The sequence below is a fragment of the Tauraco erythrolophus genome, chromosome 1, assembly GCF_009769465.1.
Source record: "Tauraco erythrolophus isolate bTauEry1 chromosome 1, bTauEry1.pri, whole genome shotgun sequence".
Lineage (NCBI taxonomy): Eukaryota > Metazoa > Chordata > Aves > Musophagiformes > Musophagidae > Tauraco > Tauraco erythrolophus.
Window position 1 is genome coordinate 63,800,065 of NC_141465.1, and position 288,358 is coordinate 64,088,422.

Here is a 288,358-nt window from a genome sequence, read left to right on the forward strand (position 1 = left end):
ATACTGTTCATAGTTTCTGGGGGAGTTCATTCCCTATAGGATGAGGTTTGTCATTATGGGAAGTTCCCTTACAAGTGAGGAGCAAAGCTGGTTGTCACAGTCTTCTCATAGCAACTTTAGGTGAATTTGGAACCCAGGCCACTGAGTGCTTTGGAGACAAAAGACGTGGGCTGGACTCAGCATTGTATGAAAACTCTAAAAAAGGATACTTGTTCTAGTCTGTGCTGGTGAGAAGGAGTGTTACAGCTTTCTGTACTTGCTGGAATTTCCTAAGGGCTCATGACTTCTTGCTCATATACACGGCATTGCTTTAGTCTAGACAAGAGTTGACAAAAACTTGTGTAGTGGGGAACAGGTCATCGTCTGTCAGAACAGGGAGGAAGTGGCCTGGAACTGGGAGCAGTGAGGTGTGGCAGGGAACAAGAGCTTGGCATCCATCAGGAGCCCCTGAAGCTCTTGCAAAGTGTGCCAGTTGTGGTCTGGTAACTTCAACCAAAGTCTACAGGAAAGTCTCTGGAGTCCTTCCCTTCACACAAAGGTGTAATGTCTTTCTGTTGTAGGACTCGCTTGTAACTATCTCCATCAGCTCTTCTCAGATGAATAAGCTGATGGCAGTGATACTGTTGTAGAGAGTTAGAATTATTTTATGCAAATGCGCTGCGCGTTCAATTTGGTAGTATCCACATATGGCACTGGATAAAGCTGTAAAGCGCACTGGCTTTTGGGGCTACACAAACAAATGGAGGGCCGAATGACAGAAGTGTGGTTTCACGTCTATCTGCAGTTGCTGCATCTCACAGGGAACAGCTTGCACTACCTTGATTCAACCAGGACTCTTGCTACTTCGCTATGTTAGAGTAACAGCATCTCATTGCTGACAGTATCAGCACAGACTCCCAGAGAAGAGGGATGGATGTCTGCTCAAAGGGCACTGATGGAAACTGATTTATCTAAGCCGGGGTGGTCAGCTCATGACTCTTGTGAATAGCCTGACACTGTTTCCATCCCAGGCTACATTATAGGACAGATTTCAAGATTGTGCCAACATAAAGCTGCTGAGTAATCGACATCTCAGCTGCAGGAGGAATGCTGCTAGCTGGGACTTCTTGGGTTATGCTGACTTAAAATCTAGACTGTTTCTATTCTACATCTTGTCCTGAATCCAGATTGGGACACAGTTAGGATCTGACTTAGATTAGATGAGCCTGTAGATGGCTTCTGACTACGTTCTTTAATTCATTCAGGTGAGAAAGTCTTGATGCTCTGCATCAGCTGGATAGAAGGTGTATACCCAGAGCTGACTACACTATTATGTGCTTGAAGGGCAAAGGCGAGGTTTCTTCTCCAAGGCTGCATTGCCAGTCCTGATTGTCAGTAATGCCAGTTTTCCTCCACCCACAGGAAGGAGAGATGGGGAAAAGGACCAAAGCTTTCCAGAAGTACCAGGCTTCGCTACTGCTTCCAGTGGGGCTGGTGGTGTGCAAGGCTGGCCAGAATTGGTTCCCATCGCTCCAGTACCCTGAAAAGCAGGGGAAGAGAAAAGCTGGCCCTAAAAAGCAGTTACACAAAGAGAGGAAATCAGTAGGAGCCGCACAATGCCTGCTACTATGGAGTAAAAGCAAACTTCAGCAGGCTTGTTGTGCCTGGGAGCTATCCTTGAGGAAAAAAAAGGCATTCAAACATCATATTGGGCTTTTTCAAGCTGGATTTGTCACTGCACCCATGAAGTAAAGTGGCACTACTTGTCAAACATATCCCTCTCCTTCCCCACACATAGAAAATGTAACAGATAAGCAATCAAAACTCACGCAGCATACAGAAAAATGCATTAGTTAATCTGTGCTTTTTGAAGGAATCAAATGATAATGTGGTTACAACACGAGGGTGTAATCAAAGGGGTACAATGGTGATACTAGTACACAGGCTTCTTCAAAGAGAGCTTTTTCGGATGGGATTTCAACCTCAGCCTCAGCTTGTTATTTCTTCCCAAAAGAGATGACAACTACTAGCAGCACTGCAGGATGCTGACTGATCTCCTGTAGCCATCAGATTACATTATTTTTTCTGATAGTTATCAGAAACAATATGTGTTATTAAAACATATGACAAAAAGTCTATTACATTTTTTGTTCTGTTTTGAAAGAAATGTATTTCTACAATTCATGATCAAATCTAGCTGAAAGGTTTTGGAATGGAGCTTTTGTGATCAGGCTGTTTTCCTGTAAATTGGAAAAGAAAGAAAGAAAAGAAGTATCTTCTTCGTCGAGGGCGTTTACAGTTGCCACAATTAAAAGTCAAAACTTCCACATAATCTGAAATGACCAAGAATATTTTTACAATGTAACATCTGGTGACAAAAACACTTCAAAAAAGTCATGTCACCAGACAAAATTAATTCAGAAGTGATCACATCATAATTTTTCTTTTATTCTAGATATCAGCATCTCTCATAAATAAATATGTAACTTGTTGGATGAATAGACCAAGTCCTGTAAGTTCTAAAAATAGGCAATAATTAAATAAAGATACTTTTTTTTTAAATACAATATTTGTCTGACTGTGGAATTTGCCCCTCTGCTTCAGCCCTCACCTGCACCATCACACTTCAGCTCACCGTCCTCTCAGGTGTGCCATCACACGTGCTTTTTGTGATCAGTGCTGGTCAGTGAAATGATCCAATTTAGCCCCCAAACAGCATAAGCAATTGAGCTGGTGTGGAGGAGAAGATGCTAACTTCTAAGGAAGGGGTGAGAACAAGCCGTGTGCACATATACAATGTTGTGTAATGTCCTAGCCTGGTGCACAGCTGAGGCTGGTGTTTTGTGGAATTCCCCCCTCCTCCTAGATTAATTAATTAGATGGTGACAAGGACACTCCCAGCCACTGGCCCCTGGTCATCAACACTGCTCATTTGTTAAATGGTGCATGGCGCGAGGGTTTGGCCCAGGGTGACTAACTTTCTTCCAAGTGATTTGGGAGCTAGCACAGGAGAGGACTGCTTCCTAATAGATACCCTACTTTAGAAGTTAAGGGAGTTGAATATAACAGATGTGGGCTGCTCCATCCCAGCTGGCTTTACTGTCGAAGAATGGTCCTGGGTGGTGCTCGTTTGCCAGGATGTCTGCCTACAAACTTGTTCATCCATCTATTGCTCATATCACATGATTTATGTAGGCAAAATTATTATCTGTTGTCCCTCTGCAAACTGTCACTGGAGCTTGATCACCTCTGGAGGGGACATGGAGGTCCTCAGCTGCCCTAATAGGCTTAAACTGGGTCACTTTTCAGCATCAGTCTGGATTTGACCCTCAGCCATTGAATGCAACTGAAATGGATGCTGCAAAATAATCAGTTCTGGGGCTGGAAAAAGATCTTCTGGGCAATGTTTTGGAATCATTTTGATGTAGTACTGCCATCTTTCTTAGTTAATACTGCTTTTAGCGATGAAACTGCTTTGCTTTGGGTAGAACTCAGAACTTCTCTGCTTTCTTAGAAGCACAAAATTGTGCTGATTTGTATTTTTTCCTTATGCAGGCTGCATTTGTTTGCACACAAGATGTGAGTAATGAAGGAGTCTACAAAACTCAGTTGGCAAAATTCTATGGGAGTTTGCAAGAAACAAAACAAACACAAAAACAGCCCATCAAGTAAAAATGGCTGATTGAGGCACAAGGCAACACAGATGGAGGTAATGGGGTTTCAAAAGAGGAATTAGAGAAGATCTGAACAGTGGCTCACAAATCCACAGCAATTTGGCTTTGCAAAGAATTGCAGCAGGAAATCCTCGTTACGGGAGGCATTTCTGCGCCGCGCTCAGCCGTGAGAGCTTTGCTAGGGCAACCACGGGGAAAGCGTGATCGAGTGGTGACTGCAAGACCTGGTGATCTGCATTCCTGAGCCCTGCCAGCCCACTGCTGACTCACCCGGCAGCCTTGAGTCAGTCACTCGTTGCCAGATGCTTCGACCTGACCTTGTCAAGGTGCCACGAACAAGGAAGCAACAGACTTACCTTTGGCAACTCTGGCAAATGGGTTTTATCCTGCCGTACTTGAGCTTCCCCCGTGCCACCAGATGAGGAGAGTGGCCAAGGAAGAAGCTTTGGGCCACGTCAGGCCATTTCAGGGGCTGGGGGCCTGTCGCCCTGGCATGGCAGAGCCACAAAGGGGTTGTTGTGGCAGAGGAGGATGAGGGAGGCTCGGCTGTCGCAAAGGAAACCTGAGGATTTGAGCTCTTTGTACATAGGCAACAGAGAAGCCGGTGGCTCAGCAGATCCCGTGGGAAAGACCGCTTAGAGAGGAGGATGCAGAGCCCCAGGGAGGGAGTGGTGTGAATGTACGAAATAGCCTCATGCTGCGCCAGCTCAGCCGAAGGACTTGTCTTCTTTTGGCTAGAGGCTGGCCTTAAGTCTGCCACCAAAGGGGAAGAAGATCGCTGGTCCTAATGGTGGGGTGATGAATCTGGGACGGCTGCAAAGTTTGGGGACTTTTCTGGTTTACTCCACCGGTTTCTCACCAGAGGGCACGTGGCATCGCTGGTCTGGGAAGGGCTGTCCTCGGTATGACAATCTCTCTGTCTCGAGGCAATTGCCGTGACATCCTTTCTTTGCTATGGGATCAGATGTGAGGAGCCTGATCTAAGTTAGAAAAAGGTCGTCAGGAGTTTCTGAAACATTTCACTTGGGGTTGGGTTTTTCCTGAGGGTTTGTCTCTGTAGTGCCTCTCTGTAGCACCTCTTGTACCGCCACCTCTGACAACTAATACTGGGCTGGACTAACACAGATTTCACTTCAACCTGACTGGCAAAGCCTAAAAAAAGAGCTGAGACCTGAGTGGTGCTTGGTCAGACCTGCAAGCTCAGGGTAGAAGGTGCTGCAATGACCCTTCTCCCTGCTCCAGCTTCAGCTCACCTCACCTCCCAGCACTGGCTCTGGACCAAACCTTCCTGTTTCATCACAGGAGATAACTTTGTCATTAGTCACATCCAGTATTTATACATAGAAAATTCAACCTGTATTCCAGATTATTGAAAACCTCTCCTAAGTGCCAGCAGAGGGTTAGTTTTTGGCTGCAGCTGTCCAGATCCCATTACCAGCAATGATCCTTACCTATCAGCTGTGGGGGAAGATTTTCAAGGAGGGTCAAATGAGACGTTAAGCTGCAAAGCTGTAATCTGGGGTTTGGAGTCAGCCCACATCTCATACAGAGCCGTATATAATTACCATTAAAGTCAGTCCAGGAGCTCTGCACTTCTGGGCTGAGGAGGGTAAGCCGTCATAAGTGAGCCATATGGTCCCTATTTTCTGTTACTGTGACCCTTCTGTGACATCTGAAAAGCTTTGGGGAGTGATTCATAAAACTGCATTTACAACAAGTTAACGGCGCTAACGAGGCTGTAGGAAGAGGCAGTTAGAAATCTTTGTAGGTGCGGGCTAAGCCTGACTACGGACCCCAGGAGATGCAGAAAGCTGTCCTGGTACTAATCTACAAGTCAGGTGTTATTTTAGGAGGTAGGTCTCTACCAGACTGTGCAGCCTCCTCAGCACTCCAGCAGTTGCCCAGGGAGGTGCTGGGCGTCGCTCTATGTGAGGTCTCATCCTGACACCACGACACGCTCTGTGAGGAGCAAGCCTTCATTCAGAGAGGGAGATGCCTCGGTGCAGAGAGTGCCTCTCATTTCTGCTCTGTGACTCTGTTGGAAAACCAGGCTGGTGAAACACGTTTGCCAATTTTAATCCTCAGAGAGCATGGGAAGCCTTATGTCCTTTGTGCTGGTTCCAGCTACAGCATTGCTTTGCTAAATGTATTAAGTGTTAGCATTTTTGTTCTTTCTTCACAGAAACAGATAAAAATAATGCTTTTGCTGGAGCTGGCGCGTTTGAGCTAGTGAAATGTTGAAAACTCCCGGTTGTCTTCGAATAGATACATTTCAAAGTATTGCCCAAATACTTTGGAACAACATTCAAAACACAGTTTGTTTGTGAAATATTTTATTTGATGTTTGAAAAATGTTTTTTATCTGCAAGCTATTGGATTTGACTCCCAGCTTGTATTGAGTGCTAAGCAACATGCTTCACAATAATAGGACTAAAGCTTCCCTGCCGACAATCAGTGACTTGCACACCTCTGTGCTTCTTTTTTCACTTTTCTGCAGGTAGTTCACAGTAAATTCATGAAGTATTTGCAGAACGGCTTCTAATCACCAATAGATAAACCATTATGTTATGCCAGAAGTCGCAGGAAATGAAATCTCATGCTTTTATTTGCTGGGCCACTAAATGTTTTATTTACTCTTTTAGAAGAGCTATAAACTAAATTCCTCATTCTGAAGCTATTAACGGGGGTATTTTCTGTCACAGCTGGAGTTGCACATGTATTACATGACAAGCTGTCTTGTTAAATTCCTTTGAGCAAATCTTCGTTTAGTACCACACACGCGAATTCTTCTGGAGCCAGCAGGAGCAGCGAGTGCACGCCCAAGAGCTGCGTTTCGGACGTTGAACCAAACTGCCCAGACCATCAGATGAGCGAAGGGGACGAGGGGAAAGATGGGAGCGATAATATGCCGTACCCTTAACGCGCTGGTATGCTGGAAGGGTATGGAGGGACGTGCCTTTCTGGACACACAACCACTTTCCAGTGATGAGGAAAGCTGGGGAAAGTGGGGACATTTGAGAAGCTGGGAAAGAGATGTAGCAACTGAAGCTAGTGGGAGAGCGTGACTGCACCCACCGTCAGAGTTTCAGTGCACCAAAGCCAGGGTGCCTCACCCCGTAATGACACAGCGAAATGGAAAGATTTTGTTTCTTTTGTGTCTCCACCCAGTCAGATAAAGGGATAGCTAACGAAAGCCAGGTCACACCTGTCTACTGGCACCTTTTCCTCTCTCGTTACGTGTGTTACCTTCACAGATAGATTTAACTCGGAATAAAGAGGGCTCTTTTTGTTCATTTTCTGTTTTATTTTTAATTTTAGAGGAAGTGTTTCATAGCTGAAAGGTACAGATTACAGCTGCTTTTATTTTCTCAGAGCTTAAGTTAGGCAGGACGGGAGCTGCTGAATCTGTTATACTTGATCCACTAGAGAATAAATGTGTAAATAAAAAGTTGGGGCTGCACAGATTATAGCCCTTTGACAATAATCCATTAAAAGCCAAGAAGTAAACCCAGGGATATCTTAAGTAATTTCATGGAATGAAAAAGATTTATGGTTTTGTTTTTAACATTTTTCACATGTCTTTATATCTTTTTAAATATTATTATTTGAAGGAATCTTGGTTCACTTCAAAGTACTTGTTAACTACACTTCAGTGTCTAGTGTAGTTGGTTCTAGACCTGCATCTTTCATCAATACCTTCTCTGGGGAAATCCTCATTATTTCTAACAGGCAATCCAAATCAGGATAACAGAATTTGACCTACAGTGAATTAGGGATGCAGACATGGCTCAGCTGAGAAAGCACAGGTTTCAGTTAATCTTGGAATTATGTGTCCTGCAGCAAAAATCCTTCTTGAATGTACTGTGTGTTCAGCTGATAGAATATTTTTTGAACTACAAGCCTCTAGCAGACTGATAAAAGTCCTCATGTTGAAACTTTTACTGGTGCTTCATGCAATGTTGAGTAAATTACTCCGGAGTGAGTTTGGCTGGAGAGAAGTGACAGTACTTTTATTCATTGCACAAGCACCTCAGTCAGTCTGTCTGCTCAGGTTTCTGGAAACCTCTGTGGTCTGATTCACTATTTCCTTACTGTTTGTTCTGGGACTGGGAGTAGCTATGCAAACATGATGTTGATGCAATATTGTAGGGAGTATCTAGGCTAATCTCTGCATTCAACTTCTGAACATGTTTATTGAGAGCAAGAGGTTGGATTCCTCACTGTCTTCTATCCTGTGCTGTCTGTAAGCCCATGGAACTATAGCCACACACAAAGAGTTTTATGCTGGTTTTCGAATTGTAAATCACCATGCACAAGCCAGCGAAAGAGAGAGTTTCTAGTATACAGTGGATGTGTTCTGACAGTTGGAATAAGGACATAACTAGCACAAGAAATGTATTATTACACTCAAAACCTTTCTACAAATTGTCAGTTTCTGAGAAATCATCTTCATCTTCAAAATCATCTAAGGCAGTCAAGCTAACACCTTGGATTTGGTATCGATGGCTAGGCACTTTCAGGGAAGGATTAGATTTTTCTTCCCTCCAGGTTTGTTCTGTTATGTCCAAAGATTTAGTTGTTCTACCAGGACTCTTCTGGTGCCTCAGAGTTTAGTTGGAGGGCCGGTATAGGAGCCAGGGACATACTTTTAGAGATCTGTGCCACTTTTTAATATGCATTTCAGGGAGCATCCATCTCAGCTAACACTCAGCACCTTCAGTGTAGACATCGACATCTGAGCTGGTCCTGTATGTCCTATTCCAGTAACTGCAAGAAACATCTGATCTGTTTTAAGTATCTACCTTATGAGGAAAGGTAGGAAAGCCTGCTTCTCTCCATCAGCCATGAAGAGATCCACACAATGCACTCAGATGTGGAAGTCCGCAGCCAGTTTGACCACGGGACATCCCACCCTTTGCAGCTGAGCAAGAGGCAGGATTTGATACAAGCAGCAGCTTGTTTACAGCAGCAGAACGTGCAAAGGAAGAAAAATGAGCAGACCTTCCAGACCTGCTTTCCAGTTCCTGATTTTCTAGGGAGTGCTGTGTTGTTTTTGGAGACATTTAAGAAAGAGGAGGACTTAACTTTTCCTTTAAGGACTGCAAAGTTTCTGAAAGCAGGGTGGATGGTGGTTGCAAGCCTTTTTAGGAAAGAAGAGATCGACTTCTGTCTCTCTGCAGACACTGCCACTGTTAGTTGCAAAGCAGAGGTACGGAGATCAGAAAGGTTTTCTGTTTAATCTCCCAGCCAGAACTACAAAGATATGACCAATTCTCTAGAAAAACACAGCTAGAAGATTGCAGTTCCTGGCACTGGCTTTCTAATATTGAATTGTAGTTGGACGTGGTGTTTTGATGTTGTAAAGTGTACGTGGCCTGCAGACGGGGAGGACATAAGTCCATGGGACTTGTGATGCATCTGAGGGTGCTGAGGGAGACAGCTATGGCTTTCTGCCAGCTTTGAAAGGCTGTGGTCATTGGGGAAGGTCACCAATGACTGGAAAAAGGCAAATGTCACATCTGAGGGGCGCAAAAGCATCCAAGGAACTGCAGGCTGGTTGGCCCAACTGGGAAAGATCATGAGCATATCTTCTGGAAGCTGTGACCGGACACATGAAGATCAGGTAGATAACTGGGAACAGCCAGCACGGGCTTAGCAAGGCCAGATCATGTCTGACCACCCTGCCTGCCTTCAGTGCAGAGATGAGTGGCTCTGTGAACGAGGGGAGAGCAATGCTCATTAACAAAGACATTAAGCAGTACTGGTCCCAGTGCCAATCCCTGAGGGAGGACACTAGCAACCAGCTGCCAGCGGGACTTTGTACCTCTGACCACAAACCTCCAAGCCTAGCGATCCAGCCAGCTTTCCACCTACCATACAGTCTACTTAACTGTTTCAGCAGTTTGGCTCTGAGGATGCTATGAGAGGCTACCGTGAAGGCCAAGCTCAAGCCAAGAGCCAGCTGGCACAGGTTGCAACAAAGGCAATCGCCATCAGATAAAAGGAAAACCAAACTTCACAGGGGAGTTGGTTGCCTGGTGAGACTCTGGAAGCCTTATCCTTGCAGGTGCTCACAACACAGCTACCCAGGGCCCTGAGCAACCTGATCTGAAAGAGCCCTGTTCTAGTGAAGGGATGGACCAGATGGGTAAGAGGCTCTCAAACAGGTCCCTTCCAAATTGAGTTATTCTACGATATATTCTGTGGTGTATAAGTTTATACGTAGATGTGCTGGAGACTTTCAGCACCATCTCTCTGGCCTCGTGTGGGAGGTTGTTTTGTACCTTTATTCAAAACAGTCGTGTCTAGCTTTCTCTGAGAGAAGAGACAGCCTTCTGAGAGCTGATGTTTTCGTTTCCACTTCTGTTAGGGAGGTGTCAGGATCACCAAAGCTACTGCTGTGTGCAAGACTAATTACCGCCTATTTGAGAAAAGGAAAGGGAGGCTGTGTTATCCGACAGAGGAAGGGCTCCAGGACAGAGTTGTCACTCTACTGCTTATCACCCCAATACACATCTCCATTTGTGTGTGAGTTTGTTGTTTGTTCCCCTCTGTGCCTGCTCTAAAATTAAAGATATTAGAAATCTGTGCCATGCAGAGACAGCTGAAGAAAAGTAACAGCAAGGACAGATTCATGGGCAGCAGCAGTGAGGGACCTTCTCTGGCTGCTGGACAGGAAATGGAATAACCTTTAAGGACTCAGACAACAGTAAACATTTTCATTACATCATCAATGTTTAATCTAAGAAATTTATGTTAATATTGCCTCCCATATCAAGATAGAGATAACGCCTGTGAGTGAACAGGAAGGCTCCACGTTATGGGGCTACATCCATCTATATTTATTGCCATCTGTGCTCATTCTGGATCTTCTCAAAAGTAGATCAGGTGGGGCTCATCTGACTCATTTTACAGCAAACCCATCTACGCTGAGATGCCCTTTGTGGTCGGAGAAGAGATACAGGTGTTTCCAGGTGCAATTTCTTTCTTTCCATAGCGTACCTTCAGAACAGATGATACAGCTTCCTGGCAGCACTTGCTTCTTTTCAGCTACTGGAGAGGAAGCGTGGGTGACGGGCTCAAACACAGATATCTGCACTGTAAACATCAAGGGTGAGGATTCAGCTCCTCCTGATTTTAGGGTGTTAGGGTCCTGCGTGCACTATAAGAGGTTTCAGCTGCCCTGACCAACCTCCCACCAGACCCCCAGCCATGCATCCTGTACCCCTTGTGCCTGGGGCTGCGCATGAGCTCGGACCCTGGTGCCCAGTCCTCGCCCCAGCTATGCTGTAGGTGTCCCTGGACTCCCCACATTGACTTCATACCTGACTCCTTGCCTGCTGTTCCCCTTTAAAGGGTTTGATTCTGTCACCTCAGCTCTCCGGTGCCATTTGATGTTGGATATCCTGCTTAGTCTTGAGCTGCTGCTCCAGTAGCCTCCCAGAGGTCCTCTGCCTGCCCCATGGGGACATCACAGCTACCCAGAGGGTCTGAAACGGTATCAGACACCAATGAGTAGGCAGCTGAACTATGCCTCAGGTGTCTAAAGCATAAGTGTCTGCATGGGTGCAAGGTGTCCAAGCTCTTGGTACAGTCAGTGAGGGTCTAGACCATATCGTTAGTGGAGTCTGGAGAGCAATTTGGCTGTTGGGGTTTAGCTCAGGAGGAGGAGAGTAGCTTGCTAAGCTCCACTGACCATATGGGTTCAGTCTTCCTTGGCTGCCGTGGGAGTTTAGGCTGTATCTCATATCTAGGCATTATAATTTAGGCAAGCTAAATCCCACCCATGGTGACTAAAAAGAGACAAAATAAATACATTTGTGAGAAAAACATGAAAACGATCACTCTGTGTGTTAAACATTATGATTTTCATCTGAGAAGCATAGAAAGGCAAAAGTTTTGTGGATATTTAAGGTTCAGTCTCTGTGTCTGTACATGCAATCACACACTCCCAGTATATTATACTCTATTATATATACTCTCACAAAACATATCGTTTGTTTATAGTCACATGGATTTACAAACACTCCCTAGAAGAACAAGGATACACTCATTGTGTACAAGGCATTTTTTGCTTCTGTAAACTATAAATGTGAAAACATAAATAATAATTTTGGATATTTTGTATATGGTTTTCTGCATTTTGTGATTCTGTTTCTATGAGTAAATGAAAATATTCGTAGTGTATAATGATGATCTCTTTCTGCCCAGTCTCCTCTGCTCAATTCTACAGTACCGTTATATGCTCCTCTGTTGCCATAGAAATGATTGATATGTCCAACCACAGCATTCTCATCATACCCTTGCCTCTACATATTCTGTATCTTGCTCTTTAAACCAGATTCTCACTTGGCTTTTTGATATTTTGGGTTATGTTCCGTAGGAAAAAAGAAAAATACGAAAGAAAACTTTCGCTTTCAGAATGCTGAAACTAATCCAAAAGACAAAGTAACATATATTAATATTGTGAATCTTTATGATTTTACTGTAAGTCTTGTGACATTTGGTGCTTTTATTAACCACTGACTCTGGCAAGCGGTGACTTTGTGAGAATCTTAGCATCTTCTCAGGCAAAACAAGTATTCGCATTGTTTAAAGCTTCATAGCCATGGAACCTAAACAGGCAAAAGCAAATTTAAAGAAAGAGCTGCCTTTTTTGGCACGTGCTGATTTTAGGGGGAATTAATTCTGACTTTTGCAGATTTGAGTTCCCCTCTCGAGAAAGCAGAAAAGAAAAATAGCTACTCAAGCTATTCTTTGATGTGATGCAAAGAGTAGCGGTCAGATTGACCAATTTAATTTTGTTTCACGTTTCAAAACTTAGTAATGCAGGCTGGCTACTTCCAGACTCGAAAGTCCATTCCACAGCAGTTTATCACCCTAAGAAATACCCCGGGGCTGCCTGGGCTTCCTTTCCATCCGCCTTCCCCTCCCCCCCCAGCAGTGCCTGGAGGGATATGGCATCAGACAGACCTCCCCTTCCCCTGCCTCTGGACAATAAGCCGCCTTTTTTTTTTTCCTTCCCCATTCCTTTGCCCAAAGCCCCATGAAGGCCCCATACAACCTCTATACAGGAGAGAGGGCTTTCTGTTCATCTATAAGGCATTTGCAACATGTGAGTGCTTTCAGCTCGGAGCAAAGGAAGCCAACAGAAGCTGGGTCAGGAAACTAACACAAGCTGGGTCTTGGGAAAGGGGCTACGGCTTAGCACCCCCTGCTACCTCCTATTGAGACACTCAACGTTTGGTCCATGTCCTGCAGGATGCTCTGGGAAGAAGGTGACCCAGCCAGCAACAAAACAGACTTTCAGTGCAATTTGGGCGAGACGTGGGCGGATCGCAGAGCTGTCACTAAACTCCTTTCTCAAACCCTTACTTTTTTTTTGGGAGGGGTGCTCGTAGCCTGATGTTGTCTGTAATATCTATTTCTAGCAAATGCCACTAGGTGGCTATAGATTGAATCTGCTATGGGCAACACCTTTCAGTGAGATGTGCGCGGGTGGGGAGGGGGAAGGAATTTGGGAATTGTCCTTGGGCGGTGAGCACCACCCTCATCGCTTCTGTAATTTTCAGATCTTGGTTGCAGATGCTGGAGGAGGAAAAGGGGCATCCCAGCAAACCCTCTGAAATGGGAACAAGCTCATTCTCATTTCTCACATGAAACGAAACACCGGCAGTTTTCTCTTGATTTATTCCTTGAGAATCGGGACAAGCGATAGCCTGGAGCCTAGTAGTCCTCCCTGGAATACTAGTCACGCTCTTCTCCAACCCCCTCTGCTAAAAGAAAAAAAATGTGGATGATTCTTCTCTTTCAAGCTCTATCAAAGACAATTGTTGCCATCATTAAAAGCTTATTTTGACCCGAGTTTCCCTCAAGAACACACTACAGATGAGAGGTCTGAGGCCAACGTACCAATGGACGGAAGAGCTTTCACAGGCCCAGCACATGACAAGGGTGATCCCCACAAGGATCACTATTATGCCTGCCACCCTTCTAACCTTTTTTCCAGAGGTGCCCTGAAGGAATTGATTACTCCCCGTTTCTCACTTCCCTCCGCACTAAACTTCTGTGATTTCCTCCCATTCCTGTTTGCCTTTATTCCAGGGTGCTCCTCGGGTTGCCCTTCCCACCACGTGTGGGGCTTTATGTGTTGTCCCATAGCAGGAGCTCCACAGGCATCTTTTTTCCCTCCTCTCCCAAACAGTGCAATTCCACATCCCAGGAAGGCTGTGGTCCCTCTTCCCTTTCCCTCACTGATATTTGTCTGGGGGTCACATCTGCAGTTTGGCGCACAGCCGCTGTGGCCATGGTGGCAGCCTGGGCATCTCCTACTACCCTGTCCTGCCTACCACCCCGAGCTGCTCCAGGGTGGATGGAGAGGATGCCGTGGGCAAAAGCTGGGAGGAGCAGGGAAGCACAGCTCAGCCCTCCCTGGAAAACCTCACCCTGATCCCTGGGGAGGCCAGGGAAGAGTTTGTCAGGGTGTCAACACCTCAAAGGCAAGGAGGAGGAGGGGGAGAGAGGAGATAGAGGCATTGTTGGGCAAGAAGGTGCAAGTGGGTGCCATCAGCCAGTTGTTTGAACTATAAACAATTGCAGAGATGCTTGAAGCTGTAGCTATGCTAAACAGCTGGCCCATCCCCCTCCTGTGGCGTTTCCATTCCCCTTTCCCTCCCCCACAGTCAACAGGGTTTGGCCAGCGATACCTTCCCTGACATTTTGGATTTGATTAGAAAGCAACATATATCCTATGACATGCAGGCATGCGAGCACAGAAAGGCTATCAAGTCAAGCGTGTGGTCTCACAAGCCCTGACGGCAAATCAAAGATCTCCCCCACCCCCTTACAGGCCTTAAAAATTCTTCATTCACGGCCTGAGACAGCAAAGGTGAATAAGACCAAAGCTCTCGCCCAGCTCTGCCATAGAGCGTGGGGAGGTTTTGTTTGGTTTCTGCACAGCTAACCATCAACAAATTAGACGGTTGTTTTAAAGTGTAAAAATACACTTCTTCTAAACTTTGCTTTTATTGAGAGAAAAGAGATGAAAAACTAATTCATAAGCCCCACCTAAAGCCTCTTCCCCAGAGTTGGCTCTGCCTCAGCTTCTCTCCCCACAAACACTACCTGCCTCCCCCCCAGAGGGCTCCTCCTGTCTTCCTCGTTTTTAGGGTGGAGGTTAATAAGCCTCCCCAGCCCTGGTAAGTCAGGATTAATTAACCTGCAGATCCCTGCAGGCTTCCAACACCTGCTAACTGAGAGAATCCAGCCAGTCTCTCACGGTGGTTTTTTTTTGCACGCAGCAAGCATTAGCACCTGGGATAAGGGAAGGTTACGAGCTCTGGCTTTGCCTGGGTGCTTTACAATAAAGGAACGGGGAAAAAAACAAAAAAGAAAAAATATTTTGTAGGAAAAATTTAGATCAGTATCCTCTTTTGCATGGGAGTGGCATCTCCTAGCAAGCAGCTCTGTTTCATGGCATCACCACCTTTCGGAGGCTGGAGGAGGCACTTTTAGCTGAGTTCTGCCTCTCTGCTAATGGGCACTTCTCTCTCCTGGCTGGTGGCTGCCATCTGTGGCAAACGTTGTAGAGAGTGTAGTCAGTCGCTGCGGGATGTGGTTATCTGATGCAACGGCTCTCTAGGGACTGATTTAGGACCACTACAGTAAGGACAGTTGGAGCTAATTGGATTTTTTTTTTCTCCCCCAACCGGGGTTTCCAGATGTGACAGGGCAGCATTGCTTTATTAACCCAGTCATGTTCATCCACAATCCCTGTTACAGAGGAAGGGATTTCTATTTTTTTTTTCCTCTTGGTGTTGAATCACAGCTTAGGGGAGGTTGTTTCCTGCCGGTTCCTGAACAGGAGCCAAGCGGCCTTCCTTGCCTGCTGGAATTTTACAGCACGCACTGAGCAGGGGTGCCACCCTGCTGAACGCTGGCGGTTTTTTATTTCAGTGAACACTTTTCGTTATCTCCGCTAGCAACTGACTCATTTCAGTGGACTGGGCAAACCAGAAGGAAAAAAAAAGTTTCTGGGCAATGTTCTTCAGTGACTCATTCAGGTGGTTAAAGCTTTTAGAAATACCTCCTCATAGCTAACAGGACACTGACGAATCGCTTGTGTGCAGAAGAATTAAGAGGGTGTTTTGCTGGTTCCCCTCCCTCAAGAGCCTTGGCTGCTTTGCCGGTGCATTGCCACCACCCAGCTGTTCCCTGCCCAGGTGCTTGGCTCTGCCTTGGCGCCAGCTGTGGTGCTCTCTGGGTCCATGCCACAGCCATTTCACCATCTGAACCAGATGAAAACACCGAGCTCTTTTCCGCCAGTGCTTTGGCCCAACACTTACCAGGTCATGAGGGAGGACATGGCCCCACCTGGTTGGATCTCCACAGCTAGATCACTGTGGAGCAGCAGCTTCGGTTCACCTGCCAACACTGCTTGTTGGCCATGTGTTCTTTTCATGACGCCTTTCTGAGAGAGCTTGAGAAATAAAGGCCCAAGGGGAGATGAAATGACCTGCTGAAGGTCATAATATGACAAACCTAGCTTCTCTCACAAGATTTGCCCCCAAACATCCAAACCATGACTTATGTGCTAAATTTGTTTGGATAATTCTATGCTTTAGGTAATGGACAGCTTGGCCCCTATGCACTGTCATCTGCTCACAGGGCAAAGAAGTGCGTTTCAGAGAGCAGAAATTATTTTCTGTTGTGGCCATTGATTCTTTATCTTCTGCAGTTTTCCCCTGTGGATCTCCCCAATTATAAGTGCTCCATCTTTATCTGTCCTGAAGATCTTTAAGAGAGGCTGAAAGCTTGCTAGTACCATGCACAATATTACTTCAAAGCCAGAATGGAGGCAACCTCTAGATCAGCATGGTAAATCTGTGTTCTTCACAGTCCAGGCAAGGGTGGCGGGGGGCCACTTCCAACCCAAATGGCTCCAGCACGATCCTGCGTTCGAAAGAACTCTCCAGCCACCTGAAAACCATGGCAGCAGCTGTGATAAACGTGGCTCTGGGGCAAGAAGGACACGGAACGCCATCCACATAAATGTCAGAGGCTTCATTCCCTTGGAGACCCTGTGCCTGTGGACACATCTGCTTGTACCTGGCCACCACTTTCTCTCCTCTTCACGCTTTACCTCTCTTCTTTTCTAACTACATCTGCCAGTAACAGGGCAAGTCTCCTTTTGCATGGAGAGCAGCTGCCCCTTCCTTACCTCCCACCCATCAACCACAAGACAATGACACATATAGCTCTTCTTTCAGTGGCAACTGAAGGCCAGTACCTGAACAGTGGTCCTCCTTATGAACTCCCTGCCTGCCATCCCACACGTACAGTTTCCCTGTGAAGCGTCCTCCCCAGCATGCTGTACTTGGCTTGCCTAAAGGCTGTAGCTCTTTGGCTAGAAGACATGCTTCTGGCATTCCTGGGAAGTGAACTACAGTCATGCTGGCAGCTGCCCTCTGCCCTTGTCTATTGCAATAGCTCAAGATGATGCCAGCAGCCCCTAGGCTGCATTTGGAAGAGGGTCACCAGCCGGTTGAGGAACGTGATTGTTCCCATCTGTTCAGCACTGGTAGACACATCAGGAGTGCCGGGTCCAGTTCTGGGCTCCACAATGTCACAGAGACAGGAACTTACTGCAGCAAGTCAGCGAAGGGCCGTGAAGATGATGAAGGGTCTGGAGGATCTGACATATGAGGAGAGGCTGAGAGAGCTGTGCTTGTTCAGCCTGGAGAAGACTCAGGGGGATCTGATCCATGTGTATGAATACCTAATGAGGTGGGTAAAGAAGATGAAGTCAGACTCTAAGTGATGCCCAGTAAAAGGACAAGAGGGAGTTTACATAAGTGGAAATACAAGAAATACCATTTCAACATTAAAAAACCCCACACTTACTAAAAGGAGGACCACTCAGACAGGTTGTGGAGTCTCTGTCCTTGGAGCTACTCAAAACCCTGCTGTATCTGGTCCTGAGCAAGCTGCATTAGCTGACCCTGCTCTGAGCAGAGGTTGGACTAAGCAATTCCCAGAGGTGTCTCCCAGCCTTAACCATTCTGTGATCCTGCTTTCTGATCCTCATGTGCTGCAGTCAAGTCCCACTATCTTTACTTGTATTTTCCCTCAACTGTCTCGATGGACTGGCGTTTGGCACTCCTGGATGAAGGGACAAATCAAATCTTCTGCAGAAGATACTCAGAGACACCTGAGCAGCTGATAAAAGCACATCTGATATGGGAGTAGACGAAGAAAAAAGTCTTTCCATAGGGTGTTAAGTCCAGACAAGGTATGTGGGATTCATCCCATCTAACTCTGGACATTTGCAGTATAACCATTTATACTTGAGTCATGTATCTAGATTCCCTTTCGAATCAATACAGAGAAATAGGCATTTCTAGAAAGTGATTCACGTGACCTATTTTACATGAGACGAATCATGCCCAGAAGTGCCTTTCTGTCTCTGCTGACTACTATGAAGAGAGAGAAATATGAAGAGGTCAAGTTTGGACTTCTACACTGTAGACATCTTACGGCATTTAGGATGATTCCCACCGCTGATACTTGTGCAGAAGTCTATCTGTTATTGCCTACAGTAAATTTTTACACACCATAAAATGCAGTCAGATTTGATGAATATCTCTTCGCCTACAAATAGGACTAAAAAAACAGACAACTGAAAAGGACAGGCAAATTCCAAAGCACTGCAGATTAAAAATTGATACAAGCAATCTAGGGGCATGTTGGAACCCTGCTTTATTATTCCAAGAGTATTTTAGGGGTACAGCTCAAGGACACTTCGAGTAATGAGACCTCATCTATTACATTGGGCCAAAGTCAAGGGCCTCAAACCCAACCCTACAGATTCCTTGTGTGGCTGGCCTTCTCAGCCCTGGGTCCAGGGGAGGCTATGGAACTAGTTACTTGATCAGGCCATGCTACTGTATCTGGGGTGAACAGAGAAGATCTGTGGACAAGATGGCTCAGTAATCAGTAAGTAAGATATCTTAGATCCTGCTTTGCAACTGTTAGTACAGATTCCTTTGCCTACATCCATCAACAGGACCTTACTGAGGCAGCAGATCTTCACCTCCTCACGCCATTCGCTGAATAACAGGCAGCAAGGAGATAATCTACATCCTTGCCAGTGACAGGCCGTATGCTAGAGTGTCAAACGCTTGAAGGGCGTTGCAAGATGACATGACCTTTTTTTGTATTTTGAAATATGATGAGACAGCATAGCGTGAAACTGTTGTCCCTTTTTGCACTGGCAGGCACGCAACTGGGCAGCATCTGGACAGAAGACTGATCAAACTTGGCAGAGGTGGTATGGCTATGCAGCACGATGCCTACGCATTCTATAGGAAGCCAGATTGCATAAACACACTATGGTATAGGCACTGGGGTGCAGTGTGGTTCTGGGTACCTTAAATAGTCAGTCTAGGGGCTTGATCTTAATGCTGCTGCAAGGGTTCTGTGAAAGGGCAGTATAGCTGCAGATTTCATCACGCAAGTCACTTTAGGCGAGATGCTTAGCCCTGGGATCCTTCAAGGAAAGACGCAATGTTTAGAGATCTGCACACATTTTGGGATGCTAGGATTGCAGACAAGGAAAAGACTGAGAAAGAGTATAGAAAGCCAACTGCCAAGAAAAATGACGTGCAAAGCATGAATGAAAATAGTTTGTCTTGTTAGGTACCTCAAATCCCAAATCAGTTTCTGGTATAAAAGAATTTGTAACTTCCAATTTCTCAGCGTTTTGATAAAGTCAATAATCTTTTTTTCTCTAAAGTTCTCAGAGATGTCACATAACTATATAAGATTTAAGTGATATTAAGTATAGGTATAGCTGTTGTCCTGTAAAATGCAATATGCAAACATGTTGGGAATTGCTATGTGATGCAGGGAGAAGGCTGATATTTAAATATAATTTTACACCTTGCCAGTGTAAAATTTCATAATCTAAAAATCATAAAGTATTTCCATCCTATGTTATTTTGGTGGTGAGAAGAAAGTGACTAACTGTTACAATATACTTGGAACACCTGACTAAGGTAGCTGGCCCTTATTTTCCTCCTTATATTCCACAGAGGTCAAGAAAGTTCCAGTTGCAGAGGTTTTTACCCCCAACCTTGTCAAGATTCAAGTGCAAGGGAAAACTGGTTTGGTGAGCTGATGTTCATCCTCAGCGAGCAGAATTTCAGATCCTGAAGTCAATGTAAAGGTATCCTTTCTCTACTGGAGGAAAGCAAGGACTTGATCAGCAAGGGAACTGTGGGCAGGGTTTGAGTACATCTGGCAGTGTCCTGGGAAACTCTGCAAAGCGCTCTTGCCAAGTACTTAGGATCTGATATGGGGTAATGCCCTTATTCGGAAGCGCACATTTGCATGCCATCGCCTTCAGTACTTCAGCTGTATTCTGAACTGGAACTTTCTCCTGTGGTGTGCAGCCTCGTCTCATCAGTTGTCCCTATGTATTTACACCTAGCCCAAGTAACGGGTCCAGTCTGGGCTTGTGAGAGGAGGGAACAATAACGATCAAAGCAGCAGAAAAAGTTTTACAGTGCTATAGGGAAATCATGTGCTGTTTTTCTAGTCTTTGCATAAATTTTCCTGCTTTTCCATTTCAGAGCTAATGGAGCTAAGGGAGAATTGCCTATTCACCATTGCCTAACAGATGACTTGTTTCTGGTGACTGCTTGTAGTAAATACACCAGTCTTAAGGTCGAGAAGTCGGTCAACAGACCCTCTGTGCAGTTTCACAAGAGCTACCCTGATTCACAGCAGGTGAGTATCTGTTCCCTTGACTTCACTTCGCTAGTCAAATCTTCCAAAGTATGCAGGATGACACAGTTGAAAATCTTACACACTGGTGTTGCATGAAAGCATTGACGCTGCATGGGCTTCATTGCACCAGCCCGGGGTGTCTTCAGCATCTGAACGTACCATGTCTTCTTTGCAGTCAGTGCTAAGATACCATTCCTCTGAGCCACTTTGTCTGTTTCAGAATGAGATGAACTGCACCCTGGAGATGTTTTTTTCTTCGTGTCAACTGTTAAAGGAAGTTTAGGTGATCAGCGTAGATACAGACATGCAAAATGGACAGCCGAATCCCACGTTTTACCCAGAGATGACAGCTCTCTGTAGACCCTCCTTATTCAGTGTTTCTGTTATGACCAGAAGACCCCTAGAAGCCTTCGCATTTCAGAAGATAAAATAATTGTATTGATTAGGAATTTCTTCACTAACAGTTACACTGAGGAGCTGTGTCACAGCATCTCTGGTAATTGCCTTACTTAAAACCAGATCACAGAGGGTGAATGTATCATACCGAAGAGCTACCTGGTAAATCAACAAGATCTAGAAGAAAAGGACAGAAAAAGCCCTTTCAAGCCAAACGGTAGCTAAAATACTTTGCCTCACGTCAAAACCCAGCAATGCCCCATTACATTCAACTTTTTACTATATTTTGATGACAACATTTTGTTTAAAAAAAACAATACCTGGAGGATTACGTTGTGTCAATCACCAGCCCAAGGGTGACTAATACTTTTCATTTCAACCATCTATTATGACCAGTGGGTGTCTTTTGTTAAATTATATGCTGCATGGTGATGCCTAAAGGCTCTGTCTCTTCCCACGGACCTTTCCCTGACATTTCTATTGACATGTCAGCAAAAGCTCCATGAGATCTTGGCTTTGCTGTGGGAGCTAACTTAAGAAGTTGCCAATGCCACTTCACCATTTCAGTCTCCAAATGTGCTCCTCTGCCATCACAGCCTCCTTGGTGTTGTCACTGCATGTTGTCTGTGGGGTCATGCCAAAAATCAGAACTGATCCATGCTAAAAATCGCTTCTTCTCCGGGAGAGTGTTATTTTTAAGCCGATGTGCAGCTCAGTCCTGCAAACCCTTGTTCTGACAACAGGAGCTGCCCACGAAGAGGGCAGAGCTCTGCAGTGTGAAAGCAGATATGAGGCACCAGGGAAGGGAGGAAAGGAGACATTTAAGTTGGCTTCACTGGCAAAGCTAGAGTTTCATGAAATTATGGCCTCTGTGGACTTCATGCTGTATAAAATGAAAGGGAAATTTAAACCAATTAGGCCTGTGAATTAATTGTGGAAATCCTTACATGGTTATACATTTCCTTCAACAGCACAGGGTTTTTAATTTTTAATTTGAAAGGAGAATTAATTCTCACCTATGCTTTTTTTTTCATTTTGCATTTTGGTGATAATTCACTCTTCATTTTTAGAGTTACTTTCAAAACATAACTCCCTCCTCATTGCAAAACATAACACAAAATGAAAATACCTTCAACATTCAAATAAAAGTCACCTGGAAACTGAAGAAGAAAGCTTTCAAAGGGCAGACTTCAACAGCTTTACTGTTTGTTTAAAATATATGCTTTACACTTTAATTTTGATTTCTATAATTTACCTCACTTAAGCCACAGTCCTCAAAGATTTATGAATTCACAGGGAGTTTGCACAATGCATGAAGTTCAACACGGGGATAAATTCACAGAATTAAAGGCAGCTGTACTCAGACCAGGGGCACTGTGGGAATTTACACTCTCACAGGTTTCTTGCAGAAGCCCACTCTTGGTAGAAGTGCATTGGCTTCATTCTGATAATGCAACGACTTCTGTACCAACCCAGGCCATGGTTACAGGTTGGTTATTATCAGATCTGTGGGCTTTTTGGGATTAGCTTGCTCTGGACCAGGTGTCAGCACACAACAATCTTCTTTCCTTTCAGTTAGCCCAGGTATACAGAAATATTTATGAGCCAGCTTTATGGGTTTTTTTTACCAGGTTTAAGTTGGCTACAGTACCTGCTCCATCAAAAGGTGTTCTGGGACAAAATGACTCCTTCAGTATTTTTTTCAACACATTTGAATCGACAGGTTCAGTGCTTTGCTTCATGTTGTTGTGGCATTTCTGACTCAGTACATGACACGTCAAGACTATGCTCAGGGCTGTGTCAAAACACGGCCTAAGTTCTTGAGAAGTAATCCCCACCTATCTCCTCAAGAGCCTGGTAGGCTTGCAAATACAACTTGAACTGTGTTCACATAAGCTGGAGGCTTACAAAAGAGCAACCAAACCACCTCCATGCTCACTGCTTTGCTTGTTTCTGTGCTTTCACCACACTATGAACACAACTGAACTGGATAAAGCAACGCAAAATCTGAAAACGGGTTATTTCTAACTCTGGTCTGTTTGATCCCATGGCTCTGCAAGTAAAGGCACCAGCACAGCCACAAAGAGAGCACAGTGACAGGAACCGAAGATCAGGCAGAAAAGCGTAGGACACATGCACATGTGCTTGGTGGAGAAGGGTTGGGAGGTCCTTACACAAGCACTGCCAGTAGAGAAACACCTGCAGAGCCACATGCACCATCACGTTGGTGGAGCAGGTTTTCTTATAGTGGGGTACAAATGCAGGGTGAGAGGGTTGTCTCTCTGCCTTGCTCGTCATCCCGAAGCAAGGGATCTCAGAAACTCCGGGTGAGCATCCCCAGGTGGCCCTGCATGAGATAAGGCACAGTGAGACAAATGTGAGGAGGGACAATACTCCCCAAGGAGTTCTGACTCAGACAAGGAGGAAAAAGTTTGGTCATAGCCACTACAGATATGGCTCAGGTCCTTGTATAAGAGGTGAAATAAGTGTCACAGCTGGGTCGTGGGAAGATAACTACAAGCCAACTTAGCTGCCAGCAGAGATAGCCTGTGACAGCCAGCCACGCTCGGTAATTGCATGCTTTGTGTGACAGATAGCAGGACCAGAAACAGCTGGCTTGGTAAAACTTAGAACACAGGCAGTCTCCAAAAATACACCCAGGATCTTCTCAATTAGTCCAAGCACGCAACAGTATTTTCATGCCAGGTTTATGCATTTTTGCCAGCTTTAAGTCTGGCTGCAGGTCTGACAATTCCCAGTCTGATGGGAAGTGTGAGAACCTGGGCTGTGCTGCGAACTCAGTCTGGAAAGATCAATAAGGGATGTGGAGTCGGTGAAAGACCGTGGCAGCACGAAATCACCCCTCCTTGTCCTGTTCTGTTCCAGGGATGGGAGCAGCCTCCTCTCAGAGACTGTGGCTCCATGGATGTAAATCCTGTGTGGGCATGTTCAGAACCAGATTCAAAATGCCCCAGCTAGGTGACGCAAATTGCTGAACTTTACTCTGGTGGTTTGGATTTGTTCACAGATTTCTCTGGGAGCATGTTGTCCTGGCAAACTTCATACCATTTCAGCTACCAGCTTCTCATCATGTCCTACAGCTGTAGATGAACCAGGTACCGTCTTTCTTCACCACAGCCGGTGTAAAAACACAAAGATGATATAAACACCGTATCATATTATTTTCATAAGAACATTGTCATATGTTCATTCACGATTTGGATCAAGATAGACCTGCTGGGTGCTTCAGTACTGCACAGGTGTGATATTAACTATTACAGGACTAAGGTTAACTTGTCTCCCTAGGCTATACTGCAATGCCATTTGAGGTAACTCTTTCACCCCAAAACAACTTTTAGGACATAGTTTCACGATACCTAGATCTCTGCAATAACAGCTTGAGGAATTCCTGCTCTCACATTACCGCCCACCACTCCTTCAAAGCAGGGCATTAATAAGAGGTAAAGCAAAGCCTGCGAAAAATAAAGTAAAAAGGTGTTTTCTGTTTTGCTGAGATCAGCTCAGCTGTCTGACCACAATGGAGGGAGCTGTACTGGCACAGCTGAAAGAACAGCACAGATGTGGAGCCTGGCAGGGCATGGGGAAAGGTGGGCACCTCTAAAGTGTTTAGAGTGCTGATAGCACTGTGCCTTCCCACCTGGTATGGAGCAGCCATGGAGTGTGCCCTGCTCCTCTTTGCCACTCTTCCCATGCTAGCAGGATTGCTATATTTAGGCAGCCCCTGTGTTTCAGGAGTCCTTTCAATCCAGTCCCCGCTCGGCTAACAGAGGAAGCCAGGGGGTGCACAGTGATGGCCTCAAAGCGCAAAGCTGGTGGAAAGCTGCTCCTTTCGGGCCCTGCGCAACTCGGCGTCACCTACGCCAACATCTATGCAAGCTTCCCTGCGCTCAGGTCCAGCTCCATGCTTGAGCATTGCCTGTAGGTCAGGATAAGGGTAACTCATTGGTCCAGGAGGCAGTGGAATATCCTGGGGATGGGGGGAAGCAGCAATACGTCTCCAGCAGCAGTGTGTGCACAACTGGGCAACTGGAGCTGTAGGAACATGTCCACCTATGACATTCAGATGCAGCATGTAAGAGCCTGGCTGTACCGGCAGCACTTGTGCAGAGCAGCCCTCACATGGAGGTGCGAGATAGTGGTGGTGGAAGCAGCAGAGGAGGAGGGGAGTGTAAGCTGAAGAAAGGATGACTGTGCGACATGCTTCTGTATATGAACTGCTCTCAGCACGTGTTACAGTCACCAGCATGAGAACTCATCAGTAGGAGGAGAGCAGGCAATCTTTAAAGCCTCCCAACCTCCTCCTGGTCTTGGGAGCCCACCTGCAGCGGGAGAGCTGGACTATGCAAAGCCTCACTCGGCCTCGCTCGCTACTCTGTGCGCTGGTATTCCTCACCCCAGCTTGAGCCTCCCTCGTAGACTTTCCTGGCCAAGGTGAGAACCGTTTCCCTAGACAGTAATACAGGGCACGTCTGACAATTCACACTACCAAGGAGGTCAAAATCACTCCCATTTTCCGCATAGGGAACAAGAGTGGAGGCAGGAAATGAGATGCCCCAAGGCTACAGGATGAATCAGTAGCAGAAACAAAATGAAAATTCAGAACTTCCTGTCTCTTTACTCATCTCCTCGATATCTGTTGATGATTAAGCTCTTAAAAAGTTAGTGCAGTTGATGACCTCTACATCTCTGGTCAGTGATTAGGGCTGCAGCATATTAAATGCGGAAAAGAATAAAACAAAGACAATTTCAAAGAACTGGGGAAAAAAAAATATAGAGGGCAAGGAATTTCCTTTGTGGCCAGAACATAAACGTTGGGTTCCCATTACTCCCACAGTGCCTCTTCCAGTAAGGAAGGAAGTTTCTCTAGTTCTACCCCTATGGGTCCACTGAGAGTTGAAATTGGTTTAAGCCAAATCTACCACCAAGAGCGATGCTATGGCTACACTTCCCCTCCTGCACGCAGTTTCTGTCCCTCCGTCCTCTCATTAATACAACTGCTCAAGCAGGCATGCGATGAACTAGCCTGGGGAACTGATCAATAGTAACGTTAAAAATTCTTTTCCTTTCCTGGGCTGGCTTTGCCACAAGTCCTGGCTCACCGCACAGCTGCACGAACCCTTATGCTGACACAAGGGATGAGGTGCCAGAGGAGAGGAACAAATGGCCCGAGCAAAGGGAGGCTCAGCCTCCCTCTTTCAGGGGTGCTGAAACTGCTGGGCACACCACAGCTCCTCTATTCCCTCTGCTGCTGCGAGGACAGAGAGCAGGAACGGGTGCAGCTGCAGCTGACGGTGGCAGGGAGCAGCCCACTGGCCCCACAGCTTTCTCCTGCTTTGTTCCTGAACAGATGGAGCTGACTCAGAATTTTTGATGCTTCTACTTAGTTTGTCATTAGAAGACAGAGTCATTTACGGCTCTGTGAGTGGGGTGACTGTCCACAGGGCTGAAACTTGCCTTTCCTTGCATTTCATCTGCATTATGATTTTCGATGTCCATCTCGCTTTGTCTCCTTCAGGGGTGCTGGTTTCGCTCTATGAGGAAGAGTTAAACCAGACCACTCATCTTCTTTCCAGTGGTTTTAGGTTTGGTCTTTTAACCTTTAGACTTACTGAGCAAGTACGCCGTGCTGGTGAAGAGCATGATGAACATGTGAATAGAGTGGTTTTGGCCGCAGCCAGAGAGACTTCTTCCTCAAGAAAGCACCCCTTTCATCCCTCTGCTGGGGTAGGAAGGAAAAGGAAGGTGAGGTGGTGCGGTGCTTCACCCTGGGAACTAGCAGGAAGCTCTCCTCTGGCATTTACTGCTTTATGAAAACTCTTTTTTTCTCCAAAGTTAGGGGATTCACCAGTTTTCAAGGATTCACAATCTTGTCATCAGCACTTTCACTGCTTTAGCAGTCTTCTGGTATACTACTAAAACAAATCAAAGAACAAAACTCATTGATAAAATATAAACTCAAAGCAGAGAGGGCACGCTCTGGTGGAGCCACATCAGAGCTATAATGGCGAACATGCGTATTTGGGCTCAGAGCCTCAGCTCTAAAAACTCAGACTGTATTTTTGAGGGGCGCGAGAAGCCTGTTACATACTGGGTTTGGCAAAGTTGCAGTTCAGAGTTTGGGCTTGAAAATCCAGAAGTACACAGCAACAGTCTCTGAGGTAGTATTACCACTATGGGAAGGGATTGTGGAGTTGTAATAGACGTATTCCACAAAAATGTCGTTTTCATATTCAACAACAGTGAAAAAAGGAGTATCAGGAGCGGACTGATACTGTCATGACGCTGCATGGGGAAACCTTCATGAACACGGTATGGAAATCCATTCTCCTATCCTAAAAAGGAAGGCATTAGAAGAAGAAATGCTTCAATGAAGGGCAAGTATGAAATGGCTTCCATTTGTCATACGGAAAGACCAGAACTTGCTAGCTGGCAAAAACTGAGGGGGAACACAACAGAAGTCTATAAAAAAATGAATGTAATGGAGAAAATGAATAGGAAATGATTGTTGTCTCTTCCAACACAAGAACCAGCAAGAGGTTCTTACAAACTAGCAGATATTGGCTCAAGGCCAATGAACAAAGGTGGTTTTCACATAACAAGCAGCTAGTTCATCTGTGGAACTCCCTGCCAGAGGACATTGTAAGAGACGGAAGTATGTACTAATCCACAAAGTAAACGGGTAACCTAATGGAAGGAAAAAATCACCAGAGAGTATGAGATCTGGTGACACCAAACGCTACCAAAGAACTCCCTGAGCTGCAGACAGCAGGCAGGATGCCCTAGGGAAGTGCAACTGAATGGTTAAAACATCCCTGCGCTCTTCCCTCAGCAGTCACCACTGGCTACATCTGGAGATTGGATGCTGGGCTAGATGGGCAATGGATTTGACCTACCAAGGCTGCTCTTCCACATAGAAAGGCAGAGTTAAATAAGCCATGTAATGCAAACCAGGCTGCTGACAATAAATCTTTGTGGAAATCCACTTTCCAAAACTTACTGTGTCTCTAGACCCGATCCTACTACCATGTGAACGCACTCAGACAGACCCAGTGTTGAGCCCATTTGAAATAATTTGCCTTCTTAATACTGTGGGTTCCTGTACAGAGGAAAACAGTTGCCCGGTCCAGGCCTGAGTTTCCCTTCTTTGTAACTACAGTTTAAGTGAAAATGAAGTACACCATTAAACTGTTACGGTAATTCATCCTTACACTTTCTGCTCAACAGGTTTGCTTTGTTTTAAAAGTACGTTTCTGTGATACTTGTAGCTATGTATATGTAATTTTGTGGTTAAAGTAGAAGAGACAGGAAAACCTTGGTTCCCACAGGAAACGTAACTCGACCTCTTGCAAGCAGGTAACATTTTTGCCGTATCAGTGTGATAAAGAACTTCAATTGGAGACAAATCCTGCCAAGGTTTACACCTGCGTGCAACTGCCTGATGCGACTAGCTTGAGAGAGGTTAATGAGATTTTTCAGTGTGATCCAGATTCTGCTGGAGGATGCTTTTGGGCAGGAATGGGGCCTGAGACAGTTCTGGCTGTCAGTAAAGGATGTGTTAAAACGCCCTCCCATGAGTTTGTTGGATCTGCTTCTGGAGGCCAGTCTTTGCGTCTGCAGAGGTCTCCCATGGGGCAGGAACGTTCTTCCCATGGGTCTGGGGGCTCCGGAGGGCAGGGGGAAGAGAAAATGAGAGATTTTTGCTGGTCATCTCACTGAGGACGGGAAGAGAAAACACCACGACTCCCCACCCTCCGGGCAGCGAGGTAGCGCCAACCACCCCTGTGCGCCTTATTTCTATGAGTATTTCCAGCAACTGCTGCCTCGCGATACCGATCGCGACTGACACCGACCCTGCTGTCCCCTAAAGGCGCGGCGGGGGCAGCCGGATCCCAGGCCGGCTGGGCTGCCCACAGCGACCGGCCAGCCGCGCAGCCCCCCGGCCCTGCCGCGGACACGCGTGGGCCTCCCCGCCGGCCGGGCCCGCGGCGATCGCGGCAGAGCAGGTGTCGCCCTCGCTCGCCCCCGTCCCGCCGGGGCTATTGTCGGGCGGCGGGCAGCGCCGGCGGGGCGGGCAGGGCTGACGGGGCCGGTCCCCTCCCCGTCCTCTCTCTCTCTTTCCCTCCCCGCGAGTTTACCCAGCAGTGCTTTGGTGCGGGCGCGTTTCCGCCGGTTTTTCCTGTTGGAGGAGGGAAGGGGGAGCTGTTTTCTCTCTCTCTCTCTCCCCGCTCGCAGTATATTTTGTATCCCTTTTCTCCTCCTCCTCCTCCTCCTCCTCCTTCTCCTCCTCCTCCCCGGCTATCTTTGTCTGGCTCGCAGCACCCCTCTCCAGCCCCGCGCCCGTGCCCCGCCGCCGCCGGGACGCGCAGCCCCTGCCCGCCGGTGCCCGGCGCCGTTTCATGCGAGGGCAGCGCCGCGGGGAGGGCTCGGAGGCGGCGGCGGCTCCGCCGCGGCGCTGGGCGTGAGCCCCCCATGCGAGAGCGGGGCCGCGGCTGCAGCTACCGGCTCCCGGCGTGAGCGCCGCCCCGCCGCCGGCCGGGCCGGGCCGAGCCGAGCCGAGCCGTGCCATGCCCGGGCGCGGGGCGCACCGTGAAGCTGCCAGACGCTGCCGGCCCCGGCGCCGCTCCTGCCGCCGCCGCCGCGACATGGTGTGAGCCCGCTGCCGCGGGGGACGCGCGGGCACCCACCGACCCACCCACCCACCCACCGACCCGCCGGCCGGCCAGGGCACCGCCGCCCGCTCGGGGAGATCCAGCCCTGCACCGCACCGCACCGCGGGGAGACAGACGGACCGCTGCACCCCCTCTCCTTCCTCCCTCCCCGCTTCCCTTCCTTCACCTCCCTCTCCCCCCTCCTCCTCCTCCCACCATCCATCCATCTATCCATCATCCCCCCCGCCAACCCCTCCCAATGCTGAAGAGTTTCAACCCGGCGGGGCTGGAGTGAAGAAGGGAAGGGCGGAAGGGAGGAGAGGAGCTCCGCGCAATTCACAGCTGCTTCGGGGAGGAGGGGGGGGGGGCGGCCTCGCTATTATTTAACAGAGAAGAAAAAAAAGGAAAAAAAAAAGAAGAGACGGGAAAATGGCGAACGATTCTCCTGCAAAAAGTCTGGTGGATATCGACCTTTCCTCCCTGCGGGTGAGTGCCGGGGCGGGGGGCCGGGGCGGCGGGGCGGGGCCCCCCCCGAGGCCGGCGGGGCGGGGGCCGGCGCGTCCCTGTCGGGGCTGCCGGGCCGGCGGGGGTGGGAGCGGCCGGGCCGGGCCCGGGCCCGGGCCCGGGGCCGGTGCTGGGGCGCGGGGGGCCGGCGGCCGCGTGGGGGGAGCCCCGCGGGGGCGGGCGGGGGGAGCGCGGCCCTGGGCTGCTTTTCCTTTGTTTGCATGTATTGGCATGTGCGTGGAAAAACAGGGCGCAACAGCTGCACGCCGCCAGCAGCCGGGCTCGCTCGCTGGGCTTTGCCAGCAGCCATCGCCTGACAAAAATGTAACCCCGCTTCTCTTCTCCCCCACCCCTCCCACCCCCGCCCCCTTTCCCCCCTCCAGGACCCCGCTGGGATTTTTGAGCTGGTGGAAGTTGTTGGCAATGGCACGTACGGGCAAGTCTACAAGGTTTGTGGCAGAATTTCTTCTCCTTTTGTCATTGTCGTTTTTCTGGAGGGTACCCGGTGTCTGTGCCGGGCTGAGCGCACGGCTGACGGTGAGCCACCCGCTGTGGCAAGCGGAACAGTTAGAGATGATAAAAATGTTGTCCTTGTCATTGTTGCTGCCCGTGACAAGTTTGTCAGCCTCTTGGCTTCTGCTTTTCTAAAGAGGCACGAATTACTGCCCCAAGTACCCATCCTGAAATGATGAAATAGTCCTTTATTGTCCTTATCCCCCACCTCCAGAGAAATGCCCAAACCAAGTGGACACGAGTGTGTCAGGACTATACAAATAGGTCCATGGGCTTATTCAAAATTGCTGCTGGAACTCCTCCTGGAAGTTACTGCTGCTGCGGTGACTTTAGACAAAGGCATTGGCCTTCAGTAAAATTGTCACCCGATTTCCGTGCTGGAAAACCTTCAAAGTGGTGAAGCTGTCTAGGGGAGGGTGAATGGTGCTGCACCCTATCCCGCTGTGCTGTGCAGTGATGGGGGGGGGGCAGAGTGACAATAATAAGCGATCGAAGCAGGGAAACTTATTTAGTGAAAATCAGAATTCCCAGAATAACCTGTTTGACAAGTGTATGACTTTAAAAAATAGAAATTGGAGAGTGCCCATGGGGGTGTGAAAGTAGCCTACTTTTTTTTTTTCTCCTCCAGTGTGCAGTCAGTGAAACAAACAAATCTGGAGATTGCATGACTTTGCAGCAAGTGCTAGCTACCAGGATGACTAATTATTCACACAATCTTAGTACTTGGCTAAAGATGGAAGGCTCTAGCCTTATATTGTATAGAAATGCAAGGCACATTTGCAGAGGGAGGGAGAGATAACTGAAAGTAACCGATTGCCTTGAGTTTGTTGTGCTTGAGTTTGTTGAGGTTTGGTTTTTTGGTGGTTTTTTTTTTTTTTTTTTTTGCTTATAAACAAAGCAGTGTAATTGGTGAACTTCCCTGATGGCCAGATACTGCTGCTTGTAGCTCCTGCAACTAAACAAAGCGCTCTGGTGCCTCTTCTGCAAATGAGACACATGTCAGTTTGTTTTGAGGGCGTGAACCTCAGCCTTCGTGATGGAGAAGTAGTCTGTGCAGCGCGCGAGTTGCATTTTAAGACTGGAAGTGGAATAACCAGGCTGCTGCTGTTGGCAAAAAGCTGGGGAAAAGGATGTGGCTCAAAGGCCAGAGGAGAAGGGGGAGATGGGTGAGAAGCTGCACTTTGACGTCGCCTTGACCATTTAATTTTTTTTCTCACAAATTAAATGACACCGTTGAATTTTTGTATGTAATCCTTCTGCTCCCAGAGCTTGCATCACCTGAACCCTTCTTGCAAAAAAAAAAAAAAAAAAAAAATCGTAGGGCGTGAATGTGTGATTTGAAACTCTCCTGTTAATTATTGCAATTTGGTGCGTTGTTTCTCGGCTTACTTATTAATGCTTTGACTTAATGAGCAAAGTCCTCATTGGTTTAACAGTCTTGAGAATAGCAATGTTTCTTTTCATTTTCCTTCAATATGCTACAAGTCTCCTGGAATATTTAGCGTTAGCAACAAAACTCAGTGCCTGCGTTTATCGACTTGGGAGAGTGAATGAATACCTGAGGTCTAAGGGCATCAGTGTCACTCTCATAACAGGGGGAGCAGCAGGCGGTTTCTGTCAGGGCACTAGTTTTAGTGTGTGTCTCGAGAGATTTCCCTGCCCTTCCTCGCTGATTAGACAACGGTGGCAATATTGCCTCCTGCTTGGTAACCGAGGGCATGGTGGTTTGGATGTCAGCAGTAAAGGAAATAGGTAATAAAAGAAATAGGTAAATACTGCTTTGCTATAGAGCCTTTCACACAGTAGTGGATTGACAAGGGTGTAAGTTTGGATTTGCACTGTTTCTTCTTAGGCATTTGTCCATGTTTGTGTACATAGTCTTAAAATGTGGACACCTTAACAGGGTTGTACATAAACAAAAAATACCAAAGCAAAAAACTTCCTTGCTGTGATTGAACCTCGGCTTTCTTATTAAAAAAAAAAAAAAGAGAAATCAATGTAAAGAAGTGCAATAGTATTTAACTTTTCTCAGCCACTTTTTCATTAGGAAAAATGCTCCAGGGACACCCAGAGTTGAAACTGTGTGTTTATGTTTTGAAGGCTGTTGAAGGAACTGCATAACTGAGGGAAAAACGTGGTTACGCTGTGTTTGCTTGTTGCCTTCCACTTTCCTCCTACCCAGCAACCTCTCCTTGAAATCCCTCTTCCCGAAGGGTTTCATTTCCCTTTTAACTGCTCTGTCATCCCAAGGCACTGGAGGGGGGTAGGTTGTCTTTGAAGGAGCCGTGCCCCGAGATCTGTGGGGTAGCGCTAGTTTGATGTACTTCCACATTCGTGTATCGGCATCAGCGATGATGTCACCCGGGCACGAGGAGCGGGATTGGCTGGCTACCTGCCACTGCGGGGAGGACGGAGGGAGCGGGAGAGGGCATGACGTTATCTCTTTGTCTAGCTCATACACCCCGGCCGTGATACCGAAGGTCGTTTGCCTTGCTGGGGAGTCTCCTCTCTGGCGGTGGGCAGGAGACCGTGCCGACCTGTTGAAAAGCAGAAAATAGTCTGGATTTTCTCCTCTCTGCCTTAGCTGAGCTTGCTGGGAGTAGCTCAGATCTATCTAGCTAGAGATGTTTCTATAGATAGTTCTAGTCATTTAGCTATATATAGGTGCATGTCGATGTATATATATACATGCATGAAATACAAGGGTGGTCTTATGTTTGGCACCTAAATGCAAGTGGAGTTACTTCCTGTCACAGAGTGGTGCGGGTCCTCTTGGGATTTTATGCCATTAAGCAGGATAGCTTATGTGGAGCCTACTGTGGGCCTGGGGCCTCGGTGGTGAGGTGTTAAAAAATACAAAGTTTTCAGCTGGTCCCCTTAAAGTCCGTAGAGTTTACATTATTTTCTTCTTCATAACCTGGCTTACACCTCTCCCGTGCGAAGGAGCCTTGCGTTTCAAGAGGGGCTTGTTACCCAGCAGTAAATTGGAGGGGGGGGAAAATGAGGCTGAGGTTCCTCAGCTCTGGGTGCCTAAAAGAAGCAGGATGTTTTTGGGAAGTGTGCCCAGTGCAGGCGAAGGGGCAGCAGCGGGGATCGCTCATTCCTCCTGGGGCAAAGCGGTTCCCCTTGGCCACTCGGCCGGAACCCCTGGCAGTGGAAGGCCTGGAAGTTGTTTGCCCTTCCGTCGTTTGTTCAAAACCTGAGAATGCTGGCACGGGGGGAAGATGGAAGCTTCTGCAAGTTACATCGCTTGTATGTCAGAAAGCAAAGGGTTAAACGTTGCAAAGCAGGGCGAGTGGAGTTCCCTTCCAGCTGCTGCCCAAATGACCGGCCGCAGAACCCCCTGCGCCTGGGGTTTGTGTTTTTAAGGAGCCCCACGAACTCGCTGGAGTTTAGGGAGGGGAAACTTCCCTTCAAAAGGTTGGTATCAGCTGGTGGGAGCCGAGGGGCATGTGCGGGCTTGTCCGGAGCAGCGCCCTCCCTGCCCGCCTCCCTGCCTGCTCCCTGGCTCCCTGCCCGCTCCCTGCCTGCCTGCCCCCCTGCAGAGGAGCACCCCTGCCTGGGGCTCAGCGCCCCTGCGCCCTCTTTTAAGCAGTAAGAGTAAAGACGTACCACCTTTACCTAGTGAGGTGCAGGCAAGAAAAATGGTATTGGCTTGTTATTGTGCTTTTTTTTGGGGCGTACTGCTGTCATGTGGGGTGGCTGTGTCTCCTCTGGTCTTCTTTCCTCCTGAACTCCATCCCGCTTTATCGGAGCACCTTGGTGTAACTGGAACTTGTAGCTGGCTTACCAAGTGATCAGCTGCTTTAAGGACTTTTTTTTTAATAATGATCTTTTGCAAATCGTGGAGAAACGTTTTTCGCATTGCTGCAGTTAGATTTTAGCTTTTCGCATCCAGTAGTGACCTTAATTTGAAGTTTGGCTTGCACAAAATGAAAACGCTTCCCAAAATTGGCTTCGAGATAAGATTCGAACTGAGTGTTTACTTCCTTTTTTTTTTTTTTAATGCAAAAATGACCTGTGAACCAAAGGCATTGTTTAATGTTTTGCGTGTTGTAAAATCTCTGCCTTCTGATCCTTCATAGAGGCATAAGGCTGATTAATTTTGCTGTTGAGTCTGAACTGTGTTAACTTGCTCTGTCACTTTCTCTTTAGTTTTTTTTTGGGGGGAGGTGTGCGTGTACGTGTTTTTAAAGACAGCAAACACTTTAAAATAGCTGTTGTGAGTGCGCTGTTACGTCCCACAGACAGACATCATAATTCTCTTGTAGCAGCAATGACTGGGGGGAAGGATGTTTCTGTGCGAGGCACCAGAAAGATGAGAATTAGGGACGATCCTCCTAATTGCCCTCAGCGCAGGCTGGTGTGGCTTTCCAAGAGCCTTGTAATAGTTAATTCATAGTGAAGGCTTCTTTTGTTGATTTATGTTGCAGCCTTCCAAAACTGCATGTAAATGATGTGTATTGTCTAACTGCTGGCTCATAAAAGGAAATGATGTAAGATGTGATCGTTTAAATGCTGATTTGAAAATAAATTAAAACTTGGATAAATGTTTTCCCACGCTAAGGATACTCTATTTTTGTCTTAATGGACTTTCTATCTTACAAGGTGACTGTGTTGGGAGGCAGGAAGAGAGGACAGTGCTTGATATTCTCTACTAACTCAGCTGAATTTTTTTTTCCCCCTCTCCCCTTTCTTTCTTTCACTGCTAAAGGGACATCATTGTGGATTCAAATGATTTTGTTAAACACGAATACAATTCCAGTCTTATCGCTATAAAGACAAACTGTACTGAGGATCAGTGAGGTCACTGGCTTTCAGGAACTGGTCCAGACCAGCTCTCTTAAGTATGAACTGCCCTTCTTCCCTTCCTCCTCTGATTTTTTGTGGATTGTGTTGCAAAGGGAGAGAGTTTGCCATTGGGAGAAGTTGGGAAGGACCAGGCAGTGGCTGAAATATTGACGTTTCTCTGGGTCCTGCAGCTAGATATTTGCCCTCCTGTCCTACCCCAAATTGGCTGAACTTTTGAGCAGTTCTCCATCACCCAAATCCTTCTTAATTAAATATACAAAAGCTAGGCAGGTGGCCAGTGGGGATTATTGATATTTATTTTTATTAAAAAAAAAAAAAAGAAAAAGAGAAAAGAAAGCAACCTGCCAATTGTGGGTAACCACATGTCCCTCTCGTTCTTCCTCCCCCAGTCCATCTGTCTGTCAAAACGTCTTTTTTTTTGTATCTTGTCTTAAATCAAATTGCAGGCTCCTGGGGCAGGGACTCCTTATTCCTGGAGTAATTAGGAGAGGGCCCGGCACTCTGGGCCCTGGGTGCGCGCAGGGCTTCGAGGTGATGGATGTAACAAAATACAGCCGAGAGTCTTACGCTGACTTCTAGGAAATTTTTTCAGCTTTCTGTAGAAAGATTTTCTTCAACTGGTGTGGGTGAAATTTCAGTTGAAAGAGTCTCCTACTCTCCTTGCTTTCTGTGTGCGTGTGCTCTCTCCTCGTTGGCGATGGTAGGGGTTGTTTCCCCAGCGAAGGGGGAAGGTTTTCTCCACGAAGGTCTCTGCACCTTGCTCCAGGCATGGGGAAGGTGAGCTTTATTCATAAGGCCCAGGATAGGGATTTTTGTTAGTTTAGGGATATTAAAGAAAGAGAGAAATACAGAGACATATGCCTTTCCTTTCCTTACTTTATTTTTGCTCTCTCCTGGTAATGGAAATTTTGGTAACATATATTATCAACTTGCAGGCACCAGAGTCTCAGTGGTATTGTGCAGAGTTGCTTTTTTTGGCCTCTGTGATAATGACTGGTCCGCACCTCCCAACCTAGGGGATGATGTAGAGGACTGTCCCCAAAGGGAATCCAGCATTACAAGAGGTGTTCACCCTTTGTATTTCCCTGCCTTCAGCTTACACATTTTTATAGTATAAATTTTTGGACTAGAATGTTAGCTGACTTTTCTCGTGTGGTCTAGCGTGTGTTTCTGCATACACATTATGTTCTAGTTATCTTCTTTTCAAGTGGTACTTTCTGTTGCAAGTGTGATTTCAGCCAGGTAGGTTGTGTACCTACCTTCTCGAGATCTGTTTTCCTTGGAGGAAAGTGATTTTTGTGTTTTTGCCATTTTACATTTCTGACTGAACACTCTGGCTCCTCCAGAAGTGTTTCTCCTTGCCTTTGAATGACGTTGATATTTAAGCTCAATAGTATTGACTTGCACAATGTGAGCTTGACTGTAGTCAAAAGTTACAGTAAGATCCTTATCTGTGGCGTTATTTCAGGTCTCAGTCCAACTCCCACTGGAGCTGGTGGAAAGAATTCAACTCACTTGAACAAGAGGTAGATTTGGGAGGGGATCTCATAGCTTTGCACAAGAGTTTTCTTATCAAATACCTTACGTTTGTAGCATTATGGGTCCCTGATTGTTTCTGAGGTCAGCACAGGCTCAAGAAAAGATACTATTGGCTCTAAAACCAGGCAGCTATGGGAAGGGGGAGGAAAAAACCCTCAACTGTGCATACTTCTTGGGAACCTTGAGATGGCTTTGAATGGAGAGGACTTGGAGATTTTGACATTGCATGTCAGTATTATTTCCAAAGCATATTTTCTGCCTTGAAAGTGGTATGAAACACTTGCACTGAGGCACAAAATATGACACTGATTACAAACTGCAAAGTCATAGAATCATAGAATCATAGAATGGTTTGGGTTGGAAGAGACCTCAATGATAATCTAGTTCCAACCCTCCTGCCATGGGCTGGGACACCTTCCACTAGATCAGGTTGCTCAAAGCCCTGTGCAAACTGGCTTTGAACACTTCCAGGGATGGGGCATCCACAACTTCTCTGGGCAACCTGTTCTAGTGCCTCACCACCCTCATTGTAAAAAATTTCCTCCTTATATCTAGTCTAAATCTACCCTCTTTCAGTTTACAGCCGTTGCCCTTGTCCGGTCACTACATGCCCTTGTAAAAAGTCCCTCTTCAGCTTTCTGTAGGTCCCCTTTAGGTACTAAAAGACTGTTATAAGATCACTCCAGAGCCTTCTCTTCTCCAGGCTGAACACCCGTTGAGTGCTGCCAAATGGTCAGTATGCTGTTGTTAAGTTCATGATGCCTCTGCCTAACCCTCATTCCTGGTCCCCTCTCCTGTCTCGAGCAAGGCTTGATGTATCTCCGGTGGTCACGGGGCTCAGCAGTCCTAACTTCTGTGGTATCTGTTTCAGTGTTAGAAAAAGGAGAGAGCAGCTTTCTGAAAGAGAGGCGAGTACAGGCCGGAGACACAGTAGTCCTGCAGGCAGAGCAGTCCTTTGCTCTGCTGGGCTTTGCTGTCTGGCAACAAAGTGAAATCTGCTGTTCTGAATGTAATGAATAACTGCAATTTGACCTCAGTAGTGTTGGGTTTAATTTTACTGCTGATTGGGAAACCTGTGCGAAGCACCACTGAAAAAGGATGAAATCCTAGAGACAGAGGAATGGAGATGCCCACCTTTACAGAAGACTTGGACTTCTGAAACACATAGGGATCAGGTGGACGTATAGATGGAGTGGGCTTCTCTCCACTTTATTTAGAAATTGGTGCTAACTCCAGTCTCGTGCCCTGTGCAGCTCCCTGTAGCAGGCATGAAGGGTGTTGACAACTTCTCCCTGGGATTTTTCCCATGCCCCTCCTGCTTGATCTTGCATCATACTGACAAGTCAAGGACCAATGGTATGGGAAGATGTGGAGTTAGGAAGAGATGGTGGGACAGCCCAGAGAGAAGCATCTTAGTGAAGGTGAATTTACAGAGGGAATCAGAGGGTGAAGAAGGAGAAACTGGCTTAAATCTAGAGAATGAAACAGTGGGGAACAAAGTAGTGTGGAGTCAGGGAGCTGCTTAATATAAGAAAAAGTAAGGGACAGCTTAATTCTCAGTAAAAATACATCAGCATGTATAATTTATATATGAAAAATATATATATTTATATATTATGAATGAGATTAGCTTTTACCCATGGTAGTTCACTAGCCAGCCAGGCTTTGGGCTTATGCAAACCCAGGGAAGGTATATTGACACAAGTTTTTGTGCTGATTTCAGCATGGCCTGCGCTGACGAGACCTCTCAGCCCACCTAGCTGCGCTGTGACTGTGTGCCAGAATAAGTGATGTCTTTTGTGGGGAGATTGTTTAATGCTTCTGGCAAAATACTTCTTTCCCACTGAAGCTGTGCCTCCCTGGGTTCCTCTGCCGCTGTAGCTGTCATTATCACTACACAAACAGGACACTACAAGTGCCAACAGGTCCTGATCAGCCTGTCTAGTAATACAGCAGCTAATGTGGTAAAACTCCTAACGTGGATGCAGTTATACTGGTATTGTAGTGCTTATCTGGTATGTCTCCGTCACCTCCCTTTGGAGCTGTCCCATGGTGCGTTGATGAGAGCTGCCATCCGTGCAGGGATCACAGTGACTCATGGGTTTGTACCTGCGGCTGAAGGAGCTGCATGGGCTGTAGGCACACGGTTCCTGCAGCAAGGTAGGGCTGCCCCTGGAGAAGGTCTGCTGTGGGCTGGGATCAGCAATGCGGCTGCTGGGGCTGTTAGTGGTGCACCATGGCCACTCGTCTGCTTCCCCTCCTGCCCCTGTGTGCCTCAAGCGCCCCAGTAACTCCCTGGCTCTGGAGCTACTGGCAAGGTCCACTTAATCCTCATCCAACCACCCTGGCCAGAGAAATCCTGAAAGATCCCTCTGGGCACCTTGCATTTGCAGCTTTGGAGGCATGGATGTTGCCCCGCTCCTTATCTGCCTCCAAAGGCTTTCCTTCTTCTAATGCCGCTCTCCACCTGGAAATGTTGGTCCTCGCGTCCGTCCATAACACCTGTCTGCCTGGTCTTTGGCTCCTTATTCTGTGTTGTATTGTCCCCAAAAATGGCTTTTCTTTTCGATATGCATATGAAGTTCCCCCTAGCTTCATTGGACATTTTAGGGCTCTGAAAGTTGAACTCATTTTAGGTTTGAATGTTTGGGTTACCTTCTTTTTATGTTGTACCAGTCCATGGTATTGACTTGTTGGCTCTGGTTCCTCCACCTGGTAGCTTCACCAGAGGACAGAGGTAAAATGGGAGGACACTACTTGGGTAGGGAGAAGAATGGCAGCAGCTTGAAATATTCAATTGGATCAAATTTGACTTTTATTAACTTCCTGAGGACTACCAAGGCAATAATTTACTCCTGCTGGTTTACCTCAAAGCTGATGTGCTTTGTTTGGGATTTTTGCATTTGGAACTGTGAAAGATTACTTGAAATCTTAAAAATACAGCAGTCAATTGCAGTTAAGCTCTGGTGGTTTCCATTGCTTCTTCCCAGGATTTTGTGAGAGTAGCTGTAGGGGATGTTAGTGGGCAAGAGTTCGTGTTTTTAATTTAAACAGTAAGCTCAAACCAAAATAAACTTGTCTCAAAACCTGCCCCCCCTGCACTTGAAACTAACTAATGATATTGGGTTGTTTTGTTTTCAAACCCAGGAAAGAAATCTTAAGGTCAATAGGCCTTAATGTGTTATGGTAAATTGTACCATGCCATACTTGGGTTTATGTATCTTAAAAACAGAGACAGCCCAACATCATTACAACTCATTATTTTTCTTCACTTTTGTGCTTCATAAGGAAAATTCTGTAGATTATCTGAAAGGATGCACAACTGTGCCGTCTTACAAGGCTGTTGTCAAGAGGGAATACTTGTAGCTGAGTTATAAACCCTTGCGGGCAGGGGTATGAAATGCTGATGGACCCTTAGCTGCAGCGTCACTAGCGTGTGCTACTGCAATAATCAGAATCATTCTTGGGGGAACTAGTACAGCAGTGTTTGCATATAATGATGCGGTATTTGCTGACTGGAAGCCCTAATTGAGTTTCTTTTGTGCTTCTCCAAAAAAACTGATAGCGCTGTGCATCTCTAATTATTTTACAGTGTCCTGATAGGTGAAAAACGCGTTTTGTAGTGAGAGCTGCAGATGTTTATGTCTGGTCAGTAATTTACAGCTTTTTTTTAAACATTGGTCTTGGTTGGTACTTTTTGAAAGGTGCTTAAGTAGGCGGGCTGCTGACTGCCCTTTCCCTGTCTAAATCTGAGCTGTGTGCTCTAGGACTCAGAGAAATAGGACAGAGAAATGGCCTCTGGAGATGACTACTCTAGGATGAGATAAATTGCTCTTTACCTGAGTCTTTGTCTGTTAATTATAACGGGAACTTAGGATGAACGTCTCAGTTGTATGTCTTCTAGATGTCTAAGATCACACAGGTTGACCTCACTCTGTACCATGTGTGTAGTAGCTCCTACAGTTTGCTGCCTTTGTGGGTTATGTAGTAGGAGTGAAGATGCCTCTGTAAGTGGATGTGTGAAAAGTGAATGACATGTAAAACCTTCTTGCCCATCACTGGGAAATTAGTATCCCTTTTCCCAAAAGTAAATAAGTGACCTGTTTTAGCATGTGTCTACCAAGAGGTGAACGCGCTTGCCCTCAGTTAGTATCTTTGCACTCTTATATGAAGGTGGGGGACTTGAATATAGGCAGGTTTATTTCTGCAGAACTTCTGACAGATATGATTGAGAGGAACTATCAGTGTGAAAAGCAGTCAGTGCCTTGTGTCTCCTCTCTTGTGCTCTCAGCAGTAAGTGCTGGGGCCTTTCCTGTTCAGATAAATTACACTTCTACAGAGAATGTGTTTATTCTAGGTTACTGTTTTTCAGGAGGGAATTATAGAAATACTTTAACTGTTTTGATGATGTTGATAAGGTTTGTAATTAAGTGCCTGACATTCAAGCTATTTTTCAAAGGTGTACTTCTCTGCAAGGTATCCTTTCCCATCAAACCTGTTTGGGTTTTCGTTATTTTTTTTTCCCACAGTCATGTCATTGTATTGCTTCTCCATAGCTGTAAGCTCAGCTAGTAGAATTCAATCTGATTGTGAATTTTATTTTTGAATCTCAATCTGTTGTAAATCCAAGTATCTTTTCTCTAGTTAACACTTGGGGTTTTTTTTGAGGCAAAATACTGCATGTTCCTTTGACAGCTACAGCGGACATTCCCCAAGTACTTGAAGCTTCATGTTCTGCACCATTTGTTAAACTGAACTATGGATTGCGTGGTAATCTCCCGTATAAAAACAGAAGGAATGGAACTCTCATGTGCTGCTTCTCCAATACCCAGGTTATCCACTGTGCTTTATTTCAGAGTGAGGATGTGGGAGGGAAGTACAGCAGAGAACTGGTGTGATTTATTCCCAACCACCCAAGAAATATGTGACAGAGGTACAATCCAAATCTCTGGATGCAAAGTTCTGTGCTTTCATCAAAAGAAATGGCTTCTTTGCCTTAGTGATAGCTGGGATCAGCTTTCACGCTTGCTCAAGCCAAAGAGAGGGAAGACTTTGCATGCTGACCCTCTGGTCTCTAAAGAGCTGCCCAGAGGAAGAGGCTAAATGTTCTTGGGTGGCTGGGCAGGTGGATCTCAGAGCGAGCCTCATGGTACCCCTGCTCGTTTGATTTGTGTTTGCAGTGGAGCTGTTATGTGCTGTCTTGCAGTTGGTGAAGTTTCTGTTTTAAATGAGTTTTGCAGAAAGCCCTCAACTGAATTGCTCACATTTAACTATATTGCTCTCTGTAAAGGAGGTAGGGCAGGTATTAGAGTATTTTACCATGACTAAACAGCAGTGTTAATACCTTTAAAATTGTTATATTGACGTTTATGAGCAGATATTGCATTACAGTGATAGCTTCAGGGGCCTTCTGCTGCGTATGAGAGCTCTTGGTTGATTTAGAAAGCAAATAAATAAAATTTTAAAGCCACCCTAACACAATCAAGCATGTTAAACTGAAAATGCGACGTGATGCTATATCCCTAGTTTATCCTTCAATCCGCTGTTATTTTGGCAGATTAAGTTAATGATGTACTGTCACAGGGGAAGGAACAAAAGGGGCAGTGTTGAGAACTACGGGGAAGCCTCCGATGTAAAGGACCTTCCTGATTTCACAGCAGGCATTTTGTACACCCTCACACCCAATGCGCTTGTCCTGGGGTGCGTTCCGAGTAGTCCCTGCGCCACAGGGGTTGGGGCTTTGGCAGGGTTCGTGCACCTCCAGGCTCCCTTAAATTGTTGCCTTCACCTGGGTTTCTGGTGTGGTCTTGCAGGGGAAGGAAGAATGTCAGCCTATTAATAGTGATGGCACAGGCTTTCTCCTCTTCATCGCTGGAATGCTTTGAATAACAAATTACCGAAAAATCTTTTTTTTTTTTTTGATATAATCTGAGTGTTGGGAAGTATGCACTTTGCTCCTTCCTTTTATCCCATGTGAAATGCAATGAAATTCTCTGATCTGACTTGTCCTTGCGGGCTATGGAGAATGCTCTATGCAGCTCTCCCTGTGCATTCTTGGTGCTCGCCAAGAGTTAAATTCTAGAGCGATGACAAGTGAATACGGAGAAAATCTTTCAAGTCACGTGAAAGAAATGTTACTCACTTGAGTGTTAAAAGAAGGGATGGGAAAAGCTTTTCTTAGCCTTTGTTGGAAGTCTTATATGGCAAGAAATGAAAAATTTTAATACTGACCTAATTTTATTTGTATTTAAGATCAAAGAGCTCTTGTGAATGAGTTGCTCATCTTATATATCACTGGCTTTATGGTTTTCTGAATGGCTTGAGGCAGTCAATGGGTCCTGAGTAATGCTATCTTTCCTTGGATTTCCTCTGAGGTAATGGGAGAGTGCTCTGGTTTCCTCTTCAGAAATAAAGATATATTAGTTATTGAACAGACTTCTTTCTGGTTAAGTTACTGAGTTTGGAGGTGCCTCCTCGTGGACCGAGTGTTGTGGAAGCACTTGCTTTTTGGAAAGGAAGTGAGAAGCAGGCAATGAAACCACTGTCATTGACACTGCCACTGCAGTTGCAGATCAAGTCCTTGCTGCCATCAGGTTTGACTTTGGAGCATCTTCTGCTGCTGCTGCTCTGCAGCTCTTAGCTTTTTGATAATGAAGCATGTAGTCAGCGTGTACTGCTGTTGTAAGGAAATGTGTTTTGTATACGTATGGTGTGGTTGCACTGGGCTATATGGTCAGAAGATTCTATTTTGTGTTCTCCACCAGTATGATTTCCCGTTGCAGAAAGGAGAAGGGAAGGTTAAGCAGGCAGCCGAAACGCCCTGAGTGGTGTCGGATTTCCTTATCGCAGCAGGGAGAGGGATCCTACTTGCTTACATGGTACTGAGCTGTGTTGAAAGCACTGGCTCTTGGAGATACCTCAGTTCGCTGGAGAATCTACTGACCCGATGGCACCCTAACATGGGTTTTAGTCTGTCTCTGTAACTCAGATAGGAGAGGATGGGAAAAGGGAATGTGAACAGCTTTTCATATCTGTAAAGATGGCATCGGCCTAGCTTGTAGATCCTTGAGAGTCTAGAAACAAAGCCAGTAGCCTTGTGTATTAAAAGCATCACGTTGCTGTTACTATCCGTTCACCTTGAAGGATGGGTACCCTTAGGAGAAGAGGAGATGAAATTCTTTCTGTGGGTGCTATCGTCTGAACTGTTGACTGATGTGCAATGGCACATGTACATGAAAACCCCCTGAGGAGAGTGTGGGTGGTACTATACCTCAGGGAAGGTACTGGTCTGCTGAGCCCAGGTCAGTGGTAGTGGATGATGCTGACTCAGCAGAGACTCTTCTCATCTCCTCTGCTCGTAGCTGGTGCTCGTTGTGAGAGTGACAAGTGCCCAATAAACGGGGAATCTCATAAAGCCCCTTGCATTTGCTGAACTTTGCCGAAACCTGGCTTTTTGTCAAGGTTAGCTGAAAAGTTGGGAGTGCGTTTTCCTTCCAAGGACTCTTGGTTTAAAGCTCCATTAATTGTGTGTCAGTTACCATATGTGTTATGATAATAACCAAGAGTGGAAAGGACTGGATTTATTTCTGTAAACATTTCAGCTAGTAAAAATTTAATAGCTTGTCCGCTTTCAAAGGCCATTGCCTTTTTTCCTGTGCAGATTGTGCACCCAGCAGCAGTACAGAGTGTTTCCCTGAAGCCCCGTGTTTGTAACCTGACCTTGAGATGCTGCTCATCCCGAGAGACGACAGGGCTGCATCAAGGATGCTCAGTCCCGAGTTTCTTTGCAAGGCGCAGATTGGGTTCGCCTCTGCTGCGCTGAATTCTGTGGGTTTCTTTTAATAGTGACTAGGGACAACTTTGAAAGATGATAAAAACAACACGCTGGAATGACTAGAAACTTGGGTCTGAATCACAACCGTCAGCAAAACCACCTTATTTCGGGAACCGTTCTGTGTGACGGCAAAAGAAGTCTAGTGAGCACCCGAGCCAAACTTCTCTTAAACAAATACGTGTTTTCACGATTTGAATGTTTTGAGGGAAATGTTTTGAATGTCTTTGCTGTCTTAGGCCAGCAGGAATAATATCCTTAACAGGTTATGCATACCGCCTGTATGTTTATAATTTAGGAGACATAAATGTCATTTGAGAGAAAAGGAAGTGTAGTGCAACAAGAGCATGGTAGAGGTAATCCTTCTTACTGCAGTGTTCAGGTGTATAATGGTTTAGTTTAGATTATTCTTCTAAAGCTACAAGTACTTTGACTGTCCTCATTTGCTGAAGTCAGTAGAAGTAAATTGAGTATCAGCCCGGCTCTGCAGCTTGAGGTTAGAGCCATGGGCAAAGGCTTGCAGGTTTTTGGTTCGAGACAATGTTGCCTCATCAGACTTGAGAGGAAAAAAGTATTCTTTCTAGAAATATCACTTTTTGGAAATGCCTGATGTCTTCATCAACTCTGACTTATTCTTTAATATTTTCTTCTGGAATGAATTTTCTATTTTTGCCCTTTTCTAGTGGTGTCAGGTTTCTCTCTCTCTCTCTGTGGTTGGTGTCCTTCTCTCTCTCTTCCCTCATACTCATCTGATGTGGGTGAATTCCTCCTGCTGCTCTCCCTTCCTCTAAACTCTATGCTTATCATCCTTTGCATTTCTTCCTCTAGGCTTGTCTGTGGCTTTTTTTCTTTTTTTGGTACAAAAGTAACTAACAAATAGAAGGGATATGGTTAAATCCGCGTGACCTCTGGTATTGGCTATAGTTCTGCCAAGACGAGTGAGGTTTCTTTGTTTTTTCATTAATGTGTTTCTCCACATACATTCTGTACCTTCTTTAGATCTTTTTTTGTGGTCTCTTCTTACCCTGGCTTTCCAAAGAAATGAGGCTCTGTCCATTTTACCCTGTCCTCAACACTTTTTCAACCTCAGGGCTGACTTCAGCTGTGTTTTGGTTTAGGGTAAGGGTCTAAAGTCCTTGAAAGTTTCATGAAAAATTGTTGACTAGGTAGATGGGGATTGAGAGAGCCTGTTTGTTCTCCTACCCCCTGCTTTCCTGTGGAGAAAGGCTATTAAAGTCCCTCTTTATTGGCCATTGGGAAGATCTGTGCCCAAGACCAAGGCTTCAGGCTTACCTCTGCAAACAGACTGTTTGCCTGTGAGGTGGAGGCAGAGAGGTCACAGTTGTTGCCTGTCAGCTGAGCATAAAAGAGAAGCAAAATGGTCTCGGGTCTGTCTTTTGCTCCACCGGGGTAACTTATGATTATTTTTTTCCCCCTGTCTTTCGGACAAAACTGTGGTGCCATCTCCTGAAGTCAGGGGGTTCGCTGCTGACAGAGATGGCAGTTGGAGGAGCTCCGCAGGGATGCTGTCTCCCAGGGCTCCTCTCTCTGCTGGGATTGAAGGTGTGAGGTTTGTTTGTGCTCACTAAAGTGCATTGAAAGGCTTTGTCTAGACAAGGCACGCTGCCCTTGATACGTGCTAAGTCCACATAGTTAAAGCTTTGGGTGCTTAGTGTGTGCTAACCTCGAGTGGTAAAGCCAGGGCTGGACAAGCCCCTGGAGGAGGTGGTGGACAAGGTGAGGATTTCTTTGTACTAGTCTTTGCTGCAACCTCAGCCGGTGCCTGAATGCAAAACTGCTGATAAACAGTCATAAACCATGGATGCTTGGTGCTTTTTCTCTTGTCAGCTCCTGTCTGAATAGGGGCTTTTTCATGACACATGCTTGTTTGCTCATGTTTCTCTTTTAAGGAAAGCAGTTAAAGTAGGCAATAACCACGGGTAATTCAGTGCTCCATTAGGCATGTAACAAACCAAGCCCCAGATCCCTTGGTCTGGAGCCATTAGAGACTGATGCCCTTTGTTTCTCTCTTTGGGAGGAGGAGGAGGAGGGAAGAAATGGGGCACAACTGACTTGTTTGGTATGGGAAGGACAAAAGGGTGGCCAGGCAGGGGAGAGGCACAACTATGTGGGGCTCCTAGGATAGACATCGCCATCCTTCCCAAAAAGTGCTCTGTGCCCATGATGGCAGATACTCATGGAGTCTGCTGCAAATTTGATTAAAAAAGGGATTGCAGCTTCTTGTGATTGGTGCTGGACGAAGCGCTGGGTCTCAGCTCATCCTCCTGAGCAAAGTGGGCACCTCTCGTTGACTTCAAGGCTTGCTATCATTTTCTGACTTTTTTTTTAATCCAGCTGCAGCCTAGCTGTGAGATAGGCGGTAGCTGATTCAATTCTTCACTGTTGGCATCTGTTGCCGAAGCACAGCCTTCTGCTGAATTACTGAGTAGACTTTGTTGGGATCTTTTTTATTGTTTGGAACTGGGCTTTCTTACAAAGCTACTGGATGCAAGTGTTAGTGCAGAGTGGAAACAAAGCAAAGTCTAACCGATTTGTGGATAAATATTTAGGACAGGTGTCTTACAGGGTTCTGGGAAACTCTTTGTGTAAAAACAAAATTGAAGTGCTGCCTTATCTCTGAATTGCCCCTTTAAGCCTCAAACCCAGTCTCCGCAAATCAGTTTGCTCTTTTGCAAAGAGAATGGCTTCATGCTATTTCTCCACATGATTTTGCAAAGTGCGTTTCCAGAGAGGAGCTTTCCTACACTATGCAGAACAAATCTTAGCAAAACATTTCACTTTCTTCTATCTTCAGAATTACTAAAATGAACTCCGTCATGACTTTTCAAAGTGTGGGTTTAAGCAGAAGCTCTTAAGGCATTTCAGTGCTGGTTCCGATGCAGCTGTTAGTTTAAGGAATCTCTTTTTAAAGTGGAGGTGGCTGTTAATTATATTCAGGCCAGGAAAATGCAGTATTGAGCTGGATAAACTGTAGTTTAGCTGATACTTATATTGAGGTTGGGTGTGGCAGGTAAAAAAGACATTCTGTTAGAAAGATGAAAGGAGAAGGACTGGTTTAAATTTTAATACAACTTATTTTTAACAACCTTTTCTAAAATTTTCTCGTTCCGCGACATATTTTACCGGCACTGCCATCCAGGAGAGCACCATTTCTCCCCACCATCCCTCTTCAACTACTCTGTTTTAAACTGTCGCAATGCCTCTGGCTTTCCAAAATTTGATGTGATTTTTTTTTTAAATATTCAGTGCAGTTCACTGTAGGGCATTTAGTATGTATGAAATTTTGGTTTTTGCTCCTGTAGGTATAAGGAGGTGCCTAGTGGCTCTGCAAACCCTGAAATATAGCCTGTAAGACGGTAAGTGGTAGGCAACTGGTGGAGAGGGAGCGAGGGAACTGAGGGAGGAGAGCAGGTTGTCCCCATGGGTCTGACTTAAGGTTGTCAGCTCGCAGCTTCCATGTGAACTGTCACCGCATCCCGTCTCTGGTTCTGTGGGTTAGCCTGTGTGATCGTCCCCCTGAGACTGTGTGGGTATCACGGCCTTATGTGATGGTTCATTTAATTCCTCAGGATGATAGTAACGTTTCATGGAGGAGCTTGAAATGTGGAGTGGACGACTGCCCTTTGAGCCTGCAGCTTAGTCACTGTTTTCTTTGCTGGTTGTGCTTCCCTCCCGCTGCCCAAATGCGGCCGGGGCTATCCGCTCACTGCACAGGAGCAATGCTCTCCCTTTGGTAACTGCCTGCCCTTCTGCTTTGATTCAAACCGTGCTGCCCAGAAACTGTTTTTCCTGCCCTCCCCGGGAGCCGAGTGGGTAGGAGAGCTGCAGGAAATGCCAGGCTCATTATACTTGCAGTTTCCCAGCCTGCCAGGTTTACCAGGTGAGATAAAATTAGTGATCTATTCAGATTTTTATCACCTTGTGCAAGAATGGAGGCATGCATGAGTGTCTGTGGCTTCAAGCCGTGTTGTGAGCAGCGGGGAATGAAGAAGCAGCTGATGTACATCTCCAGCATTGGAGATGCCACTGTATCCATGTTCAGTCTTTCAGGTGCTGGATAATAATGCAGTGGTCCCTCTGGTAGCGACAGACAACAAACTATAAAGATCAAACCTCTCCCACTCAGATATCTCCTATTTTTAATGTACTCACGTAGCCCATTTTTTCCCCAGGAAAACCACAATGGCATCCGTCACTCAAGCTGCTTTTTAAGATTCCCTCCTCTCCCTGCCACTCCGTTGCTCTGCAAGAAGGTGACAGTTGTGGGAGGATTGAGTCAAGTGTGTTTTTTAGGTATTAGGAGGTACTTAGAGGAGTTTCAGCTGAGACCACCATCTGGACAGAGATTAATTTTGCTAAGGAGCTGCACCGATTCAGAGGGGAAGCTGTTCAGATGCGGTGAATACATACGTGTGTGGTACTTAGCAGGCTGGCAAGGCAGGAAGAGAGGATACAGTCTGCTATATGGTTGCTTTAGGACTACGTGTTTCTTGAAGATTTAACTGGACAAAAAACAGAAGGGAGTCTGGCCAAAAGGGCACATCTGTTTCTTAGAGGGATTGGTGCTGACCTCTGTAATGCTCTGAATAACTCAAGGGTCTAATCATTGTTAATTACTCCTGTATGGCAAATACAATAATAATATAGGTGCGTGAATACTTGAGATCACCTTAACTGCTTGGGAATCACCGTCTTCCCTCCATTGATCTGGGCCCGTCCCATGCAGGAATTGCTGAAAGTGGGTTATGTTCTTGGGAAGAGTTTAAATGGCAGCACGTTTCCAGCTTGACCCCTTGAAATATTTGGATTTCTAGAACAAACTCAGGACAGAGACGCTGTTGCCCTCGGACGCGGATCCTGTTTGTCCGGCTCTGCTGAATTTAACTCGTGGTGTTTCATGCTCCCTGTGCCAGGATTGACTGAAGATTCAAGCCGAGGGGACACGGTGCGCATGTCCCACTCTGGGGGCCGTTGCACTGCTGGAGCTTCACATTTAGGCACCGGGAGGATTAAAGGGCATGCTTTGGAAAGATACTCCTTCATCTCACTGATAAGCGGCGCTGAGAGGAGGTTAATGCCCCTTTTACCCGGGGTCTGTTTAAAGAAAGGCAGTCGTTTAGCTAAAATATACATCCACAGTTCATTTCTGTTTAAACTGAAATTACTGAGTAAAGAAATGCATCCTGGGAAGAGATTAAGGCATATGCTGGGGAAGGAGCACATTCCTCTCAAGCTCAGTTGACAGCGGCACGCTTAAGGGTTTTCTGTATTAAATATTTGATAAATCGGGAGTAGACTCGAATTCTGCGTGGTTTTAATTGCTTTTGATTTAAGCCTGCAGAATTCTGACATTTTTCTTCCTCTTCCCTTTCTTCTGCCCCCTGCCCTCCCCCCACTCCGATCCTATTTCATCGTGGCATGAGCACTTGGGTATAGTTGGCCATAGCCACGTCCTGGTGATGGGCAGAGCGATCCCCACGGAGCTGGTGCTGAGGCTGCATTTCCAACTCTGGGAGATCCAGAAAGCGCTGGTCCTGAACTTAGTTGCTTCAGAAATATTTGATTAAATTTATTGTATTAGTGTGAGGTTGGTTTTATTGCTACTTCCTATACTTTATTAAAAATCTGTTATTAAATGTGCAAGCATGTGTATTTGCTTCCAATGAACCATTTTTCTCTGCTATTGGCAGCAATTTGCTATAGTGTTGTTAGTAGTCAGTGCTTCCACGGGTGATGGGGTAGGGAGGCATTTGCTCCTCCTATTTTCTTTGAGATATTTTATTTTCTTTTAAGTTTATTTTTATTTTTTAATTTTATTTTTATTTTATATTTTTAATTTTATTATTACGTTATATTGTGTTATTATTGGTCAGAAATCATTTAGGGCAGGCTGGAGAGAGGCTGATTCTCCCTGTATATTATAAAGCAGAGTTCTGGATCGTCCTCTCCCATTGAGTTAAATTTGGAGGATATTTGCCTGTCTGCAGGCCATAAGCTGGTAGCTGGTGCTACCAGCTGATGTGCCTGATTGCTCTCTGCCCTGCACTCCCAGCCAAGCAAAGGTCAGACCTTTCACCTGCTCCCCACTTTGCATTTCCAGTGTTTGGGTAAACTTGTCTTGCCGGGGAGCTATGGACACAGGTGATTTCTGCAGATGCATCCACATTATCTCCCTGTGTGATTGATGTCGGGCAGTGCGGTGATGTTCTCAAAACACAGAACGGAGAAGGAGGTCAAGGGGAAAAAAAATCAGCCATAAGCAGTTGCTTGTACCTGTTTCGGACAGTCTATTCTTACTGCTGCTTTATCACTCACATGCTTTGGGCCAGCAGACTCTGGACAGCAGAGGGGGAAAAAAAAAAAAGAGTAGATCCATCCTAGAGAGAGAACTTGGTTTGCTTATTCACAGTGAGGCTATCTTTCCTATCAGGAACACGAATTTTTAAGGGAACAGCACTAATCCTTTGTGAGCAATTGTGATATTTTGTTGTGAGGAATCAACGTGTTCCTGTGCAAAGCAGGGCTGCTAAAATTACTTTCATCTGGGTAGGGGTGCAGGCTGGTGGTTAAGTTGGCAGTCTTTCCCCATTTCTCCTTATTTTGACCAAGTCTGCAGTAGTTTGTCTCTTGAGAGACCCTTTCCAGAGACGTTTTCTGTGATTTTGTTGGGTTTTTTTTCCTTTCTGCTAATGGTATCTTCTTGGTCTTTGAATTTTGCATTCTCCATCCTTCAGAATATTCAATACTTGGGAAATTAATCTTTCTTCAGTCTGCGTTCCATAAGGCGGTAGGTATTTAAGAAATGCTGGAGAAAGCTAAACCAAAAGACCTTGCCAGGCAAAAAATAGAATACAAGCCACCTGAGTAGCTTGGTCTTCTCCAGCTGCCTGCTAGCCACCCTCCTTTCCTTTCAGCCTTAGGGCGTCTGTGGAGTCTCTCCTGGATTTGCCAAGCACTCAGTTGCATGTTAATCACCAGTGATAAAAAGCATGCTTAAGATCAGACAAGTGCCTGACAATACTTGTCAAGGCTAAATGTCTCCTCAGTCTTTTCAGCTCTTTCCAACAGTGAGTATGGATGGAGTGATCGATACCCCTCAGATGGAGGTGAGTGGGTGGCTCACCTGTGGGCACCGGCTGAGCCATTTCACCCTTACCTCCTGCCTTGGGCAGGGAGAAGTGTCAGACAGATCCTTGTTTCTCAGGAAACATCAGGGACATTATGGGTGATTGGGTAGAGGATGTGTTTGCTGCGTGCAAAACACTGGTCAAACTCCTACGGAAGGGCTCTGGCTCACCTCGCTCCTTACTCTGAGACCAGATGTGTTTTAAGAGAACTCTGCCACTATGGACAACCATGGTAAAGATGCTCCCAGCGTGGGTAAGGTCATAGGGGCATGGTCACATAGCTGATTAGGATTGACGTGTGTTGAGGCTTATGTTAGCCAGGGATGACCCTCTGAATGACTGCAGGTTTGAAAGCTTAAGCTCAGGTGAGAGAGCCCGGTGGTGCTATCTTCCTCCGTCACCTGCCTCTGCTCATCAGCGCCTTGGTGTTGCCCAATACTGATTTAACTCCTTGTCAATTCATCTCTGTTATACAAGTCATCTGCTGACAAAACAAAGATCTGGGTCACTGCTCTTAAAATAGATTCAGCATTAAGCAAATTGCTCAAGCAAGCTCTCCTTTCCTCTGAGAAAGCAATGTCAACCCAACCTCATAGGGATACCCCTAACAAGCACAACATCCTTCCGCAGAGGCCCTGTCAATTTAGCGACACTTGCCTAATAACGCTTTTAAAGGCAATATCCAGCTGTTTGCACAATATTTGACTTGTGCCTTCATATCGAAGCATGTATCTGCATTAACATCAACTGCTTTTTTGAGGTAGTCTTTGCAAATCGCTTTGTTTGTGCTTTGGTGTCTGGAACTTGGCATGTTTAACTTTCATCCATAAGAGCCACAATAAACGGTATCTGTACAAGCCGATTGTTGCCCTTGCGTATAGGCAGAGTTTAGTGCCGCCAGTTTCATCTTGATAATAGTCATCTGGTAACTGCTTCGAACACGCTGTGCCAAGCCCACGTATGGGTGTGCAACCGGTCGAGGTTGAATTACTCATGAAATCCATTTTTAAAGTCACAGCTGGGGCTCTGTGGACTCTGATCCCAAGTTTATAGGACTTCCTGCACCACTTGCCCTTCTGCCGAAGTCCTGTGTATTTCCTGGGTCTGGGCTGCAAAACCTGCTGCCTGGAGGTTTCTTCTGCTTGTCTAGGGGATTTCTTCTGTTCTGAAGAGAGCTACCGTCACTGGGAGTGGGGCTGGAAAACACACTGATTGAAAAAGGGGAACTGGAAGGCAGGACGTTGGTTTTTCTTGCTCATTGAAGTCCACCTCTCTCTGTGTGTCTTGACCTTACTGTGGACATGGAAAGCACGGTAGCCAGTGATGTGATAAATTGGGAAGTCTGGGTGGAATTTCCAGTTACGAGGCAAATGAAGTGAAATATGGTTTGGTGTCCCATGAATGGGTTCCCCACTTGACCCTACACCAATCTGAGTTGGCAGTAGCGGAAAAGTCCCTCTAATGATAGGGGAAGTGCCAATTTTCTCCTAAATATGCTGTAGAAAACATGGTATGTTTTTGAGGGAGGGGTGGTTGGGCAGCGTGAGCCCTCATAATTCTTTCCCCACTCTTTTCCTAATGTTGTGTTCATAATAATCTGCTGGTTTTGGTTTATACTCTGAGTAGACTCCAGGCAAGGTTGCGGGCAGTGCCTTGCTATCGTGTGAAACCATCAGCACAAATTGTGCACCCCCACCCCCGCAAGGCTCTGGGGGAGCAGATGCCTTAAAGATGGATCTAACAAAACCAGCTTGCTGATCCGAGAGCTATATATGGAGACAATAAAATGCTGGTGAGAATTGTATGCAACAGGGTTGTAAATGGAGTTTAAGACTTACCTTTGGGCTACACAAAATCACTCTCTTCGCGAGGACTCCCCAGCCCTGAAAACAGCGACGTGAGCACTCAGAGAACAGAGGGAATGGTGGTAGTGTTTCTGAGTGAGTTAGCAAGAGCGCTTGGCTAGCTGGGAACTGGGATGCAGGCTCATCCTCTGGGATGTGATCCCTTATCTCCAGCCTCCTGAAGGCTACTCTAGCTGCTGTGCTATAGGAAAGTCTTGGTAGAATCAATCCCACTCTCTTATTGACGTTTTAGTACTTTATATGAATAAATGTTTGATTGGTTTGAGGAGGAGATAGTATGATGCATACAGCTTTGTGTGATATGTCATCACATATAGTGCTTTCTAATAAGTCCTAAATCTGCACATCTAAGAATACTGAAATACTCTTTGGGTGAAAGAGAGGTGAAGGTTTGGCTTCAAACCTGGAAAAAAGGAGATGAGGATGCTAGTACCTACTTCAGCCCTCTCTTGACGGCATATTTTCAGGAAAAGAAGAGTGCCCCAGCACTGCTGAGGGGTGAGAGAGGAGGCTAAACAGAGGAGTTGCTGTTGATAGGCACCCGTTTTACGCCCAGCGAGGGACTGAGGAACAGAGGCAGTCAAATACTTCTGTAGATACTGTGCTGGATGGGAACAGAATGCTCCTCCTTTATCAGGCCTGTATGTCCCCAGTGGTTTTTAAGTCCAAACCCTCTCTCTTTTGCGTATCAGCTAGGAATGAGCTATTTCCTTTCACACACTAGAGGAAAAATCGAGGAACACTGTGGTAACTGTTAATAATGTTTCTCTACTTTCCCCTTGACGAAATGTTACTTTGTTTCTTTTTTCCGTGAGGATGAGAAAACAGGAGTGGCAGGCAGTGACATTATACTGCCTGTGCCAGGGGAGGTTGTTGCTTTGAAACTTAACTCCTTTTACCTTGCCCTGCTGCCATTGGGGTTCATCCTGACCTGTAGCCTGGCGTTGCCTTTTCATCTCGGATTCTTCCTGCTCCCAAATCACAAATCTAATCAACTTAAACAGAAATTAAAAATGCTAAACTGGGAGAAGGCTTTGTAACTGTTTTCCTAAGGAGGCTGGTGCTCACCCTTGATTAAGCTTTGTCAGTGATGCATTGGGAGCAGCAAACTCTGTGAGTTGTCATTTGCCCCAAATCATTAAGTCAGGAAGATGGACTGAATGAGGACCAAAATCAGGTTGTCGTCACTCTTTTTATTGCGGCTGTTCTCAAGTTTTGCTGCACTGAGCCCAGCACTAAACTAGAGTCACCTTCAGCTGCTGCTGAACCTTGACTTTATGCTTGAACATTTGGTTCAGAAAGGTCGAGGGTTAGGACACAGAAGGGTTTGCTGGCACGTGAATGTGCTTATGAGATCAGGCCCAAAGTCATTCATGTAACTATCGAAGTACTGCAATGCATGGAGCAGGATTTTTCAGCAGGGTGCTGCTTGGTTGCCGTACACCCTTCAGTTGCTTGCTGTATCTTTAGAAAACAGTTCTCTCTGTTCAGCATTCCTTTTACAAAATTGCAGTAAATTGGGCTCAAAACTGTTTCTTTCTAAATCTGTGAGTGAAATATCGTGGACTAGAAAGTAGCAAAATGCAGATAAAAAGTTTGCTGGAATGGTCTTGTTGCTTCTGCTGTGCTTTTAGCTATTCCTCTCTTTGCTGGAAACATTGAGCAAAATCTTCACCAGGGTTTGAACAGTGAAGTCATGTGAAGTGCTAATTTTGACTTAAACTTTATGTCTCCACAAAAGCTAAGACAACAAAAGGAAGACAAAAAGAATAGAAAGGTGGACATAGTGCAAAGAAGATGGATTATTATCTTGAGATAAAGCCATGTGTGGAATATTCCTATTCAAGCGTTTCATGCAACTTCTGACTGAAGAGCTCTCACTGCCATGTTGTTACTTGGTCTCCTGTGTGTCGTTACCATGAATTTTTCAGTGTATGAGAGAACTGTGTGTGTACTGTGCATCAGAATAATATAAATCATGCATGGTAACATACTAAAGAGATAATGCTAACTTCTCTGGCAGGCTGCTAGCTCCTTTAAAATCAGGACTTGTAAATCGATGCCTTTCCCTCAATGTATGGAGCTGTGACAGCTGTCCCTTGTGTATACGTATTCATTTTTATTTCCTATATCAATCAGTAGCTTTATGCAAGGTTCAATCGGGTTGATAAAAGGCAAAAAAGGATCCTGTCTAATACAGCTTACAGTGAAAGTGGCACAGTAAGTTCCTCCTGCCTGAACAGCAGTCCCCTGATGTATCAAGGAGACCTGATTATACAACAGGACATAATCAGCTCTGGATGATGCCATGAATTATGGGTTGGCTTAAGTGCTGCGATACACATTTCTGCCTTAAATTGACGGTAGAAGCAAAACAGAAAACCAGAACAGAAAGCCCAAATGTCGACAAGGTTTATCTTCTTTAGGTCTCTATCAGGGTTAAAGAGGTTTCTTAATGTAATTATAACCTGTCTCTTCTATCCAGGCTAGCAAGACTAAACCAGGTTATATTGGAACTTTACTGCATAATGTTACACAACTGTGCTTATTTAAATGTGGCTATTTTTGTAATAAGCACTGTGCCTTAATGGGGGTAATGGATAGAGAGTGTTGACCTACTGAAACATAGCTGAATATACGGGTACAACGTTTATGGAAGTTACAGGAAAATTTGGCTATTTTCCAATGTGTTTGCACTTAGGGCAGAGAGAAAGGTGGTAAAATAATGAATGTTGGTGAAAAAAAAAAAAAATTTGTATCTGCCTGGTGTGTTTGTATGCCTTTTCATCCTGTGAGGAGCCAATGAGTTATTTGCCCCTGCATTTATTTCTTTGACTGCTTTCCATTTATGTTTTGCTAAATACGATGGTGTAATGTTGGCACCTTATTATACACAAAGCCTCCTCACTTTTGAATTTTGGACAACTGCAATTAATGTCTGAGGCTTACCTGTTTACTCAGACTCAGTTGCATCTATGGTTGAGAGAGGACTAGGTGCTTCCAGGTGATTCATCTGACCTGTCTTAGACCTGATCAAAAGGTGACTAGCTGAAACTAGCAGTTAGATGCCCTAAATTAGGACCGATGTGTTCCCTCCTTCCACCCCCGTAATTTCCCCAGTTCAGATCACTTTGTGAAGAGGATGAGGAGGGTGGCTTTGGTCTACTTCTGGTAATTCCTGAACCAAGTCCACAGGTGTTAGGTTAGTTCAGAGGGAAACTGTGCTTGGGAGCTGGTGGTTCAGACCAAGTGGCTTTTGGGAATAGGGTACAATACTGGCTCTGGAGTACTCAGCTGTTTCTCAGATATGCAAATCTGCTCCCTCTGATTTGGCTGGGAGAGCTGGGTGTCTGCGTCTCCTCATGATGAGATTGTTTGTTTGTTTATCTGTACGGGGTTTTCAGCATTATAAATTCCCAGCATAATTATAATACTAGGTGGCATGGTTATTCCACAAACAGCGTGCCCTCTGCTGCATTCGAGAGCCTACGTGCCCGTCCACAGCTTCCTGCCCTCTCGCCATCTTTGGATTCCAGTTGTTCCAGCTTTCCCTTCCTTGATCACAGCAGAAGTTTTCAAATGTGTGTGTTTTTTTTTTTTTAAAAAAAAAGAACACTAAGAACATGATCTAGTAAGGAGGAAATTATTAACAGCTTTGTCAGAAGCAGTGCTCTGTTGCCATACTTTTGTGCAGGCTGGGAGTTGTGAGTGACACGGCTGCTGTGATGTGTCTGTGGAGGAAAGCTGGCACTTACCTTGCAAATAATTACAGTCTAAGCAAGCTTAGAAAAGGGGCGGAGTGCGGGGAATAATTACGTTTGTGACGACTTTATTCTACAACAAGGTCGCCTTTACTTGGGTTCATATTTAGTTTTTCTTCTAGAGTTTTACCCTTGTGGGTTTCAGTCACAAAGTAAGAGGACGCTGCCACTCTTACGCTCTTCTTTGGAGGGAAGTCTTGAAATTTAAACCCCAAAATTTAAACGTGGCCATTTCTTCAGGTGTTTCTTTCAGCAGAAGTGTTGGCTGGGAGCTCTCAGCTCATCCCCACCGCCATCCCCGCAGCTGGGTGGGTGCAGCCCTGGCAGCGGTCTTGATTGCGGTGCCCGAAAGCGGCGGGAGGGAGGCGGGATGCTGGGCTGGGCCCTGCTGTCGAAACAAGTGCTTGGGAAACCGTGACTGGGGATTGACAATTGGCGAAAGCTGGTTTTAGGGCTGTTTGATGCTGGATCAGAAGTGCTGAATCGTCACAATGCAAACTCACTCTGCTGGTTCAAACCTCTTTGCGTTTCTGTTTGGGTTTTTTTTGTTTGTTTATTTTTTTTATTTATTTTTTTTAAATGGATTATCTTCCCGCTGACGGGGCTTTGTGCCGGTTTGGGTGCCCCTCTCCTCTTGCAGCCAGAAAGCTGGCAGGGAGTCCAAGCTCTGGCTGATGCCAGAGAAGTGCTGCTGGCTGGCCACCGGCTTCTCCCCAGTGTCTTAGGGTGGGGAGACGGCGGGCCTTGCCTGCCCCAGGGGTGCCTGCTGGCAGGTTTGTGCTGGCAAGTGGAGAGGGGGGAAAGGTACACTCCCTGGTTGGCACGGGTGCGCTGGCAAAGCCTCTGGGGACTGGACTCGCCTCGCCTGGGGACAGCTGCCGTGGCATGTACCCAGCCGAAAGAGGGTTTTGCCTGTCTCTAGGAGCACGTTGGAGGTTCAGTGTGTCGGGCCAGCTGCCCTGGAAAATCACTTCTTGTCTGGATGTGGGTCCCCAAGCCTTTGCTGGGCTCTAGGTCACCTGGAAACTGTTAGCTTTTGAGTCAGAGCACTTGCAAATACAAGAAACCTGAATTAAAAACGTCAGGCTGGAGTGTTGAAGGGAGGTCCCTCAAGTTTCACCTACACTATGAAGATAAACATCTAGGCTTTTCTCCCTGGAGTACGGCTCCGCCTGAATAAATAATTCTTAATATTGCTGATCAGGAACACCCTGCAGCCATCTCGTCTCCTTCAAATGGGCTCACAGGGCTGCGCTCACAGATGCTTTTAACTTAGTCTTGAAAGGTTTCGATTGCATGCTACTGCTTTTGAAGAAACGTCACATGAGCCCTGTCAGAGTGAGGTGACACCAAAATCCTATTTAGTTGGTACCTTCTCTAGCCTCTGTCCCAAAGAGCGGTAGGAAAACCTGTGGCCCTTCTCCTCCCAGTCTCTGTGTCTGTGGGATAGCGGATGTGCTGGTCAGTGCAATACCAAATTCACTTTTTTGTGTGTGTTGTTGTTATTGTTTCTTGATGGGAGATTAAATCAAGATGCAAACCTCACATCAAAAAACTAGTATACAGTTTAGTTTTACCCTGAGGCTGTAGTAAGGATGTGCAACTGTCTTGATAGGTTTTTCCCTGAGATTGTATTTTGGCTGTGCAGCTCTTTTTATTTGTTTGAACCAGGGATGCTCTCTCCTTCTGTTTACTGTTTTTGCCCCTCGCGAGCCAAACATCCTTCAGGTGCACAGCTGAGCCAGCCTCTGGTGGGTGGGACTGAAGGCAAGAGGAGGACAAGCGTATGCAGGAAAAGACATATTCTGGATTCCTGCTGTGGAGATGAGTAATCGCTGGAGATTAAAGCAAAACAGGACTTACAGATACAGTTTTGTCTTCCTCACATCCCTTTTCCCCACCCAAGAGCTTTTTGTGATGAAGGTCTGAACAGCTGAGCCCCAGGGTTGCAGAAAAATACGTGGGTGGTGTTTTTTGATGGTATTGGAAAAATCTTGCAAATTGTCTTACTATTTTTCCCTTTTTACTGTGAACTTTGAAAAGATGATGTATAGCCAAATGCCAAATACTGAATTATCTGTGAAAGGGATTGTATGATTGTTACACAGGAGGTGAGGATACTTGTGTACTGTCTGGGTATGAGGATGTCAGAAAACCTAAGTTTTGTAGGACTGAGTTTGACTACATAGTGCTTTGGGGAACACAAGGCAGAACTGGAGCCTACCGGCACAATTGTCCAGCCTGGTGGTGGTAAAGGTTTTGTGTACAAGACCATGAACAATGGCTCTAAATGCAATGCTATTGATTTTCTTCCCCGCAGTGTTTCATAAATACTGCTCAATTTAACTCGGCTTTTAACCTTGCACGCAGGTTGGAACGTGAGGCTTCTCGCCCGGCATCCAATGGCTCACTCAGTGAAAAAAAACAAACAACTGCCCTACAGCCCAAATCCCGCTGGTACGTGAAAACGTGCCTGTTTTGCTGTCTGATTCCCAGCGAAAGCAGCTGATGGGTGGCAGGTCTCCAGGGTGGTCCCTGGGAGGTCTTGCACAGCTCACCAAGAGGAACACGAGTGCTGCAGGCTTGGCACTGCCTGGAGCCTCAGCCTCCTATCTTAGATGCTTTAGTTTCTTACCTGGATCAGTATAGCATCTGTTCGGACCTAACAGGGCTTTGTGCTACGGCCTGACTCTGCTTTCTGGGTTTTAGACTGCATGTGGTACTTGTGCTGGCCTTGAAGAGGTGGCCATAGAGGCCTCTGAATAGAAATCTTGTAGCTAACGGAGACTTGTTTTTCACCAAGCGGTTACTGTTTCACTGAATATTGCATTGCATGTTCATTTAAAAAAGTCCGGTGGAGAAGCTTCATACTTTTTTCCTATTTTTGTAGCGCTCCCATTTTTCTGGATGCACAGGTGTCTGATTTACATTCCTAGAAACACAGCCTTCGTCTTTTCTTTAAAGTTAAGGCTTCTGGTCTGTTGTACTTAGTTAGCTTAAGGCATCCTTGGCATCGCTCAGAAAAACCTTTGAGAAGGGATTGTTTCACAACACAGTAACTGCCGACGGTGACGTCGTGGCGATACAAGCTGAAGAAAAACGATCAGAAGTGTCACCGTGTAAGCTGGGTTTCTCCTGTGCCGTGCCATCTGTGAATGTGTTTTCTTGTATGTTGAGGTTCTGTCACAGCATGTCTTGATTCGCGCCCACACGTTGTAGTGTGCTTCTTGTGCAGCCGACCTTTTGTGCAGGTTATTGTGCAGTTTCTGCTCCCAGTTGCGCAGACCTGGATTCGGTTAGCGCTACACTCCCCTTTCTGGCTTATTAATTGCTGTTTCATATGGTGGATCAGCAAATACTGTTGAAAGATGTGCTTAATAGCAATACTAGGAGAAAAGCCAGTGCCGGTCTTGTCTGTAGGTGGAGTGACTACCCCTCGTAAATAAGATGATTAACACACATGCACACACCAGCAAAAAACCCCAACCAAAAAAAGGTCTCAAAATGTTCCCTTTTTCCTTTATACATCACTCTTGACTCGCTCGGGGCAATGACCCTGTGCTGCAAGTCTCAGATGGGTGACTCAGGAGACCTGAAGATGAAACACCTGCCTGGAGTTTCTGGCTACCATATGAGCATCCTGGCTGTTTCTCGCCTGCATCTGGCCTGCTCCACCAGCCGGCAGCTGGAGACGGTAGCTGTGATGCTGGCCTGTATCCACGCTAATAAATGCCCTAAATTTACCCCAAAAATGAATTATATGCTGGATGAGCAGTGGAAATGTAAACATAGTTTTTGTTTCCTGGAGTAGCCCACTTCAAACTTTGTTGAAGAAGAAAGAGTGATGGAAAAGAGACTGGAGACTCCCACAGAGGTAATACAGGGAACGTTTCACTGTAGGATCAGCTAAAGGTGAAAAGGCCTGACCCATAGCTGGTTGAAATGAGTGTTGGCTAAAATTAATGGCTGGGGGTTTGCTTCGTTGTTTTTGTTAATGACTATTCCAATGCAACTTTTTTTAAAGAAATGTTTTGAGTTGCTGAATCCTGGGCTAATCTGTAATTATGGGTATCTCGGAATGGTCCACCTCAAAGTGTAATCAATGTGTATGTGTGGGGGCAATTGGGACCTATGGGACCTGTGCACTCTGCGGATTGACACATGTAAAACACCTACCAAAAAATCCACAATTTTATGTCTTTGTGTTTTACACCTCTGCCCATTCTGCTTAAGCTCCAGTTATCAACGAAAGTGCCTAATTGCAGGCATTGCTAAAAAGACTCTGATGTTGAATGTGGCTTTTAATGTTGAACTCCTCCAGGAACCAAATTCTTTCGTTTTATGATGGAAAGATTTTGCACAAGGGCGAGTGCTAGCTGTCTTTTTTTTAGGGGGATTAAAAAAAAAAAAAAAAAGAGAGAAGTGCTAGGGTAAGTTAATGGCAGCCATTAGGTTGCTGGTAGGTTGCTCCTGTGCTTCCAGGCAGCGTTGCCTGGTCCAGCCGTCGCACTTGAATTCTTTGCATTCTGGCAGCACTTGCAGTTTAGCTGTTGAGATCCTTCGGTGTGCAGAAATCCCCATGGTGGGAAGGCACACACACACAGGCTCTCTGCTGAAAAATCATTCGATTAACCCACCCCCATGGAAAAGTACAAACATGTGCATGTACTTTTGGTGGCTATTTGTTTGCCTCGCAGAGGACCGACTGCAAAACCCTTTCTGAAGTTATACTCCTTGAAAGCCTCCTGAAGAATGGTGGGCTCCAGCCAGAAAGGTCTTGTTTTACATCTCTGCTGCCACGAAAGAAATCTAAGTGTAGAAAAAATACAGTTTAAATGCCTCAGATATTTATTCTGACCTTTCGTTACACGAGCCTCCCCTCCCTCCTTATGCGGGGAGGTCAGGGCGCATGTGTGTGGGGGGCTGCACTTTAGGGGGGAACCCTGCTGCACAGGCACTCGTGGGCCTCCTCTGGGCTCTGGCCCCCTTATTGTTTTAACAATTAATCTTTCACCCGTTTATAATTTAAAACACTAATAAATACACCCTTCTCTCCCCCCAAACTCTCAGGAATCTCTGCAGTCTCCTGCTTGATTACATATCTCCAAGCTTGTACAAATAAGTCCTCCAGTGGTATCTAGCCAAATGAAACCTTGAAGGGATGTGTTTGACCTTGGTTTGTGCAGCGACCGTACCTTACCCACTCGTCCTGAAGACAGAAAAAAAAGACTGTTGACATTCACAATGTGAAAATAAATATTTGAAGATAGATTTTGGTCTGCTCAATTTGCTTTGTCAGCATAAACAAAATCCTTCTCTTGTTTTGCGTTTTAAGGGTCCATATTGTAGCCTTTACAATACTAGCCTGTATAATCCAAAAAGCTTTCATGAGAGGTGTTTTAAATTGGAAGTTAAAACCAGAAAACGAACCAGAAGTTAGACTCCTGCACTCCTATTATTGCTTGTATTCCTTTCTTCCTCCTGAATTCCATATGTATTTTTTGGTTTTATGTTTTTGCATATCCCCACAGCGAATGGGACGTTTGCTGCCCACTCGGTAGCTCAAACCCATGCCCCAGCCTTTGATTCCTTGGGAGGCCTTAATTTGAAATCAAACTTCAGCAGTTCTGTAGACTGCTAAAGGAAAGTTGGAGGGGTTGCTTTGTGTTAGAGCTCCCACCTTCCTTCTTAGCCGTGGAAATAAGTGGAAGACTTGTTTTGGTGACCTGGTGTATTTGCCTGAATGCCTTTATTTTCACTGATGGATGGAGAGACAGGCTTGTAGCTCTGTGTAGCAGTGGGCCCTGGGAACACTGCTCCCCAGAGCATGACTTGTAATGTCAGGAAAGGAATAAAAGCCCAAATAGCTACTTTTGATTCCATGTGTGTGCCTCTGCTCCAGGAGACTTCAAGATGGGAAAAATTTAAGATTCAAGGATCCCTGGTTGGTAGCTTTTTTCATGCACGCTCCTAGGTGTGGTTCAGCCTTCCTCTCCTTTCTTTCCCTGCATTGTTGAAAGAGCGTAAGCCCTTGTCTTGGACCATTCCCCATCCATTAGGACCACATAGGAAAGAAAGGAGTGACATGTTGAATTTGGACAGGGACAAGTGTAGTTTGCCTGAGGCCAAACAGGCCAAATTGTAATGGGCTCTAGAGTAACCTCTTGCAAATAAAATGGTTCCTCAGAGGGTGGTGCTGATTGCACGAGATCAGGATGTCCCTGTCACTGAGGTGTGGTGTCTCCCAGGCATCCTGGGAGAGGTGTGCCGATGGCAATGGGCTCCTACTGATAGACATGTGACGGTAGTGCCTCCCAAAATTCTCCAACTAATATTGCAAAATTTCTTCTGGAGTTTTGTTCTAAAGGCTAAAGGGGACCAGGAACGTTTGGAATTGGGTCAAAACGCTGAGATTATTGTTCTACTTGCAATGCTTTTCTATTTATAAAGCTGAGGTGAGATTGTTAGTGATCTGTAGTATGTTTTCACTTGTTTACGAGGTACTTCCAATGGTACTGTGCCTGCTACCACTGTTGCAGACCATCAGAATTTTGTTAGCTCCAGAGAAGACCATAGAAGAGCAATTGTTGGTATCAGTTTCTGCACTGAGAGTTTTCTGACAGTCTGTGATGCGTGCTATGACCAGATCTGGTTTTGATCTGATTAGCTTGATTATAGCTTGAGGTAGGAGAGCTGAAAACTGCCTGGAAGCCACTTTGCCATCCTTTGTTTTCCTTGGCTGCTTCAAAATACTGTTGCTTTTTCTGGGAGTTTTTCTCCTTATTGGGCAGCCTTTCCTGCCCCATTTAAAAGGGACTGCTGTGTTTGGTGCAGTATTTGTAGAAAATGTAATGTTGACAGGCAGTATTATATTTAAACAACTTTCCTTGAAACCTCTTTGTCATCATTGGGCTTTCTGGCAGGCTGATTGTATTCTGCAGAGCAGAGGCGTGGAGTCAGATTTCGTGTTTTGCTTAATTTGCAGGTCATTTAGAGCTAAGGGTATCGCAGGGAGAAGACAGCAGAGCTGTGTGAAAAACATGGGGTTTATCACTTGCCTGTTTTTTTTTTTTTAAGCTTATCTGGAGAAACTAGTTTTCCTGCCTTTACAGTTCATGCCCTAAAAATCACTGAACTTTCAATGAAGAGGTAAACTTGAAGTCAACAGATTAACAACCTAGTTTATATTTGTTTGTTTGAAGGAAAGTTTTAAATTTTTCAGGTTTAAGAGGTGGAAGTGTAACCAACCATCACCGACAGTACTTCCAGCTCGTCACCAGTGCCCTTTGCCCAGTGGTGTCCTACCTGGAGGTGGTGCCCTGATGAGACTGAGACTTTGGCGGTCACCTTTAAGATGAAGAAAACTCTGTGTAGGGCTACATCTATCCTATAGCTTTTATGGTCTTTGCTTTGGCAGTAATAAATTACAAATGTGGTTCTTGATGGTGTGGGAGGCCAAATTAGGCACCAGCTACTCTCCGTTCAGAGTGCAGATCACCTAGCTCCTGAGACATATAAACTTTCAAATGGTAGCTTCTTAAACTCACATCTTGTCTTTTTTCACTTATTCTTCTCACTATCAAGGTGGAAGTAAGGCACAAAAAGTAATCATCGAGTAAAGTTAGAGTTGTGATTCAGGAGAGGTTCTCTGTTCCTTCCAGTGCAATATTAACCTTGTTAATGGTCTTTCGGGTAAACAAGTGCTGGGAACGGTTCAGGAGTCTGAAGTCTGATCGCTTTAGCCAAATCCGTGGTTGGAAACAATGACAGACAAGAGGATGGAGCTGGGGCTTGCTAAGCTGCTTTGGTGTCCTGGAGAAGGACGTCTGGTTAATCTGTCACTGCTGTGGGGTGCCTGGGTATCCCCCAGTGGGACCATGGACAAGCTGCAGAGAGTTTGCATGGATCGCCAGGCAGCAGGGCTAGAGCAGAATGGGTCTGAGGCAGGAAAGTGCCCCCTCGGAACAGACAGCTTCTGAAACAGTGACATCAGGGTGTCAGCGCCTGGTCAGAGCCGTGTCAGTGTCTTACTGATGTGGAACATGCTCCCTTTGAGAAGGGGCAAGGGGAAGTTTATGTGACAGCGCTAGAGGCAGCCGTTAGGAAGGAAAGACTGACAAATTTGCCTTTAGCCCTCGTTAATTGAACAGAGAGAGAAGCAACCAGTTCTGAACTATGTCCATGGTGGAGACCGTTCTCAGGCGCCGGCAGCTCAGGGTGCTGGCACTGGGAGGTTGCCTCTCACTTCAACGCTGATGAGGTGCGATCCGTTTTCCTACGGCTCTCAGGGTTTTTCCATATTGATATGACAGACAGAACCTGGGAGAAACTGAAAGCCAGTTGTTGGCCTGTGAGATCTTACCAGTGTCATTTATGCTAGTAGCTTTCATTTGGACATGTTTTGGGGCTCTGATTAGACCCAGGGAAGACGAACCAGATCAGCCTGTGTGCCGCTTAAAGCAGTTTTGTACATGGATGTAATTTGCTTTACTGGAAGAAGAAGCGTTTGACCTTTTTAGCCTGCTGATTTTTTTTCTTTTAAGTATAATGGTGGCCTGAGTTTTCCAGAACTAGTCCGCTGAGAGGAAAAAAAAAAAACAAACCAGGATGCGTTTAGGCAAAGGAAGGCTCCGGCAGCTTGGTGCTTGTCTACACGGGGAAGTTAGTGCGCAGTAAGCTAGGGTGTGAGCGTACGGCACGCTAGCTGCTCTGCACTGACTGCCCCTGTGGATGCTGAGTGTGCACTGAGAGCGCCTGCCGTGCGGCTTGGGTTAGGCCATGGAAAGAAAGCGTGCTGGAAAGTCACATTGTCGCTTCCTTCACCCTGACTTTCCCCATGTAGACAAGCCCTTAGTCTAGGATAAGAAGTCTTTGTTCAGAGATCTGGCTTCAATTCCTCCTTGTTCTTGCCTCCTTGTTCTTGCCCCCCTTGTTCTTGTCTCCTTTGCCCCCGTTGTTCTGGTCTCCCTCTTTTCCTCTCCCTCTTCTCCTCTCCCTATTCTCCCTTTTATCTCTTCAGTGCAGATTAAATGTTACTGGGGCTTTGTCATCCTGGTAAAGACTCTCTGTACATTTGAATTTGGGGAGAAGGAGGGAATGACTGCCAGGGTAGTCCTGAAGTTGTATCACGTGCAACTGTAAAATGCTTCTGAACCAGATGCAGAAAGGGGCATGTCCTCCGAAGCATAAGGTGGATTTGACTCAGCCTGAACAGTGTAACCAAAATCTAGAAGAGCATCGTGATTTGGAGGAATGTACTTCCTTTTGCTTTAGAAGTTGAGGACCTATTTATATGTGAAACTGTAGGTTTTGTAAATGTATTATTAAATATGTTTAATCTTCAGCAGTTAGGGACTCCATAAAAAAATAGTTCTTGAACAAGTAGAGGCAGTCATTCTCTTCCTGATTCCTGAGATATCAGGATAGATTAGTGTTGTGGAAATTATGGAAAAAATGATTTTTTTAATAGATTGTACTTACTGATGGTTATTTCCCTCATCGCATCTCACTGCCTGTTATTTCTGTTTATTTCCTCTTGGGAGGTAGGAAGTGTGAGAAGGAAAATTGTATGATTTGGTACAAGATGTAGAGCCCTCAGTTGTTTTGGTTTTAGATATCGTCTAGCATATGCAATTTTGACTGTGCCTTACTGATTTTTCAATCTAGATTTTTGGAGAAATGAGAAGTTCTAATGACTTAAGTAATGGAACGAAAATTTGCGTTTCTTCCTCTTAATTGGGAGGGTGAGAAGGCACGATTACGTACATGTGTGAAAATGAACAACTCTTTTTCAGCTCATCTCACTGTGCTAAAATAAGCCCAGTCAAATGGGTTGGGTACAGCGTTACTTGCCTGCCCCAGCCCAGATGGGGAGGGAGATACAGGCTCTTCCCTCTCTTCTCTCTCCAGTACATGTGCGCTCACATACAATTCGTGTGCATGTGGTTGTGCTGGATGCGGTCCATTTCATGCAGTGTTTCCAAATGCGAAGGAGGATGAGCAATTTAGAGGTAAAAGCGTAACTCCAGGGCTGTCTTGATATAGGGATCTTGTCTTAAGGATGTGCATAAACACTTGCTGAACTAGAGAAAGCATAGACTGGGTTCAGGGCTTGGTTGTGTGTTACAGAACCTCCCCATAGGCCCTGTCTATGCTGTCCTAATGGTTGACCATGTCTTAATGGTCCACCGTTCTAATGGCTTAGAGGCACCACCACAGGGACAGATGATTTGTGTTGCTCATCTTCCCCATCCCTGTTTGTGCAGTGCTTAAAATCAAAGCAATTGTATCATTCTCTGCTTTTCAACAGAGTGTGTGTTGCTGTTGATATAGTTTGTCTTTAAAGCACAGAAATTACAGCGGTGGCTTCTGCTCAGTGTCCTGGCCAATGCGGTGGTGAGTTTCTGAAGCGTGCTTTGGCCTTCTGTAGTAGAGACCATGAGCAGTAAACGTGGATACACCACTGCTTTGGGGTGTTTTGACTTAATTCTTCCTATCGTTGTTTCTCATCTGCTGCAGCATGTCAGCTGGTAGTTTGTCAGGCAGTAAACGTATATTTCTTTATTTTATAGAGAGTTTATAAAACATACGAAAAAGTTCCTGTAGGGTTTGGGAAGAATGAATAAACCTCCAGTGTATCTATGCAAAGAAGCAGGAGTTGGAGTTGTACCTTGTATTGTGATTTTAACACATCATTGATGGACATCTTTTATTTAAACAAGCTAAAAAAAAATCGCAACCTGGTAGGTGCTCTTGCTGCAATTTCTCTTCCAAACTAAACTGATCTATGCCCTCTTCTTGCCTGATGTGACCTCACTTAAATTGCTTTGAGTGATTTTTTTTTTTTCTTTCTTTCTTTTTTTCTGTCTGGTCATTTCCTTTCTTTTCTGGCATCTGTGGTGGGAATATGTCTCTGTTTTGCCACTCCTCCCCTCCTTTTCCATTTTTGGGAGACCCTTCTCCTATAAATGTTCGTGGTGCCAGCCTCGCTGGGCTGCTGCTCCCCGCCGTGCCAAGCAGCGAACAAAGCTGAACTTTAGCAGTCTCTTGGCTTTCCAGTCGCCTGCCAGCTTCTGAATAGCGGCCGGGGAGACTGACGAGGCACTGTTCGCCTCCCGCTTTGCTGCTCTTTGGCAAGGCAAAAGGCCTCAGCGACCGGGACTGTGCCCTCGCGGGCTTATGAAGACATTACTCGCCTTCTTCGAGCCTGGGTTTGGGTTTGAGTGACTCCCTTCATCGCTAGTGGGACACAGAGGTGGGATTGTGCCGTGGCTGAAAGCTCAGGCTCTGACGAAGTTGGGACGCTTGCAACGGGGTCCTTCCTGGATTTTTTTATGGGCGAGAAGAGTCATTCAGAGCGGTGCTTTTTCCCTTGGAGCGTCAGACGCCTGAACACAATGAAGCAAGGCGAGAAAATGGGGCTCTTCTGCCTCCATGGTTTTCCTGCGTGGAGCTGGGTGGTGCAGGGGACATGGTGCTGCAGGAGCCATGGCAAAGGCTGGCTGTGCCCAGGGTGGCCTGCTCCGCAAGCCAACCGGCTGGCGTGCCTGGGAGGACTCAGAGGTGACAGAGATAAGGCTTGGATCCTAGTAACCCGACTAATAAAAGACTTATTCTAGCCTTAATAAGCTCCTTGGACAGATGGATTCTGTTGGACAGATGGATTTAATCTGGCAAAATGATTACATGGCTTTTGTACTCATTAGGTTTTTTTGGTCTTGGTATTTATGCATTAATATTCTTGCAGTAGGTTGGTGAAAATGGGGTTGTGTAAACCTTCGCTGCTTTCTGCTTGCAGCAGCACGGCAAGATACCTTTATGCTTCCCTTCTCACCCAGTACGTGGTGAACACATGCGCTTGTCTATATAGACTTTATATGTTCCTAGAATTCTTACATGACTGCGGTGCAAACTTCTGTTTTGATACGGCTGTGAAACCCTGTGTCTCCTGAAGGTGCGACTGTAAGTGATTTTTCCAAGCAGGAATATTCTGCTTGTGGCCACCTTTTTGAAGGAGACTTGACAGCTCTTCAAGATAGTGAGGGGCATCAAAGTTGGGACTGTTGGGTTGTCCTCATGTCCTTGATAACATAGTAGACAGCAAGATGGACCAGAGGGTAGCTAAACAGCTTCATGGCCTTCATATAACCTAATGAAGTTCAACAGGACCAAGTGCAAGGTCCTGCACGTGGGTTGGGGCAATCTCAAGCACAAGTACAGGCTGGGCAGAGAATGGATTGAGAGCAGCCCTGAGGAAAAGGACTTGGGAGTGCTGGTGGATGAGAAGCTCAACATGAGCCGGCAATGTACGCTGGCAGCCCAGAAAGCCAACCGTGTCCTGGGCTGCATCCAAAGAAGCATGGCCAGCAGGTTGAGGGAGGTGATTCTGCCCCTCTGCTCTGCTCTCGTGAGACCCCACCTGGAATACTGTGTTCAGCTCTGGAGATTCCGACACGAGAAGGACATGGAGCTGCTGGAACGGGTCCAGAGGAGGGCCACGAAGATGATCCGAGGGCTGGAGCACCTCTGCTATGAAGACAGGCTGAGAGCGTTGGGGCTGTTCAGCCTGGAGAAGAGAAGGCTCCGGGGTGATCTTATTGAAGCCTTCCAGTACTTAAAGGGAGCCTACAAGAAAGCTGGAGAGGGATTTTTTGCAAGGGTGTGTAGTGATAGGACAAAGGGTAATGGCTTTAAACTGAAAGATGGGAGATGATAGATTAGATATAAGGAAGAAATTTTTCACTCAGAGGGTGGTGAGGTACTGGAACTGGTTGCCCAGAGAAGTCGTAGATGCCCCATCCCTGGAAGTGTTCAAGGCCAGGTTGGATGCGGCTTTGGGCAACCTGGTGTAGTGGAGGGTGTCCCTGCCCACGGCAGGGGAGTTGAAACTAGATGATCTTTGAAGTCCCTTCCAACCCAAACCATTCTATGATTCTCTATAGCGGAGGAAAGCACTTGCACCGGAGCAAGTGTAACAGGAGATGGTTTAAGAATAATGAATGTTAGGACAGAGGTCTCTAATAAGCATCATCTCTCCCTAAGGTTTGTTGAAAGCAAGAAGCTATGGAAGCACGGAGTGAGAAAGAGCAAGCCAAACATTTTGTTTATGGACTTTTTATTTTCATTGACCCAAGTGAGAGGTACTTAATTTTAAGCACTTAATTTTCCCGTTATGGACGGGTGTCATTTGCAGCCCTGGACTGGCTGGAGATGTTTGAAATAGCTGGAGCATGATGAAATTTTAAATGAAGTCAGAAACTGAAACTTACAGTGGAAACTTTCTTCCTATATTTAATTTACTACCTCCAGAGCTAGTGGAAAAGGGCTGGGGGCAGAGGAAAAGGGAAGAATGATATTCATTAATTGTTCCACGAGCATGTGCGTGGGTGTCTTAATGGAAAGAAAAAACAAACAACAAAAGTTAATTTCACAGAGTTTATAAACCTGCTCTGCTCTAAACTGAAGAGGTGTCTGCCAAATATTTATTTTCTTCCTCCTCAGCACTTCATTTTCCTCGAAGTGCTTTACCAATGCTGCCTCTCGGGGAGGATTAGCTGGGCAGCCTTGCCCGGCCTTGGGCAGGCGGCGAGTTTTGTCACCTGCCGTGGAGGTCAGGGCCGAGCAGCGGGCGGCATGAGGGTGTGCAGGGTTGGGTGACCCCCACCCTGTTGCCTCCCTGATGCAGGGTTACCCCACAGGATGGAAAACCTCCCCACTTCTGGCACTGCCTGGGAGGGATCCCCTCAGAAATACCTTTCCCTATGGAGGCATCTGTGCTTTTCGTTTTCATGTAGAATGCGCTACGGTTAAAGTGTTCGTACTTAAAATATTTCCATGCTTTCTCAGAGGTAGTGTGCCCCTTTATCCTTTCCTGTGGGCAGACAAGAATAGGTGAGCTGGCTTCTGCTGCTGCACCCGATGCCTGGAAACTCCGGGTAGGGGTGTCAGAGGTCCCTCGTTCAGCTCTGGCAGCACCAGGTGCTCTGCAGCTGAAGCACAGGGTGCAGGTTGTGCAGGTACTTGTGTGGCTCCCCTGCCCCTCCTCGCCATGCTCATGTGGATTAGTATTAAAATAACGCAGACTTTTGGGTGAAAGGTGTGCATGTTCGATGCTTTCTCCTCTTTTTTTTTATTTTTGGTGTGTCTCTGATGACTCGTTCGGTACTTTTATGTCTAGACTTTCTTGATGCTGGAAGTAAACAGAATAAAAGACTCCAGAAATTATGTGCTTGTGTTTCAGGGACCTCAGGGCTGTTGTGGTGAGATGCTCAAGACCTGGTTGCTGTGAGAGGGAGTTGGGGTTGTCAAGCAAAGAGCAATTAGAGAGTTCTTTGGGGAGCAGATGATCCCAACTGTGTAATTAAAAATAGTGACCTGCTGCTGTTGGTGCTGTTGGGGTTTGCAGTTAGGAGCAGAGCCGAGGAGAGCAGCAAGCTTCTGCCTTTTCCAGAGGCTGGCTGCAGGAGGCAGAGGCCTGGCTGCTCAGTCCTTCCCTCTGGCGCCTTCTTTCCCCTCTGCTTTCCAAGTACACCCGCAGAGATGCCCTCCCTGGTCAAGGGAGCAAGGGCCGGTACTGATTGCCGTGCATGCGCTGCTGGGGTGTGTGTTTCTCTGCAGCCTGCTTCACTGCACCAAGTCTCCTTGTGCACAGGAAAACTTGTCTTCTCCATGCTCCTACTGGATGCTTTGTGGGTTTCTCTGAAAAAAAGTGCTAACGCAAGTCTTCAGTTACAAGCAAAAAACAACAGTAAAACAATGGCTGTGGAGCAGCGTTATTTATACTGCGAGTCTTTATACAGCAAGTCTCAGAAATCGATTTTTCCCCCAAGTTATGGAGTTGACTTTTCCTTTTTGCCTTTTTTGTGTGCTGCTGTGGGACTGTCCACTGTGCAAATGGTTTTCCAGTATGGTGTACTTCATTATGTATTGTATTAATAAAGCACCTCTGAGATAAATCCCTTTATTTAGGGGAGCTGTCCCCCGGCTTCTCTCCTTTATCTTTTTAATGATGGTTTTGCTCTGCTTTCTGACTGGTGCTGTGAATCATGTGGGTGTTAATAGATCTCTGTCAAGGTCTGCTTGCTCACAGAATTCAGGAGGGGAGCAAATGATTAGATGTCTCGTAGATGAATAACTGCTGTAGCTGTGTTACAGGTCGAAAAACAAAAAAAAACTCCACCAAACCTGCTAGCATGAGGTTATTTTTCTGTGAGGAAAGGTGATTGAAAAGACAATAGAAAAGCAAGTTCGACGTAACTGCAGCCCTTCAGTTCTTTCAGTCTTGTCCAAGTGTATAAAAGAGTTCAGATGACATTGACCTTTTTGACCAACCTTTTCTTTGGTTACTCGTTATGGTTCTTCAAGGCTATTTGCATCCTTGGCCTGCAGCAAGCCGGAATTTGCTTTTCTGGTGAAATTTGAATGTCAGAAGGGAATTTCTGCCATAGTTTTATTTAAATTCAAAACACCGTCTGATTAATTGTGTGAAGGGGGATCATGTGGCCAGTATCCTCTGTTTTGATTGGAAAATTAATGTGCTTCCCATAGTCAACTTGCACAGAGCAGTTGCTGGAGTGTTGAGCTGCTGGTACTCAGCTGTGATGGATGTCCAAGGTTGCAGCATGAAGACCTTTGGATTCCTGACTAAATTCTTGCGCTCAACTCATTGGCAAAACAACTAACCGAGCTAGCGTTTGGGATCGCCTTTTTAATTCACTTGCGATGCACGAGCCAACTGAAATATGAGGGGACAGCCAGGCACCTCTGTGAATGCTTACAGATGAGCCCTGAGGGATGCTGCTGTGCTGCTGGAAGCACTTTCTTGATGGCAGCTGGGAAGAGGGGAAGGAGTGCCTGCCCTGCAGCGCTCCGGTGTTATTGTCACGGAGCTGCGGACAGAGGCAGCTGGAGCCCAGATGCCACTCCGATGCGGAGCAGGCAAAGCATGCGTTTAGGTGGGTTTCAGTGGGTGAATTTTGCTGCAGAGGCAGGGATGGACCCCAGACACCTGGGATGAGGGGGACCATCAGCTCCTGCAGTATGACCAGCCAGAGCTCGTCTGTCTTGACTCCATTAATAAGTGTGTGGGTAACGTTGACGGAAATGAGAAATTATCCCCACCCCACAAAAACGCACAAAACGCAAGTTAGCATGTTGGGTTTCTTTGCTTAGAAGTTATGAATTGGTAGGTGCACAGTTATTCTTGCAACAGCTCCTTTTTTGCACCCTCTCTTTGTGTAGCCTAAAACACGGGCAAATGGAGTGTGACGGTACGTTATCATAATGCCAATTTGCAGATAGACTGAATGAAACCTTGCAGGGATGAAAAAGTAGTCTCAGCAGGGCCAAAATTTGCGTCTGCATATTGGGTAGCTCAAGCACAAAGGAAGAGGTTTCTGCAATAGGTTTAGGGTAGGGGATAGTGAGTTTTTCTCGTTTTCCAGCGATTGTAAATCTGTCTAGCTTTGGCACTCCTTGAAAAGGACTGTTCTTTCACAGCATAGCTGTCATACACTTCTGTTTTCTTCTGGTCTTTTAGAAATAATAATTCTTCAGGCTAATCTTGCTCTGAAGGGTAGGTATGCATTTACTGTCCAACTCTGCTCTGGACTGTACTGGCCAAATCCCAAATAATTCCCAGATTTAGTGAGATCAGAATCCCAGCCCTGGGATTCAGCAGTGGGTTACAGGTCATGTGTGAACGTGCCATATATTGGATGGAGCTGGAAGCTGCTCTTTTGAGATGCCTGTGCTTAACGTTGGTAAGCTCTTTGCTCCCCGACCCCTGTTCACTATTTTGGGGATGACTGTACATTATCACTCTCCTTGGAGATTATTTACAGTGGTTTACGCTATGCTGATTGCCACAAGTTTAGGCTGTCAGTAAAGTGTATTATTTGAGTTGCCTTTGTAGCTTAAAAATAAATAAAAATAAATGTTTTTATCCTAGCCTGTATTCTCGGGAACAGCATGCACTCATTAACCAGTCCTTGGAAACACTGTCTTGTGGCAGGTACTAGTGAGTAAATACTATAATCTCTGTTAAAAAGTGGCAATTTTAGTTTCTTATTCTTTCTCCCTTATATTTCTCCTCCTGATGTTTGTTCAGCTTGATTGCTTGGGAGCATGCCTTTAGGCTGGAGTGTGTAGAAGGCTGCTGTATGAAGAGTTATCTTTAGTTTTGGATGGATGTGCTAGAGCACTGATACTGAGGAAAATACAGGCGTGCTCTCAAGTTTACATTCACAAATCATTTCATTGAGTAGGGGTCTAAAGGGACAAATTATTCCAATTTATTCATTACGTTTTGGTAATCCTAGATTTGAAGAGTTTCCTGTTTGAATTAGATGCGTCACAAATGGCAGAAACCTGCACCTAGTTTATTTTATGTACCGAAGAACTAGAAATGGTTGGATTTGGAGTAATTAGAGCTAGCAGTAATAAATCGTTTGACCCCTAGCTCTGAGACTTCTTGAAGAGTAGATTCGTCACTGTGATTGGAGGTGACATGAGAACTGAGTCATGGACTCAGCCCCATCCAACACTTGCATATAATACATTATAATTACTTTTAAATTTGGAATAAAACCTCATCTCAGGAAGACCTTTATTTTTATGCTAAGAGCATGTTTTGTGTTTTTATAGTAAGTCCGAGTAACCAGAGATCAGGTTAGGAAAGCCAAAGCCCTGATAGAGTTAAATCTGGCCAGGGACATCAAGGGCAACAAGAAAGGCTTCTATAGATATGTCAGTGATAAAAAGAGATCTAGGGAAAATGTAGGCCCTCTCCGGAAGGAAACGGGGGACCTGACCACCCAGGATGTGGAGAAGGCTGAGGTTCTCAATGACTTCTTTGCCTCAGTCTTCACTGGCAAGAGCTCTAGCTGCATGGCCCAAGTTGCGGAAAGCAAAGGCAGGGACTGGGAGAATGAAGAACCGCCCACTGTAGGAGAAGACCAGGTTCGAGACCATCTAAAGAACCTGAAGGTGGACAAGTCCATGGGACCTGATGAGACACATCCACAGGTCCTGAGGGAACTGGCAGATGAAGTTGCTAAGCCACTATCCATCATATTTCAGAAGTAGTGGCAATCTGGTGAAGTTCCCAATGACTGGAAAAGGGGAAACATAGCCCCCATCTTTAAAAAGGGAAAAAAGAAGACCCAGGGAACTACAGGTCAGTCAGTCTCACCTCTGTGCCCGGCAAGATCATGGAGCAGATCCTCCTGGCGACTACGCTAAGGCACATGGAAAACAAGGAGGTGATTGGTGACAGCCAACATGGCTTCACTAAGGGCAAATCCTGCCTGACTAATTTGGTGGCCTTCTATGATGAGGTTACAGCACTGACAGATAGGGGAAGAGCAACTGACATTGTCTACCTGGACTTATCCAAAGCATTTGATACAGTCCCGCATGACATCCTTATCTCTAAACCGGAAAGACGTGGTTTTGATGGATGGACCACTTGGTGGATAAGGAATTGGCTGGATGGTCGCACTCAAAGAGTTGTGGTCAACAGTTCAATGTCCACGTGGAGGCCAGTGATGAGTGGTGTTCCTCAGGGATCGGTACTGGGACCAGTACTATCTAACATCTTTGTTAGAGACATGGACAGTAGGATCAAGTGCACCCTCAGCAAGTTTGCAGATGACAGCAAGTTGTGTAGTGTTGTGGACACGCTGGAGGGAAGGGATGCCATCCAGAGGGACCTTGACAGGCTGGAGAGGTGGGCCTGTGAGAACCTCATGAAGTTCAACAAGGCCAAGTGCAAGGTCCTGCACGTGGGTCGGGGCAATCCCAAGCACAAGTACAGGCTGGGCGGAGAATGGATTGAGAGCAGCCCTGAGGAACAGGACTTGGGAGTGCTGGTGGATGAGAAGCTCAACATGAGCTGGCAATGTGCGCTGGCAGCCCAGAAAGCCAACTGTATCCTGGGCTGTATCAAAAGGAGCGTGGCCAGCAGGTCGAGGGAAGTGATTCTGCCCCTCTGCTCTGCTCTCGTGAGACCCCACCTGGAATACTGTGTTCAGCTCTGGAGTCCCCAGCACAAGAAGGACGTGGAGCTGCTGGAACAAGTCCAGAGAAGGGCCACGAAGATGATCCGAGGGCTGGAACACCTCTGCTATGAAGACAGGCTGAGAGCGTTGGGGCTGTTCAGCCTGGAGAAGAGAAGGGGGTGATCTTCTAGCAGCTTTCCAGTACCTAAAGGGAGCCTACAGGAAAGCTGGAGAGGGACTTTTTACAAGGGCGTGTAGTGATAGGACAAGGGGCAATAGATTTAAACTGAAAGAGGGCAGATTTAGGTTAGACATAAGAAAGAAATTCTTTTCATTGAAGGTGGTGAGGCAGTGGAACAGGTTGCCCAGAGAAGTTGTGGCTGCCCCATTCCTGGAAGTGTTCAAGGCCGGGTTGGATGAGGCTTAGGGCATCCTGGTGTAGTGGAGGATTTCCCTGCCCATGGCTGGGGGGTTGGAACTAGATGATCTTTGAGGTCCCTTCCAACCCTAACCATTCTATGATTATATGACTGCATTTTGGGTGACTGCTGCATGGCGTTTTAAGATAGATTTTAATGAGGATTTTTGCCTGTAGAAGCTTTGCTTTATATTTTCATTAAAAAAAATGAAAATCTCATATTTGTAAACTAATCTAAGAAATACTAAACTGAGAGATAATTTGCCTTGTCTGTTTTATGCAGCGTTCTTACGCCCTGTCTCAGTTTTGAACAATGTTACCTTTGGGTACACGATGAAGTTGATGACAGGTCGATGAAGTATGACGACAAAGTCAGGCTTAATTTTAGTATATTTTATACTCAGAAAGTTCACTAAGTTCTTTTACAGTCTGACTTAAATGCGTCTGTGAGTTGCTTAACCCATGTTTGAAGTGGAAGGAGAAGCTTCTCAGCAGGGCAGAACGTGTAATCATGGAAAGTGAATAACAGCTTGTGATGATGGAATTGAAACTACTGGTGAGAATTTTTTTAGTGGCATGTAGTTTATATAACTAACCAAATTAAAATTTAACCATATGTGAATATCTTTCCTCTTACGGAATACGTTTACTAAATAAAAAAAAAAAAAAAAGGAAACAAAGCCCAAAGGAATCCAGCAGTTACACAGAGTGTATTGCATTTGATCTCTTACCAGTCTTTCACTAATAGTATTTTAAAATATGAATTTAATCTTAATGCATGCATAATTCTCTCCTGTTTCCACTTGTTTGGTTTGAACTGCGATAACAGACCAGCAGCTCATATCTCTGTTGATCAATACCCCCTTCCACATCTCCACCTTCTTGGGGAAGAGCTTTTGCTTTCAGAGCAATGTTTCCAAAGGACTTTTCTAAGCTCAGAGCTGAGCTCTCATCCCAGAAGCTGGCAGGCTGGCTTCTCCCAAGGCGGGTGGAGGACCGTTTTAGTTTGCCTGCTGCTTCTTCCATAAGGAAGAAGACATCTGAACAGGGGAGGGGAATAGCGAAAATAAACCACCTGCTTTTTCCATTGAGCTGTATGACTCCACTTAGCCAACTTGATATTAAATCCCCATAAAGAGAAAACAGGAACTTTCTCCTTAGCTTTGTTGCTTTATATCAGCATTGCGTCCACTCAGCTGCACTTAGTGCTGGTTCCTGCTTTTTAAGATGCCAATGAGCTGCCACTCGTGATGCAAAAGCCTGTTTCAAACAACCTAAGCATTTTCTACACAAAAATCTAAGTATGTTTGGACTAGCCTCACAGCGTCCATGTGGGATCAGACTACAGGTCTGTAATGCCTAGGCTGCTGTCTCTAATACTTGGCAGTGATGGAGAAAAGGATTAAATATATGTATACAGAGAAAGAGATAGACCTCCCATGGGATATACCAATCTTTGACAGCTGGTGGTGGGGATGTGGGGTAGGTGCTTGCTTTTTTTTTTTTTCTGACCAAGGTTGCATCCAGTTCATCCACGCATAATAACTGTTACAGTATAAAACATGTTTCCACCTTTGGCTTCGCTGGCATCCTGTGGCAATGAGCCTGGCTGTGTGAAAACGTACTGGTTGAACTTGCTGCCCAGTAAACAGGGGGTTGAATGAAGCACAGTGGTGTGACTCTTCTGGGTGGATTTCTCTGCCTGAGGAGGAGCACCCAAGAGCCGTCTGCAGCTGACACAGCATCATCTTTCCTACCCTTCATCTCCCCTCATTTCAAGATAGCACAGATACACCTACACCTCGGTGGCTTGATGGCCTGGGGGTTGCGTTGCAGGCGCTCGCAGCCCGCTCCCATCTGCCAGGCATAATTAATGATACGCGTGTGTCCGTCTATTAGAGTATCAGGCTAGTGTAAACAGTCCATTTTCCTTTGGAAATGTGCCTGCTCAAAAGCATGCTATCACCAAATTGGTATTTGGTTTAATCTACAAGTTGGAAAAATACGTTTTTCTGATTTATTAGGCTGTCAAGAGGGCTCTGTAAGTCAGGCCTGAAGTTTGCAATCTCAGCTGGGACTCCCTTCCAAAACTGCTACGAATCCCACTTTCGCTTGAAACACTTATATGTGTTCTGCAGTTAGAAGAACAGTATGTTTGATGAGAATTTGAACATTAAGAGTCAAGTCGAGGCTTAACTAAATGAGTTATTTCAGCTTTAAAAACGATCTTTTTAGCTGTGAAAGAAATCTTGTTCCTGAATTTCTGCAGTTGCTTTCGCACTTCTGAAAGAGGTATAGGATGATTTTTCCCACGAATCGAAGCAAGTTTTAGGCATTGCTTGCATTTAATAGCGTTTAATGGGTATAGTTTCTTAGCTGTAGGATTTATCTGCTGTAATTTTCTAATTTGGCTTTCCAGCCTTAATTCTGAGTTTATGGATTTGCTTGTAGATCTGCTTTCAAAATTTCATGTATGGAGTTTGGTGCTTGAAACCATTCTTACCCTTTGTGTCATACATAGAAGAAGTGAAGAACAAAGCAAAAACTGCACAAATAAACATTTCACGGTATATTCCTATGTACACAAACTCAGATGTTCATCAGATCAGTAGGGAGCAGGACTTTTTCTAATTATGGTATCCACCAAGAAATAGCTCAACAAATTTGAATAGCCCAGGAAGACACGAACAAAAGGATGTGACTCATGCAGTGTATGTCTTCCAGGGAGACCAATGAAAATGTGAAGAAAGACTGAAATTTTGCGTATGTTGTTCTTGGCGTCTGTTTGGACCGGCAAAAACCTCTCATTTTTAAAATGAAAAATGCTTTTGGATATCTGCTTCTGTCTTGTCTTTCAGTTCAGAAACCAGTATTTTTTTATGATTCCTTTGCTCTTTGTTAGTAAAGAGTGAGAATTATCATGACTTACTGTAATAAATGTTTTCAGAATGCAATAATCTGAAATGAAATACGGGATGCATTGAAGATTTCCCAAAACATGGAATACATTTTTCATATTTTTCAGAGTGTACGTAATCTTCCTCGCTCCCCCCAGGATGAAGATTATTAAAAAAAAGGCTTTTTTTTTGCACACCAGCAGTTGGTGACATAGTTTGCCGAGCATGCAGTGTATAAACAGATGAAAGCTATTTTTGATGTGTCATTGTCTCAGCAAGATGGGAATTGGCAGCGCCGGTGAAATGACAAGTACTTGGCGACGTCGACTTCACCGCATGGCTGTCAGTCTAGCGATTAAAAAGAACTGGCAAGCGAGGATTGCTGTGCTTTGAGCAGAGGAGCTGATTTTCTGCTTTAGAGCCTGATTCTGCACATTTTGACTCATTTTACAGGTCTGAAATCAGGTGACTGGGCTCAAGCAAGGCAGGGGTTGCTTGAGCATCTTGCAGGATTGAGCTCCTCAGGACCAGGTCTCCTCCTCTGCAGACCCTCCTGTTGTGCTGCAGGGCTTGCTGGTGCACACGCATGCATGGACACACGGACAGACATGCTCACACTTGCTGTCAGGGTGTTGCGTTTTGAGCCAAAAGGGTTCAGGCCATGTATTGATCCTGGTGCAAAAATCCTCCATGCACCTTTCAGCTCTGAGTTCTGGGCTGAAGTTGTATTTACTTTTCAAAGCATTGCTTCTGGTTAGCATTGGTCTAAGGAGGGTGAGTTGTTCTTCGCTGCTTTGTCCGAAATAGGGATCTAAAATAACTGACTGTCCTCTTCAAGGTACCGTGGAGGAGAGATTTCATCCCTTACATTAGCAAGTTAGCTGAACACCATTAATGAAGAGCTTGATCTCTTGATTGAAACGGAAGGAGCAGAGTGCAGATAACATGCCTAAATTTAGGATTTTTCTGTCCCGGTGGGTGGGGGTGTACGTGCCCCAGCGACGTCACTTTTTGTGGCATGGTGAAGGGGTAACATTGTTGCATAAAAGCTTCTCTTTTTTTTTCCTTTTTTTTTTTTTTTTCTTATTTTAGTGTCACAGTTTAAAGGCTAATTGGAAGGATGCTTGTAGGCTGTGCAGAAATGCTTAAAGGGTTCCTTGTGGACAGCCCAGTAAAGGCCCTTTGTTCGGTGTGCAGGCTCCAGCTCGACTCACGTGACGGCAGCTAAGGGGATAAATGACTGTGAGACACGTACAAAGCAAAGGATTTACTTATCTTTACAGCCCTCCCCACCATCTCCCCCACCCTCACCCCACTGCGGACCCTTGGCTAATTTTGTTTCGTTGAGCACGATCCAATTCTCTCTTCTGAGGTTAAACTTGGTGTGAGGTGGGAGGGGGTCGGGGGGGAGGAGAAGGAGGACGGGGAAGTCTCTGTCCAAGTTAAGACAAAGTGGCCAATGACTTAATGCTACAGAAAGGGCAGTTATCCAGATGTCTTTAGGATTTTAATGAGCGTAGCTGATGGTTGGGTTAGGGCTTTTCTTTCCTTTTTTGACAGATTGCTGATACCCATCCAGGAAACTTGAATGCAAAAATCATTCGTGGCTGCACCGTTGTCCTCCTCCTCTTGTCTCCTCGAGTCCAGACATGCTCAGTGTGGCAGCAGCCACGGGTGGGCTATGAGCAGAGGTTGGGAGCTGGGTTTCCCATTTTGGCAAGGTCCTGCACACCCCTCCTGGTCACAACCCTGCTTTCTGCTGATGGGGATCTCTCTCTGCCAGCAGATACCTGGGTCATGGATGCTGATGCTTGGGTTTCAGAGGAGCATGTTCCTACCGACCCTCTGTGTGAGCCATCTGTCTTTAATGACCTCTCCAGTGGGGTTGGGTTTTTTCTTTTCCTATCTCTCAGCAGACAGAAAAATTTTCAGTGTTGTGCCTGGCAGTTTCACATTACAAATCCTCTCAGCTGGCTTCTCATTTTATTGGCCATTTTTCCGACCACCTTGTACCGGCTCTAGGGAATGGGGAAAGCCGCTCTCAGGGGCTGAGACTTGCCTGCCGCCCCTGGATTTTTAACCTTTCCTACTCCTCCTCCTGCTTTTTGAGTTCAGTTTCAACTCTCAGTTGGCAAATAGATGAAACAAGATGGCTAGACCTATTCAAACCTGAACTCACTTTAACGTTTTAAACTTATCAGAACTGTATTAAGGCATTTAAAGCTGCATGGCCATTTCAGAAGTGCAGCAGGTATTAATTCCCTGAGCTTCATCATTAATCTTTTCGGAGGGAGCTGGACCACTGCATGTTTCTGACTTATGTTCCTTATATCTGATGGAAGGAAGAGGAGGTAAAATACAACTTAACAGTTGTTTGGTGCAGGTCTTTTTTTGCTCTGTTTTGTGAGGGCTTCATGAAAGAAATGGAGGTGGCACAGAATTACCTGAAGCTTTTTAACTCTTTTGGAGGCCAGGAACAATACACATACGAAGGGAGTGCAAATTCTTGGCATTGCTGGTCTCAGGCTGGCGATTGACAGAGCTTACAGCAGCTTCAAAAAGCTGTGAAAATACATACTTTAGATTGTGCATGGTTTTTTATGTTATTATTTTTCTAGGAGTTTAGGACATGCCTTTGCTTTGTTTTAAGGAAGAAATGAGTAGGCATCAGTGATTAGCCTTTCCCGTGTTGCATATTTGTTCAGATATTATGTAAAGCTCCCATTTACTGTGTTTTTATTCAAATGGAAGTCCAACCCCCACCTCCTCTCCCACCCTGGCCTCCCAAGTTTTTCAGGAGTTTGAAAGGTAGCGCTGTTTCAGGTACAGGTCATGCTGACTGCTGTGCTCCATTGTGGAGTATTGTGGTTATTTTACTCAGCATATCCATCTTCTTCTCTGGGTGGCTGGCCTTCAGGGAAGTCCTGAGCTCTCATGGCTCTGCAGCTCCTCAGAACAGGTTAGGCTTGCCGCAGGTGTTGAAGAAAACAGGCCTCTTGCACAGCTTTTTATACTAAAGTGTTGTGGCTGAACCCCAGCTGGCAACTAAGGACCACCCAGCCACTTGCTCACTCCCCTCCTGTGGGATGGAGCAGAGAATCGGAAGAGTAAAATTGAGAAAACTCATGAGTTGAGATAAAGACAGTTTAATAGGTAAAGCAGAAGCCACATGCGCAAGCAAAGCAGAACAGGGAATTCATTCACCACTTCCAATGGGCAGGCAGGTGTTCAGCCATCTCCAGCAAAGCAGGGCTCCATCATACGTAGCGATGGCTTGGGAAGACAAACGCCATCACTCCAATAGTCCCCCGCTTCCTTCTTTCTCCAAGGTTAATATGCTGATCATGATGTTGTATGACAGGGAATATCCCTTTAGTCAGTTAGGGTCAGCTGTCCCAGCTGTGTCCCCTCCCAGCTTCTTGTGCACCCCCAGCCAACTCACTGGTGGGGTCATGTAAGAAACAGAAGAGGCCTTGAGTCTGTGTAAGCGCGGCTCAGCGATAATGAAAACATCCCTGTATTATCAACACTATTTTCATGACCAATCCAAAACAGAGCCCCATACGAGCTACTATGGAGAAAATTAACTCTATCCCAGCCAAAAGCAGCATGTTCTCCACCCCTTATTCCATACCATTTATGTCACGGTCAGGTCCCACGCTATCCAATACCGGCTCATTAACCACCCCCTGCTTCTTATCCTTTGACATAAAAGAATCATAGAATGGTTAGAGTAGGAAGGGACTTCAAAGATCATCTAGTTCCAGCCCCCCTGCCATGGGCAGGAAAACCCTCCACTACACCAGGTTGCCCAAAGCCTCATCCAACCCGGCCTTAAACATGTCCAGGGATTGGGCATCTACGACTTCTCTGGGCAACCTGTTCCAGTGCCTCACCACCCTCTGAGTGAAAAATTTCTTCCTTATATCTAATCTAAATCTCCCATCTTTCAGTTTAAAGCCATTGCCCCTTGTCTTATCACTACACGCCCTTGCAAAAAGTCCCTCTCCAGCTTTCCTGTAGGCCCCCTTTAAGTACTGGAAGGCTGCTATAAAATCACCCTGAAGCCTCCTCTTCTCCAGGCTGAACAGCCCCAACGCTCTCAGCCTGTCTTCATAGCAGAGGTGCTTCAGCCCTCGGATCATCTTCGTGGCCCTCCTCTGGACCCGCTCCAACAGCTCCATGTCCTTCTTGTGCTGGGGACTCCAGAGCTGAACACAGTATTCCAGGTGGGGTCTCACGAGAGCAGAGCAGAGGGGCAGAATCACTTCCCTCGACCTGCTGGCCACGCTCCTTTTGATACAGCCCAGGATACAGTTGGCTTTCTGGGCTGCCAGCGCACATTGCCAGCTCATGTTGAGCTTCTCATCCACCAGCACTCCCAAGTCCTGTTCCTCAGGGCTGCTCTCAATCCATTCTCCGCCCAGCCTGTACTTGTGCTTGGGATTGCCCCGACCCACGTGCAGGACCTTGCACTTGGCCTTGTTGAACTTCATGAGGTTCTCACAGGCCCACCTCTCCAGCCTGTCAAGGTCCCTCTGGATGGCATCCCTTCCCTCCAGCATGTCCACAACACTACACAACTTGCTGTCTGCAAGATGCTGTTTGCATCTGCAAACTTGCTGAGGGTGCACTCGATCCTACTGTCCATGTCACCAACAAAGATGTTAAATAGCACTGACCCCTGAGGAACACCACTCGTCACTGGCCTCCACGTGGACATTGAACTGTTGACCACAACTCTTTGAGTGCGACCATCCAGCCAATTCCTTATCCACCAAGTGGTCCATCCATCAAAACCACGTCTTTCCAGTTTAGAGATAAGGATGTCATGTGGGACTGTATCAAATGCTTTGGATAAGTCCAGGTAGACAATGTCAGTTGCTCTTCCCCTATCCGTCAGTGCTGTAACCTCATCATAGAAGGCCACCATATTAGTCAGGCAGGATTTGCCCTTAGTGAAGCCATGTTGGCTGTCATCAATCACCTCCTTGTTTTCTATGTGCCTTAGCATAGTCGCCAGGAGGATCTGCTCCGTGATCTTGCTGGGCACAGAGGTGAGACTGGCTGGCCTGTAGTTCCCTGGGTCTTCTTTTTTCCCTTTTTAAAGATGGGGGCTATGTTTCCCCTTTTCCAGTCATTGGGAACTTCACCAGATTGCCACGACTTCTGAAATACGATGGATAGTGGCTTAGCAACTTCATCTGCCAGTTCCCTCAGGACCTGTGGATGTGTCTCATCAGGTCCCATGGACTTGTCCACCTTCAGGTTCTTAAGATGGTCTCGAACCTGGTCTTCTCCTGCAGTGGGCGGTTCTTCATTCTCACAGTCCCTGCCTTTGCCTTCTGTGGCTTGGGCTGTGCAGCTGGAGCTCTTGCCGGTGAAGACTGAGGCAAAGAAGTCATTGAGAACCTCAGCCTTCTCCATATCCCAAGTAGCCAGGTCCCCCATTTCCTTCCGGAGAGAGCCTACATTTTCCCTAGATCTCTTTTTATCACTGACATATCTATATAAGTTTTTCTTGTTGCCCTTGCTAATACACAGATATCATCCCCCTAGTCTGTAGACCACCACTGTAAAATGTCCACAAAAGATCTACTGAGTTCCTTTAGTCCATGACTTTGGACTCCCTCTGCTATGGTCGTCACTCACAACAGGAGAGGTTGTGTATTGTATGGAGTTATTGGGCACCAAAGCCAGCTTCGGTCAAGTCACTGCTTGCACTGCTTCTTGTAAGGCTTGTCTTCTGTTGGTTCAGGTGATTCCTGCTATAGTAATTCCTATAAGATGCAACTCAAAACATGGGTTACAACAATTTAAAGGTATTTCCATTACAATCTCCACCCCTGGTCCCTTTGGACCATACCATAGGGTTTAACATGGCAATGAACTCCTCCCCTTGCCTCTGCTCCAGCTTGGACTTATCCACAGACCGCAGTCTCTTAAGGGTGTACCTGCTCCAAGTGGAGCCTTATCTATGAGCCACAGTCTCCGCAGGGGTATACCTGTTGTGATGTAGACTTACCGACAGCTACAGTTGCTTTGAGGGACATCTGTTCCAGTGTGGCCTTATTCATGGGTCATGGTGCCTTTAGAGACATACCGGCTCTTACGTGGCCCTACCCACAGCACAGTTGCTTCAGAAGTAAACCTGCTCCAACATGGCCTTGCCCAAGGCTGCAGTCCCTCCAGGGCTGTACGTGCTCTGTCATGGCTTATCCATGGCCATGTGCTTTTAGGTGCTCCTCCGTGACCTCATGCACAGCCACCAATGCTTCAGGGTGTACCTTCTGAAGCGTGGACTTATCCACAGCCACAGATGCTTCGAGGTGTACCTTCTCCATGTGGACTTATCCTTAGGCCATCGTCCCTTCAGAGATATACCTGCTGCGGCACAGACATAACCATGGCCACAGACGCTTCGGGGTGTCCTGCTCCCACATGGGCTCATCCACAGCTCACAGTCCCTTCAACTCGACACTGGAGTTCTAGCCTGCCCAGTACAGCAGTGCAGAAATAGCAGCGATGCCCTGGCGATCTGCCAGCCCAGGCGCATCGCCATTGCTGTGATCAAAATGTTCCCAGGCACAGCAGAGCAAGATGATCAGCAGCACAGCGAGCAGTGAAAGCAGAAAGCAGCCACTAACGAGCACCAGACTCCAGCATATAGTAAGGCAAGCAAGCCCCATGGCAGGCACAGAAGCCTGCCAATTAATAGCTAAACAGCAACGACTGCTATAAATTCCATCTAGCGCATTCCAATCAAGTCTGTCGTTACCTCGAACCCTTCGAGCCCCGCATTGGGTGCCAAAAAGGACTGTTGTGGTTCAACCCCAGCTGGCAACTCAGCCCCACCCAGCCACTCTCTTACTCCTCCTTGGTGGGATGGAGGAGAGAATTGGAAGAATAGAAGTGAGAAAACTCATGGGTTGAGATAAAGACAACTTAATAGATAAAGCAAAAGCTGTGTGTGCAAGCAAAGCAGAACAAGGCATTCATTCACTGCTTCCCATCCTCAGGCAGGTGTTCAGCCATCTCCAGCAAAGCAGGGCTCCATCATGTGTAACGGTGACTTGGGAAGACAACACCATGACTCCAAACATCCCCCTCTTCCTCTTTCTTCTTCCCAGCTTTATATGCTGAGCATGACGTCATATGGTATGGAATATCCCTTTGGTCGGTTGGGGTCAGCTGTCCCAGCTGTGTCCCCTCCCACGTTCTTGTGCACCCCCAGCATTCTCACTGGTGGGGTGGTGTGAGCAGCAGAGAAGGCCTTGATGCTGTGTAAGCGCAGCTCAGCGATAATTAAAACTTCTCTGCATTATCAACACTCTTTTCAGCACAAATCCAAAACAGAGCCCCATATGAGCTACTATGAAAAAAATTAACTCTGTCCCAACCAAAACCAGCACATAAAGGTTAGTCAGGACTTCTTGCAACTTATGCTTTCATTGCTTTTGTTTCTTATGGAAAGCTTTATGGTTTGGGGAACAAGCAGGCTGCTGACCCTGGATATTTTTATAAGAGTGCCATCAGAAGAGAAATTCCTCTATGTAATCGTTAACATCTGATGTTGCCAGTTGTTACAAATGCAATAGTACACGTTATTATCCCTTGGTGCCCTGTATTGTTACTGTAAGTGCCCTTGTTCAGTCCCTGATGCTTTAGGGGGCCTTGAAATAGCTGCTGGTGGTTCTTTCCGCCCCCCAACCCCCTGCCTCTTGCCCCCATCGCACAGCATTGCCGAGTTTGGCAGTTGTTGGCCCATGCAGTTGCCTGCATCTGGGGTAGGCTCGGAGAGGCAGCTGTGTTCAGGGCTGAAACCCGAGGGGTAGGGCCAAGCTGTGTTTTCTCCTCCTCTGGCTGCCCCAGGCTGGCATTTGGGAGACCCTGCCTTTCATTATGGGCACATTCTATTAAATGTGCTCTTTTCACTGCTGCCCTCGTGTTGTTAGAGGAGCAGGTTTGTGCCAGATAACATATCTGGTTTATGAGGAGTTTGGAGGAGGCAGACTGAAGGGAGGTTTTGGTTTTTTTTTCTGTGTATGCATGGCTTGGACATGACATCTTATAGTCTCTCACTAAATTCATTCCCAGGGGGTGTGGGGCCTGCAGCTAAAACTTTCAGATGTCACAAGTATGACTTTTCACGTGCCCTGTTTTGAGAGGGCTTAAAGAAACTTGTCTTTTTGGAGCGTGCACAGTATCTGTCTCCTGAAAATCCTTGACCACTTCTTTTTCCTTTTATATATGTGTATATTTTTCTTTTTACCTTTGAAGTAACATTGTTACCATTTAATCTTCCGCAGTGCTGATGCTGCCAAAATGCCATTGCCAATGTGATACTGTTTTCATGGCTGCACACAGAGGCAGAGAGGTTTTAGGGGGTGCTTGAGGTGAGGGCAGCAGCTTTCCCTCTTGGTTTCTAACCCTTCCCGTTGGGCTCTTGCTGGACATGGCCTGTCCTCCTGGGCTTTACCCCTCCTGCCATGGAGAGATCCCTTTGGTCTGGGTCCTTAGGAAGATGAAGCTGGTGGAGGTGGTTTTGGTGTGCTGTGAAGGGCAGTGGAAGCCTGGAGAGGTGGGTAGCGCAGAGCTGGCACAAGCGGTTACCCCCAAGTACCCCATAGTCCCCAGGCCCTGATGTCCTGGGATCATAGAATCATAGAATCGTTAGGGCTGGAAGGGACCTTCAAAGGTCATCTAGTCCAACCCCCCTGCAAGGAACAGGGATAGCTCCAACTAGATCAGGTTGCTCAGGGCCTCGTCCAACCTGGCCTTGAACATCTCCAGGGATGGAGCATCCACCACTTCTCTGGGCAACCTGTTCCAGTGTTCTACAACTCTCATGGTAAAAAATTTTTTCCTAATATCCAACCTGAATCTACCTCCCTCTATTTTAAAACCATTACCCCTCGTCCTATCACAACTGGCCCTCCTGAACAGCCTCTCCCCATCTTTCTTGTAGGCCCCCTTGAGGTACTGGAAGACTGCTATAAGGTCACCCCGGAGCCTCCTCTTCTCCAGGCTGAACAGCCCCAACTCTTTCAGCCTGTCCTCATAGGAAAGGTGCTCCAGCCCTCTTATCATCTTTGTGGCCCTCCTCTGGACCCTCTCCAACTGGTCCATGTCCTTCTTATGTTGGGGACTCCAGAACTGGACGCAATACTCCAAGTGAGGTCTCACAAGGGCAGAGTAGAGGGGGAGAATTACCTCCCTCGACCTGCTGGCCACGCTCCTCTTGATGCAGCCCAGGACGCGGTTGGCCTTCTGGGCTGCAAGAGCACATTGCCGGCTCATATTGAGCTTCTCGTCCACCAGTACTCCCAAGTCCTTCTCCTCAGGGCTGCTCTCGATCCATTCTCCGCCCAGTCTGTATTTGTGCCTGGGATTGCCACGACCCAGATGTAGGACCTTGCACTTGGCCTGGATGTTCTGGCATCGCCTCCAGCGAGGTTGCTGATGGTGCTGTTGTATCAACACATCTCCCATTGCACTTCTAGTCACTGGTTGGTCTTGCAAATCCCAGACTTCCTCTCCTGACTTGAGCAATTGTCATCTTTCGTTACTTACCAGTTTTTTCTTTTTTTTTCCTCCCTACTCTTCCTGTGAGAAGTCCCTGTGCTAGCCTTGAGAAGTGAATCAATGCTTGAATTTTCATTCCCGTGAACGTGGTACTTCCGTGCACTGACTTGCAAATGCCATTGAAGCTCCTTATGGTGTTCCTTGGTTTTAAAATATTTCAGAGAGGCTCTTATTGTCTGTGGCAGCGTGCTTATTTACTTACTCACTTATCCAGGGTGCCCTTTGGCCAGCTGAAGGGCTTTGGTCATTTTTGACTGTGCTTTGGTAAGTCTTTTCAGTGCGGTTAGCAAGCATGCTTAAGCACGGTTTAAAATTCTTACGGCTGAGCAAAATTGCAGCGCGCTTCTGCCAGCGTTGTGGTGGGAGCCGACGGGTGTCGGGGCCGTCTGAAAAAACACGCTTCAAGATGATGGAGAGCGGTGGCGAAGACAGGGACACTCGGCCGGGCTGAGCTGTGTTACAAGCCCAGTTGGCCATAGGCACATCCAAGCCCTGCTCCAGCCTGCGCCGTCCTTCTGAGAGCCGCCAAAAGCTGCCCTGCCTCCCTTCAGCAAGAAGCAGGCTTCGGTGATGAGACACGAGTTGGAGCAGCTGGAGATTGATGGAACAGGGAGGAGAGACGGAGGAAGGAGCAGAGGGGCTTTGCCATCCCAGAACGGAGTGTGATTCACAGTGCTGGGCACGAGCTGGCTGGCTCGAGACACCTGACAGGAGGCATCTGTATTCCTCTGTATTCCTCTCTGTCATCCTGGGCTTTCAGTAGGCACTTTCCACGAGCGTTTTTTTTATAATAGCAGGTTGACCTTCCCGAGAGAAAAAAATCGCCCAGCGGTTTAGGAGTAAAAGTCTGGCTATTGTAAAAGAAAATATGTTTGTAACACAAATCGGTAGTTATCTCCCAGAGTGTGGTCTTATCTATTATTCTGTGTCCTCAGAGGATCTCATGATACCATCTCAGTGGCATTTCCTTAGGAAAGTTCGTAACTCAGATCCCTGATGCCACGGTGGCCCTGCTGGTAATGCGCTGGGTATGTTTTCCGAGGGGGACAGGAGGCAAAACCGGCTTTGTCGCCCCGTCCACCTCTCTTCTGAGTGCCCCGTTGAGCCCGTCGGGTGTAACGGGGTGTAAGCGGAGGTTTGCACACGCGCACGTGTCCCGCTCCATGCCTCCCTTTCGTCAGGCTCATGCGTACGCAGAGCGCTAATCTACTGCATGTGATCGCCTCTCCTTTCGGTGTCTGGCCTGAGTTACTTAACAACCAGCAGATTAACCTTAGGAAGATTTCCTCTGGCTTGAGGGGGAAGCCGGTTCTTTTCTCCCTGCACAGGGGACTCAAGCCTTACGTAAGAGACCAAAGGTTTTGACCACAGTCCCAAGGTGTGGGACGCACGGCACTGCCTTGTGTTGCTGGGATTTGAAGTGTAAGTAATTTGAAGAGGTTTTTGACTTGTTTAAAAATATTTTTTTTCTTTTCCTCCCAGGCAACACTGGTCAGCTGCAAACTGCATTAAGGAAATCAAGCATGACATCTTCCCTTGCCCTTAAATCAGTAATTTGTGTGTACATGTTTGTGTATATACATGTGTGTATATATATGTACACATATATGCATGTTCAGACACACAGTCAATCCATTCAGGTCGAAGTAGGGCTAGAAGGAATCTCAGGAGATCGTTCGACCCCTCTTTTCAGAAAGCCCTGCCCACTTGCTTGCTGACAGCAGGCGCTGAGCGTGGCAGCACCACTTTTTGCCTCCGAGCAGTGGATGTTCCTTTTCTTTTTCTTCACCTGCTCCTTGATGCTGCAGAGAAGCATTTGGGGTTTTCTGCTGGTTTAGCTCTCGGAACTGGCCACTGCTGCTGCTGCTGTGCCGGAGCCTGGGGGCTGGAGGTGCAGGGAGAGGAGCCCTCAGGCCTCTGCTCCAGCAGCAGCAGCTCGCCCTTGGATCAGTTTTTAGCCGTATCCCTAGGTCCCACCTGCAGATGTGCGCTCAGATCTCGGCTGGGTGAGGTGTTAATCGCTGGTGGTGAGACGAAACGCGGGTGTGAGCCGTGACTTCCAGCAGTACTGTCTGCCCAAGGTGGATGGGCTTGTTTTGACAGCAAGGGACTCAACGAGGTGTTGCTGCGCGTACGTGGGCTTCTTGTCTCCGCTGCTTCCATGCCCTGCTTTCTGCTTACTTTCTCAGATGCTTTCTTACCCTTAGCTTTTGCCCTTTTTTCACCTTTTCCCTCTTGCTCACGTAGCAGCTTCCTTGCTTTGCCTCCTTAACCTCCAGACAGGGATGGGAACTCACCTCATGCAGCTTGGCTGAGGCTGCAAACAAAACAGCTTTCTCCTAAACACCCACTTTTTTTTGGTGAACTTCTTTGAAAGAGCATTTTCATCACTCTTGCTTGCCTATCTGGGGATCAATACTTTTTTTTTTTCAAATCTACTTTTTTCGATTACTGAAAGTGATCAAATCACCCATGACTTTTTGCAAGTGATCCTGTACGTTTAGAGGAGTAACTTCTGGCAAACTAGACCTTTTGGTTTCCTTATATGTTAAAAAAAAGTGACGTGCTCTTCCCGTAAACAGCACCAACCTTTCTATTTCCCGAGCTTTAGCTGAAAGTCCAGCTAGGAAAAATAGTCCTGCGTTCATCTGGTGAACGTGAGAGAGCCTGCTTTCATAGAGGCATGTTTTGAAAAGGCTTAAGTTACTCTTATGTTGTCCTCGAAAAACAGAGTTTGTTTTCATAGCTGAGGACAGAATAAATGGATTTCTTTAAATGACAGTATTTTTAGTAAAAATGTGGGGAGTAGAGTAGTAATAAAATTGTCTGCAGCTGAGATAACATTTTATTTTGTTTACTTATCTGTTTTTTTTTACTGGTGAGAGCTAGCACAAGGCATTGTCATTGCATGAGTAGAGCAAAGAGGCGAGGTGCTAATTGCTGTTCTCCAAGAAAGCGACAAGAGCTGGAGAAGCTCCACTTTGCTGGTGAACTCTTGGTCTTTATGGGCAGCCTGTGATCTAATCTGCTCACTCTTCTTGGTGACATGGATTTGTTCCTCCTTACCACTTTACAAGATTGGCCATCCATCCATCCATCTGTCTTTGAAGTCCATGGATGTGGTAACAGATCAAAAGTCACGGGACCAAGAGTCTGCCTCAGCCTTTCCAAATTACTTCTCAGTTCCTTGGCACCTCACTAAATACCCCCTGAGACAGACCTGGGGAAAGGTAGATATTTTTCTTCTCCTGACAGGGTTTGTCACGGCTCCTGTCACACAGCACAGTAGTAGTTAATTGTGAAGCCATGCTGAAAGTGATGTCCTTAGCAGCAGTAGGTTTTTCTTGTTAAACTCCTTGGCATGGAAGTGGCTTTTAGCAACCTAGTACTCATGATCCTACTTCCTTAATTTATAAATATTAAATTAGAAGAATTAAATGTCTTCTGATTTTAGTCTTTAAGCTAATGAAAGTGGAGTAAATCATGGTTATGGATGAACTGCTATGTAAACTTGCTGCTGTAAAATGCCCTGCCAAGTAGGATGCTGTAACCAAGTAAATCCTATAAGCCCAAAGCTTAATTATTGATTTGATTTAGGCATATATACAAATGCTAAGAAAATACTATAAATTTGGGTTCTTGTGTAAGTTGTAATTCAGGTTGTAAAACAGTTTCCATTATGACTCAGATTGGAGACCCTCAAATGAACTGATTTTCTTGTTTTTCTTCCCTGTTTTGGCTGAAAGTTTGCATCTGTCTCGTTCTCCTTAGAGATTGCTTTGAATATAAGTGCTCTGTGGTTTTGTTTGGCCCTTGGAAATCAGGAGGGTGATGGGAGGAATTAGCTCCCCTCATCTGATTAAATTCTATTCTTTCTTTTATAGTGGACTATAGCAAAAATTTTAAACTAGAGGAGAAACTGGCATTAGGGAGACTTTGACTGCAGTTGAGACGCGGAAATATTCCTGTATTCAGAGCAGTCCTTCAATGGAGGAGTGCCCTGAGTAACTGCCTCCAACAGAACCTCACAATATTTTCTTAAAACCAGGAGTGTAAATACCTTCACACTCTATAGGTTAGAACTGTGTCAATCCTGGCAAAATTACGTTCATAGGCAGACATCGTTGATAAAGGTGGTCAAAATTTTGGGCATGGAAAACCTCCTTTGAGCCCTGAAACAGGAGTGAACTGCAAGCTAAATGTAAGTTGATTTTTTTCAATACAAGTTCGTCTAGGAAGTGGTTTTTTTTAAAATTTTGGTGGGTTTTTTTGGTGGGGTGAGCATTTTGCTTTGTTTTGTCTTTGTGTTTTTTAATACGATTTTTAATTGCATGACCTCTGTTTGAATACCATATCCGCATTTTGACCACTTCAGCAAACTTTTTACTAATCCTTAGCAGCACCTTGGTCTTTTTCCCTTCCAGCTTACCAAGCGGCTGGGAACTTTCAGGGCCAGACCTGATGCAGCCGGGTGACAGAGCTGGATTTGTGGCAAGGGTTGTTCTGGCCAGGCCTTTTGCAGAGTGGCATTTCTGTCCTAATTGAGGCAAGATTTAACTCTCAGAGTGTTTGCTCTCTGGGATAGCTTGGGTGCATGTGCTTTCCTGAATGAGGACATCAGCTCGTAAGCTGTTCGGGCTGAGCGGTTTGCCTATGTGGGTGGCTGAACGGTATCTAACACAATGCCGCTTTGGTCATGATGTGAGGCCACTGAGCGCTACTGCAATAAAAATAAGAAATAAATTGTCGCTGAGCCGCACTCCCACGCTGAGCCTGTGTAAATCCGTTCGGTCCCAACGGGCTGTTGTTCCAACTTTAATTAGCGTTCGGCGTGAGCTTCCCTCTGTAGCCAGATCGTGTTGGTAGCTGATGGAGAGGCTGCAGCCTTGTCTCTTCCCGCTTTCTTTATGGAATTAGCTCTCTGGTTCCGTCATGTTCCTAATTGAAGGGTTCCTGTTGAGTTCTCGCTGCGTTTGGTCCCTGGACGCCTGCCCAAGCTCTGGGGACACCGTGAGCTCCTCTCATCCGCCTGGAGCTAGGCTTCTTAGGGAAGAGCTTTGGCTTCCTGTGCTTCACTGCGAGTTGGGTCCTCAGGACGTGGCTGGTGGGGAAGCTGTGTGGGCTGCAGGCTTCCTTCTTCCCCTCTGCCTGGATGACACTGTTCCTGTCCGGTTTCGACTATTTGTCCTTGGGAGCCGGTGACATCATGTGTATTTTCAGTGATGCAGAAAGACTGCCTGGCAAAACCAGCCTTGTTTGTTTATTCCTATGGACGGCTCGTACCTTGAAAATAACCTGCAGAACATCTGCATGCAGGAGTGTATTTACTCATGCTATAGACACCAGCTGTGAAGTTTCTCCCATCTGTGCCTCTCCCTAGGCAGTTTAATTTAATTTCTGGCTTGCTGCAGCTGTACCTGAGGATGTCTGTCAGTTCCACCCATAGACCCAGGGCAGGCTCTCACTCAACCTCCGCTCCTTTTCCTAGCATTTTTTTGAGGTTTAGGATCCTCTTTGATCCTCAACTCGCCTAGGAAAGAGTGAACTGTGTAAACCTGAAGGTATCTGACTGTTCTACTCAACAAAAGAACTTCTCTGCTTCTTTTTTTAAGTAGCTTTATTTTTGCCATGAGTTTCCCCCTTGCTCTGCTTTAACTGTTGGTGTTTGGACATATTAATATCAAACAGATAACCTGGGGGATATAAAAGTTATTTATAAATACTTGCACATTTAACTTCCACATTCTTCACAACATCTTGCTGTAAGCTTGGTAAATGCTTGTAAAATGCAGGAAACCTAATAGTTTAAGAGAAATGGAATAAAGCAGGTTGTTGGTATCAAACCCAGCTTCAGAAAGAGACGGGAGGAGGAGCATGGGGAGGAATTGCACTTGGACTTCACATTTTCATGTGAGGAGGTCAGGTATTCGTTTTCACCGGGTGGTGCTTTGGTGACCTTTGTCATTTTGTTGAATGACTAATCAAGTAGACAGTTAAATGCCTTCCAGTCCAAATTGTTAGTCCTCCTTTCCCAACAAAGAGAAGAATAACACAATTTTAGCCCACTGTGCTGCTCCCTACTGTGCTATAGTGTTGGCCTCGAAGAGGGCTTTATTTAAAACTTGGCGTAGGGAGAAGATAATTGGACTGTTGCTCTTTTTTTTTTTTTTTACTGTTCTGTTAAATTCGTGATGCACTTCCCTCTAACGGATGCTCATTATATGTAATCTTGTAAACTGCCCTGCTAACGCTGCGAACGGCATGATTATCTCCAGTTGTACCTTAGTAATATTCTAATGAATCAGAGGTGCACAAAGCACCAGGCACAGGGTGAGTTTAGGACCTAATTAACGATGTGCTGAACGTCTGATGTGCTGAAGGTCTGCCGCTCCTGGAGGAGGTGGGGAGGAGGGTGACTAGTCCTCGTGTTGGATGTGTCGTGCAGTTTCTTTAAATAGCTGTAACTCTCACAGCTGAGCGGGGAGGGAGGAAAAGGAAGTCTGCCTACTCGAAGGGTCGCGGGAGTGGTGGGCTCTACACCAAAGTGCTTGGTGGTCCTCCATCACAATGTCGAATAAATCACGACCCAGTGGTCTGAGGATCATTCACTTCGGAGGAGTTCCTCAGGGTTCCACCCTGCCCTGCAAAAACTGCTGTTCAAGAGAAGAGTTTAAACCTGTGGCGAATGCTGGGTGGGTTGCGGGGTGCAGGAGAGGGTTCCTGGGGGCGGAGGGTGCTGCACGGCCCTGGGCTGCTCCTCATTTCTGGAACCTTCTTCCTGAGATTTGCGGAGTTTTAAAATAATTTGGCATAGAGTGAGCCATCGGTTGAAAAGTGTGGGAGGAGTTGGCCTGTGTTAAAGGCAGTCTTTTCTCACCACCCCTGAAGCACAGAGCCTTCAGAAGATCTAGTGACTTAAATTTGGAAACAAGAACACCTTAGGTTTGAAAGTACGCCAACAGCTCCAGCTCTGAGCTGGGCAAGGTGCAGAAGTGACAGCTCTGAAGCAGTGCAGTTTTGTCCTGAAGGACAAAACGTCTCTGCAGAGAGGGAATTCAGAAATTTATTTCGTTTTGTTTTGCTTTCAGGCTTATAGATAAAGATCTGCATTTCCTCTACATCAGCAAATCTTGGATTTACAGTCTCTTAAAGATGTCCAAATAATGCTGTTAATGTTTATTCAACAGATCTTTCTTCAATAAAATAGCTACTTCTTCTGGAGACTGTCTTAGCCTGCTCAGTCCCTTTTGCTGTACTGAAGAGCAATGAAAGAATTAACGACAATCCTTCCCAAAACCCCTTTCTGCCTCTCCGGGTTTAACATGGAAATAGTTTAATATTCGGAAGCTGCAAGTTGTAATATGTATACTCCTTGAACAAATCACATCACGTTTTTGGGAATAGGAAATTTTTTTTTAAGAGTGAAAAATGAGGAAAGGTGAAGGGATCTCATCTCACATGAAGAAATAGTAAACAGTAGTCTTATTGAGTAGACACTCTTCTTTTTTTTCATCTCACCTGCCAAATTGTGGCATTGTTTGCGGGTCTGGCTGTGTTGAAGCGCTTCCTCAAAACCAAAGAGATTCCTCCTCCCTCCAAGGACCACTGCAGCCCAGCTGCCTTCAGAACCCCAGTGCGCCCAGCTGGGACACTGCCTTCAAGCTGCTGGACCAGAGGATGGCTGGTGGTGGCATCACACCTCCTGGGTGGTGGGATGGGACCCTTGTCCCACTCTCCTCCCCTCCACCCTCATCCCCTCTGCTCCTCTCCGCCAAGGAGAGGTATGCTGGGACATCCTACCTAGCCCACAGCGTCTGTTCCAAAGGACATAGATCTGTAATAGGTCTTGTGCTGTTTTCTGCCTGCCCTGGGGTGTCCCACAAGGCATCAATCACCCATATTTAGACCACGCAAATTGAACCGCAGGATGCCGGCAGTCCGGGCTCGGCCGCTTGCTGGAGGAAGGGGAAGTCTGACTCCGTTTCCTCAGTTTTCCCTCAGCACCCGTGATCTTGGCGCTTTGCTTTTGTGGTGTCGGCCGCTCTCCTCCGGATCTGACGAGGCACTGATAGCGCCTGGCGCTTCTGCTGGAAGCGTCGGCTGCTGTTTCCTGGTCTCAAATGGCCTCTCAGTACAGAGGAACTGCAAATACCTGTGGAAGGCACCAGTCCTGGTAATATTTAGCTGTTCCTTAATGTGTGATCTGTCTGTAGCGGCTTTTACTCAGGAACACCAAAGTGCTTTTTTTAATAAACGTTAATGAATTATGCCTGACAACACAACTATAAAGTTAGTATCTTTATAGATGAAAAAAAGAGGAAATTGAGTTACATGTTTAAAATCGCTCAGGAAGTCTATGGCTGGAGTGGCAATGTGTCATCTCCTTCCAAACCTCTCTTCTTGACGTGCTCTCTCCACCTCACAGTATCTCGAATTGACAAACATCCCAGATGTGTGTGTGTTTATGCATCTCCTTCATTGTGCCTCAAGTTGCTCAGGATATCAATCTCCTTGTGAACTTTTCTTCCCTGAATGGTTTTGAAGCTTCTCATAGTTTTCATGACAAAGCTGGAAAACGAGATTTCGGGGTGGGGGATCAACATCTGGAGTTTCTCCTGGGAATCAGCTCTCTTGGGTCCTGACAAAGTTCCCATCTCCGCGTTGTCTTCCAACCCCAAACCCGTTGTCCATGGGAGGACCTTTCCGATGTGTCTGTGTTCTCTTGTAAGCAAAGGGTTAGAGCTACTTACTGGGTTTAGCAGGAATAAGAGATGGTTGATGTGTTTTATCTTTCAGAGCAAAGACAAGATGCCAGTGCATGCTCTTTATCTACTGGATGCTAAGGCTATTTCCTCTGAGGAAGTGAAAGGTGGTACCAGAAAGCCATCGCTTAATTTCTGCAATAGCAGACTTTCCAGGATGTGGCTTGAAAAGAGTAGAAAGAAACATTTATTAACTGAGAAGATTTAGAGGAGTGGTCATAAGGATAGAAATACAGATACTGTTTGGGTCAGACTGTCACTGCATGCATGAATTGAGGAAAAAACGGTAGCAGTGCTAACATCTAAATGCATATAGAAGTTTCTCCTCAGATAATGTATATGTGCAAAGGTCCTCTGGCACAGCTGCTGGTTTCAGAAGTAGTTTGGCTGAGAGCTTATGGTCTGCTAAAGAGTGTTGCAAAAACGTTTAATAGGTATTTTCTTCTTAAGTTTTAAATCTTTTGCTATTGTATGTTTTCATTTCAGGGGCCTTAACTATCTCGGGTTTGTAGATTTGAGAAGCATCTTGTGTGTTTTGGGTATTGCACCAGACAAACAATACAGAAATTTGTTTTCCTCCCTGTCTTTGAACGCCACGCCATTTTTTTTACCACACTGAATTTGAGGTACCTGTATTTGAATGTTGACCTTTTAGTCACAGTCGAAGTAGTGCGAAGGACAAGTAGAGTCCAGTCCTGCAAGTGCCTATGTCTAACTGCGGTGGAAAGAAGCATCATTAACTCTCATTAACAGCATCATTAAACGGATAAGCCTTCTTTAAATCTGGCTTTGAGAAACCAAATTATCTTAATCTTGTATTGGCAATAAGTCACTGACACTGTTGAGGCAACTTTTTTTTTTCCATTAGGAATGAAATTTGGTGCTTTGAAGAGAGACTCTCCTGTGTAAAGAGCACATAGGCAGGTTGCGGTGGTAGCTGGAATTGCTAAATGCTGGCATTCCCTCATCCTTATAATCTCTTGTGTGCACACTTGTTTCCTGGACTCGTCTGCTATAATGGCCTGCCTTCAGGTGTTGGCTTCCTACTAGTGGGCCAGGCAAGTATCCTTTGTGAGGGCTGTAATGGTACTGGAAGCAGTCCCTTTCTCTTTTCTTCCTCCCTCTCTCCTTTTCTATGGCTTCCAGCTTTCTGGAATGAGTGTCACTTCTTTATGTCGTAGTATATCCATGAGATGGATTTCTTTGTCTGAGTTTGGGAGTTTAAAGCAAGTAGAGATGCTAGAAAGGAAGCTCTGTTGTCATCCCCCTGCTCCCTGGTTGATTTCTGATTGCTCATCACTCTTGCCAGAGCAGTAGCAGCGTGAGCTCTCATGCCATCCGGTATCAGGCAATCTTGATTGAAGAAAGAAAGGCTTTGCTTATCATTCACAAGGTGATTCTAGCTGAGGGAAACCTAACAATAATGAATTTACACCGTATTCTCACTTGAGATCCTGTTTTCTGAGATGAATGGAGTCGTCATGGCTGGGATTGCTGAAGATCTGATGTGAAGGAAGAGACGAAAGATAAGGCTGTACTTGCACCTACATGTCTTCAGCTCCCTTGCCATTGACCCATCCACCAGTAAAAATACTCTCTTGTGTGTTTGCCGTCATTACCTTCTATCTCCCAGGGCTCTGCCAAAGCTGTAGCATGGCATGTTTCCCCAGGGTGGCCGCACCGAGGTGGGCTTGCAGACCTCCATCCTGGTTCCTTACTGGGCTCGTCTGTCCGCTCTGCTGTGTTTCTGACCCGCTCTCTCTCAGGTCTCTTCCATAGGGCGTCCTGGAGAAACGTAGCCTGAAGGCCTCCTTTTTAAGTGAATTTCCTTGAAGAAATCAGACTTGAATTAAGCATATCAGTTTATTTGCTTGGAACATGTTGGCACAGACTCGCCTATGCTTTGAATGATTGCGATCTGAAGGCAGAGCTAAAACTTGTCATTAGTAAGTGTGTTCTTATCGTTGAGTGTGTGACACATTCATGGGAGTCATAAAAGTAAAACAAATTAACTTCTGCCTGCAATGAACATGAAAATGAAGACTGGAAAGCTGGAGTGATCTGCTTTGAGTTCACACTAGCAGGTTTTCCTGATAATTTTAATTGTTTTTACTGAAGCTGAGAACGGATCTTGAAGGTTTTCATGTAGCAGTCAACTAGACTGTTTGCTTTTTCTCGCTTGCTGCTTCTTGTTGAATTTCACCCACTGCTTTCAATGCTAACTATAAATGCAAGTGGCAAACAGTATAATTAAGTAGATTAAATCTCTCTTAGCTACAGGCTTATTCACATAATGGAGAAACGTTGGTTTTCTTCTTTTTTTTTTCCTTTTTCTTTAGAATAGTGTCTCCTGAAATTCTTAAACTAATGAGCAGACTAAATCGAGGCTGTGCATTATCTGTTTTTAAATGGGTGCAGAAGATGGGTTTTAAGCTACTGAAGCATTAGTAAAAATTGAAAATAAACAGCAGAGTCATCAAAATCAATTAAAATAAAATTAAGCACATGCTAATTTTGCTAAAGTGGAGTGCTGGCATTTATCAGTAACTTCCATTTGCTTGTTTTCTGTGCCCCGGCCATTCGGTTGTGTATTGAGGAGCCTTTGCTCTGTGCTCTCTGCAGAAACTTGAATATTACAGCTCCTCAGTTTAATTTTTTGCATCTTCAATGATTTTGCCTCTGATCCTGTTAACTTTGCGTCTTTCTTGGTTGCACTTGGAGTTTGTGGCAAAAATCAGAAAAGGAGGCCGCTGTAGCTTTTCACCAATGAAAGACACGAGCTTCTTCCCTTCTTTCCTCAGTACTGGCCATCTTTCATGCTTCTAGCTTTGAATTCTCGTGTTTATGTGAACTCAAGCCCAGTGTGATATCAAATTAAGCTTTTGGGGTTTTCTTGATGTTTCAAATGGAAATTCATTGGAGGCTTTGAGCCTGGCTTTGTTTGTTTATTTTCTTTCCAGTCATCTGTATTTGAGGTGTGCTGTAGCTGAATGAGGAGTAGGAGTAGCACAAGAACCCTGTTCTTTTTACTAAAGACTAAAACATCCTCCCAGGCCCTGATCTAGGTAATGTAAGACCTTTGGGACAGACCTGCATGTCCGTAGGGACCTGATTGCCCTCCGTCAAGCTGTCTGTAGCTGCAGTGAGTGCCCCCATGATGCTTTCGGGAGGATCAGAAAGGCACCAGCTTTCCCTTGAAAAGAGCCTGTTGTAGGAGCCGTAGACGGAGTCAGGCAGAGGTGAGTGCTGATGGAAAACGTGTTTTGGGGTGAGTGCATGTGTGTTTTTCACCTGCAGCGATAGTGGAGCAGCCTCTCGGCACAACTTTGCCGGAGCTGGGGCTGCCAGGGGTCACACAGGGCTGCGCCTGACCCTCCTTCCCTTGATGCCCTGTAGTTTCTGGATTTGGGTAATTTCCCTGGGTGGTGAAGCACCCTCACCTACTGGGCTGGTGAGTGGGGTGGGCTTCTGATTTTCGTCAGGGTCTTGCCGCCCAGGGTAGGTGATGTGGGTGGTGAAGCGGTGGTTGGTGCTCAGGTTTAGAGCGTCGTGCCGTAGTTAGCCCTGAATTCAGCCGTGTGTTTGCTGGGGCTGCCCCACGCTTGGCGTAAATATGCGTCTGCGCATGTGCGAGCCTTCAAACGTGGCCCGTAATTGACAGCACGTTGTGCTAAACCATATCTTGTACCTGCTTCTCCTGGTGACCCATTGGTTCAGTGAAATTGCTGAAAGTGTTAAGTATTACTCTCACTCGTGTTTTGAAAGACAAGCCCTTGGACTTGTTATGAATTTTACTTTGACAGCAGTTGCAAGAGCTGTGCATTGTATAATTGAGCAATCAATTCCAGCATGCTGTATTGATGTTTGCAGTGCAGACACATGATTATAATAAACTGTAATGCTCTTTCAGTAATTAGACAAGTGGCTGTAAATTTAAAAGGCAAACTTTAAAAGCATTGGAACTTTCGGAAATCCAGTTTTATTGCAATTTAAAAAATAATTACTTTGTTTTAGCTCTCCTCAGAGTGCTGTAATTTGGGACAGGCACAGCTGGCATACATAGACCCCTCCCCAGCATCTCAGAAATCCGGTCCTGCTGGTGATACAGCATTCAGACTGGTGGAAAGCATTTTGTTTTCTTTCCCTGATGTGAGGAGAAGGGAGTAGAAGAAGTAGTAGGGCAGCATCACGGCTGATTTAATTTTGTTTTCAGTGCATGACACTTAATTGGAAGATTGCTTAATTCTAGGAACCGCTGTTCTGCACCACCATACCACATAATGTATTTAGGTCATGGCTGTAGCATTTGGTCAGAGTACCTGATTATCTTTAACACGACTGTTTTCCAGATTCAAGTGGTGATTTGTGTAAATGGTAGGTAGCTTTTGAGGCAATATTGCACTTTCCTCTGTAGATAGGTTTGCATACATCCTAGGAAAGCGTGACTGAGCAAATACCTTAAAACAAGTGGAAAGTTTCTACATTTTTAAAAATATATTTATTTCCAGTCCCCCTCTCCACTCCTTTTAGTAAGATTGGGAGTGGTGGAAAAGAATGGTAAGAGAATAAATTCAGCTACAGCTTTAGAGTTATGTATATCTGTGTTTGTAGGATTCCAAATTTTTGAGTTTAAATTCTGAATAGGATTAAGCAGTGTTTTCATTTGCGAATCCCTAACCAGAAACTGCTTCTTCTTACTGAAGGTGTCTGGGTTGTTCCCCACCTGGGTCTGTCTCTGAGACGCAGTGGCTGCAGCGACTGGTTACTTTGGAGAGACCCACGCAGCAGGAGGTGGTGTGCTGGCCCCAGCTGTGCTGCAATCCAGATGTGACTGGCGCGTCCCTCGCAGTCAGCTGAGTCTGCTCTTGGAGACACCAGAGTATGGGCAGATACATGAGATCTTTCACAACGGCCTCTTTGGAAAACACCCAGCTGAGGATGGAAACTTTGGGTGTGGTGGGCGCTCCTGAGTCGGGGCTGAACAATTGCTGGAGCAATTTTTTGGGTTTGCCAGGGGCTGGAACTTCAGTTCGTACCATTTACAGGCTTCTGTTTCTATGTCTATGTTTAGGGGAGATGAGCTGATGGGCCAGGAGATGGTCAACCTGCTGCAGCTATCAGGAGGGCTGGCCTGTTGCCTGCTTCCTTTATATTGTGCATCTGTCCTCAGTGAGACAGGACCCTGTCCAGGCTCACGACGTGTTGCCGCTGCCTCTCCCCTCCACACGACTGTGGCTGCCGGGATGCTTACAGGGCCAGAGGGATGGCCTTGCTGCCCGTGCCAGCAGGGTTTTTTGGGCTTGAGGCCCCCACCACTCCTTCCTTCCTTCCTCTGCCACCTGGGAAATGGTGCAGTGATAGAGAGATTTCATGGATGCTGATGCAGAGCTAAGCTGCCTGGCTATAAGCGGTTACAAAATGTATTAGTTGTCCTCCACAGCTGAATTTGGGTTGTCCCTCCTCTTCTGCAATCTGGGGCAATACTGAGTTCTTATTTGTTCCAGTTTGCTGAATGATTTACGACCAAAAGCTTGGCTTTTCCAACTAACAATTCTTGTATTACATCTAATGGCACTTGTGCTCCAGAGGAGTGACTTGTGGTCTGCAGGAATGGCTGGTGTTGGATCGTGAGCTGACTAATGCTTTTGTGTAGTGTCATGTGAAAAGATTTATTTTTTTTCCCCTGAAGTGCAGTTGTTACTAGAAATGCTAAAAAAAAAAAAAAAAAAAAAAAATCTATCTGCAATGTATATCCTACCTACACTTACAGAAGGCATGTGTGTTTGGGACTAAAATCTCACAAATCCTTTTGCACCGAAATAACTTTTGCTTAATCTGGATTATATTTGTCCGCTGAGCATGCTGCAGGGCGGGTGGGGACGAGCTGCAATGGCAGCAGCAGCACTGTGGACTCGCTTTGCAAGTCCTCCTGAGGAATTTCTTTCCCCTTTTGTTTGCCACAACTTGGTCTGCGAAGGCCCGTAGTGTGTTGTTTAAGAGCAGTGAACGTGTTTTGACTAGTTTTTTTGAGGCACTTGGTGTTTTCTTGAGTACTTGGGAAAAAGTAATAATCAGAGAAGGCACAGGCTCCATTTCCTTGACGAATGCCGTTCTTTTCCATGGATTAACCTGCGAGCCGAGTACATTGCACAATGGCTCTTCTGTCGTGTGGCCCTTTCCCATAATAAACACAATGGCCACAGGCTTTGGAAAAGCAACTTAAATACTACCTAGGTAGCAACTGAGAGGAAATTGGGTTAATTTTGGTCCTTCTTTTGCTAAAAGTAAGTAAGTAAGTAAATAAATAAATAAATAAAGGGCCCCGTGACCTCTGAGCTTGGGTTTTTGTTCTCGGCAAGTCTGGTACAGAAAGGGTTGTTAGTACAGGCTTGGATTTCTGAGTCAGGCTCCCGTGCTGACGAAGCAGAAATAGTTTGAGGTCTGAAAATACTGCCTGAGTATTTGAGAATAGTTGGTGTGGACACAAAGCTGTTCTCAGATCACTCGCTGGCCACGTGCCAGTTTCTCAAGGACAAGGTGATGTTTTTTGTTTTCTGGCTTGTTTTTTTTTTTGTTCTGTTTTGTTTTGGGTTTTTTTTTGTGTTTTTTGTTTTTTGCTTTAGAGTCATAGATGTACTTGGCAGAGTATCAGAAGATAAAAATGCTGGAAAGAGTCTTCTGATGCGAGTCCTTGCTTGATTAAAATACGTATAACTTTAGGCTAAATGTGTGCTTTTCACCTTGCAAACAAGTTGGGAAAATATTTCTTAATTTTCTCTTTTGTATAGGGTCACAGTATAAAACACAGTCCCTGTTTGTGTGGCTGCTACGCTGGCTTATATGATCTTTTTAAGAATACCTTCTCTTGTATTACTCCCTCAGCATATCTTGTGCCTTAGAAGATGCCTTTTAGTTTCAGCAGTTGCTGCCTAGTAAATTATGGCTCCCTAGTCCATAATGGCGAGGAGATGCGACTAACTGGAAGTGGCACTGATGAGTTTGTAATGGCTAAATAAAGAGATGCCAACCAGTGTCTGCCCTCAGTAGGAAGAGCGAGAAGCCCTAAACCATACAGTTCCAGCCCTTCTTTGGTGCGTGTTGTAGCACTGGAGGAGTATTGACAGTTGGACTGGAATTGAATTTTAGTGGTTTTTACATATATATATATATATATAAATGTACGTTTAAGAATTCAGTAACTTTTCTGCCTTGCTGCTAATGTTCTGGAATTTTTTAAAGGTTGCAGAAGTGAAATCTTTCATTTTAACTATATTTAAATAAAACTCACTACGCAGCCTGACTTCCCTGCTCTGCTCGGCTGTATTATTCCAGTGGGATGGTATAAATGAAAACAGTTCTCCTTTCCCTTGCCCCTCATTAGTGTTAAGCTGGCCAACGATAGCTTCAGAGCCTCCCCACACAGTGTGTTTGTTAGCATCTTGCAGTGCAGCTAGACAAAAGGCAGGACTCTCAGTGGGGACAGCCGAACGTGGCAGTGTGTGCATTGGGCTCCTCCTTGTCCAACTGGCTGAATCAACAACAGCAAGCCCAAAAACATATTAAAAAGGGGAATAAAAGCAGTAGAGGCAGTCGTTCTCGCTTTTCCCTTCCCCTCCCACCATGTCTTTGGGATTTACAATGAGGTTTTGTACCTTCCAAAATAACTCCCCCATCTGTTTAGCATACCTCAAATTAAAGAACTTGATTTCTATTTAATACCCCTCCTGTTGTTCTCTGGGAGGGAGGCTGATGGATGTTGTGGGATAGTGCCTCGGGTAGCCAGGCCTCTGGAGCAGAGTAGCCGAACACATGCTGTCCATGCCTGTCAGATGCCACCTGGTGAGGGACATTGCTTTCTCACTGCCTGAGGTGGCCGTTGTCTATTTCTCAGTTGGTGTTGGTTATGGAGCCGTGTGCAGCTCCATGGCTCTTTCCACTACTATTTTCATAGAGTCATAGAATCATATAATTTTGAGTTGGGAGGCATATTCAGGATCATCTAGTTCCAACTACATCAGATTGCTCAAAGCCTCATCCAACCTGGCTTTGAACACCTCCAGAGATGGGGCATCCACAACTTCCCTGGGCAACCTGTGCCAGCACCTCACCACCCTCAGAGTGAAGAATTTCTTCCTTAGATCTAATAGAAATCTACCTTCTTTCAGTTTAAAGCCATTGTCCCTTGTCCTATCATTACATGCCCTTGTAAAAAGTCCCTCTCCAGCTTTCCTGTAGGCCCCCTTTCGGTACTGGAAGGCTACTAGAAGGTCTCCCCAGAGCCTTCTCTTCAGGCTGAACAACACTAACTCTCTCAGTCTGTCTTAATAGGAGAGGTGCTCCAGTCCTTGGATCATCTTTGTGGCCCTTCTCTGGACGTACTCCAACAGCTCCATGTCCTTCTTATGTTGGGGACCTCAGAGCTGAATGCAGTATTCCAGGTGGGATCTCACAAGAGCAGAGTAGCAGGGCAGAATCACCTCCCTCGACCTGCTGGGCACACTGCTTTGGATGCAGCCCAGGAAACAGTTGGCTTTCTGGGCTGCAAGCGCGTGTTGCTGGCTCATGTTGAGTTTTTCATCAACCAACACCCCCAAGTCCTTTTCCTCCAGGCTGCTCTCAATCCGTTCTCCACCCAGCCTGTATTTGTGCATGAGATTGCTCCAACCCATGTTCAGGACCTTTTTGGCAGTAGACTGAATGCAACGAGGCTGGTAGGGTGTGCGTGGTCTTGGTTTTCCTTCGCTCATGGCATATGACCTCTGACAATGTTGCCCGAGAGAGCGCAGGCTCCTTAGAACAGCATTGGTCCATGGGAGTGGGCTGGGACTAGGCATGGTTTTGATCTTTTTATTTCAAAGGAAAGTATGTCTTTTGTGGCATTTTTTTGTATGTAATTCTTAAATATTTAAATTTGTTAGGGACATCTTGCGTTGTGTTTCAGAAGGTGCCTGCCCAGCACCGAGGTGGTTTCTCAGCAGCTTCTCAGCAGTAAGCAGAGAGAAATGGGCCCAGGCTTGCCTGGATTTGCAGAGGGCCTTGGTCACAAGGTGTAAATGGCTCTGTTCGGCCAGGAAGCTCAGATTTCCATGTCCAGGAGTGATGAGTTAAACGTCGATGTGAATTCATTTAAAAAGCAAACAAAGAGAAGTGACTCCAGGCTCGTTTCATCCAGGCTTATTTTGATGTCGATCTGGAGAAGTGATCTGGAGACTCTGCCCTTTATCTGCCATGTTGCTCAGCTAAGGAGGCACCTATGTTGTTTGGAAACCCCTGTCCACCTGCACAGGGACTCCGGTGGGTCAGTTTGGGCCACGTTTGGTCTGAGGTAGAAGCAGTGTGTGGTGCATGAAGTCTCTCTGAAGTGGCTCCGGGTGGTTGTGATGGTGGGTTGACACCTGGTGAGCACAGGGCTTGCTCTGGTGAGCTGTGGTGATCCCCTTCAGCCTAACTAATGCTGGCCCTGCTGCAGGGACTTGCGATGGCCACACCACCAAACCGGGCCTTCCTCTCTGTCGTGGGTTGAGCCGATCTGGCAACTAAACCCATGCAGCTATCCCAGTCCAGTAAAATGGAGAGGAGAGAAAAAAAATGTAATAAAAGAGCTGAGGATCGAGACAGGAACAGAGGAGCACCCACCAACCACGGTCCCGGGCAAAAGAGGCTGTTTTCTTAAAGCAAAACTATTTATTAACAGCTACCTACAAAAGAGAAAAGCACACAAAAACGGTTACTTGAGAGAATAACAAGAAAACAAGGCCAGGTCTTAAAATCAACACCACTCCCCCCCTTTGCTGCTTCTTCCCAGCTCTACCTCCTCCCCCCAGCGGCGCAGGGGGGCAGGGAATGGGGGAGTGTAGGCCAGTTCATTCCATGTTGTTACTGCCGCTTCTCTTAAAGGAAAAGGAGTCCTTACACCATTGTCCCTTGCTCCAGTGGATCCCCTACTCACGGCGAAAGGGTGAATCCTACCCGCTGGGGGGCAAATCCTTACCCCATCGGATTTGCCCCAAGTGCAGGCTTTACCAGTCCTGGGCTTTTAAGGAGCTGTAGCCACTCGCTCTGGCGTGGGTCATCAACAAACTTTAAATGCGCTCCGGCGTGGGTCGTCATGTCGACCTTAAATGCGCCTCCGTACAGACTTAGATGCGTAAATGCATAAAATGCGTAAAGTGCGTAAAATGCGCCTCGACCTGTGCCTATGATTCACAACAGTCTCAGGCTCAGGCATCTCCTTTAACAAAACATCTCCCCATCGGCGGGAATCATCCCACGGACCGTAGGTGCGTACCGTGCTCAGGCTCTGGCATCTCTTCTCGACGTGGGTCATCCATGGGCTGCGAGTGGGTCTCTGCTTGCTCCACCGAGGACTTGTTACAAGGGGCCGCTCGCAAGGGGGACTCAGCCGCGGCACATGTTGTTCTGTTCCATCTTCACTGACCTCTTATGTGTGTGGCCGTTTCTCTTAGATTTCAGCCCTTTCTGGGTGAACTCGGCCCGGTGGGCGCCCCAGGAGCGGGGCTCTCCCCGAGTTCCCCAAGCGGCTCCGCCGCCGCCATCCTCGACAGGGCGGGCATCGGGCCCGGCCCGGGCCACCGGCCCGGCCGGGAGCCGGGAGCGGGGGCCGTGCCCCCCTCCCTTCTCCTTGCTCCTGGGCAAGGGCACACCTTTCCGGTTCCTTTGTCCGACGTAAATAGGGCAATTCGCAGAGGCAGAGGCGCCGATTGGCTCAAGCCCCGAGGGGGACGGGAGTCCAGTCTGACGGGCAGCTTCTGCCACCCGGACCTCCCCCCCCCCACTTCAAACCATAACACTCTCCTTCAGTTGGTGGCCGAGATCCAACAGAGAGTTTTTGGTGATAAAAGTGGCTGCTGAGGTGTAAAATAAGAAATCATCTGTATCTATAGCCCATCTAATTTTGTATCTACAAGCAGATGTTTTATCATTTTGATCTAAATTCTTCTCTTGATGTTGTCCATCTGGCTTGTTTTTAATTCTCATTGCCAAAAAGGAATTGTTCTGCATAAAAGAGAGCATTGCAACGGGTCCGAAGAGACAAATCAGTGTTAGGAGGGGTGGATTTAGTGACTGGTAAAACTGTTAAGGTAGAGTGAAAAACTGATTTAAATGAGAGCTGGACACTGCAGATTTTAGCTGATGTTTACAGAGGAAGCCAAATGCACTCTAAGCCAACCGCATCCGTGTGGGAGGTATGCCTCTACTCTGGTTTAATTCTTTTCTTTTGTATTAGTTTGGGCTTGGGCTTTTTTTGAGATCTTTCAGTAATGTTCCAACTGAATTACCTAGAGAAGTTTAAAACTAGAAAAATGTAGAGGCAATAACAAGGTTAGAGGCAGCTCTTTTGTTTTTGGAGAGGGCTGAGGGTGAGGACGCCATTATAAGAGGAAATGGTTGATAGTGTGTTTAGTGAAGGTCGCTAGATCTGAATGTAGTCTGGTGGTGACTGGAAGGATGGGGTGATGACTTTGAGGATGGCTTTTGAAGAGGATATTTTCCAGCCTAGGGCCTCAAGCTGGTTAGCTGAAGTGTCCCTGTAGAAGCAGCATTGAATCTGGGGCAGGAAGCTCTAAGTGGCCACCTCCAGAGCTGCAAACCTTGATCCAGCAGCCAGGGTTCTGGGAGTAAGCAGAGATGGATCATAACTCTGAGCTCTGCTGTTGACCTGTTGTGACCCTGGGAAAGTTCGATTGTGGCTCTCTGCCATGGTTTTCCCACCATCCTTTTTTTTCTTTCGTTCTTTCTTTTCTTTCCTTCTTCCTATTTAGGCAATGAGTTGTTTGGGAGAAGGAGGTGCCTCTGGGTAATGTATATCCAGCATCTTTTGGAGTGAGAAAGCTACCACAGAACTAGCAATCAAAGCAAAAAATTAGCGTATAGGACTCTCGTCTTCCTCACTAGTGGGTAACATCTTTTTGCTCTGTCCCTGGAAGTACAACACGGATAATAACTGTGCATCTTTCATACTTCACAGAATGCAGTACTATGCATGAGTAAATTGTCATTATTATTTCTTCAATAGACAGCTACCAAGCCTGTGGATATCTAAAGCAGAATAGAGTGTGTGTTATTTTCTGTTTTGCTTTCCAGGCATTTGATGTCAAGAGTTAGAAGGAAAACACAGAACCCTGTCCTGTCTTTGACTTAAACAGTGGGAGTCTTTAATAGCTTCTGGTTGGTTTGGGTTTAGAAATCATCTAACAGGAAGACAGAACATTGATGTTGGCCTTTTTTTTCTTCTCAAGCATTTCTGTGGTGATTTGCCAGTACAAAACTGAGGTTGTTTGCTGATTTTTATTCTAGAAGGAGCTTCCATGCCAGATAAACATTATCCTTTTTTTACAAGTTTATCTCCATCTCTGCAGCCTATGATTATTTGACTTACAGAACACTGTATCAGTAGGAACAGCGTTATTTTGGCTACAAATGCAACTAGGTAGATTTTTTACTTAAGAACATTTTATATATATTTTTTTTTTTTTAACTGGGGAAGTTGCTTTCACTTTGTGCCATTCTGTCTTTTTCCTGTCAAAACCATGTTCTGTTTCCTCCACAAGCATTACTCCCATCGCTTTTCATAGGGTAGACCTCACTTTTCTGGGGAGTAGGAAGAAATGTCTTGTAGAGTCCAAGTATTTGCAATGCAAAATTGGTTGGTCTGCAACTTTTCTGTGTTGGCAAGAGACAAAAAGAGCTGATAGTAAACATGCACTGGAATAATAAGGTATCATTTATTACACTGGTGTGTGCAACTTAATAGCCAAGTATTGCTCCATGGCCTGTTGCCTCAGGCTTATAGGAGCTTAGAGTCAACTAAATGAGAAGCAAATTGAAAAGTTAATTTTGGCATGAGGGCATTGTACAGCACTGCAAAGATGTGGTACCGTGGTGAGTTTTCACTTTGAGCGTGTTTAAATCTAGCGTGCTGTTTCTGTGTACATTGTAGCAACTGAAACGTGAATTAGTAGATTTTTTTCCAACTCAGTTCTCTTCTTTCCAGAACTGTCAGCATAGGATACTGGGAGGTTGGAAAAGTTCTCCAAAGATTTGGTGGCGTACGGTGCACAGGATAATCCAAGCTTGCAAGTCATGAGTCATGCAAGCTGCCTTCCTTCCTTAATTTGTGATGTTGCCCCATATTCCACTTTCATGCCATTTAGCTGGGTAACAGGCTTCCAGGAATAGTCCCCCAAAAGGCACATTAATACACAGGCCGGAAACTGTGTTAGTAGGAGAATTACATTACTGTGGAACACATATCTTGGATAATTAGGTCGAGGGTAGAGGTAATTGAGCTGATAGGATTTCTTTTGCATTTAATTTGCATAGTTCTTTGATAACATTAAGGCATCTCAGGGAAAAAAAGAGCACCATGAAAAACAGCACATAACACCACTTGCCTTTGAACCTTTCCCAAACAAAAATTTTACAGTAATAATGTGTGCAGAGGAAGAAAGAGGCAAGAAGTAGGTGTATTAACTGGCTTGGAGAGCGTGGGTAGGCTTGAAATTTATGATGTTCTGCAGATCTTGGCAGTCTACCAAGGATTCCCCTTGTCCCCTCTGCTTTTCAATATGCAGAAAGCCCACTGAGATGAGAAATAAACAGCATATTGCTATCAGACATGACTTGGAATATGCTTAAGTGGTGGATTCAGTTTAAGATCCAGTTAAATGCTGCTGTGTTGCTATGCTGATGAGAAGAGCTGTATTTTAAAACCCTCCATATGTAAATGAACTTTGTCATTCGCATGAGAAGAAACAGAACGAGATTTAGGGTCAGCAGGCTCAACTCCGTTGACTTACTCGTCCCAACAGGCCATTTAAAAATAGAAAGGTGCAGTAGTGGTCTTAAAAATATTCTTACATTGCTTCTTTGGGAGGATAAACAAATGCTTTAATATGAATAGATTCATGAAAAGAGGGAAAGAAAGGAGGGGAGGATGTGTAAGAAACACCAAGCAGTTTGGAAATTTTGCTTGATAAATACCTTAACGTGGTCTAAATGAAGGGAATATGTTGGTGGGCTCTTTTCTGTGGGGATGGGAAACGGGCTCAGTTGACAGTGCTGACATTTTGTCATGGGCCCCACCCTGAGATCTGATAAGGGACAAGCTCTTGCTCCTGGGATGATGTAGGCTCCATTACCTGTTGCTGCTACCCTGTGCAGCCTCTGCAGCCTCCTCAGTCCGTTGGCTCTGGAGACAACAGTCATCTTATGCTTAGCAAGATGCACCTAGGTTGCTCTAATTTTCATTGCATGTTTCATATCCGTACTTAACTTTCTGGCCAGGGGACAGTTATCCTGTGATCCTCAGCCTCTGATATTTGGCATCTAGCAATATTTTAAGATACTGCTGTTTTCAGTTAGCATGAGTTGGGTTTTGCAATCTCGTGGCATTTTTCAGATACTTAGATGGTAATTGCTGGCAGTTTGCTGGGAGAAACAAAGCTGCCAGAACCACTTCATGGCCTGGGCATGGGGGAGACCAGGACGCCTCGAGGGGCCGTGACTCCAGACAGCACCAAAAAAGGGGCCTCCTTCTGCAAGAAAAACGCTGTCTTGCCAGAGTGTCAGCCAGTGGTGTGCTGAGATGGTGTCTGGATGGGGCCTTAATGGTTACCGCATTTATGAAGTGCCCTGGGAGTTGGATTTGAATACATTTGAATCTCAGGAGATTGAGTTCAGAGGGTTTCTCCCATCTATGACTTCTGCAGCGTTTTCGTGGCATTCAACCACTTTGTGATTTTATTATTTTTAATGCGGATGGATTTTTTTCCAAAGCAAAAGCTGGTTATGAAAATCTGAAGATCAGTTTCTGAAAGAGGAGTTCTTAGCCATTTCATGTTGCAAGCGAAATTATACCAGCATGCTAATAGTTTGACAAGTCTGTTCTTGAGCAGAGCTGTTAAGCAGATAAACAAACAAACAAAAACTCTGCTCACAGCTTATATGTTGTGCTTGTGATGTTTGCTTTTTCCCTCCCTCTAAAAATGTTTTTAATGAAAAGAATGTGGCTTTTAAGTCTCCTTGTACTTCTCTCATATAAATCAATGTCATGCAACCCCCCCCATGTACGTTGTAGATGCTTAGAATATGAACGCTCCATACATTATGAAAAGGGTATTTGGAGTAATTTTTAACAATATGCTGAAATGACCAGGGTTTATGTTTGGCCTGGGATACTGAGCAGAGCACGCTTCCCACAGTCTGCAGTTCCCTAGCTTCTCAGTCCCTTAGGAGGGTTATGGAGAAGCTTTTCCCATCCCTGCTGCAGAAACAGCAAAGCGAAACACGAGTGATGGCTGTGCTCTGCCGTAGAGCTGCCACAGCCCAGGTTTGGGTAGGCACTCGTGGAGGTACCAGCAAAGCTGCAGGGGAGGGACAGTCGGGCTGGTGCACGTTAGTCATCCTGAGTGGGCCGGTCTTATGGGGAGGATCAGCGTCTGGAGAAAAGTTGTGAAACTGAGCCCTGGGAAATTTCAGTCTTTTCTCTGGAAATAGCAAGCCCACCAGTAGTTCGTAGATTTAAAAGACAAACAGAACACACTTTCCATAACATATGTGGCATCCCATGGATGTCTTGCTACTTCACTCTTCTGTGGGCCACTTTTTCTGCCTGGGGTATGTTCTGCCACCATTTTAGCATCCCTGCTTTGCTGCAGAATGAATGGTGGACTGTATTTCACTGCTTCTTAAAAAGTTTCTTCTTCCTTGGTCCTCCTTAGTGTTGTGAGCTTTTTTCCTCTGAGATGTCCTCGTTCCTCTCTTATCTTTCACATGTTCTTTTTGTACCTCAAACTGTGCTTCCCTATGTCCTTGGGCCTTTTAGTTCCTTCCACAGAGCCAGGGAAAATAGGGACAGAGCTGAGAGGAGACATTTTTCCACCTCGATGTAAAATATTTTCCCCTCCTTCCTGGTGGGATGGTAAGTTTTGAGGAGAAGACCACAGGCTTTTGTCATTAGGCAGAGGTCCAGGGTGGGAAATTGGAGTTGCGTCTCTCCAGGGCTTGCTGGAAGGCTTTGGTTCAAGAAGTAGTAAGGTCAAGGTGAGGTCAATCTTGGCCGTTGCACATGTTACGACCCTAACTTTGTTTCAAAATCCAAACCAGCTTGAGACCAAGCTGTAAAAAGAAACGCATGTAATAAAGAGAGTTTACAGAGCCAGCAGAAGCCTGAGTACAGTAATTTATTTATAGAAAGCATGTGGATTGGTTAATAAGGAGAGAGTGCAGCACAATGCAAGTTGTAAAAGAAAGTGGAGGCTGTGAATTCTGCAGCATTTCGTTCATGTCCTTTCTAATGCCCCAGCAATGCCTGGCCATTACCTCCGTGGAGGACATTGTAACCTGTGAAGGGGTCAAGATTTCTTCAAAGATTCTAGTGATTTGGGGTGCTTCTGTTCTGGGATGTCAGTCTCCAAAGAATCTGTAAAGAGGTTAAGAAGTTAGTCCAGGAAAAAAATACACTATTGATGTCCATCAGCTGTAGTGGATGCTACATATAGGTTTCTCCCTGGGAAACTTAGAAATTGGTGAGGAGAAAGGTAAAGGAATTGTGACTGCAGTGAAATGTTTTGTTTTGTGTTTTATCATTAGTAGCGATAAAAGTGAAGAAGTGTAGAGGGCATACCTCTTAACTGGAGAGCTTGACTGATTCAGAGAAGAACCTTTGGGGATGATGCTTAGGAAGGTGTTGGGAGACCAGGCTGTTTGACTGGAAGTGTCGAGGCAGACTGCTAGGTGTTAAGTGGAGGGCTGGAAAACACTAATACTAGAACCATTTCTAAGTGCCTATTTAGTAAAAAAAAATATGTGGAACAGCTCATCGATACACCCCTACCTCCTGTAGAAACATACTGGAGGAAAAAAGGTTTTTCTCAAAAGTCCCCTGAGGTGAGTCACAGCCCACCATGGCCGGAGGGCCCGGCCCGTCGTCCTGCCTGCTCCCAGCTGTGCCATCTGCCTCCCGCCAGCCCAGGCTCTGCTCTGGCTGTGGGGCAAACCGGTTTGATTTCCTGATCTGCAGTCCTCCTCCCCACCCCATGGTTTGCTTTTTCTGTGTTAACTTTCTGCCATTTTAGTGATCTCAATCAGCTTATCATATGATCCGATGAGTGCCAGAATGAGCTTGGTGCTCCTGGGAGAAATCTGTGACAGGAGGCTGGAGGGAGGCAGGGGAAGGAAGGGTAGGAGCTCCCTGCCGCAGGAGCTGGGATCTGTTAATTCAGCTCCAGCTGTACTGAGAAACCTTACGGTGGCGTAGCTGAAGGGAGACAACGTCTTGTTCTTGTCTAGCTGTCGTGAGACAGGCGAGGAGAGCTATTGCAGGTCTGATGCATCACTTGAAGAAACCTCACTTTTTTTTTTACTGGTGAAGACCAAAATAAAGAGAAATGTCCTTTTACAACCTGCTAAGCATGCTTGCATTTACCTAGTAAAATATCACCTGGGTACCAGGCACTGGTGGATAGAAATAAAATATGCAATGTGTGGAGTTTAACTATTCTGGCATGTTAACTGTCATTACTGACTATGAAGTTTGCTAAAGTAAACAGAAGGGAAGCTGTGAATATAACCTGTCTGAGCTTAATCTTGACAATCATCCTTCTATTGTGGAGAAAAAGAAATGAGTTCTAAGATTTGTGTAAGAATATTTTAAAAAGAAATTCTTTTTTATTAGCTGTTAGAGTATTTGTTGATTTTCATGTGAAGCATCAGAAGAGAAGGGTCCAACACAGTTGGGTAAAACCCAATGTCTGGAGCTCTTGTCCAAAAGTTTTGCTCTGTGTATGCTGAAGTGATGAGTGAGACGCTGGTGCTGACAGTTCTCTCTTTTCTTCAGGGTCGGCATGTCAAAACGGGTCAGCTGGCCGCCATCAAGGTCATGGATGTTACCGAGGTGAGTAGAGGAACGTTCTGTTTTATTGGCAATACGGGTAAAATTTAACAATGAGAGATGGCATACGGCTTACCTTGTGTTTATGTTGAAGGGCATGGTCTTCACAGGTGGACGTTTGCTTTCTGTTTGCAGGACCTGACCTCTCGAGCCCATCTGCCCTTTACGAGATTTCTGTGTGCTTGTGTGCAGGGGCCTCTGGCCTTCACAGATAACTTTGGCGGCTCCCAGGATATATGAGCACCCGTAGCACTCTCTTTTCAGAAATTTTTCGGGAGAGTGGAAAAAAGCCAAATTCCCACTTTTTTCTCTTGAATGTAGCATCTTGCTTTTACCGAAAAAGAAGGTGAAGAGGCTACTTGACGTAGAGGACAGTAGTTTCCCTGGTACATTGGCAGCCTAAAAAGGGTATACATTTATTCTAAGGAAATGGGTCCAATAAAGTTCCCAGAAGCCTGAAAGCAGAAACATCTGCAGGAACAATGAGCAGATTGCTGGCAGAATTCAGCAGTGTAAAGTAGTAGTTGTAACTGACCCAGGGGGATTTACTGTGGAGCTTCAGAAGGAAAAGACGGGAAATTAACCCAGCCAAAGAAATAAAAAATATATGCCCACATTTGAATCTTTAGATGTCTTGCAGTTTATGCTGTTCAAAAAGCAATCAATTTAAATTAAGTCTTCAAAACAGATCAGGAAAAGCATGTGTTTTTCCCTGTTGATTCCGTTTGTGTTTTTATAGAGTTACATCTGCAAATTAACACAACAGCTTCAGATTTAAAACAGAATGAAATCCTTGACTGATACGTCACTTTTGAAGGAGGCTGTGCCTCATCAAACCAAGCATCTTGTTTTTCTGAACTCCTCAATCTTGTATAGGTTTTAGGGGAAAAATTACGTTAATGCTTGTGTGTTGTACAAAGCAGGAGGTCTTTGGCAAGCTGGTTGTATTAAGAAAAACTCCTGCAAGGGTGTTGCTGCAAAATGTTTTATGTTTTGGGGTGTGTGTAGGCACCAAGAAGTAAAAATGGCCTTGGACACAAGCTCCTAGATGAGTGGCTGAGGTGTAATGGGTAAACAGGCAGGAGAGGGAGGGAAACAAGAAGGTAGGGTTAGGTCAACCGATAGGACTTCAGCCATGTCTTTAAATCTGCTTGTGATTGATGGGCAGTGTGACTGCTGCTCTCTAACTTAATCTGTTGTGTCTGCCAAGAGCTAGACATTCTTGCTTTGGAAGATGACCTGATAAAAATCAATTTTCAACTGGAGATTTTCAAAGGCTGCCTTCATGAGGAGGCAGTGCTATTTTGCTACAGTTAATCAGCAGATAAACCAGAGAAGAAGGAAGGTGCATTGACATACCATGAATGTTCTTTGCACAGGAAATGCTTCCATTTGTGCAGCAGTTTTACACAGGGCAGCTTGCTGGACTGTGCACGACGAAAGCTTCTCCCATAACATTAAGACTGGCTGTACTGCACACTCCTTCTGTTTTTAATAGCATGTATTAATCACAAACAGTTGTAATGGAGAGGTTGCACAGCAAAAGGAAAACAATTGAAAAATGCTGTCTATAGTATGGTTGAGCTCATGTTGCGGGAGATGGCTTATGTTTTGAAACTTTCTGTAATTTTTTGGCTGGTTTTGAAAAGCTAGTTGTATATTGGCACTGTCTATCTTTTATCTCACAAGTCCATGCTTTTTTAGGGGATGAAGGCCAGTCAGAAGGAGGAGTTTGGAGACGTTAGCCCCATGCAGCTTAAAAGTGGTGGTGTTCCTACCAGTGGAGCTCATGTGTTTTTGCTTCAAAGTAATGAGCCTGTGGAGGCTAAAAATGTGGTGTAAATTCTTCCAAGTCGTGCTAAGTCAGCTCCACTTTTTAACACTGGGCAGGGATGATACTGTTGCTAACACCAGACATGGGTGATACCATTGCACGTGCTGTTTTCTTAGTGACAGATGTGGCTGTAGGGTATTCCTGTCCACTCTTGCTCACTGGTTCCTCGCCTGTCTCCCAACACTTGTGCTGGCACAACTGCCCCAGGGCCAGATCGTGACCTGGATCAGTGAACAGGACCTGGTTCTGGGTTAAAAATACCCTCACTCCTGTCTTTCCCCTGGTTATTTATAACCTGGGTCAATTCGTTGATCTAGTTTAGCACGTCACATTACTAACAGTTGTGCCGTCGCTATGAGGAAGGTGGCATGAGATTTGGAAAAGAGCTACCGATGGCCATGGGGGAGAAGAGGCAGCAACTCAAATTGACGTTGCTACCAGAGATGGCCATATCATCAAGCCATGCCTTCAGTTCCTCAAGGAATGGTATTATGAACACCTCTTTTTCCTGGTGGACCGTGCAGCTCCATCCTGGTTCTAGCTCAACGTAGCTTACAGGGATGGTGGGAGGAGAAAACCTGGGGACAGAGGGGGCAGCGGCTGCTGCCCTCAGCACTGCCCCGAAAGAAATGCTGAAGGAACCACAGCCTCATATTTACCTTCAAATTTAGCTTCAAGAGCTACCTTTAGATGAACTCTTCTCATAGGCTAATGGTAACTAACCATGTCCATGCCCATGGGGAAAGAGGCTTGAGTGGAAACTTCCACAAAACTGAAATTGTGATTTTTTTGGATGAGTGGCTACTGAAATTCTAGGTGATGTGTGCCTCTGTGCATGTTTTACTGGCAGTGTTGGACCTTTCTGCTGAATACAAGCGGTGCTGTGGAGGATATCTGATTGTTTTGCCTAACGTGTTGAGAACAGAGACAAGACTTTCCTTCTTCTGGGATACCTCTTATCCAGTGCTTGCTTTGCCAAATGCTTAACGAATTAGAAAGCCTAATGTGTTGGCACGCTCAGTGGGCACGCCCCAATTGTTCAGTTTTCAAGGGCCCCGATTCTGCAATTTACACATTGCTCAGAATCAGTGAGGTTACATCAGTTCTGGGCTGTGAAGCTTTGATCACCCCAATGGGAGGGATGTCAAAGTCAGAGTGAAGGCTTTCCTTAAAGAAGTTTTGGTTGACATGAAGAAAATGAGGCAGTATAACCTCCAACTAGAGATGCTGGAACAAACATTATAGCTCTGTAATGTACATGGCACTGTGGAAATGCTCTTCATCCTTCTCAGCTTTTCTTGTGGTTTTCTCTTTAGATTTTAATTTTGAAAAGAATGATGGTAAGGATGAGAAAAGAGGAGGTGGGCTGAAGATATCAGCTTGATCTTTGAATATATTATGACTAGTTAGTACTACTGCCTGAAACGTGTTGATGTGCATAAAACTTTCCTGTCTCTTCCATTTTCCTCCTCTCTAAACAAATCAAGAAAAAGATCTAGGAGACTGTATGGATCTTTACAGATCTTTAGACCTACAGTACTAAAGCAAGCACTGTAAGATCTGTAAGATCTAAATAAGTCTTCCTACAGAATGGTGCATATGTAGGTCCTATTTTCACTTTCTGAAGGCGAAGCTGGAGTGCCTGTAGGGTGAAAAAATTTTACTGGAGTGTAGAATAAAAAAAACCCAAAAACCTACTAATCCTCATCAATTGAAAGCTATTCTGTTGCTGGAAGGAGCCCAATGACCGTAGAAGGGGAACAATATGAGCTATCAGCGTTTGCACGCTTTAAAAATTATTTTCCAAAACGTACATATGTAGGATGAATCTCAGGCTGCACGTGTGATGTGGGAGGAGGCGTATTTTAAGCCTTTTTATTGTAGGATCTCTGTTCATTTGGGGGCATTGTTTTGGAGAAAGCGGCGTTCAGTCTGCGTTGACCCCTTCTGCTCACTGACCATGCCGTGAGTTTTCCATGAGCTCCTTGCCATGTACTGGTGTGCAGCACTGTAGCATACCAAGCAAGCCTGATTGATGTTATCAGGTGCAATACAAGCCTGCTGTAAGATTCAGCAGTCACTGTTTAGTCGGAAGAATCCATTTTCTTGTGAAGCAAATAACGTTTAAAACCTTAGCAAAGCTCGCTTGGCACATCTGCCTGCATCTGAGCTGTTAGCTTGCATTACAGCCTAAACAGGCAGCTTGACTCTGCTTAACTCCTTTGGAGGCTTTCCTTGCAGCTGCACGGTTGTTTCCAGTGTCACTCCTGTGTTCCCCTTCCAGCGATGCTTTTTTCTTTGAAAGGTTTAGTAACTGATTTTGAGGGAAAAACTCAATTGCTTCTTTGCTGTTTGTTATAACCCCTGACACTGCTACTTCTTCCTCCTACCTCTTCCCACACATGCTCTTGGCATCCCTTGGGAAAGTTTTCCGCATGCCTTTTTAATAGCAGCATTTCTCAGCTCTTGTGCCCAGTGTTTCATGACTTGTCCAGTCTAGTCTGTGTAAAATTATGCTAAGTAAACAACTGGATACTGTATCCTGCTGATTTATGAAAGAAGCTGGATTGCTTTTAGTGCTTGCCTGTCTTGCCCTTTCTGTACGTGCTCTGCAGAAGAATTAACAACCTCGAACCAAAACCTCCAGGCCTGTGGAGAAACGTGGCACCATCTCCTGTCCTAGACAGGAAAGGTTACCCGAATTATTCGTTGCTATCTTCCCGACTCTACTGACTGCTTTTTTCTGTTGTAGTAGGCAAGTCACTTCGATTCTTGTGAGTCTGTATCTTATGGCACGGGTGGTGTTATAAACTGCGATCATGTGGATGATCTAGCTGTCATCCATAAGACATCCTGCAGACGTTTATCTGCAGAAAGACTGCAGATAACTATAAATGTGTTTGTTCCCACACATGCAGGCAGACAAAATGAGGGGAAAACAATAACCACTAAGTTTGCACTAACTTTTATGTGTTCCCCCCTAGAAAAAAAAAAAAAAAAGATGGTGTGTGGACTTCGGTCTGTTTGGAGGGGAAAAAAAAAAAAGTTGATGCCTCACTGTAGCAGACTGGGAAATGCAGATTTTCACAGCACTGTGCAACAGAACTGGAGCAAGCTAGTCTGGAGAAGGTGAATTTGGGCTGGCCTTTTGGTGTGGAGACATGAGTGTGTTGCTTTACCTGGCTTAGTACAGCTGCCTGATAAATCACTTATATACCAGGCCATGGCATTACTTACTGCTGAGTTAGCCGAAGTAAACTTGAAGCCAGTATAGTTACTAAAAGCCTTTGCCGTGTGCCTTCCTCTTGATGTGGATTGGGGAAAATAGGTCAAGGACCTAAAAATCCAGATCATTCCCATGAGGAGTACCGGCACTTTGCTTGCTTGTCTCTCAAATGTGAGGGTGCTTATTACTAGTCTGTACAAAGTTTTGCAGTCTTTAGTTAAACAGTAACCTGGCAAAACAAAGAATGGTTCTGTGGAAAAGGAATAAATAGGAAAGGTATTTACAATGGACAGCCCTGCTGTCCAGTCTCTCCTGAAGCTGATTAACCTCTGATTTCTTCCAGGGATTAGGTCAAAAAAAGGAAAAAAAAAAAACCAAAACCAAAAAAAAAACCAACAAAAGGCTGTTGGGAACTTTCTGTTATGGTTCAGAGGAAAACAGAGCTGCACAGAGTGGTCCCTTGAGCTGTAACGTCTGGTTTGGGAGGAGGTCAGAAAGAGCTACCATAGTATCGCAGCCAGCAGGGCAGCCTTTTTTGAGCTGCAGAGCATTTGTCTAATTGACTGTTTCCCTCCTTCGTTTGAGATCCCACACCTACCTCTGCTGCGTGCCCTCGCCCAGCAGCTTGGCACAGCTCTTCCCCCTGCTTTACCATTGCCCCGGTGCCAGCAGGCTCAGCCCTGAGGTGCTGGCAGGGTCTGCAGTGCTGGCTGATGTCTGCGTGGGATCGGGCTCTGCTGCAGCCTCCGTCAGCTCTGCGCTGCCCGTTTCTCTGCGAGACCTGTGTTCGGGTCAGGCAGAGGTGGTCCTGTCCATCTTCAGGGTGAGGGCTGCGCACAGGGCCTTGCAGGGGGACTCACGATGTCAGACATGTTGCAACGCTCCTGTCCTTGGGTGGCGGAGCAGTGCTTAGCCTGCCAGCTCATAGTCCTAACAGAGCAGAGCCACGTTTAACTCTGGAGAGCCTTTTGTCCTTAGTCATACTAGGAGCAGTGACTTTATCTCCCAGCAAGACAAACACATCTAACACCTGGAATACTGTGTTCAGCTCTGGAGTCCCCAACACAAGAAGGACATGGAGCTACTGGAACGAGTCCAGAGGAGGGCCACGAAGATGATCCGAGGGCTGGAGCACCTCTGCTATGAAGACAGGCTGAGAGAGTTGGGGCTGTTCAGTCTGGAGAAGAGAAGGCTCCAGGGTGGCCTTATAGCAGCTTTCCAGTACTTAAAGGGGGCCTACAGGAAAGCTGGAGAGGGACTTTTTCCAAGGGCATGTAGTGATAGGACAAGGGGCAATGGATTTAAACTGAAAGAGGGCAGATTTAGGTTAGATATAAGAAAGAAATTTTTCACTCTGAGAGTGGTGAGGCAGTGGAACAGGTTGCCCAGAGAAGTTGTGGCTGCCCCATCCCTGGAAGTGTTCAAGGCCAGGTTGGATGAGGCTTTGGGCAACCTGGTGTAGTGGAGGGTTTCCCTGCCCATGGCAGGGGGTTTGGAACTAGATGATCTTTGAGGTCCCTTCCAACCCTAACCATTCTATAATTCTATGATTCTATAACACCCGGCTTGAGTCAGATCTGCTGTTCTTGGATGTGAACCAAGAAACTTTCGTGGAGCAGTGCTCGCACCAGTTTGTGTAAAGGGCAAACTTGTACTGTCTTTATCCGAGTCCTGGGGTGGTTAGCCTGACTGTCGGGCTGGAGAAGCTTACTGGGGAAGAGGAGGACATCAGAGTTGATGCGGCTGCAATAGGGAACTCCACATGCAGTTTGAGGTCAGGGCAGAAAACTATGGCTGAGAACTGGTTTAGAGCACCAAGGCTTTGGGCTGCTGTGTCCCAGAAAAGAGCAACTTCACACTGTTTGGTTGGGGGAAAAATTGTTAACAGGGAGAGGAAAAAAGAGATGTAAAACATTCATGCATGCTTGTTTCTCTGTCTCCTTTTTTTCAGTGAATTGTTTCTTCTTAGTGCAAGATTTCCACCTGAGTGGAAGACTCTTTGCATGCACAGCCTGTTGCCGGTTGTCCTTGTGGATATATCTCTCTATATGTTTTAACTTATTTGTTTTCAAGCCTGACTGTTTCAAGGCTGGAAGAAACAGATGTTTTCCTTTTGCCAGGAAGGTCCTTGAGGGCAGCATTGCTGCCTCACCAGCATCTATTATCTGTCAACAGCAAAAAAGCTTTGTGAAGGCTTTGTGGTGCTCATTCAGTGGTATTCCTGTTGTATGGCTTTTCAGCCAAGGCCAGGAGATGGCTTCATACTCCACGTTGATCATGGATCACTGTGTTAAGAAAGTGCAAGGAAAGCTGTATTGCCTCTGTCTTCTCCTCATCTGTATGCTTATGCCAGGCTTTTGTTCTGTCTAGCAGAAAAGGTTTCACCAGTGCTCTGTAAATTGTAGTGTGGTTTAGATTATGCAAATGGAATTTATGGCCGCATAAAGGGAACTTCACTGTACTTCGAAGCACAGAAGAATCTCCTAGTTTTAAGGAGGTGGCTTTAAAATTTTTCCTACCTGGCTGTAAGAGCACCAGGTGATGCTCTGCTGTAGTACAAGTTAATGCTCAGGATATAGTCCTCAGCTGTGGCTCTGAGATCTGTGATTGCTTGTCAGTATGTGAGAGCACGTGTTAGTACTGGGACACAATGGAAACTAGATAGCTGTGTAGGCTACAGCTGACTTCTGTTGGCAGAAGGGCAGGAGTGTGTATTAAGATTTCACTGCACATCTTGAGCTCTTTGGACAAGTCTGGACTTCTTCCTTAAAAATTTATTTCCTTTGATCTGACAGTGCAGCTGCATTGACACACTCAGAAGAAAGGAAAAGTCATCTAGGTTAGCTATTGACGTCTGTTACCATCGTTGTAATTAGTAGGGACAGGTGCTTGAATTCCAGCTTTTGGGCACTGTTTATCAGTCCGAGTGGGCAATACTCATGTGTTTAACTATAATCTTGTGCCTATTTTTCTTCAGTCCTTAGGCTTGGTACCTGCAGTCCCCTGCAGACCTGCTGTTAGAATCATAGAATCATAGAATGGTTTAGGTTGGAAGGGATCTTAAAGATCATCAAGTTCCAACCCCCTGCCACGAGCAGGGACACCTTCCATTAGACCAGGTTTATCCAACTTGGCCTTGAACACCTCCAGGGATGGGCATCCACAACTTCTCTGGACAACCTATGCCAGTGCCTCACCACCCTCAGAGTGAAAAATTTTTTCCGTGTATCTAATCTAAATCTCCCCTCTTTCAGTTTAAATCCATTGCCCGTTGTCCTATCACTACATGTCCTTGTCAAAAGTCCCTCTCCAGCCTTCTTGTAGGCCCCCTTTAGGTACTGGAAGACTGCTAGAAGGTCTCCCTGGAGCCTTGTCTTCTCCAGTCTGAACAACCCCAATTCTCTGAGCCTGTCTTCACAGGAGAGGTGCTCCAGTCCTTGGATCATCTTCGTGGCCCTTCTCTGGACCTGCTCCAACAGTTCCATATCCTTCTTGTGTTGGGGACCCCAGAGCTGAATGCAGTACCCCAGGTGGGGTCTCACGAGAGCAGAGGGGCAGAATCACCTCCCTCGACCTGCTGGCCACACTTCTTATGATGCAGCCCAGGATATGGTTGGCTTTCTGGGCTGCCAGCGCACATTGCTGGCTTACGTTGAGTTTCTCATCAACCAACATACTCAAGTTCTTTTCCTCCAGGCTGCTCTCAATCCATTCTCCACTCCACCTGTGGTTGTGCATGGGATTGCCCCGACCCATGTGCAGGACCTTGCACTTGGCCTTGTTAAACTTCATGAAGTTCTCACAGGCCCACTTCTCAAGTCTGTGAAGATCCCTCTGTATGGCATCCTTTCCCTCCAGCGTGTCCACCACACCACACAGCTTGGTGTCGTCAGCAAACTTGCTGAGGGTGCACTCGATCCCACTGTCCGTGTCACCAACAAAGATGTTAAATAGCACTGGCCCCAGTACTGACCTCTGAGGAACACCACTCGTCACTGATCTCCACTTTGACATTGAGCCGTTGACCGCAATTCTTTGAGTGCGACCATCCAGCCAATTCCTTATCTACGAGTGGTCCATCTGTCAAATTCATGTCTCTCCAATTAAGAGACAAGGATGTTGTGCGGGGCAGTGTCCAATGCTTTGGACAAGTCCAGGTAGATGACATCAGTTGCTCTTCCCTTATCCACCAATTCTGTAACCCCACCATAGAAGGCCACCACTTTAGCATTGATGAGGAAGTCACTAATTACACTAATGTCACTAATGACAATATGATTTCATATGTATGTGAATGACTGCTAGCATTTGTGTTAGGAAAATCTGGACCCTCACAGTAGCAGTGGTGAAGGCTCAGTGTGGGTAGCGTGCCGATGCTTTCACAGTCATGATATTTAATCCACTGATCGTACCTACATTGACATGAATTTGAGTAGTAACCTGTGCAAGTTCTAGTGATGGAGCATTTCTTTGGAGCTGAGGGGAGCATTCGTGCAGGTGGCCTTGGCACAGGTGTTTCACTGAGTGCTGAGCTGTTTGTTTGAGCTGTCTGAGGAGATTTGAGTTCTGATGGGAAACAAATGTTTTGTGTGCAGATAATAGCGAAAAGTATGGGGCTGCGTTTTGTATCGTTTCGGTCAGGCACACAGCACAGCTCAATTTACCCCTGATGAGTCAGGCATATTGTCTACTCAAGGAAAACAAGGCAACTCTGTCAATACGACGTTAGAGCATGTGTGCTCTTGCTGATTTGAGCAGAGTAAAACTGATGAGGATTGTGACAGAGCATTGTTCTTTAATTTTAGCAAGTATCTAGGCTGAAGCCAGGTCTGCGGTGGAGTCCTCCTGCCTGAATAGGCAAGCGAGAGATCCCACGTTCAAGTACGAGCTGCTGTTTTTCAGAGGTGCACTTTAAAATCTGGCTTGGGCATTAGTATCAAAGACAGGAGAATTATTTTGCTGTTTATGTTAAAGGGGATGTGTCTGCTTGAAATGTAATCTTTCTTGACTGTGTTTAATTGTAGTTTCATTAACCGCACCTGGCCTGTGGGCTCCTCCTGTTTTTGCTGTGACATGCCGTGTTTTTATCTGGACTTCCTAAGGAAATGAGGCTTCTTGGCGATAGTGCGCGTGTCCTGCCTTCTTGTTCACCAGATGCCTTTTGGATCTGCTGGCCAACTTTGGCCAAGTTTAATGAGGAGATGAAATTCCAAAGATACAAAGTCCTGACAAGTTATGTGAAAACTGGCGGGCTGTGCAGAGAAGAGAGGCTGAAATTTCTAGCCTCTGCTTTAGGAATGATAGGCAGACCTTAGCCACTGTCCATTATCAGTCAGCAGGCCACTGTTTTGCAGTAAATCAGGAGGAGGTAGATTACTTTATTATTTTTTTTAAAGAAAAAATTCTGATGCTCGGCTTTCAAGTGAGTGCTGCAACTATAGGAATGTGCGCAGTGTAGCACATGCAAGCTACTTTTAGGCATTTTAAAATCTCCCTCTGGTTCTTTCTTTAGTTTATGGGTCCACAAATGGTATTGTACATTTGACATTATCCTGCGTAATCTCACTCCCTGTCTTTCTCTTTCTTAACATGTGCATATGCATATATAAATATAAAATAGCAATGTTATTCTCCAGCATTTAAGGAGACAAAAATGTTTGCGCTGAGCCCCTCGGCAGTGCTCCTTTTAGAAGACGCAGTTTGAGTGTTCGTGTAGGGAGTTGTTGGCTAAAATACAATCTTAAAGCCCGGCTCCTAAAACTAGAGATTATGGCAGCAAGTGCTAATGTGCAAGGACCTGGGAATTCCTTATGCTCTAAGCTGACGTGTAACCATGATGAACGCTCCGCTTGTTCCTAAGAGGAAAGCATTTTCTTTTCCCCCTGTAACCAATCTCTTAAATATGCGATGGGAAGCACGTGGCTGAGCTAAGTATTAAAAGGAACCTTGAAAATGCTGCACGAACGAGTTCAGTTGATCAGTGTAGAAGATGCTGTTTGTCTCCTGAGCCTAGAAACATCTCAAGTCCTTTCCACTAAGGGGCCTGTGTACATTCCTCTAGAAAGGTTTAATACAAAAGGGATTAAAGCCCACTGAGTGTGCTTTGTGTAGCCTCTCTGGCAGAGAACATTTTCTACTGCCAAATAAAAGTGCAAAGGTGGTGTTGTTAAATTGCAAAGTTTGGTGCTTCGTAATAAACACACAGTTTAGTTTTGCTCTCCTGTCCTTGCTGTCTCTCTTAATAAGACCCTGCTTCAAGCAGGATCAGACCAATGGGAGTCTGGTCAAGGAGGCATCTTTTTGTTCTGATGATGCCTGTTGATTTTTTTCATGTCAGGCTTTATTTCTCAAATGTTTTGATCTAAAAGAGGTGTCTGTAAGAGGTAAGCGAGTTCGCTGCAGAAGCAGCTACTGTTCCTGTGTGGAGAGCACGTTGCTGTTGTGTTTTGCCTCAGGCCCACCAGGTAAAATCGTAGTTTCTTTACCCAATGTGTCACTGGTGCAAAAGGCATGTTGAGAGTTCAACAGCCTGCTCTCTCTTGCATGTAGTTCTACAGGATGATGGGGCCTTCACAAATGTCTGTCTCTCTGCCTCGTGGAGGAATCAGTTCCAGAAGTGAAATTTCAGGTTTTTCACGTGTCGATTGATGTATGAGGTGTTTCTGCATTGCTTCACTACAGCAGGGGTATTTTCCACTGTAGCTCCTTCTTCTTGAACTGAATTTTAGTGTTTGATTCTAGAGCTGGTAAGAACTAAGTGGAAATCCTAGTGTAAATGCAGCAGCCTGCAGACCTTCAGATAACTGTTACTGGCCTGGCAAAGCACCTTGGCTCTGCGTGCGAGAGCGAGAAAGGAGAGCGTCCACGATTCCTGAAAATCATTTTCTTATGTGTAATGTATTACCAAATGGAAATGTAATTGGGCAAAGAGACCACAGGCAAGGGGGAGAGGGAGCATCCCGGTGCCTGACTGCTGGCTGCTTGGCTCCCCCTGCGCTAACCTGTCCTCCCGGCCCGGGCTTCAGGCAGCCAGGGAGCCGTGAGTCACTGCTGTGGAAACAGTGATGCAAGGGCAGCACCATTAAGGAGGGTTTTATTTGTCTCTTGCATATTTCACCTCGGCGGCCTTTTCTCTAGCATTTATTGGTGTTTCCTCTCTTTAAGCCTGTGAGACAAACCCATTTTTATAAATGAGTTAGTTGTTTTTCACTCTGAATGTTTCTTTTTGCTTCTCTTGCTATGCCCCTTTGCAACAATTTGTTGAAATGTAAAGCCTTGAGTCAGTTATAAAATGAGAGAGTTGCACTGATTTATAAATCAGAGGGGGCTGCATCATCAAAACAAGTCTCCACTCAAATTCAAGTCCCTGAGGGTGATGTCGGTCTACTATTTCAGAATTGCTGCTGCTCCTCAATTCTGGTTAAAAGAATTTAGGAAACAGTACCTAGCCTGGTTTTGATTTGCAACATAAATTGTTAGAGTTTGCACTGCTCTTGTAAAAATGAATAGATCAGCATGTAAATGCAAACTCATTCTCTTTCCGGTGCCTACAAATGTAAACAAACAAACACCCATGTAAATTCAGGAAAGGATTTCTCCCACTGGCAGGAAAGAAAGGAGAAACAGTTGCATTTTCTATTTGTAAATGTTCAGATAGCATCCTGTTGTGATAGCAGTGCTTCCTCCTGACATAGGTCCATGGGTTTTCCCTATTTTCAAGGGGAATCTCCCTTGAGATGTGGTTTTACAATACAGCAAAGCTGATTTGGTCTCCGGCTGCTACTGCAGGGGCAGCCCTGCCTCTCTTCCCACCCCTGTCCCAGCTCCCTTTGTACCAGCACCTATCCAGTCCTATCCTTCAGAGAGCTCCACTGGCAAAGAAGTATTGTAGGGTTTGTTTTTTTTTAATGCAGATTAGCTTTTTACTGATTTTGCTCCAGCAAAAGCTCACTGGGGAGTGAGAGGGGCCAGGCAGGGCAGGGAGAGGGGGAGGCTGTGGGTGGGAGCTGGCTTACAGCAGCACCTCCTCAGGGTTACAGCCTGGGGGGCTGCACCCCCGCAGCCATCTCTTTGTAGCATGAACCCGGGAGGAAAGCTGGCTGCGACGCCTTTCCAACAGCCTGGCCGCATCTTCCTCGGCCACCTGCAATGGCCACTGAGGGACTGTTTGTGGTGCTGCACACCTGCAGATTTAGGAATAAAGAACGGAGTATAAAGGTCTTCTGCAGGGATTCCCCCACCCCGTGATTCTTTCCACTGCGCAGCAGGCTATTTTTAGTCTGCTTGCTTGCCTCAGAAATTGCTTCACTTTCTGCTTTGGACCATTTCCATAACATTTATTGTGATTCTGAATTCCATTGTTCCGGATAATGTCAGAGCAAAGAATCGCTGGGTGGTGAGCTTGGATCCAGTGGTGGAACCAAAAAACCTCTGCTGAGGATGTGTGATGCCAGCTGCCTCTGAGCTGGTGACCCACAGGAGACTGGCTTAAGTGAACCATGTTTTGGACCATGCCCCGCATTTGCAGGCAAAGAACCTTGTTAATCCTGAGTTCAATGGTGCTTTGGCTAGTGAATGGCAAAAGAAAACAACACTTTAGTGGGTTAATCCAAGTAGCCAAAGTAGATCTACCTCTGAAAGACATCTGTTTGCTTTAAATGAAGTCCAGAATCAAAAGCTGAGCCTGCTTGTGTGATACCATGGCTAATTCTCTGGGTATCACCCTTTCTTCTTCCAGATATTAGTTAGGTATTGTTACCCAACAATAAAGGTGTTAAAGTTGTTATGATTTAAATCAGCAGTTTCTTTGGCAATAAAGTAGTCTTAAGGTATGTAAGATGTTAGAGCAGACTTTACTGTGGGAAACAATGCTCATTTTAACGTTGTTGCATATGATGCATCGAATGACTTGCTACTTTGAGATTTAAAAAATACATAGCTAGTTCTGTAATAGGTGAATTTAGTACAGCTGGTTGATAAAGCAAAAGAATACAAATCAGTAGGTTTCAGCAGTGTTGTATAGTTTCATAGGAAAGATCTTCTGACACAGTAGTGTCCTTGAGGCAGTGTTGGATTTGGAGGGATGTGAAGACTGGCTGGCAGTTAATAGGAATTTTTCAAAGAGAAAAAAAAAAAGATGTTTCTTCTGCTGGTCTTCTCTGCAGCTCAGTAATGCATGGGATGAATATAGTTGTGGAAACTCAAGTATTCAGGAGCTGTATGTTCAGTGGACAACAGAGACAGTGCTTGTTGCTAAGGCACAGTATAGATCAAAAAGCTGAATTTCACTGTTTAAGGTAGAAAAAAAAAAGACATTTAGTATCAAGCCTACAGTCTTTTGCATTTTCCACAGTTTTTTTTCCTGGGTCTTAATTAAGAACCACTCATGATAGATTGATGCCTGTTTTGGATTAGGGGTCTAATCCATGATTGTTCAGAAAATACCCATATTCATCAGCCTTTGGAGGACAAATAGCTACTTAGAATGTGGCTAAACAGTCACAAAGGGTCTGCTTAGTATGGCTCTATGAGCTGTTCTGTGCTCCTTGAGACATGGCCATCTTGACCTGGTGTGGCTGATGAGCAGTGATGTCTTGCGCAAGGGTTTATCAATATTTTTGCTCCTGGTTGCACTCGAAGTGAGTACTCGTGTGACTGCTGTGCTTTTGGCCATCACTAGAGGGCTTCAGAGCGAGAAGCCTGCTTGCCTTCCACCTGATGTCAAGAGCCAGAAGTTTCTTCTGAAACCTGCTATGCAGCAACACAACAGAGACCTTTTAAGTTATGGTAGTAGGAGCTTACTGGTGTTCAGCAGTTTTTGCATCTTCCATTCAGAGAGCTTGTTTCCTCTATTTTTTTTTTTCCTTTTTAACCTTCTCTTTTGATCATCTTTACAAGATGGATGGTAAAACAGGGCCTTACCTGGTCCTCCAGGTGTGAGGTGAGTAGGGCTGGTGAGCAACTAGCAGCAGATAGCGTTTTGCGGCGTCCTGCACTTCCCTGAAGGGAAGAGGATGGGACATGCAGATTGTCAATGTGCACAGGCACATATCCGCTCTCCAGCCAGTGCTGCAGTGTCAATGTTGAGGAGAGGTGGCAAAAACTGGGTTGTGACTGTTGCGTGGTTCGACATGGCTCCTGTGTCTACTCACGAACCAAAGACCTGAGGGAATAACGGCTGTATTGTATGAAAGACAACCTTAGCTGGATGTCTTGCTTTGAAGAGGTTTGCCAATGAGCTGGAGAGTTGCCCTCTGCCAGGCCCGCTTTCAGTGAGGAAGTTTTATAGGTCATGAAAAGCAGCAATGTCCTTTTTTTCCGCTGTGTCTTGCCTTTAGATGCAGCGGCACACATGCACTGCCGTCATCCGTTGTGCTTTGGATCGGTGGCTCGGTGTTAGCCCAGGGAGAATTGTGAGCGCCTCCGATTTCTCTCCGTGGTGTGGGAACGCTGGAGCACATAATGGCTGCGATTCAAAGACAAATGCTAGCTCTTTGCTACTGATCACTTTGGCAGAAACCCCTAGATGCTCGGAGACTACAGATGGAGCTGATTTGGAGAGAGTTGTCAAAAAAAAAAAAAAAAAAAAAAAAAGGCAAAAAAGCAGCACCCACAACTTTAGTACTTTCTTTTTTTTTTTTTCTAAATTATGTTTTGCTGTCTTTATAATAGCCTCCCTGTTCTTCCTTTTCCTAGCCCATACCCCTCACCTCTCGCTTTTTAATTCATGCCAGCAAGACCACAGCTAAAGGGTTTTCCTAGCAGATCATCATTTGTTAGTAAACTGGCAATGACAAGCTTAACTGATTTAACCAACAATTTCTGTAAGGCTTTCCTGTTTGACTGGGCTTTGGGATTTCTCCATGCACCCATCGGAGTGACGAGGCTGCAGGAAACCGCAGGAGAGGAGCCTCCAGCCGTGACGGGCTTTGTTCGGATGCCTGTAGTCTGGCAGAAGCTGACCTCCACAACACATGGTCTTTCACTTAGCTGCCTCTCTCCAGCTATTGGAGAGGTCCGATGTGCTGTGTGTGGGATTTCTGCCGCTTCCATGCTGCTTGGTAATGTTTCCAAACCCCACCGGCAAATCCTTGCCTCAGCGGTGGAGCTGGAGCTGGAGCTGGCAGGGTTGTTGCAGCCTGTCCCTTTGTGCCTGGCTTCATTGTCACACAGCTCTGCTCTGAGCAGATCCGGTGCCTCAAAGCATATCCTCCTGAATTTTTAAGTTCTCCAAACAATCCAGGTTTCCTCCTTCGGATGTAAATGCGTGTGTGTGTGTGTGTGCGTCCCCATGCCTCACCGGGCGGGCTGCAGCCGTGTTATGGTGGCTGCTGCAGGCTGGAGGAACCCCATTGATGCTCTGCCTGAGGGAGATCAGGTCATTCCCGTACAGGAGGATTTGGATAAAACACGTTAGGCGTGAGTTTATTGTACAGTCAGGTTGCTGAGCGCCGTTTTTTAACAGTGGGTTGTGGTACAGGAGCGGCTGCGCCTGCCTGAGAAAAGAGACCCTGGAGCAGCTCCCGGCGGCCTCACAATGCACACACATGTCCCCTTCCTGCTGCCTTTTGCTTTGAACACGGGTGATACCCAGTGAGTGGAATAAAAGAAGCAGCCACCCCCTCCTCACAAACCCGACAGGAGGAGCGGCACTGCCCTTCGCTGCCCTGGGGAGGGCAGCAGCCCGGATGGGGCTCAAGAGCTAGAGACTTGTGCTGGGGTCTGAGCTGTTTGGTTTTAAACTGGAGAGTGAGGTGGCATAGAGGCTTTGATTTTTGAGGTGAAATACCATTTAATAAATGCAAGCCTGTTCACAGCCCAGCAGCAAAAACAAACACGTACTATAGTATTAGAACCCTTTATATTTTCTCCAGTCCTATTTTCTTGGCTGTTAATCATGGTCTCTTTGTCACCTGCCCAGCTAAGAGTAAATGCAGCTGAGGTGTAATATTTTCTGCAAGCATTTGTTGCTTTTATTTATCCTGATGGAGGCAGATGGGCTTTTCTTCTCAGGCAGGTAAATAATTAGCTGGCTATCAGCAGCTTCCTTGCTCGACTGTGGGGAGGAAGGGGGAGAGGGGTCCATGACGCCCCATCTGATAGATGGACACGAGCATCTTGTGGCTCTGTTCATTGTTAATTCACTCCTGCAGCACTGCTCAGCTGTGAGGTTTCCAGGCGTGCTTGGCAGCGCCGACAACAAAAACATCTGGTCCAAGAATATAGTTCCCTTCTGCTGGCAGCTGCACGAAAATGATTTTGTACGTAGTGGCGTAACGCCAAATGCACTTACTTGTACACTAAAGTGCACAGCCTTTATAGGGCTTTGGCAGCGCAGGGCGATTTTAAATGCTGTGCATAAGTCAGCATTAATCTACCGAAGAAAATCAAAACCTCAGCAACCAATTTTATAAAGAACTCACTTATCACACGTGGGCAGACGTGGCTGTACCTTTGTACCTGTCTAACAGCTGTTCCTGTCTGAATACAAAGGAAAAGCCTTTTGGTCGCAGCCCTGGTTGTCATCTGTCCTCTGGAAGGGTTTGGCACAAACACGAAGGGAAATTTGCCTCTCACAGACGTCCCTGGATTCCTCTCGTCAGCACCCGCTTTTGTCTGTTCCTGATAGAGGTTGTCTGTCTGTCTCCCCTTTTGTTTTAGGAAGGACCTCGCGTGTGCTGAAGAAAATGTTAGCTGTGAATCAAGTAGTTTGTGTGTCTGCTGGTAAATTGTAATTTGAGTGATTGGACCTGATAATTACAGAATCGTCATCATCATCATCTTGTCAGTCAGTTGTAAATCATTCTATAATGGATTTCCTTTTTTAAAAAAAGCTATATTTCTGAGTGCAAGTGTATTTTAGAGGTAAAATATAATGCCCGTATTCCTTCCTGCTTTGAAAACCCTTAGGGTTATAAGCATGAACAAGCAAGTTGAAGAGAGTTCTTTGCTCCAGCAAAGCTGCTTCCAGCCCATATATCTCTAGTTATTTCTTTTCTGCTTATTCCCACAGAGTAGCTGAGCTTGTCATGCTTTTTCACCCCCAAAGCTGCTGTTGGGTTGGTTTCAGGAATGCTGCAGAAGAGCAGAAACCTTGGGTCTGGCCTGGCATCAGTCATGGGCCTGGGTTTGCTCGTTGTAGAAGGAGCCCGTTCCTCCCCAGGAAGAAGCAGGTGGTTTGAGGGCTTGGACAGGGTATTTCTGCAGGTGTGTGTAAGGCTGATTGTCTCGCAGCTACTGACCTGATGTTAATCCTCTGCTTTGTTGCTGCTGGAAAGAGCCATTCTCACCAAACTAGAGAGAGAAGAGAAAGTGGAGATGGTGGCAAAGGGAGGAGGAGCAGGCATCCTCCTGTGAGCTTTTGAAGTGGTCTTTGCTTCCAACGTCAATGAAAGATACCGAAGGTATCTTCTGGGGTATTTTTAAAATTAAAAATGAAATTTGTGTAGGGCTTGGCCAGGTCTCCTCCCTTCTCCTCACCCCAGCCACCCACGGTCTGTTTGGACAGTGTATAATCAACCTGTTTCTTGAACACATGACAGTGTCTGGTGTCTCACCTTTCTTTACGATGCCTTCTGCCCCTCGTCTGGTGAGAGGAGCGGGCCTTTGAACCTCTTGATTCCTCCTTGGGTCCTCCCTCTCGGTGCCTGGCGTTTTGCGTTTGCAGTGCTTTCTGTGCGTAAGGCAGGGGAGAAGGTTGCAGATTACCGACGCAGGTTGAGTGATGACTCATATTGGACCAGATGAGCTAAAGTGTTCAACCTTTAGGCAAAGATTACCTGAAATTAAAACTTGTAAGGACTTGTGCACTCGCACTGTGTCATTCAGTCGTGTTTGTAAGACACATGTACAGATCTGGTGATTCCTTTTATTCCTGGGTAATTTACATATTTTGGCTGCTTCACAAAAGAAACCTTGTGTTGAATAAGTCAGATCATGATCTCACACTAGTCCTTGCTTACAAGGAGTTTTTTGGAGGCTGTAGTATAGCCCAAAATTTGAATTTTTCCTTTTGTGGATGTAAAACACAGCATAGGTTACCAGCAGCACGTACAACGGGCGTTAAATATGGGTATTAGCTCCTAAGCCGACATATTACCTTTGCTGTTTGGGGGTGTGATGGCTGTTAGATGTTGTTTCATCTGACAGGTGTACCCCAGACAGAAGTAGACCACTTTAGAAAAGAAGTGTTAAATATATTTTTTGTAGTAATGGGCTAAGTGAAGTCTGTCACTTTATAGATGTGGATTGGTAGACTGCAAAGAAAATGCAGTAATTTTGTTTTCAGGGTTTTTCTTAGTACTCATTTTCTGAGAAAATGCAGGGCTTTGTTAGTGTTGCAGATGGAGTTTTAAATATTTGGAAGGAAAAATTGCACCACTCGCAACATTTTAATGAGGAGAGTTTGCTTAATTAAAGCCTAAGAAGACTTAGAGAATGTGGACAGCTGAAGGATTAGCAGCGTGTTACAAAGTTCTTCTTCCACCTACCAGTTGATTAGGGTTCAAAAGCCAAAGTGGGTAATGAAAGTTGTAGTCTTCCAGCATCTGTTTGCTGGCTGTAACCGTTGATGCTACCAATGACCAAAGCATGGATTCATTCTAATTTTAGGCACGTAGTGGTTATGCTGAAGTCTGGAGCGTAGCTGCCCTGGGTGCCTGCAATTTAGCTTGGGGGGAAAGGTGCCTGTAAGGGGACAGGTCTGTCCAACTGAGGTGGAACTCATTCCATAGAGGGGTGAAGGTCACTGGTGGGACTGTGTCTCCCAGGAGTGCGAGATGCTTCCTTTGTGACCACCAGCTCCTCACTGCTGGCAATTGCGGTGGTGCTTGTTCATATTCTCTTTTTTTTTTTCATTATTGTTAATTTTGTTTTTTAACATGTGATTGATTTTTGAAGTACTATCATCAATCTGCTCCCTCAGCTTCACAAATCTGTGTGTTTGCTTTTGGCCTAAATGATGTTACACACTGAGCAGTGCTGAGCCCTCCATCGCTGTCCATCAAAGAAATGGCAGCATGTGATGGAGTTTTTTAATTTCTCGTCAGCTACTTCTCTAGCCCCATCTCTTTTTAATGGAGGATCCTATGTGAAACAGCCCCGAGGAAATGCCGAAGTAGGATTACTTTTCCTTCCTCTCCTTTGTTCTGTTCCTGTTCGGGTGTGAGTGGTGACAGCTTTTGGGTTCGTGATCACGAATTGTTGGGGAGTTTTTCTTTCATTTTTAGCATCTGGGTTTCATTCAGTGTACAAAATGAAAGAGGGGTTGTAAATAACTCCCTCTTCCCTGTTCATCTACTGGACTTGTTGGTTGGTTGGAGTGTGAGGCTGTTTACACTGAACGAGTCTGTCCTGGAGGTGAATCGGTGTGTTTATGTAATTATAGGTTTTCATGACGTATGTACTAGAAGAACATTCGTGTTATGCCAGAACTGCCGTTTTTAATGTATTTTACCTTCCCAGCTTAAATTTCTGCTAATATAGCTTCAGCGTGGCATTTGGTACACAGGAAATCCGCTCTTTCAGTTATTTCAGCCTTTTGTTTTCTCTCCTCTCTCAGATGTTTGTCTTCTGCCCACTTCCCTCAAAGTTAAAGCTTTTAGTTTCAAACTAGAACTTTAGTTTCTCATTGAATCCCTCTAGCTGCATCATACCTGCAGGACTCAGAAGTCTTTTCCATCTCCCAGGTCCAAACTGTGGCCCAGCAGTGTCTGGACTGCACATGCAGAGAAGGACCTGTGTGTAGGTCCTCCTTGGGAAGGAGATCTGCCCTCCAGGTGGGAGTGGTGGTATACAGGGACTTCACACTGCCCAGGGGGGAGCAGGAACCAAGCAGTGGGCAAACACCTCCCTGGTCTCTGTCACCCCCAGAGATGTTGCTTTGCTTGACATCAAATGCACACTGAGATTGGAAGCAGAAGAGCTGTGCAACTTTTTGGCTTTGCGCATAAGCCTGTTTTCTCTCTAGCATCTATGCCTCCTCTTATTGTCTGAGCCTGGAGCTTGGTATGAAGGAAATTGTTCTACTTTCTTTCCTTCACACATAGACTTATTTTTCATATCTGCTAGCAAGGGCTTGTTCTGATAACAAAAAAAATGAGACTAGATGGAGGGTTGTATAGCAACAGGCCTTTTTAGTGTGAATAATAGTAGTGGCAGTAGGATACTAAACATTCCCTCTTTCATGAGAGCTCCGAAGATGTCAGTACAAGGCTAGCTTGTTGCATAACTTGTAAATAATTTAGGCTTGATGAGGATGGACAGTTGAATTGTATAGCTGGGATAAACACGCAATCTGAGCAGGAAACTCTTTTAAGTGATCATGACCGGGATCAAGGCACTACCCTTGGAATCGGTTGAAGGGATTTGCCCTTAGGAGGTTTCTCTCTCGGTTGTCTTCGGAAAAGCCTCATGATGTCCTGAGGTTTTACTGGGGGAGGTCAGCAGTGGTGCAATCTCTGTGCCTTCATCGCAGCTCGTTGAGTGACCAGCGAAGGCGCCAGGGGCACACGAGACAAGAAAGAAAATATTGTTGTCGGAGGGATCGGCAGAGGAGGCAGTTTGGGGGGAGACAACAGACAAGTATTGTCTTCACGTGGTTTTTGGCTCCTTCCTGCCTGCACGTGATTCCATCTCCTGTGCCTGCACAATGCTGCTACACAGGCTTCTTCGGGCAGTGCTTGGACCCTGCTTAAGAGCTATCCCTCCCTCCTGCTTTTTTTGTCTAGTTAACTTAATTGTTACTTTACGGCTGCAGCCTCAGCGATGGCACCGTTGAGAACAATTTGGCTCATTTTCTCTCTTGTTTCAGATGGTGCCTTTAGCACGCAGTAGAGAGGGTGTTGTGCCAAGGGAAGACAAAGCAGCCTCTGTTTTGCATGTGTTGGGGAGTGTGTTTCTAACCTGCTTGATGAAATCTTGCCACTGAAGGTAACCGAACGTGGTCATAAGGACAGCCCTGTTCTGCCAGTCAGTTCTCACAAAACTAAGGTTTTTCTGACCCTTGAAAAAGCATCACAGCCGTCTTCTGTGATCGCTCTGCCTGAGCAGAGTGTTGCTGGTCTGCTCCTTCTGGCAGCGTGGCTCTGTGCCGGTGGTGGGAGCGGCTTGGAGGCTGGTGGGCAGCTCTTGGTGACAAGATGAGCTCCAGGAAGCTGGCAAATGGTAAAGCCCGTTGTCTGCATGGGCTGCATATGTGGACAAGGGGCAAAGTCTGAGAGGCACCCTCACAGCGTGGGGTGGTGGGGCGATGCTCGCCGCCCATGCTACTGCTTGCTGGATGTCCAGTTCTCCTTCAGCATCACTGAGTGCGTGGTGTGACAGATGCTTTTTCATAAGGGCCTTTGAACAAGCGCATTTGGGAAGGGCTTGAAGGACGATCCAGAGCAACGAATGTGCTGATGCCAAGATGGGAAGAGTCTGTGGGTGAGGGGTCTGTGAGAGACCTTGCACGTGAAGTGGGACAAGCACAGTGAATGCTGGAGGTGAGGAGGTAACAGAGGAGAGAGACAGAAGTGAAATAAACTTGTATGAGGTCTTTAGCTTGAGGGTAATAAAGCTCAAATGCTCTGTAAAACTCTAAAGAAAGATGGGATGTAATAAGAAAGTTGGAGGCTCTTGTATGTTAAGATTTAGGAGGGACTGTATATGGACTTGTTAAATATTTACTGCACGTCTTGATTAAAGTCTTTTCTTTTAAACAGTTTAGGCTTTCCCTCCCAAGAAGCCTGTGTTTGGTATTTTCTTTTAAGAACTATTTTATATCACATTCCCAATTCTGACACTCAGTTGTGGTGTTGGAGAGGATTGTGTTTCTCCACGTTGTGCTCTCCGCACTGCAAGCTGCTCTGCTTTACACAAACTTCCTACCTTGGCAGGCGCTGGCAGGGACTTGCCTGGCGCTCGGAGTCTCATGGCTCTTGTGGTTAGGTTCCTCCCAAAATTACAATCTCCTTCCCAGCTTGGAGGCAGCGCCCCAGCTCCCGGTTCAAATACTGTGCTGTGTGCAGTACTGCCCCAACTCTTCTCGCCAAAACATCTCCCTCGTGTGTGAGAACTTTATTAATGAGTGTGTGTATTATGGATTCCAGCACCAGAAAAGGTCACCTATTGTGCTAGGCACTATTCAGACTTTCCCTGTCCTGGACAAATTCAGCTCTGAATGGATGCTGGCCAGGTCTGGGGTGCGGGGAGGAGGGAGGATGTGATACACAAGCAGAATGGTGGTTTGCAAAAGTTGGTGTCGTGATTTATCCAGGAAGATTTTTGTTTGCGTTTGGTGCCTTTTAGGGCTTTTTTTAAATTTATTTTTTATGTGGATGGAGAGCAAGAATGAAAAGTGAGAGGAAGCGGAAAGAAAAATAAAGTGGGTTTCTTGTGGACTTCTCCTGTTTTTCTTCAACTTGTGTGTCAGGGGAAGATGATGAAAGAAAGGCCAAGTCACCGTGGTTCTGGTGCCTCTGAAGGCAAACCACTTTCCACCGCCCTGGGCGTCCGTGGGTTAGCACTCTCTTTCCCCTCCTAGCACCGGGCTGGGGCTGCTGCCTGCCCCTCTACACAGATCTCAGCTATCCCATGATTTAAAGATTCCCAGATCCTGGAAGCCACCACTGGAGCTGGCGATCCTCAGCAGCTCAGCTTACTCCGAAAGCTCAGTAGAGCGTTGCCAGCCGCTGTTCTCCAGGCAGTGCAGCTCCCTGGGTATAGGCAGGCAGAGCTTTGGGGGCGGTGCGGAGGAAAGCAAAGGAAAGGAGACTTGGAGGCTTCCCTTTTCCCATCCCCTTTTGCCTGCGTGTTTGACTTTCTGCTGTTGGGGAGTGGTGTCAATTCTTAAAACACTTGGTTGTAGCTTAAAAATCACTGGCTGCTGTTTGTGCAGGGAGAGTTGACATTTGTCAGTGTCTCATTTCTTAAATCAGAAAGGAAAATTACTGAAGGGACCCATTTGTATTCCTCTGCAAGCTGATTTAGGGCAGTGTATATACCATCTGGTGTGATAGCTAAACTTACTCTTACCTTCGTCACAGAATGTTGTCTTGCTTTATCCTTGCTTGGCTGTGCTTCCTCATTCACGTTTCTCCTCATCGTACTACTAAGGTAAAGAAAATCTCCTGAAATTGTCCTGAATTTCTCTTCCCCGAGCTGGAGAGGGCAGAATCAACAGCTAGCAAAGAGCAGTGGTCAGGCAGCTCTTCCACCCAGAGGATGTGGATGGAAAGTTACTGCTTACATGCCCTGGGATACTACCTCACTGTACCTTTAGGTGTTTTGGTTTTTTTTGTTCGTTGTTTTATTTATTTTTTATTTAGCTCCTGAACTAATTTTCTTGTGCTATAAAGCTTGGGAAACAGTATTATTCCCCTCTTTCTCCCCCTGGATCTGTTTCTCAGAGACAGATTCTCATAGGGGTCTCGTACGTGTTGCAGTGCTGGGCCAGATAGAGACTGTTTTGCTTGGTCTCCTGAGGCACCTAGACAACAGTGTTTAGGGAAGTATATAAAAACGGGGCAGGAACGGAGTGATTTTTCTTTTCCTTTGGCTATATCCTCCCTATATTCTGGCACTTCTAGAGCTGCAGTTCCATCCTTCTCCCTCCCTACCACAATGTCCAGCAAAGTGTTTCTGAATTCAGCTTCTAAGAATTCGTATAAATAAGCAGGATTTTCTTGCAATAATGATGCAGGGGGCTTACCTTTGGAAAACGCCCTGAAATGTCATAATTGAACTTTCTAGATTAATATTCCTTATATGGATCTGCTCTAGTAGCTTTTATTTGACTGGGAGTTACTCCAGTGGCAACCATGATCATGTACTTAAATCATTCAGATATTTAAATGATCACAGTTTTGTAAGTGGTGATGTAGTGAGAATAACAAGTCGTTGATTTGCTGTCTGCGTGCAAAGAAAAATAACCTGATATTTAGTGTGTAATGGTGAATGAAAGAGCAAGTGGTGTGGAGTTTTTGTGCTACAGCCCTAAGCAAACTGATTGGGTGCCTCTTGGTGGCATGCTTGGAGGTAACATGCCCGGTTTTATTTTTAATGTGCTAATTTGAATGGTTAGAAATGATCGGAGCATACACAGGTGGATTTCTGCGCGGGCATCAGATGTGGTTTTTAATCTTACAGGCAAAGCCATTTTGATCAAACAGCGTTGCGGTTAGAAGTCCCTAGAGATGCTGACATGTCCATTTAATCTCTGAAGGGAAACACATGGAAAGGGAGAGGAAAGCCTCTCCAGGCTTGATTTAACCACGTGAGTCTTGCAAAAGTATAGCTTACTGCAAAAATTACTGGTAATCAGACACGCTGTCACAAACAGACAGTAAATGTGTAAGTATAAAACACTTACACCAGCCCCATCACAGGCCAGACAAAGAAGGTTTCAATGGGAGTTTGTATCCACAGATAATGGATTAAAGTGGTAATTGATGCCAGCTGCATAAAATCACTAGGAAGGGCTCACCAGCTGCCTCTCTCCTCCAAGAAATAAGGATGTACTTTTGTATTCCTTCATGAGAATGGCAGTCTCTCGCCACAATCAGTTTTAATTTTCCCCTTTTGTGATCCTGGTGCCTCAGCAAACAGAGGGACTGTTAGTGGCGGTGGTGCGGCGCGCACGTTGTCAGGTGCAGGCGAGGGACCTTCCATCCCTGAGGCCGACTTGCGCCTCCAAATCCCAGGACGGCCGCTGAAACACCTCCCTCTGCCCAGGAGGATCCCCGCTGCAGGCTGCAGCTTGCCCTCCATGCGGCGCATGTGTCCATAGGGAGACCTGTGCGGAAACAGTCTTATCCGGTGAGATTTTTGGGTGGGATTCATCTCGCCTGATGCGAGACATCTGCAAGATTGGTGTCTGGATCTTGGCTAATGACCTCATCCTCCTTTTGTAGTTAGTGGGGAGAAATAAACACCAGTATGGTGCACGTTGTTTGGCCACTTTCAGATGTCCACGTTGGGATGAAATCACTTGTACCATGGAAAAAAGGGTTCCTCAATCTGGAACAGAACAATTTTGCTTTGGCCACCTTTTTTTTATTATTTGTTTTATTTTTTTTTTTAATCTTACACCAATTGCTCTACCACAGTGGTACTGCAGCCTTCTCTGTGCTGATTAATCCTCATGATAGTTCCTGTTGCCACAAAGTCTTCAGGATTTTGTGCCAGGGAGTTATCGATCCATACTAAATAAGTAGAGTCCTCCAAAGCCTGATGAGAATTACTGAATCCATTTATTTTTCTAGGCTGGAATTTGGACTGATTGAACTGTAGGTGAGACGCTATTTGTGTCACGGACAAATGTGCAATGACAGCTGAAATAGGAGTTTAGGACCATCATTAGCCTTAGTTAAGGGAGATTCCTTGGGCTTGCTGCAGGCCATCGAGCAGGTGTTTTGACACAGCCACAAGGAAAAACTGAAAGAGCAATAACTGCCTGCAGTCTGCTGGGTCTGTGTGTGCCCTTTTTTTGTTGTTGTTTGTTCTTTGGTGTGAGTTTTTTTTAATTGCTTTATTTTTCAGAAATAGATCCTGTGTAATTGTCATTTTGGCTGTTGTTACAATAGATAAACGTGAACAATCTTTAGAACATCCTGCCCATTGTATCGTGAAAGCTGTTGTGTTCCCATGCTGAGTGTAGGAAATAATTTTTATATAAAAAGACACTACAAAATACCAGATTAATCCAATTGTACCTATTAACCTATCAGTGCTTAAGCCCCAAACCACTGAGTTTAATGAAACTCCCATTACAGCTTTTTGCCGAAGTTCAAAATTCGGTGTGGTTTCTAGTATAGGCATATATTCTTACTCTTTTTTTTGGCATATGATCTAAATAAAATCACACAACAGCAAGGACAGTAGAAGCAGCTGAGGAAGCACTGAATTAGCTTTTGGCTCAACAAGCTGTTCTGATAACACTTTCTCCCAGGGCTGCTGTTCTCTGGGAACTTTGATTTACAAGATTATTTTACTATTTTGTTCAGTGTTCCAGAAATACACAGTATTTTACTTTAAGATGCGTCATGAGAAGATTTAAGAATAGTTTATCCCTAGTGCATTTTGGGAATTCTCTCATAATAATTTACAAGTAAGCACTGCATCCCACTGTTAGTGTATTTGGAATAATTGTTTGCTCTGTAGCATAGAGTGGTTTCTTTTGCTGAAGCCGTGCATACCAGTGTGTATAAATAGTTAACGTGTACTTAGTATTAACATCTGCATATGTCGTGAATAGGATATTTGATTGCCAGCGTGGTGCAAATTGCAAGGAAGTTTAAGGCTTAAAATTTTCTCGTGTAATCAGCTTTAACGTTACAGGATAATCAAAATACATGCTGCCGTTTCCATCAGCCTGCCACCCTAGGGAACAGGGTTTTCGGTTTCTTCCTGGAATCAATTTAAGGTAGACATTTTCCCCCTAGATATCTAAGGCTAGAAAGTTGAGGAGGCTATAAAGATTGTGCCTAAAGGGGTAAACCAGCTGCCTTTTCATTTGTTGCCTTGAGAGGTGCTAGATCACCCACTGCCTAAGTGTGGTGAGAGAGCTGGGGGAGCGCGTTGGTGGTGGGATGGTGCCTGCTCCTTCTTCTACTATATCTGCTGGCTGCCTGCTCAGGCATCATCTCAAAGCGTGCCTGCGTGGATCCTTCCATGCAACACGCCCTACTGTCACTTCAAAAGCCAGTTGTGGGTGGTTTTAAGGAGCTGTTGCATAGCATTGCCCATTTCAGCTCTTTGAAGGGACGACCTCCCTTCACCTGAGCTGCTCTCTGCTTGGCACCTCGCTGAGGCAGGCAGAGCCAGGGGGAAATCCTTCCTCCACCTTTGTGTCCCAGCATCCTGTTTACTGCCCAGGCTCCCAGCCCTCTCTTCCTTATGCACTTGCTCTTCCTCCACAGAGACAGATGGAGGAGGAGCAGGCGGAAACTTGCGCTTGAGGCGAACGCCTTGTCCGCGCAGCCAGGGGAATTCCTGATCTCCGCCACTGCTTTCCTGCGCCATTCCCATGCTGGTACCGAGATGGGACCCTGTGATCCCCACCTTGGGGGGACCCACCTCGGAGGGCCCACTTCAGCAGCTGGCTGCGCTGAGCTGCTGCCTGGCATTTAAATAGAACTGGTTGCAATTTTCAAAATTAAAAGACAAAAAATGAGGAAAATGGAAATAATAATCCTCTGTCGTAAATTCACAGATTTTTCCAGTTTTCTAGTTCTTGGGTTATGTAGAATAAAAGCCTACTAGCTATGTATTAGCTTGAGATATTACAAGTATAGGGTTTTTTAACAGATCCTGTCCTGGTCCATGGTTTGATGAAGTCCAGCTCATCCTTTGTTTGCTCTTTTGCTCCTGCTGAAAACTTGGGAAAGTAAAGGTCTGTTTCAGACAGATTTAAACAGGATTTTGATGGCACGAACATGGGATGTGTTTACTGAGCATGATGCTGGTATAAATTGAACTTTTTAGAAATCTACTTGTGTGAAAGAGAAGAGGAAATAAATAATGCACATGGTGTATCAAACATTTTTTTGTTTTGTTTTGTTTTCCCAAAGGATGAAGAAGAAGAAATCAAACTGGAGATTAATATGCTTAAGAAATATTCTCATCATAGAAATATTGCAACTTATTATGGTGCTTTTATTAAGAAAAGTCCTCCAGGACATGACGACCAACTGTGGGTAAGCAGATATTTCTCAAGCATGTTCATAAGCCTTTCCTTTTTGGATATAGTTTGAGAATGACAGAAATATTGCATTATGGAAAGACAAACTAATAGAATTTGGTGCTTGCCTGAACAGATAGCTAAGTGAATCACATAGGCTAGTCATGCATCCTTAAGAGGATGGCTGAACCAAGAATTGCTATTAGCAATGGATTTGCTCTTTCAGTAATTTTTTTTTCCCCCCATTTCCCAGATGGATTGTAACATGTTTCATGGGAACAAGGCAGATGAGCTGAGCAGTAAGAATGTATGGTTGTAAAAAGAAAGCTGCACTTGAAAATTGTACCCGTTACATTTCTCATCCCACCTCATGTACACCCTCTGGAGGATTGAAGTTTGGGATTGAAATGGCAGAGTACAGACATCAGTGCATGTTCTTTCATAAATAAATAGGAGTTAAAAAACAAGATGTGTTGCAATGGTGTGATCAGTTTGATTCCTTCAGCATTGGATGTGCTTGTAGTCCTGTTGCTGCTAATGCATTTTGCATAGCTGAGCAAATCCAGATTCTCAGCATTAAATTACAGTGATTAAATCAGTCCTTGAAAATGTGGAAACTGATGTGAGACATGTTCCATATATGTCTGACACACACTGGAGACATTTGGTTTGAATCCATTTTCCAGGCAGAGATGTAAAATAAATTATGTTCTCTGCTTCACGAAGGTTTCCCAAATCAATGCTGCAACCTGATTATTTTGCTTTGCTATAGAGCCAGGAACTGTTGTTTGATGCTGGTTGTATGTTTTTCAGCTTGTTATGGAGTTTTGTGGAGCAGGCTCTATCACAGACCTTGTGAAGAACACGAAAGGGAATACTCTGAAAGAAGACTGGATAGCATATATCTCCAGAGAGATTCTCCGGGTAAGGAAAATAGCCTGCTCCGCTTGAAAACACAGAAGGAGCCTTACAGAGATGTAGCCTAGCTTGAGATTTTGCAAGAAGCTGTTTCTGATCAATCCCATTAGCCATGTCATCACTTGGAGAGTGCGTAGGGGCAGATAGGTGTCTGCTCCACATCATTTAACTCAGTGTGAGTTGTACTGTATTGTAACAGCAGCCTTGCAGAAAATAGCGATTTTTAGTCATGGGAAGCCAGCAGAAGAACTGGTGACCTTACCTATTGTAGAAGCTGTGAAATGGTGTCCATAAGACACTGTTGTTGAGAAGCTTGTGGTTGTAACAGTGTCGTAACGGAATAGGGTGTGGAATGGGCTTTTCCAAATGTGTTTGCAGCCGTCTTTCTCTGCTCTTAATCAAGTCTGTGGAGGAAGAGAGTTGTTGGCTCAGACGAGCACTCAGGACTTCTGTGCTGCGATGTGCTTGCATATTGTATATTCCTGCAGTCTTATCTAGAGCAAGCAGCCTCTGTGTATGTGGCTGTGTACTGTAGAGTGCTAGCACCGCTGCAAAAGTTTCACAGGAAGAGGGATGCCACTTACCAGTTTTTCTAAAACTGAAGCTTTAACTAATTACTCTTCGTATTTAATTTCCAGTTGGTACAGTTTAAGTGCTTTTTGAATTGGCATGTGTTTGCTGTGCTAAGTAAATCTGGTATGGTTTTCCTCGTGCTTCTTTGTGAAACAAATTGCCTCCTACTCATACCACTACACAGTATGTTTGTGCAGTTGCCTCATCAAAAATGAAGTTCTGAAGGGCTTTATGTTAAAGGAAACCACCAGTGGCTCTTGCGTCAATCAATGCTGCTGTTGTCTGTGTTACACATTTGCTCTGCCTTGGCGATTTTTAAGATGGGGAGGGAGGGAGACGTATGACTCTGGTCTCTTGCTCTAGTTCTAAATGCTAGGAGAGAGTCTGGCTGCTGGCGTTCGGGCTGACACATTTTAAGTTGTTTATGAGGGAGAAGAAAAGTTGAATACCTACTGATGGCTACATTTCAAAACAAATGGATAGCGTGCTTTAATATGAGGACAGCTAACTTTTGCAGGACTGAACTTAGGTGTGATTTGACAACTGTGTGACCTTGGAGGTACCACATGCTATGTTGCATTTATCCTGGGTTTTCCTCAGGTAAGGTGGTAGGCACACTTGCTGAGGAGAGGGAAAAATCATTTACCTCAGAAAAGAGTCAGGTAGAAGCTGTTTTCTCATTCTTGTGGGAGATTGGCAAAAGGAGCCTTAATTGTTTGCTAGCAGGAACTGGAATATCTGGAAAAAAGGAATGCTAAACTCCCATTGTAAAATCTGATTCCACACCAAGTTTGTAAGAGATGGAGGAGAGAGATTGTGTAATAGAAAGTTAAAAGGAGCTGAAGTGCCAAAGATTGGTGCAAGTGGAGACACAGGTGAGGGTCTACCCAGTGGATCCCTGCATAGTTGGAGGGGCCTGGGACTGCAGAAGAATGGAGACATGCACCTCTGTCTCCTTCTAGCCCTTCACAAACCCAAATGTGTTTTTTCAGTAAGGTTAGATGGTACTCTGGAGAGAACAGACGATTATCTCTCTGGCTGGGTCAGTGTAGCACAAGGCTTTAAAAAGTATCCTGTGTGAAGCTGTGGAGAAGCCTACGTTCCTGCGACAAATAAGACCACACTTAGCATTAGCAGCCAGCAAAGGGTCTTGGGGACATCAGCCAGTTGCTTGGTTCACTGGTGACGTGTGGGGAGGAGCTGTGGATGGCGGGTTTTTTTTGTCACACTCATTAACTGTTAAACATTTAACTGTTTTAAAAAAAGAAAACAGCCCAATAGTTGTGTAGGCAAACCGGTAAATGATCATTTAATGAAGAACATGTGTTAGGAAATATTTCTCTACAGCAACCACTACTCTCTTAACCTCTTGCAGCTGTAAAGGTTCTATTTCTTTATTTTTCATAAAACATTAAAAGCCTGTGAGGGCAACACGAAGAGGCAAGACGATCCTACTGGAGACTACAATTTTCCGAGCAGAGAGCTAAGGAGAAACCAAAATACAGGCAGTTGCTAAGAGGTTGCCTGTTGTTCTTCCAATTACATTAGAGAGTAAAATGCAACATATGTCTTCCTCAGCCCTCCCTCCACATGGCTAACGCTTTGGGGCATGCATCCAGGTGCTGTCTCAACAAAAAGCACCGTATGCCAGGAGGTTTTGTTTCCTTTGGAAAGTATAATGCTCATGTTTTTGGGGCTTTTTTTGTATGTGTTTTTTTTTCTTTTCCTGAGGAACAATTAGCTGGCTTCATATTGATGGAGGCTAGAGATGAGAACTGCAGCTCTGCAGCTGAGCTTTTGTTTGTCATCAGTCATCCCTCACCCTCAAACATAACTGTCAGTCCATCACCCTCCCACCTCCTTCTCAGGGGTGCATATAATATGCATGTTGGTGCTGCTTCCTTTCTCCCTCCACCCCCTTCCTGGACTAAATTTTGGGTGATCCTGTGTGTGTCAGATGTGACGTACACAGACACCAATGTCATTTACAGTGTCATGGCACGGAGACTTTATGCTAGCTGAACTTTATTCAAGCGGCAGCTGAAAGGTGTTTACACAGTGCAGACATTGGGCTGTATTTAGGTATAGTGTGTGCATGACCTGAGGCCTGTGTCTCTGCTCCGTTACGAAAGCCGTGTGGGGGGCTTGGGGTTACAAGGCTCCCGCCGCTCCCATTGCACCCAGCTGCTGAGCAAGAGCCCAAGACCCCGCGTTACAGGCTGTAGGGGTGATGAGTATGCTTAGTCTGTTGCTAAACCAAGAGCCTAACTCTGAGTGTCCTTCTCTTCCTCTCTTAATGCAGGGGTTGGCACATCTTCATGCCCATCATGTGATTCACAGGGATATCAAAGGGCAAAACGTGTTGTTGACGGAGAACGCAGAAGTGAAACTCGGTAAGTAGACACACGGATCCAGTTCCGCATCCATTCAGCCTTTGTTTTCTGATGTTCCCAAACTGATTTCATACTCTCGGAGCTGTGCAGCATGTTCTGTAGCGTGAGGGCTCTGTCACTGCTTCCATATGGATCAAGGTCCTGCATATTTTCCCTCCTTCTTTAGGAGGATGGACTACGAGTTGTCATTGTGTTTTGTTAAAACATGTTGGCTTTCATGCCAGAATTAGTGAGGGGATTGTTTTGTGTCCCCCCACTGAGCCGTGCATGACTTGGGTTGGTTCCGATTCCCTTTATTCTGGACTCGGGAAGTGACGGGAGTAACTCTTGTATTTGGCTTTAATTAAAACAACACCTGCTGTGCAGGTTCTGGACACAAAAACACGATCTGGATAGCACTCTTAAGGGAACTATGGCATAAAGTTCAAAATGCAGTTCCAGCTCTGGCATGCTGTTGTGGTTTTAGGCCAATCCAGCAACTAAACTCCACACAGACCCTCTCGCTCCAGTAAAGTGGAGAGGAGAAAAATGTAATAAAAGGACTGAGGGTTGAGACGAGAACAGAGGGAGCACCCACCAACCACGGTCCCGGGCAAAACAGACTCAGCTTTCTCAAAGCAAAACAGTTTATTAACAGTTACTTAAAAGAATAAAGACAAGCAAAACCAGTTACTTAAAAGGATAAAAAGAAAACAAGGTCAGATCTTAAAACAATACCTCTCCACCCCCCTTTCCTTTTCTTCCCGACTCTACCTCCCCCCCTCAGCGGCGCAGGGGGACAGGGAATGGGGGTGTGCAGGTCAGTTCATCCCATGTTGTTACTGCCGCTCCTCTCTTAAAGGAGGAGGAGTCCTTACATCATTTTCCCTTGCTCCAGTGGATCCCCTACTCACAAGGAAAATCCACAAACTTCTCCAGCGTGAGTCCTACCCGCAGGATGCAATCCTTCCCCATCGGATTGCTCGGGTGCGGGCTTTGCCACAGTCTCAGATTCTTAGGGAGTTGTTGCCACTTGCTCCGGTGTGGGTCATCATATAGACTTTAAATGCATCTCTATACAGACTTTAAATGCGTCTCTACCTGTGCCCATGCTTCACGACTGTCCTCAGGCTCAGACATCTCCTTTAAACAAAGCACCTCCCCACCGACAGGGGTCATCCCACGGACTCTAGATGCGTACTGTCCTCAGGCCCAGGCATCACTTCTCCGATGTGGCTTCTCCATGGGCGGGTCTCTGCTCCACCAGGACCGCCTTTGGCTGCAAGGGGCCGTTTTCCGTCTCTCCACCAGTTGCAAGGGAAACTCAGCTCCGACACACCTTGTCTCGTTCCATCTTCACTGACCTAGTGTCAGTGTGGCTGTTTCTCTCAGATCTCAGTCCTCTCTGGGTGAACTCGGCCCAGCGGGCATCCCGGGAGTGGGGCTCTCCCGAGTTCCCCAGCCGGCTCCGCCACTGCTATCCTCAGTGAGTGGCACTGGCCCGGTGCGGGCAGCCGCCCAGCTGGGAGCCGGGGGAGCGGGTGCCGTGCCCCTCTCCCCTCTCCTCGATCCTGGGCAAAGGCACACACCTTTCCAGTTCCTTTGTCCCGACGTAAATAGGGCAATTTGCAGAGGCGCCAATTGGCTCAAGCCCCAAGGGGGATGGGAGTCGGATCTGGTGGGCAGCTCCTGCCACCAGAACCTTCCGCCCCCCGCATCAAACCATGACACATGCCTACCGAAAACTGTGCTCATCCCTGGCCTCTTATCTCCCTTCCAAGTGGACGTACACTTTTTTCCTCCTCTCTAATCTGTCTCTTCCAGTTTCCACACACTTTAACCTTCTGTGTTTGTATCACGCTACATTCGCCACCTTTTTTTGGTTAAATATAGAGCCATGCTGAAGCCCTCCCACCCAGCCCACATCCCTTCTGTTTTGCATTACACCTTCCTGCAGCACGAGGCATGGGAAGATGTCCTGGCTGCTGGAGGAGGAAGCTCTTGGGAGAGCTTTCCTCTTTTTGGTCCAAAGTGGAACATGGTAGCTCCCAAACCGTTGCTCCCACCGAGATTGTCTTGTCAGTGTCACTCAGATGATGGATGCAGTGAAGCTGACGCAGCCGTCCTAGAGCAGATGCAGTTACTGGTATAGAAAGGCATATATCACTGTTGTCTTGAGCGGAGAGCGCTGGAGAGAAGAAAACACCCTTGTAATGTAATTGCCCTTTAATGAAATGGGCATCTCTTTTGCGGCCTGTGTGCTCAAAGCTAGTACCCCTTGAACAATCTTCATCTTTTGCTTCTATCGACATATCTGCTCTGTGCGTTAGAGCAGAGAGTGATTTGTTGAGCAACAGGTTATTTTTGCTGTCAGATTTCAGAGCCAAAAAGGTGGACAGCTGAAAAGGAGATGTGTTCACGTGTGTGGTTTTCCCATAGCATGAGAGGTACCTTTGGGAAGCAGCTCCCTCTGTGTAGACAAAGGTGTTTGACTTCACCATTCGGGAAGGAGATAGCCCTTCCTCAGCCTCTCAGGCAGTATTTTTGCAGCTGTACGCTCCGTTCTGTACAGGCAGGCTGGTGAGAGGGACAGAAGAGGTGCTTGTACGCTGCCAGGTCTCTTGACGCTTGTGGCCCAAGCAGGTTGCATGTGAAGCACAAGGACTTGCCTTTCTCTTCAGCATGATCCTCCCACATGTAACATCCACAGGGGTTTATTTGCAAATCACCTTACAAAAGTAATCACTGCATTATTTTTCCCCTCTTAATTTATTTTACTCTTTTCCCACCCGCAGTGGATTTTGGTGTGAGCGCTCAGCTGGACAGGACAGTTGGCAGGAGAAACACTTTTATTGGAACTCCGTACTGGATGGCTCCAGAAGTTATTGCCTGTGATGAAAATCCAGATGCTACGTATGATTACAGAGTAAGAGAATCCTGTTCACAGGAAAAAAAAAAAAAAACAACAACCCAACATACAAAAACTCTACACTTGTAGTATGAGTGTCTATGAATGATGGCAGTTTTTGAGACTTCTTAGGCTTTGTAGGAGTAATATTATTTTGTGTAGGTATATACTTATTACAGGAGTACAAGGTATGGGTCACTGCCAAACTGTGACCTTTAACAATTGCCATTACTTGTATTGTCATAGCTTCGAGACATGAGGAGTAGGACTTCTGTGTGCTGTAGATGCTTAGAGAAGGCAAAAAAGAGTTTAACTGGAAACTCTGGTGTTCTCAATTTGTATAATGATTGTACTTTAAATTGTGTTAGACTATGTCCCAGTTATTGTAGTAACCCAGAACAATGCATTTTAGGTATTGCCTTAAATAGAACCACCGTCTGGAGAGCTGGTGAAGTACAGAAGGTGCTCTTTAAATTTTACCTATTCCTGATTGCAAGATACATATACACATTAAAAAAAAGAAAAATTATCTATCACAACGTTTCTCAACAAAGATAATGTTTTACATAGTTTGCTGCAAACCAAAGATTTAATTACTGCAAAACCGTAATTGGCTTAATGATATTTGCACTACCCTTAAGAATATTATGTATGTGTATTTCAAGTTAGATTTCGCTAGTGAAAGCCTCCTGTAATCTTAAAAGTTCTTCTCAGCTTGCTTCAGTGAAAACACAAGGAAAGAAAAAAATGTGATAATATGCTTTTAAAAAGATCTTCTCTTAGGCATATGCAGTTGTTCCAACTTTTATCAAAGGGCAACGAAGATATCAGAAAGGCGATGCTAAAGGCCTTACACTGAATTTGAGAGCTGAATATTAATTATATCAATTTGCTGAGACTGACAGTGATGTTAGCTATCGGTATGTTTGCGTGTGTCTAAACCTATTTTAAAAAAACAGATTATTTCAATTGTTCTTTTTGTACCTTTTGACTAAGATTGATCAGATTGATCCTATTTCTCTTGATTTAATTGCTTTTTACATCCATCAACTCATTGTACTAGAGATAGCACTTTATATCTTTGCAGATGGAGTTATTAGGAAGGAAGGGTGGCTATTAAATGATCTGATAAAAGAGAAAAACTATGCAGTATTTGTTAATGCAGCATTGATGTGAAAAATAACTCCTGCCTCTGAAAACACCTGTTTATTTTTCCTGGTGGAGCCTGTAGATCTCTCTCCCCCAAAATATTAATGGTTGATTTTGTAAGATCATGATGCTGTGCAGCTTAGCTTAAATGGCTGGATTGGACCCAGAGAAGAGATTGCCTTGCTGGGTCTGAAAATGCGATCATTAGAATTGCTTCGCTGCTTGTAGTACAAAAAAAAAGCTTATTTGCTTATTAGTTTCAACTAATCTTTTAAAAAAATGATTATTATCACCAGAAATGAAGACCGCTTTGCTCAAGAGCAATTCTCTTTCAGCAACCTTCTCCCGTGTTTTGCCCCTTAAGCTGTGGCAGTCTCTGGAGTTGGTTCCTTGCCAGGACTCTTCCAGCTCTTGCTTGCGTTTGACCCTCCTGGCTTTCGCTCAGGCTCTCCCTAGTCAGGGCTGCTGGACAGAGGTGGTAGCTTGAAAGGCTCCCACTGGAAGGCAGACTCTTGTTTCATAATGTTTCAAGCAAAGCTGAGATGGTAGGGAAGGAGCGTTCACTTTGGCTGCAGGCAACGTGTCCAGCAGAGACTTGCAAGTTTAGCAGTGATGGCTGTTCCCCTGGATAAAACTATTACTTGATTTTTGAGACTAGAAAAAAGTTAAGGACTGGGTGTATTCCACTAATCTGTATTTGTTTGTTTTCTGGTTTAGACACTGAAAAGACCTGCCAATTTTTTTTTTTTTATTTTATTTTTTTTTACCCCACAGTCTTCATATCTCCATCTTTTGTTTGGGGGAATGGGTACAGTGGTTTCTGTGAATCTACTATAAGGAAATGTTCAATCCTTTGTAAAAAAGCATTGAAAATTCTATTGTTTCATAGACTTAGCTTTGGGGCCAATGTATTTTTCATTGTTCTAATGTGAATATATTTTTATGTATTACTAGAAAGGGTTGTTTGCACACTCTGTATGAACATGTGTGCGCATTTGTGTGTATATATATGTATAATATGACAAGTAGGATTTTATGATGCTGTTACAAAAACAAGAAGTAGCTTATATTATTTCAATAGCCTTGGTGTTTGGTTTCAGTCTCACCTACAGGGCCTCTGTAAATAGTGCTGTCGTACTGTCTGAATGGGTAAATCCACGTACTAACATATGGTCTCTCTCTTTTTATGCAGAGTGACCTTTGGTCATGTGGCATTACAGCCATAGAGATGGCAGAAGGAGCTCCCCGTAAGTGATACGTGTGCTTCTCCAGTGGGCTGATTAAGACTGAAACGTATACTTGGGAGATGCTGGTTGTAATCTAAGCCTAGTTTTGAGGTTTCTGAAAGTATCCGCATGTTATTTCTGTTCTCTTTGGTTTTGCTTGTCCTATAAATATAAAATCCCATAAATAGCGGTGCTTTTGATAAAGATAGAGTTGTGTTTAAGCACTACAGTGCAGACTGCAGTAATTTAATTTCTATAGCAGGAATATTTGGAAGCTAATCGAGCATCAGACTTCCTTCCTGTGGGTAGTGTATATTGTGTTTTGGAGTTGTGTCCCGATTTGTGTACGGCCTGGCCTGGGATGCTGAAACCTCAGCCGGGGAGAGGTACAGTGGGGCCTTGAGTAAACTGACCTTAATGAAAAAAGCGTCTGTAGCAATTGTTTCTGTGCCAGCTTTCCATCAGTTTGGGTAATGGTAATATGCTTTTCCTTTCATTTCTACTCATTGGTGGGCGGTGTCGGTCTTCCTTAGTAGTGACATGACTTAAACTGTAAATCCATCTTCAACACAGAATGTTGAAATTAATGCTCCCTGCTTGAGAATACTTATCAGTTGATATGGATATTTTTGAAGAGAGAAATCTGGAAACAAAAAATGCACAACTTTTTGATAGCTTATTTTCTGCTCACATACTCTTTTTGAATATCAAGGCAGACAGCAGATATATGCAAGGAGGACAGAAAGATTTAAAAAGAAAATAAATTGGGCATGATGTTTTGGCTTTTAATGGTCATTTTTATGAAAGTCTTTATTGAACTAGCAAATATGCTTACTCCCAACCCCAACTGGAGCTCTGGATTTAAAAAAAAAATAACAGCCTGAGGTACCTAAGAGCAAGTTAATTAAATTTTTTTTACACATAAACAACCACCACACCACAGCCCAGCTTGAAACCTCTGTCTTTGAAGTAATCAGGTTGAAATGAAGTATTGATATTTTCCTGGCTAAAAAATGGTCATTTCACCATAGCCACTGCCTGATTTTTTTTGGTTGTGGTTGTTAATGTAAAATTTATAAATCAAAGCACAACACTCTTGTTTTGATTCATGATGTAGGAGGTCTGCTAGTTCGGTTGGTTTTTTTTTCCCTTCCTAATTGCACGTTTGCATGAATGCCCATGTGAGAGCTGCTCCCAGGTCACCTCAGCCAGCGCTGTATTAACAGCATTTGAGCTACCACTTGACCTCCTTTTTGCCCTACCTTTTTGTTCAGTACATTGGGTTGCCTGGGTGGCTTTCAATTAAAAGCTGTGTCTGTGGGTTTTGTAAGCCTGGAACTGGAGACTAATACATTTTAATTTCCAAACCGAAGCAGAACTTGGCCCCTCTTTGTCTAAAAGCACAAGAGGAGCATTTGAACAGATAGCAAAGATCCAACGTAAATGCTGAACAGCCCTTGCCTTGGTCTGTCCTCTGGAATGTGGACTCTGCCTCCTCCTTCAGTGATGAATGAAGGGTCCATCTCTAAGCTTGATGGTCCAATGCAACCCACAGGCATCCAAGAGGCCTCTCTACCAAGGTTGTGGCCCTTTATTTCTGCATCCAGAATCCTTTTCACATTAGTCTGTTTCTCAACGTAGGAAGATGGTAAAAACAGAGGATTTGCTTCTAGCGTCCTTTCTTGGGCAGCCTCCCTCCCTGCTCCCTTGTTTCCCTGTGTTGGCTCTGCTGTGGTGCTTTTGCTCTAGAGCAGGAGGAAAGTCTGTCCTTAATGGACTAAGTGTCTGCTGAAACCAAGGGGACTGCTTTTGACAAAAGTCATAGGTTTGCATTTCAGTTCTGCAGGGAATTCTTTTTTTGGTACAGACGCTCCTATGCTTCAAAACCATCAGGCCTTGGAATAGAGAAAAGCTCCAAATCTGGAGAGTAAAAATGAGGCGTCCTGCTTTAATTGCTTGTGTGGTGGGAGAGGAGGACGGGTGCAGTTAAGTTTGTTTGTAACAGTAACCGTGTCGTTCTTCCCTTCCGCCATCGTCCTCCCCCAGTGTTTTATTGACCAGAACATAAGTTGTATGGCTTGGGGCTGGAGGAAGGCTGCGCACAGGTGTTCCCATCGTGGTTTTGTCTGAAGATTAACAGATGCCTCAATCTCTTTCTCTTTTTGGGGCCGCCCTTGGCACATTGAGCTATGGAATTGTCGTTTCAGGCTAATTCCATTTAGTTGTGTTGCTGTCTGCATCTGCTGCATGTGTGTTTGGGATGGTGGGAATGGTTGTGGAAGCTGAAGCCATGGTATTGACAGAGAGTGACTAAGCCAATGTCTATACATTTCTGTTTGGTTTTGTTTTCTTTCCTTCAGCGCTTTGTGACATGCATCCCATGAGGGCACTCTTTCTGATACCCAGGAACCCTCCCCCACGGTTAAAATCCAAGAAATGGTATGTATGAGTTATTTCTTGTTTGTAGCCCCTTTTGTAGCGTGATTCTTTCTGGTCTCGTTGCATGCTATTTTGTTACCGCTTCCACAGAACTGTAAAGCAATTTAAGTTAGCAAAAATCACTGTTGATATCTTCTGTGCCACCGAATCAAAGCCTGAAATAAAAAGTGTTCATTGTTTATTTAGTTCTGTTTGTCCCAGAGAAATTTTATCTCGAATTGCGTGAAAACAAAAAACAAGCTTTTTTTTTCTTGACAGAGCAACGTCTGTATTAAGATGACAAATGGATCCATATTTTTAAAAATGAACTCCCGCAGCACTCTTAATATGCAGTATGTTTTCTCAGATGTATCGTAACACAGAAGCAGAACAGTACTGTAGTGTTCTAGTTGCTAAGTTGAAAGGAGCTATTAAAACTAATGAAGGCTTTTACTATAATTATTGTAAACGATTGGAATTGAGTGTGTGCTTCTTGCCAGCTGAGAAGAATCCATTAGTATCGGAGGATTTCCTCCCAGTTACTGGTTACAACTGGCACATATGAAACAGAAATACTCCCTAGAAAGGGGTTTCGTATAGATTGAATGTGACCACAGGATGCTGTGATCCTGTCAAAATAATGAAGTGTTTTGACTGTCTATTCAATATCAACATAATATAAACTCGACTTGCTTGCTGGGCTTGGTCATTGCCTGGATTGACTTATTTATGCACTTGTACTGTCAAGGCATCCCTCTCCCTCTCTCTTACTTGCTCTCTGCATATGTTAAAGGAGTAGAGATGCATATACAGTATTTGCATAAGCCTTTCATTAACCTTTTTATTTAGAACAATAACACTTAAGACGTGAGGAATTTAAAAAGAACAAACAACAAAGTTACCTTGAATTCAGCCTCTTAGATTACAGTGAGAAAGTGAAGCAATGGACTTAACCACGTAGTGGAGGTATTTGCCGCCCAAGCACAGAAGCAGATTGAGAGCACCTAGCAATCAAAAAGAGACTCTGGCCAAAGCCAGTGCTGCTGTGACTCAACTGTTTTGGTAGTGTGCTCATTGGCAGGTTATGAGAAAACAGGCCAAATGATCAAAAATGTAATTTTAAGTATTTCCATTATTGACATTTTACGAGGCAGCTTGTCTGAGGACCTGTATCTGGAGAGGTCCTCTTTCAAGAGTTCAGATGAAGGGCAAATTTAGGAAGGTGGTGCTACAGCTTAGCTAACTTCCATACACTGTCACTTTATGTGATGTGCAGGAGGAACTCCGTTCAGTTCATGTCCTTAAATTGCCTTGGTGAGAATTTGACCCAAGTGCCTGTGTTGAACAGACAACACTGTTCGACACCCGCCTTTTGTTCTACGAGGTTTTTTTGTGTGTGCGGCTCTTCAGATAGAACATACAATAATCTTAAATTCTCACAGACCTATCTCAGTGAGCCCAGGTGCATACAAAAGCAGCGCGGTGCTGCTTGTGTCAGGGAAATGTTGGCCACAGTTCTTATGGCTTTCGGTACGTCTGTTCTGAAGCAGACGTGCCCTTAGATATCATGGGCAGGTGGAAACACACCAGTGCTGCCCTGCCTGTGCTCCAAGCAAACTGGATGCTACCCAGATCTGGCCCAGGAGTCGCAGAGCTGGGTTTGCATGATTTGCCTTCTCTAATAGATCCTACCTTTCAGGGCAATTATGCCTGTGAAAGAGGGCACATTACTGTGAGGCTGTGCCTAAGCACGGCAGGTATGTTGGTATCGCCCTGTGTCCATCCAGCCCAGTTCTCAGCTGGAGCGCACTCAGCTCTGTTTAGGAGGCACACTTGTATACAGCACTTGTACCATCCCCTGGGATGTGATGCTCTTTAAGGAAAGGAATTAGACTTTCAACAAGAACAGAAAAAATGTTTGAGCTGAGTTTTACCTGTGATCTTGTTTTGGTTTGGCTTTTTTCCCTCTCTGCTTTCTCAGGTCAAAAAAGTTTTTCAGCTTTATAGAAGGTTGTCTAGTGAAGAATTACATGCAGCGACCTTCTACAGAGCAGCTCTTGAAACATCCCTTTATACGTGACCAACCAAATGAAAGGCAAGTCCGAATCCAGCTTAAGGACCATATAGACAGGACCAGGAAGAAGAGAGGAGAGAAAGGTATGCAGCTTCTGAAAATCAAGTATTGCAGCTTGTTAAAAATATATATTTTTGTCCTGCCTTGCATTCTAAATCCCCACCCCTAGAAAAGCTCCAAATAACCCAAACCCTTGAAAAGTTCTTTCTGAATTCATGTTTTGACTATCAGCAGGCTTTTAGGTTTTGTTCTGTCCTCTACAGAGAAAGTATCAATTTCAAGTGTCTTATTTTCAGATAAGTTAAATTTACTTGCTCCTGGGACACTGCCTTTTCCATACAACCATTAAACAGTATTTAGGAGGATATTGGCATATATGTCTTTCCCTTTTTTGGTCTGTGGTAGGTTCATTCCTGGAATGGTGCCATAAGTCAGACTCGCAGGAAATAACCCATCACAAGAGCTATAAAGCAAATGTCTTGGGCAGCCTGTTCTCTTTATGCAGGTGGTGCCGAGGTTCTCCAGGTGTCCTCTCTTACATATAAAATGTAGTGGTGTTCATGGCATTTGCTGAAGGTCTGCTGCAAAGCACTGTGCTGCTTTACAGTGTGGGAAGATGAACTTGTATGTGCAGAATGAGTTCTAGGCTCTGTGACAGATCTTCTCACAAAAGGGAATAGAAACTGGTTCACTAAGGCGCTACTGCAACTCCCTGCCGTCCTGAAATTAAAGATAAGCACTATCTAGGCCTTTGTTTCTTTCCTGTTAGATGAGACAGAGTATGAATACAGTGGAAGTGAGGAAGAAGAGGAGGAAGTGCCTGAACAAGAAGGAGAACCAAGGTAATAATTGTTGTTGGGAGGGCTCTGGACAGTCCACATCAAGTAAGTCTAGATCTGTGACTATAAATCTGAAGCATTTCTGTCTCCTATTAGGTGCACACAGAAGCCACACAAACCACTCAAAGGGTTTGAATACCTGTTCTGTGACTGCTAAAGGTTTTAAAGCTCCCCCTTGTATGGCTTAGAGCCAGTGAGCTCTGGATGGAAGGAGATTTATGCCAAATATGATTGGTCAGGGACTCCAAAATGTCAGTTGGTCCTTATTTTGCTTGGCCTCATTTCACGCCTTCCTCTGAGAGCATATATTTGACATGCATCCAGTGTCTTCGCTCCGAAAGAAATGAGATTAAAATTTAACATCATGTTATATTTTATTAATGTTCCCTTGCTTTGGAAAAGGTATTTAATGGCCCATCAGGCTTTATTGTACGGGAGGCTTTAACTTCCTCTTGTTGCAGTTCCATTGTCAATGTGCCTGGAGAATCAACCCTCCGACGTGATTTCCTGAGGCTACAGCAGGAAAACAAGGAACGGTCCGAGGCCCTTCGGAGACAGCAGCTGCTGCAGGAGCAGCAGCTTCGTGAGCAGGAGGAGTACAAGAGGCAGCTGCTGGCAGAGAGGCAGAAGCGCATTGAGCAGCAGAAGGAGCAAAGGAGGCGGCTAGAAGAGGTAGAGATAGGAGGCTGGAGCTCGAGGGGCAGAAGCCCTCTTCCGCTTGTGTTTCTCATTCCCATGCCCATTTAAAAAGAGTTCCCTGTAGCCCCAGCACATCTCAGGAAGGAAAACAACATGTACGAATCCACTGGCAAATGCAGAGCAAAGCACTTAAATATGTGTCTGGCTACTTGAATATGAGCTGTCTTCCAAAGCAGTTGAATATCCAGCAGCTCCTATGGAGGCAACAGGAGCCAAAGCTGGGTTGTTTGAAGGTATTTGGGGGATGCTGTGTCTTGATCTCTGTTTCAAAGAAGAGGCAACATGTCTAGACTTTAGGTAGCTGTAGAGAAGGGGAGACGTTAATTATTCCCAGATAGACTTTTTAAAATTTTTTTAATTGTTTTTAAGTGGGCAGTGCCTTGAGATTCTGTTTTTTGGGGCCATGACACTCTTCAAATTTCCCTTTAAAGCTTTCTCAAACATCTGTGTTTGGCACTCATTCATTGTAGGTAGAAGCCTATTTTTTAATCTATTACTCTCTCATGCATAGTAGTGTGATGACTAAAAGCCGATTTATAAATCTGTTAAAATTATAATTCTGTAAAACTTACAAATATGTAAATCATACTTTTGTGATATGGTAAGCATGCAATTTGCATACACTACCTGAAGAGAAAAGAAAATGAATGTACATGTACAATATTGTTCTGCCATACTTTTCACCTCCTAAGATCTCGTGTGCGTTTATATATATGTAGATGGAATATGCAGTGCGAGCTTCAGAGGTGGGAGGATTTCAAAACAATTCTTCAGGCCAGAGCTGGGTATGACACAGAGCTGAAGTGAAACCAATCCTCTGGCTCCTCAGGAAATGCAGGGTCAAATTCCAGTTGTCCTTAAATGACCTCTTGCTTGAGTCGCTGTTTCAACTGTTCACTTAGCCATGATGGAAAAACTACACCCAGTCTGATTTTCCAAATCCTCGTTATGTTTAATGAGGACGCAACCAGGACCAAATGTTGATTTGCATCCCGTGACGTGTTTACATAACAAATAATACAAAATCCCAAATAGCTTTCCAGGTCACATTATGCTCCTTATTCCTCTTTTTCAATGTGCAAGTGAGTTCGGTGCTGCTATAAGGAGGGATTGGTAGCAAAGACTCAGCTATACGTGAAGCCAGGAGGAGGAAACAAGGGAGAGACATATAAACTCCATTTCTCTTCTGTTTCTTCCCCACCCTTCTGAGATCGCCAAGATAAACATCATAGCTCTTCCAACTGTTTTTAGACTCTGGCGCTATAGTGATTTTGCAGGGGGAGCAGATAATAAAAAGAGACTAAGGAAAAGAGAGCATGGGACAATACGAAAGTAAAGTAAAATATTTTATCGATATTGTCAAAGGTGGGCAAAAGTTGAGATACTGCTTAGCCTCTAAAAATTTGCTTAGTATGGGAATCAATTAGTTCTTTTAAATGCCTCTTTAATCTCCAAGGTTCTGCAGGCGGTACTTTTTTGGCAAGGAAGGGGGTTACGATTAAATTATCTAGGTCGTTTAACTTTAGTAATTAGTGCAACCCTTGAAATCTGGAATTTCTTTTTAAAATAAAGGAGATGCTGCTGCTAGTAGTGGAAACAAAGCAAGGCACCTCTTTGCTGCACAGGGTTGAACTTTTGGGGGACATTGCAGAAATCATAGTTTAATGAGCAATTAAAAAGAAAAGGCAGTTATCTGCCAGTTATGTTTAATCAGTCCTGCTTTTAAAATACAAAAAACATCTAACAGTTTCAGTGACCACAAGACAGTATGTACTGTAGGGTGGTGTATTACTGAATAAGATTACACAGTAAACCATGTAAAGTTTGTAAGAGAAAAGCTTCTACCTTTTATTGAGTCTATAACCTGAGCCTGGTTCCCTTAGAGACATAAATATGAGTGGTGAGCTATAAAGGTTTCTTTTTGCAGGTGATTGGGTGGGCATATTGTTCTTAAAGTGAATGAAAAAACAAAAAGACTTGCATTGAGTTTTCCAAAAACCTCACTTAGTTAATTGTATCTTGTGTTGGAAAAATGTATGATCCCAAGTGATTTTTACCAAAACAACAGCCAAAACAAGCTCTTTAAGATGGGGGAAGGGTGGTAGACACATATTTAGATAAACATCAATGTTGTGACACAATTGAAGGCCAAAATACTGAAATGTTGTCACTTTGTCCTTAACTCACCCCCCTGTTTTGATGAAGCCAGTAAACAATGAAGAGCTTGGTAATGTGAGTTAAGATTAGTGTCAGGCATTGAATCTCTGGACTTTCATCACTTTGTTGATATTTTTACCAAGCCTTGCTTTCTTGTAATTTTTCCTTGTGTAGAGTAAGTGTGTGTTTGGGTATACCTGTTTGATGTTCTTTGGGAATAATTTTAAGCTTTAGATATTCTCCCTGGACAAGTTGCTTATGCTTCTCCCCGCTTCTCCTCTGCCAGCTTCCTAAATTAAAATTGAGGGCTTGTTCTTACAATGCTGGCACAGAGCCTAGACAGTTTTGACCGAGACTGCAACAGGAACGGTGTTTAGGACATCTGCCAAAAACTGCAGTTCTCAGCAGTATTAGAGAAAAGATTACTTTTTAAAAGGAATATAGGTGACTTCTAAAACTCATTGTTGCAGGAACCTTATAATTTGTGTATTACTTAGGAGGTGGAAATGGTGTGTGGTCAAAGTGCAGAAAATTACCTGAAACATTTTGGGAAGGGGATTGCTTGTCTCCCCCCACCTTCCTTAAAAATCATGTAAAGATTTGTTGCATAAATATCAGCTATATATCATGTAAGTGTTTAGATCGTTAAAACGAGAAATCTGAGCTGTTCCAGGCTGTTCTAACATAGATCTATGTTTCTGTTCAGCAATGTGGAGACACCAGTGCCCAGAGTGACGTGTATGGAAAGGCATTTGCATTTGTACTTTGCGAAACTGAGTCTGGTTTGAGAAATTCAGAGTTGGCCATGGTGGAATCCCATTCTGCATGGACCTCCACAATTCAGGATAACTTCATTAAATGATGTCTCTATCCCTGGTTATGAGAACATAAGATGGATGTTTTTGAAGTGGTAGGTTATAGCTCCCTTGGCAGGTAGTACAGTCCAGTAGAAGCAGATTTGTGGAGCACAATAATTAAAGCACTGAGGACCCAAAGACTTCACTCCATGTGTTTGAAGACAAGAGGAGTTCCTTTGGATTAGCTGAGGTCTAGACTGCATGCCTGCTTGTGGTTAGAGTGCATCTACCTTTTTAATTTCATCCAAAAGGAGTGGTTGGCACTCCGAGACATCTTCAAAATATGAAACAAAACCTGGTAAGTGGAGATGATTGGATGATTCACTTCAAAAGAACACTCCTGATCTGAAACAAGATGCTAATGCAGGCGTACCTGCAGGCGATTTTTGCCAGGGCTTTGTTTCTTTTACATAAGGAGAGATTATTCCTATCTACTTAATTTGAACTGCTTGCAGTTTGGATTGGTACTGAGTAAAAAGTTCTGCTTCTGCTTTGTCTCTAATGTGGGCAAAACAAAAACCTCTTTATTAATCTTTCCAATCCTCTTCCTAAGCTGGTACCAGGCTACCTAATTCTTTGTGAAAGAAATCATTAGTATATGTATTTATCAACATTCATCTGAATGTAAGACAGAGTAATAATATTTTATGAATATAAAATTAAAGGACCTGTATTTATCTTCAGCATTTCAATGTATGAAGGAGGTCCGGAATTCATTGGTATACACCAACTGCATGTGTAGTTGCATTGCCCTCTCCTGGTAAATCATGCTTTACTGCATGGTCTTCCAGTTTGGAGATGTTGGGTACCATTATGAGATCATCATTAATGCACCCTAAAACTGGACGAGGAGCCAGAGTATTGACACTGTATTTTCTGTATGCTTTTTTGTTGTTAGCACAGTAAATGCAAATTTTGTAAAATGCAGAAATTTGAGACAGTATGGGCTCTGTCAAAATTCGGTTTTGGCATCTCTGAAATGTCTTTGTAGAGTTCCTGCCCTTACCTTCTGGTTAACAGTTAGCTCCTTGAAAATAAGCTTTTCAGCTGACGTGTGCAAGAAAGTTGGTAATACTGTATCCAACTAAAGAAGATCTGTATATGCATCCATAATTTTAGGGAATCCAGATCTGTATCTGCTGTCTATTGGACATGTACTAGAACAGTGTTCTACATCAGACCTTTCTTGTAGTGTGCGATAAGAATTATAATATCTAAAATTCACACTTATTCAATTCAGAAGTTCAGGTTTTAGAAACAGAACTCAATGACTAGGGCTTTAGTGTGTCCTTGTGGAAGAGTTGCTAGAGGCAGGCAGGAAGGAGACCTTGTTCTGACAGAAAGATGGTAGCAAGTCAGCTAAAGGGCTGCCTCTGAAGCCTCCTTGGATCAATGATGACTTGCCTCCAACCAGCTTTGCCATCACTTTGATAAGATGTAGACAAGGACCTGAGAGATGCTTGCCACTGTAGGTTTCCTTTCCCTGAGCTTGCTAAAAGTAAATCTCACTTTGTTAGTGGTCAGTAGTTCAATGCTCAAGTTTCAAAGGCCACATGCAAAGGAAGTGAAACTTTTCTGTCACTGCGACTGTGAATAAGGGATCTTGTGGGGTGTTTGTGGGGGGCTCTTGGGATGCTGGATGCCTCCTTCCCCACCTGCCTGGCAAGGGGCTGAGGTGGTGTCTGACGGGAAGGGGGAAGTGATGCTAAGAAACCCCGTCTCTCTGTGTACTTTGGTGCATAGACAATAGCACATTTATGATTTGGATCTTTGACTTAAATGCACGCTGGTGGCAGAGAAGCCTTTTTTTTTCTTCTTCTTTTGCTGGGTAATAAATATCTACTATCAGTGCTGAGCTAGCAATCTGGCTGTCTTTTAACAGCTAATTTTTTTTTTATTTCAGGATGCCACAGAAAATCAGCTCTCTTAGTTGATTTGTAACTTATTTTTCTCATATTAAGTTCAGTTATTTATAATTATTGCTGAATACTTCTCTGTTGATTCAAGATGCGATGAATTTGTTTCATGCAGAAGACCTGAGCTCTGCCCATCTTCCTTGTAGTGAGAATGATGCCATCCGAAGATCTGCAATATATCCACTTAACAATGTCAACACAATATTGTTAGACAGGCTTCATATGTTTAAGAAGTGTTTGAGTTGATAAATGTGCATATTAATCAGCCAGCAGTGTGCTGTCTCTTGTGTCCTCAGGGCAACAGAATTATTGTATTCCACATCTTAGTTTTCTTAAACAAAGAGCCTGTCTGACTTGATTAGCCAAGAGGCACCTGAATATATTGACTTAAATATAGGAATTGTTTGACACAGACGTGTATATTCAGAAGTAGAAGTGCCTACTTAATCCTTTTACAGTGCTTAAAAAATGAGGGAGGGAAAGCAGTGAAATCTATGAAATGCACTGTATGCTGTAGCTGCCTTGCAGCACTTCAGCTATTTTTATATCTACGTTCATTGAAAAAAGCTTGCTTAAGCAAGAGAGAAAAGACTGGTAGATGCATTTAGTTAGGAGAGGACATGCAAGAGGAAGGAAGCTGTATTTCTGAGAAGATACAGAAAACGTGGGGGAGAAAAGAGCTTATGTCTTGTGGCACAAGAAGGCGATAGGGAACGCAGGATGATGCTATGGGCCAGGAAGGAAGGTGTCACAGTTACAGAGGGGAGTATTTGGACAGCAATCTTTGAGAAAGTTGTGTATTTCCCAAAACTGCAGCTAAAGAGAATCGGAAAGCAGCTCATTTAAGTACTAATTCTTAACCACCTTTTTTCTTCCCAATGTTTCTTCTCCACTGTCGTGCCAGCATTGATTCCAGAAGTTGGAAAAGGTTGTTGAGCTTTCGCTCATGTAGGGTAACGCGCTGAGCAGAGAAAGCTCATCCTGTGGAGTAACACAGGGAGTGTAGATTGGCCTTTGCTTGTTCAAGTTAAGCATAACTATGAAACGTGCACCAATAACCATGAATTTGTGAACCCCAATAAAAGCTTAATCTGAGTGCCCTTGCAAGACTACTCAGAGGGCTTTAAGACTGACAAATCTTCAGCAGCCTTGTTTCAACAAAAAAAATGGTGATAGTATTAACCTAAATGTGAAAAGGAATAACCCATGCAGGTTCTCATTTTGTTCTTGGGATTAGATTTGAGCGTGTGGTTTTTTTGGTTTAAATTTCTTCTATGATTTTTTAGCATATTGTAGAGATCTATAGTGGAAGTAAATGTAGAAATATTCCCAGCTGATGGTTGAACAGGAGACAACTGAGTGTTTTGACACTTAGGCAGTTGTGGGTGGCTGCCTGGGATTTCGAGGTAGGTGGGGTAACTGGATGCTTCTGTAGAAGTGCGGGAAGAGTTGGTCACGACTGTATGGACATTTAAAATGTCTCCTCTGAAGTCATCCATGGTGCTTTATAGACATAAATGAGTCAGTTCATGCTTTCTGAAGCTGTTTTCCAAGTTCTTTTCAGACTTGAACAGACTTATCAGCACCAGTTTGCATTTGGGTCATGCATGGAAGCTTATCTGTGTAAATGTAAAAGTTTAGCTCAGCTGTTTTTCCTCTTTTACATATAGATGCTTTTGATGTTCTGGGAGGGGCTGAGGTGCTGTTGGTCAGCCTTCCTTCTCTCTTAGGCAAAGTTTTGGGCAGTGTATTAAATCAAGCTTGGTTGTTGGTTCAACAACACCAAATTCTTAGCAGACCATGCATTGTGTTAAGGGAGAAGCTGCTTACTGAAAGCTCAGATAGTTGTCCTTTGATTTTCAGCTGATTTGGTGAGGCTGATAATTCCCTTTTAGCAACATTTAGATAATGTATTAAAGTCAAGAAAATTGTCGTTCTGATTAAGATTTGAGTTGAATAGTTGTTCAAAGATTGAGATTTCAGTGTAAGCCTCTCTTGAAGAACAGCAGTAGGCTTCTACACCTCCATTGTCAGGAATATGGTACGTGACTTTGTGTGTTTGTGTGTGTGTGAAGAAACCCAAAAGAGTAAGCGAAGCTGCTTATAGGACTAGTTGTGTGCTGGGTATGAGTTAGTTTCCTGGTGAAACACTTGCATAAAGTGTTTTGTCCCTTAGTTGCAGAGCTTGCCCGTCCTGGTAAATCCCTCTCTTCACAGTCAAAAACAACCCCACCTCTTTCTTTGATAACAACAAAAGTAAAACATTGTGGTTTCTTTTCGCTTTTTGTAGCAACAAAGAAGAGAACGGGAAGCTCGAAGGCAACAAGAGCGTGAGCAAAGGCGGAGAGAACAGGAAGAAAAAAGACGTCTGGAAGAAATGGAGAGGAGGCGTAAGGAAGAGGAAGAGAGAAGAAGAGCAGAGGAGGAAAAGAGGAGGGTAGAAAGGGAGCAGGTGAGTCCATGATACAGATATGTGTGCAATAGGTTTGTTTCTTCTGAATTCTAATTTAATTTTTTAAAAATTAATAAGCCTAAAGCAGCTTATAGGCAACCTAACACTGACCCTTTCATCTTTGCTGTCTCTGACAGCAAGTGCACTAACATAGATTGTAGGGCTTTATGGAAAATTCTGGCAGCTTCAATATTCCCTCAAAAAGAGAAGACTTGGTACGATACTCATTCTAAATTCAAATTGTGCCCGTGGGCTTGACTAAAAACCGTCAGAATTGGCGAAATCATCACTGGGGCTGAAAATTGTTTCTAGGCTTGTCTTGCTGGATGAGTGGTTCTTGCAGGACATGCCCCTGTTCAGAAGGCCTCCCAGAGAAGGGCACCTCTGTTGCGTGTCAGCTTCTGGCACCCAGAACTGGTCAGAGATTTGTCATAAACTTTGAATATTCTGAATTTGAGGTGGAACCTTTGAGCTGCAGAGGATTTTCCTCCCTAAAACTTTAAATACGCAATCTCTCTCTTTATCTATTTAAAATCAGCTCTAATAATGTATGCCAGTTCAGGCAGCAAGTATATCTTAACTTGTGTCAGTGTGCCCTTAGTACATTGAAAGGTGAGAAACCTTTTAAACTGTGAAATTCAGCTGCTGTATTTACGCATGAAATCTGCATGTTTTAAAATCCTTTAAAACCTTTAATCAGGGTGATAATCACAGTAATAATTACTATGCATGTACTGCAAAATACTGATCCCAAATAAAGGGCCAAGACCATTCTAGAGGCTGATGGTAAATTTCCCATTAACTTCAGGAATGCTGGTTTTGGCCTGATATACCTTAATTTTTTCTTATGTAAAGTCACTGTATTTGAGAGTATTTGATGATCATGTTACTGAGAAATTTTCTTGTGTTCATATATATTTCAAAGATTTTTGAGTCAAAGGAGAGAAGACTAACCAATGGGAATAAATATATGGAAAATCTCTAATTACAGCACAGCAATTTGCTTTTGGGCAGACACCGGGTATTCCCCCAGCTGCTTTTTAAACTGTTGAAATGCTAATTACGCACAGTGCCAATAATGACAAATGGTTAATTGATGTGGCCAAGCTGAACCATTCTGAATTATTTTTTTTTACAACAAAAGACATGCCCCCTCTTAGAATTTTTGTTAACTCAAACTATGGCTCAGCCAACGTGCGTAACAACAGTATAGTGTATCTCATCAGTCTGTCACAAGACTTTCTATAGCTCCCATCACTATATCACTGATCCATTAATTTCTTTATGCATACACTGTAAATGTGTGCGTGTGCTTGTGTGTGTGCGCATGCACATGTTACATACTTCCATTAATTGCATGATAGGATGTTACCAGCTTGGGTTTGGTGCTTGAGAGTTTGAGTTCTTCTAGGAGGTCAGACGAAGCAGCAGGTAAACCTCTCGACCTGTTGAGGCTGCGGGTGAAGAGACGGCTAGATCACAAGAGCAAGCGAGTTTGGTCTAATATCTGTTTCCTGGTGGATGTTTGTTTGTGTCATAACCATCGCATAATTCAGCAAGGCTGGCAGTGTCTGCTCAGGAGAAGCTTCTGGTGAGGGCAGCAGGGGAGACGGCAGGGCAGGTCCCATCTGCACTTGGCAGAGCCCTTCTAGGGGAGCTTGCTCCAGGTCTGCCTACACTACGCCTGGCTCTAGCTGTTGCTAACAGTTCATCGCACCAGTGCAACAAACTAATGTTTAATACAACTTGCATGTGACTTTGTGTTGGCTGTGTTGAGTCAGACTTGCTGTGTTTTAACTTTCCAAAACCTTCAAGTGCGTTTTGCTGCTTCTTGAAACCACTTCCAAAATACGTAAATGAGCTCTGGCCCATGCCGGCAACGTTTGCAGGAGTACAAATTTCAGAACGGAAGGGGCCAAAATCCGGTGCTCAGGAGGCAGGGCTTCCTAAATTGTTCTGCAGGCACTAATCCATCCTGAAGTGCGTTTCTCGTTAAAGCTGAACTGGGGAAGTAGCGTGTGGTGTTCCACCCAAGGGGTTCTGATGCATTCCTTTTGAATAAATTTATTGCTGGGTAATTTCTATGTGACAGGAGTATATCAGGCGACAGCTAGAAGAGGAGCAGCGGCACTTGGAAATTCTACAGCAGCAGCTGCTCCAGGAGCAGGCCATGTTACTGGTAAAGCACTGTATCTGTTTTGTTCAGTAGCTATAGGATCCATTTGTCCGGCCAGTCCTAGGCTTCCCTCAGTCGGGCACAGCTGCACTGACAGTATGACAACAAAGGAGCTTGATTAAAAGGCCATTTATGCTAGCATCGTGGGCTGACAGGCACATATGAGAAGTGCTGTATGGTCACACTGCTTTCTGGGCTGTAAGAGGAGGCTTTATGTTAAAGTGGAACAGTTCTAGTGTGGTGGTCGAGTTTCTGAACAGACCTTGGCATTCAGTGAAGAGCTAGAGTGCTTATGTTGCAGATCAAAAGCACACATGATATGTAAATCCACCCCGGGATACAATGGCCTAGTGTTGGTCTAAATCATTGTTTTATGAACTTTACACTGGATTTAGTATAACTAACTCTTTTTTTTTTTTTCCCGTTAGTAAAAAACAGTTTTGACATAACTCTTCAATCATGTCAAGCTTAGCAGTACACTTTCAACTTTCCCACCATGAGACACATGCCATATTGGTCTAACTTAGCTCTTGGTTACCCTTTAAAAATGACATAAATAAAAAACCCCACAAACACAACAACAACAACAACAACAACAGCCATAAAAGTGCATTTTTAATGGGATGGATGGGGACATGTCCACTGTACAGTCAATGTCATGTCTTAAACTACTCACGCGTTCTCTCAAAGGAATACAGATGGCGAGAGATGGAGGAACACCGGCAGGCGGAGCGACTCCAACGCCAGTTGCAACAGGAGCAAGCCTACCTCCTGTCACTGCAGCATGATCACAGGCGGCAGCAGCAGCAGCAGCAACAGCAGCAGCAACAGCAGCAGCAGCAAGAAAGAAATAAGCAAAGCTATCATACCCCTGAGCCAAAATCCCACTATGAGCCTGCTGAAAGAGCGCGTGAGGTAAGTCCTGCTTGCGGGCAAGAATCTGCTACCTGCTCTGCTGCCCCTGCCTGTTGGCATTGTGGTGACTGTGGTTCTGCTATAGTACGGTTGGAGGCCAAAGCGTCACTCATAAGGGGCAAGATATTTTAAAATGTTGCCTACTGGTTTCCAAACCCATGGGGTACTTCTGAGGGGGGTGGTTAGTAGATCGAGAGAGGTTCTCCTCCCCCTCTACTCTGCCCTGGTGAGGCTGCATCTGGAATATTGTGTCCAGTTCTGGGCCTCTCAGTTCAAGAAGGGCAAGGAACTGCTTGAGAGAGTCCAGCGCAGGGCCACAAAGATGATTAAGAGAGTGGAGCATCTCCCTTATGAGGAAAGGCTGAGGGAGCTGGGTCTCTTTAGCTTGGAGAAGAGGAGACTGAGGGGGGACCTCATTAATGTTTATAAATATGTAAAGGGTGACTGTCATGAGGATTGAGCCAGGCTCTTCTCAGTGGCATCCAATCATAGGACAAGGGGAAATGGATATAAGCTGGAACACAGGAGGTTCTGCTTAAACATGAGGAAGAACTTCTTCCCAGTAAGGGTAACAGAACACTGGAACAGGCTGTCCGGAGAGGTTGTGGAGTCTTCTTCTCTGGAGATGTTCAAAACCCGCCTGGACACATTCTTGTGTGATTTGATCTAGGTGGTCCTGCTCCGGCAGGGGGATTGGACTAGATGATCCTTTGAGGTCCCTTCCAATCCCTAACATTCTGTGATTCTGTCATTGTAGTTCAGAGTTTTGAGATATAAAGGGTGGAAAAAAATTCTGGAAAGTTGCAGACTGAGGGGACTTGATTTTGGAAGCGTCATGTCAGGAAGTTAATCTCATCTGCACTTCATCAGACATATTTTCATAGGAAGCATTGGTGCAGTTGGTGATCTGTGTCTCTGGCAAGTACTGGTGATTGGGAATTGGAAGGCAATTGGAAAGTAAGAGGAATGCTTGCACTCAGCACTTGTTTACACATTTTGTGCTTTAGTCTATGCTCTTGGAAATTTCCTTTTCATCAACACAAATCTGAATTTCATTAATTTCAGTTTTGAAGTGTTAAGTGTTGTTTTCTGAGATCACGTCCTGCTCTTAAGAAACTCTGTGGTGCTGCCTTCTTGGACTTTGGGTACTCGCAAGTCAATCTGAAATCATCAGAGTGCTATTTGTTTCCGAGAGCAGTCCCTTGTCTTCACTGGTCCACGAGTAACATTGCTCAGCAAGTAATTGCCTCTTTGATGCATACTTGGCTCTCTTTCAGTGATCTTATTCTTATGTTTCCCTTGAGCACCATACTGCCCACAAACCACTAGACTGGGCAATACTGGTCAAAGCTCTTAATGGCATTCATCACCAGCATGTGGGAACTAGGTAAATATATTTTGGAACAAGAACAAAAAAATCCTTGGGTCTATTGAACATGATAAAATAGCTTTCGGTCCACCTTCGGCCAGTAGCACTTCATTGTCTTTGAAGTATTGCTGTTTGGGCTTGATGAACACAAACTCATTTTCTTGTAGATGCTGCTGTCCAAATTCTTCATAAAACATGTTTATACTATCTCATCCATTCCTCTTGGTGGTTGAAGTATCTGGTATGTCTCTCTCTCTTAGGAGAAGTTCAGACTTGTCCGGTATGTGGTGGTGCAGGCATGGAACCAGCCCTTCTGTCCTTGTTGCATGTTCCTGGCCCGCCTTGGTGAAAGCGCAGTGCCAGTCCAGCACTCCTGTCCAGTCTGAAGGCTGGCTTTGGAGTGATGCAGAACCATATCTGTTCCTCATCTCCCATTTTCCTTTCAGAGCTGAAAAGGAGAGAAACTCCTGACTGTTCCAAGTGTTATGTCTTTTAGCAGAACTGCTGACTCAGCTATTTTTCTGTTAGAGTCTTTTCCTTTTGTGATTACTCTAGCTAGAAAGAGTAAAGTGAAGGCACAGAAGAATTGTGTTAGTAGTCAGATCTTCCCAGAGATTGCTGTGTAATATTCTTTTTAAAAAGTGTGATAGAATTATAGCCATAGTATCTAGGTGCCTGACAGTGGGAGCAACACCTGTTAATCTTAACAGCAGCCGTTAACTCTGATGTCATCCTTGGCATAAAATAGTGAATTGTAGTGAGTGTTCTGTGCCTCATACTTTCAGGCATGCTGCTCTCCAGAGAAAGTCTCTATTTACGGAGATGCTGACCATCAGGATGATAAGCCGAAGCGGACTAACTTTCCTGTTCTGGCAAAGTCTAATGGTGATTAGTTTTTTTCTCCTGTTGCAGTAGCAAGGAGGATATAAGGAAAATGACTTCTAAGATTGGCTCTGGGAAACAGCAGAGAGCTTAGAGCAAGAAATGAGACTTAACACCATTTTCTGGTCCAGACAGTCAGATGACTGGAACAGGGCCTGTTTCTATCCAGGAATACACTTGCTATCTCCTTCCCACTTTTTGCCTGGTTTTAATGTGGCTCATGCAGTTTGTGTGCTTTGTAGAAGAAACCTCCTATCATCTACAACTAGCGACATGAAAGCCGGTTCCTTCAGACAGAGGACTTGGGGCTTTTCCTTTTTCTATTCATAACAAGGAGTCTGGCCTGTTTTTTAAACTTTAATGGATGGGTCTGTGAAGTTGAACATAGTGGTGAAAATGATTGTATGGTGAAGATGCTTGCCTCCATTACTGTTGTACTTCCCAAGACATGGTGTATTTTATGTAAACCTGGCAGAAGCTTGTCTGCTTGTTCCCACAGGCAAACTGTTACTGTCCTCAAATTTTGGAAGGTGGAGGCAGGTTGAGTCTGTAAAGCAGCCCAGCTAAGGAGTCCTGGAAACTTGCCTCTGTCATGTCTTCTGACATGGATGTAAGAACAGCCAGTCACTCCGGACCATCACTGCTAGGGAACAATTAGGAAACCACCCCAATGGTGGTTTTGTGCTCGAGGCACAAGGGTTAAAGCAAATCTTGTGAGCAGAATCTCAACAAATGAAATCAGCGCAAGCTGCTAGTTTGATCTTTCTTTGACACTTTGATAAAGTGCTGCGAGTTTAGCGTTGCTCAGCAACAGCTACCCTGGCAAAAGCACACAAACTGCCCTGGTTCCAGCAATAGATAGTCTTAGGAAATGGGAAGATATGTCCTTTCTGCCTGGAGCCTCCCTCTGTCTCTTATCCTTCATGCCTTTGGCTTTGTTTGAAATGCTGCAGCCTTGGAAGAGGTGACGTTTCTGCATGGGGACCTCACTTGATGTTCTTTTGAGGACTGAGCACTTTCTGACTTAGTCTTCCCCTTGACAAGCTCTTGAGGTTAGTGTACAGTCACTTCTACACCTCCCCGAGAACCAGAATCAGGTTGCCGTGCTCTGCAGCCTGTGAGATCGTGATGGCACTGTGTAATAAGAGAGAGAACCACCAGTCATAGAATCATAGAATCATTAGGGCTGGAAGGGACCTTCAAAGGTCATCTAGTCCAACCCCCCTGCAAGGAACAGGGATATCTCCAACTAGATCAGGTTGCTCAGGGCCTTGTCCAACCTGGCCTTGAACGTCTCCAGGGATGGAGCATCCACCACCTCTCTGGGCAACCTGTTCCAGTGTTCTACCACTCTCATAGTAAAAAATTTTTTCCTAATATCCAACCTGAACCTACCTCCCTCTATTTTAAAACCATTACCCCTTGTCCTATCATAACTGGCCCTCCTGAACAGCCTCTCCCCATCTTTCCTGTAGGCCCCCTTGAGGTACTGGAAGACCGCTATAAGGTCACCCCGGAGCCTCCTCTTCTCCAGGCTGAACAGCCCCAACTCTTTCAGCCTGTCCTCATAGGAAAGGTGCTCCAGCCCTCTTATCATCTTCGTGGCCCTCCTCTGGACCCTCTCCAACTGGTCCATGTCCTTCTTATGTTGGGGACTCCAGAACTGGACGCAGTACTCCAAGTGAGGTCTCACGAGGGCAGAGTAGAGGGGGAGAATCACCTCCCTCGACCTGCTGGCCACGCTCCTCTTGATGCAGCCCAGGACGCGGTTGGCCTTCTGGGCCGCAAGAGCACATTGCCGGCTCATATTGAGCTTCTCGTCCACCAGTACTCCCAAGTCCTTCTCCTCAGGGCTGCTCTCGATCCAATCACCACCCAGTCTGTATTTATGCCTGGGATTGCCACGACCCAGATGTAGGACCTTGCATTTGGCCTGGTTAAACTTCATGAGGTTGGTACGGGCCCACCTCTTCAGCCTGTCAAGGTCCCTCTGGATGGCATCCCTCCCTTCCAGCGTGTCGACGGCACCACACAGCTTGGTGTCATCGGCGAACTTGCTGAGGGTGCACTCCATGCCACTGTCCACGCCACCGACAAAGATGTTGAAGAGGGCCGGGCCCAACACGGACCCCTGAGGGACGCCACTCGTGACCGGTCTCCACTTGGACATTGAGCCGTTGACCACTACTCTCTGAGTGCGGCCATTGAGCCAATTCCTTATCCACCGAGTGGTCCATCCATCAAACCCATGACTCTCTAATTTAGAGAGAAGAATGTCGTGCGGGACAGTGTCAAAAGCTTTGCACAAGTCCAGGTAGATGACATCCATTGGTCGACCCTTGTCCACCGATGCTGTCACCCCATCGTAAAAGGCCACCAAGTTGGTCAGTCCTACAATTTCATATCTAAAGCCTAATAGCCTCCAGTATTACCAGGTAGAGAAGCATATCCTATCTCTTCTTGCATTACCAAAGAGACAAGCACAAGAAAGCAGATAATCAAATACCACTGCTTGAGTAAGGTGAGTCACTACAGTAAGAAAGAGCAATGGGAGATGCGCTTTTATATTGTAAAGTTGTTTCTGTTTCCTTTTTCTTGTCTATGAAGAAAATACTGATGGATAGTAACTAATCCGGGCAGAAAGAAGCCCCATAATGGTCTTTCACATCCTACTGGCTGTTGTACCCTCTCTTCCTAGTATGGATTTTCCATATTGGCATACTTGCCGCATTGATGTAGTTCACTCTGTGCTGGTAAAAAAAACAAGTCCAAATGTATTTGGTTTCTTTATGGTAAAGGAAAAGTGGTACCCACCTTCGTATTTCTACTGTAATTGGTTTTATTGACTCCAGGCGTAATGTCCATTTATTTTGGTTTAGGTGGAGGAGAGATTTAGAAAAACTAATCAGGGCTCCCCTGAAGCACAGTCTAAGCAGATGGGCAAAGTGTTGGAGCCACCAGTGCCTTCAAGATCAGAGTCCTTTTCCAATGGAAACTCAGAACCTGCTCAGCCTGCCCTGCAGAGGCCAATGGAGCCCCAGGTAAGTGCCCAGGAAAATCTTGGTGAGCCTGAAGGAAATGCAGAAGTCTCAACATGTTTCCTTCAGATTTACAGATCTTGGCACTTAAAAAGTCTTATGTAAAGGGTAGCACTGTTACGCAAAGCAGCTTATTCAGTAGATTTATTCTTTGTCTATTTTTGCTTATTTTATTGATAAACTGATGGATTTGTGATTTTAGTGTTGGTTTTTACTTGTTTGGTATTTTTTTATTTTAATATTAGATCTAGATTAGAACTGTTTTATACTGTTATTATCTGTGCAGCAGTGGAATGAGGAGCTAGACACTGGTGACAGTTACAGTGTACTTTTACAATTTAGAATTTGATCTATGCAAGATACTACCAAAAATGGTGCTCAGGAAAGAAGTGAGCTTGCTTGACTTTTAAATTCTTGTGGGAAAAGCTAACTAAACAAGTGGTTTTTAATAGTATGAGCACTGCTTCGAAGAGATTTACAAAACATGACTAAGAAAAGCCAGTTTGTTGTCAGTAGGCTTACAGTTGCTAAATAGAGCACCGTACCACCCCTGGTAAATCAAAAAGGGGTTGAAACCACTGAGTTGTGTAGCTGCCATCATTCTAATGTTTTCTAATGAAAAGCCTCCAGATCTTGGTATCTGTATCTCATAGGAATTACAGCATGAATTTAAAAACTAGCCGTTGTCTAAAACTTAGACATAGCCCATAAATTCTGAGCAATTTAGATATGCTAAATTAAACAGTATAGTCTGCATTCAGTTCCTCTGTTTCCATGCAGAATTTTCTTCTCCCAAATTAAGTCTGTTGATGACAGTGCAAGCTAAAACCATCCCTGATTGTGACTAGGTATTGCAACTCTTTTGGGCAACAGGACAATTTGAGCAGACGGGAGAGTGGGAGAAATCAGGACAGAACTTCATCTCTTACTCATTAATTCCTGGCTTTAATTCAAACCTCTATGACTATTTCAAAATATTGGACTTGTATCTTCGTGCTCTCTGTGCCAATTACTTTTAAAGTCCGGGTCTTCCACTCATATTAAGGATAATCAGGCTCTTTGACAGCTGTGTCTATTAAAAGTGAGGAAGTAATAATCATACAAAAACAAATACAACCGGCCTACTGAAACCGGGATTGAAAGCAAAGTTTTGCTTAATTATTAGGTGTGAAAACAGTGTGTTCCTCAGTTTTGACCTTTCCTCCTCCTTAGTTTCAGAAATTAACTCTGAAATGCAGGTTTATGCACAAGGAGGGGGGAGTAGGCTGAAGGATCAATATGGAGTTCAGTGGAAATCCCAAGGGAGTTTTAACTCTGGAGTCACTGTTGTGCCTTCTTAGTATGTGTAATTGAATATGTGTGTGTACATGTGTGCTTAGTTTGTGTATAAATATGTATATATGTACACTATACAGTACATATATGGTGTAAGTATAATATGCATTGTACATATGTATACTGGATACAATATATATTATGGGGTTTTATATATATATTGCAATGACTGTAAAGGAATAAAGGCTTTTGTGTTACTGTCTTTCTCCAAAAGTTTGGAACTGTATCTAGTTCCTAAATTTACTAGATAACGTACAAGTCTGTTGGTTTGCACATCTTACAGCATTCTTTAATTTTATACATTTCTTCGATTGGATATCCACTTCAAATTTCCCAACCCACCAGTGCTACTGTGAGACTTGACCAAAGCCCATTGAAGACTGGCGAATAGAAAGCAGCTTCTGTCTTGAGTGGCCTTTGGACTCAGGCTCACGGTGTAGATATTAGATTCCCTTTCTTCTGGGCACCAGTGTATGTGTATGTGGAGAGCGTATCTCACAAAAAAATGCGTATGTGCTGTATTTTGAGTCTGTTACGTTCTTTGGGCGCTTGCCTTGCTTTTAAGTGCATCGATTCCACCCCACGCTTACCTAATGCCATAACCAATTTGTGTCTGCCCGCCCCACCTGCCTTTATTCTGTGTTAATTGGAAAGCCAGTTATACTGAGCGCATTGAATGTTTTATGTTTTGTTTTCTTGTAAGGTACAGTGGTCCCATCTGGCATCTCTCAAGAACAATGTTTCCCCTGTCTCGCGATCCCATTCCTTCAGTGACCCTTCTCCCAAATTTGCTCATCACCATCTTCGTTCCCAGGACCCATATCCACCTTCACGCAGTGAAGTGCTAAGTCAGAGTTCTGACTCTAAGTCGGAGGTACCCGACCCCACCCAAAAGGCTTGGGCTAGATCAGACAGTGACGAGGTGCCTCCAAGGGTAAGGAGTAGAAAGACAGATGTGTGCTTTTTTTATTATTATTTATTATGATTTTTTTAAGGATGTGATACCCTGGGCGCTGGGAAGACTGTGCCCTTATGCCTGCATTGGTAACAGTATTTTAGAAGGCAGACCATAATGTAGGTGTTCAGTCAATGGGTTAATGATAATCAACCTTAGAAATACAATATTGAAGCTTCATACAAAATTGGCAATTATTTGTAGAATGCAGCTATTTCAGAGAGACAATTTATTATGCAAAGTTAACAAATCATTACCATATTCAGGAAAGAATTTTAAATATCCCTGAGGTTATTGCTTGGAGCTAATTTTCCTCTTCATCTGTTAGCAACCCAAACTATGAATCATACACTTATTTAAAATTGAGATGAAACTGAACAAAAAGGAAACATTCAATATATTTTCTCCTCCTCTCCCTTCCCACCCCCCACTCCCATCCACTGGGATTTGCTTCTTCTGAGTATATTCTTGCTCCCCCACCAGTCTTTGCCTTCTGCTGATCCATTCCGGGCATTTGTTTGGTTCCCCTGAGCTTATTCTCCTAATTCTCATGCTGTTTCAGCAAATTGCTTTGTGCCTCCCCTGCTTCACTCAAAATGCCATATTCTTTTTAAATGTCTCAGTAGTTGGAGGGTAGCAGGGTATGTATGTGTTCGTGTGGCAACTATTAAACACTACTTAATGTTAAGACTAAGCTTTGGGTTCTCTTCAACTCTCTTCGAAATCTGAACAGCATCCCAACTAAGGCTCCTGGTTCTGTGGGTGTTTATTGCTTTTGGTCATTGATGCTAGCTTGGGCTTAGGATTAAGTGCTGTTAAAATCTTAAGGATATATTCTGTGGCAGGAGAGGTTTAATCTTCCTCTTTTCTCTCCTCTTCATGGGTTTAACATAACCTTTTTTCTCCCAAGGTACCTGTGAGAACAACGTCTCGATCACCAGTCCTGTCCCGCCGTGATTCTCCACTGCAGGGCAGTGGACAGCAAAATAACCAAGCAGGTCAAAGAAACTCCACGAGGTTTGTAAGCCTACGTGTCCTCCCCTTTCTTGCATTGGAAGGAAAAGGCTCACGGGGACCCTGGTGTTTCTAGAGAGCTTTCGACATTGTCTGTTGGACGTGAAAGGAAGATGAATTTGGGTCCCTTTTCAGTAGTGATTAATATTAACTTCCCTTGGTGTAGCACATGTGTCAACAAACACTGGCAAAATTTCTTCTTCCCTCTCCTCCTTTGAGTTGCCTGCGCTGTAACTTTTGCAATAATTTCAAAATATCCTTAGGTTTACTGAAAAAATGTGGCCATTCATTAACATGTTGCCTTTTGGTGCAGCAGGTCATCTTGGGCATACTGTGGGGATTACTGGCAGCAGAAGTGTTTGCAACATCTAAAGTGAAGAGATCTCAGAAACTTTCTGGCCTCTTGGCCAGAACCAAACTTTAAGAGGCGGAGAAGCATCCATGAGCTGTGACACAGAGTATCTGAGATCAGGAAGCGGGAGAGGAAGGGACCGCCTCCAGAGCTCAGCAGAGAATTGTGGACAGGTCACCCTGTCACCAGCTCACTGGACAGGGGTGAGGGTATTCTGAGAGGGGCAGGCAGTGCTGGCTTTTTGGCTTGTGCTTGGGTGGCCAGGACAGTTCTGAGCCAATATCAAACCTGCTCCATGCAGGCTGAGAGAACTGTCCACTTTAGGTAAGATACGTAAGAATGGCAGGTAGCCAGTTCCAAATAAAAAGAAGAGCTTACACCCACATAAGCTCTTTTTTTTTTTTTTTAACCATCCTAGATAAGGTAATAGGAATTTCTAAGGGAGCCACTGCTTGGATTGTGAAGCATCACTGGTGTCCTCAGCTCAGTGTTAAGTGCCCTTTCAGATGAGTTGTTTGTAGAACGCTGAAGGAAGAGTGATGTTTGAGTTGAGAAACAGGAATCTGCAACTGAAGTGCGTGACAAAGACTTTCTTCCCTCCCCTGATACAGCAATATAGAGCCTCGTCTGCTGTGGGAAAGGGTGGAGAAGCTCGTACCAAGACCGGGCAGTGGCAGTTCTTCAGGTTCAAGCAACTCTGGCTCACAGCCTGGCTCCCACCCTGGCTCTCAGAGTGGATCTGGAGAACGGTTCCGGATGAGATGTAAGTCCTTCCCCTACCCTTTGTAATGTTGTGTTTATAAATTTGTTGAGTCATGCAACACTCAATAATGAAGGATGATAAGCCTTATTGAAAAGACCTTTAGGCATGCGGTATCAAAGATGAGTTAGCTTCCAGTACCCCCCTTGGCTGTATGCCCTTCCTTGGGAAAGATGGTGGATGCAGAAGTTGTCGTGAAAGTGTTTCAGTGTTCTCTGATTCACGTTCAGTCACTGCTGCGTTTTCCCATGTGCAAACAGCCCAGTCTCCATGCTCTTATAGCTCCCTTCCTCCTATGTGCAAGGGCACCTCTTGATGCTTGTTGCCTGTCACCTCAGTGATTGCTGAAGGGGTGCAGACTGCTACGGATAGGTCTCAGCTGGGGTGCATTGGGTGCTGGAGCAGATTTTCCAGCTTGTGACCACACTCGAGTTACCTTCTTTGATTTACAACTGCGTGACAGTTTACTTTGGCTTCAGTCATAGGTCAGCTGCACCTATACAGATCACAGTTCATTATGTATTTTTGTGTAGTTCTTCAGGGACAATGTAGTAGTGAACCACTGAAATTTATGCCTTGCTGTCAAGCACTGCCTGGTAGCCTTCTCACCTCTCTTCCTCTCTCTGAAGTGAAGTAAGAAAACAGATTTTAGCTCCCTGCTTAATCTGTTTCATTCTGTATTCCTTTTGGGGTCTTGACACATGCAGCATCATCCAAATCAGAGGGTTCGCCATCGCAGCGTCATGAAAGTGCACCTAAAAAGCCTGAAGAGAAAAAGGAAGTCTTCAGACCTATCAAGCCCGCTGTAAGTTGCATCCATTTTCCCCTCTGCCCCCTCTCTTCCACTTAGGCTCATGAAATGTAGAGTGTGAGCTTCCATTCATGATGTCATTGGAATGAACTTTAGCTTGGATTGGAGTTTTTATCTCTGGGCCCAGCAGCATGTCCCGGCCTCTGCAATTGCCTGCACTCGTCACAGTACTTTAAACATTAGAATTTGCTCTGCTTCTGGAATTGCTCTCTGCTCTCTGGTCTTCTTCCTTCCTAACCTTTGCCTTTCTCTCTTTTCAATCCTGTGCTTCCTTCCTGGGGCTGGACCAATGATCATGAATTTGACCTGAATGTGCCAATGCGGGGCTGAATGGTGCAGGGAGAAGTGGTAAGACCTAAATTTCCGTGAAAGATTTCTGACATTTTCTTTATTTGACTGCTGTTACAGTTGTTTACAGCTCTTATGTCCAGTTGTATCTGGGGCATCATAGAGGGTTTTCACAGTATTTCCAACTTTCCGTAACTTTTTTCTCTTGCCATTATGATACCACACTAGCACCCAAATGTGTCAGTTAAAGCTGCCTTCTTAAAGCAACATAGAGGTTAGTCCTTCACTTCCAATGGTATAGTGTGTGAAGGATTTGCCATAAACCATATTCAGCTAAATAAAGCATAGCTACACAACTGAGAGCAGATTGCGCTGCCTGCTAACCTGATTTGCCCCCACTCCAAGCTTCAGACAGAAAAGCAGCTTATGTCCCATACTTTTTGACAGTCATGTGTGACTGAGCCAGTGCTAATGAATTTGACCTCTCAGGTGAACTCCTTAGCTTGGATCCATGAAACTGGAGATGGATCAAAAGGTTTTAAGGAGATCAGCTGTCTGCGACTGCCGAAATAGGCTGTGCCTTGAGTGGCCCAATGAGTCTTAGGATCCTTCTGCTGACTTGCTGCCCAGAATTCCTTGTGATGGATGCTATTAACATGCAAAGTTTAGGAAAATGAACTGTGACAGTCAGCCATTGTGTGAGAGTGGGTTCGTGTGCTTATATATGTCCTTCAGATGGTATAATGGAATAAACTGAAGTCATAATCAGGATAGTTTGGATTCAGAGTATATGCATTTTTCCTGTAATATGGCAAAGCCTCCTTAGATAGACTTTTCCGGTGCTTTAATTTATCAGAAAGTGAGTTTTGGTAACTATCAGGAAAGAATAAATCAAAGGAAACAGTACTGGTGGGGCTGTGGAAACACAGCAGTGGACAAGTGAGCAAACTCAGGCACTAATCTAGTGGAACTGTCTTGCAAACTCTTCTCCTGTCTTCCATGCAACATCAGTTTTTTCCTCCTTCTCCTATCAGGATTTAACTGCGTTGGCAAAGGAATTGCGAGCGGTAGAGGATGTGCGACCTCCACATAAAGTGACGGATTATTCATCCTCCAGTGAGGAGTCAGGGACGACAGATGAGGAAGACGATGACATGGAACAAGAAGGAGCAGATGAATCTACTTCTGGACCAGATGATGTCCGAGCAGTGTTAGTTCTTCTGTGTTTTGCTTCTGTTTTCCTTCTTAGGCGGCTGAAGGAAAAGGACATTGGATATTGTGATGTGTGTGTTAGTTCTTTCAGCTTACAACAATCTATAAGCAAGACATGGCAGACTTATCTGTTCACATTTTCAAACAGTGAGGGCAGTCTTTTCAAAATCAAGCTAAGCATTTGGGATCCAAGTTAGCAGATAAGTCTCTTTAAGTCATTTCTGCAATTGGGGAATCAGTTTCTCAGCCCCTCAAGAAAGTGCCTTTGGTCCGTATTAAAGTAGACTGAATTGTGCTTCTATAAATTGCATCCTTTCCCTCTTCTCCTTTTGATTTGTTATAAAACAGGAAGAAGTGTTTAACAAACTCTTTTTGGTAAAGAAGTTTCTCTGCTCAGGTTATGTAAACATTCCACTCTGGTCACAATATAAATTAATTTTGATTGAATCTTGGTGTGGAGTAGCGAAGGCTAGGTCGTAAGTGCTATTATCTCACCCCAGTTATTTCTTGTCCGGCAAATAGGTCAACGTTGAACTTGAGCAATGGTGAAACAGAGTCAGTGAAAACCATGATCGTCCATGACGATGTGGAGAGTGAACCTGCCTTGACGCCTTCTAAGGAGGGCACCTTAATTGTCCGACAGGTATTTCTTTTCCTTCCCTGTGCAGTGCTGCACCTTTTCTGTGCTCATTAACCCACTCGCTCATTCACCCATGCTGTTTCTACATTATATTTGTTGTTCGTATTATCAAGACACAGCTGTAGTGGATTTCAGATGAGCAAGATGTTTGATGCATGCAAAATGGAGAGTAGCCCTTCACCCCTTGCTACTGTTTTGCATGCTTTCCAGTGACACCCATGGCAACACCATGCAGAGTACCTCAAAGTCTGTGGGAGAGAAGGGTAGAAAGGCTGCAAGTGTTTGGAGCAAGTACCTGGAGCAAGAGCTTAGTTTAGTTTTACTGTAGAACCAAACGTGGCTCTCAGAAGTGGGGCTGGGAGGGAGGCTGAGGGGGGAAGAGTTTAGAGTTCTTAAAATTGTCTTGAACCTGTAGTTGAGGGCATACAGACCACCTAGATAACACACACACACACACACACACGTACAAATTCATCTAACAGCGTGGGGAAACGGAGAGGCAAAATAGGTGGCAAGGGAGAGAATGTGGACAGAGCTAGAGCGCTGTGTTGTTGCCTTTGATTCTGAAAATGTTACGTTCTTGTGCCTCTGAAAGATAATGATTCCCTGCTTTCAAATGAGCTCGTGTGTTAATGAGCGTGCTAGCTTATAGGAGTTTCCTCGGTAATCGCATTTCTGAATTTCACAACTGAATGCCAATTTCTTAATTGAGCCCTCTGGTTTGAAAATTAAAATTTCATGCTTATTGTTTTAAGTAGTTAGCTGAAGGCATTCACCAGACAGTCCAAGCTTGTCTCTGTATAGGATTTAAGTTAGTTTTAAACAAAACAATAGGGGAAGAAATCCTCCCCCCCACCCCCAAAAATGTGCTTGTCCGCATTGTGGTGGAAGACTTACCGGTGCAGTTACTCTTTTGTTAATTAGTGGAACTGGCTGTGCAAGTCAACCACACGAACTAAGCTTTTGCCTGTCAGAAGAGGTGGGAATTTGCTGAATTCCAGTAGCTCTGACCACTTTCCCTTTCCACCCAGGCATCAAGGCATGGATTATCAGTTTATTTTTTTAAAAAAATATAAATAAATAAATGTTAAAAGGTAGGAAGAGAGCGAGGGAGAGAAGGAGAGAGGTTGTTAGGGATATAGACCTTTAAGCAGCACTTGAGCAAGACAAGTGTGCCTGTTTTTTCTACAGAGTACAGTTGACAAAAAGCGTGCCAGCCATCATGAGAGCAATGGCTTTGCCGGTCGCATTCACCTCTTGCCAGATCTCTTACAGCAAAGCCATTCCTCCTCCACTTCCTCCACCTCCTCCTCCCCATCCTCCAGCCAGCCGACACCCACCATGTCCCCACAGACACCCCAGGACAAGCTAACTACTAATGAGGTATGTCTTACACCACAGCTGGCTGCTTTCGTAGGGTTATAGCAGCGTTGCCTAGTAGCTAGTTTGCAAAGGAACTCCAGCCAATCTCCCCTGCTTTTTTTTTTTCTGTCACCTTTGTTCCCACCCCCCAAATAACACATTTCAGCTCTGTGTAAGAAGCCCTTAACTCTAGAGCAGTCCCACGCCAAACTTGCCAGTTTACTATTTTTGCTTCCTCTTAGCGAGTCATTAATTGCATGGCGTTCGTTTTAAACTAAACTAGACTACTGCATTTTCAAGCCAATACTCTTTTATTTTTTAATTCTGTTTTGTTCCGGGAGCAGGCTAATTGCAAGCAGTGTGCCTCTTGAAAATTAGCAGTTAATTTTGGCTTTGTCAGGAAAGGCTGGGCTAGTAACTCCGCATGTATGGGGAGCTGCTTGCGGAAACTCACCCTTTGGGAGAGGAAGCAGCCATGGAGGGATTTTGCTCTTTAAAGCTTGCCACATGCGCTGAGTCAAATCAGGTGTTGCCCGGGAGGGCTTTAAAAGCCTGGGTTATTGTTTGGGAATAATGAATGGGGAAATCTTTGGGTTTTTTTCCAAGTATATGTGTACTCTGAAAAGCACCTGTGTAAAGGTGAATGTTCTCCGCCAGTGCTGGTTGTGTCCACGTGGAGAAGCAAGGCTTCACCGTGGGGCAAGCTCCCTCTTGCTGTCCTGGGCTGATCCCGGGATGGTGCCTTCCCTTACTCACCGAGCGCTGGTGAGCAAGCCCAGTCCTTAAAATGTGTGTAACCCCTCGCAGCAGAGGAGATGCACACATGTGAACAAAGGGCATCATTCACCGCTTACCAACCCTAGCAGTAAGCGAGGAGCCTGGCATGGTGACTCCACTCCCAGCTGGGTGGCCAGCCTGGCTTTTGGGGAGACCTTCTTTCTGTATGCAAGCAGGAGTGGTACAGGGGGAGCAAAACTCGGTGAAAAGAAGCTGCTGCTTCTCAGGGTAGAGCTGTCCTGCCATAGAGGTGTGTGAGTGCTGTGACAAGAAGGAGAGGTTGCGGTGAGCTGGGTAGGCTGATGGCAATACACGTGTTTACCGCAGGATCAAAAATGCTTCTGAACCGTGTAGCAGGAGGCTGGGTGGGAGGGTTTCCTCCTGGAAATTCAGTTAGCATAATAATTTTCAGCCATGCTTCATTGGTCTTTGATCTTTCTAAAAGCACACTCTTGTAGGTTATAGAGATCAGTTGATTGATCCAGAGATATGCTTGCTCATTACTTTGATCTAAGCAATAAATAAGCAGGATTCAGTTAACTCAGCTTGGGAAGTGGAGGCTGTGGCTGTGGCTGGTGGCAAAGGAGCCTTGAGCTGTGCAGGGGAGTGATACACTCCTAAGACCCATTGCTATTTTTTATGCAGAGAGTAGAGACTTAGAAAGATCAGAGGTTGAAGAGTAGTCGGTGATAAAGAAGTGTCTCTAACTACATTTGCATAAAGCTGAGCAAAACCCCAGTACTGCTTGGTATAGCTTACACACATGCACGCCCTTTACATATATACACTCTTTTTTTTTTTTTTTTGACACTTGTCCCATTCTGCTTCAGTATGCAATGTTGTCACTATAATACTAAACTGGCAAGGGTTTTTAAGTCGTTCCATTTCCACTTTTAACAGTTCATTGTTTCACTTGTCTTCTTCCTTTCTTTATGTTTTTTCATGTTTAGACCACATAACTCAGCAAGCACCAGTGATTTTATCCACTACATATTCATAGCTTCATATCACCGTTTGCTACACCTTCCACACTAATGAGCCCCTTTGTTCGATACAGGTTTAATGTGTTGCTTTGTCATACAAAAGGTGGAAGAACCTGCTGCAGCTTTCTGGCAAGAGGCTCAGGTTGAACAAAATAGGGAGAACAAACAGTAGTGGACACTGAAACATAATCCATCTTAGAAGTGAACGCTTGATCCCAGATGGTTCTGATTTTGTTGCGCAAGCCAAGAGATCAGACTTCATAACTTATTAAACTAGCTCACTTCAGGAGATGCTTCATAAATACAAAAGTTGTAGGCAGAGGAGAGCTTGCAGATAAGACAGTATACATACATATAATCAGATTTAAAAAAAAAAGAGACATTCCCTCACTTTGTGCCTGATTATAGTGGCCAGTCCTAAAAATCTTCGCTAGCAGCCGAGGTGACAAGGACAATGATTTAGCTAATTGCGTTGCACTGTAACATGTGCAGAGCGCATATGTGTATAGTTCAGGTGTGATGCCTGCAGTGCATTGTGTATCTATAAAGGAAGTTTAAAAGCTTGGGGAGGCTTTGTAGCATAATTCTATAGTGACTTAAAAATGTTGGTTGTTGTTATCCGTGCTTTTATTGTCATTAATATTAATAAAGTTGAAATTTACATTGCAGACTCAGTCCGCTAGTAACACACTCCAGAAACACAAATCTTCCTCCTCCTTTACACCTTTTATAGACCCCAGATTACTACAGATTTCTCCATCTAGTGGGACAACTGTGACTTCTGTGGGTAAGTAAAGTAGCTGAAGACGACAATTGAAAAAGGGTTCAGTGACTTCGGTGGCTCTTTAAAGTACTTATGAATGTTACCATCATGCTTTTTATTTGATTTGCAATGGAGTGCATAGTTTGTTTCTTTTTCCATTTACATTTCTTACAAAAAGAAAGACTTGTTCAATATTCTCAGTTACTGATTTGGGTTGTTTGATGTAAAGAATATATGGCCAGAATTTAGCACCTGAGGTTTATTACATGCACTTTATTTTTCTTCTTTTCAGTAGGATTTTCAAGTGAAGCAATGAGATCAGAGGCAATAAGGCAAGACCCTACGCGGAAGGGATCAGTTGTCAATGTGAATCCCACGAATACACGGCCACAGAGTGATACCCCAGAGATCCGCAAATACAAGAAGAGATTCAATTCGGAGATACTGTGTGCTGCCTTATGGGGTAATGCAAACCTGTTCCTCCCTTGCCTCCTGCACTTCTGAAGTGCAGACGTGCCAGTATGAGGTTACAGACTTCGAGAATATATCTTTGAAACCTTATCTGTTTCTCTGCATTTATTCAATGCTTGTTTACATCTTTTTGTTGCAAGAGCTGATTATGTTTTTACAGTATGTTGCTTCTGCTTTGATGTAATTTCCCACTGCTGTATGTACGCTTCTGATGGCACAGTTCAGACTGATCCTTTTCAGCTCTCTCTGACCCCGCTTGCTGATATCTCTTGTAGCTTTTGGGAGCTTGTGGTCATCTTTGCATTGTACACCTGGTGCACACAGGGTATTTCTCTTGAAAAATTATCATATTCTTGAGCCTTTTGCTAATGTATTGTTGCAGAGATTGATTAAGATGTGTTTCATAAGATGACTTTCCACATCAGTCATCAGTTTATATAGGAAGGAAGAGAGAAAAGAGAAGGGTAGGAGGGACATTTTCCACTGTGAGACTGGCTTGGTTGCTTTAAGAGTGATTAGTACAGGGAGAAGCTGGGTATAGGATGTCAGCTGACCAAGTGTGTCTGGCCTTCTTGTCACAAGAGATAATTTATGCCAGTGTCAGACAATTAGTCAGGATCTTACACTGGTGAAAGGCTTAGAGCAGTGCTTGTTGCCTGCTACAACATGAAATCACTGCTGCAACACCCAGCGAAAGCTTTGCTTTGCTGTGTCATTTCTTTCTTGGCCAGAATCTATGGGGCCACCTGAATTTTTTCATTATCTAGATGGTAATAGATGATGTTTGTGTGTATTATGTACATATTTGTCTAGTATCCCTGTTGACAGACTGTAAATGCACATGCATGTCATTTTAAAGACTATGAAGAAGAGAGTTGACCATTCCCCTAAGTCACACAGTGATTGTATAGGTAACATAGTGCGCTTTTCTTGTTTACATTTGCACAGCTTTTTCCAAGGTTTTAGATATCTTTTGGGGTCATTTCCAGCATTTCTTATTTCTCAGAACAGCACTGTTGTCCTATCATTCTTGCCTGCAAAGCCATGTCAATTAAATAGCTCTCCCAACACCTTATCTTCCTATCTGCTCTTTTCTTTATTTCCATAATTTACTGGTAAGAATTTTTACCCCAGTGCTATTTCTGCATGTGTTCATATGAATAATTCTCTGATGAAACGAAGAGACTTGTGCAAATATAAACTTTCAGACTGTGAGAGGGCGAAGGCAGAGAGAAATTGTATAGGATCAGTAAAGATGACTCATAATTTCTCTAATCTGCCTTGTTTTGCCAGTGGCAATTTGTGTTAATGGTTTTATATTTCTTTGATCTATGTATCTGACTGTTATAGTGATTTAAACTATAGGTGTAAAATCCTAGAGGTGTTTTGCAGCTGTAACAAAGCACTTCCTTGTAGAATATTTAAGACCAAACTGATGGGGACGTAAGCTAGTACACACGCTTATTTCTTGATAAGGTTTAGTTTCCTTTACCCTTAAGCAAATCAAGCCATTTCATGGTGATGTTTCTTATTCAAAAAGAGGAGGGCTTGCTTTGCTTTGTTTTGCTTTATCTTTACCAGAGGTAATGCCATAGCATCTGGCAGGTTTTTGGTTGCGTTAGGTCTATGCTGCTATTTCTTCTGCTACCGAGTGGTGAAAGTCAGCCTTAATGACAGGGATGCAGTAGCATGGATTTTTACACCCAGCCTCCACAGAGAGCCTGTACTTTTTCAGGAAGCATTTCCATTGTTTGAAAAACCAGAACTGCTTAATTGTAGGGTGGTGGTAGGAGAGCTCGGCTGGCTGTGAACAAAGATAGCGCCTGCGTTTTAAAATGCAGGCACTGCTGCCACCAGCACAGTACCTCCTTAGTTTCATCTCCAAATGCATGTAGCTGAGGGAAGGGGTCGGGGACGGGCGCGTGTGTAAGCTCGAAGCGGGAACAACTGCACTGCAAAGGTGGCAGAGGAGGGTGGAGGCAGGAGGGTTTGAGCCCTGATGCGCAGAGAGTGGAAGGCACCGTGAGGGAGAACAGTTTGCATGTGGCTTTCTTTGAGCTGTAATCTGTGCTGAAAAAAAATACAAAAGTGTGTGTCGAAGCTGGATCCCTGACAGCTTTAGTCAATGGGTCCTGGAGCTGCAGGAAGGAGACTGAGTGCTGGGCACTTCCTCGGCCTCATTGGGTGATGCTGCAGGCTGTGACGAGCCTTGCCTCAGTGCCTGCCTCGCTCTCCCTGCTTTCTTCCACCCCTTCCCGGTTTGAGGATGTCTCCCAGTATGGGAGACGTCAATGTGAAACGCCTCCGGGGGCTGTGGGATGGGAGCCAGCAGGTGCAGACCCATATGGGGGTTGCAGAGGCAGGAGGAGGACAGGAAGCAGCTGAAGGAGAGCTTGGGAGGGCTGCGTGCCCTCTCCCAAGATGGGCTCTGCACCTGCCCACGTCCGTGGCCGCTCCTGCCTGGAGGAGGCAGAGGAGTAGCAGAGCGGCAAAACTGGGCAAAGAGAGGTGATGGTTTGTGGGGACTGCTGGGACCTCTGAAGTTTCCTTGCTGAAAAGGTGAGAGAGAGGAAAATGGAAAATGTGTGATGGTTTCCGACCTCTCTGTGGGATATGTCTGTTTTTCTCATCCAGCTAGAGGCTCTTCAGGGTGCCTCAGAACCCTGCAGCTCAGGCCCCTTCCCCATCACTACCTCCTCCTGGCTGCTTCTCAGCTCCTCCCTACCACCCTGTCCCCTTTGGGAGAGACCTCATGTCCCCTGGGTCAGGCTGAACATGTCTTCCCTTTTGCAAACCTCTCCCATGCTTGGTAGCTAGGGTGTTGTGTAGGTAGCGTTCCTTGTCCTTGTGAGCAAGGGCATTTTTTTGATACTATGAGAAAACATGTCATTGCTATGGATGCTACCAAGATAGAGACTTCTGTGCATTGGGCCCACGTGCTGCGTTAGAAAAGGTTCGTTACATGATCAATCTGAATGATACATCCGTTGGCACCAGCATAGTTACATCTGGGGATTAATTGTCTGACTAGGGGTTAAGGCCGTTAAGCAGTATAGCTATGATTGCCTTGTATGAGTTTCGCTTTTCTTATTTCATTACTTTATTGTGCTTAAGGAAGACAAGTTTTACATTGGGATTGCAAGATGGAAGTCTAATAAAGCAAGTCGAGCATTTGGTTTGATTTCCATTCTGTATCTGACTTGTCTCTGCACAATTTGTGGGGTCATAGACTGAAACTCTATTGCAAATAAATAGTCGTGAAATTTAAGAGTGATAATATGTAAATATATGAATATATTTTTAAAACCTACTCTCATTTGTATATATTTATTACTAAAAAAATGTAACTGATTTTAAATACTAAGGTTTTGTGGACTCTTGGAAAGTGTTCCAGTGGATGTGTGGACCTTTGTATAAAAAAACTGGCCTACTGACTTTTCTCATCTGTATTTCTTTGATCTTTAGGAAAAATCTTGTGTGGAAGCACAAGATTACTGTAATTCGTCTAGTTTTAACATTCAGATGGAAAAGATTGTTGGGAAGCTGAGGACCAACCCTGTGCCTATCCTTTTACAGGAGGGCTGCACCACAGTCCCCTCCTCCCAGCGGGGACCAAGCTATTGCAGAAAGTCAGCCTACTAATTTGGATCTCTGTTTTTGTTTCTTCTAGGAGTGAACTTGTTAGTGGGCACTGAAAGTGGTCTGATGCTGCTAGACAGAAGTGGTCAGGGGAAGGTTTACCCACTTATCAATCGAAGACGATTCCAGCAGATGGATGTGCTTGAAGGGCTGAATGTCTTGGTGACAATTTCTGGTAAAGTTAACTTTTCAACATGATTTTTTCCCCCCTTTTGGCACGGCATGGCAGAATGCTTTTCTTGGCAGCCTGTGTGTTGAAGGGGAAGTCCTGACTTGACTGAATTCAGTGGATTTTCCATCATTTCACCTCTCTGAGTCTGCAGTTTGTTTCTGCAAGTGAATCATCTTCCACACACCACCCTGGCCCTGTTTGCCCCCTGTCCTTCCTCCTGGGGGGTGGCTTTTAAAAATACTGCATGGATTTGGGGGAAACGTCTGGCTTTGTTTGTTCAGTGTTTGGGAGCTGTAAATTAGTGTTTTGTGAAATTTGTGAAAATAACATTCTTTCCCTCTGCCATGATTACTTTCAATCTGGCCTCTTACTAGCCAAAACATGCGTTTCCTACTTGCTTTTAAAGACATCTTGTCTGTTAAAATCTGTAGAATGGGAAATGCTCTTGCAAAGTAGGGAAATAAGAGTGATGTGGAGTGTGGGTGAACGTGTATGTTTGAGAATGGGGGGAGTACAATGCGTACGTGATGTGGAAATTGCCAGTGTGAGAAGGCAGATCAGTGCAGCTTTTGGCCTTGTCTCTCACTGGATGCAACTGCAGACAGCAAAGCAACAGGAGATGAAGGGTGGTGGTGATTGTTGTGTTTGTTTTGTGTGTGCCGATGAAAAATACGTTTTATGAAGCTTGAGGTTCCAGACTCTGTGGCTCCAGAGAGTTATTGCATAAGGTTATCCTGCTGTTGAGCAACTTGATGTGGTGCACTGTTAATCTTTCTTCACAGGTGTTGTTCAGCTGTTTACCTTTCCTTTTGTTTCGGTTTGTTTGTGAAATCAACCTTTGCTATGCTGCTACATGTGTGAGAGGGAGAGGATGTTAAATGAAGTTTCTCACAGTGGCCTCTGTGTCATTGTTCAGAGCAACCCAAAATTTATTGAGGCTCCAGAGCCCCTCTGAATCCGCTGGAGGAGCTCACTGGCTCTCCAGACACTTGTGCAAAAGGACACACACCTAGACAATTTAACGCATTAGCGGTGTTATGCTACTACATGTCCAAAGAACCATGCCCATGCTGGTGTCGTCAACGTGGGACTTTGTTTCTGTCTAGAACGACCGTATTTTATTGCCTAGTTGTTTGCTGTGTTCTCAGCTACAGCTACGCTGTGAAATCTTTAAAAAGAAAAGATGAATCAAGAAGGGTTTAAAAAAACACAACCTGCTGTGTGTCCTTTTGATGTCTAACACTATACATGAAAATGTAAGCTGTTTGAAAAGCACCATTTGATAGAGTTTATTCTATAGTAGACCTTATAAACAAAAATATTGTGTAATCCAACTTGTGTAAAATCTGTTGATTTGAAGCATACTCTACACAGACGACAAGTGTCTGTGATTCATTCTTGTGTGTAATTGTTTTAGGTTTATTTACTTTTGCGTCAGTCACGATTGGAGTACCCTGACACATCCGTTTTCTTTGTCTCCTTCAAAACTATTGCTTCCTCTGTGGAGACACGCTACATTAACCCTTAAGAAATTGGCTGATCTTTGACTGGCTTATGCCTTCGTCTCCGTCCCATCTCCTGCATTTTATTGGAGTACCTAACTCCAGTAACAGAGGACGAGGCAGGAAAGAGCCATCTCTGCCCAGGGAGAGGCAGGGTGAGGGGGGCACACTTGGTGAAACTGTGATGCTTTTATGCTGAGCCCCCCTCCCTTACCTTCCTGTTCTGGCTTCTGTGTTGTAGTGCTCAACCTAAGCTACTCTCATGCTGGACTTCTCATACTGTCTTTTAATTTACAGTGAGTTGCTCCGCTTCTTCAGGCAATGTGGGAACACCGACATGGCAATGTGTTTCTGCAAATGGTGCATTTTGGCAGCTTGGTTACTGCCTCCCAGGACTTGCTACTGCTCTGCTGGGAGCATTGTTCAGCTCCCTATGGTGCTCTCAGCTGTATGGTCGCTCGGCTTTTTTGGGAAGTGATGTGGTGACAGTGATGAGGTTTGAAAAGTGTCACCACGTGGTGCGAAGAAGCTGCAGTGCGTTAGGATTTTGAGAGGATCGTCACCTAAAATTGCTTTTAATATATGCTCTTTGGAATCTGGAAACCTGAAATCAATTCTTCCTCCCAATGCATATCTCAAATATAGAACTTACTGAGAACTAAGCTTTTGATACAAAGATATTGAGCTGCTACAGCTGGTACAAGAAAACTTTGCAGGTCAAAGCAGAGTAGTTAATTGGATTTTCAGTTCATACTGTCAGGAGGCAAGAACATAGTTTTGTAATACAGTGCTGAGAGTCATAAAAATGCTGGAAGAGAAAGCGACGACGTGCATACAGAACATACTCCGCTTGTGGCACCCTGAGGGTTTTGCCAACGCAACTGGCTGGTGGTGGCACTCGGGAAGGTAGAAAGGGATGACAGAGTAGAAGAACTGGTTGGGACTTGCCTGCTTAATAATTAAAAACCACAGCGACAATAAAAACAAAAACTCAATATAGGAAAAGGGACTTTGCATTTGTAACTACCTTTGTGGAGGAACCAGAGCTGTGAATTCTCACAGAAGTCATTGGCTGATCAGTTCATTTGATGGCTGGAGCAGACTTTTCCTTCTTATTTCATGGCCATAACAATTTGACCGAAAAAACAAAACCAAAAGACCAGATTTTTGAGAGCTTTTTAAACTGACTGGTAGAGATTTACAAGCAGAAGAATCTAATTCCCTCACTCCTAATATGAACATTAAGAGCAGCATAACTTGTTGAAATACGCACACAGACATGTTTATATAACTAGCCGGTCCTGCTCTTTTCATGTCAGGTTGCTAAAAGGCAGAGGAATTTCCTGTCTTGTGACTTTCCTTGTGGTCTAGACACTAAAACACAATGGGAACACGCTTGAGATATTTCTCTGTTGTTGTTCTGAAAAATGTTTCTGGTTGGAGAGAAATACCCTGGTTCATATCATGTGAACCAGCAGAAAAAAAAAAAACTAGCCACGTGCTGGGAAATTCCCCTGTCCAGTGTGTTCTGAGTCTTCAAGTCTGACTAAGCTACTGGGGAAGCTAAAGCCATGGAAATATCCGAGAGAGAATTTGTCTCCCCATGCACAGGGACTTGTGATGGTTTTAAAAACATTCAGTGCATTGAACTGACCTTGAGTGCTCTGAGCTCTTTCTCACTCCTAGCTGCAGTGCCTTCTGATCCAGACCATGTTCCCTATTTCAGTCTTTCTAAAAGGTCCCTCATGGCTATCTCTTGCAGTATTTCATGGGAGGATCTTTCCTTGGTCAGATGTGAGACTTCTGGGAATATTGTTTCCGGCTCTGGTCTCTTTTCCAAATCTTTAAAAAGCTACGGCAGTGGTGGAGCTTTATCCCTTTGTGAAACATGGCTTAATAAATATGAAGCAAATGAAGCAAGCAAATGAAGTCAGACAATAAATCTCAGTTAACTGCCAAATCTGCTGTCGTGTTTGTGGTAGGGATAAGCAAACAACAGCACGATGTTGCTTCATGTTTCATTTGGTGCCATCAGGGCAGAGGGGCTTTTAAAATTAAATAGCGGGCCTAGAATTTGCAAATTGCTCTCCAATTCCACTTTAAATTTAAGCTCAGTGAACTGATTTTTTACTTTGAAGCTGCCTCCTCTTTTCCTCTTGCTCTTCCCCATCCAAGTAATCATAAAAAGATCTTTTAGACTGTGCGTCTTTGCAACGGAACAGCACGTGGCACTGGAGTCCATGGAGCAGCCTGTTTGCAAGCTGTGCTTCCCCAGCACCTGCAGCTGCTTTTCCTGAGGAGCCTGGCTCTGTTAGGGGGTCCCTTGCCATCAGGGTAGAGGCTCTGTGCCAGCTCCAGGACCATAGTGTGAAGCTTGCTGAGCACAGCAGGATGGTCTCGACGCTTGTGCTGCATGTCCTGCTATAGTCAGTATCCTGTGATGCCGTACACCCATCCCTGTCTCCAAAATGAGCAGCCAGAGGTGAATTGATCCATCGGTAGGCATTGTGTGAAAACTTAAAATACAAATTAACAATTTTAGCTAAACCCTATAGCTAGATCTGGCTGGCAGGCTGCCAGGTGGACCATCCTGACAGGTTGTGGCGTTTTGCTGCGTAGACCCGTGCTGTGTCACTTGGCCAGCCCAGCACTGACTGCAGCACAGGTCAGCTGTCTCCTCTAAGCTCCAAGGACTGTGAAACATTGTCCACAGCTTCCTCAGTGCGACTGCTGAAGTGCTAGCATGGAGCAACTCCCCTGACAGGTGGATCCCTGGGAGCATCTCTTATTTCCTTCCTGTGCACAGAGACCTCATGGAGCCTTATTAAATGGCTCCTGGTCAAAGCAGAGACGATCTCTCTTCCTCATCTCGAGTTTCATCTGCAGGGCTGTAATGGCTTTGGGCAGCAAAGCAGCTGGAGGAACGAGGATGCAAGCTTTGAGCATGTGTGTTAGGGCCACCTTCTCACTAGTTCAGCAGATGCTTCGTAGACCATTAGTTGTTAAAGAATCACTGATAAAGTTTATCATGAACCTTGCTCTACATTGAAGGAGGCCTTCTTATATTAAGAGTTAGTGTCTGAGCTGTATTTTGATGACCGTGGCAAATGCATTGTCAGTTGAAGATAGGGCAGCCTGGACAAGTAGACTCTCACCTGTGGAGAAGAAGCACCTCTTGCAGTTTCTGTGTGCAGCCTGGTAAGTGTTACACCCATTGCAGCAGAAGGGAAGGGCTGCTGACAAAGCAATTGCCAGCTTTTAACAAGCAAATGAAGTTTGCATGAGCCGTATGAAATTCTCTCACTGCAATTTCAAATATTGTACTTTTTTCCTTACAACAGAACTGGTGTAAAGTGGTTCAGGTATGAAATTGTTTAGTGCGGCTGTTTGGTGTATTTTTCCACCAGGGGAATAATAAACAATCTTAATAAAGCTTGATCAGTTTGCGTCTCCAAGGATGATATAAAGGATGGAAATGTCCCAGTCACTATCTGGGAAGAATTTGTAACATACATTTCATCACCATATTCTTCTTCACTCTTTCTTCCTCCTTTCGAACCAGTCCTACTCTCTTCTGATAGCAGTATAGATAATTTCGGGCCTCAAATTCCCTCCTGCTGCTCTCCTACAGTTTAGTGTGAAAAAGAGCTGTTCTGATTCAGCTGTGTATTGTTTTTATCTCGGTGCATGACTCTTTAGGGCTTTTGTTGTGTGAGTATAACCCTTTTCAAATAAAAGTTGTTTGCGTTCTAAGACTCAGGCAACTGATGAGCTGTTCCCTTGCGTTTGTCATTTTATGTTCATGTGGTATTACCATGTGTCTCTGGCATTGATTATTGGGAAAGCGTGTGTTTGGGTGGAGTCTGTAGTAAAGCCGTTATGGGCATAAAAACTGAGGGAGATCTCTGTGGTTGCAGCAATTTCTTCTTCGTTGTTACTTTGATTTGCTCTGCGGGGCTTTCTGTTTGCTTGGGCCAGGGTTTTTTTGCACTTACCCTCCTGTGGAGGTAACTCAGTCTTTGTCATTTTGTGGCCAGGTAAGAAGAACAAGTTGCGAGTTTACTATTTGTCCTGGTTAAGAAATAAAATCCTTCACAACGACCCTGAAGTAGAAAAGAAACAGGGCTGGACAACGGTGGGCGACTTGGAAGGCTGTGTGCACTATAAAGTGGGTGAGTAGTGAATGCTGTAATCAAATCGTGGGGATAAAAGCAGGCGGAGAAGGGGAACTGCAGCATGTGTAGCTGCTGGGTTTAAGGTTTGGTTTTATTTCTAGCTGTCTTCCCTATCCCTCAGGGCAAACTTTTCTGGCAAAGCGCTGGAATAGATGGCAAGTTTCTGGGTTAAACTCAATATGGGAGAGGTTTTGTGGTGGGATGCTGGGCTGTGAACTGGAGCGGGCACAAATCTCCATCTGTCTCCTTCCCACGGCAGATGCAATGTCCAGGAGAGTGCTAATACAGACCATGAGGGGTGGTAATGTTTTGCCACCTCTGTTAGACCCTTTAGATAACAGAGGAACTATTGTCAACCAGTAGCTGTTCTCTTCACCAACAGGTTTCCCTGATCTTTTATCATGCTGAAATCACATGCTGGAATGGAATTAAAAAAGTCTCCTCTAATGTAGATTTTAAAGACTGGGGGAAAAAAAAAAAGAAAAGGGAAAAAAAATAAAAAAAGAGAGTGGGAGGAGAAAGCAAGCCCAGCTAGTGCTTGAGCTTTGGGGAGCCATCTGGGAACAGAAGCATATGTTTAACTTCAAGATGAGTCATTGACTCCCCTTAGCTCATAAAATTTCCTAATGCCGTCTCAGATCTACTGCAGTACAGTTATGAGATGGAGTGTGTTTTTGTTAGGCAGGTGCCTTTTGAGTGGATTTAAGTTGTTTAAATGAAATTTGACTGTAGAAATTCCCATCAAAACTAGTGAAGGACATGTAGAATTGTCAGCAGAGCATGCAGTGAGCCTGCTGCCCTGCAGGTGGAGATATGGACCAAGAGCTCTTTCTCTTGCTTCAGGCTCGTGATGCATCTTTAACGGGCCCTAGATGTTACCTTTGATTTGGGTTTCTCCTAAGAGCCAGCTCAGTTCATTTCCAGCCGTGTCAGTCAGCATGGAGCAGCAGCAATCAGGCTGAGCTCAGTCTCCTCCTATCATTCGTGTGCTCTTGGAAAAACCTGCCAGTGGGGCGTAATCAATAATGATGGCAGTAAGTGACTGCTGAACCAGGAGCTTGACCCCCAAAACAATTAATAATGTACATCTCTGGTATCATACCCCAGGGTGTCAGCAGCATAATGAAGTGGCCTGTTAACAATACATTAACAGCTATTGAGAGGAGACTTTCCAGCAGGGAAGCATGTGAAACAAAGAGCATTCTCCTCCAGATGAAGAGGGGTTTGTTACCCTGGGCTGCAGCCTGGCAGTGAACTTCCGTCTGAACTGTATATGACTTCTTCAGGTAGTGAGAGACCTCTCTGACAGCTGCGCTTCAGTTCCCAAGAAGGATGAGCTCTGCCAATAGTTGGGCTCACAGTCTGGAGGCTGCCACGGAGACAGCTGGCACTGATCGCTTCCTTGTCTCTTTGATGCAACAGGCGTCTCGGACATCAGGGTGAAGTGGTATTTATGGATCTCAGCTGCTTCAGGCGATTTTTGGCTCCTCTAAAGGATAAATTGCTCTTTTGAAACTCAAGATTTGGGTGAATTCCCAGATAGCGCCCAGAGCGAAGAATGAGGATTATCAAAGCTCTCCTTTTACAGATAAGGTGGTTTAGTTCAACACCCCCCTCTTCTCTGAGAAGAAAATTCGAAGAAGTCTTGTAAGCTAGACAAGACTGAATAAAAGCTCTGTTTTTCAGTCAGTACAGCTGTGGAGGTTGAGAGACTTTTTTATGAAAAAGACAAAAAAAGTGTCAAGTCCTTTAACACAGTTCAGTAGTCTTGCTTCCCTGCGGAGTAAAAAGGGAGCAAGTAGTAGCTTTGTCTCCCTGTTGCCTACCAAGAGACAACTGCAGGCTTGTACAGCCATAAGATATCTAAAAGGCATTAAAATAGTATTTATTAAAGAAGCATTCTTCTCCCAGGTCTTGCCATGTTTCAAAATCAGTTTTGATTGAGAGATACAATGGCAGAGGGTGAAGGTGCATGGAATTACTCATTCTTTCGGAAAATTGTCGTATTCTTTCCTTCCTTTCAAGGGTAAAGAGCTTGCAGAAGTCTCCAGAGGTTTCTCAATGTCATCTAAATAATGCTTTTTTTTTTTTTTTAAATCCCTCAAAAAAGAGTGCTGGAAACAGGTTAACAAACCTCAACATTTGGAAGTGCCCATGATCTGTTCTTTCCCAAATCCAAATGGCAACTGGAAATGCAGGTCCAGCCATGCTTCTGGAATAGGCATTTCTAGACTTTATAAGTCCCCTCCTGAAAACAGTAGTAATGAACAGTTTTTCCTGATGATTAATTTAACCAGCTGTTTGAATGTGGCAACGGAGATCTATTTGAGCATTTGTGAATCAGCTGTGTAATAACACTTCATTTCTGATAAATTCTGTGCACTTTTGTTTTCCAAATAAGTTATCTCAGACTTTAGAGACAAAGGAAAGTGCTCCGTTATCAAACTTGCCTTTTACTGTTGAAATGCACTTGTTTCTTAACTTCTTATTTCAGTTCCTTCTTTTTCCTCCTTTCCTCCTTTCCTCTGGGGAATTTTGCCATCAGCTCAAAATATCACTGCCAGTGCTGTGACTGGAACTGCCATAACACTCTGCCACATTCACAGCCTTCTTTTATTGGAAATGTCTCTGTCTGAAAACCATTTTTCTTGTCTTGATGAGTAAGCACTGTCTAATGTGGAAAAAAATAAGTGTAAAAAAGTGTGTACCAGCTAGGTAATTCAAAACATGGTGACGGGTTCAGTTACTGATAAGAGTAATGATTTTGGTGGCATAAATGTGTCAAAATACATAGAATTAGCAATCTTAAAATGCAGTGTTGCTAAAAACCTCCAAATCAATGAAAGTATGGAGAAATATTGTAGTTTTCTGCTTTCCTGGAGTAACTGGAATGACTTTGAAATTGATACTGAGTTCTTTTTCATTTTGTTTAATTTCAGTAAAATATGAAAGAATCAAGTTCTTGGTAATTGCATTGAAGAGTTCTGTGGAAGTCTATGCATGGGCACCAAAGCCATACCATAAATTTATGGCCTTTAAGGTAACAGTATATTTCAGCCATATGTAGGATTTTCTCATAGCTGCTTGCAGTTACCCCTTTTACGAAAATATTCTGACATTTTATCATGGCCATACTAGAAGTTCTTTTGTAAATCTGCCATGAACTTGGTATTATATTTTAATTTAGGAATTTTTTTTAGCTCTAAGAGTCAGTACACTTGAAGTTCTAATTTGTAACTGAGCATAAACTAATAATGAAAATGACACAATATCCCGTTTGTTTCATCTCTCTATAAATAAAACATGAAGCAGAGAGAAGTGAACTGAGTCCAAACATCTTCATCTGAGCAGAAAAAGTCATTAAGTAATACGCAGAATTGTTATTTTTTTGAATGCTGCAACAATGAAGTTAACTGGTATAATTAGTAGGCTGATTTACAGATGATCAGTTTGGTTACGCAGATCGAAGTAAACACTACAAGAGTGTCAAATTGCCTTGAACTTTGGAGAAAAGAATTTTTACTGAAAAACAAACAGACCAACTAAAGTAAATAAGCTCACAATAAGAAAGAATAATAAATAAGAAAATAGCTTACAATATTATGTGACTGAAATGCAACAAGTTGCAGAGTAATCTGTCCTTGTCCGTGAGAGACGTGTTAGCCTGACTGGTTTGGTGGATGGGGGCCAGAGGGATGTGGGAGGAGTAAACCCATAATATGTGCATTAGAGCATGTTTTTATAAAACCCACTGTGGTTGTAAGCAGTAAAGTAAATCTCACTGATGGTTGTCTTACAGTCATTTGGAGAATTGGTACATAAGCCATTGCTGGTGGATCTAACCGTAGAAGAGGGTCAGAGACTAAAAGTGATCTATGGCTCCTGTGCTGGCTTCCATGCTGTTGATGTGGATTCAGGATCGGTCTATGATATTTATCTACCAACACATGTAAGAGCTGCTACTGGGGTTGGGTTTTTTCTTTCTTTCTGGTTTTGTGCCCCCTCTTCCTTTCCTCTGATGACTAGCATGTCAGGCTGTCCCTGTGGATCACTGCCAGATGCTGGCAGCAGTAAATTGGGTGGAGAGTTCCAAACAGATGTGGCTACCTGTGCTTAAGGGTTTGTGCCTCACTCTCTGTCCTCTCTTCATGGTCAGTGTGTCTCCATGGTTGCGAGATGCCCACTCAGGCCTGGCATGGGCCAGTGTGACTGTTTCAGGGGTAGCAGCTAAATGGTTGAGTGCATTGCAAGTGCCCAGCAGAGGCTGCAGAGAAGGTGGTAGCACAAACGACACAACAGCCCACTGATGAGATTCAACAAGGTTGGCAAAGGCTGGGTGGCCTCGCCTACCAAGGCTTCCTGTTGTTCCTTGTACACAGAGGTGTTGGATGGCCTTGCAGTGTGTGATGCATCTCCCCAAGAAATGTTCACTACAGTGCAGAGGTCTGAGGTCTGCATCTGGTCTGCTTGCCCCGGGCTCCCTTTCTGCCTGTGGACAGAAACAAGCACTCCTACAGAGAAGTTCATCTTTTCTGTTTTTAGATGTCTGCCTTAAGATGAGAGGATTAGTGGCCCAAGGGTTTCCAGGTCTTTGTTGTCACTGTGTAGGGTATCTAGCTCAGGAGGAGCAGAGCTAGCACTTCTGAAGTGAGCGAATTCCCAATCTGTTGTCAGCCAAAATCAAAAATCACACAGCCCTCTCTCCCAGCCCAGGCTCTGCGGCATTAAAACAAAAGGCTTCCTCTTCTCTTCTGTCTTTGTAGATCCAGAGCAGTATCCAACCTCATGCAATCATCATTCTCCCAAACACGGATGGGATGGAGCTACTGGTCTGCTACGAGGATGAAGGAGTTTACGTCAACACATATGGAAGGATAACCAAGGACGTGGTTCTGCAGTGGGGAGAAATGCCAACTTCAGTTGGTAAGTGCCTCTGGCAAATCATATACAACATGCCGTTAGGGAGCATGAGCGTGTGCACGCGGGCAGAAGGAAGGTGCATCAGGTTTGACTTCAGATTCAGAAGCAGTGATGCTGTAGTATTCCTGGAAAACAGCTGTGCAAAGTGGAGCGTAATAATCATACGGATCTATTTTGTGCTGAGTTTTTAAGAACAAAATCCAAACAAGCAAGCTGTGGAGTTTGGGAATGAAAAACTCACCAGGGCCTCTCTAGGCTGCAGAATTTTTGCTAGATGGCCACAAAAGTTGTGGAAACCTTTGGATATAAAGACATGTAAGATGGCAGATGGGTAAGATATTATTATGGGTATTTCCATATAGATAACAGTCTGTATATCTAATTTGATGTGTTCACTTTAATTCGCCTGCAGATTGCTCATCTATCCTAGCACCATGATTCTCCCACATCTCTCCAGTTCAGAATAAGGTAGCTTCGAGAGTGGGGGCAGTAAGTGTAGTAAAATGGGCACAGGTTTGTTACAGGCACAAGTACACACCAAGATTCCTCTTACTGCCTGAGCTGCCATATTTCAGTGCTGAGCATAGCATGGCCTGTCATCACACCTTCATTTTGTTGGGCAAACATGTTGAGTTTTACGTGCTTTGGAATGGATACATGTATTGGGAGATGACTGCTGATAGTGGTTCGAACAATAATGGAGGAGGAAATTTAAAGAAGTTTCATACACAGCATGTTCACTCCTGTGGTGATTAACTCTTGACTAGATCTAAAAGAAAGCAGAATTTATCAGCTGACAAATTGTAGAGCCTTTGGGGACTGGAGTGCCTGTGAAGTAAATGGCACTGAGGCAGCTGACACCATCTGAACATCTCATCTGACAATTTTTAGAAGCTACTTGGCCCAGTTACCACTAGTGACATATTTAAAAATAAATAAATTTCCAGCATTATGGTATATGTGAGGTCATAGATGAACATTATACTGTAGTAGATAGTTTGATTTAATGTCATTGATAATTAATATGAGAAAAATTCTATAAAAGGGAAGTACTGCACAATTACGTATTTTTTAATTGTGCTTGCTAAGAGCTATTCTTTTTATTTTTCTGTTAAGTATGCATGCAAATCAGAGTCAACAGCTTATTCTTCATTAAGTTCCCATATGTTATTTTTGGCAGCATTCCTCAGACTGTCCATCAAATTGCTTTTTGAATGTACCTTTTCATAACGCTGCTGACTTTCTCCTGCGTTTGATTTTTTTACCACTATCAAGGACAGATTTTCTTCCTCATGCTGCTACTAATCAGTTTCCCCCAGTGACACTCTGAAGGAAAAACGCTTGATTTTTTGCTTTATTTGTGCACAAAGGAAAGCAGTATGACAAATAATAGTATTTCTACTTGGAGAAACATGAACCTTTAAGATACGCACAGTACTTTTCAGGCCGATTGGCTTTCTCGAGAAGGAGAAGAGGTTTTCCAAGTATTACTCCTATTAAAGGAGGCTAGCTATTTTTTTTCTAATTTTCCCATTCCCTCTCCCCTTTCTCTGTTTTTGCTGACAGACTCCTTCAAGGAGGAAAAATAACACTGTAAGACACAGTACTGGTGCTGTAGACATACTAGAGTGGATGGGTTTAGTCTAATTAAACCTTGGGTTCTACTTTCTCATTGTCAACACCTAATTAGCCTGTCTCTTTGCCAAACTTGTGAGAAAAAGCCTGTGTAAAAAACTCAATGTTCCTTCCATTTAGTTGAAGGTTGGAAGGTTCCCACTGCGTCATGAATGCTCAGGCAAGACGGATGTTAGTAGCGTGGAAAACCCACGGGGAAATTAAAAAAAAAAGAAGGTATTTTTAGACATCATGAAGACATCGAAGACAGAAAAAGCACTCTGAACATGTGTGTAGTTATAATTATGTACAGGTCATTTTTAACTGGAGTGCATCAGTATATTCCTCTGCTTTTTTCAGTTCCTCCAGTTGCCTTGTACTGTCCTAATGGGTGTTTTCTTTCCAAAGCGTACATCCGATCCAACCAGATTATGGGCTGGGGAGAAAAAGCTATTGAAATACGATCGGTGGAAACTGGACACTTGGACGGTGTGTTCATGCACAAAAGGGCACAAAGACTCAAGTTCTTATGTGAACGCAATGACAAGGTATAATTCCTCCCCTTCCCAGTTTGTTGCCAAGATGATAAACTTTAACTGGATGTTTGGAGTGGGTTGACCCCAGCCAGCAGCCAAACACCCACCCAGCCTCTCACTCACTCCCCTCTCCTGTGAGATGGGAACAAGAAAGAAGGAAGGCAAAAAGACTCATGGATCAAGATAAAGACAGTTTAATGAGGGCAGCAAAAGCTGCACACGCAAGCCAGGCAAAATAAGGAATTCATTCACAACTTCCTATCACCAGATATCTACTTCCCAGGAAGCAGGGCTTCAGCGTGTGGAATGCTGTTTGGGAAAACAAAGGCCTTTTCCATTCCCTGAGCTTTTATTGCTGAGCATGACGTTACATGTTATGGGATCCCCTTTTGGTTAGTTTGGGTCTGCTGTCCGGGCGTTGTCTCCTCCCAGCCTCTTGCCCATCCCCAGCCCGCTGGCCATTGGGGGTTGAGAGGACTGGAGAAACAGCCTTGATGCTGTGCAAGTGTTGTTCAGCGGCAGCCAAAACACTGGTGTGTTATCAATGTTGTTTTAGGCAGAAATGCAAAGCCCGGCTCCATATGGGCCGCTGTGAAGAAAGTCAACTCCAACCCTGCCATTCCCAGCACAGCACTGCAATTGCACTCTAAATATCAGGGGCAATGCAGGCAAATTGAAGCCGCTGCAGTCTCACCTGTTGAATTTGTCAATCTCTTTCCTTCACAGGTTTTCTTTGCCTCCGTACGGTCGGGCGGAAGCAGTCAAGTCTATTTCATGACCCTTGGCAGGACTTCTCTTCTGAGCTGGTAGAAGCAGTGGGATTTGGCGAGGAATTGCTGACATCCAGAGTCTGAGATCTTCATAACTCGGAATTATTTTCAACTGGAGTACAGACCTGCACTAATGCAGCACTCTGTGTAAATGTGTGTGCAGGCATCACTGGTGTTAGGTTTCTTTTTGTTTTTCAACTGAGGCTGCGACGCAGCTGGTGCTGTAAAGATATTGCCATCAGGTGCTACGATGTCTTTGAGATTTGGGATCATGCTAGAAAGCTACAGGTCGTCTTTTCCCTTCAGCTCCAGGATTCCTAGGCTTCGAAGGACTCTGTTTGTTAGTGTTAAAGCAGAGAGGGGGTTAAAAGGAAAAAACAAACCAGACTTACCATGAACATGCTGTTGAGTGGATGGGGGGCAGGCAAGAGAAGGTGAGAAGTGGTGCAGAGAGTCAGACTGGCTGAAACAGAGGGCAGATCTAGTTTAGTAATGTTAACAATGTATTTAATTGACATTTCTTTTTTGTAATGTGACAATATGTGGACAAAGAGGAAGGTGCAGGTTTTAAGAAGTTAATATTTATAAAATGTGAAAGACACAGTGACTAGGATAACTTCTTCTTGGGGACAGGGAGGGTGGGAAGGGGCTCGGGGTGGAATTCTTGGGGTTTTTTGTTTCTGCAGTTTTATTTTGGCCTGGCCAATAACTTTAGTCATTTTCTGTGTACCAGGTATTGCCTGAAACATGTGCAGATGATAAAAAACAAACAAACAAAAAAAAAAAAACACAAAAAAAAAAGGGAAAAAAAAAGAAAAAAATTCATTTTCTATAATGATTCTGTGTTAGGCCAGAACTTGGTTATGTCACAGTATTAGCACTGCCTCAGTTAAAGGTTTAATTTTTGTTTAAACCTAGAAGTGCAACAACAGTTTTACCACAGTCTGCACTTGCAGAACTAAAAAAAAAAAAAAAAAAAAAGAGAAATAAAATCCAAACTACATATGTTTATTTTTTGTGCCTACCTCATTGTTTTTAATGCATAAAATAAAAGAGGTGGTTTAGTTTATACGTTTTTAGATGAAAACCATTAATGTCTAATTTAATCTTAATACCAAAACTACCAGATTGGAAGGTTTCTGACTGTTATTGCATAGCAAGTTTCAGCAGGAGGAGAGGGTGGTCCGTTGGGGCAATAGTGGTAGTGGTATGGCAGTGAGACACTGATTAATGTAATTTGCTTACAAATTTTGGTAAAGCAAGCATTTTTTAAACCAGTTACATCCTTAATAGAAGCCAGAACTTAGCCTAAAACCAGAGGTTTCACTCTTCTAACTCGTGGGCTTCATAACAGGCAGGTAAAAATAACTAGGCTAGTTCTAGAAACTGTTAAATGTTGTAGGAACCATTTCGGGGTGGTGATGTTTTTCTTTTTTAAGAATGCAATGCACTAAAACTCTTTTAAGAATGTAGTTAATACTGCTTATTCATGAAAACAGCATATACCTGTGTTTAGATGTAAGATCCCAGCTCTGGCTTTCTTTCTTTCTTTTTTTTTTTTTTAAGTCAGTTTTATTTTATGAATAAGTTCTGACATTTGTAATAAATGTCTTGAGAGTAATAATTTGTTTAATGGCTACATGTTCATTACTTGAGGAACCTTGAGTGTATAATAATCTGTTGGTGTTGTAATAATGCACAGTGTCACAATTCAGCCATTTCCTTTTTGTCTTCACTTTTTTTTAAAAAAAAAATTCCTTTGGTGGGGTACTTTGTTGACAGCTGCCTTAAGCTGTTCATTCAGTGAACAGGCTCTCAGTGTTTCATGGGCTTTGTCTTCTGCTGCGGTTAACTTTCCTTCATGGCATGACAGGTAGGGCTTTTTAAACACATATTCTTCGGTTCAGTCAAGCCGATGGCTCGAGCGACTGGTCAAACAATCAATTAAGAGCCAAGAGCTCTGAGTGTGCAAAGCTCAGACTGGACAGACCCTTCCTTTGGTGTCAAATCTGACTGCTGTAAATCCTTCAACCCTAATCAGCGTTGCTGCTGAAGACTCTCCTTTGAACATCGTAGACGGTTGAAAAGCGAGCGGTAAATGCACACCGCCAGCGCACGCGAGTGCACACCCCCCGCCCCCCACACCTCCCCCAAAAGAATCAAAACTCAAGAAAGCCTTACATTTGCTGGCGGAGGAATACCTAGAACTATTTTTTTTTTTTTTTTTAATCGTGTGACTTTTGGATAGCGTTGAAGGTGAAGGATGTGTTCTTTTCAGGCCTGCTGTGGTCAGCCAGAAGAACGATCAACCTTTTGTACTCTCATGAACTAAAGGGGACTCGGAAACGCAGCGTGATGGTGGACGTGGGTGTAACCACACAGCTGCCCCTGTAGCGTAGTTTGCCGAAGCTGATTCAATCGAATGTCAGTCTGCGTGATTTAAATTTTCCAGCGCTATGTGGTCAAAATTAATCTAGTCCTTGAAAGCTGATGCTATTCACCTAGAGGATGATGCTCCAGTACTGTAGGGATGCCCAGGTCATGGATACGTGCTGTTGAAGTTTTGAGGCTCCGGGGAGGGAGGAATCTCCTTCCTTGGGTGGAGCTGCCCGCCTGGCAGCTTCTGCCTCTACAGAAGTGCCAACACGGCGAGGTAAAAACAGTATTACGAAACCACTACGTATACCAACATCGAACTCTTCAAACAGTGCTTTTGTAAGCAAAGAAGAAAATAAAAGCTCCTAGGTTTAGTTTTAAGCTTTAATAAGTAATAATTTTCTGTATCTTTAAGTCAAAGTAACCCTAACTTGTATGACTGCAGTGTTTTTATTTTTTATCTTATGCACATGTTATGTTGGAGAAAATGTTTACAAAAATGGTTTTGTTACACTAATGTGCATCACATATTTATGGTTTATTTGAAAGTGATTTTTGTGGGTTTTTAAGTTTTTTGTAGTAGTAGTACACTTTTTGTGATTTATAACCCCAAACTCTGCTGATTATAAAGATGCTAAACAATAATACAAAATGACAAACTGCATTAAAATTACTAATCGTAGAGCTGCAAAGCAGACTGGTGACAAGTAAAACACTCAGCCTTTTTTTTTGCAGTGCTATCTAACTTGTCTTCTGTGTATTATGGAAATTACTGTTTTTTCCCCGTTTTTCCTTAAATAAAGTCAAATTGACACCTATCACGTGGAAAGTATTTTGAATATCTAATGGCTGCAGAAATTAAGCTGCATGTTGCCTACTTGCATGTGTTCGTAAGAACAAAAGCACCTTATTGTCAAATCTCCTAATTTTAGAGACTTTGACAATAAACGTGGGCTTTTGAGGGCTTTTCTGTTGTTGTTGTTCTTCCCCCCCCCCCCAATTAAGCCCTATATCCTGATGCAGTTTCTCTTTTAAGAATTACATTTTTCCTTTTAAAGAAAAGAAGCAAAAAGCTTAGAAACATCAGCGAGTGCCCAGCAGTTTGGAAAGAAGTTGCACCAAGTTGAGCCTGGGCGCATTGTGAACGTGCCCTCCCGCCACGCCGCTTATGGGCACGTGATTTTTGCGAGCTGGCGTTACTTAGTGCCAAGAGAGCGCGACGGACGGGAATCCTGAGCCAGGTTCTCACACGGCATAAAAGCACGGCTCCAAAAAACTCGAGGCCTTCCGACTCGTAAGCCGTGAGCACTGAGCAGGTTTGGTGCAAAGCCACTGTTTGTGCCCCCGGGGCGGTTCTTGGCCTTTGCACATGTTTTTCCACCACGGGCTGTGTCTGGTTTTCTGAAGTGGAGATAAGCAGTAGACGTTTCCTTCCGACTAGGCTGGTCTCTGCGAGAGGAGGAGGAAATCTGTGTTCCCAGGTTCCTGCCTTTCATCCTTTCATCTGCAGAAGGCAGGGGATGTGGTGTAAGTTGAAAAATGTTTCAGAGTTTCACTTGCTTCCTACAGACAAAAGTATCTGAGATCCTTGAGCCCCACAGCTTTTCCGCTTCTGCAAGTGCCAGATACCAAGAGCGACTGAGCTGAAAGCTGCTGGTCAGGCTCCTGCTGGCTCTGCTCCAGTTGCTGCTCCAGAGCTGCTGATTGAATTTTTTCAGTCGTTCTCGACCTGTTGATGACTTCCGTCGGTTAAACGTACTTAGCACAGTCGAGCACCTCAGCTAGCCATGAGGACAGACAGCAGCTGTGGCTTGTTACAGGCAAGATCATGTGGTAACTGGAGGCAGCAACCCCGGGGGGAGCCTGTGGTGTGAGCTTCGCGGTGGGTGCCGGCAGAGGCAATAGAACATGCAAAAATGTCACGCTCCTGTGAAGAAACACACAATTGCAATGATATGCATAAGGAAATAAAAAACTAGAGCATTGGAAACTGAGCAGCAGGTCTCGTTCCTCTATGGGACTCACCACTAGCAGTGGTGAGACGGGCCCACATTTGTACCTCGTGAGGGGAGGAGGGATGTGTGCAGGACAGGAGAGAACAAATAGCGCAGCAAAAGAACACAGGTCTTCAAAATTAACAACTGCAGTAGTCAAACCAGAGAAAGAAGTGATCAAACATCAAAAGGAACATTTAAAACAATTTTTCTACAAAGCTTTTAAATATGCCAGTTAAATATTAGTAATGAAAAGTGCGGAACACTTACCCACAAGATTAAAGTTAAAAAACCTGCAAATTAGAAAAGATACAAGAGCAATCCCTCCTTTTCAGGGGGTTGCTTTGCTGAAACATGCATGTTAGAGCATTAGGATTGGATAGGACCTTATATGAAAGGGGCAAAGTCTAGTTTTGTGGACTGCTGCCTCTTGTGCAGAGAGCTTGTTAATTCTTCTGCTTGTATCTATACCATGGTCTGGGAAGAAGACTGTAATACTGCTAAAAAGAGACTGAAGTTGTTGGAGAAACAATTTCAAATGCAAGAAAAGAGCCTATGGCGGAGAGGGGACCTGGCACCCTGAATGCAATGCAGGACTCTGCTGAGTCAGAATGGTTCAAGGCAACACATCTGCTACTAGTAATGCGAATGCATTTCCACCTCAGTGTCCAGTGCCCTCTTACCTACCTGTGAGCTCCAGCATCTCAGCCCAAATTTGTTTCTCTCTTCTTCCAACATCACTGAAGAAATATCAGCACTGAGTTGTGCCATGTTGCTTGTGCAGTGTTCCATAAGCAATCATCGTAGCCAGTGTGTTGTACTTGCTGCTGGCTTTTACTTTCCCTTAAAATCCCAAGCAGGAAAGTAGGGAAGCAATCCTGGGAACTTCACTGTGCAAAGTCATGTTTTGCCGCGTGAGGAGCGTACCTTGCGGCCAGGATTTCAGCTGCACGTGAGGGGTGTCCCTTCCCTGCCCGGCTATTTTGGTGCACATAAGGGATGCAAGTTTAAAGAGCCATGTGCTCCCGGCAGCCGTAGAAATGTTGGCTGCAGCTCTCTCCCAGTATGTGCAAATTCGTTGCCGAGCTCCAGCACCCAGCCATTGGCCTGTTTCCAGCCCATTAAAGCCAGGAAGGCTGGTAACAACTCTTCTTTCGACTTAACCTCCTTTTTTGAAATTGTTGTTGCAGTGTTGGCTCAGATCACGCAAGGTCAGGCACCAGTGTTACCACATGGATGCCTGTGGAGGTTATTGGTTTGTGGAAAATTAAAGGAGAACATCAGGTAATTACAGTTGCTTAATTTTCACTCCTTGATCATGTCGCCCATACAGAATATGCTCCGATAAAGGGTAAAAACTATAAATACCAACCATCTTTCTTCTTATCTGCTTTATCCCACTCTTGTTCTACACAATAACAAACTAGGGAGAGAAGGAGGGAGAAAGGTGTTTTGTTGTTTAAGAAAATAAATCCCTGACTTAATAATATGCCCATTCCAGCTGAGGAAATGAGAGGTTTTTTCCTTTGTCAGCTTGTAACAGGAAATTCACTTTAATATTTATTCTCAGGCTCTTGTGGTTCTATGGGGTAAATATGTGGCATGGGAAAGTCAGATTAATTTGTTCCAACTGCTGCACACAGCTCAGGTTTTACTTGCCCTCTGTGTGAAATTTTTATTGCACAACCTCATATTTGTCATTCAGCGTAATTTGTCCATTAAAAGGCATTACCACACTTCTATTTTATTTTAATACTTGCATCTCCAAAGCAAGTTTGCCCATGCCATGTTAGCCATGGAAAAAATGTTTTTCTGGCTGTGAAACAACTGTTGGAGTGAAGGGATTGTAAAATACTGTTTGCCTCAGCTTTTGTCACAGGGAGATTACAGACAATTTTCGGTAGAGTCCTGTCAGTATCGTTAGCAAGACTCTAGTCTTACAAAGCTGAAAGACAGAAGAGGGTAAATGGTGTGTTTGGGAGCTTTTAGTGAGTCAGAGGCATGGTAAGAAAAGTGAGGGTTTAGTTTGAGATCTTTCACCTCAGCCATTAAACCACCTTGGTCCCTTGGGGTTACCACTCTCTCCCTTCACCTTTGATCAAAGCGATAGTGTGTAACCTCCACAGTCACTTTGCTGGGCCAGATATTCATACTTATTAACCTTTGGCAATTCAGACAGAAAGCCATTAGCAAAGCTAGACCTGTGGGAAAGCAAAGCATAAAGGGAATTCACATTTTCCTCTTTTGTTTTGCTGCAATGATTTTACCAAATTTTTCACCAGTGCTAAGCACACACATGCATGTAGATGGCACAGAGCATGCTGACTTGCAAGAAGGAGAGGTCCTGGCTTAGGGCAACCCTGTGGCTCTTACTGGTGGTGCCATGAGGCAGAAAGTGGACCTGCGTCCTCCTAGATGAGCCTTGTCAAGAGCCTTGTCAATCCCACTGCAGGCTTAAGCATTTGTTTAACTTCAAACACAATGTAGACATAATATAACCTCCCTTCTCCCAAGCACTTAGTTGTGTCTTAACCTCCACCCACCTAATGCTTAAATGTAGTTCCAAACTTGAATGTGGGCTTCCTATCAATGGATCCTACCATGGTGTGGAGACTACATGGAGCAGCTGGCAGAGCCAGACTTGTGTGCACATACAGAAGCTCTGACCTAGGAACTGGCTTGCTGGGCTTCTTTAAGTTCCAAACCTACCCAAATCAAATCACAAGAACTTCTGGAATATTCATATGGAAATTTTCTCGATGTCTCGGTAATGAAATTAGCTGAAAGATAAGAAGAGAGCACAAACTGGCATAGAATGTTAAAATGCAAAGTATGTAATTATAGACTCACAGTTGTAATGACTCTAATGGATATCAGAGACAAGTATAAAAGGAGAATAAATTATTTCAGGGCATAAAGAATCAGTTATGGATAATTAAGCTGCAATTATCATTACTGTGCTGCTATGATAGTTGGGTTTTTTTAAACTAATTTTCCTAAAATGGAATAATGCAAGTTAAGCATGAATTCATCTATTATCTGCCATTCACATAAAAACATTTTTCTAGCGCTTTTCAAAATGTGCCAGTGGGACCAATCTCAGTTTTACACTAGTGAAAACACCAGGGATTTTTATGAAGCAATTTATTCCACATCACACAGCTGTTGAGTGGCATCATTTAAACTTGGACTCAGTGAGAACACATAAACCCACGCCTACTGCCAGTCATGTAAGCCAGCAATCAGGTTCAACAGAGTTCTTCACATGCTTAAGATAAAGTGACGTAGTAAGTTGGTAATCCAGGACTCTAATTCAGAGCGAGGACGGCACAGTTTAGAGCAGCCAGCAGCATTCTTGGTTCAATCCGCAGTGGTGTGATAGCTGAACCTGGAAATGAGCTGTTGAAAAGTTTCAGTTGACCATATTGAGAGAAACAGTTATTGATGTCACCATGCCTTAAAAGCGCCCTTGTAAAATGTGGCAGGTGAGCAGCTGATCCATGAGCAGGTGTGGTGTGTGAAGGACCAGGGGTCCTGCTCAGGAAATCAAAGACCTGAGATGGTAGTGGCATTACAAACGATGAGCCAGAAAGGCAGTGGGCCACCTTCCCTCTGTCCTAAGGCACTGAAGACTTTGCACCTGAAGAGTAAACCAGATGTTACAAAGTGACAAGACAAAATTCAGACCGAGGTTGACTTTGCCTATGTTGCATGATAACTCACACAAAGGAGCAAGGAAATGAATTCTAGGTTTGTTTTTAGCACTGTCTCTACAGATGACCCAAGGCAGTTAGGAGTGTTTGCAGAGGGATTGCTCCAGGTCCCTAAAACCTGGGTGCTCTTTGGTATCCTGGCTGGCCTCCAGTTGCTGCTGCAGAAGTGTTGGGGTTCCCAGGATCATGGGGGTGCCTCAGATACCTTGGACATCTGGAAGAGAACTCCATGCTTGGGTTTAGGTACCTAAATCTCATCAGAGATTTTAACACGTTTGTCATGACGCTGAACTCCTCGGTGCAGGGCTTGTCATCCCTTGTGTGTGTTTGTGTACGGCCTTGCGTAACTTAACTGGTTGATGCTGTAATACAAACCTTTAGAAAAAGGATTTTTTTTTTTAAAAAAAAAAAAAAAGAAAAATTGGAAAATAACAGGGTTTAACATTCCTAACTGAGGCTTAACTCAGACACCTCTTACTACTGCTCAGCATTTAATTGCATTTATAGACTTTTCTTGAAGTGCCGTACTCTACAACAGATGGTCCTCATGGGAGGGATAAGTGTTCAAAAACCCTCTTTATTCTCATTAATTAGTTTGGAGCCTTATGTATGTCTTGGTGTCATCCAAAATGCTCGTTTTCTCAGAAATTATATCAACATAATATGGTTCACAAATACTAATGAACTTCTCTACATTCCTGTAAAGTGAGAGAGGGTTATCGTTAGAAGCATTTTAATGTTTGGGGTTTTTTTTCCATTATCCTAACTTGAAATGAGGAACAAAAGTTGGATTTTTTATGGAAAAGAATTTAAAAAACATTTTGTTTCAGAAAAGTCAAAGTGAAACATTGCAGTATTTGGTCAAAACTAATTTCTTCACTTCTAATAACAGTAATATTTTGCTTGCTGTAATAACCACCAGCATGTCATCATTTTAACCGTAATGTGATATTTTCCTGTTGCTCCCTACATACATCATCCTTACATGCAATGCTTTTTGAATGGATAACGTCTCTAATGGTCCAGCTCACAAAGTTTGTCTCCAAAGGAAATGTGTTACATCAGGTTGCATTTACATTTTTGAGCAGCTGGGGACACCTGTAAAAACCCATGTGCTGGGTGAGAGAAGGTGCTGATAGGTAAATGCCTTATAAATTTTCTAAGTCAATTAAATATTTCAGAGTGTATCTATTAAACAAAATATTCTGTCTCAGTCAAACTGAGCTCAGACAAAATTTACCTCTCACCTTCCTTGGTAAGATCACATGTATTTCACAAGACTAGTGTTTTTCCCATGGGAAGTATCAGTTAACTGGCAAATTAATCTTCTAATTAAAAAGGAAAATGCATAGCTCCTTGTGATTTTTTTTTTACATGAAGAACTGAAGCGATTTTTGTCCAGTTGGCCAAAGTTTTCACTCATGAGCCGCCTCATTGCTTTACTATCTGTCTGCCCCAGGTGAGAAGCTCTTTGTTGCCTTCAGGCCATGGCACCAGCGGGTCTCAGCTGCAGATTGATGGACAAACAAGTGCCAATCACACAAATTTTGGGTAGGTGCCTCAGAGTGGTGTTTTTTGTTAGAACAACCGAGATTTGAGGGGAAAAAACAACAACTCAGAGTGTATGCCAAGAATACAAGCCCTTCTTCAGGTGCGCTAAACGTAAGCGGAGAACAGGTGCTCTGAGTTCAGCCAGCCATGTCTCCAACTTGCTGAGGGAAAAGAGCTTGAGGCAGATGACTGTAAAGTAGAGAGGAGATAAGCTGTTGTTTCCTAAGGAAAAACGTGGCCACTAGAACAAAGGGAGGTTTAAACTGAAAAGAAGGAAAAAGGGTGATTGTGCTGCACTATAAACCCGGTGTCTACAATGGGGCCCTGATTTCTGGTGCCTGTTTCTCAAGCTTGTCTTTGGAAGGCAATTTATTCACTGCCTTTGAACATATGTTTTCTACCCAGAAGTGCAAGATGCATACCTCCATCTTTCTTTTGTGAAGACAGTGCAAAATAGATTTTTTCCATAATTTCTGCTTGGGGAGCTTTTAAAGAGTGATTCATTGTATCACTGATGACATGGGAGGTGGGCACAACACCTCAGCACGCTGGCAAAAGGAGTGGATCCCCTTGTGCTCCTTGTTGCGCATGTGTCTACAAATCACACAAAGCGTTGTTCGGCACTGTTGTTCACGCTTTCACAGAGAATGCTTCACAATTGTGTTTCTTAACTGAGATTGATTCCATGTATTGATCCCCTGGGATCAGTTTGCGGCTGAGATTCATTGCAGCAGAATAGTTGTTTCTAAAAGGCCAGTCAGAGCGGCGGGTCTAGAGAGTGACTAACAGTTAAAACATTCCCTTATGGATTTTTCCCAGGCAGAAATATTGTCTGGAAGGGAAATCTGTGAATCTGGATTCTGCAGGAACTTGAATGGAGCGTAAACCAGAAGAAAATGGAAAAACTCTGGAAATCTCTGCTCCTCTCTAAAGTCAGCCACACTCTGGATACCTCAGGACAATGAAAGTTAATTCGGATGTGAGGAAATGGGCAATGGAAAGCTGCCTTCTACTGGTAGAGGGTGGTGAGCTCCATCTTCTGCTCTCTGATTTTCATGCACCCCGTGATGGCGGTACAGCCTGGGATCACCCTGCGGTCACTTCCACGCTGGCCTGTGAGCTCCTGTGTGCGCCAAGGCAAGGGAGCAGGCGGCCCCCACAAACACCTCTGTGCCCAGGATTTGCTGACTTCCACTGCTGCAGCAGAGACAGACCTCCTTCACCAGACCCTTTGGAGCCACTGCTGATGGAGGGCTGGCCAGCCCCTGGCCACAGAGTGACACCAGCAAGCCCACCTGGGTTTTTGCTGGCCCTCTTAGTGGAAGATGGTGAAGTGCTCTTAGACCCATGTGTTTTGATGGTCTCCTTATGTGGGACTGCCACAGTGGGTGACTTAGGATGGGGTGGTGGGTCTGCTTTTGCCAGTGCCCCAGGGGACCTCGAGGATTGTCTGTAGCGAGCTGTGCCATGCCTGATCCCCCTCGGCAGCTCCACCACGGAGAGTAGGAAGGAGAATGAGAGGTCACGAAAATGAGCAAAGTGAAGTTGCTGATCTCTTTTTGCCCCACTTCTATAAATAGAACAAACATTTTTGGTTTCAGTTTTATTTCTAGTCATGGAGAGCATCGTGTTCTCATTCTTGTTGCTGAAATGGCTAAAATGGTTCCAATGTCATCTTCCCATTCCTTTGTGATAACAGCACTGGGTGGAGGAAGACGTGGTTTCGTGGTGCCTGGGAGATGTTTGCATGGCGAAGCCAAATACATGAGAGTTCAAGTTCCTCTCTTGGCACTCATAGGGGAGGAAGGAGAGATGCCAGGGACTGCATGCCAGCGGAGCTAGTTGGATGCTGCCCATGGCTGCAGAGTTTGGGGAGGCTGAGGAAGCTTTGCACCTGGTGCTGCACCTTGGAGCTTGTCAAGCTGGGTGCCACCAGCTGAGGGAATCTCCCTGTAGCAGATCTCACTGCTGGGCAAGCCCTGTCTTTAGGATCATCCCACACCTGGCTGCATCTGCTGCAGGAGTGGCAGCTTTCTTCCCTCTGGCAACCATGCCTTTAGGGCTTGCAGGACTTGTGAGCTCCTCAGGAGTTTGAGAGGCTTGTGTTTTTGCGGCAGCTGTAAATGCAGTCTTATTTGGAGAAGAGTTATTGGTCTCATTCCCTCCTCCTTTTTTTCTGCTATATCTGCCCTTCCTTCCTTTCTTCAGTAGCTATCCTACTTCTCTTTCTGCCCAAGGCAATGTTTGTCTGGCAATGTAAAGGGTTGAAGCAGCACACTGGAGATTTTTTTCAATGGATGCAGCTATTGTTCCTTCAAACAAAGATGCGGCCGTGTGCTACTGGGATTGCATTTCTGCACTGTGGTGTGTAACTGTGCACGTACCCCAGTGCCAACTGTCCCAAGATGGGCAGATGCTCTAGCTTTTAATCAAACAGCTTTAGGCTAATATAGGAATTTGTTCAAATAAGAGAGGATTTGCATGAAGGGATGAAGCTGCAGAAGAGGTTTAGAACAGGCCAAATCCAAATCTTGCTTTTAAATTGGCCATCTGTTTGCAAAACATATATCAGCAAATGCTATAATTTCACGTACGTGACTTGATTTCGAGTTGACTGTGGTAACTCTGTGGCTTGACTAATGAAGTTTTGTAATAGCCGTCTTCACTACTTACTCTGGAAAGTGTTGTCTGTGCTGGCATTTCTCAAACACCCAATGCAAAGGCCTAGAAGTTCCTCTTGGATTTGAAATACAGGGCTATTAAGCAAACTCATTTTGCAAGTTCTAATCTCACACCAGGAAACACTATTCTTGTGCAGAGGTGACCATCAGAAAAGTGCATCCAATTTCCTTCCAGTAAGATCTGGGCTGAGCTCGTATCTCTCAGCACAGATGCTGAGTGTTTGCGGGCACGCAGGATAGGTACTTGTGGGAGTTTTGTGCAATGACAATAGATTAGGATAGATTAGGAGATACTCAAAAATCTGAAGTTTGCAGAGGCAGTGATAGCAAATACTTTTTGGAGGCCATAATGGGTTAGAGATAAAAAACTCTTTTTCTAGGTGAATAGCATTGATGCTGTGCATGTAAATACTTCTCATCACGATGCACAAATTCTGCTTCTTGCAGTATCTTGACTGCTTTGCATGTTGCAAATATTTCACATTCTTCTTTCACTTTTTTTTTGATGAGCATGTTAAAGTAGCCAACTTCAAGCCACAGTCTAGAGGGGTTTACACAGGCCATGGAAACTTGAGAGCTGCTTAGGGCTGGCGATTTTTTATCAGTGTGTATGGTATTTGTAGCATGCAGGTATGAAGAGGCTGTGAATTTTATCTTGGAATGTTTTAATGATGACTCTATTTATTCTCAGGTTCATAAGATTTTAACATTTAAGCCTACTTTAAGAAGGTCTCCAAGAAAAACAAAGTTTCATTTACTCACAGTTAGAAAGCAGTTCAATTAATTATCATAGAATGATAGAATGATTTGGCTTGGAAAGGACCTTAAAGATCATCTAGTTCCAACTCCCCTGCCATGGGCAGGGACATCTTCCACTAGATCACATTGCTCAAAGACTCATCCAATCTGGCCTTGAACACTTCCAGGGATGGGTTCTAGCACTTGAGATTTCTGTTGTGGTTTTCCTAAAGTAGGGAGGCTTTTTCTGGAAGGACCTTTGAGGTCACTGCTCTACTGCTGCTGTGACAATTAATTCAGGTAAACTAGTAACAGGTAGCAGGGAGCAATCCTTGTCCAGTAAAGATGCAGTACATTTTATATGTACAGTCTTAGTCCCTTAGATGGAATGTAGTCATCTTATTATTTTATGTTTTCAAGGTGTATTGTGGCAGAAAATTTCAAGAGAGCAAGCTGTTAACCGTGCAAACTTACTTGTGGCTCTGTTATTTTCCCCTTCACACTAGTCTGAGATTGAGATTGATGGGACAACATTGCCTGCAGAAGCTGATGGGGAACAACCTCTAACAGAGACTGGATAAGAGAGTTGGGTAAGACTGGAGTAATTTTTTTAATGTCTCCTTTAGGTTCTTCTTTCTGTCCTTTCAAAAAAAAAACCCAAACAAAACCATCAAAAAATCCAAAAGTTTTTTCTTTGTGCTATCATTTGAATGTGTTAGGAACCCATTTTGGAGTCTTGATCTGTTAAGACATTAAAATTCTCACTTTGCTACACTTAAAAGCTTCAGCTGAGTATGATTTGAGTGTCAGATCCACCCAGTTTGGAAAGACATGGTGTCTAATTTTGCTGAGGAGAGCAGGCAAGCTCTTGACGTATTAACTTGATGTGCTGTTCACAGCATGCTATGGCACCCAAACACTGGCTAACCCTTTCTGCTTCCAGCAGAACACATTGGTAGTTGGGTTTCTTCATGATTTGAAACAAATGTTTTGTAGTCCATTTTGCTATCGTTTACCGGAGGGATCCCCCTGAGCTACAATGACCTTGTATTGTGTTCTCTGCCAAGATTCTGATCTCCAGATGTAGTAACTAGCGTGTCTGTTATTTCTCAAGTACTGTAAAACTGCAAGTGTATAAATTCACAAGCTAATCTTAGAATAGCACAAGTGTAAATGTCAGTAGCTTTTCACATAGATACTTTGCTCTTTTTATATTGCTTTACTTTTTATAGTTTTATATTGCTTTTTATTGCAAGAAAATGGATATTAAGCTTTCTTACGATATTTACAAGATATTACAGGAAAATAAAAATGCTGCCTAAATAAACTCTGTCTAGAAACCTACACTCTTCCTCATTGAAAGAATAGGTCTGAATTCTTTAGGCTGCACAGCAATAGCTGGACTTGAGGAGCAAGACCATTTGGTCATGATTGATGGAGGTACCCCTTTGGCTGGTGCCAGTGCTGAGACAGATAACCCTGAGAGAGGACCAGATTCAGAGTTTGTCAGTAGCCAGGTTTGAGGTTGTTTAGGCCAAATGTATCAGTTGTGTCCTCCCTGTTTAACCTTTTCATGTAAGGGTGTTTGAGTATGTGGTTACATAATGGACTTAATCTTCCTCTCAAGTCTGTGCTGATGAGTTTAAACTTAATTAAACTGATAGACTGAAACTTATTTGTTTGATCACTGTTGGGAATTATTGTTAAAAAGCTATGTATTTGAGATGTATTTAAAGAAAGTACAACATCCTTGAAGTGAACAGTGTGTGATATGAGAAAGGAGAGGAGGGAACAAGCAGCTCAAAATACAGCTAAAGTTAGCAGTGTAAGTGGCATTGTGCACAGACACATGGGTACCAGCTGTCTTTTTTATAGATGCTGAGATATACTGCATGAACCAGGGAAGGAGAATGTACTTTAACTGAACACTGTTAACCCTGTAGAATAAAAAAAAAAAAGAGCCGTAAAAACCTTGATGAAACCTAGATTTTATTTTTTTTTCTGAAATAAGTAGGGCCATATTTGGTGTAAAGTGGATGTTTTTCTTTAATATTCATATGAAAACGTATTCCAAGTTTCTGTCTCTAGTGCTGCTGAAAAAACCTCTGGATACATGATAAAATGAATATTTATTGTGTATCACAAATGGGGAAGGAAACTGTTATTTTTGGAGCCAGGCAAAAATGATACATGGTTTCTTTTTGTTGAAGAGTTGATTAAATCTTTCACAAAAATACAATTGGCAGCGGACCAAAAAAGTACAAGGCTACTTATTGGAAAAACATTAATTTTGTATCACGTATTCAGACTTGACAAAGTGGAGAGAAGAGTCCATTGAGAAAAAAAATAAAACCAAGAACAAACAGCAAAGAAACAAAAGAAGAGCGAAGAGTCAGGAGCAAAAGGAGAGGTAAGTGAAATACTGACGTGACAAATTGCACTGCATCCCCGCTTCTGCAGCTGCCTTCCCTGCTGTACTGGGGTTTGTGAAACAGTTAGGTTTGCTTGGATACACCCCCACTGATTCAATATTCATAACCTTACCAGCAGGAATCATTTTAGGACAGGACATTCCTTCAACTCTAGCTGCTGGAATGAAATGTTATGTAGGAAACTTGGAGTAGAGTTTTTGTAAAGAAATTAACCTTCTGCTTTGATACCTCATTACGTTGAGCAGGTCATGCTACCACCAAGCCTAGCTAACAAGAGCTCTGGGTCTTATTTAGAGCAATATTAATGTGCCTCCCATTGACATCAACCACTGTGTCGTGGCTCATAGTACTTTTGTACAGAGTGCAGTTACAACTGAGGTCATCAAAAAGAAACACTTCCTACATCCAACAAAACTGGAGAAATGTACCTTGGAAGCATCCCACAACATGAAACAAATTCCTCGTCATATTTGTTAGGAGAGAAAACATGCAGGTAGTGTTAGCCATAATAGATGTACTGCAGAATGTCATAATTAGTAATTTGAGCCAGGATTCCCAAACTCCTAAATCCTAAGAACTGCAGTAAAAGTTGAAAATATACATCAACAGGCCACATTAAACTTTAAGACATGAGTGATTATAATGGCCATTTGGCTTGATATCTTCCAGGACATGTTTCCACAAGTGAATTCTAACTGTTCTCAGGTGCTCTCCTCTCATCTTCTTCCCTAGTGTTGCTGACTTGCTCTGGTTGAAAACTTCAACTCAGGTGGGGTTTTCATTGTCCAGTGAGCAGCAAACTTGTCAAAATCAAGTTTGTAAAGAGGAAGCAAGTTGAAGCCTCTCAGTGTGTGGCAATTCTTCCGGAACAAGGCAGGCAACACGCAATCTGAGACGGCCCCCGGCGACAACAGATCAATGAATACTTGCACGGAGATGTTGCCTAAGTAAACACAGTCACAGGGTTTTATTTCACAAGCCAATCTTCCTATTACTTGAGTAGTAATAGGATGCTTTTTGTACGGTGAACTCTGGGTGCCTTCTGGCTAACTCGCTCACCTAGAAAACCTGAGATCTACAACTTCATGAGCCAGAGCGCAAAGCATGAAGTTTGATGTGAAAAGGATGCAAGGGCTGAATTGTTTTCAAACATGAGGTTGCCCTCAGGGGTGTATCTGCATTTCCATTTGTGCTGGAGCTCCGTATGGTTGCATGAGTAGTGCACGTATGGTACATTTTGTTCTGCAATCAGTGTGCATAGGTTTCATTTCTGTATGTCCCACATGAGCACGGATTGCCGATAAGTGCTGTGAATTCTGGTCAGCTGTCCCATCAAACATTGCTGTCCCGGATGTTTTCAGGAAACCTGTTCGTGTTCTGCATAGTGCCCTAGAAAGCCCAGGACATCTCGGGCCCACTGGTGTCATTTCTGCAACTCCACTGCTCCTGCAAAAGGGTGTCTTTAAAATTCTGCTTCCTTGCCTGCAGAAAGCCTTGGTGTACTTTATGGTCTTTGCAGTCAGGCATATAAACAGGGAACTGGTGAGCAGCTGCATCTGAAGGTAATGAGAAAGATGTAAGCATCACCTAGTCCTACCTGTGGAGAAAGGTCAACCAAAATCAGGCACAGGAGCGCAGCGCTGGGGATGAGAGGGATGGGATGGCTGGGAAAGACCTCTATTACATGAAAAGCCACTTGCGTCGGGCTGTGGGAAGAGCTTGCTGCAATGGCATGCCAACGTGAGAACTCCTGCATGTAGCCTTCACTCTTTGCAAATTTGCTGCCCATTGTTTGCTAACCCACTTGGTAGATGACGACAATGATGCATGACAAAGGAAAGAGCAATGCCACCATAAAGAGCCTTTGCCCAGCACTACGACTAAGTGGCAAAGGGGAAGTTGTCCGTGACTAGGCACGGCTGGACGGCTAGGGCTGCATGGTACTGGCTTCAACTGGTAGAAAGAGAATAAAGGGCACAACAAAAAAATATTGTTACAAAACTTCTAAAGTTCGTATTATGCATACATGCAGTTCTGGCTATCCTAACTCAAGAGGGGTATAAAATTACAAAATATACACACATGGGGAGCAAGAATGACAGAGGACCTGGAGCTATGTCCTCTACAGTGATAGCACAGAGAAGAGTTGGCAGTTGGACATATGGTCAGAGCTAAAATTCTGGGGTAATATGGAAAAGGTGAAGAGGGAATGCATGTGTGCTGACTCTCACTCTACTGGCTACAGAGGGCAGCCTGCTAAATTGTCAGACAGGATGCTTGAAATGTGCAAGAAGAAGCAGGGTTTTTCCATCCAGAATGTATTTAAATCACAGAACTCATTGCCACAGAGTGTGGTAGAGGCTGGAGGTATTCCAGATTCCTGGAAGCCAGGTAGTGTTGGGATCAACTCTTTCTATAAGCTCTGAAAGATCTTAATTGCTGGTTGCCAGAAAATACAAAGGGGAAAGGCTTGCACTGCATGTGCCATGTTCTTATGTCTACTTAAACATCGGGTGCAGGTTACTGTCAAGACCTGATACAGGGCAATGTGGGTGTTCAGACTGGCCTACTGTGACTGCTCTGACATTCTTACAGTTTCAGTATTCCCCAACTGTCATGTATATTTCTTTGTGATGCTGCAAGACCTGAACCCTGACTGTTGGATGGTCTGTGAAGGGTCATAGGGTCTTTAGAAGATCTGGAGGTGTTTTCCACTACTTTCCTTATTAAGAAGTTTTTCCCATACATGTATGTGTTGCTTTTTCTCCTGATGTCTGGATGGTCCAGAACATCTTTTGTTCTTGGCTTACAAAGACTTTGCTGACAAAAGAGCTATTTCCTCTGTGCACTGTACATGAACTACATAGGTATATGAATGTACACAATGAAAAGTGCATTTGCAGGACAGAAAAGTAAAGAGAGGATCCTGTGATCAATGTTGAACTTTGCTGAGTAGCATGTTCATATCACGAGAGCTGCAGGCTGTGATGTGAGAAACCTTTGGGAATGAATAAGGGGAGGAGGATCCTTGCACAGGAGTTGTCAGGGTTTATTGATAGGGCTTTAAACTAGATTCAAAGGGGGAAGGGGATACAGTCTGGCTTGCTGGGACTAAACCTAAGAGCTGCACAACATTGTTAATCAGACAATGTCCCATAGAGTTACGTGGGTATGCTGCACCAACAGAGATTGAGTGCACTATGTTTGGAGATGGGTCAGACCCAATGGTCACTGGCCTGCCAGGTGTCGAGGCAGTGACAGGGAGAGGTCAAACAAGAGTCAGGCCTTCTCCCTTCAAGGACAAGGCGAAATCACTAGCCCAGTTAAAGTGCTTCTACACCAATGCATGCAGCATGGGCAACAAACAGGAAGAGCTGGAAGTCATTGTGCAAAAGGAAAACTATGATATAATTGCCATCATGGAGACATGGTGGGATGATACACACAACTGGAGTGCTGTGTTGGATGGCTACAAGCTCTTCAGGAGAGATAGGCCAGGCAGGAGAGGAGGGGGAGTGGCGCTGTACGTTAGAGAGGGTTGTGAATGTCTGGAGATCAGCAATGGTGATGAAAGGATAAAATGCTTGTGGGTCAAAATAAGGGGGAAGGCCAATAGGGCTGGCATCACAGTGGGAATCTGCTATAGACCACCCACTCAGGAAGAAGATGTAGATGAAATATTCTACAAACAATTAGGGGAAGTCTCACAATCACAGCCTTCAACCTTCTTAGGAGATTGGTTGGAAACGTCCCTGGGGAGTTGGTCCTGAAAGGCAACGGGGTTCAGGAAGCCTGGACAATTCTCAAGAGGGAAATCTTCAGAGCCCAGGAGCAGGCTGTCCCAGTGAACTGCAAGACGAGCTGGAAGGGTAGAAGACCAGCCTGGCTGAACAGAGAGCTCTGGCTAGAGCTCAAGAAGAAAAAGAAAGACTATGACCTATGGAAGAAGGGGCTAATCACTCACGAAAACTACAAGGATTCTGTGAGACAATGCAGGGAGAAAATTAGAAAGGCAAAAGCCCAGCTGGAGCTTAATCTGGCAGCTAACATAAAAGACAATAATAAAAGTTTCTATAAATACCTTAACAGTAAAAGGAGGATTAGGGAGAATCTCCACCCCTTGCTAAATGCAATGGGAGAAATAGTGACTAAGGATGAAGAAAAGGCTGAGGTACTCAGTGCCTTCTTTGCTTCAGTCTTTAATGGTCAGACTAACTCACTGGGTGATATGCCTTTAGAACCAAATGGTGGAGATGGAGAGCTTTATCAAAGTTTCTTTCAAGAGGAAACAGTAAGCGAACTGCTGCACAGCTTAAATGTGCAGAAGTCTATGGGGCTGGATGAGATCCACCCAAGAGTTCTGAGGGAGCTGGCGGAAGTGCTTACCAAGCCGCTTTCCATCATTTACCAACAATCCTGGCTAACAGGGGAGGTACCAGCTGACTGGAGGTTGGCAAACGTGACGCTGATCTACAAGAAAGGCAAGAGGGAAGACCCAGGGAACTACAGGCCTGTCAGTCTGACCTCAGTGCCAGATAAACTCATGGAACAGATCATCCTTAGTGTTATCATACATCATGTACAAGACAGTCAGATGATGAGGCCCGGTCAACATGGATTTATGAAGGGCAGGTCTTGTTGACCAACCTGATCTCCTTCTGTGATAAAATGACCCGTTTAGTGGATGAGGGAAGAACTGTGGACGTTGTTTACCTCGATTTTAGCAAAATCTTTGACACTGTTTCCCATAACATTCTTCTGCAGAAGCTGGCTGCCTATGGCTTGAACGGGTGTACGCTTTGCTGGATCAAAAATTGGCTGGACGGCTGGGCCCAGAGAGTGGTGGTGAATGGAGTTAAATCTAGCTGGCGGCCGGTCACCAGTGGTGTTCCACAGGGCTCGGTGTTGAGGCCTGTTCTCTTTAACATCTTTATCAATGATCTGGATGAGGGGATCAAGTGCACCCTCAACAAGTTTGCAGATGACACTAAATTGGGAGGTAGTGTTGATCTGTCTGAGGGTCGGGAGGCTCTACAGGTGGGGTTGTAGACCCAACCAACACCCCCAAGTCCTTCTCCTCAGGACTGCTCTCAATCCATTCTCTGCCCAGCCTGTATTTGGGCTTGGGATTGCCCCGACCCACGTGCAGGACCTTGCACTTGTCTTGTTGAACTTCATGAGGTTTGCACAAGCCACCTCTCCAGCCTGTCAGGGTCCCTCTGGATGGCATCCCTTCCCTCCAGTGTGTCCACCACACCACACCACACAGCTTGGTGTCATCAGCAAACTTGCTGAGGGTGCACTCGATCCCACTGTCCATGTCACCAACAAAGATGCTAAACAGCACCGGCCCCAATATCGACCCCTGAGGAACATTGCTCGTCACTGGTTAAATACCTTCTGGTAACAACAATCTCTCCTGGATTTGTACCACTTTGTGCACTGTCTGACTTCTGTGTCCTGGCCCTACTTCTGCTCTTGACCTATCTTTCACTGTGGCTGTATCAGTAAGTCACTTACCTGTGTACAAAATAAAGCTTCTTTTAATAGAAAAGGATAATAAAGCCCCCATCTCAATACGTGATCTGGTTATAGCAGCTTGGGCATGACTGTAAGGATGCTGGGAGGACAGAGGTCTGCAGAGAGGTTAGGGTTATGGAGGAGAGCAGGTTAAGAGGTGGACATGAAAATGCATCAGAAGCACAATAGAACTTGGCTCAGGGTGCGGGTGAATTTATACCCACTTTACTGCAGGTAAACTTGACCCCTGTCTAGAAAAAAACTGTTTCTGAAAGGGGCTTGTTAAGGTGCATAAAATACTACAGGGCTTGCAAACTGCAGTTTGTTTAACATGAAACAGCTGAACCCAAAGCAACTTGAATTTGCCCATGACAGATCCTGAGTCAGGCATAAGCCCTGCTGAAAGCATAGCCTCTTTAGTCCATTATTCCCCCTGTGCACCGACTTCTGATGAAAACCCCTCTTACAAAAGCATCAGAGTTGGCACATGAACAGAATCCTTTCTTCAAGGTGCAGTTTCTTCATCTTCTCAGAAAGCGCAGCCTCAAGGAACAGATCTGCCAAGGACTTTTCTTCATTACAACATTACAAGGTTTTGAAACACTCATTTAAGTAGAGTGTTAAAACTGGTGGCTGCTTATTTTGTTAATAAAACACTGCATATCTCTCTTTGGCAGATTACAGTGCCAGAGAATTTCGGACCTTTCCTCTGTTCCACCAAGTCTTTGGAAATAAGAATAATTTGATGATTTGAGAATTTACCAGAAAAAATCATTCTCTTCTATTATAGCAGTGATTCTGGAAAGTGAAGAAGCAAATCTATCCTAAGGTGAAGAGACAAGAGGTCTGAGCATGCTCTTGAGGGGGGCATGCTAGTTCTGATGGCTCCATGAACACCTAGCTGCAGGGGCCTCTAATAAACATGATATCACCAGCCAACTCATTAACATTAATTTGACCTAAAATGACACAGCATTGCTACTATTGAATTCATTAATGTTGTGGATCTATATAAAGTAAATACTTTTTAATACAGTCCTCAGGTTCTCACTATACATGTAAACTTGACTAAAATGTTATTAACAGTGTTATTAATAAGTAAACATTTTCTGGCTGGTGTTTTGCTCTAAAATATTTATGAGTTTCCACAAACATTTGCCAGTTTACACTAAACAGTTTTGGCCAGGTTAGTCCGGTGTCCCAATGAGCACAGCCAGCATCCTGTAGCTTCTCCACTTTGCATGGGGCCACGAAACAACAGACAGCAGAGCAGGAACAGAAATCCTGCAGGGCTTTCATTTTCATCCTTCTTTTGGGGACTTTTGCAACTGGAATACAACTCTTTCTTCTCAGCAGGTGGCAGCCTCTATATTTCTCCATGTATGGATATGTATATGTCTTTAATTTTCTTTTGCTTTCTCTTTGTCTCAATCTGCGTATCAAAAGAGAAAGAGGGTTTCTGATGAGTCTAAAAGTTACCATTGGAGTGCAAAGGAGTGTATGCTTTCTTACTTATCTCTTACCTCCAGGATTTCTCTTGGATATTTTAAAATCTGGCAAAAGATTCTGTGTTTTCTGCATGGGACATGTAATTACAACCCTCTCTCAGGTTGGTTTCATAAACATGTTGTGAAAAAGGCAGCAGCTCTGAACCACTGAGGAACAGCAAGATACCTTATGGCTGAGTGCCGTGTCCTTGCTGTGCAGTGCTGGCCAGCTGCAAATTCAAGGGAGTCAGTGATGGTTAAAGGTTCCAAACCGTGCTGCCATATCATAATGGTATTACACAGTTAAATTCAGTTCCCCATTTTTTTTCTTTTGTTCCCGTAACTATGGTATGAAGCCAAGAGCCGCATCAATTATTCATACATCCTGCCGAAACCACTCTCCCTGGGAAGCCTATTCACAATAACGTGTACCTTAATCAAAACAGTGACTCGTAAAGGTCCCTGAGATCTTTCAGCTTTCCGTGAAGACAAGGGGAATGGCTCAGCACTTATGAGAAGATCGAGTTTGATGAGCTGTCCTTAAAGTAAGTGCAGGACTCTGCTGGGTCGCCAGTGAGATAAATGTCCCTGAGATAACAGATCCTGGAAACTACAGCCAGAAGGACCAACAGGGATCTCAGTTTTGCTGGGAAGGAAGGTCTCAATCAGAGATATTTTGAAGAAAAAATCCATCACTTTCTTGCAATCTTTCATTCAATTTACCCAAATTTTCCTGTAAATGGTAAACCCTTATTTTGGGTTCTCTCTACTTCCAATTTACTAACTGAACACCGTTCCAGCTTGTGATTAAGGAAAAATTGTGCTGTAAAGCAATATTGCTGTTAAAATCTCTTCTTTTTGTTTTCAAACCAGAATTGATTACGATGAATTAAACAAATAACATTAAACATTGTCTTGACTTCCCATCATGTGTAAAATCCTCGCAAAATCTTTAAAAACCAGTTGCTGAAACGATGAGTTCCCTTCTCAGCTGATACAGAACATCATGTGATGGAGAAGGGCTATACTCAATGCTTTTGAAGTCTGAAATCCTCCTACGATTAGTTTTGCTGCCCCACATGTATTTGTACTCCTGTTATGTGGTCAGCTGTTGTGAATACAGCAGAACTCTCCAAGCTCAGCTGATGGTAACTGCTTTTATTAAAACAAATGTCTTCATTAACCTGAATGAATGGTACAAAATCTTACTTTCTTCAGCGCTTCACAGTGTATGTGTACCAATTGAACAGATAAATGGAAGATAAAAAGAAGGACTAAAACTACCTCATCTTTATTGCAAGCAGATGTGATCTTGCAGCATCACTTTAGGTTGCTGTTGCATTTCTTCTTTAGGAAGATAATGGTGATGCTGAGATTGGTTTGTTTTGTTCTGAACTGACTTAATTTCTCCTGATTCCTGTTTTCATATACGCTGATTTTTTCCCCCCATTGAGAAACAGTATCTGTTGCATCTATTTATTTGTTATTAATTTATTTGTAAACCCCTCTTCCATTGTATCACTGATCAAGAACAAGTCTGTCTTGTCTCATTTTTTTCTCAAGCAGCTCTTGATGCAAGTCAGAATTGGTGACTATCGTTGACAATAAATGCAGGACAAATACTAAGGAAGAACATCAAGTACAACTGAAACTTTCATGTCTTTATTTCTGTACCATCTGCACTTCCATATGTTTTGCACTGTGACCTCTACAACTTCTGCAATAATGAATTGCTCATCTTGGTAGTGGAGTAGGAAAGAAATACCTTGGGTAACTGCATCCACTAAGTGTATTTCCTACTCCCGCTTCTTAAAATGAGTGTGTGAAATACACTTGTGTGTCAGAATGGTATTAAAACTAAGATAAACAAGAAGATTTACTGCCTGCATTAAATAAATGACTTCATCTTCTTGGTGAGACAAAGATTTCATTCAGAAACATGTCATAAAAAATAAATGGCTGATATTACCCTCCCAGTGCACCCACAGTAATGTATGATCCCTACTAGCTCAACTTTTCCCTAATCACAGGACAACTATTTGTCACTGTTTTTCATAAATATGAAGTTACTTTTTACCAATTAAATTTAAGTTCAGTTGACAAAAAGGCAATCATGAACAAAAATATATTTCATCTGTTTTTCTCTGCTTCTGGAATTCCCTGTTTGCTGGCTTGGCTGCTTAAACCAAGCACCAGAACTGATTTAGAAATCTTATGTTGTCCCTGTTGTTCTGGCTCCTGTAACTCTGTATGACTTCATGTTCCTCAAGTGGACACAGTTCCTCCCGTCTACCGTTACTGTGGGCTTTTTGTAATCACTGCTGTGTTTTTAAATCCCTCTACACTTTTCATATTCAAGACCACAGAGCACATTATGTTGCTTCATGGATAAAAAGACTGATCATGATTGCAAACAAACACTGTGATTTTGGCAGTTGAAGGGAAAAACCAGCTACTCAGCAATCTCAGGTTTACTTTTTTCTAGCATGTCCCTAGTGCCCTTACTGACTCACTGCCTGCAGTCTGAGAAGATGCCACAGTTGTGGGAAATGTCTCTTCGCTGTTCTCCTCAGCATCGTTAGCTCCCAGTCAGCCCCGACATGGTGAGTGACTGCGTCGGTGCTACAGCTTTGCCTGAAGCCCTGCACTGAGGCATGGTAGATACGTATGCTGTAGGCTTACTCCGTCCAAGCAGTGGGGATGGCTGGTAAGCTTGGCGAAGTGCTCAAGCTGAGCTGCAAGTTGTGGTCCACCTGCCTTGTCGGTCATCATCTGCAAATCTGCAAAGAAGTACACATGCATCTGTGCTTGCATTTCAGCAGTGACCCTACTGATTTTACTTGTTGATGTAATTATCAACTTTACACTAGTGAAGCTGCTGTTTGACACACCATGAACAAAATTCAGTGTATCTATATTTCATTTTATCCACAGAAGAAAGAACGGCAGTAAGACTTTTTTTTTTTTTTTTCACTTTTATTCTAATTTTACAGAGGCATTTGGATGTGGTGATGGTGAGACTATCACTATGTAGCAATTTAGATTACCCTCTCCTGTTCAGTGTGTGGGGACAGAGACAGCAGTTTACCTCTACAACTTTCAACAAACTCAACTTTGTAACAATGCTCCTTCACTGCTTGCCCACATCGCATCATAGGTCATGTAGACTGTGCCCAAGGACATTTTTTTCCCTTAAATAAAAAGCCAGCAAATCTCACTTTTCTGGAAATAATTTCTTTATTTCACCAGTCTATGGCTGCATGTCTGTGCACAGACAATTTAATCTGCTGCTGACAGTCTGTGTGCAGCACTAGCGGGCAACGTAAAGAGGTTTCAGTGTCCCAGGCAGGTATTGCAAACATGGGTGTGATGTTTACACCATGGATAACCGATGCAGGGAGAGTTCCCTTGGTCAACCCAAACTCCATTCGTCGTGAGGGCAAGTGAGGCACTTTTTGTTGCTTGAAGTACTTCTGGCTCCATTGCTGCTGGATCTGGGCCTTTCTAGCCATTACTTTGTCCATTGTAGCCTGTTGACTTCTATAATGAAGGTCTCCTCCTCCCTACCCCTTCCAGCTCTTGACAGTGTAATTATTCTTCACAGCCTGCCTGGTTTCTTTTGCAGTGAAAGGGTCTGTGGATATCCCAGGAGCCCATAGCGGGGAGGCAATCTGTAACCAAGCTGTCACTGCTCTGGCCAAATGAGCACTCCCTCATGACACAGTGTATGTCTCTTGGTCCATCTCCTCCTTTTTCTCCCAGTCAGTCATATACAACTGATGTATGACAGCACTTACTTCTCTGGATAAGCATGCGAATTCCTATATTCTTTGCATCTGTTGTGCATCAAACTGATTCCTCTGTTTAGTCTTTCGCTTTCTGTCCCATCTATTTGGTGATTCTCAGAGTTGGGTAGCTGCTTTTCTTCCCTTTCCATTTCTGTGCTCCCCAAGAGCTCTTCTGGGAACTGTGCACAAGGACATTATAAATTATTAAAACCAGGTTTGTCCATATCAATAAGCCCAAGAACATGTGTTGCTGCAATAGTTGTGGTTTACTTTGCATCTGCTTGCCAGTCAGCTTTCAACATTCAATATTTCTTAATGCTTCACCACCTTATTCTGATGTGATCCAGAGAAATTTTCTCATTTTTTTAATTGTCTTAAGCTGGCTCAGCCAAACTGAATAACAGAATAAATAGCAAAGTCCATGTGAGTGTGGTTCCTGGATGTCAAACGTCATCAACCACAGAGCCACTTGGATGAGTTCCTCCAGGACAGATCGCAGAACATGGGAATCACTAGAAAGAGCTGCCACATTAACTGTCTCTTATGGAAATGTTTTTATCTCCACTCCATGATGCATGAATCTGCACTTTCCCTTCTGTGGACTGGGGATACTGAACAGGTACACCTTGCTTGTGAAGGCCTTTTGAAAGTCTCTATTGCAAGGAACTGTCAGAATGTTAAATATTACTTGAGATTTTGGTTATTTTATTGAGATGTTCTAGAAGAACAAAATCCACTCAAATGCAGCAAGGCAGTCCTGATGTGGGAAATAGTGAGATGAGCAATGAGTGAGACATATGGGGAATAGCCTGGTTGTCAAGTTAGGAATTTCACAGCTATGCTCCAGCATCTTGAGCTGTATAAATGAATCACCAGCACAGCGAAACCACAGAATGACACCAACTTCCCCAAAAGAAAGAGTCTCTCTCTATATATATATAGCTGCTAGACTTGCATATTTCTGTTTATAAATACTCAGTAATGACTGACCGCAAAATGATACGGCCTTCTCAGCAGACAGCTCCTAAAAAATACTTGTTCTATCTTTCTTTTTTTCCTGTTATTTTAAACCAGACATACTATTTTAACACAAAGTCCCGGTACTGGTGCATGTGATCAGTATATTTTCTGGGTAAAAAGACAGCCGGGACAGAGCTTTCCTGAAGAAAGTTGATTAAAGGTGTTGATCCTTCTATCTGAGGACATTATGCTACCTGGGAACTGCGCTGCTACTCTGTAGCTATTTGGGTTTAGTTTAGTTTTCTAAGGCAGGATGGCACTATAAATTCACTTTGAATCCTTTAGCCTTCTTCATCTGTATTTTCCAAGGGTCTGTGTTTTCAAAGAGTCTGTAGACTCATTTGTAGAAATGTGATGAAAACTGGTCACTGGTGGTGTGTACAGATGTGTCATGGTTTGATGGGGGGAAGGGGGGGAGGTTCTGGTGGCAGAAGCTGCCCACCAGATCAGACTCCCATCCCCCTCGGGGCTTGAGCCAATCGGTGCCTCTGTGAATTGGAACTGGAAAGGTGTGTGTGCCTTTGCCCAGGAGCGAGGAGAGGGGGGGGGGGCATGGTTCCCACTCCCCGGTGCCCCCCCCGCTGAGAATGGCGGCGGAGGAGCCGCTTGGGGAACTCGGGGAGAGCCCCGCTCCCGGGGTGCCCACTGGACCGAGTTCACCCAGAGAGGACTGAGATCTGAGAGAAACGGCCACACAGACACCAGGTCAGTGAAGATGGAACGGGACGAGGTGTGCCAGAGCTGAGTTTCCCTTGCAACCGGTGGCGAGACAGTAAGCGGTCCCCTTGCAGCCATGGCGGTCCCGGGGGAGCAGAGACCCACTCGCAGCCCATGGAAAACCCACGTTGAGAATAGATGCCTGGGCCTGAGGACGGTACGCATCTAGAGTCCATGGGATGACCCCCGTCAGTGGGGAGATGTTTTGTTTAAAGGAGATGCCTGAGCCCGAGGACAATTGTGAAGCATGGGCACAGGTAGAGATGCATTTACGCATTTAAAGTCTATATGACGACCCACACCAGAGCGAGTGGCAACAACTCCCTAAGAATCCAAGACTGTGGTAAAGCCCGCACCCGAGCAATCCGATGGGGAAGGATTGCATCCTGCGGGTAGGACTCACGCTGGAGAAGTTTGTGGATTTTCCTCGTGAGTAGGGGATCCACTGGAGCAAGGGAAAATGGTGTAAGAACTCCTCCTCCTTTAAGAGGGGAGCGGCAGTACAGTAACAACATGGGATGAACTGACCTGCACTCCCACATTCCCTGTCCCCCTGCGCCGCTGAGGGGAGGAGGTAGAGCTGGGAAAAAAAAGGAAGGGGGGGTGGAGAGGTGTTGTTTTTGAGATCTGGCCTTGTTTTCTTTTTATCCTCTCAAGTAACTGGTTTTGCTTGTCTTTATTCTTTTAAGTAACTGTTAATAAATTGTTTTGTTTTAAGAAAGCCGAGTCTGTTTTGCCCGGGACCATGGTTGGTGGGTGCTCCCTCTGTTCGTGTCTCGACCCTTAGTCCTTTTATTATATTTTTCTCCTCTCCTCTTTACTGGAGTGAGAGTGGCTGTGTGGAGTTTAGTTGCCGGATCGGCCTAAAACCACAACAAGATGGGAAACCCAAAGTATTGCCTCACGGGGGGGAGGTCAGGCAGAGCCCAGTCCTCACACGTGCCGATGGGCAACGACAAGATGACCAGTTGGCATCAATGTTGTCATGAGAGAGCCCAAGTATGTGCTGCACCTGGCTTGGACAAACTAGTCATGGGAGAGATGGGAGGAGAAGACATAAAGTGGGGAGAAAGAAAGTGCTGGAGTGTGGTGGGGAAAGGCCATGATGGGAAGGAGAGCAGAAGGGGCCGCAGTGGAGGGATATATCTGTGTGTCTTAAGGGCATGGGACACAAATCTTCAGAAAACAAGAGATGCTAGTTCTGCTGCTCATGGAATAGCTTGCTGTCAGATGGCTTTGTTCAGTGAATGCAATGAATATGTTTGCACCAGTTGATAAATGCAATCTTTTCAAAGACATCAAACCTCGTTTCCTGCAGTTTTTCTCTTTTTGCATCTGGTAAATATCTGGGTTATTTGCTGAGAACTTGGCTGGGTCTGTGACCAGGGTTACCATTAGAGACTCCCACCTCTATTGCCTAAGTTACTAGTATAGCAACAGCCTGAACTTAGACTTAATATAAGAGAAGTCACCCAGTTCAACAGTCCTGTCTGGTTGCCATACAGTGAACTGGAAAAGGAAGGAGTCAAATATTTTTATAATTCATGAGGTCAGGTTCTCAGAATGAAGTGCAGGGGCTCCAGAAAGCCAGACCAGTGGTCTGAAAGCCCAAATGTGGGAGTTTAGTGTCAATGGAGATGAGTTCTTTCTTTTCACTGAGAAAACGAAGCACCACAGGATAGTAACTAATTTTAGGTGCATTATCAGCCTTTCAGGTTCATGGATAACAGGACTGCTTAAGGAAACCAGGCAGCCATGTGTGGTGCTGATAGCTATAGAAACCCTGAGAGCTATCAGCCTGATATGGTGCTGATAGCTATAGAAACAATGACTGTGTTGATTGTGATATAGAAACTGTAAAGACCATTACAGATTGAAATATGGGGCTTTGTGATTTTTTCATTTTCTTTATTTACTGAAGTTGCTGTAATGCACTCAATATTGCCTGCACAAAAGAATATGTGCAACCCAAGTATATGACACATCCTTAAAGACTGTAGTATATTAATAGATATCATCACCTGTGTGTTTCTTTTCTCTGTAGAAGATGGCAGCATGGTCTGAAAAAGTAATAACTTTTCATCTCTTAAACAATATCCTGAGGTCTCGAGTACAACCGAGGCTGATATTAGTTAATTAAAGAGTTAATGAATTATGTTAGGGTTAAATAAAAAATGGTTCTTACATGGTTACTGCAATTATTGTTTTCATTACTCAGTCATTACCTGGTCAGATCAGGGCTGCTCAGCTGAGGTGTATGAAGCCCAAGGGAAGGATGTATTTTACTGAGGTCTGTGAGCAGGGATCTGTGTGCTAACTCCAGGTCCGGCCAGTCAGCCAGACACCACACGTTGCCTTCCTGGGCTAGCAACGATGCAGTATGAGACAGCTGCTCCCTGAGGGATCAAGTGGCTGTAAGTAATACCAGGTCACCTGCAGGATGCATCATGTGTCAGAGCAAGACATAGGAAAAATTGGCTTGTGGTCCAGTTCCAGACTGAAGTCTTCTGCTACATTTCCCTTTTCTAACCAGGCAGAGGTCAACTTATTGTCACAATTCATAACCTGTTTCTTACCCCTTCTGCTTATGAGCCTGGACACCATAATCTGCAGATATCTGTTAATTCTTTATATTCCATTGCAAAGAGAGCCTTACTGTAAACCTTGACACTGAGATGGATGTTATGGAAAGAAAGGAGAATCAACCCGTCTGCGATTCACAAGTGATCTGGGGAATCACAAAAGATTTGTGTGTTGTCTATGAAGAACTGGCTAAACCACATTATGTGAAGATCGCAATTACTTAGTTGCTGACTATGCTGCAGGACACCTTTTGTTACCCATGAGAAATTTTAATTTGAGGTAGAGCGTGAAATAGTCATGTGAAGACACGAGTGTAAGCAAACTGCTGCTCGTCAGAAAAAGGGAAATTTAGTCATATATTTAGCAGTCATTTCCCCTTTCTTGGGAAATCCAAATACATATTTTTTCTCTCTCTGTGTCTCTGTTTCTCTCATCCTCACTCTACGGAAGGAAAGAAAGGTGGGTCTAAAATGTCATTTGGTTCTGACACAAATCTGATTGGGCAACAAGAGACAAATTTCCGCTGTGTGTTGGGTTAAACTCTATATAAGGTCCTCACTAGCAATTTTCGTCATACCTTTTCATGAGAAGCTAATTGCTGAAAGACTGCAGAAGCACAGGTAAGTGAATCTGATGGAAATTTGGGAGTAAAAACCTCCCCTAAACTCTCAAATCATGTAGGTCTTATGGAGATTGTTAGATACTAAACCAAAGGGACTGGAAAGCTCTCAACAAAATGACCAAGTATTTTCATCAGGCAAAGTATCTAATAAGAGAGAAACTCCTCTGTTACAGGATATTACATGTGAACCATGAAGCTTGTTAATGCTGCAGACAAAGCCACTAGCACCTAGTCCAGATGTGTCCCTGAGAGAGGCTACAGCTCCATGCCTATGTCCCGGAAACTCTTGCAGATCTAGCAGTAGGGCAGATGACCCATGCTTATGAAGCAGTATTATTGAGCAAGAGGTTGGCTTTGTGGTGTTGTAGAGATGACAACAAGCTGGAAGCAGTTTATTATAGTCAAACTATCAGGTGTCACATAAATATAGCTACTAGAACAGGGAGAAATTTTGATTAAAACCTCATTGTAAAAATGAGCATGACGGGATACACAGAAGATGCCTGAAGGGAAGTACCTATGAATATGACTGTGTTATACTAGTAGAAATGTTTTTGGTTTTGGATACAATTTGAAGTAGTTGTCTGGTCATTTAATATTCATCCTATGGGACAATCATAGTGCCAGGCTAATGTCCAATGCATGCAATTTACATTTCTGTACATAAAATGGAAATAGTATGTATCACGTGCATATATGTACTGTATTGCACACAAAAACCTTACAAAGAGCATAAACTGGTGCCTATATATAGCATGTTTTATGTATATTTGCCTGTGGTGCATTGAGGTAACATAGAATCATAGAATCATAGAATGGTTAGAGTTGGAAGGGACCTCAAAGATCATCTAGTTCCAACCCCCCTGCCATGGGCAGGGATGGAATTCAAGATACTTAGGGAAGCAAGGAGGGTGCACAGCAGGCTCACTACCCTGGATTTCAGGAGAGCAGACTTTGGCCTCTTCAGGGATCTCCTCGCTAGAGTACAATGGGATGAAGCCCTGAAGGGAAGAGGGGCACAAGAAAGCTGGTTAATATTTAAGGATTGCCTCCTCCAAGCTCAGGAGTGGTGCATCCCAACAAAGAGAAATTCTGGTAGGAACACCAGGAGGCCTGCATGGATGAACAAGTTGCTCCTGGACCAACTCGGGCACAAAAAGAAGGCCTATAGGAGGTGGAAGCAAGGACAGGTAGCCTGGGAAGAATACAGAGCGATTGTCCGAGCAACCAGAGATCAGGTTAGGAAAGCCAAAGCCCTGATAGAGTTAAATCTGGCCAGGGACATCAAGGGCAACAAGAAAAACTTCTATAGATATGTCAGTGATAAAAATAAATCTAGGGAAAGTGTAGGCCCTCTCCAGAAGGAAACAGGGGACCTGGCTACCCGGGATATGGAGAAGGCTGAGGTTCGCAATGTTTTCTTTGCCTCAGTCTTCACTGGCAAGAGCTCCAGCTGCACAGCCCAAGCCACATGTAATCAATCAACTGAGCAGCAGCAGATGAAACCTCATGGCAGAGGAGAAAGCGCTCAGTGATGTGCGCAGAAGCTGCCTCGCCCATGCCGGGCCAGTACAGATGAGAATTAATGAATGACTGGCAGCGATTAGTCGTTTTCCCTTAGTGTCACTATGTCTGATTTTTCGGACAAGTTGTTAGAGTTTTCCTCATCTTTTTTTAGCAGAGATAGTAATAACATCCATGCCGAAAACTGGCTTGTGCACCAACAGCAGGGTGGGGGTACATGCCATGGGAGTTAAAGTTTTTTGTCCCAAGAGAAAGAGTTGTTGGAGACACTGAAATCTTGGCTCTGCTTATAGCAGGGAGTTTGCCTGCAGTCTGGCCTATGTTAGCTGGCCTAGTTTGGTAGCCGTAGTGGGGAAGATAAAGTGACACAGGATTTAATGAGATCTTACAACCTTGGGAGACACCCAGAGTGATTGTTTAAGGAGCTAAAGTCTATCCTGCTGCATCTTTGCTCCTGTGTGCATCCAAGTTAGCTACACTACAGCTAACTCGGATCGGCTGACCATGCCTTGGTCACATCTCATTGCAAAATAAGCAGAGAGAGATTTTTTCCACCCGTAGCTGTTGCACTGAAAAGCTGTGGGGACAGCAGCATCTTGTGGTATGTTGTTTGCATCTCCTGGAGCGAAAGGAAAGGGACAGAAGTGATGTGTTCATGCCAAGCCAGATGCTCTTGTTCCACAAGTCAGCCCCGTAAACTTGGGATGAAGAAGCCTTTCTGCTCGCTGAGGGTGAACCAAAGCTCACCAGGTCTGAAGTGAGGAAAAGAGTAATTAACTCTTAAGTTAACATTGAGTATTTTCATTGTATTTTCTGTCTTGTAACAAACTTCCCTGTAGATTTCAAGACGCTTTTCTTCGGTTTTCTCCTTCTGATTTCCTCTGGGAAAAAATGTGTGGGGTCTTCTTTGTCCTGGTGATGTGCACAGCAGGTGCCTCTGCTTTCAGACTCCAGCAAGTCAAAAGCACAGGTAAGGGCATGCTTTTTTTGTTTGTTTGTTTGCTTGTTTGTTTTTGCATCTCCCTCTCCCTTCTTTTTAATGTACCTGGCTAACAGTAATGTAAAAATATCTCTGGTTTATATAGAAAACTGCCCAGATCACACCGTGTTTTTCAAACACTACTATGAACTGCATGGAGAACCTGTGGTTCTGAAATGCCCTGTCCCCAGATACAAACATCTGGATTTTTCTGCCTTGACCCCTAATATCACATGGTATAAAAATGATTCAAAAACCATGCTATCAGGAAGAGATGAACATCCAAGAATCTGGGCAAAAGGAGATGCGCTCTGGTTTTTACCAGCAATGCTAGAAGACTCAGGAGTGTATATCTGCACCAGAAGGTGGGTATTTAAAATAAAATCCAGTGCACTAAAAAGATGACTATGTCTAAAATACATTAGCTTGATTCTAAATGCCAGTTAGGTTCAGAGTATGTCTGGGTAAGGCTTTCTTACTGATTTCATTAGAGAAAAAGATGTGGAAAGTCAGAGCTCTTAAATGCATTTTCTCTCCTATAGATAGATGTATACTGAAATCTGGATAAATTGTCACAGAGTATTGCCACTCTGGCTACAATCTCATGAGGAAACAGTGTACAGAGAGCTTGTTCCAGCTTATTTATGAGCCAGTCAGTGGGGATATGCTGCAGGCAGGGGATTCTGCAGAATACAACCCTCGTTTTACAGCTCCAAAGAAGCAAAACAGCCTTGTTTGCACCTCAGATTTCCTCACGAAGTATATAACACAGAACCATGGCTCTACAGTGGTTTCCTTCTTCTTTCATCCTTATCCCTGGTCTTTACTTTTCTTCTACTTCACATTTTAAACCAGCATTTGATTGCCTTGGTATTGCTGGAAGATCTTTCATGAGACCCAGTGTGAACTTACAAGACTGGTACCAGACTTGATATATTGCAATGGATTGAGACTTGAGCCATGGCTTTTTTCAACCCTGCTGGTCATTTTTTTCTTAGTGTTTATAATCTGACAGCCCATTGTACAGTTTCAAAAAAGGTACCAGGGTCTGGATTTGTGGGAGACTGAGGAAGGCGAAAATGCCTGTCCTCATTAGAGCCTGAACTCCAGAAGATGTCCCAGGTCCTTGTTCCCTGCCAGCTCCTCCATCCAGTCAGCCCCTCAGTACATGTCTGGCAACTGGCACCTTGTTCTGGGGTCTATAGTGGAAAACACTTGTGAGTGACCTGTGTCAGCAGTAGAAGAGATGGACAGGCAGTACTCCAGTTAATAAATCACACTCAACGTATTGGATTGGCCTTTCTGCATGTCTCAGCAGCGATGCCAGTGGTGGGGCAGAAGAGGAGATTTTGATAGTGAGGCCAGAATAACAAAAGGTTGCAAATATTGTCCTAGAGCACAAAGTAGTTGCCTGAGACCTTCAAGGGTGCTTTTTAATCCATTTTTTGGACTATTCTGCTTCAGTTCCTCAACCTGTAAAACTGTGGCAGTGTTACTAACAGCTATAGAACAATGCTGTGAAATCTGTTTGAAACAGATATGCAAGAGCTGAGTACGTAGCATTATCACTAACAGTATTATGGGACTAATAAAGTACAAACAAATTGTATTTCCTTTGTGAATCACCCCACAGGGAAGCCACCAGATTTTTTTCAACACTGTAAAATGAGGGTAGAAGAAAGCTATCACAGATCTCTGCTTCTGCTGAGCAAGTATTTTGGATTTAGGCATCTGACCCATAGGTGACAGCCAACCACCGCGTCCTAGCACTAATGCAAGTCCGTCTGCTCACAGCCCCCAGCTGCTCTCCAGGAGGTCATAGCCTCAGGCACTGCCCTGGATGGAAGGATCTCCAAGGCAGGCTTTCAGAGGACATAGTTTAAGCACCTGTCTCCCCCAGTTTGGTGCTCCTTGTGACTGGAAGCAATTGTCACTTGGGGCCAGAAAGAAAAGTTGAATATTGCAAAGCTTTGAAAGCAGGAATGCCTTCTTTTCTGTGCAAAATAACACATGCTCACAGAAATGCCTACTGGTGGTGCAACAGTAGCTGCAGATGTATTTTGATACATGCTTTAAGCTTTTTATTTCATCCTCAGGTCCCAACCATCAGGGTTTTCACAGTCAAGACCTCTTTCAAGGAAATGGCGGAGGGTTCATGACACCCTTGCTACTGTTTAGGCAAACATGTTCCCCCTCCTTGCAAAATTAAAATCATGCCGTAGCTTAAAGGTACACAGCAAATTTGGTGTACAATAAAGAAAAGAAAAGACTGAAGCTCCGAGGTAGACGTGTCAGCGATGTGTTTAGATTGTGCCAAAAAAAACAGTACCAGGATTTTCCAGGATCCCTCTTGGTATGATCTCAGTCTTGGGCTCTCAGAAACTGCTAAGGAGGGAAACGGACCCACGAGGAAACCAAGGGTGTCACTTGAGTTCCCCTTGTTGCTGGTGGGTGCTCACCTCTCCCCGCTCTGTTCGTAGGAACTCCTCCTACTGTGCCGAGGTCTCCATCCACCTCACAGTCGTGGAGAAAACAGCTGCTCGGGAGATTGCCTACCTCCAAGTCCTCTTTACTTTCACCTCTGGAAAGATCGTTTGCCCTGACCTGTGGGATTTTACACCAAATAGGACAAGCCTGGAGCTCAAGTGGTACAAGGTAGAACTCTCACCTCTTCTTTGTGTGAAGCCTAATCACAACCTGTTTGTAAAGGCACATACATCTCCACTTTCCGTTTCTCCTGAACATCATGTTGTTAAAGTCATGATCATGACAGAATGTACTGGGAATTTTAGGGCAGATGTATTTATTTTGAGAAAAGTTCTCCGTGGTGGACTCAGCACAGGGTGAAGTGCTCCACATGTTATATGCTCTCACCAGCAGTGTAACTATTTTTAAGGTTAGATTACCTACCCCGACTCCAGGGTTTCCACTTCATTAGGCCAGGATTCTTCTTATACCTTGGTTTAGCTTTTATTTACACTCCCATTACAATCAGATTCTCTACCTCGTGCAGTTATCGTTGTTACCATAGGACGCAATACGTAGGCTGGCTTCATACAACAGTGTCTATGTCATGGTTGACACCTCAGAATCATAGAATCATAGAATGGTTTGGGTTGGAAGAGACCTTAAAGATCATCTAGTTCCAGCCCCTCTGCCATGGGCAGGGACACCTTCCACTACATCAAGTTGCTCAAAGCCTCATCCAACCTGGCCTTGAACACTTCCAGGGATGGGGCAGCCGTGACTTCTCTGGGCAACCTGTTCCAGTGCCTCACCACCCTCTGAGTGAAAAATTTCTTCCTTATATCTAATCTAAATCTGCCCTCTTTCAGTTTAAATCTACCCCGATTCAGCAAAATGTTCCTGCTCAGGTTTCCCTTCGGAAGCAGGCTGTAACCCCCTTATCCAAGTAAAAGTCTGTCCCCCTCAAAATTGTTCTTGCTACAACTGTTAGAAAGAGCTATCCCGCCTTCATGGAGAAGGAGCATCATTGCTCCTAGCAGGGTTCCAACCCATGTGTGAACAAAGTGTTAGTGATACAGAGCAGGAATTCATCACAGTTTGTGAGATCATGTAGGGTAAGTACTAGTTTTGTGAAAACCTGCGGGATTACTAGCATTTGTCTTTGAAGAATGCCTTAGAATATTCCTCTTATGAGGTCATGTCTGGAAAGTAATAATGTTGTGAAAACCTTCATGGTTACTAAAATGGTTTTGTCTTAGAAGAATGTCTAAGATGATTACTTTTAAGAGGACTCAGGAAAGAGCCTATTATATCTTTTCTGTCTTAAAATACGCACTTTATTGAAAAGCTAGACACACACATTATAGGTAGACAAAAACAGCGATTCTTCACACTTCGTGTAGTGCCTCAGAACATTTTAGAGATGGATACATGTTTGAAGAATTAGCCCTTTAGTGGGAAAGTGGAACTGCTAGGATTTCCCAGTGATGAGTGAAATTTTAATAACAGAGAGACAAGGATAAGTAATGTTATCTGGAAGTTGCCTAGAGTGTAACTACACCTACCTGAGCCCTAACACCAGCTGCTGTCCTTTCTCCAGGATGCTCTGCCTTTGGAAGACAACGATGAGAGATTCGTAATTCTGAAAGGTTCGACTTCTCTGATCATGACTTCTGTGCTACCTACAGACGCTGGCTATTACACCTGCAAGCTGGCATTTCCGTATGAAGGTGTAACGTATGAAATCACAAGAACAATTCAACTGAAGACTGTTGGTAAATACCGGTCTCTGAAAACATTTAAGAAAGCAGTCAAGAAAATATCTTCTTTGCTAATGAAACTCAGGAGAAGAACTGACACTCGGCCTCTAAGCACTGCCAAGGAAAGGGGGACTCCATGGGTGCTGGCTTTGGCTCTGATGAGTTTCCCCCAGCATCCCGGTGGGGCTGGGGTCACTCCTTTGCTTGACTCGCCGTAGATTTGCGGGAGGCGGAGCTCGACGCTCCGAGCGCCTGTGGCTGCTAATCCGAATAATTTGTGTCTTGGGCGGGGCGAGGTCAGTGCGAACGACTTCAGAGGGCTTAGGAAACAAACCGCTGAACGCTCGCTCGGAATGCGGGAAAGCTGCTATTTCGCAAACGGGGCGGGGGGAAGGGGGGGGGGCGGTGCCTGGAGGGGCGGGGAGCTGCTCCGCCGAGCGGCCAGCAGGGGGCGGGCGTGCCCGGGCGCCGCCGCCACCGCCCCCCCCGCCCCTCGCCCCGCCCATCTCCCCGCCTATAACCCCGCCCTCTCGCCCCTCGCCCCGCCCCCCGCCCCTCGCCCCGCCCATCTCCCCGCCTATAACCCCGCCCTCTCGCCTCTCGCCCCGCCCCCCGCCTCTCGCCCCGCCCATCTCCCCGTCTATAATCCGCCCCCTCGTCCCGCCCCCTCGTCCCGCCCTGCCCCTCCCGCGGGCTCAGCCCCCTCCGCCGCGCTCCGCCGCCTGCACCGGCGGGGGTTGCGGAGGGGCGGCCCTCGGAGGGGGCGGCCCGAGGGTTCCCGCTGCTGGGAGTGACTTTTGAAACACGAACGCCTCGCCGGGGTGGGGCCGCTGAGGGCGTCGCCTTCGGTCACGGGCGCGTCGGTTCTCCGCGTGAGCTCCTGGCTCTTCTGTGCTTGCGAGCGTGAAACGGGTGTGCAAGGGTCACTCGGCAGCCGTAAATTCCTCAGGGTGCGGTACGCGACTGCTTTTCAGGATTGAGATGTGAACTTGATCCTGTCTCCACAAACACAGACCCCTGGGCTTGTAATCGGAATTTCTCTCTTTGCCAGTGGGTTTAATAATCAGATGCTTTACTGGGAGATGAAAGACGCTGAGTAAAGCAGCACACTTCTATGCCCAAATTTTCTCTTGTGACAGCAGTGACTCTCTGCTCTCTTTCTCTCTCCAGAACCAGAAAAGAGAATTACCCCAATAATTGTGTACCCAACGCAAAAGACAACATCGGCTGCTCTTGGTAAGGCCCAACATTATGTTTGCAACAATCTAACCAGAGAAAAATTAGAGCAGGTCCTCTTATGGTGTAATTTGTTGGCATAAATTGTTGTGTTTCTTATGATTTTGATAATATTAGCCAAGGGTCGGTGCTGGAGTACATTTTCCTTATTGTCTACAACTAGATGCCATCTTTCATAGAGGAGAAGCTGCAGAAATGCTGTGGATTTTAGCTTCTAACAAAGCAAGAAAAGCGTGTTTGTGCCCTTTGATCAGCTGCTCAGAGTTGCCCTTCACTAAAAACTATTTGTTTTCCATATTCTCTCAAATCGATCTAGGCTATCCGGTGGCTTTGAATGAGCCATCTAGTTCTTTTGGGAGGAGATGTTTTCCATTGCTTTTTACTGTTTGAACTAGGCAGTTGTTGTTAGTTAGAAAGTATCTTGATAGGATCTCAATTTTTCTTTGAAGATTGTATTATGACAACAAATTTCTGTTGCCTTTCCTCTCCCCAGAAAATACCAGGTACACTAAGCTTTTTTAACTTGGGTACTACGTACCCAGCTGTGTCCTGTGAATCTTAGTTTTCCTTGCCACTTTTCTTTCTGTCCGTGTAGGACTACCAAGTCATATTTTTTGGCCTGTCTCTGTGCAGTGTTTCATATCCCTTTTATCACTATTTGCATAGATATAATAATAAACTCGTAGGCATTATTGAGCTCTGTGTTGTTCATATAATATAGATATGCACCAGTTTGAAGGCTCTTCATCCTTAGCTCTGAGTCACAATAATTACACCAAAAATTCTGAATTTTTGCACCATCGCTTTATCTCTAGAGGTCCCACCTTGAGCTGAATGCCCTTGCCCACAGCATCTCTGAGTGAAGCTACACTGCTGGTTAATGCAGTTGCCTCAGAGTGGTGGATTACACCGTGCCCTTTGGGCTGCAATACGTCAGAAGGAGCAAGGCCACAGGAACACAGCTTTGCCTGCTGAGGAATGTGTCTAGTGCAAGAGTTGCTAACTGTTGCAATGGGAAAATAACTTGGTTAGCAGCGAGAAGGACTGCCAAGCTGAAGGGTCTTGCTGCCAAGGAGTGGCGGATCAAAAGCAATCTGCGGTTTAACGTCAGTTCTGAATGTAGTGGTGCTTGACGTGTGTGGGAACTTGATCTCCCACTGGAGATGTTGGTTTTCACCGAGAGAAAGAGTAGTTCTCCACTTATATTCGACTTGGTTTTTAACCTTTTCTTTTACCAACAGGCTCCAAGATGACTCTCCCATGCAAAGTGTTTGTTGGACTAAGCAGCCACGTCCATACTGACGTGGAATGGCTAGCGAATGACACCGCCGTCGACGTGGTTTACAAGCAAAGCAGAGTTACAGAGGGGGAACGACAGTAAGTCTGGCTGAAAGTGTTTCCTTGTGCTTGTTGTTTTAACCTGCAGCGTGACAGGGGCTCTCAGTGCAGCTGCATGCCAGGTAGTGAAATGGGATATGGACAGATCGGAGATGAAGGTGAGAGCAGAGAAAAGAACAGACAGGTAAGACAAAAAAACCCTAAACCCAAACTAGTCAGGGTGAAGTAAATTCTTTATCTCTGATTTTTATTCATGGTATACTGCAAATGAGCCAACTTGAAGGCTTAAACTTGAAGCACATTTTCATGGGCAGCTGAGCTGATGTAAGAGCTGACTGCAGTGGAAAGCAATGGGACTGGATCCTTCCCAGTGCTTCTCTTATCTCTCTCCTCACCCCGGGGCAGCAGAATGGCAACATCCTCCCCCTGACACTCATGAGGTTCTCTGAACAGCTAAGGCAACAGGAAATTATCCAGTGGTTTGGTTGTTTTGTTTCTTGTTTTGGTTGTTGTTGTTTGTTTGTTTGTTTGTTTTAAATACCATTGTTTTTCCCCTAAGGCTTGCTCCTTTCCATGTTGGTGAGTTAAACTGACTCACAGAGACATCCAGTGAATGCTAGAGCTGACACCAGGGAAGCACTGGGGGGAATGCTGGTGGGAGGGAGAAGGAGGATGTCTCACATCATCTTGCCCTGATCCATTGTCTCCCCTGGTCTTGCGAAGCCTTCTCTCAGCTGCCTTATAGCTGCGTGCCTCAAGGCTTTTCTCAGCTAGGAAAGGAGGAAAAAGATCTGCTTTCTGTACCTGTGACATGTCACCTGAGCAGCGCTAACTCGCCACGTTCAGTCATGCTTCTAGTGCTTTGCAAACGTGAAGTAAACCTACTGACTGAAATCTCTTCATTGAGGTCCAAGTGAGCATGTTTTATCTCTCATTTGATGAAGCTGAGAGTGTCCACAAAGATCATCACCCTCACCTGGGTCATGGTGGCTCTGCCTGTACTGGTGGACAGAGCTGGGAAGGTTCCTGGGCGCTGGGATGCCATTGCCTCTGCTGGTAGTGGTTAAACTGGTCACTCACCGGCTAGCACCTTCCCAGAGAGCTCCTGGCTATCAATTAGGGTTTAGCATGGGGCAGGGACCATTCCCAACAGAGTCGGGGCAGGGACCATTCCCAACAGTGTCTGGTCATGTGGCACCCTTATTTTGAGGGAGCAGGGCATTTAACAGTTATGGATGTGAGCTGGTTTTGGCCATTCATGGCCATCAGTGCCAGATAACAACCTGGCCATGTTTAGTTTATTGCACAGCTGCAGCCAGAAGTAACATGGTAACTCAGCTGTACGCCTGGGTCCTTATGTGTTTTGTATTCCCCACACCTTGACTGAGACCATTAATCGATAATGTTGTTTACATGGATAAGTGAGAGGGCCTGAAACTCATGGGCAGGAGCTACAAAATCTACTGTGGAACAGCTATAATTTCTTCAGGCTTTAGAATAGAGTAGCACATATGTGCTTTCTTACTTGGACTTTAAAAATAATTTTTATTATTACTATTACTATCATTGTTTCTGTTACATATTATTGTATAATTGCACGAGGACAGGGACCAAGCCAGGCAGGGGTCATGTGGAGCCCACGGTGTGTGAGACATCCCAGTTCTGCTGGAAGCCCTTAGAATGGCAGCAAGTCAAAGCAGGTCTAATGCCACCAGGAAAACAAATTCCTCACAGAAATCTCTGGCAAAGCACCCATGGCCATGTTGCTGCTTTCCTGCGGTACAATCCTGGGAGGAGCACACAGGGAATGCCGCTGGTGCAGTGCATAGCAAACACATGATCAGATTGTTAAAGAGCAACTGGACAGCTTCTCCAGCAATGACTAAAAGAGATCAAGAGGCAATGTCTGACCACAGCTAGAAAACCACTTTTAAATAGTTTGACTGGTGAAACAATCAGGTTGAAATAAGCTGGAAACCTTCTAGACAGTTTCTTGGATTGAGCTCTTGGCTTTGAATGCATGATAGGCAGGAATGGTGGTTCAGTCTGCTGAATGAGCATTTGCAGGGTTATGTTCTTCTTATGTCCTCCTCCAGTAAGAATTTATCTCAGAAATGAGTAGGTGGTCAGAGAGAAAGAATTAAGTCCTTTCACAATGCTTTGTAGAGAGCTCAAAGATATAAAGAATTCTGCTTGCCTTTTTTTCCCTCCTTTTTCTTGATTTTTGCAAGACAAATCCAGATCTTTTTTCCCTGGAAGATTCAACAAGTGCAGGATAAGTACTGAATGCTGAGACTCAAATAGTAGGCACAACTGCGCTGGAAGACACAGGCATCCTCTAATGCTGAGGGGCTAGTTCAGAAATGAGCAAATATTCAATACATTTTCTTGCAGCCAGTTTATTAAAGGATTTAACATAAAATTTTTCTTTTTCTTCCAGAGAAATCATAGAAAATGGTGAAAACTTCATTGAAGTGCCACTGATTTTTGATTCTGTCGAAGAAGTGGATTTTTACACAGACTTTACGTGTCTGGCCCAGAACAGATACGGCTACCAAGTACTACCAACAAGGGTCAAGCAGGAAGGTAACAAGTTTGATTGTTGATTTGGGATAATTGTGACCATTATTCTAAAGCTAAATTATCATCCAAGCCTTTTATACTGTCAGAGTTGGTACTGGGTTGAATTATTGCTTGGGGAAAAACTGGTTGCCTCTTTCACCTGTAGACTTTGGAATAGCCTGTTCACAAAATACACTTTCTGTGAGTCATTCACTGGCATTTTCTGCAGAGATAAGGATCTATGCTGGTATATGCGTTCTTTGGTAGAGCTTCAATTCAGGTACACTTTGTGAAATGATGGCTCCATTGAGACAACTGGCAAACTTCCACTGGGTGCAGCAGGGCCAGATCTCTTCCAGTTCCTCAAAAAGTGGTGAAAAAGAAAAAGAAGACAATAGCAGAATAAAGATCAGAGTGTTCCTTCTCCTCATGCACAGACTGACGCCAAAATAACAAGAAGTGTAAATTATGATGGGTGTTGTTATTTTGGCTCCTAGTGCTGGGAAGAGAAGCCCTAAGCTCAGTGCGATTAATACTGCAGTGTGATAGACCATTGGCCAAGAACCAGCTGTAAAAACACTGTGAAGCAATGCTAATTGTTCCTTTGCATGATGTTGATGAATCACCAAAGCTTGCTCACGCTGTCTTAGAACGGCACATGAACATTTACAGTCTTCTTTATGAGTTATAAGTCGTGATTCACTCCAGCATCCTATGATGAAGGATTTGTACTGATTTGCTAGATGATGTGCTGCGCTTGTCTTCCATGAGCTACACAGGTATTACAACAGAAGAGGGAATCCATGAATTGATATAGGCTGGAGTAATCCAAAATAGTCTGGATGGACACTGGTGTTGGAAACTAGCTGTATTTTGGGAAAAAGCTCTGTCTTGGCTTGATTATTAGTAATGTATAGGCTGCTCTGTATGAGAAAGTTATTCATAGAGCTTGAGGGTGGACAAACTATTACGTACTCCCTCGCCACATGGTGCTTTTATTTCCTGCTTGGAGTGTCTCTGCTTCCTCCAAATTAAGATAGAAAGCACATAGCCTCTCTGAGCAGGGGTTGGAAACAGTCATACGTATGCAAAAGGATTGAACTGTAAATTTTCACCTTCTGTTGTTTTCCAATTCTTCTTCTCATCCTCACAAACCCATTTCCCAAAGTGCTCAATCAATAGGCCTCTTCCTTTCATAGCTGATCAGCCCTGCTGGAAGGTTAACTTGCAGACATCCTTTTTATTGTGATTTCTCCTCTTCTTACTTGAACTTTGAGAACTATGTTCCTGGGAGGGTTTTTTTTTGAAAATAATTAATTTCTTTTCCAGCTGTCGGCTTGTCTTGGTCCATTGCAGTGATTCCTGTTGCGTTGACCTGCGTGATTGTGGCGGGGATATTCATACACAAGTGCTGGACGCGGAGAGACGATAAAGGATACACAATAGCAAAAGTTTAAAATCTGCTTTACTCTTCAACCGTCAGCAGAACAAAAATCAGCCTGGCTACCTTTCACGTGAAACACGGAGATATTTCAGACTAAACTGCTTTCCTAGCAGACTGATATACCAGCTATTTTCCTCTTCTCCAAGTCTTCTCCAATCTGATCAAGTTATAAATATGTTTTCATTTATATGCTGTCTACATGCAGGAAACCTGCATCTTGTTATTATAAGAAACCTATTATTTTGCAGCTAAGGTGCAAACTGTAGCATTTTGGAACACAGAATATCAGGAATGTGCCCTGGATATGGGAAAGGTAGGGAAAGGAAGGTGCTCTTGCCCTTTGTAATTCCAATAGTCTTACTGTATTTAAAAAAAAAAAGGAAAAGGAAAACATTAAAACCTAAAACCAGAAGCTAAGAAAGCTTACTACAGAAGGACTATTCCACACCAAAGTGAAAATGCAGTTTTCTTAAGCATTCAAACTCATTTTATTTTACTTCAGTCTAAAAACAGCCACTTTTTTCCCCTTTCCAGAGCCAAATACAGTTGTCATGGCAACTGTATATCTACAAACTTTTCCACAGAAAATCTAGTTTTTTTCACCATTTGGATTACTCTTTGCTTAAATGGACTGTCTCAGAATATCCCCAGAGATAACAAATAATGGTAAACTGGAGAATTCAGTTCTGTTTTATCTACCAGGATCTCACAGCTACAGATTCATAGACAGCTGTAACATGTTGTTTTCTTTGCCAAGAAAATAAATTGGAGGGATGTTTCAGTGTTTTGAGAGTCATTTGACTAATACAAAGTTTTATTCCTGGAAGTAATTGGACATTACCAGTAATAATGTACAATCTTGCCCTTCTGTGACTCTAACTCTTTCATGACTGGCCTGAATCTCCTCACTGATATGAGTATAAAAGTCTGGCATAGATTCCCATATAGAGGGAGTCTGCACCAGTCTAAAGCTGATACAGCTTCAGGAACCTTGTGTCCTTTAGATGGAACTATGCAAATCAATTACTCATGATGCAAACCGCTGCCCGTTAGGTTAATCTAACTGGATTCCAGTCTTGACATAAATCAGAAGGGAGCAATAAATAAACAGTGACCATGTTGTACTTTGAGAATCAGGATGAGTAGAGTGACTTGGTTACTTTCTCTTCTGAGAGATGACGCTTATGATAGCTGAGAAGTAGTTCCATCACATATAATGTGTATTATCTTCATCTGTATGGAAGGGGAAGAGATCCGGTCTTAATGTCTAGATTGCCACAGACCCATAACTGACACCTCTCACAGACACAGAAAATAAAGCTTTTTGTTCACCTAAATCAGTCCAGAGGTTTTTCAAACTCTGTAGGGAAAAAAAAACAACCCACAAGAAAAACATTGGCTCCAAAGAAACAAATTGTAAAGTAAGAATGTTAGAACCACATGTAGTCCCACAAATTAGAGAAATGAATGACTCACATCCATCTGGGAGATGCCATAATCTAATTTCTTTCCGCTATCATTTATAGCCGATTCTGAGTTTAGCCAAATAAATATTTGGAAGGATTTTAAAGACTAGGATGTGGCTTGAATTAAGAAACTCTTCAATCTATTAGCAAGAACCTTCACATTTGATGAGATTTATGCCAAAGTCTCCCTTTAAATATTCTAAACGTTTGCTGTGAAGATACAGGCACTGAGATTAGATTTCTGACACAGTCTGAGACAATGACAACCAAACAAGATCACGGGAGTTACTGTTTCCAAGCACAGGGTGTTAAAGATGATGATAAAGAAAACATATATTTTATGGGCAAATGAGAAAAAGGTGGTTGCAAGTGTGGAGAACAGTCAATCCACTTGGGTATCTTTCTCTGAAGGAAGAAAACTACAGACGGACTGATCATTGCTGGAAGGAATGTGAAAAATGTTTTAGGTACATCAGGAATGCTCATTTTTATCAAGAAATTGCTAGTCTGTAGCAGGAGAACAAATTACGTTTGCCAGTAAGCATAACCTTTCAAAATGTGATTTGTTCTTCCTATCCATCTGTGTCCTCCACGAGTAGTATGAAAACGCATCTGTCTGTAGGCACGAGGTTGGATTTCACTAAGTAGTGGAAAAGAAGTAGAACTTTTGGTATATGGAGTATCGGCATCATAAGAAAGTTAAATACCTCAGATCCTCTTCAAAATGAGAGAAGGAGAAAGATATGTGAATGCAAGATAAAAATTAGGCATACAGAGAACTGATGTTACATACTCAGTGGCATCTTGAATATGAGGGGAACGTAAAGAAACAAAGGTTTATCTTTTATGAAGTGATACTTGCTTCTCTGACTACTGGCACAGCAATGTTCTGAAGGCTTTCATGACAGGTAGAGTTGTTCAAGTGAATTACAAATGTTTTACAGGTAGACTTGAACAAGTGACCTACATAATGTAAATGTTTTACATCGATTCATGCTGTTATAAGCAAGGGTAACATGGTCTGTATTGCTTTTGGATATGTTATGTGAAAAATGAGAAAAAACAACACCCCAAACAAAGTGCTCGTGTGTGGTTTGGGTGGGAAGGAAGATGTGAGATGGCTCTTTGGGGGTGGTAGCTCTTTCCCGGAGAGGTGTGGTTTTTCCAGTGGTCTGCTCCAGAGGAGCTGGTCCCCTGGAGGTGCAGTGACTCCTACTCTGCTGGGCTGCGAGGTGAGCTCTGTCCTTCAGCCGCTTCTGCCCTCACCCTGCAGCTGTGCCTTGTCACACCCAAGGGAGACCAAACCCTGATGGGCCATGCTTTAATCCTGACTGCCACCACATTCATGGCTGTCCTTGCTCTGCAGTTCCGTGAGTGTTTGGGCTCACGCTGGGCAGGTGGTATTGGGTAATCTTTCTCTCTCTGACTACCAGCTGTTGAAGTATATGGTCCCTGCACTGACTTCTGTGGGGAGACGTCTGGAACTGTAGGTTTACATAGACTGTCACCGTGGGGATGTGAAATTAGCATGTGCTCCCAGGCAGGGAGATCCGTCTTATTCAGCTTCCTAAAGCAAAATTTTTTGTCTCCTTTCTTCAGTTAAAATTAGAGAACTTGGGTTGTCACTGTCCTTTGGGTAGGTCCATCCTGGGAAGTTCAGAGTCATTAACCTCAATGTACTTTGAGGAGAAGATGCCCTAAATCTCAAGGCAAACTGAGACTGAGGACTCATACCTGTTTATAATCGGACCTGAAAAGAAATACACTATCAGGAAACACCACTTCACATCAAGAATTTAGGGCTCTGTACCACAATGTTTCTCTTCAGAAAAATTAATGATGTAAGGAGGACAAGGCCACCTTGTTCCTGGGACTGTGTGGGTTTATAGCATTTGCCAGAGAGCTCATCTATCGGCAACATCTTCTAAGGAACATCGACAGAGAGGAAGAGATTTGTGTCCCATGAGTTAGCATGCAGGACAGCGGCTGCTCCTATGGAAGTTGTTCTATTCAGGAAACATGAGTTCAGTTAATTATTTTATTGTTTTGCTCAGCATATGTGATCTTGATGTCAGCTATCCATCTACATAGACAGCATAACTAATGTTTGACAGAGTAACATGTAAACCAAAGTAAACATGTCATTTGAAGAGCACCAAATAACTAGATCAACTAGTTGCCAAGCAAAACCCTCAAATAAATGTGGAAGCAAGTGGAAATAAGAATTAAATCTGTGAATAGAGCTTTTTTTAATGCTAGTAGCTGGGGGAGGGAAAGTGTGTGTGCAGGAGGACAAGAAACATATGAAATACCATTGCCAGGAATAATGCCTTAAATATGAAGACAGCTGATGAAAGTGTTTGATGATTATTCTGGCTCAAGTCTGCAGAGCAAGAGACCCAGAAGAGCAAAACAAAGTGAGGAATAGGTCTTATGTTTTGGAGCTGAGAACTCCCTGTCCACTCATAACCTCAGAGCTGCTAAAGATAGCCTGGGGCGGAGTGCCTCTCATCCAGCCTTTGACTAGCTGAAAGGAATACAGCTGGTCCAAGCTAGCTGTTGATTTTCCCTCCTTGCTCAGTGAAGAAAGAGTTATCTCTGGTGCTTAAAATAAACGGGATGAATTGCTCTCTAGAGATGCCTGTATTTTTCCATCAGTTTAAGACAAAGTAAGATGAATCCACTCTGGATTACAGGAATGATTTGTTGTGGACCACTTGATTTCAGGTTGGTGGAGAGGTAACAAATTTAAGCCCAGAGACAGGTAGTGGAGACTGCTGGGCTTTCTTGGGAAAGCAAGACTTTCATGAAAGACTTTAATGCTGGCAGCTCCCTGTGCAGAGCAAGGACGCAGGCTCATGCTAAATGAAAATACTGTAAGAGGCTGGGAGGCAGGCACAAAGGTATGTGTTGTGAGATCCGACATAAGTGACAGGTTGACAATGTCTGGTCAATGCCTTGGAAAAACATTTGTGGCTCATGGACCGTGTGGTCATGAAGTGCCACAGCCATTACAGGAAAAGGCTGTTATGTGTGTGTGAGGCTGAAGTACCCAGAGCCTCCCTGGGACCAGGAGGAGCTCTGCTGTGAGACTGCAGACGAGCAAGGGACTCTCGGGCACGCACGGGGCAGCGGGGGCTGCTGGCCCTTCTGCAGCACTCAGCCGGCTCAGCTCCCACTGCTGCCAGCACCCGCCTGCTTCTAGCAGGCATTGCTGGGCAACAGCAGCAGAGTGGAAAAAATGTTGTTATGTACAAATGAAATATCATAAAACTAGCCTGCTGCCGGTGGACAAACACAGGCTGTCAATAGATAAGAAAACCACTCAATTAGTCTGTTTTAGTGTGTTCATTGCACTGGTAATTATAGTCGATAGCAGTCTATTCATTAGCTAGTACACATCATGTAAAGAGCTTGATAAAGCAGATGAAATACAGCACCAATCAGTTTTCAAGAAGGACATGTTGTTATCTTCCTGAAGCTCCTGCAGGGAGAGCCAGGCATCTAATAATAATGGGGAAACTTTTAAAAACTCACATAGGTCCAAGCTCACTTGTAAGAACTAGGGAAATTAACCCATTACTGAATCTTTAACTTCAAAGTGTAGTTTGGCTTTAATAGTTGTGCATCCCTTCTACCAACATTAGGTTTTTGCACCAGTCTAAATTGTCCCAGAACCTGACAACAACTTCAGGTGTAAACAGCAAACTCCTTTGTAACGCGTTGAAAAAGTTGATCTCTCAGTCCTGACAAGAAGTGAAGGTCCTCTCTTTCTCACTGTTTTTACTGGTTTGTCATCTGTTGAGTAGTGCCACAGGAACTTCATTTTTATGTACTTAAATTTCATAGAAATGCAAGTCTTGGTTTCTTTGCAAACAATGAGGCATTACCAGCATTTCTGTCTCATGGGGCTTGAATGGTATTATTTGTTTAAAGCCTTAGATGTCCTGTTTCACCTTGGTTATAGAGGATTCATACATCTGCTAAGCTGTGGGATGAATGAATCATCCTGTTTGCTTGTGTTGGCTCCCAAATATGCTTCATCATAAGCGCTAGGGAGGCCAGACTATGACTGGAAAGAGTTGATACTATGTTTACTTGCAAAAAAACCTCTCAGTAACTTGTGGCTTTCAAGTTGGGGGCACGGATGAACTAAGTAATTAAAGGGTATCATTACATGTACTCTCAATATGTTGACACCATTCTTTTCCTTTTGACTGGGACTTACCACGGCTGATCTTCAGCCGATTTGAGAACTCTCTGGAGGAGACAGTGTGCAAGCCACGGTGGTTTCTCAGCTCTCATCATTGTAACCTGGCTACCTTGTGGATGCTGGAGATTAGGACCTCCTTCTTGTGAGTAGAAAAAGGCTATCAGCTCAGGGAGAAACATATGCCATGCCTTTGATCACAGCTGACGGGTAGTTTACCTGTTGAATCTAAGCCAGTAAAATGCAAGAGGAAGCACAGTAGAGAAAGATCAGAGATTCACATCTCCACCTAAGAGCGGTGGAGCTGTATGACAGATTGCATCTTGCTAGGAAAGAATGTATAAGGTTTGTTTTTTTTTTTTTAACTACCACGCTGATGTGGTGCCATTTAGGAAATATGGATTGCATGGGTGAACGTAAGGATGAGTGGAAGAGGGTGGCTTCCCATGGGAAGTGCTGCAAGGACATTTGGGGAATGAAGAACTTGTGAGAATAGGCAATATGAGCTTATTTTCTGCCTGGAAAGGCAAAGACAGGCCATGGTAACTGCCTGTAAGCGCATCTAGTGGGAGAGTAAAAAAGCAAGGACATGTAATTATTTCCGCTAATGAATGAGACTGGGATGAAAAATGCGTAACCAAAATCAAGTTGGCTGCTAATCACTCTAGCAGTGACATCCTGAAAGAGCTTCTCAGCAGGAGTAGTGGCTAGGAAAGTAAATTACTTTTAACCTGGAGCTGTATACAGCTACGAAGGGGATTTGATGTGTGTGACAGCAGGGGGTCTTCCTGCAAGGCTGCATCACTTCCTCTGGCTTTGTGCTCTTTATTTCCATTGAAAAAGGGCTGGCCAGCTGAAGATAAAACATGCCATCTAAAAGTTTCATTATTGCGTTATTGTTATTTCCTCTGTTAAATCTCTGGTGCCTATATTTACAGCCCTTTCAAGCTTGTAAGGGCTGGAAGATCAAAAGAATTAAACACTGAACACAACTGCTGGATATGCCTTTGTAGGCATGTCCGAAGTCCTAATCTGCTTTAAACTCCGCTGAGAGATGCCAGTTGCGCCTGGAAAATAGCTCTTAATGAGATTTGGCTTTCCTACTGCAGGGAGTGATCCAGTCTCCAAACAAAACTATGTTGTAAGAGATGAGCTAGCTCTTCATATGACCGAGTGCCTGCGTTATGCAGAGAAGAGGAGGGGGAAGCCCTTAAATTCACTCAGTCTCATGAGTGTTGCTCTCTGCTTGTTTATTTTACTGTCTAATGGCTGCTCCGATGGCATTCACTCCCGGCCGTGCACCGGGACAAGGTTGTCTCAGCGAGGGTCCCAGGAGCTTCTTGGCTAAGGCCAGCAGGATCTCTCAAACTGCAAGCAAGCAGCAGGAGTGAAGTCTCTGTTGGGAATGTCGGGTCAGTAGAGACAAGGTGTAAAGAGCGCAGTAATGATAAGTGATGGTGGCATCCAAATTCCAGCCCCGGAAAAGTGCTTTAGGACGTAGAAACCAGTTGCTGAAACATGACTGCTAGAGACTTGATGGAAATACTTTATAGCTTATGGGATCACATTTCAAGATCAGTGCCTGTGCCTGGATGTTGAGTTTTTGTAATTTTAATGATAAAAGCGGAATGTTGATTTACCCAAATGCAACCCTTTCACCCTCCTTCAATCAGGAACTCAGGTATTTTACCAAATATCTACCCAGTATGGGACGCACTGGTTATGCAGAGGCAGTCTGAGACTGCGTATGTGTTAGTCACTGGCTTTGTAGTTTAGATTTAGTGCTTGTAATATTTAACATTGGCATTTGTTCTATTTCTTTTTGATTAAGAAAACTAATTAAATCCTGCTTTTACAATGATTTTACAATAATGAGACTTCAATCTTGTTATTCTTAAAAAAACAAATTATTATGATGCAATGCTTTGAGAGGTCTGAGTTAGCCACAGTTTGTTTGCACAGGCAAAAGATAATTTACAGAGATTATCCTTAGTCCTAGGTCTCTCCAGGCAGTTGGTCCAGTTTCAGACTTTCCTTTTTTTTTCTGTCTTCCTTTGATTTATCATGCTTGTAGCATGTATTTCGATAAGGTGGATGCAAGGGGACCAGTTGTGCAATGAGCTTGCTCAGGGTGGTGGGATGGGTTCATTTTCTTCAGCTGTGTGCCTTTGCCAGCATTGCAAATCCATGTAGCTTTCTGCATGGGTCATGAAGCCTCACCTGGAGCTAGTGTGACTTACACGATGAGCTATGTGCAAGATTCTGACAAATGAGTTCAGAAGGGGTAGGAATCTTATCTGAGTTGATGCTATCGCAGAGCAACCATTCAGAAAACCCAGCAGAAGTAGGCAGGAATCTCCCCTTCCCTCTTGGTTGGGGGTTATTTCAGTGGATGGGCAGGGAGAGCAAAGAGACCAGTTCCAGCACGGCTTACCTGTGGGCAGTAGTGCTTCTGTTTCCTCTCTTCCTAAGACATTTTCCTCAGGAAGGGGAGAAATAAAACTCATCTGCATCTTCTCATACCTCTTCCTTTCCTCTGCTCTGTCAGGGAAGAGACAGAGCAACCTGCATGGTGAACAAGTGGAGACCTGAGCGGAGATGTCAGGTCTAGGTGTTTTGGTGTGATGCAGACAGGACCTGATAATCCAACACCTGGCAACCTGGCAGACTCTCTCTTCAGATCTTTGGAGCTCCTGGGTTTCTAGGGACTCATTTTTTTCCCTTCAAAACAAAGCATTTTGCTCAATCATTGAAAGAAAGACCAGAGACGGAGAAAAAGGATTTAAAAACAAGTGGCCTGCTGATATAGGCATGTTGAACTGTAATGTCACTGTAGCCTGAAACAAATAAGCTTTTATTTTGGGAAGAGCACAACTCCCCCACCTCCCATCCTCTTACATCCCACTCCTCACTGTGGCCAGGGCAACCTCCCTGGCCTCCAGATCCCATCTATTGTACTACCTCCTGTGCGAAAGGGGAAAGCCCTGTTACACCAGTGGCGTATCACTACCTCCATGGCACAGCCCTCTCTTCATTTCAGGCTCTTTTCTCTGGCCAGCCAAAGTCTCAGGTGATGCCAAGCCAAGAGAGTGACACAGGCCTGACTGTTCCTCTCTCTGTGTGGGTGTTTGGGTGCAGTTAATTTGACTTCAGTTTCTAATATGGGGATGTTTTTCTCAGGGCTGAGGCTATTCATATTGTCTCACAAGGTAGGAGCCTTTGACTCCTCACTATATATCTAATATGAAATTGTGCATGTAAATTCATTTTTTTCAACACTAACCAAAATATGTCACTAACTCATGGATGTTTGTGGTCATATGCTGTCATTCAGCCTTTCCATGTGAGATGAGTAAAGCTTTAACGCATGGGATCAGAGATCATGAAATATTTGTGTATTACAGTAAAATAATGTGAGCTGAGACATTTTTAATTGATTTTTTAAATATATTTTTTAAATGCAGATGTTGATATTATAGTATTTTTAAACTTCTACATTTCTCCTGTCATTTAAACACTCCTAAGAGTAATTTCTCCAGCTTTATGTGGGAGAGCTAAATTTAGGCTGTGAAATAAATGCCAGACTCCTAATGAAACAGACTAGGTTGTTAAGAAGTGACTAACATAGTTGCAGCTTTTTTTCACTTGGTTTGAACTTGTCCTTTTAGGACAAATAGTTAATGTGTGCATGTTTTGGTTGAAGAAAGGGGCAATTTTACAGTTAACACAGTTATTTTTTGCTACATATAATTTGTTTGCTCACCTTTTGACCACCTTACATTCAATAGTCGTTGATTTTGCTTACATTTATATTCATGAACATAGCAGAATTAGGCTAAACCCAACACTAGAGCTTGGATATTTTAGTTTGGCATGCCGTTAGCCTGAGGAATGTATGCTTCCCACCGAAGTATTTTAGGCTTTTGCAACTTACTATTCAATAGCTTAACACATTCTTTCAAAAAAAGCTAACGAACTTGTGTTGTTTGTTGTGCTCTCACAGGCCCCAGAGAGCATTTCAGAACATCACAAGTGCTTGATTCTCCTGAACCCACTGCCTGAACCTTGTGACTCTCCAGAGTTTGAAGGCAGGGTCTCAAACGCTGTTTTTGGAAGCTATATTTTCTCTACAGGCTTGGGGAACCATTTCCTATACCTCATTACAAATACACAGAAGCGCAGGATGGCAGGAAAAAAAATAGGCATCCAATATTTCTCCTATTTTTCACATAGATGAAACTTATGAAAACTTTCCCGTATGTTTTGTTGTTTGGTTTGGTTTTTTTTTCCACAACAGAAGAACTATGGTTATATATCTACTAAAAAACCTCAGGAATATTTTCTTAAGATACTCAAAACTACTGCTTATCTGCAATGTCTTTGTGTTTATCAGGGACATTAACAACCAAGTGTCGATTCAGCAATACATGCAACTAAACTTTTTTGACCAGTAAATTCCAAGTTTCTTTGCTGTACCATTTGCAAGAAATAATTTAATGATCTAGCTGGGTGTCAAAGGATGGGTGCAGCATTACTAATCACCCATGCATATTTGGCTTAAGGGACTTGTTTGTCATTCCACAGGAGCTTTGTGGCAGAGCTAAGGATGAAATCTGATTCTCAAAGACAACATTCGCATCCTTAAAAAAAATAATCAGTCTTCTTTTTCTTTATCTCCAACCTCTGCTTCATACCTTACTAGCTTCTAGCTTTTCCAGTGAATAAGAAAGGAATTCTACCATGAACAACGTCCTGTATGGTGCAGGCCTGATTCACTTCTGTGGCTTGGTCCATCCTGTGGTCTGCAAGGTGGGGGAAAAAAGTACAATGCATTACGTATTTAAAGAATGTATCTTAATGTGTCTGAGTCCTCAATTCTTATATTGCTTAATTTCAGAAGGCTTGATTTTGCAATCTTATTTCTGTTCTTCAAATACTTTTTTGTTTATGTATGTTTTCCTAAAATAGCTTCTGTTTATTAAAAATCACAGTGGTAAGACGAATGTTAGTCAAGCCAGGCCCAGCTGGAGTCAAAAGGATGGAGGAAGTTAATTAGAGAAATAGCACTGCAGTGTATAACACATTTATTGTGGGTGGACACAGAAAAATACTGCCATTCAAAATTAGGGATTGTGGCATTACTTCTACTGTTTGCCTCTTGCATGACTACTTTTTCCACCAGTCCTGACTCCTCCGCTACTGTTTGTGACTCCCTGCCTGCATCCAGTCTCAGCCTCCACGCTGATGCTTTTCACATTTCTCCTTCCTGTTTTTGGGCTAGCTGTCTCTTTCAATTTGGCTGTGAGGAGACAAAATACAAAATCATGCCATATGTTCTCACTCGGTATCTCTGTACTGCTTTCCTGGCTTCAGTTGAGAAGGAAAGCTTTTCCACAAACATCTGCCAGCTGATGACTGCTTAAACTGGAAAGCAGCTCCTTGGTTCCCATAAAAAGGTACTTTTCCTTCCTTGTCTGGGAACAAACCTACACTTTTTCTAGGAAAGGCGTAAGCTAATGCTGAAGGTCATTGGTTCTCGAGCTGCTTTTTTCAGAAACTATTAAGCACTTTGCATCTTAACTTGCATCCTTCCACACTATATATACAGCATGTCTCCGCACATACAAAGAGATTGTGTTTGGCTTTGAAATATATTCTCTCATTCACATCTCAAGACAGAGATCGTTGTCATTCTCCACTCTGACTTGCACTTGGCCAACCAGACCTATAGACTGAAATACCATCTTTTTCTTTAAAGGTGATCTGTAACTCCTTGAAATTGCAGTGTGTCTGAGTTCTGCACATCCTGCACCTTGGTCTGTAGGCTCAAGAAAACAACTCCACCTCCTAATTTCTAGCACTTTCTAACCCTCCAGGTCTAATTCTATGTGGCCTGAAAATTTCCTGTGCCTACAGCTGGATGCCGATACGTGCACAGAAATGTGTGCTGTAGAGCAATGTGCTATTAGAGCTGTGCCGATCTTCAGACTTCTGCAGAGAGACATCCGGCACCATGGGGAAGCCTGAAAAGCTGGACTTTGACACAACCATAGGTGTTGGTGGCTCCTGCTGTTGCCTAGTACTTAGGATGAACGATTTCCCCTGGGGAGGGAAAAGACCAGATCTAAGCTGGTTTTTAGAATGAGGAAACTGAAACTCCATCCCAGAAGAATGCCACAGTGTGCCAGACTGCACGTGCCTGAAACAGTCGGGGAAGGGGCAGGGGGACCCCAGTGTCTGGTCCAGCGACTGTCATGGTTTTCTTCTTCTGATGAGTGGCTAATGTAAGAGGCAGGCTCATACCAGGGAGCAGGGAGCAGTGTCTGGCTCCTTTTCCCCTGGCTTGCTTTTGACCTCTTCCTGGAGTGCAGCATGGCTCTGCCTCCCTGGAAGGTGGAGAATTTGGGAAGGATGGAGGAGGGGCACCCATTCTTAGGTCTTCTCCTCCAGTCCTTCACGTGAAGGAATTACCTAGTTGTGCCTAGTTCTGTCTGTTAGCTTTTTGCGTTTTATGAATTCAGACTATTTATTCATAGCTGTGGCTGTTGATCCTAGTTCTCACTTCTTGCACAATTCCTTTCACATCTGAAACTCATTAGAGAGTGCCTTATGTGACTCTGTTGGTCCTTGCTTACCTTCAACCTTCCTTGGCACTGACACTGTCTGACAGTTTTGTCAGTTCTGTCGGCAGCTGACAGCTCTTCCATACTCCTTTTTATTTCCTGGGAAAACCTCAGATTTCCTTCCAAACAGACTCTAGGCTGATTGCATTCTTTTGGATCAAAGATCTTCCCAGTCTCCTGCAACTTGTGGTACTGATTTACTTCTGTCATTCCCGACACTTAATGACACAATTAGAGAAAATGGAAGAAATGAGAGAAACACAGTTTGTGTTAGTTAATTTCCTGCTGCTAGATTGTGTCAGGGAGCTAAATACGTTCCACATGATAAAAGTCTTTCAAAATAAACATTAAAAAAAATCTTTAGTGGTTAACTAATTTTAAACTGAGATTTAATGTTCCATTATTTCAAATAAAAGACATTTCCTCTGATTTTATTCTATTTATGTATATACACACACACTATAGAAACACCACAGATACATATATTTATGCAAGGTGTGATTTGTCCCTACATTTTTATCCCATATTCTTTTTTGCTTTATTCTGCAGTTTCATATAATTCTTCCTCTTCTCTTTTTCTCAGCATACTGTGAGATTTTTTAATTGCAATCTGGCCAGTTAAAAACATAGCTAGATTATACCAGGATGCTGGTATACAAAGGTACAGGAGGCAACAAGAAAGGCACATGAGAGGTTTTTGGCTGCAGTCAAATTGTATATGATTCTTCTGAAGTCAGAAAGAGATGGAAGGCAGTCTTGTTCAACGTTTTTAGGTAAAAAATAAAAAGGGAAAAGAAGAGATTCAGTCTCACAGTCAAGACAGAGTTAAGGATTTGTCAGTAGTGGAGATCTAAACTATTCAAATATCTGTTGGGAAAGAAATAGAGGAGGGCACGGATGATCCAGCAAGTTCTGGGAATACGTTAGTGGCAGCTTTTTATTGTAGAGACAGGAAGTTAATAGATAAGGGACACTAATTAAATCTGTTTGAAATCAAATTCAGCCAGAAGTCAGATGGTAATGTGAGTTACAGGAGACTACAAAACAATAGCGTTTCAAATAAAGGAAGGAAGACTCAAATTGATGTGAGGCAGACAGGTAGGAGGATATCTTTGGAAGACATTCCAAGAAGTATCTAAGGAACATGAACACATATAAGAGACAAAAGCTGATTAAAAACAAGGTGGGTTTGCCAAGAATAAGATGTGCCTTGCCAGTTCTGTTTTCTCTTTCCAGGATAACTGGCTTAGCATTAAAGAGGGAGCAGTAGTTGTGATATATCTCAGACTTAGTCAGGGTTTTTGGGAGTGCCATAAGTAAGCTAGGGAAATGTGGGGAGATGGTGGCAATATAAGGCTGTTGCTCAGCTAGTTGGAAAATTGTACTTATGGAGTGGTTCACTATGGACTTCTGTGAAACAGGAGATATTTCAAGGCAGTGTTACAAATTTAATTCCTGGAAATGGTTTAACTCTACCTAATTTAATCACATTTAGGTTAACAATGTTGGTGACAGACTAGGGAATGGTTTCATGAATTTATATTTTAAATTACAGTAAGAAAGGGTGGAAGCACTTTGAAGACAACAGCAAAGGTCAAAAGGAGTCTAGTATGTTGGGGTGATGGTACATAAGGATAATAGAAGGAAGAGAATACTAGGAAAAGAATTTAGTGGTATTTGGGGAACTGATTAGGCAATAGCAGATCTGTAAGGCATATGAAAAACAAAGTCAACCAGAAATTGAGTTAGTCAATCATGCAAAGCAGTTGCAACAAAGACAATCTATATTGACTTGTACTAATAGGGTTATTTTTCATATAATATGAGATGTATTTATTCTACTCTGTCCTTATAGGGAAGACCTTATCTGGCATTCAAACTTTATCAAGCTTTGCAATCACATTTTGAGAAAGATGCACATAAATTGGAGAGAATCCAGAACAGAGATCCAGGAAGAAGAGCTTTGGAAAATATGACTATTGAGACATATTTAAACAACTGAGTTTGTTTAGCTAAGAGAATACTAAAGAAATATTGATAACATGATTACAGACTTCCAAAATGGCAAGAAGATAGCAAACAGTTGTTTTCCATATTCGCTGGATTAGGATAAACTCAGTTTCTTCAGTTTTGCATGGGAAAACAAACATTTATGTACTGTATTAGGGAAACCTAGTCTTACATTAGGAAAACTCTACTGCTGAAGCAAGTTTTTCTAGTTTAAGCACAGAAATAGACTATGATGGGGTAGACTATGAAATCTTTATCAGTATGTTAAATATCCATCAAGATGTTGCAGATCTACCAGCCATACTTCAGGACAAAAGCACAATTAGATGACATTGTGAAATCCCTTCAAGCTACATCCCAGCTTTTTTCCTCCAAAGTCCTGTGTAAGGGTTTGTGGATTCGTTCCTACTTCCCGCAGGCAGCAATGTACGGTGCATCATTTTAACATGTCAAGTCCCTCTCTAACAAGCTTTGTCTGTAGTTCCAACAGCTTTGTTAGAGTTTTTGTGGACTACTTCTGAGTTAACCTTCTCTCTGTGTGCACAGAAGTAGAGAAAATTTTAATTCTTTGTACCCCATTAACCCATTGGACTTTGTCCTGGAGCATGCTGGAAACATTCCTTAAAAAGAACTTAAGTGAGCAAAAACCAGACTCAACCTGCAAAGGAGAGCGAGTCCCTTCCAGCAGCCCAAATTTTCCCTTTTACTTCTGGCTGAGGAGGAGATATGTGGTTTGACCTCTTCACAGAAATACCAGGTGTACTTTTGGCACTCTGAGGCTGCGTTTCATTGTTGAATGTTTGAACTCAGCATGGCCTAAATCTGAGACGTTTTCTTTGGAAGCCTTCAGTGACGTTTACAAATAGCAGTAAGGAAACTCACCTTAGTACCTCTTCCGCATGCTACCTTTCTAAGTCTCTGGACACAAATACACATTTATATAAGCATACAATTCAATTTCACTTCAGATTCGCAGATCAAATCACAATACAGCTATATAATAACTTTGTGATTTCGCATTTCCGAAAGAACCTAAGAACCTTTATTTAACATTTCTTTTTTCTTTCTTTTTAATTTTCCTTTCTGTACAAGCTTCCACCCTATGTTATTTTTTTAACTAGGGACACACTGTAGTTTCTTTCCTTCACTATTTGTTTTTGGGGTGATTTCACAATGGCTACGTCAGCTGCAGGAATTCAGATGTCAGCAGTTGGTTAACAAACAGGTCAGGTTATTGACATTGACACTCGTATCGATTATGCAGCCTGTAAAAGTTGCTTAAGGGTTTTCTACTGAATTTGCGTTCTGATTGTCCTCTAGTAATTTTGTAAATGGTCTCAAAAAAGCACATTTGCATTTTCAGTTACAGGTACTGTAAATCCCCTGATATTAATCGGAAGAAATTAAGAAGAAAAAGCTATTAAAAATGTTTTAGAAAAATAGATCTGAAATTCATAGTTCAAAACTCAAGGTCACAGCCAGTGTGCAGCTTTCTAATAGTTATATGCCATAAGAAGTATCATCTCTGCTAATTAGCTAATTGCAGGAGCTTTTCCTAATAAAACTAATTGTAAAACTAACTCCTTTAATAAAATTATTTTTCCCTCCTTTTTTTTTTTTGGATTTATCACGTTTAGTTGATTTATGGCACTTCTACATGCCAAAGTTGAAAATCAGCTGGAAGAAACTCAAGTTATATTATAGGGATAAACACAATTGCAATGTGATAAGGAAGAAGAACTTTTCCTTCCCTTGCCCCCACCCTTCTGCAGAGGGTCAAGTGATAGAGGTGGCCTGTGGCTGTAAAGCTGCAGATGGTGCAAACCATGAGCTCCCATCTGCGTGTGGAGAGAAATGCTGTCTCTACAACTGGCACAATGGACTGAGGGGCTGAAAGAAGCTGTTCTGGAAAAGCCCTGTAATGGGGAAAACAGGAGATGGAGCCTCCAGGGAGAGCAAAACCTCCTCCCGTCTGCATTCGCTTTCCCTGTGCATCTTGTTGAATATACCATAAATGTACCAGCTGCAAGCACATGGCTTGGCATCCAGCCGGGTTGGGTTAGAGGGGGCCGAATACCTCTGAGGATTAGTGAAGGCTGGGTGAAATTTGTGGTGATTAGCAGCTGAGTGCGGTGTGATGCCGTCCCCACCAGCAGCAGTGGGAAGAACAAGGTGTGAAAGCCGGGAACAGCTTTTGGCTCGGAGATGCAGATGGCAGTGGAGTGTGCTGGGGAAGATCCCGGAGTTTTCATCAAGTCTTCTCTTAAAAAAGTAGAACTGTGACATAAGATACCACGCAGAGAGATTGTTCAGTAGTAATTTGGCTGAAGACTAACTGTTCAGTGGGAATTGGCCTGAGACTAATTGGCTCAAACCTGAAACATGCTGCGATGAGAAGTTCACTCTTCATTTCTGACAGCTTGCCTGTATTCCTAAGTGCACGCACCTGCCCTTTCAGTTCATCCCTAGTCTGCTGATTGCTGTTGACCAAAGTGTGCCTGTCATTCAAGCACTGCTCTGCCCTGTCCCGGCACAGCTCAGAGGCCTCTTGGCTGTTTCTTTTCAGAAGCTGCATTACTTTTGAAGGCGCTGAGAGAGAGCCATGCCACTCTGACAGCTTTAGTAGTAGTACCTAATTAAATACTTGTGAGATGGTACTGTTCAAACTCTGCTAGATGTGATCAGGCAGAACAAAACCAGCTCTGTCCAAAAGCAAAACAGGATTTAGTGTGGAATGAAACAAGACATATTCTATGATTCCAAAAGTTTAGAAACTTATGTCCAGAGCTGTGATTCTGAAAAGAGGTAATGCCTGAAGGAAAGGAAGGCAGGTTGGCAGTAGCATCATCAGAGTATGGATAACTATAGGTGTTCAATTAGCCCCCTAGGGTTTTTACTTCCTTAGTAGTGTCCTAGCTTCAATGCCACTTCTCTTCAGACTAAGGACTCGGCAAGTATGCGAGCTCAGTGGATAACTTGAACCTAGAAGGGAAAGGGCTTTATAAGAGCCAGATCAGGAAAGATATGCAGTGAATAAGGGCTGAGAATTTTGGCTTCCTGAAAACCAGTGGAAACATCTTCAGCAGAAACTGCACATGTTTCCAGCTGAGCATGAGATTCCTGAGAGCAATTGTGGATTGTTGTTGTGGGATGTAGTTCGCACAAAATCTATTTACAACAGCAATAGCACTTGAGCAGCCTCGCAGTTATTTCTGCTGCATTAGCATCCCAAGTGGGAACTGAGCTGCCTTCTGTACTTCACAGAATATAAAGCAAAAGAGAAACTGATTTGCCTTTATACGGATTCACATATTTCTGGATCTCTTCAAACCAATTTAAAACTCCAGTCATTCCCCAGTTTTCCATCAGCATCACCCTGCAAGCGATGGGAGCCTTTCTAGTCACTTTAGTCAGACGCAGATCAGGTCTGTAAGTAAAGAAGCTGTATGAAAGACGTGCACGCTTCACTAGGATACACAGCACTTCCCTGTGCAAAGAGGAGCTGTGCAATGAGCTTGGCTTTCAAAAGTGAAGAAAAAAGCAATTAACATTTTTTTGGGGAATTTTCCTAAAGAGCATTTGGTTGTGACATGTGACAACTCTTCCTTTAAACATTTGTTTCTGAGAATTATAAAGAAGCCTTGCAGATGCCTTTTCCAGTAAATCTATTTGCCCAAAACTCTTGCACAAAAGGCTCAGAACAAATAGGACACATGCTGGAGAAAGGCTTGCTGAAGCAGTTCTTGCGTAGGAGGGGTCTAAAGGTTTGTCTCAATTGTTAGCATATACAGTCAGCTACGGAAAGAAAATCTTGCTCCTAGTCACTGTTAAGACATGTGAGCAGATGCCACATTGAACCTGAATGGAGTATATAGTTTTTAGGGATGAATGATACCTGAGGCGTACAACGGGGTGCAATCCTAGTCCCACTCAAAATAAGCGCAAAACTCCCACTAACTTCAGGCTTTTATCCCGCATGTATGCACTATGAGAGTAGCCCTGTTGGCAGATTATGAGTGAAAACGGGATATGTGACAATAAGATTGCAGAAAAGCAAGTCTTCACTTGACTTATGCTCCCATAAAGTGGGTTTGGCAGCTTCCCACTTTTCCTTACCAGCCCTTGAAATATTTAACTGTTAAGCTCCTACTACATGCAAGTTGTAGCTAGGCATGAGAATGAAAGCTTTCTTCCTTAAGGACAGCTGATTGCTGCTTCAGGCAGACTTTATCTGCCGTAACATGGGCTTGCGTACTGCAAACCGGAGCTTTGGTTTTGTTGTGGCTCATTTAAGGTCCTGATAATTCATATTGGAAGGAGCAGATTAGCCCTCAGTACATTTTTTTTTTTCTTTTTATATGTCACTGTCGAATGAAATAAATGGTTAAAACACAGAAAGGACTTTTTGGTTTTAACAGGCTCTGCAAAGGCAGAAGAAGCTGCCGTCAGTGCTTAAGCAGTTAGGATCACGATTTTTGGCTACATATGTAGTGCAATGAGTAAATATTAGTACAGTTGGGCTCAAATTAAAGCTGTTCTGACTGCAAGGGCTTTAAAAATAAGAAAGAGACAGGAAATTACTGAATTAGTCAACTTCATAAAACAAGATGGCAAGTTTTCCTTCACTATGGGAGAAGCTGGTGTCATTGGAGAAGAACAGAGTTTTCTTGATTAAAACTTTAGTCATTGGAAAATACCAATTTATTAAAACCTAAACTTCTTAAAAAATTATTTAATCTTGGCCAAATTAATTTCTGGGAAAAACTTTTGCCTGGGACATGGGAGAGCCAGGCTGTATTCTTTGTTCCAAAGAAGTGGAGCATGAAATTGAATCACTCTCATCCTTGCAATTTTCGGTTTTCTTCAGGAGCTAGGCTTTTTGGTCAAGGACTTGGGAAGATTTTATCTTCAACCCAATGTTTGTTTGGTGGTTGCTCTTCTAGTTCACATTCAAGTTCAAGGAATTGTTGGAACGTGTGGCTTGCCACAGATCTTTTGGGATTTCCTCTCAGTCTGTACTGATAAGGCAATAAGAAAGAGCTGTATTTTCACAACTTACTTGGCCTCTTCAGTCTGAGAATTCATTCATAGATTGTAATAGCTGGAACATCACTGGCACAGACCAGGAACAGCTTCAGCATGCCACAGTGTGAAATACTGGTGCTTCTCACAACATCAAACCTGGCACTTTTCTGTGAGTCATCTGCAAGATGAATGCAATTCACACCAGAATGGCTTAATTATCACGTTGATCACTGAGCTTCAGAAATACCATGGGAATGTGATTTCTGTGATGCTTCTGATATTGCATGTTACCCCCTTTTGTCTTCTGTCTGGCAAGAATTTCCTTCATCATCTGTAGAGTAACAGGGGATTGTTCTCCATCTGAATCTGAGACAAGCTGGAAAGTCCTATGACTTCTAGCCTGTAACACTTTTCTTCTCCTTGGGTAATAGCACAGACACCTACAAGTGAGAGAAGAGATGGTTATCCTCTTTCCCTCCCACTGTTGATGGGAGTACTTTAGTCCGCAGTTTCATTTGAGTGCTGTTAAGTAAAAACGATGGTATATCACACCATGGGACTTACACTGGTTCCAGTCACTGGTGCTGCTAACTTGCCAGGAGAGCTCTGAGGGGGATCCTACCAAAATCTGTGCTGGAATTTGGGACTTTTAGTTCTCAAAAAGACGAGGGTGACAGATAATTTGTGTGTGCTGTAGAATTATTTGGGCCAGTCAAACACATTAAAACATGCTGTAAGAACAATGCAAGGGTATTATTAAATCTTCTCACAGAACTATCTGATAAAATAAGAGATTTAAATATAGTGTAGAAAAATAAAAGCCTTTTCGTGCCTGTGGAAAAACAGTATTAGCCTTACTAACAGCTGGCTCTTCATTAGCTGTCTGTGTTCAGGAAAGGCACATGATATCACTGTGACTAGCTCTCTGAAAGCATCAGCTCAGTGGTGAGCAGCAGTCTGTCAGATGGGCTATATGGTATTGTTAGGAAAGAAATAGAGAAATGGAGAATGACACTAAAAAGGTCAAGATTCAATAGGGTTAGGTACATTGAATAGCATCAGGTCGTTGCATCAAAGCAAGTGCACCAGCGTCTTGGAAAAAGCATATAGTTCTCATTCCCTCATCACCAACAAAATACAGGACAGAGGAGGGTGTCACAGATGATCAGTGGTGTGAAGTGGCTTTGCTGGAAGGCTCTTCAGCTTGGAAATGCTGAGACGATCCTCTGAGTCAGGTACTGTAATGGAGAAAGTGAGCAGGAAAGACGTGTTCACTCTTTGTCACATAATCCAAGCGAAGGATGCCTAGCTAAATTATTGAATGGCAGATTAACAAAAGCAGCAGAGTGTTCCTTTTTAATCACAGCATGTAGTTAGTGTTTAATGATTAATATGCAAGTCATTTCCACAAGATGTTGTCGAGGCTAGAAAGATAAAAAGAGACTAGACAGAGCTATGGAGGGAAAGTTAATTAGTAACCACTGAATATGAGGATGACCTTTTGCTGACGGGATGCCTGAAATGCTGTTACTGGAAAATAGAGTATAACAAATACAGACAAACTCATTAGCCTTGTTCAGCTAATATTTTTATAAGTACCTGCAGCTGGCCATAGTCAGAGACAAGAAATTGTCTCAGGGCTGTATGGCCCCTAGATTTGGTCTTATATGTCTGGTTTGCTGCCATATTTGCTCTAGCAAGTAGCAATTTTTAAATGCTTCTATTTTGTTAACCATAAGCTACCATGCAGAACAAATGCAGGTGAATGATTTCACTTTAATCAACGACTGCTGGAAAAAATTATTAGCTTCACCAGAAACAGAAACAAAATCAGCATGAGATCAGATAATGCCCTACCTGTGCATATCAACATAAAGGAAAGTGGGAAGGCAGTGCAGTGGAGAGAATACATGAAAAAGTTTCAAAACTACATTAAACATTAGTGCCATGAGCCTGTGCCTAAAACAGACTCTTGCTCGGTTATTCAGTGGACAAGTAAGAAAATGAAGTTAAAACAACGTAATGTTATCATAACATAGCAGAGTTTTATGTTCTGCTGTCTTCTGGGGCTCCTTAGAGACACAGCTGGCTTAGTTTCCTGTTTGGACTTCCTAGATGATACAAACAGTAAATGATGCAGCATAATGAAGGGATTATCATCCAGACAGTGCTTTCTCTTCTGCTTTGGCTTTCTCTCAAACATAGCAACAATTTTTAGATGTCACAATGTGAGACAGGGTGCTGCCTGTGTGCTTCAATATCTGACTGCACAAGTTTTTGCACAGGGTATATTAACCTTTACCAAAAGAAAGGGCTTTTGTCATGGATTCAGTCATTAACTTATTTCAAAGGACCAGCCACAGATCCGCGTTCTTTTCTAGAAGTTAGACTTGTCATGCAAGAAAGAAACAATGAAGTGAAGATATAGTTCCTGTTCTGCTTGTCATCAAACAATTTTTGCATTAGGTAACATTAGTCAAATATTTGATGTTTTTGCATGTGTTTCTAAGCTGACAAGCTTTTATGATGTCCTCTGACTCCTGGTTAAGAGCTAAACCAGAGCTCTTGGAAGACAGTGGAGTTCTTCTCTTCATCATAGACCTGGTATGAGATCTGCGAGCCATAAATATAGAGATACAATTGTATTTATATTCTCCGTTGACTTCTCAACACTGAAGGTATCACAACAGATGTATACAGCTAACTGGCTTAAATGAACGTGTGAGACTTGTGAATGGGGAAAGGCAGACTGAAGGTAGTCTGCCATGCTCAGATATGACTAGCTGATAAATACACAAGCAGTGAGAATGATATCAGATATACCCGCAATATCTACTGGGGTAACATTGTCACGTCCAAGAAATGACAGCTGCTGCCCAGGTCCTTTGCCAAGATCGTCACATGAACATACACATGGAAGCTGTTAATGGGGTTTTTGTATATCTGCACAGTGAAAACCAAACAAGACATGAATCAATCCTTGTTTCTAAATTAGAAGCAGCATCCTAGTCAAGAAAAGATGCAAGAGTTCCATGGTCTTTCACAGATGTTGGATAGGCTGACCCATGGGTGTTACAGAAACCATGTTATGGGAAAGATTTAACATTAGCTGCAGCATTTTAAACCCCAAGTCATACACTGGATAGTGCAAAGCTGCAGGGCTGCATGAGTTTGCATAGCTCACCTTCTGTCAGCTCAGATTTACTCTCTGTTTGTTTTCCTTTAAGTATAAACACATTGCTATGTTTCAATTGTCATTGTGGCATAACCTTGCAGCTGTGTGATTGAAATGCACAGAACAATCCCATGATACTGCTGATATGAGTTCAAACTCACAAGCAACTAAAACTGTATTTTGGTTCTCAGTCCTCATCAAGTTATTCACAGTAAGGGTGAAAGTGTGAACTCCCTCACGTAGTATAATAACCTCAATTCGGCAAACTACCTGAACTCTTAACTAACCAACCTCTTCAGCCTCTTTCTAGACTCAAGAGGCACGTGCTGTGTCACTCCCTTTAGTTCTGGTTTCTAGGTATTCGTACTGTGAATCTGAATAAAGGAAGAGTATCACTTCAGCCTTCAAAGTGAGGTTTATTTTCCATAGAAAACAAGGATGGGGTGTCCTTACCATGCACTGGGGTATCTTCCTGATATGGGTCCAGCTGAGGCTTGCAGCTCGACCAAAGAGACCAACTCAACTCTGGAGTGCTGAGACCTCAGGACTGGAGGCAATAAGCTACAGGGGTCTTCATAAAACCAATGTAAAAAAAAAAATAAAAGGAGGCAAGGGGAAGACAAAAGTAGTTGGAAACTAAATTTAAAATAATTTTCACAAATTGTGTTCCTCTCCACAAGAGTCAGCCCACATTGCTCAGGAAACTTTAAATGCTTAGGGCTATAATGTCCTCACAGTTGCCACATTGCGCAAATGAGTTTCTGTTCCAGCAAACTTTTTTTTTTTTTTTCCCTTCTGTGGCTTATGTGGTCTCATTACTGTAGTATCTTTACCTTATAAAATCATGTGTTACAAAAGCTATTTGCAGAAAGAAATGCTGCCATCCCCATAGGAATAGGCAGCACAGAATGATGGTAGTGCCTGAGCCACCTCATGGGGTTTCCAATTCTGTTTTCCATTCCAGTTTAGGGGGACTTAAGATCAGTGATCTTGAAGCTCCAAAAATAACCTGTACAATCTCTCACTTGTGTTGCTTTTTTGACCTACTTGGTTAACCAAAATTCAGCATCCTGTGGGTTGTCACTATCTGGAGGAGAGATTGATGATGGACTCAGATATCTTTGGTGCACTTCTGTTTGTTCATGTTTTGCAAATAAAGTCTTACTTCCTGACCGCAGAGTGTTTTGCATAGGAAACTCTTCTTACAGCTCCAAATCCTATTTCAGTGAGTTTTATTAGATAGCTTATTAGCTTTATTCTCAAACCGTAGATTAAATGTGGTTGTGCATTGTCAACCATATCCTGGGCTGCATCCAAAGCAGCGTGGCCAGCAGTTCGATGGAGGTGATTCTACTCCTCTACGCTGCTCTTGTGAGACCCCACCTGGAATATTGTGTTCAACTCTGGAGATCCCAACAGAAGGACATGGAGCTGTTGGAGTGGGTCCAGAGGAGGGCCATGGAGATGATCTGAGGGCTGGAGCACCTCTGCTATGAAGACAGGCTGAGAGAGTTGAGGTTGTTCAGCCTGGAGAAGCCAAGGCTCTGACAAGATCTTCTAGCAGCCTTCCAGTAGTTAAAGGAGGCCTACAAGAAAGCTGGAGAGAGATTTTTTGCACAGGCATGTAGTGATAGGACAAGGGACAATGGCTTTAAACTGAAAGAGGGGAGAATTTTATTAGATCTAAGGAATAAATTTTTACAATGAGAGTAGTGAGGCACTGAAACAGGTTGCCCAGAGAAGCTGTGGAAGCCTTGTCCCTGAAAGTGTTCAAGGCTAGGTTGGATGAGGCTTTGAGCAACCTGATGTAGTGGAAGGTGTCCCTGCCCATGCAGGGGGTTGGAACTAGATGCTCTTTAAGGTCCCATCCAACCCAAACCATTCTATGATTCTGTGATTCTGTGATTCCAGATTTAATTATATGCTGTGTATCTGCTATATAACTTCTTAACCATTAGCTAAAGTCTGATGGTTGTCATGTTTGAACAGTTTGCAGGAAAGCAGAGCTTTCAGATTGGTCACTAGCACTGATAACTGTTTTGATGCAGCGGGCTTACAGAAAATTGCATCAAACAGGAGAGCATCTTTTGCAAGCCTGTGAAACTAGACTGCCCAACAATGCTGTGTTGCGGAACAGCAGGAACAAAAGCACAGGTGGTCATAGAATCATAGAATGGTTAGGGCTGGAAGGGACCTTCAAAGGTCATCTAGTCCAACCTCCCTGCAAGGAACAGGGATATCTCCAACTAGATCAGGTTGCTCAGGGCCTCGTCCAACCTGGCCTTGAACGTCTCCAGGGATGGAGCATCCACCACCTCTCTGGGCAACCTGTTCCAGTGTTCTACAACTCTCATGGTAAAAAATTTTTTCCTAATATCCAATCTGAATCTACCTCCCTCTATTTTAAAACCATTACCCGTTGTCCTATCACAACAGGCCCTCCTGAACAGCCTCTCCCCATCTTTCTTGTAGGCCCCCTTGAGGTACTGGAAGACCGCTATAAGGTCACCCCGGAGCCTCCTCTTCTCCAGGCTGAACAGCCCCAACTCTTTCAGCCTGTCCTCATAAGAAAGGTGCTCCAGCCCTCTTATCATCTTCATGGCCCTCCTCTGGACCCTCTCCAACTGGTCCATGTCCTTCTTATGTTGGGGGCTCCAGAACTGGATGCAGTACTCCAGGTGAGGTCTCACAAGGGCAGAGTAGAGGGGGAGAATCACCTCCCTCGACCTGCTGGCCACGCTCCTCTTGATGCAGCCCAGGATGCGGTTGGCCTTCTGGGCCGCAGAGCACATGCCGGCTCATATTGAGCTTCTCGTCCACCAGTACTTGTGGAGGAATTCCTTTCCGAGACTGGCCATAATATTCTCTCGGGTATGGACAATCCCTGTTTGGGCCCCAGAGCACAAGGTTACCAACTAGATTACTTTTGTCCTTCAAGTTATCTCAATGGCCTTAAAAGGAAATGTAGACTGATAGCCTGCCAAGATGCACGCCTCCTGGATGCCTCTCCGATGACCGCAATGAGGAGACTGAAGGGATGAGCTTGTTACCTGTGTTCTGCTAGCGCTGCCCTATCACTATAGCCCACGAGAGTGTGTTTATGCTAAGCAAGCCAATTGTAGTATGTAGTCGTGTCACGCCACATTCCGCTATATAACCTGTGTGTTGTTTGTAATAAACGGGAGCATGATCTTTTAACCATATTGGTGTATGTTCATGACTCTGGGCCGTCCACAGTAGGGCACTGCAACAAGTGGCGCATGAGCAGGGACCCTGAACTCGCTTAAATGCGGAAAAACCTCGCTTAAATGCGGAAAAACCCCTCGCTTAAATGCGGAAAACCCTCGCTTAAATGCGGAAAACCCTCGCTTAAATGCGGAAAACCCTCGCTTAAATGCGGAAAACCTCGCTTAAATGCGGAAAAATTGCTTAAATGCGGATAAACTAGCTTAAATGCGGAAGTCTCCATAGCATCGTGAATACGGTATTGGGAGCCTGTGGACGTGCAGCAGGGAAGGGCACGGGACGAAGAGAATCGCCGGAGCCTGGAAAGTTTCGCAGCGGCCGAGCGAACCCCTGCAAGGTAAGACCGCGATGGAAACGGAGGCGGCAATCAAGCTGTTAACCAGTATACTCTCTAAGAGAGGAGAAACGGTTAACCCTAAGGAGATAGAAAGCCTCATTAAGTGGGCGAAAGCAAATGGACATTGTAAAACCTGTCCGCTACTCTTTAATGTTGACGAATGGCGTGAAGTGGGGGAACATCTCTGGGAGACCACCTTAGCGGGAGGAAAAGAGGAAAAAACAGCAAAAGAAGTGGGACAGACGTGGCGTGTCGTAATTAACACCTTACAGGAGATCAAAGCTGAGCGAAAAGTTGCTGCTGCGGCCATAAAAGCCCTGCAGCCGGATAACACCTCTGGCGAGCTGCACGAGCCGCCGCCGCCACCCTCCCGTATTGCGCAGTTCTTTGGGGTCGGACATTTACACCCAACAAAAGGCATGCGAGCTCCCACCTGTTCTACTATCACTGAGGTGTGGAAACAAGCCGAGGGGCTGGGAGAAACTGTGTCACAACAAAAAACTGAGTCTAAAGAGCCTACGGGGCCCCCAGCCTGCTCAGGGACAGCAGAGGAAGTGCCCGCCGCCCCTCCAGCGCCAACTGGGCACAAAGCGGAAGTGCCAGCCCAAGGGAACTCGGGGGGTGGTGACTGTACGGCTTTGTTATCGCTGTCGTCGGGCCAAGGAAGAGCGTCCTGCCACTCAAAACTTAACCCTGCTTTGCCCTCCTCTGGCGTGCCAGTTCTTTTGCAGCTGATGGTCCTCGGCGGGAGGGGTCGGCAGCAGTTACAGAGCGCAAGCGGCCGGAGCCGCGACAACGACAACAACGACAGCAACAGCAACAACAAGCGGGGCGGCCGGCACAGGGCGGCTGGGTCGTCGTCCCCACCCCGCTCCCCCGCTCCCCCGCCCGGCTGAGGCGAGGCAGGGCTGGACCCCGCCGCCGCCGCTTCCCCCCCCCCCCCCGCCGCAGGCCGAGCCTGGAGAGCTGCCGCCTCGCCACTGCCCGTGGCCCGAGTTTTACCACGAGACAGCACATTTTAACTTAGATCGTCTCGATCGATATCGCGGGAAATAACTAATCCTCCTTTGTTCCAGCAATTTGAACAGTTAATATCAGTATTGCAAAACGTAAACATGCATATTCCATGGTACATCTGCGAGCGCACACCACGCTTCCAAAGCCTATAGCAGAAGGGAACAGGCGAGCTGAGCCTCTCAGGAGTGCAGCTCTGGTACCAAACTCGTTAATGCAGGCAAAATCTTGCATGACTGCTACCATCAGAATGCTAATGCTATTAGGTGACAATTTGGTTTAACACGACAACAAGCCCACTCAATCGTACAATTGTGTACTAGCTGTTAAAATATGATCATGCCACCAATGAATGGTGTTAATCCTCGTGGTTTACGCTTGCAGGAACTTTGGCATACACTTCTTATCAGACGTATGTATTTTTGTCATCATGAGGTATTAAGCATGTTACTGGTATTCCGTACAATCCTACTGAGCAACCGATCATAGAACATGCACATGGTACTTTGGAGAATATGCCTTTAAAACAAAAAGGGGGAATGACAGGGAAATCTCCCAATGAAACAATAGCTAAAGTGTTATAGGTGTTAAATTTCTTAAATCGAGAGCTAAACATTTTGGGATGAATAAAATGTCACTCATGTCAAAATCAGGCACAGGCAGGGTTACAGCAAGTGGCTTTCCAACAACTGACTGAATTGGCTATGAGAGCATTAAGACGTGTCCCTGATTTTTTGGGACAGGGGAGGCTTCCTTTGCTTCCATTCGGCAGGGAGCACAGGAACCTTATGAACATTTCCTTGATCGGCTGCAAGCAGCAGTTCAGAGACAAACAGAAAATCCAGCTGCTGCAGATGTCTTGCTATTCCAGTTAGTAATTGAAGATATCCTCTTAAGCACGTGCCAAGCCCATGTATACAGCAGTGTTGGTGACAATATTGGGGCAGCTGTAGCTATTGGCAGTGTTATAACAGGATGTTTTAAATGGCTGAAAAATCCTGAAGCGGAAGGTGACCATCTAAAGAGTGCTTTCCAGCATCTATGCTCTCCATCCTTTTCTACCTTTTTACAATTTCGTTTTATTTCGTTTTGCATCATGATGAACTGTCACCAGAGTTCTCTGCTCTGTAGTGACAGAGCATTCTGTGTATCACTGGTGGTTCGCAGCATCATGAGGCATTTCGAAGGTTTACGTTTTTGCATTTCACAGAGATCTTAAACTAAGACAATCACTTATCTTGAATAGCACACCCTACTCCTCGCAATCTATTTGCACATCCATTGTCCCATATTGACATGAATCAAATGAATATTTTTTGCACAGGCAAGCTCTTGATCCTATCAGAAATCGGGCAAAAACAATTGCAGATTTAATAAAGGGTGTCAGAATGTGGGCTCAAAAATTAGGCGATGAACAGCTCAAATTAGGACATATAATTCCCTCCACTACCCTATGGATTACTCCAATATTTGCTAACCCAAAGAAATCAGGAAAATGGAGATTTACGTTAAAAGTTTTAAGAGTTATTAATGCAATCATTTCACCAATGGGTGCATTACAACCGGGTGTATCAAATCCTACTATGATTCCAGAATGTTAGCATTTGATGGTGATTGATTTAAAAGACTGGGTTTTTCTACCTTTTTACTCTTTTATTTATTTACACCCTAACGATTGTCCTAGATTTGCCTTTTCAGTTCCAGTACTTAACGATGAACAACCCACGCAACAATATCATTGGATTGTACTGCCTCAAGGAATGATGATTAGTCCTACAGTTTGTCAATTGGTGGTTGATGATACTTCCCATCAGGTCCAACAGCAGATCAAGCTCAGCAGATTGTACACGCCCGCCCTGACCGTCAGCGTATTGTGCCTTCAAATAATCCAGCAGGAGTAAATCCAAAAGGTTTATGTGTCAATGAATTATGGCAAACTGATATTACTTATATTCAATCGTTTCTTCGATCTAAATATGTACATATACCTGTTGATATATTTTCTGCCTTTGTTGTTGCTACTGCTCACACTGGAGAAAACCATGGGAGTACCAAAGAAAATCGGGACAGACAGTGATCCAGTATGGTGCCTTTTTACAGGATCAGGGAGTGACTCACACTACCAGTATCCCTCATTCACCTATGGGACAAGCTGTTATTGAACAAACTCATTTAATGTTAAAACAAATGCTTGATAAAAAAAAAAAAGGGGGCAGTCTTCCGTATATTTCCCAGCAAGAATCCTTGGACAAAGCCACATATGTTTTAAATTTTCTTAATTTGTCTGCTTTTAGGCAACATACTACGGCTGTGGATCACAATTTTAAACCCAGTGCCATTTTTGCAGAAAAATCAACAGCATGTTATAAGAAACTGGGCTCAACTCATGGGATGGCCCTGTGTCTCTGCTTGCATGGGGAAGAGGGTATGCTCGTGTTCTCTTTCCCACAGGTCCGTACTGGTTACCAGCAAGAACGTAAAGCCAGCCAGGACTTTTGAAACTACAAATAGAGAAAGGAAGATCCAAGAATTAGCAGAGCAAGCAGAGATCACAGAAACACCGAATGAGGAGAATGGTTCAAATGGACAGACTCGTAATAGAAGATTTCATGTTAATATATCAACTGTTCTTATGTTTCTCATTGTTAGGTATAGTATGTGTGTGAAAGTTGCTTGTATATATGCTTTGTGTGTTTTCTCCGATCGGAAGGTGTATGGATTCCACCCGTAGCTACTGGAAGGAAAAGAATTAACTGGTACCAAATTAATGACAAAGAATTACTGACTGGACCTAATTGTGAGCACGTAACTTTGAAAAGAGAAGCTAGGAGGATTGTTATTAAAAACATGTTGCGATTCGCAAAAACCGCTGTTAGCCGGCAGAGCACATACTGGGCAGCCTTGTTGCGCGCACTGGCCACGCGTGCGGCAACGCCGTGTCAGTACCTTTGTCGTAGACTCTGCTGAGGGTAAAAAGAGATGGCTCAGAGCGGAGCTGAGGGAGGCTGCAGAGCACACTGTGTGGATAAACAGGGGACGCCCTGAAGGTGCTGTGCCTGCCTCTCTTCTCTGCGATGACCCTGCTGATTTGTTACCCTCCTGCTCAGCGGAATCTTGGGCATAGTCGAAATAGTAAGGCTCCCAGAAAGGGAAACAATATGCTAGTAACTGCTTCTGCAAGGCTGTACCAAAACAAAACGCTAGTAACTGCTTCTGTAGGGCTATAGTAGAGCTTAGGGTATTCCTTCGCATATAAGGGGAGATCTGTGTACTATAGGAACTTTAGGAATGTATTTACCTTATACCACCATGATCCTAAGTCATAGACACACCTGGAATAGGCAAAGCACGCACACTTATGATAGCTAGTGCAATTCCAGAGCAGAATTTGGGAAACCAGCTAAAATCATTGCAGCTTCAATATTTGCACAGGAGTTGAAGTGGCACAGACGTTAACTACACTGAATAAGTTGGGTCACTTGGGCTAACAAACCAACGTCTCGCAATTCTGTTTATCTCTGCAAAGTGCCTCTGACCCATTTTGCACGTGCCTTATTGGTGTGCCAATACTTTTGGCCAAATAATAGCACTAACATTACAGAGTTTCAAAGATTCGTCAATGCCTCTGCCCTCTCATACCAACAACCCAGTGGCATGAGACGGATCTGCAGTGGGTGGGATTGGCCTTTCGATGTGGGATCGGAAGTCCAAGCCGCCTTGATTAGATCACTCAATGTGACCATCCCCGCAGGACTGCAAGAACTTGATCTTTTAGGTAGCTTGTTACCAGGGACATGGAAAAATGTTTCTGGTTTATGGAACCAGTTAATGAGTCATGACGCCATATGTAAAATCATTCGCCCTCCCATGCAACTTGTAACTGGCTCTGGAGTGGTTTGGTTCCAAACGCTGAAGCAAGCCTATTAGACTAAATTAGGACGCAGTTTCTTCTTCCAAGATAAACCGCGTTTCAATGTGTCCGGCACATCAGTGTGGGGAAATGTAAAAACTGGAGCGCTCATTGGGAAAGTATTTACACATGATACGCTCCTGCCCCCCGGAATTTTTCTGATCTGTGAAGATCGTGCCTGGACCGGAATTCCACAAGGACCTATCGGTGGTCCTGGCTATTTGGGTTGCCTAACTCTCTTTGCCCCTAGCATTCATGATTTTCAAGCTGAACGAACAACCCGAACAAGTCGGGGTAAGAGGAGCCTAAAAGAATTTGACGGCACTTGTAATGACAACGTGCAGCTGCTGAATCCAGCTGAAATAGCAGCACTATCTGTCTTCCTTCTAGGAGCCTCTGACGGCAATGCTAATAGTCAGTTGGCTAAGCTTGCTTGTTGGGCATTGAAACAATTTAATCTTACCTCTGATATTCTCACCTCTCTATTGCTTGATGTAGATGATATCCAGCATGCTGTATTGCAAAATTGCACTGCTTTTGATTTTTTATTGTTAGCTCAAGGCTATGGTTGTACTGACTTTGAAGGCATGTGCTGTATGGACCTACCTGACCACTCTCAAAGCATTCATAAGCAACTTGCAAACCTTCAAAGTAACATGCATCATATCACGACACGAGATGACCGGTTCTCAAACTGGTTTGGTAGTTGGAACATACCAGGTTGGATAAAAGGATTAATCATACAAGGCATAACGATATTAGTTGCATTGCTGTTTATGATTCTCTTAGCAGGGTGTGTCCTGAAGTGCGCCTCTCGGGTCCTCCTTAAAGCAATGCCAGGACTATGGATTGTCCAAAAACAGAAAGGGGGAAGTGTGGAGGAATTCCTTTCCGAGACTGGCCATAATATTCTCTCGGGTATGGACAATCCCTGTTTGGGCCCCAGAGCACAAGGTTACCAACTAGATTACTTTTGTCCTTCAAGTTATCTCAATGGCCTTAAAAGGAAATGTAGACTGATAGCCTGCCAAGATGCACGCCTCCTGGATGCCTCTCCGATGACCGCAATGAGGAGACTGAAGGGATGAGCTTGTTACCTGTGTTCTGCTAGCGCTGCCCTATCACTATAGCCCACGAGAGTGTGTTTATGCTAAGCAAGCCAATTGTAGTATGTAGTCGTGTCACGCCACATTCCGCTATATAACCTGTGTGTTGTTTGTAATAAACGGGAGCATGATCTTTTAACCATATTGGTGTATGTTCATGACTCTGGGCCGTCCACAGTAGGGCACTGCAACAAGTACTCCCAAGTCCTTCTCCTCAGGGCTGCTCTCGATCCATTCACCACCCAGTCTGTATTTCTGTCATCTAGTAGTATTTTGTTGAACAAAAACCAGAAAACTGGAATGCCTGCAGCACTGAAACTATTGTCAGAGTAACGAAGAATTAGCTGCAGAACAGAGAAAAGGCAGAACAAATGGCCCATCTTAACCCAGTAGGACTTGGCATCCTGAGAGCTATAGGTGTTTCCTGCAAAGGACAGAGAGGGTATCTATTGCAGGAACCAATGGGTCCAGACAGCAGTGTTGACCTGACTTACTATCTTCTGGTTTTATGGAGCTGATATCTGGCAGAGAGATACATTACAGAAGGGATATTAAGTCTGTTTGTCTAAGAAAATCTGTACAGTGGCCTGTAGACATCAAACATCTCTAAGGCTGACAGTCGACTTTTCCAGACAGACCTTGTTACCTGCACAGATTTTGTGGCTGCTTCTTAATGGTCTGAGCTCCACAAGCTATTCCCACATATTTTATGCCTTGCTGCTTGTGTGACATTTCTACACACTGTGTGGTATATCCCCATACAGTTGAAAGCCCGACTATAGTGTTTGCTACAGCTTCCTGCAGAGCTCTTCTAAGAGTCTCATTCTCTGTCCCAGCTCTCTTTCTGAAGAAGAGACATAATGCAGGACACAGAACTGTGGAATGGCAGAAAGTAAGTCTTCCTGTGCTCAAGCTCTGCCAAAAATGAGTAAAATACAAGAGCTACAAAAAGGCACAAAGTTGAGTCCCAGAGTCCACCATTCAGTAGGTTTTCCAGGCTTGGGGTGGACAGCTGGCAGGGGTCAGAGATGTTGTGACCACAGGGACATTCAGAAGACACGGATTTGAGGGCACAAGATGTTAGCAGAATGTGAGAGGGGTGCTATAATGCTCTTGCAAGTGTTTACATCCTGCTGGAACTGAAGGCAGAAGAAAAGAGAGCTCTTATGGACTCCTAAGCACTGAGCACTTCCACCATATGGGCTGTGAATTTATTTTCCTGTGCAGTTCATACACTGCAGAACCAGGATTGTGAAAGAGGGTGGAAAAGCTCCAATGATGAATAATCATAGAACTTCAAGTACATGCTGTACAACAGGAAACCCCAAATCAGAACCCTTAACAAACTCTGGGGGAGGAAGAGACTAAAACCATGAGTTTTTAGCTGGGACGACAGAAAACCTGTTCAAAGGTTAACTTAAAAAGACAAAGAAGCTGAACACAGCATAAACCCAATTCTCCCTCACCCTCTTCTTCAGCCGGGTCTTCTGTACCTGTTAGCAAAACCCATCATGCAGGCTCCAGGGAATACATGGGCATGGCAGAGCAGCAAGAGCTTCTTTTTGCTGAATGATGTCCCAGTGTTTTCAGAAGGAAAATCCTGAATCTTTGGATGAAGTCAGAAGAGATCAGATGAAGTACTAAACGTACTTAAAAAATGAAAGAAAAGGAATGAGACAGAGTGTTGCAAAATGAAAAGTGAAGCGCCCCGTGGACTTCCCCACTAATTTTCAATAGGGTTTTGATTTGGGGTTTTGTGAGTTCTTCAGTTCACCTGGACTCGCAGGTGTGGGGGTGGAAATGCAAGCCCTGCAAGTCCTGAAGTGACTGTACGTTCTGTACTTCCACTTCTTGAAATTACTATTTTCTTCCGAATGCCAGAAGGCTGCCTGACTGCCCATGCTTTTTCAGAGCCGCTCTCTGTCCTGTGTACTCAAAGAAGTCTAGTCATCACCTTGAGTTATTTTTAACCTTTAGCAAGGAAACTCCTAAATAAGTCTGAAACACAGTGTCACAGGAAACGGAATAAATGGGGCAGGGTTTTTTTTAAAACGTGCTTAAAATGATCTGATATGGTTTTCCCCTGTACACCTTTCTCAGGCTGTATTTCAATATACAGTTCAATATGTAAACTATATATTAAAACATATTATTGCTATAGTTTCTGTTTCTGTATTATAAGCTTCTGTCAGAAAGACATCTAATTGGAGAGAGACAGTTTACTTTGCAATGTTCAATTCAACTGATAAACTGGAACTCAGAGTCTTTGAAAGGAGCTGGAATAGTTTTGTTCTTGGGAAAAGGACATTTCTGGCTCAGCCTGTCAAGGCTTACACAGAACTACTGTGCTTAACACAGAGGAGTTTGGTTGTGGCAGTAGGTAACCGGGTTTGCTCTGTGCCTAGCTGAGGACTTTTAGGCATGCACCAGACTCAGAGGAGATGCCGACAACATTCTTGCATCTTCTTGCACTTTGAACTCAATCTGAGCTCAGACTTTGTAGAAATATTGCATGTTTTTATGGAGGGTACCTGGAGATGCCTAACTCTTTCCAAAAGGACTTTTCTAGCCAAGAAAAGATCTCCTTTTTGTCTGATTTCAAAACAAAGGCAGATAGAAACTATACACTCTGCATTCTAAGAGTCTTGAGCACTGGTCACACTGGCCATTTCCTCTTGGGAATATCAACAATTTAACTTTAAGCCTTCTTGCATGACATTCATATTATCTTCCTTTCTAAAACTAAGATAAAGTGTTTTTAGACGAGTACTCAACAAACCTTCACAGTGGTGCACTGCAGGCAATGAAGTGGAACTGAAGTCAGATTTCAAGTACTGTGTATCACATAAATCCCAATGAAAAGGATGAGGGACAAAACCAATGTAAAAATGTAGAAAAAAACCCGAGGTTTTACAAGGATTAGGCTCTATGCTGATCAGCAGGATACTGATAATTTGAAGATTAAAAAAAAGCTTATTGTGCTGAATGTCATTGTTAGACTCAAGAAAAATAATAAATGAATGGTTCATGAGCTTGTCCTGTATATGCAAAAATTCATATTATAATTTTTAATTTGTTCACTTATACTGTAATTTGTATTAGCTCTGTGTCAATAGAGGTTTCTTTTCAAAATGTAGAAATAAATCTAAAAAGAAGAAAACTTAAAATTCAAAGTTATGTACAGGGATGTAATTAAAAGCAGATGTTATTTCAGATGAGATGATGCTATTGTTTACACAATATTGTCCAATGACTCATATGGTTAATGTACAGGATTTCATGATTACTTTTGTAAGTGTTTTAATCAGTGCAGTTAAAAGATGATCGTAAATTATTTATTACTTCTGACTTTAATTTCCAGACTATTTCTCTATTAAGATGATTCAAAGTTCTCCAACCTTCATTTATCTTGCTGATCTCAAGCAGTAACCCAAGTCAGTCCTGTGACTCATTTCAGATCGCTGTTTCAGCACCTAACTGGGGAAATAAAGGTCAGTTAAGATACAGTGTCGTGAGCGCCTCTGTTACAGATTTGGTCTTGTTATTCCTGCTGTATGTGCATGTCAAATTAAAGTTTTGATATTGCAGAAGCAGCTTTATACCTGGCATCTCATTCAAATCTATTAAAATATCATACTAGTGTACCCTCTGACTGCGGAAGCAGACCAGGAATGATGAGATTTCTTCCAGCTCTTTCATAAACGGATTCATTAGGTTTTCTTTGGGTTTTGGTTGGTTTCTTGGGGAGGGTTTTGTTTGTTGGTTTGTTTTTTTTTTCCCACAATTTACATAAGGAAACTTGCTTGGGAATCAGATTCTGTCACGTGCAGAGCAAAAGTAGATAGTGTATTTCTCGGAATGGAATTGATAATAATTTATTTCAAAGTTCCTCCAATTTAAGGAGCATAAACAAGGAAGTGTTTTTCATGCTCTGTGTTTGCTTGTTTAAGATGTATGAAGCTCGTGGCAGGGGGTGAGGAAGATGTCAGGAGTTTTATCACTTCCTGACATTTTTCATATTAAGCCAAATTACTCCTTTCTCTCTCCATTTTTAAAAAGGCTGCAGTGTGACTTGACTCCTGGTTCACTAGCAGCCTGCGAGAAACACATGGGGTCTGTTATTTTGATTTCTGTTGCTTACTGCATTTTTCTGTTTGTTACTTTCTCTACCGGCGCAACACAGGATGTAATTGCTGCTCATAGCAATAAGGGCACGGCCGTCGCTTCAGCTGCTAGGGCTTATTAGCCTCTAAAAATCCTTTGGACACACATCAACAAAATTCAAGAAGAAAACCAGAAACATCTTAAAAATTCAGTACACGCCTATTGCTCTTTATTTTTCATTCTGTTGTACACGGAGGAATTTGAGGTAAAAGCCTTCATTCGAAAGATTATCTGATGGTGGTCAGAAATCTCCTTTTGAGATAGGGAGTCTGCTCATGTGCTCATGAATGATAGTGGTTCACGGCAGATGCACAAGTGTTGCCTCATGACCGTCTCTTTTACCTGCATGCTCCCTGGCACACTTCTGGCTTGTGCCACCTAACGTTCTGCTAGGCAATACCTGCTGTGGTACAAGGACTAGCCCAGGCTAGGGACTTTTTCTAGTCAGAAGTAAAGCTGAGGACACTCTTTGGAGAACACCCTTTGGAGTTTAGTTTAGCCACGCAGAAAGACCTCAACCAACCTGTTCCCTGGCCCATTTATTTAATTGTGCTAAGATAACTGGGGATTGTCACAGTCCATCTGGATCTCTTGAATTTACAGGACAACATACTCTGTAAATTAAACGTTATTTCATGAGCATTAGGAAAGAAAAGAAAGAAATCCAACAAACAAGTCTCATTCCCCTTTGTGCAGATTAGTCTACCATGTGAATTCACTAATTCATCACTTAATTCATCGTGTTTCTAACTCACAAGTTCTCTAATTCATAACTCACAAGTTGTAACTTGTGCACCTATGAGCAAAACAGTTACCTAGCCAATGGTGAGAGTGCTCATCGTTCCTCCTCCATGATAGTGTGGACATCTCCTGTATCACACCGGGAAGCATGAAAGTCTGTCTGAGCAGTCCAGCTGCTATTGGATCTGCTTCAAAAGCTTTTTGGGGGTAAGCTGACGTATTTGTACCTTCCAGCTAGGAAGTTTGGTCTATATAGTTTCATGAGTTACTGCATTCTGAAGAAACTGCCAATCAATACGCAAGGAAGATGGCTGCAGGAGGCAGCAAGCTGCAGGTGACAGTGGCTGCATAATGACCTTTAGCCCTTCCTGGCCACCGTGTCCTGTCTATGTGTTGTCCTTGCTTTGATCTAGTGGTGCTGTTCCCAGCACATATCAGGCCTTCTTAGCATGAGCTGTGTGTTAGCCAAAATCTGAGCGGGAGTTGAGTGCATAGACACAGGGATACAGGTCTACAGAGTAGTTTTCAATTGTATTGAGAAATCTGTATTTTCTTATGGCAGAAAAGATAAAAGGGCAGAGCAAGAACATGGCAAAAGGTAAGAAATGCAGCTTTGAAGCTGCAGCACAATGTTCCTTTGGTTGCAAAAAGCTGTAACTTCCAAGTAGGGATGAAGAAAAATTTTGCATTTACAAAGAATTTGTGCTGTGTGCTATTCTGCCAACATAGACCCACCCTGAAGCTCCACACCGTCAGATACACCAGCATCAACCTGGAGCAACATAAAGTGCAATCTGCATCTCTCTCATGTACAGTTAAGTCCATCCTTTGTAGCCTTCATAAAGGATGTGATGACCTTATCAGCCAGTCTAGGTGTGGTCAACTTTGCTGGTATGGGGCTATCAAGGCACAGCAGAGACTTTTGCTCAGCTTCTTAGGGTGTGTATACAAAGAAAACCTGTGAGGAGGTGCAAATATTCTCGTCAGTTAGATGTGGCATTTCCGTTTCTCTCACAAAGTTGAAGCAGGTTATGGGGAAGGGTGAACTGGGGCATGCTCTGATGGAGGCAGCGGCACTAAGGAGCGAAGATGCGCCTGTGAGCGCCACTCAGCTGTCAGCTCTGGGGCACCTCCAGGCCCTCTCATGGAGACAGAACTGCAGAGCATGAGGGTACAAGGAGCACTGAGCCACCTTCCCAATCCTGAAGCCGTAAGAGGACCAAAAAAATGCTTTCAAGGGATGTGAATGTTGTGACAGTTTGGGAAATATTTAGGCACGCCGGCAATTTTTTAGGCAGCTAGAGAATTCCTCTCAAGTTAAATGTTATTGTTAAAATCTAAAAATGTGTGGAACTTAAAAACAAAGGAAGATGGTTTGACAGCATCTTCTCTTTTCCCCTGCCACGCATGAAAGAAGGAGAAAAAAGCAGGAATCTCCAGCACATCCCTATATTGTTATGTATTTTTCCAATTGCCTGGAAAAGAGCGAGAAAAGCACAAAGAGGTAGAGCCAACACCATCTCAAGAAACTTTAAAACAATCTTAGCTGCTTATAGTTTGATACACTCATACTGTGAAAATGACAATTTCCAACTTCTAAGGGATTTACAAGTATTTCTAAATTATAAGTTATGCATGGGTTAATAAACTCTACGGCATGAAAGGGAGAGGAAAAGGGTAAGGTGGGGAAGGAAGAGGATGCATAAGGAATAGGATGATGACAGACACCTCAGGCACACATTTCAAGATTTAGCCAAAACTAGTGGAGTACCGGCAACGTCACTGTATGATTTAAGTAATGCCTATTATTATAGCCTAGACAAAATCCTTCCCTGTTGAACAACTGGATTTCATATTGTACAAAAATGATCTCATTTAATTACCTAAAGCATTGACTAATGTGGTTTGCTGCAATTCTGCAAGAAAATTCTAGATTAAAATGACCACCATAGTTTATGTTTTAATTATAGAACTTTGACCTTATGCTGGTTGTTTACAAAGTAAGAGCTTTTGAATCTTTTTCAGAGGACTTCTGCTCT

At 44.4% G+C, this 288,358-nt stretch overlaps 2 protein-coding genes across 31 annotated transcripts; both read left to right on the forward strand.

The window, feature by feature from the left end:
- Positions 1-29,935: 29,935 nt before the first annotated feature.
- On the forward strand, positions 29,936-204,801 carry MAP4K4 (mitogen-activated protein kinase kinase kinase kinase 4). 30 transcript variants are annotated; one of them, XM_086610155.1, is made up of 33 exons: positions 29,936-29,992; positions 30,394-30,459; positions 116,000-116,056; positions 144,663-144,788; positions 145,586-145,696; positions 148,566-148,656; positions 151,431-151,561; positions 153,885-153,939; positions 156,279-156,357; positions 158,318-158,493; positions 159,180-159,252; positions 159,711-159,921; positions 167,169-167,330; positions 169,423-169,509; positions 170,197-170,421; positions 175,552-175,713; positions 177,749-177,979; positions 178,911-179,017; positions 179,978-180,129; positions 180,834-180,931; positions 181,277-181,285; positions 182,260-182,435; positions 182,960-183,080; positions 184,269-184,460; positions 186,869-186,986; positions 187,255-187,425; positions 191,104-191,247; positions 196,784-196,918; positions 199,861-199,961; positions 200,721-200,870; positions 201,685-201,844; positions 203,864-204,003; positions 204,718-204,801. In XM_086610155.1, exons 1-33 carry the CDS (start codon positions 29,936-29,938, stop codon positions 204,799-204,801), a joined length of 4,158 nt encoding a protein of 1,385 aa, XP_086466281.1. The 30 variants fall into 30 exon arrangements, with proteins under 30 accessions (XP_086466281.1, XP_086466290.1, XP_086466315.1 ...); XM_086610164.1 differs by having other exon boundaries at positions 170,290-170,421; XM_086610189.1 differs by lacking the exon at positions 184,269-184,460.
- Positions 204,802-235,151: 30,350 nt separating this feature from the next.
- IL1R2 (interleukin 1 receptor type 2) lies at positions 235,152-250,487 on the forward strand. The gene is made up of 10 exons (XM_086615810.1): positions 235,152-235,156; positions 235,913-235,981; positions 238,347-238,477; positions 238,593-238,851; positions 240,967-241,141; positions 242,553-242,727; positions 243,883-243,948; positions 245,190-245,325; positions 247,727-247,872; positions 249,178-250,487. Exons 1-10 carry the CDS (start codon positions 235,152-235,154, stop codon positions 249,303-249,305), a joined length of 1,290 nt encoding a protein of 429 aa, XP_086471936.1. The 3' UTR covers positions 249,306-250,487.
- Positions 250,488-288,358: the final 37,871 nt, after the last annotated feature.

Coding starts and splice junctions, on each gene's coding strand:
- MAP4K4 (XM_086610155.1), top strand. CDS start 29,936: ATGGCGAACGATTCTCCTGCAAAAAGTCTGGTGGATATCGACCTTTCC. Junction 153,940..156,278: donor GATGGCAGAAGGAGCTCCCC/GTAAGTGATACG, acceptor TCTTTCCTTCAG/CGCTTTGTGACATGCATCCC. Junction 183,081..184,268: donor GCACCTTAATTGTCCGACAG/GTATTTCTTTTC, acceptor TTTTTTCTACAG/AGTACAGTTGACAAAAAGCG.
- IL1R2 (XM_086615810.1), top strand. Junction 238,478..238,592: donor CCAGCAAGTCAAAAGCACAG/GTAAGGGCATGC, acceptor TGGTTTATATAG/AAAACTGCCCAGATCACACC. Junction 245,326..247,726: donor GTTACAGAGGGGGAACGACA/GTAAGTCTGGCT, acceptor TTTTTCTTCCAG/AGAAATCATAGAAAATGGTG.